This window comes from Gallinula chloropus, assembly GCF_964237585.1.
Source record: "Gallinula chloropus genome assembly, chromosome: 11".
Taxonomy (NCBI): domain Eukaryota; kingdom Metazoa; phylum Chordata; class Aves; order Gruiformes; family Rallidae; genus Gallinula; species Gallinula chloropus.
The window spans coordinates 4487012-4772410 of NC_140096.1; the positions used below are offsets into that span (position 1 = coordinate 4487012).

Sequence of the window (285399 nt, forward strand, 5' to 3'; positions counted from 1 at the left end):
ACTTCTACATCTTACACTCTACTCAGATGTGTGAGTTCTCTCTTTACACAGACAGCTAAGCAGCACCATCCTGGAAGTTTGTATCATTCTTTTAAGAGCATATATACCAATTAACAAAGAAAATACATCCGAAAGACAGGAACTCCCAAAAAAATACAAGATTTAAAACACTCATCCTGCTCTTCACTGTCCTCACCTCATAAAGCATCTCTAGTGTGAAGCAGGTGCAAGAAGCCAGCATCCTGACTAGATGCCACCTTAGCTTATGTGACAGGCTGTGTATTGGTGTGACAGAGCAGCCCTGTACACTCACACACCGAGCTCTGTGGGGCTCAGTATTCCAACTCTACATTGCAGAGCATTTTAGACCTTTGGGTGCTCTGTTAAACAGACCATTATCTGTACGAGTTAGCTTTAAGAAGTCTGGCATAGCCCATCATGGCATTACTTGGGGTTTCAAAAGACAGATGTTAATTATACAGCAGAGCAGAAATCGCTGCTACATAACCAAACCTCTTCGCTAGCTTTGCTGCTTCCTACTCGTGACAGATCCGATCCGTATCACTCGAGGCTGTCCTGGTCCCCATAAAGCGGGAGAGGCTGAGAAGTTTTACCTCTGAGTAAGACCACGACGACTGAAAAATCCATCTGGAAGCGGTCTTTGCCATGCAGGCAGCTGACCACTAGCTGTCCCCATTGCTTCATAGGAGCAGTGGTGCTGGAACGAGAAGGAAACACCTCCAAAAACGAGTGCTGCTGCTCTCAGGACAGGAAATGAAAGCTCAGAAAAACTGAAGCGAGCTGGTACAGTTCTGTACCTCCGTAGATAAGAAAATGTAGGTGTAGAAGGCCTGCATGCCGGGACTGTGATGTGTTTACACTCTGAGGTGAGCATGGAAAGCTGAGGATACCATTGGAGCAGACCTCTGGCTACGTCAGGTCAAAGGAAAGCCCTGGAGACCCATTCATGGAGCAGGGTAGGAACAAAATGGACTGGAGGGTTCCACTGTTCATGCCGAGTCTCTGGCCACAGCCACCTCATCATCTGCAGTACCTGATAAAACCACCTTAAGAGATGTTTTCCCACTCAGAACCTATGGTGGACACCACTTCCTAACCTCAGAATATAGAAACCATTCAAATTTAGCACTGGAAGGCGTTTATCTTATGCCATCAGGTGATGGTGTTTTAAGCTCATCTCAAAACAGAAGGTTCTTGTCTCTCTTGAGAACTCAGGACAATTGCTCACTTCCAGCCATCCTTTGGCATCTCAACATGAGCCCATGTTAGATTGAGAAAACTCTGGATTTTGTCTCTTCACAAATCAACCTGGAGAAGTCTCACTGTATGCTGACAAGGGGTGGCATTTACCATCACATAAGAGATGCCATTAAGAAGGCAGAATAATATTTAACAAGGCAACTAATTCCACTTGAATTCTTTCTCAGCCTTAATGCTGCTACTCACAAAAGAATGATGAGTGACTGCCTATGCTTAATAAAATTTATGTTATGAATTTGGATGCTATTTATTGCTTTTTGCTCAGCCTTTGTAAATCAGACCCATTATCTGCTCTATAATATTTGTTCATAAAAATCAGAGACAAGGCAATGTCATTTTTAACATGCCAGGCCTTCAGCACCCCTCTAGCCAGGGAAACTGCAAATCTATTGTTACTCAAATCAGCTCTTTAGATCAGAACCTACCCTTTTTCCTTGCTATACAGTCAAGTGAGGGTGATCAGGGTAGTAAAGGTTGAGATTACAATAGCTCTCAAAATATAGTTACAGGGAAAACATACATGGGAAAGAGAGATTCCTGCTGTATTACTCCAAGATTCTGTTCTGAGGGACCTCTCTCTACTTGGCCACTCTCATTCTGGCACAACAAAGCATAAAGCACTAAGGCAAAATTTATGTAGAGACCCTTGTTCAGAACAGCAAAATGAAATTGAGACTAGTGTACACAGGATCATTAGCAAAATAAATAGTAAACTGTGAAGTCTACATTTCACCAAACTGGAGAGGGAGAGTTCAGAATTCAAAATATATTAGCAGTTGTCTTTAAAATGGGCTAAAATCCTGAGTCAACACTCCTCTCTTTGAAATCTACAATCTAGTTCAAAATTCTGAACTTTGCTGTGTGTAATATCAGTAAGCACAAAACCACTGGGCAGCTGCTATGCCACTAGCTACTTACTGAATGGCTGAAGTGAACTGCAATTTTTCTTCCACAGGTGAATGCACTGTATTGGTACATTCTAACAGACTTTAAGCTTTTTTTCACCAAAATAAGTAGCTCCAAATACTGTCCATATATAGCACAGCATGCAAACACTTCACAGATGTAGCAACCAACTGGAGAAACTGGTTGGGTTTTTTTTCCAGAAGCAGCTTTGACTGAAGACTGCCAAATTTATGAAGGGCTGGGTATACACAGACTGGTCTCCCCAAGAGGACACCTGGTACTAACACATATTCTTACTAGAATGAAAAGCAGCTCAACTCCAAACCCCTTTATAATTCATGTTTCAGAACCTAGGAAAATGTTTAGTTTTAAATGAACTATATCAGCCTGTCATTACTCACACCCCCCCAGCAGTTAAAACCCATACAAGTCTAAAGACTGAGGTTCAACTATTACGTTAGGTTTAAATGACAAATTTTAAAAAGCCTGGTCTAACTGGAAAAAAAATCCTGTTTGCTGAAATCAGGCCAACTCTGAGTACTTGGAAATCTGAAGGAATAAGTTTCCTGCATAGCAGCAGTCAGCATGGGGCCACAGGAGTACAGCATTGTCAGTCTAACAATCATATTTTGTGAAGCACTTTAAGCAGTAGGGGACAAGGAAAACAGTCTCCTTCCATGTCAGTGTACACACAGATTAGTTGAATGCAAAGGGCATTTTTATGTCATAACGTTTTTGTAGTAACATGAATAAACACTGTTCTACTACTTCCAGCATCCCTGAACACTGATGTAGGGCAGATCAGGATCCAGCCTACACAGTGACCCCCAGCCCTTCTGCAGGGTTCTGTGCCATCAGTGCATGGGGTACCTAAGGGCTGCAAAAACAGATTTTCCTGAATGAACAGAATTAGAACTTTTTCCAGGCAGCTGGAGGGCTCCAACTAATGCTACTGTTACTAAGCAGCAAACGCTGCTTCTTCCTGTGGCTGATGTATTGGTACACCTGCATCCAGAGAGATATATGCTTAAAGGGCTGTGTCTTCAACAGTTTTGAAGACAGAAGAAATGAAACTGAAATCAAGGTACAACAAAAAACCACACTGAATCTTTTTCTGTTGCTATTTAAAGAGTTTGAACTTGAGCTACCAGGAGCCACACTGCTCTGAAAGACCAAGAAATGGAGTGAAACATTCCAGTTAAATAAAAGAGAGGTATCTAGAGATCATGCTACGTTTAAACCTCACTTGTGGAGTCTGTACCAACAGTTCTTGGTCTTTTGGAATAGCCAGCTGTCACAGAAGTGCAAATTGCAACTGAATAAGCTCACATATGCAAGCAGAAGAAATAGTTTCTGCCAACTTCCCCCTGCCTAATGATTTTTAAAATCCCTTTTGACAATTATGGCAGCAAAACATCATGCTCCAAAAAAGCCCAAGAAACAAGGCATAAAAGAGCACAAGGTTTGCCAAAGCACACAGTGGTAAAATCTTAAACACTCAGAGAAGGTAGACTGTGCTTCTCCCAAAGATCTGAAATTAATGGTCCAAACAAGTTTTTCTACAACTAGCACTACAAATCATGTTGTAACAGCCCAGGGACCCTGTCCTCTCAGGAAAGGGAGCAGTGGTATTGCCAGCTGTGCAGAGTTAACTCTTCCTCACAAGAGCCAAGAGCAACCTGTAACTTTAAATGGTGTTAAAGTGCAAAAGACTCTCAAAGAAAAAATACATTTCTGAACAAAGAAAAAAACTCATTACACTTTGCACCTGTTTAAGGGGGAAAATCCTTTTAACAAGGTGGTTCATTAATAAAGGTGCAATTAAGTATCACATCATTAAAGGAACAGGAATGAAAACAGTAAATTCTCATTAAGAGACAATGCTAAGGTATCTATCTCATTTAAAAAAAAAAATCAACACTTTGTCTCCTCACTCCTGCTTATAGATAATCTTACAGGAATTTGTTACTTCCAAACATAGAATTGTTTCCAAAGTAAGGAAACTGATTCTTTGAGCTGAAAAACTAGAATTTGTTCCCCTATTTCTAAGAAAAGGTGTCACTTCTTGTGAAGAAGCACAGCAATGAGAACAGAAAATCCTTTAGGGAAAACTACCACTCATTTCAATATCACAAACAAGACATAAGCATAGGGAAAGTGACAAATTTTGCATTCTCTCAATAACAGATTCTCTTTCTGTTAACATTGTAAGTTAGAATAGAGCAACTTCAATCACTGTGGCAAGCAGCCAGCTCATGAATAGGCTTGCTAACATCAACAAGACTATTCGTATGAACAAATGCTCAAAATGACTATGAGACTTCTTGTATAGCCTTTGTAATGTTAAAATCAGTAGAACTACTGTGGTTTCTAAGTGCTCTCCCACATAGACCAAGAGCTGAAGTCAAGAAGAGTGCTCAAGTGAGAAACTAGGTAAGAGCTGCAGCTAAAGACTGAACTGGTCCTTCATTTTCAGTTTGATAAAAGAAAAAAGTATAGCACGTCCTAACAAAAGAACTACTGGACTAGCACATGCCAGGCTTTAACTAACTAGAATCAAGTGCCTGAAGTTAGATTCTGGCATATATTGCTCAAAAAAAAAAAACAAACCCCAAACCCACCCCAAAACAACCAACTACTGTCTAAATAGTTATTGGTTAACTCTGTGTAGAAGTCCTCAAAGACCACAAGATTTCAAACTACATTCAAAAAGTATAGAACCGGATGGTAATACATAAAGGATCTGTGAGAAAGGAAGCACTGGAACTAGCAGCAAGGTGGGGTTGCCTGCATGGTCAGCCCTTCATTTGAATGCAAATGTAATTTTGGGGCAGGCAGTTATCTGTGACATCAGGCAGGACCTTAGTAAACTGTTACCACCAGCACCTGGTAAAACCATTGTTAATCATGTGTAGTAAAGGGACATCAGGGCTAGCATGAGTCATTTATAGAGCCAGTCAGGGCTAGAAAAGAGAGAGAAAGAAAGAGGAGGGGAAGAGAGATCAAACAACCACTGTGAGGAGCAGGATGTCCCAGCAAGACAAAGCCAGGCTGTGAGCATCATGTATGTGAGTTATCTTTTGGATAAAGAGACCAGCATGTATCCAGGATCTGCAAGGTGCAGCAGCAGCAACCTGCCAGTGCAAAACTTTGTGTCTACTCCACCCTATTCAGATTACATGGGATATCATCATGTGCCAACTCTGGACACCCATGGGCAGCCGGCGGGAACCTGGGGATCTCACTATGGCCCACAGCGGGAAGACTGGAACGCTTACGGCCCAGGACCTTCCAGCACGGCTGCTGCCGCACAGATCAACGGCTCGTCCCCCGGACAGGTCTCCTACAGTTCTGCTGACTACAGCACCCTCCATCCTGCTGGATCTGGGGGGTTACCTCCTGTAGAAACAATTAATACACAGCAAATCTCTCCCAGCAGCCAAAGGCACAGCTCTTACGAGTGGATGAGGAAAACGGTGCAATCCACTTCTACAGGTATGAGGGGCCCTAAGGCTTTATGCTGAGAAGATATTACTGGTTTTGCATCGTTGTTTGGGTTTCTTTTGCCAGGTTCCCTGTTTGAAGGGAAGCACACTGTTTAAGAAAAAAAGTTCTTAATTGCTTTGCAGCATTCTCTTGCTAGTTAAATATTGGTTATTTCTTACGTTTCTTTCTCGACCTTTAATGCTGATGCAAGTGAAAAGCAGCGTCCTTTGCCAGCAAAGTATTCTCACTTTGGGTATATTTTTAAAAATTGAGATATAAAATAATTGATTTTAATTGGAAATCTATACATTGGAACAAAGCTGCAAGTCTGTTGAAAGAGATCACAGTATTGTATTTCCCCACCACCTATACTTTGCTTATTTTACTCAAGTTTTAGAGTACATATGAAAAGTTTAAGTAAAATATATGGGGGGGAGGGGGGAGAGGGGGTGGAATAAGGTATTAGAAACACCTCTCTACACTTTAGAACACTGAAATGAAATGAGATCTGAAAGATCAAACAATGAGTTGATGTTTTAAAACCAGGAATGATTCGGAAAGGTTCACTTCACTTCGTAGCAGTAGCTCTCAGAATAGGCAGGAATACTTAGATCCATGGTAACACAAGCAGTTAATACAGTGACAGATCGGTATCTGATCCATAGTTGATGAATACAAAATAATTCAACTGTATTTAACCAGTAAAAAACAAAAAGAGACACAAAGCATGATGGAAAGGTTCTGTTTGATTGCCACAAGGAACAACAGAAAAAAACACAAATACCAAGCTTCCCTAAACCATAAATCTGTACCTTGCATGAATAGTAAAAAACATGAAGCAAGAAAGGGCAGAAAGAGGGAAAACTGCCTGAAAAGAACAGAGGCACAATCCACTATATAAAACTATTTGATTCTTGGAGGTGCTGAGCAGCTTTGACACCCACTGAATTCAGCAGAAATTAAGGACACTCAATACCTCCCCTAAAGAGATGCTCACAGTATTTCAGATGTTACATCCCAGGAAGGTTCCTTCCCTTTCAGCCCTTCCTCTTGCCCCAGCTCTGATCCACACATGCCTGTAAATAAGAGTTTTCAAAGCAAGTACTGAATCCATCTCTGGTGAGAAATCACTTAAAGCATACTAGAGCACAACAAAAGCAACTACAGAGAAAAACTGTCTTTGTTAAAATAATGCACTGTATGTGTATGGACAGACCAAGTCATCCTCACTCCTGCCCAATGCAACTTCCGTTCACAGGGAGTCCATAGAAGTCAATAGGACAAACAGAGTAGGTTGTTACTCTGGGTAAGACAGAATTTGGGCAAATAAAAACATAATTAAAAATAAACAGTAGTTGAACATTTTAAAAATCGTATTTATTCTTCACTGACAATTACCCAAGAAAAAACTGAAGACTATGTCTTGCATAAACTTAGAGCTTACTTTTGAGCAGTCCATACAAGGGCAATGAAACTGCTCACAAACTATAGGATTTACAGATGGCAGAATACTTGCCAAGAAAACCCCACTACTTCTCATCTCTTCTTTAGCTACCTGCCTCTGGCTCCTGGGGATTTAAATTGCAGCCTCTCTGATTTGATCTGTCTGTGCAGTCCCTTCTACAGCAAGGATAGTAGGAAATATATATGTAGTCTGTTACATATTTTTAATGTATTTTTATATTTATATAACAGACAATAACATTTTAACTGCCTGCTTGAAGAAGCATGCTTAGGGCTTTCTAACCTTTCGAATTTGAAGCCTGCAAGGGTCAGATCATTCACAGGTGTTGGAAGTCTCTCCATTGTGGAACAGTCCAACAAGACACTGAAGAGATGAGCACATCCTCCCAAACACCCATGGGCATACAGTATAAGGCCCTCTGAAGTTAGTGGGAGCCTATCCATCCATTTAATAATAATTATTAACTATCATTATTAATTTAATTGTCACTAATTCATTTAACTCCCTAAAGCACCAGGTCATACTTTAGGGAGTCAGATACACAATTCCCCTGCTGCTGCTTTCCCTCTTGTTTTTTTGCTAGGGAGGAACACTCAGTGCCAATAGATCTGCTTCGCTGAAACTGGTTACTTTTTCTTCATTCATTCCTTTTCCTCTGTTTCAAAGCAAGGCCACTTCTGTCTTTCCCTATTTCCCCCACCCCCCAAAAAAGCCTTCTTAAGTATTTGCCCTAATAGCATTGTCAGATCTAGTAATGCACTTCAGTGAGTTTGGTTCTGAGCACACGAGCGCTGTGAGTGGCTTCAAATGTGTGACTAGGCTAAATGCAGGTACCAATATTGTTTGCTGAATCACTATCAAAGTCCTCAGCATTTTCTTCAATGGAATCCATTGCTTTTTACATCCTTAAAGCTGTATGCATACATTGAGCATTATCCTTCCATCCCTTTGCAAAACCTTCAGGAATATCACTAGAGGTTTTGTATAGCAAGAATGAAGGAATCACACCTGCCAGTGACCAGTTTTCCTTATTCCTGTGAAACAGGTATCAGACACTATTCTTAAAGATGGAAAAACTGAAGCTCAGACTTGCCTGAAGTAAACAACATAGAAGTTAATTAGAAAAATTAATTGTATTATTTGTTCATTGCTTGTGGCAAAATGCAAGTTGTCAATAATAATAATTTAATTTCACTATGGAAAGTGATTTTTCTAAGATATTCTTGAAAATGTGCAAGAAGCGTTCCTGTAATCTCACCCCCTTAAGATCAGGAGAAATTCTTCCCAAAGCTTTACTTACATTGAGTAGTCCAACTTGTAACAGCTACAGAAAGGAGCCCCAGAATCAGCGACCTTCCCATCTCCGGAGTTTTCATGGTTCGCTTCTCATATTGGTGATCTGTGGCCTCATGACCTGACAGATGACAAACAACACACTTTATTGAAATTTCTACCACTGCCTCATGCCCCACAGGTCTTTTGATACTGTCACCTACACAACTAACCTGGATCAAAAGAAATATTTCAAGTTTTACATTGTAATTTTTAAAAACCCATCCAACATAAAGCCTTGCCTCCAACTGGTGTCTTGGGAGGTTTTATGAGGTTATGCTACTTGCACCAATGGAAGACATAAATTTTTAATGCAAAACACACATTCTGGTCTAGTGTTACTGGAATGTATTTCCAGCAAAAAAGCCCTAATAAGGCTTTCATCGGTCACGCTGTCTCTGGATGAAGGATGTCTGAATGTCTCTCCCTGCAGCTTTGGAACTGGAGGGACCAAGACCTGATCCTAAACACACTACACATAGTCAGTGCATTCTTGAGGGTGTTCAGGATACAGGAGAAAGCAAATGTGTTTTGACTCACAACACTTGAAAGAGGAAACACTGACTACTTGTATTTTCAGCTAAGAACACAGACTGAGGAGGACCCTTCTCTAACCCTTACACTGGTCCTGTCCCCTGTCCTGAACACCGGCTCCAAGCCAAGGCAACTAGCAACTGTAAGAGGGCAGAACACAGCCAAGACAACTAGATTTGAGGGAGCACAATTCCACACATGCAAAACATAACTACAGGCAAATTCTATGATGGAAAGTAGAATAAAACAACCTTAGAACAAGTTACAAATCTCCTCCTGTTGAATTCAGTATCTTTCTGGAGGGATGCAATCATTCACACAGGAGTAGACTTTATTTTTTGCCTCTGTGAGTAAACAACAGAGCTGCGGTAAAACTGGGCCCAAAACAACTAATTTGAACAGTTAATGTCCAGTCAAGTTCCAGCAGTAATGAGAATTTGTTCATAAAGCTGACGTTACATCTTAAGATCTGCACTTACATTACCATAGAAGAGGGAGGGTTCTGAAACAGCAACAATGAGCAGAGACCCTTCCTGTAGATGACAACTCTCCTATCATTCTGGTTCAAGAGAGATTTACTCAAAGTCACAGTCTTTCTGATGCTGATGACAGGTGCTGATAGCATCACTATTAAATATACTGTGAACAGACTCTTTGTAGAAATTATATCTTTTCACATCTAAGGAAGAGAAACAAGCCTCTTAAGAGGCCATTCCTGCAAAATGCTGAATGCCTAAAGAACATGCAACACTTGGAAAAAATGTCAGTTAAATCACTTGCTTTTTAGTCTGTGCAACCATTGGCAATGGGATTTTCCCTGATCTCACCTGACAGAAATCCACCTACATTGTCTGCAGGTTGGGTCCTTCTGCCAGACAAAATCCATGCAGGGCATCTGTCCAATCCCTGCTTAAAGATGATAAAAATGACTCTGCTCTAAGTCATGATAAAAATTACTCAGTTACTTCTGTATGAAGATGAATAGAAAAGTTTACACTAGCAAAGTGAAGGACAGAATTTGGCCAATGAGCCGAATACAGAATAGCAGAAAAACACCCAAATTTGAAAACACTGGCATTTTAAACAGAAGGGAAATTTCTTCAAGTTTATTAAAAGGTTCCAATTCCTATTCTCTTGTTCTCAGCATGAGGCATCTGAATACATGTAACACAAACAAATGATCAAGACCCAGCAGAAAGAACAAACGTAGAATTTCACGTTCACAAAACCTTATGAATCCAACTTTGCAATAATGAATAGTCCTACTCATTGCACTAGGACTTCAGGCAGGAATATTCTTACTCACATTATACAGGATTGGATCCATGCAGCATTTTCTAATACAATGGCAGCATGGAGATTTTAAATTTAACTTTACAGAACAGCATCAGGTGCAGCACAATGTCCATCTTCAAGACATTTAAAATCATTTCACTGTCACAACTTCAACTTAATCAGTGAAATTGCACCAGGGAGAATTTACCCTTTTCCTACACTTTTAAGTGCATAAATATTGAGAGGTACTCCCTAAACAGAACTCTAGGGCCTGGTCTCTGACAGTCTGGATGTTTATAAGCTCAAAAACTGACATGAAACTCTCTTAATACTGAGCTAACGTGCAGATGCTGATTTGAACTGAGCATATATTCAGGCCAGAGAGCTGCTTTGCATTTTGAGCTGACTTAAGCTGATTGCCAACCATAGAGCACAGACATTAGCTCCCTCTGAAACAGTGTCAAACCAGAATCCAGACTACAATGCTTCATAAGTAATCTGACCCTATTATAGAACATGACATGTTCTACATTGGGCAGCTTCTGGATTTTATGAATGATGCCAAATTTAGTGCAGGAAGAATATTCCTGAAAAGAGGCTCTGAAAAAAGGGCCAGGACTAGTTCTAATGCTAATTTATTTTGCTTTGTAAACTAGTTGTGAGGTCCAATGGTGGGTTTGGTTTTTTTTCCCCCTTTCCTGGCCTACATTGTCTGAGGTTTTGAGGCCTATCTGTCATATTGAGGCAACAGACCCTTTCAACACTTTGCTTTGCTTTGATATGCAGTCTTGTCTCTTCCTTCTCCCTCTTTTCTTCAGGAGTTATATTGCCGGAAAGGGTGATGATTTTCACAGCAAATAAAGAGGCCTTCTCCTGGCTTTATTGTCTTCAGAAGAAATGCTCTGTGAATTTTATGACCAATGGGAAAGCTGTTCCCTTCCCCCAACTCCAAACTTGGCCAGTCACAAAAATTGCTCAATTGGGTGTGATAGAACAGGATTGTTAAACTCTCTCATGAACAGTTTTTTAGCTCTGAAACATCTTATTTCTTGTTACTCCAAAGTACTCTTCAGTAGTCACTATTTGCAAAACAGGTTTTTGACCAAACTGTCTGTTCTTAAATAGCTCAATACAGCTAGGAAACCCACTCCCTGGACACAAAGGCAGTCACACTGCAAAGGTAGCTGGTTCAAAGCTCTTTTGTTTCATTTTTTGTGAAACCCAACTACAACCAACCTCTCCAACCACTTGCAATTCCCTAGCGTAACTGGCCATAAGAGAACACATTTCCAGTAAAACTGACACTGTGCTGCTGATTAAAATTATAACCTGCCACTAACAAAAAGATTAAGTAAAATTGTAGAAAGTTACATGTTGGTAATTATTCTCACCTAAGCGGGATTTTATTCAAGAATTGGATTAAAATATATTAACTTTTATCATGGCATCATTCTGCCATTATCTCCTACCAAAGTCTGAGAACATCCTTCTGTTGTCTGTGGTGTGAATCCATTAGTCCTACCTCAAATTTTACCCAGGTAATACCCCTCCTTGAAATAAAACACAGCACTGTAAATAAAATCAGTAGAAGGTCCGCAAGATTTGGCTCAGAAAGCTGATCTATTCCACCCAGCAGATGGAATTTAGAGGCTGAAGTCTCAAACTGTTTAGCAATAGGTTTTGTTGCTGCTGTTTGTTAACTCTGGCAAATAAAAGTGTACTTTGCCTTTGAAAGGAAATGCCATATGCAGACTAATGCCAACCCAGCAACCAAAGGCATCAAGACTCTCACTGATGTCAGGCTTAACAGAGTCAAACACGACTCTGCCAGAACTACAAGTATCCTTGCAGAAGACTGTGGCAGATCTCAGCTTCCTTTATCTGTTGTCTCTCACAGAGGATATTATTCTACACAAAAATCAAATTATTAAAGACAAGTTTTATGTGACAAATCATAGAGAATTTCTCAGATCGTTGTTGAGTTTTCCAAAGGAAATGTTCTCCTTTTGTTTTTCTACTTTTTATATTCTTCTCTTAAAGAAATAAGTTAGATGTGAAAACTCCTAATCTGCCTTCAAAATGAAATCGGATATTATCATATCTGCAAAAATAAACTGAAAGCTACTTGTACAAAACCAAAAAGATTTTATGGGAGAAAGGGTTTTTTTCCACAAACAGTTAATTTCTTCAGTTTAAAAAGCAAAAAACCCAACCCTCTCCTATAGATAATACAGATTTAAGCACTTAAAACCAGAAAGAGGAAGGTTTATCTTCAAGTTTACCAGCTTGTTTTGGCAATAGAAGAACATTTGATATTTGTCCATGGCTTCTGAATGAAAATGGAGTACAAGGTAAGATCAGCTTGTTGCTCTTTAGTGTACTTCATCTTAACACCATAAAGGAGACCAAGGAAACATTTTAAACATTTTGTCCCATAGAATGACCCCAAATTCTCATTTCAGGAGGAAAAAACCTAACCAAACCATGGGCCTGAGTGATCAAACGTTAAAAAAAATACCAAGTGAGGCATTAAAGCACCACAGGTGACCATATGTTAAACAAACAATTTACACTTCCAATGAATGAAAACAAATGTCCTGGTATTTATGTGGACTGAACTGAGTAACTGCTGTTCTTTAGAGACTCTCAAATTCTTACCATTACTGTAAAATTAACAGCACTTTTCACTTGATTATCAGTGTAAGTGTAATTGGGCTAATTCTACTTTCACTACACTTTCACAAAGATAGAAATGCTACCACAATGAGGAAGTTCTATAGATCTTCCCCTTCGAAGCTCAACACAGGAGACCCTTCACAGGGAAGTAACAGATTTGAGTCAAAGTGGGTTTGGCTGCTCAGACTACACAGAAGCCCCAGCGTAAGGAATGAACACAGACACACACACACACACACCTGCCCTGTTGAAGTATTCCAAGCAAACAGGCGAGTGACCTCCAGACAGTTGGGAAATGCCCCTGTGTAGCACTGCAAACTCACTATTAAGGCATTCCCAGGGTTGAACACTGCAGAGCACAGAAACCAAAGGATCAAATTCTGATGTAGAGAACTTGTTCTCTAAGTCCTAGAGAAACCCTGTCATATAGGGGGAACCAGCTACTAACCACAACCAGAGATGTAACAATATTTGTTTACAGCATTGCACAGACCAGGACTTCCAGTGCTAAACAACTCTGTATCTAGGATCCATACAAACAGTACAAAGGATCAGAACCTGAAGAACCTTCTAAGTCAAATAAGACCTCAGTGAGAAAAAACTCTTACAAGTAGCAAAGTAATGACTGTCAGATGCTGAAAGAGAAAAAAGTGACACAGCTCTCAAGCCACTGCCAGGCAGTCTACAGAGCAACTGGAAGGCAGTGCTAGTTTTAAATATGTTCCATTATTAAAACAGGAGACAATATGATGGGGAAAAAGACATTAACCCATGGAACAAAATCATGAATTAAGGGATTCAGCTGTAATTCTGCATCCTGAATTGTGACCTTTGAGTGCTGTTTAAACTTCAAAAGCAAGGGGTGCTGGAAGGAGGGGCTGGGGAGAAATCAGGCCTTTGATATCACTGATACTTGAAACCTCCAGCCATCCTCTCCTGTCTGGGGAAGGCTGGTTGCTCTGTGGCTGTTGTGACCTACACCCAGACTAAAATTTTACCAATATATTGCCTGAAAAATCTGTTTCAGTCTCCCCAAAGTTAACTGCTCTTATTAGGAGTACAATTGCTATCAGTTTGAGGAATCTGATTTTTGAAGCGTTATGCATCCACACGTTCTTTTCAGAAAGATCTGTAAGCAAACGAGCTGCTGAACGAAGCTCAGCTAAATCTGCAGCAATTGTGCCTGTAACAGTCTGCTCTGTGCCTTGAGTTACATGTATCACCTGAGAGAACCTAAATCCAAGGGGGTTATTCTACTATAGCAATCACTAAGGACAAAGATTCACAACCACAGTGGAACACACTGAAAAACACCAACCTCAAAACCCAAACAACTAAAAATACATTCCATTTCCCAGATAATATATAGTCTAAATATATAGAGATATATGTGAAGAACTGTCCATATAAATATAGACAAACACAAAAAAACATTAAGACTGCAGTTAGTAAACACAGTAACACTGGTGTTAACCAGGATTCCATCTTTCAAAAATGTAGGAAGACCTTAGGCCAGGCCTCTGGGTCCTTGGTTTTAAGCAGGTGTTCTCTCTGATACATCAGCAGATCAGCAGTATGTACTGCAGCATCCCATTCTCAATTCTGTTTTGCTGCTGCAAACACACTGTCCACAGAGATGATCCTGTACAGAACCTGTAACATTTCAGCTGGTCACATCTGCACACACTGGCTCACGTCCTTTGCCATTACCTGTAACCACTCAGACACTGATGAGCCATGTCTGCTGCACCCCCAGCTGAAAGGATGCAGCAGTCCAACTTGCAAAAGGACAGATGCTGCAGTTCTATTGTTGTTTGATGCCCTTTGTTCAGTTTTATAGTTTTCTCTTTTTTTATTAACTGTCAGCTGCAAATCTATATTGCTATTGCCTGGGGAGAGACCGTGCCAGGCTTGAAGGGAAAACACAACCTCCAAGCCACAGTAACAATCATGATATTGGATTAATTATTTAGCACCAAGAAGTGAAGAACTTTGGAAGCTCTGGGTATTTCCTATGCAGTAGAATGTCCCTCTGAAACAGATAGCAGTGTATCAGCTTTGGGGACAGAGAAACAGCAATTCCAGACAAGGCAGGAAGCTTGCATCAGAGGTGGAAACAGAACCCAGGTTTCCTGGCTCCTTGCTCTTAACAAAAAGGCCTTCCCTTTCCCAAATGATAACAAGCTAGTGATAAGGAATATGAGGGCCAGTTTATCATGTATTTACTAAAAAGCAAACCCAAAACCTGATGGTATGTACCTCTTGTGCTGTAAATCAAGACCAAGTCCACTGCAGTCAAGGGAGTTACTCTGGGTAAGTGCATAGCCAGTCAGGCCTAAAATACCCACAAACATATTTTCAAATGTAAAGCCAGATATTGTGTGTTACTAAACTTAAATTCTAGCTTGAAGCAATGTGTTCTTCTTTCAAAACAGGTAAAACAAGAACAAGAGAGAAGTACCGAGTGGTTTACACAGATCATCAAAGATTAGAATTAGAGAAGGAATTTCATTACAACAGATACATTACAATCAGGAGGAAGTCTGAACTTGCTGCAAACCTAAGACTTTCCGAGAGACAGGTAGAGTATGGATCACCCATTCAGGATTTCTTTTAAGTTATTATTGCTGATGAGGAGATAACTATACTGGTTAAGAACACACAAATGTTAATGCCTCTAATAACCAAACAATGCAGCTGGGTTCCCTTTGCAGCACAGGAACTTCAGCTGTCCAGCTGAGTGGCTGACAGCCCCTGTTTGCACTCATTTCTGAACCTCTATCAGTGCTACTTCAGCTCTCAGCAGCTCTGGCACAACATGGGGAAAAACCAAACATCAGCCTTACACACAGCCCTGTTCTGAGAAACAAGACTTCAGACACATCAACAAATCCTGCCTGTATTTCTCTGGTTTACTGGGGTAGTGGTAGCAGGGAGAAAGTTTCCCTCAAATTGCTAAAGCAGAAGTCCTGGTTCTGCTGGAGTCCATGGGAATTTTATAACCTATTTCAACATGGACAGTCCTAGCAGAGAATGGAAGTGATGAGCTTGAATATGTTCAGGACATGTTAATATACCTGTTTCTGTGGTTGCCTTTCACCTCTTGTTAAAGATTTCCTACATACTTGCTGCTCCTTTCTCCCACCCCTATTTCCTCCCATCCCTTCCAAATTCCACATCTCTTCCCACAGTGTGTATCAAAACATAATCCTTTCTGCTCAAAAGATATATATCATTTTCACTGGAATCACTCTGTGCCCCATTCTTCAATCACACAATTGCAAGACCCTCCCAAAGCCAAGGAGGCACACGGCCTGTGGCTCCCAAGCACTTCAGCTGGCTCTTGCAAATGACTGAGCTGTCCCACAAAGGCACTCACAACCTGGGCTGAGCCTGTGTTCAGAACCATTCTCCTTGGGAGTTTCTTGGTGCAGTACACTGAAGTAGGTAGTGAAGCTAAATTCAGAGCTTTACTGAAAGATCTCCCTTGAAGACATTTCAGGACACAATATACTGGTTTGCTGCCTTCTCTGTTTGCAAACCATCACAGCACTGTTTCCTCAGCTATTATTCAGTGTCAGTCGTTAAAGATTATGCCTGATTCACCACTGTTTTACAGCTGCACTGAGCCACCCAGTTGTCACACTGTTCATCCAACTCGAACGGGTCTCACAGCACACACTGGAAGAGCTCACAGAGATGGAGCAGCAAATGCCTGCTTCACAAACACTTCTCAATCTGCTGCTGAATGCAAGTATTTAATTACTGAAGATTAAAATTATTTCAAGCAGGTATAAAAAAATACAGTGTGTCTTTTTGCTGGCAGTTAAACCCTTAATAACTTGACTTCATTATACTGAATTTAAAAATTAGGACTCTGCTTCTGTAAACAGTGAATAATAGTTACTGAAATCTCCCAGGTCAATGATAATTCCTGATAAGCCTTTTTGCTAGTATATTTGAAGCAGTGGTACACAAAAGATACACATTTCTTCAACATATACTGGAGAAGTGTGACAACAGCTTTTGCAATATTTGCTCTTTTTCATTATCAATTCATGTCATGAACTAAATGAATTTCAGTGCACAAAGCCTAAACCCTGAAGTCAGTTTTGAAAATGGGAGATAAAGAAACAAATACCCAATCTATATTCCCACTACTAGCCTTTCACTCAAATTAAACAACCCCATGGTATGAATACAACTGAGCTCACACTGTCCTATCCTAAAGTCCACAGCACTGAGCCTAAGACATGGAAACATTTTCTGGAAAAGCTTTTGTCCTGGCTATGCCAAAATCCCACCTGGGCCACTGGAAGGAACATCTCAGGGGAAGAGGACAAAGAACAACTGTTCAAACAAGGAAGGAAAGATGTACTATCTAAGGGTGGGGTGGGGTGTGCAAAATGAAGCATTGCTAATATAGGAAGGATACAGAAGTAAAGGAGATGGCAAGAAGAAGAAAGATGAGAGAAAAATTGCTGCAGACCTGCATCCCTACCTTAGTAACAAGCCAGAACAAAAACCTAAATCAAAGGCAGGTGCAGAAGGTAATTCTGAAACAGATGTTAGATTTTTTAGACTGTTTCATCTTTTCAAGCATTTAGCAAATGCATGGGTGAAACTAGATTATTTCAGCACAGCCAGAATGCAAGAGATCTGACAGCATTTACAGAGAATGGTTTAATGGAACATAATCTGGTACTGAGATTATATTCCAGAAATGAAGACAACAAAGTGAACTGCTAAATATCTCTGATGATAGCCTGGGGCACTAGAGAGCTAGTGCAAATTTTCACAAGCTTTGCATGGAATCTGATTTTTTCAGCAGTAAAACAGGGATTGTAATGCCTCAAGGATAAATGTACCAAGACTGTCTGAGAGACTCCTTAAGGTGTTTTGTGGGGCTTGCCCAGTGATTTTCTTTTAAAACACAACCTGGTAGCCACAGATGTTATCATCTCTTTTACCTCCTTTCTGATCATCATTCTCCTTCTAGCTTCTAGCAAAGGATAAGTAAATAAATCAGTGTTTCTCATCAAACCCTTGATTTTTTGGGGGGGTCAAGTGTTTCCTTTGCCACTTGAACACCAACAAGAAAACACAATGTATCTGAATGAGGTAGCTTAGCTTGTCACACTGACCAGACATCATACAGAGCCACCTCCAAGGATAAATAGCTGGTGCCACTGCTTTCAATGCAAACTTGGGGCTTCACATCCAAAGACATTTCAGCTGCCATAGCACATTCACCCTTTCACACCTGAATACATTCTGCTGTATTTTCAATTACTACTCATCAACTTCCTCTCATGCCCTCAATTGTTCTGTCCTCATCAAAACCACATACCCTTCAACAGCTGCTTAATTTCTTTCCAAAGATAACTGCACAGCTGTGACAGAGCAGTGCCTGTGGCATAAAGCAGTGGACTCTGTGGGAAGCAGCAGCAATTCTGGCTCCATCGGCAAATGTAATAAGGCACTTAGCTATTAAGGCACCACATCCACAATATTTTGAAGTTACATTGTGCATCAGGAGTAGGGCACTGGCGAAATTCTGCTCAAAATTTTATTTCCATTGGCTGAACATTGGAGCTACCCATGAACATGCAGCATCTGAACAGGAAAGCTTTTGTACCTCAGACAATAGGCTGGTAACAGGTTCTGACTTGCTCTGGCTAAGGCATATAGCATTCAACATAAAGGTACTCTCAGATGCTTTTGGCCATCACTACAATTCACAAGTTCTGTTAGATTTTGTACCAAAAATTTAAAACGCTCATTCAATAAAGAAGTAACTCCTAAAAATGAAACTTAAAAACTCTTTTTATCTAGATATTAATAAATATTTTATTACCAGATAGGAAAGACTGTATGAAAACAAACAGAACAATGTTGTCTCAGTTTGCCACTGCCCTTCTCACTGGTCCTCATTCGATTGATTTTACCTTTGGCCCTTGACTATATTCATAAAGTACCACATTGCATTCCATTGGCAACTGAAAAAATACTGTCCTCTGCAGGTGAAAATCTGGTTCCAGAATCGCAGAGCCAAAGAAAGAAAATTAATGAAGAAGAAAATGACACATTTTGATGGCAGCAATCTCGGATCTATGCAGAGTGACTCTGGCTCAGTGAGCCCAATGCCAGTTCCTGACCAACAGACTCATTCAGAAATGTCCAGTTCTTTATTCCCACCTCCTCCACCTCCGCTCCCCATGAATGGTTTGCAACACAACGGGAACCTGCAGCAGGTAGTGGCCTCTCAGTAAGGCTGCCTGAAGACCTACGGCAGAATGAACACTATAAACTACCAGTACATGGAGCACTACAGTATATGGGAGAGAGAGGACAGCTGTAGCTGTTTTGCAGGAGTCCCCAGCATGACACAGTTCTGGGCACATAAGTACAGCAAACCAAGAGCCACTTGCCAGGTCTGAAGGGCAGCACAAGTTCCCAGGGGTACTGGAACTGCTGTGTGCCAGGAGACCCAGTTGCAGGGAGCCTCTGCAAGAGGATGTCGTGCAGAGTCTGTGCCACCAGGCACAGTGGGAAGGCACTGGGAGGGAGGAGCGCTGAGGACCAGGTACAGCCACTTGCTACAGTACACCACAGACAGAAAACAAAAAGCACAGAACGGGCCACAGACAGTCCAGCATCACTGAGCAGCAACAGCTGCAGCTCTACACAAATGCTGTGGCTCGCCCCTAGGTAAAGAGGATATTCCTTCTCCTTTGATCTCCACCCAGGTTCCATGTACTAATCTCACTTTCATGGACTTTACACATGGATCTTGATAAATGAAAACCTGGTTTATATGTTTTGACCCACTCAATGGAAAGCAACACTACATATTAAGGGCGCAGGTCAGGGATGAGCTTTTTGGCATTTTCTGGGTTTGACTTGTATGATTTCTAATGCTCCATACACTGGTATGAACATGCACTCTTCAATCTCAGCATAAATGTTTCTGAAGTGTTCTGGGATTGTCAAAAATGAACTTGGGCCAAGATTCACAAAGAGAGATGTCAGACTCATTTTGTGTCCTAAAAGAAAAAGCAAGGGCGGGGGGGGGGATCCTTTTAAGAAGCGTAGGTATTTTTGAAAAATTATTGCATTTCACAAGACAGCACAGCCCATGGAGAAAGATGCAACAATTGCATTCAACTAATTAAATTTGGTCCAGTTTTTAGAGCTATTGTGACACTAAAAATATCTGAGAAGCCAAATTAATGGAAGACGAAGCAAACAGGTATTTTACTTAAATATAAGCTCTCAGCATTTTTTAAGTGAGTCTTGGTTCCCAAAGTGCTAATCCTTTCCACACCAAGCAGAATCTGGTAGGTAATCAGTATTTAAGAATAATCTGGGTACTTACTTCCTAAAATGACCAACAATTGCATGTACATAACTTGTCTGCTAAGGGAAAATTTTTGTAGCACACAAGTGATATGGGAATTTATACTCTCACTGTCAAAAGCAATTTAGATATTTAGGACGCCTATTATCACTATTTTTCATCAAGGTGTCCTCCTAAATATCTCTGTCACTACTGCAAATAAGACTTAGGAGCATTAAGTCATTTAGGCACTACATTCTTGGGGTTTTTCCTGAATTGTAACAAATAGTACTATTATTAGGTCAAAGTGTTGGCAATGTAAAATTACTTTGTATATAAAGAACATTAAAATAAATGATTTTTTCCATAATCATTTGCCAATGTGGTATCAGCAACACTAGCATGTGAACATGCAGATTTTCATGAGTAATCCAGTACAGAATTGCATTACCCAATTTAGAACCAGAGGAATGATAAAAAGGCTTATAAGTAGTACAGGAGAACAATAAGACCAGGATGGTTCAGAGAGCTGGCAGTTTCCACCATTTCTGAATGTTATCATTTTATGGTTGCATGAAAGGCTCTTACTAAATAAGAGTAAAATTCAAACTTGAAATAGACACATATCTATAATGTAAAATTACCACTTTCACAATGCTGCTCCACTTACTTGCTGGCAACAGCAGTTGAAGGCTTTGCATAGGTGCTACAAATGAGATGAAGAAACTGCAATTCAAAGTTCAGCAACAGAAAGACTCCTCCTGATTTTCATGTTTTATGAAAAGCAAAACACAACAAGCAGCATGTGGGAAGAAAAGTGATTTACCAGCCATGTTGATGAGTATGGCAACCAAACCAAACCACTCACCTCCCAAGACAAATTCACTACATGTGTCCAAAAGAGGAATTCCTTGGAAATGCACAGAACAGCTGTTCGGTTTGCAGAGGGAAATGCTAGAGATATTGTACCTACACATCCACATACATTTAACTGAATACAGACTGAAAAAGGTTTAAGGAGGAAAGCATCCCCACATCAACCAATTAAACAATTATGTTTGCATACTAGAGACAAATCAATAAAAATTTCCAGATTTAGACTTTCAAAGGTAAGAATTCAGTAGGAAACTTTGGGATTTGTACTGATATATAATAACTTAGGACCTAGTTCTAGCTGAGTGCACAGAACACTGGTCCCAAGGTTTTGCAGGATCATGTGCATAGCTACCTATTGTAATCTCATTTCTATGACAGCTTAATTTTCAATTAAAATTTAAAAAAAGATAAAAGAAAAATGTCCTTCAAGAAAACAAATATATCTGAACACAACTTCTTTCTCTTTAAAATTATTTAAACACCATTCAAAGAGAGGGGGAATCTGGAAAAACGACCTGGTTTATCTTGTTTACATGTAGAAGAGTTATTGAGGAAGATAAGTGACCACTTTGAAGATCTGCCTCATTTCTGTTCCCGTTTGCTGAAAGCATGCTTGCTATAGGTTGCTATGTGTTCCAAATCAGAAGTGGTTAAGTACACAAAATAAGGCTGGATTTTATTTGCAGAAGCACATGTTCAAAGGTTAAATTTTACTGCTCCAAAAGCAGTATCTATAAACTAGGGCAATACCTTAGAGATTATTAACCTCCTAGTTATGCCAGTGATTGTTTTAAGTAGTACAATTATTTAGTAAAACTTACCAGCAATCTATTCAACTAAATATTTTCAATGAGCTTTAATACTTTAAACCGTTGCCCACCAGAAACAAAGGAAAGCTACTTTTCTCTGAGAAACCTGTGCAGTGCTGTATTGTGTATAATTGAGAGACAAAATAAGAGCCAAATTAACTGAAAGTATTCTGATCCAACACTGAGTCATGAAATACTGGTGCCAGTCCTCAGAATAACACTTGCTTTCTTCCTCACTTTGGGTATATCATAGGACCTATCAGTTTTATCACATCTAGGGACCCTAAAGCAGAGATGCAGTGAAGATTGATTGGTTGTTAGCAAAGTGCCTTGAAGAAGAAAAGCATACCTTAAGACTACATCACAAGAATATCTAAGCCCTTAATCCTAATTGTGATTAAAAGAACGATCAAGGTATATCCAATTTTCAGAGGAATTCACTAACCTTTAAACCCCATCACCCAGTGAGAATTGTGATCTATACAGTACAAAAGATCAAGAGCAGCATAGCAAACAGGACCTTCTACAAAAACTTCATGCAACTAAGCAAGACATACAATTCAAATTACATTTCTGAAACAAAAACTTTGACTATGCAGCATCTGCAATGGCCTAGAGGATACGCAGGCATTAACGTACATATGAGACAGCATCAAGTACGTGCCCAAGGAACAGGTTCAAAAATATATTCATTCTGGGTGTTAACAAAAATGAAAGCCTCCTACTTTGGCACCCTTATTCGGTCTGCTGGTGCACCACAGGCTTACTCCAACCCAGGCTTTTACACCCATGAACCCACATACACCAAGATGACACGTCCCTGCAGACAACTTACACAGTCATTGGACCAGCACTGCTGGGTGTTACAGCTGGACACAACAGTGTGAAAACCTCACTGTGTAAAAAGAACAGGCACAGAGTTTATGATTAAAATGTTTGCCAGCTGTTTCCATACTCAAAAAGCACAAAGACTTTCTTGTATATTTTGTAACAAACTCTGTTCTAAGAGGTATCATAATAAATGGAAAGATATACCTGTGTGTTCTAGGTTTTCTAAACCACAATAAAATACAGTCACTCTCAGGCAGGACAGACTTTATATAGCCAGTAGCCTCTCTCATCTCAGAGTATGAAAGAAGCATTAATTTGTGCAACAGAAATGCCAGGCTGCCAGGTTTATAATCCATGTGTATGACAAGAACAGCAGACACTGAAGGCAATAGGCTCCTGTGCAACCTCACAGAAGACAGACCACACCAAAGAGCATCTCAGGGACTCAATGGTGAGCACCCAGTAATCCCATCTGGTTATATACTCTAGTCAGCACAAATTAGTGACAGTAAGTGGGAGCCCTACACTACACAACTCTGGAAGGAAACCAAGTAACTGTCAATAGAGGATTTGCTGCATAGAGGATTTTGCAGCATTTGTGTTAACGAATCAATTTAACCTGGAGTTCACATTCAGGCTCTGTAAGCCCTGCCACATTAAGCCTGCTTGTTGAGCAGGAAGACAGACTCTTAATTACTGTCAGCATTGATTTTGTAGCTGAAATTAAATTATTTAGATTTCAATGTAGTAAGACCCTCCTTCAGCTTCAGACCATTCTTTCCTGGCAAATACAACACTGGTGCAGATGGTACATGAAATATATTGTCACTACTTCTAATGAAGTGCAGCATCAGTTAGAAAAAAAGCAGTGGCACAGACAGAAGACTAAACACAATCACCACGCTCCCAGGCACATTTCACCAGTTTTCAAAACGATTTGTTACCAACCAAAGCTTCAGAGCATGGAATTCAGAATTAAGCCATTGAGGAAAGTTTCACAGACAAATGAAACTTCTTATTTCTACTGCTGATCTCTTATGACAAAGACACACAGGTTAGGGATGAGAGAGGCACACAGTACAGAACTGAAATAGGATATATCCCTTTGCCTTTTTCAGCAAGTGAAAATAGTCCAGCTACCACTGCTTGTTCAGCTCCAGGCTGTGCCACATCTGCCAATATGGAGATACAATTTGGCACATGTCTGCATTTCAAGCCCTGAAAGTGAAACCCAGCAAGGGTGTTGCATATTAAACTAGCCCAATTAAAAAGGGTAAATAACATTTTCAGAAGCTTTCTGTACGTAGAAGCTTCAGTGGAAGCAAATGCAGCCTCCTTAACTGTGTTTGCAAATTTGAAAACCATCTGCCTGCCTTCATGACTAGGTGAATGTTTTTCCCAACCCACCTGACCCCAGTTGACAGCACAGCATGTACTGACTGACCTTTCCTCAACATTTACCCAGCTGACTATTAATTTTAGGAGGAATAGCTGCACATACAAAGCCCAGCTGGAATAAAGGGTCACTAGTATCTCCAAAATACTGCATTAAAGCTCACAGCAATACATACAGCTCACAAAGTCGTTAGCCAGCCATTCCATTGAAATTCAAGCATGCAGCTATAAGGGTTTGGGCAAGAAGCATCCCTAAGCCTGATGTTGCTGATGTGCTGTTAGAGTGGTCACCTGGAGGCAAGAAAACAAACATCTGTTCCTATTACCTCAGCCAGAATGGGACACACTAAGCTCACCTGTTTTTTTTTTTTTCCCTCAGAAACAAAACCTCAAAGATGTAATATAAATTTAAAGCTTCAAAGATGGACAGATTTGTTTCTTATCTCCATATAAAAGGTGCCTTTATGCGTAAGGGGTCCTAATAAAAATTACCACAGGTATAAACACCTTTAATAGAGGTTACTGTTGTTCAGCCCAGTTTTAATCTACCACTAGTTCATGAAATTGCAGTTATAATAGCTGTCATTACAACATTTAATTGCACATTTGATTATACTGTTATTACCCAGTTTGGAAACAGTCTTTAGAACAGAACACATCCCACAGTACTCACTGCCTGGACAAACAAAACTTTGATAGTTCCAGTGATTCTCACTGTGCTTGTTGTTACTGCTGGATTTCTGGCAACCACTTGTTAGAAAACTAGAGAATTTTCTTCCCCAAAAATCTCAAAGTCCATCCCATTGTACATTTCAGTTCAGCAAACACTGGGGCTGCTGGCTAAGTAGGTACGTCATACACAACAATTTAACAGAGGCAGAGAAGAAAGTGGAAAGCCTCAGTTACTCAGGCAATCCATCTCTCTGAAGAGTCACAAAGAGCATGGCACTCTTGCTGCCAGCACCACGCACACCTTTCCTGTTCTGCCTTTATCACCCACTGCAGGGAACAGTGTAAATACAACACTGTGCTCACATGAGAACCCTGGCTGTCTAGCCCACTGCCTCAGAACTGCTTCTGCTTTCCCCTCATCCCAGAAAGTCAGGAGAGGGGTAGTGGTGACACGACAGCTCCACACTTTGAGGTGGCAGAGGCTTTTCTCCACAAACAGCAGCTCCTCGCCATGCCCTCACAGTGCAAATGTGGACAAGCCATGGACTGCACACCTTCCCCCTCCCTGCCTATTTATTTCCTGACAGCAATGCCCACTAAGTCTTCCTGGACAAGTTCCTACTACACACCAAAGATGCATTGGTTAAGTGGCTTAGAAGCTACAGACATGTTGGAGGGACATGTGCATGGCCCAGAAATGACTCTTAGGATGGAAGACTATGATTAACAGTCAACTAGCTCTCAGAAAAACATCAACTCTAAAATTTCAGTAGCCTCAAACCACTAGTTGCATTCAAAGGTATGGTTCCTTTTTTTATAGACATGGTTCTGTGGGAACGGAAGTGGGAGGCATACGAGTCAGGGTGCAGAAGAGCATCTGAATGTTGCCATTTTAGTTATCTTATTCTCACTTAGGTGTTAAAAATCTGCAGTCCTAGCCAGCAATCTTATCCTGCTATGTTAATCTTTTTAAACGAAGTGTCTTAGTCAAAGCTGACTATTGTTAGCTGATATCAAATCAGTGTAGCAATTCGCCATCGGCATATCTTGATCTAATTATGTTCTGGAAAGAATCGAAATAGATCTAAGGAAAATTCAGATAATGGAACAGGCAAAACAAGAAAGGGAAAGGAGGAGCATAAACAAAAGATAAAAGCACAGAGAATAAAGGAAAAATCGCTGAGATACAAAAAAATAGGATTGGATGATAGTGAAATAGTGGGGGGTATGCAGAGAGGCAGAGAAAGACCAGGGATTAAAAATGGTACCATCATCTAATGCATTCTATGAAATAGAATGTCTCTGCAGACATGTGAACGTGGTATGCTCAGGAGCAGGGCCACACAACATAACGTGTCTGATCTGAAAGCTGGGAGCAACCAATGTTCATCTGTACTATGTCCATGGATTAGGAGATACAACCAGTGGAGACAAAACCTCACCCTCCCATGGACCTACCCAGGACTGACAGCTCTGCATCCCATTCAGCAATTCATCAGAATTCAACTGCTGGCACAACGCTCACAAATAGACCAAAGATGCCACAGATACTTCCAGTACAGGAAACAGATCCTGTCCAGCTGGGAGGATGCTCAGTGGAGTTCTTTGTTCTTTCTAGCCCACAGCAGTACTAAAAAGTCTGTCAGCTCCCCAAAATTGTATTAGAATTCCTTTTCTTTCAAGATGAAGGGAAAAAAAAGAGTCTGTTCTGACTTTTTAAAATCTGTTTTCATAAGGATACACCATTTGCAGAAGGCCTAATTTTTTCTGTGCCCTATCCCATGTTGCAACTTCCCTCAACATTCTTAGGATCCAAAGGATTAATGAAGAAATGTTAGTATTGCAAATTGAATTATAAATATTTTCCTACACTTTTAAGTAAAAATTCTTTCTTCAAAAAAACCCCAACAAAAAACCCCAAACAAAACAGAAAAGGAAATCTCTTTCCTTTCTTTAATACACACTCAAAATCCTTTAGTGCTGGAATTAGAAGGGATGCGTGAATGTGGAGAGTGTCAAAATACAAAGGACACTGAAAGAAAACCCACACCTTTGTAAAAGGAAACAACTTATTGTAATTTGCACCTCTTTTGCAAGCATACCCCTCGACAAATAGCTCATTGCAAAGAAATCCCTCGAAGATAAAAAAAAAAATCATCAAATTCGTTCTACAAATTGTAGCTAGGTAACCATATAGAGGCAATTCCCCCATCATAAGGCACAGCTTAGCTCTCTCCTGTTAACATCAGCCTCTCATTAAGGACACAGAACCGCCTTCAGAATGTTTTCTCTCGGTGGGAACACTGACACTGACCTACAGAGCAGCCATGTGGCAGGCGCCCTGCAGAAAAGCATTAGGACAGTTCTGATCCACAGGCTTGACAGCCCAAATGTTCCTCCCCTACCTGAGCTGCCCCGCACTGAAAGCGGTGCCACACAGCATTCCGACAGAAGACGACTCCCAGCCTTTCAGGCTTTTCAGCTGCCTGCAGTCTGAAAGAGAAGCCACAATATTAGTGGGTCTCATCAAAGGCTACTTCTCCATATTTCTTACAGTCATTTTCTTTGTACTTCTGGCACCACCTTTGTTACGAACTTTTATTGCCTGCCTTTAAAAAATTATCAGCTTGCAATGGGCAGCAGGTGAAGGGATCTCTGAAAATCCCTCTGTATGGGGAGAGCATGAACATGTACATTTGAGTTTGAACCGTAAGTTTTCCCATGCCAGCAAACCACTTACAACATCAGCGAGGGGAACAGTGTTTGAGGTGGTTATATTCAAGACATGCTGTTTACAATGTGCTCTGTATTCTGAAGTCATTGTTTTACAATTATTCAAATCAACTGAGTCCTTAATTTAAGAAGTAAAAACAGGATTCTTTCCAGCATCTGAGAAATTAAGAGTAACATTTACTTGCTGCTTGATAACCTATAACAAAAACAAAGGTTTCAGACAAGAATAATTTGAACATCAAACACTGCTGTTCTAGTTAGGTCTTTTCTTAAAAAACGGTCTATTTCCTAAGTTACAAGCACAACCACTGTTGCATCATCTTACAGTACTGGAACTGCTGTTGAATATCAGGGAAGGGTAATAGGATAGATAAAAGTTCTCTAAAAGAGAAAACAGAAAGGTGGGGTTGGTCAGCCCTTCATTTGAATGTAAATGTAATTATGAGGCAGCCAGTTAGGCTGACGTCAGACCAGATCTTGGTAAACCATTACCACCAGCACCTGGTAACACAGTTGATAATAAAAGAGGATGAAGTAGAAGATTCCAAGCAGAGAGGCATTATTAGAGAAAACCAAACACAATTCTTTTTTAATCAACAGAAGAAAATCCCAAAGAACAAGATGCTGCGTATTTACAACCTGTGACAACCATGTACGTGAGCCCTCTCTTGGATAAAGAGACCAGCATGTACCCAGGACCTGCAAGGGCTAGCAGCAACCTGCCAGTGCAAAACTTTGTGTCTACTCCACCCTATTCAGATTACATGGGATATCATCATGTGCCAACTCTGGACACCCATGGGCAGCCGGCGGGAACCTGGGGATCTCACTATGGCCCACAGCGGGAAGACTGGAACGCTTACGGCCCAGGACCTTCCAGCACGGCTGCTGCCGCACAGATCAACGGCTCGTCCCCCGGACAGGTCTCCTACAGTTCTGCTGACTACAGCACCCTCCATCCTGCTGGATCTGGGGGGTTACCTCCTGTAGAAACAATTAATACACAGCAAATCTCTCCCAGCAGCCAAAGGCACAGCTCTTACGAGTGGATGAGGAAAACGGTGCAAGCTAACACTACTGGTAAGCATACATTCATCTTTCAACCCGAGAGTGCATCTTCTGCTATCGCTGATCTTATAAATAATTAACTTTACTGGAAGCACACAGGTTGATGGGTCATTTATGACATTTATTTAGCCTACTGCTGTTTAATGCAGTTTTAACTAAAATCACACTAGTTTCACTTTCATCCCAGAAAGGCTTTATATGGTTACAGCAGAAGTGCTGTTGTGTTTAGATACGGCTGCATCTCACTCAAGTCCAGGAATCTTCCCTGTAACAATCTGTATAGAATTTTGTATGAAAACCAAGGTTTTGTTGAGAATGTTACAGAACAATGAATGCAGAAACATTTAACAGTTGCAGGAAAAAATACTGTATAATTGTTTTGTGCTGCAAGGTAAATAAAACATCAGGTTGATCTGTTTAAATCTCTCCAGACTTTTCAACACTTTAAGACAATTATGTGCTCTGATACAGCCGTGGCAATTATACAGTTTTCTCCCATTGTTCCTGTCTCATTTTTCTGCCTAGATTCATTAGGTGAGAGGAAACATTCCTAGAGTAGTAATCTGACTCAAAATGATCAGTGTGGGCTATTCTGTTTGCAGACTACATATGTCATTAGCTAAACTTCCTTTTCATTTGGTCTCAAATCAGTTTTACAGTATTTTTCTCCTGTACAGGAACTTTGCAGCTTGCCACAATTACACAATTAAAAATCAGTTTCTTGCAAGTGTCAGTCATGATGCTCCTGGCTTTGTCACAAGCCGCATCGCAGATGAACCTTTCAGCGTGTATTACCAAGGTGTAAATTGGGTGTAGCAAGGTTTGCTAAATCTATTTCTAAGGTTAAAAGTAGTAAGTGTGTGTTAGAGAGCATCAAAGAAGCTGCTCTAAAGAAAGGAGTAATTACAATCTGAGCAATCTTAGAAGACACACAAAATCAGCACTGCTGCTTGAGACACAGTCCTCCTTCAAACGGTTATTTCCCAAGAAGAAAGTTAGTCCGGTAACTGCTTCTTAGCCAGAAAGCAGATACACAGTTTTCCTACTGTTACTAAATATAAAATGCCCAGTGAACATTAAGATATCACAATGCCACCTTTCAGCTTGCAGTCTCTACAAAGGTCTTCAAAGCCAGACAGATTTATAGTTTGTTTTCCCCCCTCCCTGTATGTATACTGATGTAAATCAGCAGTAACTTCATTAACATCATTGGAGATTTCCAGGTGTAGAAGTGATGCAAGACTTGTGTGTAGACCAAATTCCATTGAGTCTATCAAATGTCAGTGAGGCAATGCTGTCTGTCATGTCATGGTCTCAGCTGAATCTTAAATGCGTCAGCACTCTTAAAGAATAAAAAAGAGACTTAATCTACATCCTAAGTTTTACATTTACTGCACAGACATGGAAGACCCTGAAAGGTTTCTCACATGCTTGCTCAGCTTCATAAAATATGTATACAATCCAGAACAGTGGTTATGTGCCTGAATTCATCTCTCCTCTGAAAAGCACTTACACAGAAGTTACAGGCATGCCAAAACACTTTATGAACAACACTGGACAGGTGAAATGGGGCCTGTCAATAGCTACATGCCCTGCAGCTGTACATTCCTACAGCCGGACCCTTTGAAGTGCTAAAAGCAGCTCAGGACTTCACAGAATTGGGCTGCAGTCATCAACCCAGCTTAGAAAGAAAAAAAGGTTTGGGAGAGTAAAGCATAATCGTGTTTTGCAAAACAAGAGTAGTACCAAAAGGATTTGGCTTCTCATTAATGATTTTAAAATAATGGTAACTAAGAACTGAAAAAATTTTAATCCCTACACATAAAAAGTTGTGAAAAATGAAAGGAAACTCAAACAAATAATGTCAACACTGAAATTATGCATGTAACATATGAACTTCCCTAGAAGATAACCTAAGAAAGCTTACTTGATACCACTACAAGCACTCTTTGAAACAGACTTGTTCCATTTTGTCTGATTGCCATGATATTATCCATGCTATCAAAGTAGCTCATTCTTCCCCTTCAATATTACCACTGCCTAATACAGTTCCAAATATGGCTCTAAAATTTCAGAGTTGCCGCCATAAATGTCACAAATACATTTATATATAAATACGTGTTATGCCCTCAACGTCCCTAGTGGTGTGTGCTCTCACTGATGTATGTGAGCAGCATGGAGTACCTGCACTCTCATCTAATTAAATAATGGAGCTGACTGAAATACAGCCCTACAAGCAACAGGAATTTTTTTTTGGGTGGGTTGGGGACATTAATGGGAATTTCCCCCCCTTTATTTAGACTCTATTAAACACACTACATTCTGATTCAATATGTGTATTCAAAATTGTCTACCAAAAATTAAATTGCAGGAATTCTCAGGATGAAAAAACATCACCAAGACAGAAGTGCTACATCCTTTCAATAGCTAAAATTTTACTTGAAATGACATACCTTCCCACTAAAAGACTGTAACTATATTGAGAATCAAAGCTTTTTTTAAGGTCAAATACACAAACATGAGGCAATAAGGAATTTTAAAACACAAACATTGAAAGCAGGCTTGAAAAGAGACCTTCCTAGACAGGCTATCATAACAAGAACAGAATACCTACAGAATTCCTTACAGTGCAATACTGTTTTTACTAAAAATCAATGACAAAATGCCCTGTCAACTTCAGTTATGTAAGAGCAGAACATCAAGCCAATTAATTTCTAAAACTGGTGTAATCAACAGTGTAAATGTATGTTTTATGAAGGAGAGTGAGCCATCCAAGCATGAAACTTACTGACAGGAAGATGTCTAAACAGGGGCCTAGAAAAGAAGTTTTAAAGATATACAATCTATTATATGAGACTTCACCTGGGAGTGACCCTTCTGAGAAAAAGAATGGACTGTAAGAGGACTAAAGGACAACATTTTATGTTTTGAAAGATCAGCCTTAGCTTTTTTATTTAGACTATGATCAACACGTTTTATGTCTTTATTTGAACAAGCAATGATGTACAAGAATTCAGATTACATCACAGCAGAAACAGAGCCAGAAAGCAAAATAGAAAAGCAGGGAGGAAAAAAAAAAGCCAGCCCTCTGCTCTAAAGCTAATTTATTTTTCTTTGTAAACTAGTTGTGACATCTATTTTCCACTGGCCTACATTGTCTGAGGTTTTGAGGCCTATCTGTCATATTGAGGCAACAGACCCTTTCAACACTTTGCTTTGCTTTGATATGCAGTCTTGTCTCTTCCTTCTCCCTCTTTTCTTCAGGAGTTATATTGCCGGAAAGGGTGATGATTTTCACAGCAAATAAAGAGGCCTTCTCCTGGCTTTATTGTCTTCAGAAGAAATGCTCTGTGAATTTTATGACCAAGGGGAATGGGGAAAACTACTCCTTTTCTCCACCCCTTCAAATCATGGTTATATTTGCTGATTATAGTGAAGCCAGAATAACCCTGTTGAATTTTAACTTGTTTTCAAAGATTACCTCCTAAGCCTTCAGTTTACAAGGAATCTGAATATCGATACTATTGTTAACATGATAACTATTAGAGCAAATATTTCAAAGCAAAAAATTTGTAACTTGAAACCCCCCCCTAAACCTAGCTTGATGATTGTTTTAGTCCTGCAAATTTAGGCAGGAAAACCTTGCACACTATAAGGCAAAGCGGCAGAGAATTTGGGAAGACGTGCTTAATTATGTGTATTTCAAAATGTCTTAAGCTATGTCTACCTCTAGCCTTCAGATAAAAATACTGCAGTCTATCCTGAGTGTTGGTCCAAAATTAGAGAGAACTGCAGAAAAAAAAGTATTCCTTCATCTATTTCTGTCCTTTTTTCCTCTGCTAAGATGAAAGAGTCTGACATTTGTTTAGGGCTTGTAAATTCCAAACCAATTGGCTTGTGTTTCTGAATGTGAAAGGGGTTCTTGATAAGATCTCCTTGTCGCTCCTTTGTGTGGCGTGTGCTTCATCTTAACACCTCAATGGATTTTAGGGAACCACTTTAAAGGAGTCTTTGTCCTACAGTTTGTCCCAGAAAACTCACATCAAAAAAAACCTGGGAAGATCTGAAGAAAAAGGAAAACTACCTTGTTGGCTGTTGAAAGTGCAAAGGAGAACAAATAAATTGAAGAGTGATCTCTCTGTATTATTATTACATGAAGAATTGTTTAAAAAAAGTCTGAAATCAGAGGTATCCTCTACTAAGTAATGGTTCTCGGCTTATTCATCCAATGTATTTAAGAATATTTCTTTTATGCATTAGGGAGAGAATGATACTGAAATACTTTTACAAGCATTTTATTGCCACGTCTTACAAATTGCCAAGTGCCTGCAACTCAAACGGGAAACTCAGCACACAGAGTACCAACCCCCGGGAACAGCTCCACAGGCACCCAGCAGCTGGCAAGACAACCTTTTTGAAACAAATACATGTAAATGATTGTTGAATTTATAAGCATGTCCTGTGGCCACACAAGAAAGCAAAAGCATTTCAAGCAGGACATTTCTCTGCATTAGAGGTGATCTTCAAAATCTCAAATAAAGAATTAAGACATGGTACAACTGGACAAATTGTGGCTGAAGTTCAGTCTTGAAATACTGTGTATTTATGCCCACATATACATGGAAGTCACTTCAATGAAACCCCCCTGAGATCAAATATAGCTAGGAGCAGTTCTGTACTGCTATGAATTATTTAAGATGCTTCAGGATGTTTTTCACTTAAGAGCTTTACATTTAAATGTATGTTTACAGAGGGAGGGAGAAAACAAAGGAGACTGTTATGATAGCAAATACTCACTTATCCACTCTGCACCCCATATTCCTTCTCTGTAACACAGAAAACAATCCTGTGCAAGTACTCTGTAGTTCAGTTAATAATGTCTGTAAAATATTTGAGAAGTCTGAAAGAAAGATGCTATAGAAAATAAAATTCAAATTAATAATCGTATTTCTTTCTTATACAGGCAAAACAAGAACAAAAGAAAAGTACCGAGTTGTTTACACAGATCATCAGAGACTAGAATTAGAGAAGGAATTTCACTGCAACAGATACATTACAATCAGGAGAAAGTCAGAACTTGCAGCAAACCTGGGACTCTCTGAAAGACAGGTACATGGAGACTGTCCGTAGTGTGACAAAGTTTGTGAGTATATCTGGCACATGGAGAATACTCTATGCAAATAGAAATTCATAAATAGGTTAATTCGACAGAAGCCTCCAGTTATGGGTAACTAAACATTAGGAATTCATTTATACTAGAAAAAGGATTTATTCTTACACCTGTAACAGCTTGCTAGCCAGCTAGAATTTAAGCAGTTCAGCTTAACGTTACTTTAGCTAGGCTCCTGATAGTTAAAACACTCACTATTTTATTTCTTCTTGCAATCACACAAGGTTGTGACCAGAAAAGCTCCAAAGCATCGGATACATTTCAGCTGTAAGCCAGGAAAATGATAACTCAGCATTCAAAGGGCAATCAAATAAGATACCTTATTTTATTACAAATTTATTGCCACTATTTCCACAGCCCACATTCTTCTTCAGTCAGATTTCAGCACATTTTAAGGAGCCTTTGATTTTCAAGGCAATATTTCTTTTTGCTATTATGCTCAGATACTTCACCTACAGCAGTAGTTCTCACACACTATTTACAGGATGCTTTAGGCTATAAAATTTTCATGCCAAATTTTTATGCCTGTTAAGCACAGATATGTGCTACCCATTCAGGAGATTTAGGCACTCACTTAAATCCACTGATTCTTCGGAAAGCAGCTCTGAATTCATTCATATGAAGTACATAATCAAGCTCAGTCCTGAACAGTCTCCTGAGCAGAAGCCCAGGTATCTTCACTGTGTTCATACAAAAAGACTAGAGGAAAAAGAGTTTCCTCAGATTACTGTGCCTGAAAGCACACTTAGGAAGCACAGCTCTGCAGTGTGCAAATAAAGTAACTTATACACAGAATTTCAGGGATTCTGCCATAGCTGGGAGGAGAAGGAACATTTGGTGATACTGGATAAGGCATCTCATACATTCAAAGCCAGATTTATTGTCCCCAGGTAAATTTAAACAAGAGATCTTTCTTACTCAAATTCTACAAACTTTTGTTGTTTCTGAATACACACATTCAGTTCTCTAAATATTCACCTCTTTCATCATCCTCTGCTTCATTCTGTGCAAGAACACAGAACAGGGAGGGACCAATTGGAGCTGAAGTGTGAGGATGCACAGATAAGCGATGGTATTTTAGGATCAAGCACTGGATTTTATAAACACAGTGACATGCAGTGACGCTCAGTCCCAGACTGAAATAGTGCTGAGATCACACCCCACAGAATGTTGCATGGCCCAGAAAGTAACTATGAATAACAAGTCTATCATTGATGGGCAGAAGCTTGTTATACAGCAGGATATAGCTGCACTGGAAAACGTTCAGAGAACTGCAATTATGGAAGAGTCAAAGCTTCACCTTAATGTTATACAAGCTGACTGATTTAGAACACAGACATGCCTGGAGTAACCAGTGACACTGCATAAAATCACTGGGTTCCTTCTGCATAGCTGTTACTCTTAAAGCCATCCAAATTTTCACTGGTAAATTTCCTTCAAATATAATGTAGACAAAATACATGATTTGTCTGCATTTCTACAGGACTCATGCATGACAAAGCTAAATGCTTCTTACCGTCATTGCCAGTAATGCAATGAAAAACCCTAGAAAATATTAATGAGATTTTCAATACAAAGCAATGGTACAACTTTCTTGACCATATGGTATTCACAGTGTTCAACACCTTAAAGGATGTAACAAAAAAAAATGCAAAGGAAGAACACAAAAAAATTAATAAGTAAAACACAAATGGTGTCTCTACTCATTTACCTTCACATAGGAAGCAAAATAGAGTTACTTAAGCTAAAAGTAGATTTTGAATAGACAGGAGTCTTTACATCTGAGCAATTAGCTTGGTAAAATCACTGGATTTAAGTAATACTGGTATATCTGTTTATACATATGATGTAGTATGTAGGTATCTGTAAATACATATATAAATGTCTAGTCCGGTAACAGAAAATTAAAAAGTTTAAAAATACATATGAATACATACACACAAAAATCACTCAATATAAAGAACCCTCATTATGTGGGTTTAAATTATTCTGTAATACAAAATCTATTCTGTAATAAAGAAATCTTCAAAATTTTCCCATAATTGCATCTTCCTGAACTACATGTGCCACTGTCAAAGCTTAGATAGTGAACTAGGTGGACCCAGAGTCTAAACAAATAAGTTGATTCCTGTGTTCCTAAATATAACCCAGCAAGTTCATTTTACACCAGGTCTAAGAAAAGAAAATAAATTTCTATTGCTTATGATGCAGAAAATGAATACAGAGTAAAAAGTTTCACTGCACAAAGCCAGTGGTTTGGGGTTTTCTTGAGAGGGAGGTATTTGGGGTTTATGTTTTTTGTGTGTGTATTCATTTTGTTTTGGGGGGGTTCAGATTTCTTTTACATATCTATACTTTCATTGTTGTTATAACTGTAAAAATCAGATCTCTACTTTGAATTAATCATCATCTATAACACCACAGGTGAAAATCTGGTTCCAGAATCGCCGAGCAAAAGAAAGAAAAATAATCAAGAAGAAAATCTCTCAGTTTGATGGCAGTGGGGGTTCCACACAGAGTGACTCTGGTTCACTCAGTCCAAATGAAATGTCTAGTTCTCTGTTCCCACCCCCTCATGGCATAAATGGATTACAGCCAAGTGACATTCATCAAGTCATGGTTTCAGAATGAACAAAGGAAATAAAACAAGGGGAAATAGAAAACAAGAATGAATTTCCCTGCCACCCCCCCAACTCAACTTTGCAAAGGACCACTCACCTTTAACTGTCTCCAGAGTGCTGATTTATAGGTACAGGAGCTGGGACTATTCTAAAAATATTTTAACTATTGCAGAAATCTCAGGGAAATTGCACTGCTAAGATTCATCACTCAATCTGAGTAGGAGGTACTTTGCTTCAGCCACTGACATAAAGAATGATATAACTGAAGATTCAAGTAAATGAATCTTGTGCCACACACACTCAGAGAAAACTAAGTGAACTGATTGCAAGATAGAGTACTACTGCAAAAAAAGATGCTGGGGGTATTTGGTTTGTTATTTTTTATATAGAGTGAAACATAGCAATTAATACATATTCACACTTAAGTGTACTGAAAAGAATGCTACTTTTTGAAAAAAGAACAGAATCATTTAAACCACTTTGAAACATTCAAGAAATGTGGTAATGTTGCCATACCAACACCTTGCAGTTAAAGAGAACAAGTAGTCTTTGCCCTGTTGTGATAATGCTGATATATCTGTGTTTAAGCATGCCAACCTTGTAAGCAGTGGTTACATATATATCATCACATCATTCCAAGCCTGTAAGGAATGCAGCATTGTAAGAAATGCAGCAATGTGTCATACACATTAGTAAACGCCAGATAGTTTGGAAAGTAAGTATAACTTCGATTCTCAATGAATGCAGATCTTACTGCTTAAAAATGAAAGCACCCATGTAACAAGAACAGAATTGTTACCACCAGCAAAGCACCAAAAAGCAAATATAGAATTTGTTTAATGTCTCTAAACCTTTAAAGGTAAATGCTAGTAGTCTTGGGTCACTGATTTTAAACATGACACCTATTTTGGGCTAGAGGCAAGAAATATTCCAAAGCTGTATTTCAAAGTACTCCTGAAAAAGGATAAACATGTTCATGGTGTGTTTATCTTTAATTACTGCAATGGAATCTAGCAGACAACTGACAAGTCTGGAAAAAGTAGAGAGAAAACCCAAAGCACTAAAATCCCCAAACCCTTCAGTAGTACAATTCACTAGAATTTCCTCGTAGGAGCGATTTGATAGTGTAACAAGTGCTCTACTGGAGGAAAAGAATACTGAAAATCAGGAGCAAAGGTAATAAAAAGGGAAAATGGAAGAAAACAAACAGAAACCACTGTTATCTGGTATATAATATGATGAAATCATACATCACTTACTTCAACTTCATCAAACTCTTGGTCTCAGGTACAGCAGATCAAACTGCTGTTCTTGGTATCAATGAGCACTGAGAATGCACTGAGCAACAAGGATAGAACTCATCAAAACATTAATTGTCTGGATTCAATAAATTAGATCACTTCAATTTGAAGATGTGCCTCACTGTTTCCCAATTATTTAAAAATAACAGAGTCACTCCATGAAAGTAATTCTATTAGGAGTTGTGATAGTAACACTTCAAAAATCAGTGCTAAATTATGAAATTGTAGATACAAATGTCTCAGGCTAAACTAGGAAAAAAAAAAATCTGTGACAGAATAAGACCCTACTGACTGTAAGTATCTTGTGGGTGGTTCTCTAATATACTCCTAATAATATTATTCATATGGTTAAAATAAATAGGCACATCTTGATGCAAACAGAAAATCTTGTGCATATAAATATTTATAAAACTCAACCCTATGAGAAACAGAGTACATCTGCATGGCTTTAATTCAGAATCTTCTAAAACTGCTCACTGATGTGACAGCATTATGTGGCTGCATGGACATTTAGAAGACAGAGCAGCATGCCACTGAGCACACAGCAGAACAGATCTACTTCTTTTTATATTAATGTAAGTATACATGCTAGCAGACAGCAAAACACATACACATTGCTATGCTTTTGATTCAAAGAAACACATACAGCAGGTATAGGAGAGGAGGTTTTCCCAGTTCCACCAGCCCTTCCACTTCTGTTGTCATTTCCACAGAATCACAGAACATTAGGAATTGGGAGGGACCTCAAAAGATCACCTATTTCAACCCCCCCCGCCAAAGCAGGATCCCCTAAATATACACTAAACAGACTTTTGTACATGAAGAATATAGAAGATAAAAATAATTTCCCAAGACACTCAAGAAAGAAGCTGTAATATTTTAGGCATACAAGAAAAAAGGGAAGAGAAACATTACCTTGCTATACAAATCTCAAATCCTCAAAAGCCCTACCTTTCAGAAGGGCTACCTGTAGAGAAGAGCAGGCAACAGCTTTTGTGACGGTATCAGTGACAGAGAACCAGAAAGTGAGACACGACTTTTCCTAGTTTCTAAATTTTTGGGATGAGTTTTCAAGTCACCAAGGAAGAATGGCAACTTTGATTATACTTGTATACCAGAAACGTATGGTTTATCATAAAGTTTCTCTTTCCCTCTAATTTATATCAAAATTGAAAAAAAAAAAAAATGTACCTAGTTTATCTATTGGGCTCACATTCAACATATGCAAAATTATCACCTCGCAGTTTCTGAACAAGCTCCAATCCACCTTTCCTGAATTGTCATGGAGTCAGGAAACACCACGCTGCTCTGCCAAGCTGGCCAGAAGAGCCACTGAAGCCACCAATTGTACTTCAGAACCACAGTTCACAAAGGAAACCTTTTAAAATGAGACTGTATTAGATGTCAATGGGATACAAAGCAGCTCCTATGAGATGTTGAAAATCAGGCTTGTCAATAAAAAGTGTTTTCCTTTTTCCATGAGCTTCACCCTGATTTTTTTCCCCCCCCATCAGGTCTATTTCAAATGTACTGAAAGCACAGGTTAATAAATATTTGGGGGAGACAGTCTCTTTTGTGCACTAGATTACAATCCAGTACAGTCTGTAGGCTGAGATGGTTTTCTCTGGCTACAGTTACGTAGCTATAATTATTCCCCCTACCTTGCACTGTGCCTAGCTACCCTCCATCTAGATCATAACATCCCTTTAAATTTAAAGTGCAGTGCCACAGCTGTTTCTCAAAATAATCTAAGGGGAAAAGAGTATTCAATTCTCTTAGACCAACCTGGATCATTTTTAGTAAACTGGATTAGAGAGCAATTAAATATGCAGTCATATTACCAGATCAGGAGGATGGGAAGTCATAAAGAAGGGAAAACAACAAGCAACTGAAAGAAGGAAATTCCTACTGTCAGTGACAGGGTTTGGACAGTGGATCTGACTGTAGCCCGCATTTTTTTTTTTTTGCAAAATCACAAATACAATTCAGAACTGCATGCTGGCACATTTTAATGGCTCATTAAAGACTACATGACAGCCTGAAGTCCATCCTATATTCAAGTCCTGCTGAGATCAGCACAGGAACCAAAGGATTAGGATACACAGTTGGGGGAAGGCAACCCAGCCATTGCAAAGTGCCTACATCACTATTACCTCCTGGCAGCTATGTTCAGCTCTTCTACATTGTGTACACAGAGGAAAAGCTTCAGAAGATGTGATGTAGCCCTTGCATTTAATTTTTGTGTTTACATAGGGGAGAAGACACAATAAAGGCTATAAATAACATTTTACACTATTTCTCTTTCCTTCTTTGAAGACTTCTCCAGGGATTTTAATTAGACTCTCCTTTAGCACCATTAGGCAATAAAAATAATAAATCAAACACAATCCTTCTCACCCAGTGGATATTTTCCCCAATCTCTCTGTTTCCTGTCTTTTTCACTTTATGTAAATAGAAAACTATCATGCTGTTTAAGTTTAGCTGTTCAAATGGTATTTTGAGTTTGTGAAGTAGTGAGCCACTTTAACACCATGCTGGTATCAAAAGAAAATTCTGCATCACACAACTGTCTGATTCCAGCAGCCAACAAATCCTTTCTGACATTTATTTGCATCATCTTTATTCTTATGAGAATATTGCAGAGGTGCCAAACCTTTGGGAACAATTACCTTTCTCAGTCCCACTATCTATAAATACTTAATCAAGGAGGAACACTTTACCACAAACTGCTCATGCTGAGACTCAATGCAGCAACATAGTGATTTTGCTTCATTAACTAACTTCTAAATATTGATCTGTGGGGAAAAAATTAAGACAATTTCAGATTTAGCTGTATTAAAGTAATGACAGACAGCTTAGACCAGATATTCCAGAGGACCTTATTATAAAACATTTTTAAAATCATAATTTACAGAGGAAAGAGAACTACCAACTGGCTGCTCATAGTCATAACAAACGTAGAATAAAAACCTGGATCAGAAACATAAAAAAACATAAGACACCTCTTGGAACTAAGATAACTTTTGAAAATTGAACTGCTACTACATTCGGCGTTCTCAGTGTACACAGCACAGAGCTCCACACCCCCATACAAAGCCCAAACCCTAAACATTACAATCTATTTGTATCACAAAAATAGCTTCATTAATCCTCTCACTGCTCTTGACTTGCCTTCAACAAATGAACACATCCTTATTGGTCTAAAAAGTTACATACATCCCTGTTGCTAAACAAAAGAACAGGAACCTGCAATAAGATGATGGATGCACCTGGAAAGGTAAAAAGACTTCTGCTAAGTGTAACAAACAAACCCAGAACAATTGCCAGGGTCTTTTTCTCCTAATAAATCCCACAGCATTAGACAGGATCACCTACACATAGGTTCCAGCTCCCAGTCAAAAGTTATGATTTTATTTCCCATAGAGGAAACTAGGAGGTAATGCTCCTAGTTTTTGGGAGTTATTTCAAAAAAAGCAATCTTAAAATGTGTGATTAATATTATTTTTAAAAGAAAATATTATTTGCACTAAAAGCACAATTCTTACTATTCCATGGATGCACTGAACACTAATGGCCCTACTAAAGTTATCTGTGGCATATGATACACCCTTTGGATACAGGTTTCATAATTTGAGAGTGAAATGCACCATTACAGGTCAACAGCTTAATACAGGGCTGAATACTAGATGGCCAAGTTGTAATCAGGGATCTGAAAACCATTATTAGCTACTGCTTCTCATGTGCAGTTGAGGTTAAAAATGTTTGAAATCAACTCATCAACTTAATACTTTGATCCATTAACAGAAGCTTCCTAGAGCTTGATACGCTTGCTATCACCCCAACTATCAAAAGCAGGGCAATGAAATAGGAAACTAAATTGAATTACTGAAAACTTAGAAGATTGCTGATGGAAACAGCAAAAAGAGAAGGAATATAGAACAACAAGCCACTAAAAATATCAGCGTTTCACATGGCCGATTTCTACAGGTCGTCAGATTCCCATCAACCTCATTCAATACCAGTTTCCAGGCTGACAGTGCAACTTCCTCTGAATGTGCCACTATCAGAGGATCCAGGATTTGCTCGAGCAAAACAAAACTGACTCTGGCTTTTTATAAACCACTACATAGTCCCACATACTACAGTCTTCTTGATGTCTAGTTCAACTTCCACAACCAACACAATACATGCATTAACAATGATGACATGTAAAAATCCTGTCCAGCCCCTCACACCACAGAGGGGTGGCTGGAACACAGCTAGACTGTCAGTTTTATATTTAACAAATTTGCAGACCATTTTCAAGCTTTATCTTCATGCAGTTCTGTACACATTCTGCTCCTGTTACTGCCAACTGCCATATCAAATTCTTCAGATGTGATGCAACTTCTATGCTAAGATAGGTCTATTTACTGCATCATCCACTCTTGGAAGAAGAAACTGCAAAACTCCATGTGGAAGGTGATATAAATGTCACCAGCAGCCCAGCACACACAGGGCAGCCAAGAAAACAGAAAGCTTAACTGAAACAGGTTCGAAAGCAGCACTGAAAGTGGTTGTTCACCAAAACACTACAAAGCATCAACACAGATGTTCTGACATTACAGCAGCTTAACTTGCTCCTGTTAAGTTAATCCTGTTTCCAACTAGGTAACTTTTCCAAAGTTGCTCATGTGTCACACAGGTGGAAACAGTTCTTAGGAAAACTGCTTTTTTTATATCACACAGCGAATTTACCTCAATGGAAATAAATTGCACCTCATTACTAACCACCACATTCTATCAGTTCATTTCTTCTACAAGTTTATTTCAATCTTTCCAGAACTTTTCACACCAGCAACTGAAGAAACAAGCTAACCAGGTAGACCACCCCATCAAAAAACCAGCAAAACCCTTCAACATTCTCCTCACGCCCCCCACCAACAAAAAACCTCAAGAGCTCCTATTCTGAACACTCTCTCAAAAGAGAATCAGTAACCTCAGCATGCAGTAACTGACTCAGGAAGGGGGTACCTTACAGGTGAGGCCTGCTGCATCAAAGCTGATGCATTCATGCTTTCAGCAAGGCACTCAAGTTTTGAATCCCCTATGCTTTTTGAACCAATATTCACCAAGAAACACGATGGTCCATCCAACAGCCTTAAACCTTGCCTCTGTTGTAACACGTCTGAAATGAGTGAATTATGTCAGCCAACAAGGCACCACTTGTTGTGTATTCTTCCTTCTGAATAATGACTGTGTGGTCATTCATATGGATCAAAGGAGGAAAAAACATATTGGAAGAGAACTCTGTATCTCTGAGGCCCACATCAGCATTCCCTTTCCACATTCTCAGCAGTACTTTTATTTAAAACAGTGCTTTGTTTTAACTTTCCTGCATCTTTGTTTCATGCTCTAACACTACCTTTTATTCCAAGGAAGTGATTAGAGCAGATCAACATTGCCAGAGACCATCATCTCTCCAGAAATCATTCAATTTTTACATCATTGTTTCATCTGATGAGCAGCACCCTAAAAAAATACTGAAAGTGAAGCATCTAAATAACTCTTCCTCTGAAGCCACAGAGCCTGATAAATCATAGTGAAAAACTCAACACTTAGCAGGCATTCTCCAAATACTGATAAGGGTTATGAAAGAAGTTTTTTCTAAAACATTCTATTCTTACTCCAGACAGTCACCATTCCTGCTAAGAGAGAGCCTCCCCTCATCCCCACCCCAAAAGTCTACCAAACCTTCAGCTGAACTTTGATTTCAACCTATTAATTAAAAAGCCTAAGTCATTAAATATGAAGCTAGTAAAACAAAGTATCTTTTTCAATTAGACCTACTTCCTGTCTTGGTTTGCTAATACCTCAGACACTCATTAGAAAGAGGTCATGCAGTACATTATGCCAATACTCTACACTTCCTCATTTTACTTTTCAATTTACTAAATTATTTCACCATCTATTTGAGCATCTAAAAGAATTCATGCCTCAATTCCACCAAATGCTCACTTCTGTCAAAATACCCATTTTAAATGTCTGTAACATTAGCTTATTTAATAAATTAGAACACAAGTTGCATGAAAACATAGGGTTTAAAATTAAACATGATTCAGGGGCTGGATCTCCCAGTGTTTACCACACCTTTCCCTACCACCTGCATCTCATTGCCATAGCTAATGTTGAAGTTGTAAAAGCTTGCAGAGGAGTACACAGCTTCACTTGATAGTACACATACTGCTTGTCTATTGTTTTATTTCATCCTTCTTAAATTTTCAACCAATTTTTATTTGAACAAAACTGAACACATGCAGGAAACAGCAGACTGGGCTTTAGAGCACCCAAGGGGGATCCTAAGCACGCTAAAACCAATCTAGCACAAATCTGCTCAAAGGGCTTGATGTGTTTGCCAAGTCTGTGCAGAAGCACTTATCCCAGTGAAAGCTGGATCATGCCAGTAGGGCACAGTGTCATGACCATATGAACCTGACTACAGCCCTGCCAAGCCACCTCTGTCGCTCTCATTTACTTGCATAAGCAGGCTGCAGACTGCTCCTTATCCACCTATAACTGTCTGTTCCTGTGGTCTGCCTTTCTCCCTTACCCATCTCAGTGTTACACACAGCAATAAGCATAAATTAGACACAGCTGAAGTAAGTTTAACTCCCTCACTCCCCCAGCTCTGCACAGCACAGAGCCTGTTTTGCCAGGTGACAGTGAGACATCTCAGTGTCAAACTCTGTCACCCTCCTATTCCAAATAGTTTATGTGGAACATCACTTGACTATTGGACTTCATTTGTCATCTTCCCTCTCATGAGGGCTGTCTTCTATCGTTTAACTGGTTGTTAGCCTATCCTTCACCTCAAAATAGCTTAGTGTCAACAGTGAGACATTTTTTATGAAAAACCATGGTGAAATCCAAACACTTTATATCAATAGAATCACTACCAGAGTTGCTCTGGCTTTATAAAAGCACACACAGGCAAAATCACACATCCTTTTGCGGAGAGGATCCCTCAACCCATAACATTACAGGGATGCTGTTAAAAGCGATGCAGAAATATCTGCCATTTCTTTCAAGGCCAAGAAACCTTTGCTACTGATGTATTCCATTAACAACATTATTAAAAAGCCATGGTCTGGATGAAATAATGATGACAATCAAGAAGTAACACCAATAGTTAGTTAACACAGAAAAACATACCAAATATCTTTGTGCCTTAATCTACATAAAACACATTTCACATCTATCTGTGTATCAGAAACCATACCTATGGTCCTCTATTCAAATTATTCCTCTGATTATGGAAGCACCTATACAAACCTGTTAATTTGTCACATTAAAATATTCTAATACATGAAGATACACCATCAAGCATTATAAAAATCAGTGCTCATACAAAGCTTTGAGGGGAAAAAAGCATCGCAGCACTTTGGAAGAGATAAAGCAATTAAGTTTTCACTAATTTACTTAGCATTCTGGAGGGATACCTGGAAAATGCCATAAAAACTAAGAATATGTGCCATGGATTGCTATAAAATAGTCCCAGACCTGCCTGACTTCTGCTCAGCAAGAGCACACGGCCTTCAGCCCTAAAGTTTGTGTTTAGCTCTTTCACATAGGAAACACTGGCCAAGAGGACATCAGGGTACATATCCTGCAGTTATATTTTAAAGGTAGCTACCTTTCTCACAGGCAGTTCACCAAAGCTGCCAAGAACTACGGTTATCTCAACTATATATTAATGCTTATAATGTAAATGCACGCCATAGGACCTATCATTTTTTAAAGCGTTCTCAGGTACAATTTTTATCCTTTTGACTTTCACACCAGTTAAAGCAGACATCCTGAATTTACCTGAGAATAAAGTAAACCTTACTAGTAACCCCACATACAAACTTATTTCAGTGGTCCTGAGCCTTTCTATAGGTTATGAATGGCAATCATGTATATGCAACAGAAGATGAATGGAAAAATCTTTTTCACATAAATGGGAGAAAAAAGAACATATATTTCAATCTGATTTTATAATGACACATTTTCACTCAGTTACATTTTTCCTCAAGTGGTTACAGTGTGATTTACCCGTGACACCACATTAAATGGGTAAGGTGCTGAAGCAATAGTACACAGAAGTGATAAAACCACAGCTAGAACAGTTTTGCTTTTGGAAACAGCAAAAGGCTGCAGCCTAGAAGGTCCTGAAAACCAACAAAGATGATATTTGCAGGAAGCCTTCTCCCTTGAACAGTAGACAAGGGTGTAGGCCTATTCTTCCTAAGAGGAAGTGAGTTCCTTTCCTTACAGAGGCTGGTTGGGTCAAGAACTCCAATCCAGCCAGATACCACACCTGACACATCACTTTACACTAATACTGAAAAACCTCAAACAACCCACAAACCCTCTGAGAGTTTTATTCAAGACTCCTCTATGGCAATTACAACCACCAACGCTTTTTTCTTCGCTTCCATTTGCAGTAGATGTCTAAGCTTACCTCAACACTACTTTTCCCATGTGCAACAGGTAAGGTGCATTCCTCCACTCAGCTATGCTGAAGACTTTTACTTCCCCAAAATTAATACTTCCACAAGGATTTTCTCTTCTCTCACCACCACATTACCTAATCCAGAACTCGATACCCAAACCAACCAAGCTCAACCATCTCAAAGCTTCGAGAAGATTCCAGACACCGTTCCTCATGAGAACCACCCCTTCCTCTCCCACCTTTACCTCAGCCACGCTCCAGAAGTGAGCGAGGAGCAACGAGAGGGGGAACAGGGGAAAGTATCTACCCAGCTGCTTTTATTTAAAACCGCCACACAGACACACCTGGAGCAGGGGTAAAACTGAGAGGAGCACAGCGGGCCGCCCCCTCCTTCCCTAGGCAGCACCCTCGCCACTCCCGCCCCGGGGGCGAGTGTGAGGAGCCGCGCTGCTCCCGCGGTGAGGCGGGAAGGGGCGCGCGCACCTGAGGCACGGCGGCGGCCTCCTATCAGCCAGGCCGGTACCGCCTCCTGAGAGGCCGCAGCAGCTGCAGGGGATTCCCACCTTCCTGCAGCGGGAAGGCAGCCCGACATCTTCCCGCCCGGAGGGGCGAGGCTGAAGAACTATCCCCCGGTGCGAGGCGCGCTCACTTCAGCGCCCTCACCGACACGCGCACGCCTCCTGAGGCGTTAGTGCGCCTGCGCGCCGGCCTCCCGCCGGCGCTAGCGCAGGGCTCCGCCCACCGGCGCGCAGTGCGCAGCCGCGCGGCAAAGCCGCGCGGGGGGTGGGCTTGAGATGAGTGTACTACTCCCCAATATGGCGGACTTCGACACTATCTATGAGCTGGAGGAGGAGGAGGAGGAGGAGTCCGAGCCTGTGGTGCGGAGCCAGGAGCTGCCTCGGCCCCGCGACGCGCCGGATCCCGTAGCGGTACGGGGCGCCGGGCACATCACTGTGTAAGGAGTGGGGGCTGGCGGCGGGGGCGAGGCAGCGTGGCAGGCCGGTGTGGTGTGGTGTGGCGTGGTGGGGCGGGGGAGGCCGGGCGGCAGCGCCGTGCTGCCGCCGGTACCGCCGCGCTGCTGGGACACGGCTGCCCGCTGGCGGTGCCGGGAGGGGGTAAGGGCGCGGGGAGGACTGAGCCGCGTCCCTTTTTGCCCCCAGTCACTCCCCCCGCGGACGCGGGCTGCCCGCGTTACCACGCTCCGCGACCCCGCTTCCCCCCTCCGCCTGTTCCCGGAGAGGAGCTTTAACCTGTTAAACGGGACGCTTCCCGCTTCCCAGAAGCTCCAGCCAGCCTCAACTCCTGAATGAACAGCTGGGGCTCGCCGGCAGCTGTTCCGCCCTGACAGCGCTGCGCGTACTTGTCCCAGCCGAGCCGTGAGGCGCACAGCGAACGGCGCCCGGTGCGCGGCTCAGCCGCTCTTCAGGCAGAGCCAGGGTGACCCGCTGTGCCCCGGCCGGGCCGTGGAGCCCCCCCCCCCCACTGCACAGAGGGCACACTGGAGTCTTATCTAGTCCAAACTTAGTTTGAGTTTGGCTTAGGTTTTAAGTGTTTTTATCGTTAGAACGCATCGTGAGCCAGAGCGCTTGCTGCTTGTTTAGACAGTTGGGGCAGAAGATGAGCAAACTCTGCGACTTCATGTGCAGTGTTTACTCTTGGGGATCTTAATGTTCCCGCTCCTGCAAGTGGAGCAGTTGCTGTAACAAAGCACGCCCATAACTAGCTGGTGGTTGTTCCGTTTTCCTGGCAGGGAGGGAGGTATTGAGATTCTGTGTTAGAGTTCCATCAGGCTTGTTTTGCTTTGGGTCTGTCTTTGGATTGCATAAAAAAGCACCATTATTTCTCTCTAATTAGGCGCAGTGTGATCTGCAGCAAAAAGCACTGGGTGGGAAAGGCTCTCTTACCCTAAAAGAACTAAAGTTGGATTTGATAACTGTGTCCGTCATGTAAGTCTAAACCTGGTTTGCATTGGGGTAGTGCCAGTGGATAGTTACTCGGCTACACTGCAGTGTACTGGTTTGTGCTGATGGAATTTCTGTCCTGAACCCCAATAGCATGTGCCCTGCCTAAAGGAGGGATGTAACATGACCAAAATGATCAGAATGCCACATACTCATCTTGTTAGTTATGTGGTTTTAAGCCCTGAACTGGGAAAAAAAAAAAAAAAAAAGATGTTAACACACTTATTTGCTTTGTTTGCTGTGATGCTCTTTGTGTATAGTGATGTTCCTTAAAGTTCCTTCTTGGCTCCAGCATCTTTTGGGAATGGGCAGGAGCATCTCCAAGAGCTCTGTCAACTTGTGGTGTCTGCATCAAAAGAAAGCAATACTTGTAAGTGATGTGGAAGTCGTAAGCTAGCATACGTGCCCTTGTAACTGCTTGAGCTGAATTTCCATCCACTTTATTTTCCTGTTCTTCCACCCTTCCCAGCTTTCTTCCTGTAACAAGTGTTACTACTGCATGGTAAAAGGCAGCTTTTGTCAGTTCATGATGTAGTTTTAAGTATCCTTATATTAAGAAAAACAGTTATTAGATGTTATCAATAAAATGCAAATAAACCCTGGATGCTACAGTATCTTATTCTAGGCTCCTTATTAAATGGGAATTACTTTGCTTCCTAAAGACTTTCTGGCTAGTCTGTATCAGCTCTTAAATTCTGTCACTTTTTGATCACACACATGCTGCTGCTTTTGAAATCACTTGGCTTCAGAAGCAGCCTGTTCTAGTTACTGAAGTGAGACACGTCATCAAGAAATACTTGGGTTTGTTTTCTGATCCTGTCTCGAACATTGCTGATAAAAATTTCTGTCCTGACAAGTCAGACACACTATTAAAAAAACCAACAACCAAACCCCCAAAATCCCAGATATTTTTAAAAAGCCACTGCTTTCCTTGGATTTTTGTTTGAGATACCTGCTGTTCCTCATCTGAAATTGGCCTTCTTGGATACTTTCTGTGCATAGAGAAGGGATAATTCTCTTAATTCCAGGGTCATTTTCTGGTCCAGCTTTTCATGTACAGTCCTCTTACAAAACTCCCAAGATAGTGGATTCAAATGGTGCATTAGTTTCCTGCGTGACAGTTTTTATCTGATGACCTTGTGTCAGTGAGCTGCTGACCCTGGCAGGGTTCTACTGCAGTACCCAACAGTACTAAATTCAGAGTCCCAAGAATCTTCTGAGGGTTTTTAGCAGGGTCTTCCTTTTTGCACTGACAGTGTGGCCACCATCCCTTTTGCTCCTGTGCATGGTAAGAGTGATCATCTAAAGTTTGTGTGTTTTATTTTACTTGCAGACAGGGAGAGAGAATGTGTGTAGAAACAGCAAAATTTAGTGCATCTTCTTTTACACTTTCTCTCCAGAAGATTCTTCAAAAAACATTAACTTGGTAGCATTGTTTTCAGAAAGCTTTTGCATTTTAGCACAGAGAAATTACTAGGATCTACTAAATGCCTTTTCTTTGCTTCTGAAATCCCATTTTAATGAGTTACAAAGCCATTGTTCACTGTGTCTTGCATAGTCAGTGTGACTGTGGTTGGTGTATCCAAATATCTCAACATAAACATTTTTAGGGAAAACTGAGTCATATGCTTCCTAAAGCAACAGCAGTGACTTTCAAAACCAGAGCAGTAAACAAACTCTAACTTGATTATAAGTTTTTTTTTTTTATCTGGTGTATTTTTTCTGTTTCATTAAGTCCATGTGGATGGACAGGAATGAGGTAATGACATAACCATTAGCATATGTTTACCCTTATATGCAGCTTGTGATTCCTGTTTAAGTCTGCAAACCTAGTTTTGTGTAGAAGTTAACTTTTATTATTCCATTATGTTTTCTTTAGGAGTCCCCCAGGGATCCACAGTCCAGGTGCTAATGAAAAGCACATTGTCACCAATTGGGGAAGAGCCAGGTGCTCTCTGTTGTGATGACTTTTGATTATTACTCCGTCTTCCACGTATTTAAAGTAGCAGATTTCACATATTTAAAATAGCAAATGATCTCAGCCTTCTGCTAGTTATCAACACCTTAGTTTTCCAAAACATCATCCATGGGTAAGGATGCTCTTCAGTAGCTCTGTTGGCTTCACAGGTAAAGGTCCTGGACTAGGAAGAGAAATGTGAAGTGACGAAGGAGATTTCAGCTCGAGGCTCTTGATGAATGCTTCCTTTATTCTCTAATGCTGCACAAAGCTAAGATGATTCCTCATAAAGAACAGTGTGTAAGACTTGAGTTCATCTGCTCTACCTAACCTGGATTAGGTGTGGGGAAAGGAGCTGTGCTGAAAGGAGGCTGCAGAGCCTGATCATGCGAGAGTTGGCTAAACGGGTTTAGCTCGTGGAGTCTAGTAAGACCGATTACTATCTATAAATACAGCCGTGGCATAAACAAGAGTGAAGGGCTGTTGAAGTCAAAAGATGAAAAAAAATAAAGCACCTGTAAATATGTCTATTCTAGATAAAAGAATGTTTTCCCAAATCTTCCTGTTCCAGTTCTGGGGACAGGAGACAGTAGGTACTTGGGCTTTGCAAAGTAACTGAAAGAATTTTATAAGGGGATACCTGTTGCAGCTGGGGTTTGCAACTTTCAGTCCTTAATTTATGCAGGATTGTTATCCTACATAAATTACATCTGTTATATCTGGTGACAGCTCCCTGTGAGAAGTTGCATTCTGTCCGCCTTACAGATGAGGGAAAATAAGATGACAGGATTGCGTGATGCTATACATTAAAGCAGGGAAAGAAGGACAGAGAGAGCTGCAAAGTGAGGTCATTGTAGTTCAGGTCCAGTGTTGTTGTCTGTAGGCAGTGGTGCTTTGCTCTCAGAGATGTTTGTCATCAGTGAGAAAATTCCAACTGGGTGACTTAGCTGAATTTCTAAATATTAGACTTTGGAAAGTCTTTGGAGCCAGAGAACTAGCCCAGAAATAAATCACCAGCAACCGATGTTTTAAATTATTTAAAGGACTAGAACTTAATTTCCTTAATGATTTTTAAATGTACTGAATTTTGGAAGACTTTACAGACCAGGTCATGCTATATCACTGGTCAGTTGTAGGTCTAATGAAGTTACTAATCTCTTAACAAAGACTTCAGGTTTTACATTAAATATTCTAATAACACCTTAGTACTTGCAAAGCTGTGGGACTGCACAACATTCTGCTTTAATATTTCTAAAAAATAATTAGGTTTTTTTATTTGGTTCTTGAATTCCCCACCCTGTAATAGGAGTTTAATGTTTCTGACCTATGTGGTAAATCGTTGCAAGGATGGTCTGTAAAACATGTTGAGACACTGTAGTAAAACTGCTGAATGCCATCAGTGGTGCTGACTGAATGTAGTGGTATCATGCAGCTTAGTCCTGTTTTCAGAAGAGTCAAAACCTTTTATATTCTTGCTGTTTGCAGGTGTCAGTGCAATGATGTTTCTGTAAGGTGCTACAACCGAGTAGAATGTTTTGGCAGCTGATAAAAGTTTGGGGTTTTAAGTATCTTTCGTTACACTATCAGCCTTCAAATTAAAAATGTATTGTGGCCTTGTATTCTTTATAGATCTAAATCAGAAGCACTAACTTATGTTATTCTATATGGAAATCGGTGGTGCAATGGCAATTTTAGTCAGTATATGAGACCAGTGAGAGATAACACACTATGGCTTAGGAATTTTTGAGCTATGAATTGTTGAAGGTCAAAAGAGAGGAGAGATTCAGGGAAATGCTGGGGGGGGTTGTCATTCGGTTGTTTCTTCCCTTTTCTGTTTCCTTAAGAGTCAGTGTTCTGGGCTAGGTACACCTTTGCCATGATTAGTGAAGTCAGTCTGTTACATAGGTAGAGTAAATACTTCTGCACCATTACCTTTCCAGCAGTTAATTTACTATTTGTTTAATTGCTACAACTTTGTGATCATTTCGGGTAGTTTCGTTGCAGATACACAGAAAAGTCTGTCTTTCTCACAGCAGGTTTATCTATGTGCTTCATGTATAGGGAGTCTTTTTTTTAATGTCCAAAAAGACTATCTCATTGCTCTTCAAGCTTCCTTAAATACACAGTTTAACTAAACTTTGAAGATTTCAGTTCAAGAGCAGGAGTCGCAAAAGCTGACTTGCCAGTCTACACACAGAGAGAATTGAGGCATGCTTATAAAACCTTTATGCCTCCCTAAAATCTTACTGGTTTTACTATTTGTAGCACTAATTTAACATCCTGGTTTTCCAGTTCACTTGAGTATGCAGTGCTAGCCTGTGCTGTGTGGTGTTCAGTGCACTTGCATTCGCTTCTAGAAGTGTAAATATGTTGAATGAAACAAGTGTGACACAGAGAGGTGCTCGCTGGTTATACTGCTCAGAACAACTTGAGAAAGAAAGGTTGAAAAGCACTTCAGTTAAGATCTACTCACTGGGGTTTCAGTTTTTAAAAATACTTTATACAATTAGTGCTTCACTGTGCTGGCGTTTGCAGGAGACAAGGCTCTGACTGAAATTTGCCATTGAAGAACTCGATTGAGCTTCACCACTATTGCTGACAAACATTTTAAACAGCTTACTGGATTTCTAAAGACAGCACAACTACTTTATTATGCTTCTCTTTGAGGTTTATTTTATATATTTTCATACTTCTAAACAAGTGACATTGCCAGGTCTGGGTACCTGAGCAATAGTTCTGTTGTACACATGAGTGTTTGCATATTGTACAGGGATGGGGGATGGATGATATTTCAGGAGTACTGGTGACCAGTAATGGGTACTTCAGCCTCAAAGCAAATACTCTCTCTGCAGAAGGCTTGTTTCTACAATAAATATGACAATATTAAATGTATTTGCACTCACAGCATTTTGTCTGTGATTTTTTTAATTATTATTCTTTTAACAAAAATGCTGGGGAGGAAGTTCAGCAGAGCTGACTTTGAACATGATATATACAGTCTATTTAACTCTATAAACTTAAGCTTTGAACATAAAGGTTGTAGCTGTGAGGCCAGCTGCTGTTGTATTATATTAAATTAGTGAATTGCAAAGGGTAAAGATGAGAGAACTGAGAACTGAGGCAGAGGAGATGGAAGATCAGAGTTGTTCTGCAGAAGTTAGCAGATTTAGCATCTGAACTCGGTTAACTTCTTGTCTACTCACATGGTTTAAATAAAACAAGTCAAGTCAGCCTGTGTTGTCAGTATCCTGCTGGTGCCCAGCACTACTTTCTGGACATTTCATGTGGTTTTGGAGCCAGGGGTAATGCAGGATTACAGCAAAGTCTAGCTCCCTGTAGGTTTCACTACCTGTAATGAAGATACACAGGATGTTATATAAACTTTTAAGATTGAAAACTCATGAAATAATAGAAATGTAAGGGCAAAAGATATTAACAGGATTTTTAAAGTACAAACTCTATTACTTTTTTATTAAGGGAAACAAAATAAGTTAGGTGGAATATATTTTGTTTGTCTCTTTTGTTTTCAAGGTTTGGCTTGAGCAACAAGTTTGATACAGAATTTCCTTCTGTTCTGACAGGGAAGGTAAGTGTGAGATTAAACTGTTCTTTTAAATGGCAAGATCAGTGGGTCCAGTGGTTTCTGTTACAGATACATGCTTGTGATCATGCAGTGCAGGCCAGTGCTGCACCAGAGGCTGGTGAATTAACTCTGCCCTGTATAAACTAGGGCTGATGACCAGTCCCTGCAGTGTGCTTTGAAATGAGATGATCTGCAGTGATTGCTATCATTATTGACATTCTAAACACAGAAAAGCTCAACATGTTTTTTATATATATGTATATAACACATATATATATTTATATATATAAAGCACCTATCACCATATTGATAAATGTTCTTTGGAACCACTCAATGTAGTGCTTTCATGCAGGTGATCTATGTGGAGGTGAGACTCCCTTAATCCTTGCTTTATAGGTATCTGGAGTTTGTGCTACCTCCTCTGTGAATTAATTCTCAAATACTGGACCACTGTCTTTAATATGTCTGTCAAGCCTTGAGTTTATATTTAGACAGATCTCTGGTAGAGAATCTGTTTTATCTGAAGATTTGAGGAACAAAATGTTACTGTGTTTTCAGTAATTTTTCAGGAATATAATAGTTGTTTAGTTCTGAAAATTAGTGGCAGCAAGCCTCTTGCTTTCTCTGGAGTCTTGTCATCTTACTAAATGCCAAGTGAAATAAATATTCAGCTATTCCTGAAATCTTGCAACCAAATTCTTGGTTATGGCCCTGAATTTTTTTTGTAATTGGGTTGTGAGGTTTTTTTTTTTTCCTTTTAGACTTTTAAATTTTGATTTTTTTTTTTTTCCTCTTGGATTTTTTCTTTCTGCTGTTTCACTCTTCAGTGCCTTTCTTTTGCTTCATGTTATATCTGCTTTGTGTATCTTTTTCAGGATTTGTGAGGAGTAAGTTTATTTGGCTCTTTACTACTTTCCCTAATGTCATACCATAAAGCTACACTACCTCTGCAGCCCTGTAGTAGATGTTATGTACAACATACAGAAATGCAGCTGGGTGATGTCTCCTGGGGTTTTTGCCTTCATTGTCACCCCAGAGTGTATTTCTGTTGAATTTGTCTAGCTTTTTTTGACAGCAGTGCAGTTGAAAAGCAGATTGCTCTTTGAAGTCTTTGCTTGGTAAATACAGCCTGGGAACTCTGGCCTTGCTTCAGAACCTCCCTGAGCTCCAAAGGGAGAGGCTTACTGATTCCATCACGTCTAATGTGAGGGCTGGCAATAGCACCATTCACTACCTTGCATGTCTGAGCTCTGTTCTTTTCTGCAAAGCTCTTTCTGATCACTGAAAAGCCAGAGTACTTGAACAGTTTTTATGTTCATTTATAGTCCAGTTGTTGTTTGTTGTAAAACTGTAGAAAATACCTAGCAGGAAATTATAACATGTAATCTGATTGTATAACTCCCTGTGTCTAAAATATACTTGTGTGTGTGTTTAAAAAAACAACCCCCCAAGCCTGCACTTTTAACACAAGCATCAATGCCTGTCAGATTTTCCACTTGATTGTACTTCTGGTTAAATAGACAGTGAACAAAAGTTTAATTTAAAGTTCATTTGACTGCTTGGACTTAATTTAGCAAAGAGAGGAAAGAGGAAGTTCCTTTTTTCTACTTGTTCTGTAGATCTAATCTTTGACAGCATAAATCACATAAGCAGGGATTTGCTGTATATAGGTATGCTGCTTCTGTTGAAAATCTTGATATCCTCTTATCTTTTTCTCCTATGTGGTTTTGAGGTGCTTTCTCAGTAAAAAGACTTTGAAAATAAATTAGTTCCCTTTTGTGAGGAACAAATGCCAATCAAATGAGGTAGTAAACACATTTTTCTTATTGCCTGCCACATGCTGCCATGAAAGACATTAAAAACCACAGGTATGGGTTTTTTGGGATATAATACCTTAATTGCAAGAAATAAATAACCTGCTTCTTCCAGTGATTGTGGCAGTCAATCACCTTTATCCCTATTGAAAATGAGATCAGTTTTTTTCCAGTAAGTTGTTTTTCTTCAAACACCCTGATAAATAATTCACAGTAATAAGCATTGTAGTCAGTTGATACACCACTTGAAGAATTTTTACTGTTCTTAAAATACACATTTTGACTTTTCATAAAGTCATGATTTATGAATAGCACAGTGACTGTTTATATTAGCAGTTTGCAATTAAAAAGTTTACTGTGAACTTGCATTAGTACCCAGCTAGTGTAGTCATACTTCACTCAGAATGTCAGTGTTTAATGGCTTTGTTATCCACAGTGAATTGACATTAATAATATATCCCATCTGCTTACAGAGTGTAAAAGGGGAAGCCATTAGGTGGGGTGGATGGATTTCTCTATGGTATTTTCTATTTCATAAATGCAAGTGAAGACTTAGGTTTTTAAGTGTAGGATGAAGATCTGTCCAACACAGCTACCTACCTGTGCACCTCTCTCCCAGAAGCACTGGCCTTTTGGATTTATGCCACTGTGTATTCTCAGGAATTTACTTAAGCATCCTGAGCCTCAGTTTAACCATCTACTTTAGGGTGACAGTAAACCTTTTGCTAATTTTCAGTTTTTAAAATCTGAATTACCCCTCTTTCTTCACCAATCTCCCTCACCTCTTGTCTTCTGCAGAGTCTGGATAGTTACTGTGAACTATTTTGACACGTGTAATGACATCTTGATGCTTGTTGCTTTTTTTTGGGTGAGGGGAGATGTGAATGTGTATATTTGAGCATAAAACATAGACAATAAAACAATAAAGGAAAGGTAAATATCAGGTTGAGTGTTGGGCCTAGCTCATTCAGTAAGATTGACTTGATACTCCTCTTGCAGGATGAGACACAAGCTCCAGCTGGTTTATAAATGCGGAGCAAGGCATTCGAACAGCGCATTGTTTTCAGCTGAGTATTGTGGGGAAAGATCTGACTACACTTCATACAGAGGCAATATTTAAGTTTTAATAATGTAATTGGACTTCAGCCTGAATTTAAATTCTGGCTGAATTTAAAATCTGTGTGCTACAGTTTTCTAGGATAATTAATTCTTTAAAAACAAGCATTTAAAAGCTTTTAACAAAATACTCTTTGTTATACATGGCACAATAGCACATGCTGCTCCAGGTGACAAGAAAATGATGGAGACAGTGAACTTTAAGGAAGAAAGAGGAGTTTCCTGTTCTGATCTTAAAACAATAAGGGTCCTATACCAAGATTACTGTGCAATGCAGGGAAACATAAGCCATAAAACGTGCTCTTGGTATTGTGAGCCCATTGCAACATGTGATGGATAGGGTTTGTGATCATGATGATTGAAGGGGAAGATCAGGCCTGCTGGGCTTTACTTGCTCTCTTCCTGTGTTTGTAGATTCTCTTGCATCCTGTTGTAAAATATTATGACACCCCCTCCTTTCCTTTTATGTGTGGTCTTTTTTTTCCCTCCCTTAAAGACCTAAAAGGAACTAATGTCTCTTTACAAGGTGTACTGCACAGCCAGGAGCTATGTGCTTATCTCATTCTTTTCAAGACCCAGACAGAAAATCTCTTAAGACACTTTCCAAAATTACTCAAAACTCGACTTTCTTAGGGAGCTTGCTTTGTGCAGGAGGCACTGTTAATTCTCTGCTTGTTTGAAATACTTCAGTCTTTTCATGTTGACCTCTCAGTATCTGTACCTGCAAGGAAGGGAAGATTTAAAATTAGGCCAGGAGATCAACAACATTGTGTTGACTGTTTATATTGGATGCCATGCTGTTATTAAATTAGAAGAGTTATTTTATTTGCAGATATTTGTTCTTTGTCACAGTGTAACAATGCTTAACTGTTACTGAGCAGTAAACTGAGAGCAGCAGCACCACAGTGTTTTGCTTTTGTTTATCACAGAATGAGGCTTATCTTGGTCACCAGCTCCTTCAGTTTCAAATGAAGCATCACTGACTGGCAGAAATATTTACTGTGATTACATTTTCTACAGGGAGAAATATATCCAGTGGTTTGTGTTAGCCAAAACCATCTTAAGAAATTTCATCTTATGTGGCAGTGAAGAGATTTGTCTTTACATGACACTATTTGGTGCACAAGCAGGTGGTAGCAGTGCTGTCATAATGCATATATGGATCAAGGGAAGCATCATTCCAAAATCTCTGATGTAGGAATTTTCTCTGTCTCTTGGTGGCTTCCAAAGCCACTTTCTAGCTCAGCCATTTGAGTGCAGTGCTCTACAGGAAACACAGCTCTTCAGCATCCTTGTAAAGTAGCATCAAACTGAACCTGATGTGAACAGCAGCTCCCTTGAAAGCAGCATGAAATAGGGAATCCACCATCCCAGTGCTTTCTGACTAGTTTCCAAATTTTTCTGCCAGCTGTGTTCTAAGCATCTGTTTGACTTCTTTTCATGTTGGATGTTATCACTGGTGATAAGATTTGTTCACGTTAAACTAAATTCTGGGCTGTGCAATTCCATTGTCTTTGGCAGGTTTGTACAGCTGTGTTTTGGGGTCAAGGTATGCAGTTGTCAAGGTCCAGCAAACTTTGTGTCTGATGGAAAAGGGAACATTCTCATTTCTTAGTGGGATTCATTGCAAAAGTATTAGTGGGGTCAAGGAGAAAAACCCTACTTATTTTCTCTTTCAAATAAACAAAGATATATGTACAAGTCTCAAAAAGACTTCTCAAAGAGAGTTTAAATGTGAAGAACATGTAACCTTCCCTATAAGCTGAGAATGCTAATTGGTTGATGGACGTAATCTGTTTACTTTGAAGTACATCTGACTGCAGAAGCTGTACAGTGTTACTCATGCTGCTTACAAACACCCCAATCATCCTTTGCCACAAAACTTGTTCCCACATTGAAGATGAAGGTATTAAACACATCTGATATTTGTGGTATCCTAAATACAAGAGCTGACATTGGCAGAGGGTTTGTAAAACCTTCTGTTGCAGACACATGCAAGCACAGGCTACTTTCCCACATTGCAGTTGGATTTTTTTTTTCTGTTGTGCTGTTTGTTGCAGATGTCCCAATACACAGGATTTCTGGGGATTTTCTGTTATTTTCTTTTTATTTTCTCAAATGGTCATTGTAAAATATATTTAAATGTTGATGTTCCAATCAGTCTAAATTTTTTTTAATCCTTTCTCCAGTTGTATATGTAAGAATAATTATAAGAAAGCCTATTTGATATTGGGGGAAGAGGAGGGAGTCTGTATAGTTGCAAAATAAGTATTTTCTGTATACTTAATAATTCCAGCTATAAAGTAATCACAATGTTAAATTATGTTCTTAAATTACAAACTGTAGGCCTGGCTTGTGTACAAGCCCAGATGACCTCTGTATACTGCGTGGTGATCTGAATGGCCAGGAAACAGATGTATTTATTTACTCCTTTTCCTGCAATGTTTTAATGAATTTAGCTCTTGTGAAGAGATGGAGGTAGCAGAATCAGATCCTCTCCATTTCCTGTCCCATAGTTTTGCTTTGGTGAATGGAGTCTTTGTCATTAAATTAATGCTTTTGTTTTTGTTACCCTTGTTTGAGGAATCAAATGGAAGAGAGTTGGGCTTGCTTGGTTGAAAGGATTATGTAGTAGTTGCACAGCTTTGTATACAGATGAAGTCTAGGGTTTTTTTCTTCAGCATGGCAAGTAGCTAGGAAAGACTCTTTGGAGTTGCTGTGACTGACTGGTCAAGTCTGTTGAAGCTGGATCCGATTATTCTGCTTTGTGTGTTCAGACCCTGCATTGTGTTAGGCTGAGCGTGCCACCTCGGTGTCAGAACTAATCCGTGTTTGTCTGGTGTAAGTTACTGAGGCTCTGTGGAGAGATGAGGGATTTGGGGTATGTGATAGGTAAGTGCTCTCACTCCTTGTAAGAAACACAGTGCTATCAGAGAAAGGAGCTTATTTCTGACAGAAAACCTGGCTTTCCACTGTGGCTCTGCAGTGGCAGTGTATGGAAAATACTATTTTGAGTAAGCACTGCTCAATAGTCCTTAATTTAAATAAGTTGTTTTTCAACAGCCAGACTTTATTCATAACCCTGTACAAGATGTGTTTCTTTATCCTGGATATAATACAGTTACAGGGGTTCTCAGGCTTCCCTACTTCAGGAAGCAGCCACAAAGTGCTGTTGTGGCCTCATGTTGATATGGACCACTTCAGGAATTTATGTGGATGAAGGCCCACCTTCATCCAGGCACTGTGCAGATTTGCATTGGTATGAAATGAATTTGGACGATATTACCTTCTTTTTCTGAGACACACACAGAGTAGTTTTTACTATGAAGCTGCCCCATGTTTCCTTGGAAACCAGATGTCTGTCATTCTTCCACACTTTTGGTCAGCATAGCCAGTGTGTATGTTACAACACAGATGCCCCCCTACTTCCATTTTTTTGGGGGGGAGGTGGGGGGGTGCTGCAATCAGGACAATTGATTTATTAATGGTGCAGTAAATAAGGACAAGGCTGTTCCCCTAAGCCATGTTTAGCTTTCTAATGCAAGGTTTTGCAAAGCATGCAGTACAAATGAATATGCTACAGGAAAGTGACTTTCCATGCTCACTGGGAGACTTGCATTTTAGAAGATAGCAGCATATGAATAATGGAATTGTTTCATTTACATTTTAATCTGTAGAGGCAATTAATGAGCAAATACACCTGTAAGGGCTTTGCACTGAAGTTCAGCACTTCTGTTGCAGGTTGCCCCAGAAGAATTCAAGACCAGCATCAGTCGAGTGAATGCCTGTTTAAGAAAGAATCTCCCTGTCAATGTAAAATGGCTGCTTTGTGGCTGTCTGTGCTGCTGCTGCACACTGGGCTGTAGCCTGTGGCCTGTAGTTTGTCTTAACAAAAGAGTAAGTATATGTTTTGTTCTTCTTATTCTATTTATCTTGCAATTACTGCTAATATTAAATAATGTTTAATAGGATCATCCCTGTTCCAAACCCTTTTTCTCTCAGTTGCATTCAGAAGGTTATTCTGTTTTCCATTCCCTAGAAAATAGAGAAAATATGTTTGTTAATAAAGCAAATGATACCAAATTACCAATTGAATTAATAGTTCCAGGAATAGCTAATCTCTTCTCAGTTTGAAGAACAAGATGGAGTATATGATAACCTAAAGGTCTAAGAATTGAATCAAATGAGCACAGAACTGGACAGTGATGTTCAAAGACTGTCTGAACTGGAGTGAAAATTACTTCTCTTCACACACACATACCTTCCCCCCCCCCCCCCAATAATTTTAAATTAAAAATGACTTTTTTATATGCAATAGATGCCATAACATTTCAGAGCTGTGGTTTATTTGGAATATTTTTGACATATTTTACTGTGCTGTTTCTATCAAGAACAAATAGAAATTTGTTTTCTATTCAGGAAGTCTAGAGACTTCCTCCTTCCACCCCCAACAGAAAGCTGACAACTCTTGTAATCAGTTCCAAAGTAATAATTCTGGAAAACACTTTAGTAATCTCAAGTAAACATGATCCTAATTACCTCTGTGATTTGCATCTAGAATGGATCTATCACACCAGTAAATGTTGAGGAAATACAGAATAGGTATAATGTAAAGATACTTTTTCCGGCTATATAAATTATAAGACTGGTAGCCATCAAATCTCACTATCCACAAATATAAATAGTACTGATGTTAAAACAATTTGAAATGCACTAAAGGCATAATAGGTGAAGTTGTAGAACTCCTAATCACTGAAGTCCATGTCATGACAAAGCTACAGGACTCAGTTTAGCATGGTTTAACTGCCTTTGTAAGCATTCTTACTGCACAGGGATGTGCTTAAGAAATATTTTCAGTTTGAAGACCATATTTAATATTCTTGAGCTAGTGAAATCTAAACAAACAGCCACATGATGTTGTCATGTTAATACAATTCTTCATGGTACAAATACTACCTATCAAGTAGGAGCAGGGAAGCTCACAATACTTCTGGGGGGGGGGCTGTGTGTAGATTTGAGCACTCTTATCATCATCACTCTAACAATCACAAGTATAAGATGGTTCTTAATTTCCCTTTGAGGTGGGTTGAACCTGGCCAGCAACTAAGCAACCACCGGCCACCTGCTTACTCACCCTAAGCAGGATGAGGGAGAGAATCAGAAGAGCAAGAGTAAGAAAAAACACAGTGTGGTGAGACAACAAAAGTTTAGTAACTAAGGGAGAAAAGGGGAAGAAAAACCCCAAGTGATGCAAAGGCAAATCAGTGGCCCGCAGCAGAGCGATGCTCAGCCTGTTCCTGGGCAGTGGTCGCTTCAGGGAAAAACAGCCCCAGTTTTAGTGTTGAGCAGGACATTACATAGCACAGACTGTCCCTTTGGTCAGTGTTGTGCAGCAGTAGCAACAATATTGTGTGGTGTAATGACACTTGTTTAGAGCTAAAACACAGTGCCAGGCAAGCGGCTGTGAAGGAAATTAACTCCAGCCCAGCCAGTCCTCATACACTCATCTAGCAACAGAAGGCACTGTGAGATCCAATGTGAAACTAAACCAATTGAAACAGGGAACAACATATATATTTTAATTTCAAGGATAGTTTTGTCACTGAAAAAATTTAAAGTGGTGGATTCTCCACCATTAAGTCATTGGGGACTGAATAGCTTTGTGTCTGTTTTTAAGGAGACAGCGTAGTTCATCTACCATTGTTAGATTTACCAATGAAATTGGTGGCATACCATGCAGGAACTAGCAGTACATGATCACAGTGGTCTTTTTGTGGCCTTAAAAAAAACCTGAGAGTCAGAAGTCATCTCTTAAAACTGTGGAAAGAGCAGAATGTGGAAGTCGTGTACTTTGGTATCCAGGAGTTGAAAATGCAGGCACTGTTTGTTGTGAGCTGGACTCCTGTGGTGGTGAGATTTGTTTTCAGGATTCAGATAACAGTTAGCAAAATCTGGAAATGACATGTATGTAAATGACAGTAGACCACCTGCATTGAGGGCAGTGTTTGGCCAAGAGAACGTGGAGGATTCTGCTTTGTTGGCTTGGCTGTGGTATGTAAACAGGGATCTCTTACTAAACAGAAGGATCTCTTAATGTGTAAATGAATGACAGTTGCAGTCCTAAACCACAGGTGGTTTATTTTTCTTTTTAATTCTGAAGAAGGTCTGTTGAGGAGTGGGGAGTTGAAGTGGTAGGACTTTCATTTCTAATTTTTCTTGGGTCTACTTTTATAATCCTAACTTTAAAAAAATTATTGTTAAGCCAGAAATGCAATAGTAAGATTCTTATGAATGAGGCTGGCTACTGAACCATTTATAATTCGATTTTTGCTTACTTTTTAGACTAGAAGATCAATTCAGAAGTTACTAGAATGGGAAAATAACAGACTATATCACAAGGTAAGAAAAGTTAGAGTGCTTGTTGTCTTTAGCTCTAAGAATAGTAAGATTTTTTTTCATAATTGGCATATAGGAATTTTACAGTCTTGCTGTAATTCCATACATTACTGATCTTAAATGTGTGTCTGAAATTTCCAGATCCTAATAATGTGAGACTATTAATGCTTGTTATGTTACTCATCAAAAGGAAATGCTTTTGTATGCATTAATCTTTTGATACTTATTTTCTTAGCTTGGTTTGCACTGGAAACTGAGTAAAAGGAAATGTGAAACTAGCAATATGATGGAATACGTAAGTATTACTTCTGTTGTTTACTTGGTATTCAACATACCTGTGGTTTTTATAGAGAAAATCCTTATTAGACTGTCACCTATCTGAAAAAAATCTCTCAGAACATCATGCAGTCACATTTGACATACACACATAAAACCTGTTCTTGAGAGCAGCTGTGGCATAGATTGAGACCTGGAAATTGTCAGCAGGTTCCCTTGTCTTGGACTGGAATTTGTAATAGTGGAGACCCACTGGGATTCTGTGCGTTGGTGTGATTCCCACACCAGTCCATAGTTCTTTTAACGTTTATTCACCATTTCCTTTGCTATTCATAATTACTTTGATTCAAATTCTTTGGGCAGAAATACTGCATTTTTGTACTAGTGTGCTTTTTGTCTGGATCTTTTTTCCTAGCTCTGAATTTCATAAAGTCTTAACCAGGACAGGTAGCCCTCTTAGGAAAGGAGAATTCAGAATATTTCTCTGGTCTTGTTACTCCCTCATCCACTTCCATGTGCAGGCTGGAAGAAAAGAGATGATAATCCCAAAAATTCGAGTGTCCAGGAGCCCTTATTTCAAAATGACCAAAAACTGCTTTGTTATTCTGGGAAATATTCTCTCCTTACAGAACCTCTCAGATATATTTAGGCTTAGGTACTAGCTAATGTTGCATGGATATTGTGCTGAAGGTTTGAATTTTTTGGTCACTGTGTTCTGTTCTTGTCTTTTTCCCTTCTTCAACAGGTAATATTAATAGAGTTCTTACCAAAATATCCGATATTTCGACCTGACTGAGGAACAGCATTTGACCTTTCATGTTACCTGTCATTTTCTACCCTTAGTGCCTTGTAGATGATTTTGGAAAGAAGATGGTCTACTTTGCTGTGACTCAAAAATGGTCTTCGGTAGAATCTCTTCCTTGCTACGTTACTTTCTTTTGTTAAGAAGAGAACAATTTGCACATTTTTTTTATGTTAAATGAGGCTTCTATGTTGCACTCTGAATTTTTAACATTAACTGATATAGTTGCCACTAGGGACCTAACATCAGTGCTGCTTAAACTTGTTCTGAGCATGCTGCCTTATTAATTTCTATATTTGCTGTCCTCAAACATGCATCCTAAAGCTGTGTCATCACTATACATCATTCTAAATGTTGCAATCCTATAAACCCTCAGTAGAAATGTCCAGGTAAGCGTCTAGTAGTAATAATTTTAGTATAACTTGCTTGCATAGGACTTGCAATCAACAGCACTGGTTTTGTCCTGCACTTTGCAAAATCATCATTTACATTAGGGGGTTAATTATTTTACCCACTATGGGTTTGTAAATACTGACTCTTTGCATAATGTAAAGTGTGGTATGCCAAGGTTTACAGAATGTAATATAGCTCTTATTCTATTGCCAACAGCTCGACACCCTTTTATTTGTCACATTTGCTAGTATCCCTCTGATTGTATAGACCCATTCACGTGCTGGTTTTATGGTAAAGCCATAATGAGTTTGTACATACTATCAGATGTGTAGGGCTCAGTTGCACTTTGTTTTGTAAATGGATGAAAACTGCATAGCATTTCTGGGGTTTTGTTTTTTTAAAAAGTATTTCAGGTGGTGTTTGTAGCATCTGAAATGGGAAGCTTAAATACTGTTCACCTTTGAAAAAGTTGGATTTGGGGGATAGGTGGCAGCTGCTATTGGCAAAATATCCTAAAGCCTTTTTTAAAGTTAGGAATATATGGATGTCAAATTTTGGGTTGGTTTGGATTGAGGGGAAAAAAAAAAGCTTCATAATTGGAGATCTTCCTTACCAAGGACAAAATTTGGAACAGCCAAATCAAAGCTCAAGTAATACTTTTTTCTGTTTTTTGTGGTGTGATGGTACTTAATTGTTTCAACAGCTCAGTTGATGCAGCATCCTTTCCAGTAGAAAAAAATAATTACCAGAGTAGAGTTTCAAAACATGCTGATGGGAGGAAGTGGACCAGTCAAAAGAGTTCATGCTTGTATTTCAACATTCAGGCACATTCTGAAGAGCCACAAATGCCTTGTGGAATTCACAAGTACTTTTGGATTCTTCCCTGTGTGCCTGTTGTCAGGAAGGGAGATAATTGCAGATGACCTTCCTGTAGCTGCTAGCCTAAGCAAGACCACTTGATAATTGTAGGGATTGGAAGGGACCTCAAGAGATCGAGTCCAACCCCCAAATAGTAAGGAAATGAAAGTGGATGCAAGTTCACTCCCTTTCCTAACTGGAAATGAGAAACAGGATCAAAAACAGCAGATAGCTGAGTATCTGCAAGTTGTGATGAGTATCATCCTGAGCGTCCAGGCATTTCTTTGCAGCAGCTTGACTCCTTGTGACATCATCCCAAGTTGCCTTTTACTTTCAGGGCAATTTGGGATTTACTCTGAATGTATTTGCATATTTTCAGTATGCAATATTGTATTAAAATAGAGTATCTGTAAGACCATTGCATTCTAATAACTGTTGTAGGCCAGATTTCTTGTATGCAGTGTTTACAGAAGGCCAGTTTTATGCAAGTTGTTACTTGGAAACAGATTTCATGCTATTCCGACTCTGCAGCTGAGGAGTGTTGGTCTCCAGCACTTGCAGTAATTTCCCATCACAGACTGATGCTTCAGATTCTGAAATCTGTACACTTAGCACAGAGGTTTCATCTGACTGGTAGATGGGTGACAACTTAACTGTGTAATTGCATTTGTAACATACTGAATAAAAACCTGCCATGTTGTTTGAATTTTAATGTTAGCTAGACCTTGCAACTTGGATTTCTACCACAGAACCAAGCAAAGTGTTCTCTCCAGGTTTGGTGGGGCTTTTTTTAGGATGAGCACTAACTGGGAGCAGAGAAAATACTTCAATGGCAGAAAAATGCAGATTAACCAAAACTGAAATAGCACACCCAATTCTATGTATTTCCCTTACAAATAAGTTTCTGAGTATATGAGGGGAGCTTAGTTTAGCAGAACAATGGAAGTTTCTTACTGTTACACCAGAACTTTGTCAGTCGTTCTTTTTTGTGTGTAAGAACCTTAAGAGATCTCAGCAGGTTCTATTTTCTTCTTTATGTGATTATATTTTCAAAATGTTTTTTTCCAGCTGAGAGAACAGGCAAGCCAAATACTCTCGTAATTGCCAGCGGTGAATGCTGAGCAGTCTCCAGCCTTGCTGCTAAAAGAAATCCTCCTTCAGTCTGTGCTGACTTCACCAGGTTCAGTTCAAAATTTCTCAACCCTATCTTGTTCCTGTGAGGTGCTGAGCTCCGAGCAGGAGCCCCCTATACCTCTGGGTTGCTCCCGTGCTGCATTATCCCCAGGGATCCAGGGCAGGGTCTCTGCTTTGCTTTCCCACCCTTGTCCCCTTCCCACAGGCCTGGCCACTTCCAGTGCCACAAGCTGCTCTGCCTGCAGCAGACTGCCCCAGGTCTCTCCCCAGCACCGTGAGGCACTTAAGCACACAATGTTAGTTTTTAAAGTTTACATTTTAAGTATGGTAATCCTATACATTTTACTTTGTCCTTAGTTGTTAATTGTATAGTCTTCAAACCATGGAAGGGTCTCTTTTTGTGTTCTGACATTTAAATATGCAGCCATAAAGCAACTGGCAAAAAGCATGAGAGCCAAAACTGCCATTCACAGTAAGCTTCATGTTGTAATAAGTAGATAAATTTGCATTACAATGCAAAACCAGCACACAGTATTATATTTGCATCTGAAAGACACAGGTTCCATAGCTTGTTTAAAGATGGAGGCAGCTGCAAGTACTGCTGTGAACTCTGTGCACTTCTGCCTACAGGTTGTTCTATGCCTGGGCTGCCCTTTGCTTTAATAGGAAAATGCTCAGACCGAAAAAAATCTCTTTTGGACAATAAGAAGTCAACACAAATTGGTAAACCTATTTATGGAGGTACTTGTTAATGGGAGAAAGAAAAGAATTTGTAGCAAAGTAACAGGTTAATGTTAGCAAAGTGTAGTGGAAGTGGTAAAGAAAGTGCCTTGACTGGTTCTAACAAAAGAGAAACTGTGCAGAGAGTAGGGAGAAAAGGGAACTAGCAGCTATCTGTAGTGTAAGTTTGTGCAGATTTTTAAAAGCAGTTACTGTCTACCAAGTCAGTATTTAATTTTTCATATAAACATGTTGACACTCAACTTTCCTTTCTAGTTTTAATCTAGGAAATATTTGGGTTTGTATCTAGTAAGGTTTTGTACCTAAGGAATATCGAAATATTGCAGAATACTGGCAGAGCATCAAAGCTCTTAGCTGCTGATTCCCCACCTGCATATCTCAAGTTGTTTTCCCATAAGTGTGTGTGGGGGGAAGTGTTCCAAGACATGCAGAGACAAGTCTAGGAAGTGTAGATTCAGTTGTAGATGGGTGGCTTTAAAACTGGAAAACGTTTGCTAAACGTGGTGTGGTGGTCTTGGTAAATGAAAACAGGTTCCCATGCTTTCTTTGATAGGTACAGAACTCCATATGCAAAACCATAACTATGTTTATTATTGTCCCACTATGACAGTTTACTACATTTACTTGTCAACACACTACCATTGGAGCAATAAAAATGTCAAGCTATTAATAGTCAATGTAAATAACTTATCATTTTAGTAACATTATGTGATTCTTCTGCCATTTTTTTTTGTTCTGCTTTTGGTGTTCTTATAGTGTTGTAACATTACTTGTTGTACTCAAGAAAAGTGGTTTTGTTTAAGCTGTATGACACTTTGTGTTCTTAACACTTTCATTCTGTTTACAAGTGAACAGCCACTTTTTAATAGGACCTCACATCTTGAGAGTTTTGGGTTTTTTGGGTTTTTTTAATTAAAATAAAATTCTAACTGAGCTCGCTTTCTACAATTTACTGCACTGGCTTGTGCCATTACAAGAAGCTGGAAGTCAGACATGCTTAATCACTTTGAGACATTTTTCTTTTAATTAAATTTTAAAGATGAAAAACTTTGAATAGAGCAATGTGTTCATGGGGGGAAATGGGGATATCTTTTGCGTCTCTCCCTGTAGTAGATGCTGATAAACTGTGAATGGAATGGCAATAGAAGTGAGTTTTCTTTAAATGAGACACATTTCTTATATGCCAGATGAGGTCCTTGTGTTGGGACTTTATAGTTTGGCAGGCTTAAGGAACAAAATTGAAACTTAGGAAGGCTTAAAAAAACCCAACAAAACAAAACCTGCAGAATGATCTTTACATTTACTCTTCCAGATCATTTGGTTGGTTTACAGATGCTCTGTTGTCATGAGTTCTTGCTGCAGCATTCCTCTCTGAAAAGTGGTGGGTCTTCTGTGCTATTGTAGTTACACCTCAAAGACAGTCTAACCTGAGTGTGGATAGTGCATTGGTGAAATAAAGCCTTGGCCTCTATAGAGGCTTGTGGAGGTAGGACAAAGCAGCCTTTTGTGTGTATTAGAGGGCTAGCTTTTAGCTGTGAAAGCAGGACTTAAAATTAAACCCTTAGGCTCATCCCTGAGGGCAAAAGACTGCCTTCCTGAGCTGGGCACAGCAATGCTTTTGTTGAAAGTTGGTGTCCTCAGTTGTTTTGGACAAATACAGGAGCATTTGGGTTGATGTGCTGTTTAAGCATGAAACTGTTACTGAATATTGTTTTGGAAATTCAGAGAGTGTTACTGTGGTATTAGGCCAAATAGAGGAACGTTGGGCTGAGTAATGAAGTTAATTCCCTGTGAGGGCGTGTGGTATGTCACTGCCTAGAGTACCAGCAGAGGTCTGCTTTAGTAGCTGGGATTTGGTCCAGACCTCTACTATTGAAAGGCAGTTTCAGAGCTGTTTGGTAGTGAGGTTTACTATGTCTGTGACAGTGTATTTGTAATTCTACACATCTGTCAGGTCAGTATTATTCTGCAGCGTAAATCACTGACAAGTTCCAGCTGAGTATATTTTTGTAGTTAAGATTATAGAGACTTAAATCCTCTTAGTCTTCATTTGCTGGACAAAATGAAATGTTAATCACCTCTCAAAGGCAAACTTCACTGTTTCAATTTATTCTACTTGCATTTATTCCAGTTTTAATTCCATTTCCTTGAACAGGGGTGACAAGAAACAAGCTGTATCTTCCAGGTAATGGTATTTTAGTGTAGGTAGTTCCTTCTGTGAAAATGTGATCCATTAAATATAAAGGATCACATTTATCTCCTCAATGGTTGTATTATATTTCTAATTCATAGCTATTCTTTGATCAATTTGGGACCTTTTCAGTCATTTCCAGTTTATAGGAGTCCCCAGCAGGCACTCAGTACCAGTCCAGTCAGTCCGGACTCATTGTTTGCCATGTCCTGTTGAGTTTCTGAAGGGTGACATTGCAGTGGGCCTCCCAGTCCTCCAGCTCTTCAGGTATATGCACTCCCATTCCTGACTGATTCCATCTGCAAAGTTAACAAAAATGGTTTTGATTGAAAGAATAGTCCTGAGATTGCTGTCTGAATTCTGTTCGTAGCTTCTGAAAGCCTTTTTATTTAGTCCCGTATGTGATTTAACCTTTTCTATTATTTTTCCATCCAGCTGAACCTGGAATTTCCTTGTAGTTGAACTGGCAAATTAACCTGTTAGGACTTTGCTGACTTATACCTAGTTATTTTGTGAATAGGGCAGATTTGGGTCTAGATTAAACTACTGAAGTTTCTGTAATTACTGGATCTTTTACAGCCTTATCTTTTTTTATATATTTGCATTGTATTTCATGTTCTTTATATAAACCGTACAACCCATAATAGCCGTCCTTTGAACTGTAAATTAAAAATTCTGCAGGCAATAGATTTAGATATCTTAAGTTCACTGATGGTAAATACAACCAGAGATTTCTGCTAGGGAAAAAACCCACTTTTTAAGAACTCACCCGGTCAGGCAGGATACCTAAAATCATAATAACATTGGGAGGAGGAATTACAGTAGCTCTCAGACTAGAAATAATTTAAAATTAAAAGGCATGTGTTAAACAAAAGGTAATGGCTGATCTGTATCAAGTGTAAATTGCATAGTTTGCAGCCTAAATGAGCATTTGAGTTGTATGGCTTTCAGAATATGGTCTGTTAGGACTTTCTGAGTGTGTAAAATGGCTCAGAGTACCCAAATAATTATGTAACTGCAGTATCTCAGTTCATCAATGTAATCCTACACCAGCTTCCTACATACCTGAACATTTCATCCTTCATCAAAGACTTTTTTCTTACTTTAAAAGTCAGTCTCCTGGATAGTGAAATCCATACCCACAGGTCGGTCCAGATCTTAATCTGAGCAAGGGAAGTGCAAAGTTGTAAACTGAAAACTAAGCAGCCAGTTATCCTAACTGCTGCTTCCATCAAAGTACAACTAAGTTCCTTTCAAGTCTAATTCCTATTGTTTTGGGTTTTTTTCAGATAATTGTTCAGTAATTGTTCAAGGGCTGTTTTGGTACAGTCCCTGGGGTGGGGAACCCACAAGAACTGTTAGCAAAAATTGCTAATAGGCAACAAGAGTTGCTGGCCACTGCTGAGGCCCTTTGTATGAGCTGGAGTTTTCCACCTTGGTGTGAGTTTGTCTGCCACTCTTGGTAGCGTATATCCAGGGGATCTTGGGTGTCCCGGGGAACAGTTAGTTCCCAGTTGCTGCCCTGAGCGTTGGTTCAGCATTTCTTTCCACTTGTAGCAGAAAGCAGGGGACATGGAGGAGGAACGGATTAGAACTGTGCTTGAACCACAAAGAGAAGAGATGCTTTTGAGGTAACTGGGATGGTACTTTTTTTGCCACCGAGCACGTGGAGAAGGTAACGTGCTTTATGGATCTTTAGAGCAGTTCTCAGTAGTGTCAAGCAGTGCTTAAGGGCAAAGCACCGAGCTCTCTCTGTGGCACTGCCCGGTCTGTGAATGCCTCTGCGGTTAGAGCCAGGGCAGGACCTGTGGATCGCACCGGGGTTTCCCTCCTTCCAGGCACCGCCACCAACCCCTGAAACAGCTGCTGCAGCCCGGGGCAAGCCCTGCGGCGCGTCGGGACGGAAAGAGGAGGCTTAAAATCCCCCCGGTTTTCTCGGGACAAGGCTGCAGGCTGGCTGGGCGGCGGAAACCCGGCCCTTCAGCTGGCGAGCGGCTGCGGGGAGCGACCCGCCTTTCCCGCCGCCGGCTCACGGGGCTGAGCGAGGCCCTTCCCGCGCTCCCCAGGCGGCGCCGCCGCTGCCGTCGGCGCATGCGCCTTGTCTCGGCGCATGCGCTCCTGCTGGCCCATCCTGCGCTGCGGCGGTTGCCCGCGGCCCGGTGCGCGGCGCCTTTTCTAACGGCGGAGCGGGCGGCGCTAAGGCCCGACGGCGGCCCCCGCGCCCACGCCGGGGGGTCTCGCCCTCCTCTGCGCCTCCCTTCCCCCCTCCCCGCCCGCCGCAGCCAAAGAAAGAGCAATGGCGGCGCGTTAGCCGGGCGTCCTCGGCGCGGCCCGCCGGCTGCGGACCTCCCCGCCCCGTGCCGCCCGCGACGGATGCGCGCCTCGCCTCAGGCCCCGGCGGGAGCCTAGCGGGGCCCCGGCGGGAGCCTAGCGGGGCCCCGGCGGCCGCCGCTTCTCCTCGTCCTCCTCCTCCGCCGCTTCCTCCTGCTGCGGGCGCGGGGGGTAGGGCGGGCAGTTGGTCGCGCCCCGCTCCCCTCAGCCCCGCGGCGCCCTGCTCCCCTCAGCCCCGCGGCGCGGCGGCCATGGCCACCGAGCTGGAGCCGCCGGCGGCTGGTGCCGTGCCGGGCGCGGCGCCGCTGGAGGCGGAGGAGGACGAGGAGCACTGGCTCTACGGGGGTAGGTACCGCCGCCCCCGGCCGCGCAGCCGGGCCTCGTCCCGGGCCGGGGAGGGGGGGAGAACGGGAAATGCGCGGCGTCCGGTCGACCCCGCCTTGCGGGCCGTCCCCGGGCTGCGGAGGGGTCTCCCCACCTGCCCAGGTGCGCGGGGGCCGGGCGGCGTCGCCCGGCGGGAGGGGCCCGACAGCTCCCGACCCGGCTCCCCTCGGGAAGCCGCTTTTCGCTTTTGGGGGCGGGCTCTCGGCCTTCGCACGGGCACAGCGTGACGCGATGAGGTTAACGTGATGCTTTGTTACCGTCAGCCACAGCTTTTTAACCTGCCTGCTGCCCGTGAACCCTGGGCTAACGGGACTGGGGGAAGGGTGTATCCCGGAATAAGCGCAGGTCTTCACCGAGGCGCCTTTGTCCTCTTTGTAGGCTTCCCCGCTGAATACTTCAGTGCTTGATCTTCCCTGGCGAGTTAAAAGTCTCCGGAAAGACCTCCATGGCTGACTGGGGCCCTTGATGCAATGTTTGCTTTTACTCCTGCTCTAAGACTTTGGATGTGTGTTTTGAATTTTGCTTAGTGTCAGCTGTTTGAGACTTCACTTCTGCAGATGGGTTTTGTTTGTTGGGTTTTCTTCAGTTATTCTATTTCTAGGAGAACCCTGTTAAAAAGAGAACACTGGGGTTACGGCGCCTCGGCGCGCCTGGGTGTTTCTGTCACTGTGGCACGATGTGTGCTTAAATTCAGCTCTGTTTTGGTCCTTTCGCTTGAGTAATTGTCTTTTATTACTGCTGGTTTTGCAGATGACACCACTGGTAAGCAAGAAGATGGACCAATTTCTGGGTGAGTCCAGAGACCATTCCCTATAATGATATGTGTTGCAAAGAAGATCAAGCCGTGTTGAGCTTCACGGGTGCTTTAGACCAATGTTGTTGCCAGAAGCAGCAGCCTACCCTCTCTCCTCCAGCTGCCCTTAACTGGTGGCACAGCATTTATGGATTTGGAAGATGAACTGCATCAGTCAACTGATTCAACTTAAAACTAATTTTTAGCTGCTTTTTTCCCCATCCCATATTAGTTTTACACAGATCTGTTTTCTAGTTCAATTCCCTGGGACAAATGGTGCCTTGAGGATTGGCCTTTGTGCTGGCCTGGCAGTGTTAAAACTGTGGCCTGTGCTTTAGCTTGGGAAAGCTAAAAGCCTTGAGCCAACATTAAAATCTTGACACAGTCAAGTTCTGTGAGATCTGTGGAGCGTGTGCTTTGGGTAAGATGGTCAGATAAGAGTGTTGGGGACAACTCTGTGATGATCAGGTTTATGCTCAGTGTATGGAAATTATTGTTTGCCCTTGGTCACAAGTCCCCCGTGTTTGTAGCTGTGTGTTTTGTACCAGCAGTTTTCTCTCAGTAGAAATCTTGCCTGTCTGCCACTTTTAAATGTAACATAGTAAACATTTAAATGTGAACTGGATCTTCACTGGACCTCTGTGAGCGCAGCACCTTCAAAAGTTCAGTTTAATATTTACTGTCTGTTCAGGTCTTTGCAAATTCAGTATCTGGAATTTCTGAGATTGTTACAGATACTGTTCTACTTCTGTAGCAAGTAACTTGTGCTTAGGGAGGATGAAAACTTGTTCAAAAGCAGCTTCTGGTAGGCTTGGTCAGTTGTTACCTAAAAACATCAGATGAGCTTTGTGAGAAGGAACAGCTTCCAGTTTACATAGAAATGTCCTGCTAACATCCATAAATCCGTTGTTACTTTTGTCTCAGTGTAATTTTATTTTACAAGCACAATTAAAAATTTGAATTTCCAGCAACCGTGTCCAGTAACTGCAAGATATGTGAAGGGAAAATATTAGTGGACATGTTAACTCTCCTTTTTTTGTTTTCCCCACCCCTTCTTTCCCCTCTTTCTGTGTTTTTTTTTCCCTCTTTGTCTTTGTTGCACAGTGAGAATCTCCCTAAATGGAGAGCCCTGGGGTGTTTTAAGAAAAATGACTCTTTGTTTGCAGTGCTGTCAATGGCTGCGGCTCCAGGGATACAGTGCTGGCTTGCTCTGGAGTATTTGTCTCTACCCATGAAGCAGAAATCAGTGTAGGGTGGGATCCAGTATCCATCAACACTCCTTAGTCTAAAGGGTGTGTGAAATACCAGCAGTCTGTGCAGGATGCTGTTAGGTCAGCATCGCACAGGTGGCTTTCTGGAGGAACTAGAGAGCTATAATGTTTCTTCACATGCCCATGGTGGCTGTGGACCTGTCAGACTGTTCACTCCTGGGATGCAAACAGGTTGGGGTTACTTAGCACATGTTTATTTGAACTCTGATTCATAGATTTTAATGCAACACCCACAGATACTTCATGTGCCTTGAAGCTGAAGGTAATACTTGTCACTCTTCCCTAATTCAGTCATCCTAGATTCTGAAGAGAATTCTGGGGTTGGGGTCAATGCCACAGGTTGCTTGGATCTGGCAAACAAAGCACCAAAGGTTTTGGAGTCCCTGGGGGGGTTTCTCCAGTGGTACATTTTTTGGCCCTTAGGCAACAGCCTACCTCTGCAGTGTTGAAGTACTTTGAGAGGCTGATTTTTCCTTTTGACATCTTGACCACTTTTTTGGAACTCCACTATCTTCAGCTGTCACCCCAGGAACTTGGTGAATGTGGGCCCTGTGCTTCCTTTGTTAGCTGCTGAACATTCCTCCCATCTTTTGGGTCTTGGCTTGATTGTTGAATTTCTCTAGATGAGGTTTTCCTAACATGGGAGTTTGCATATTGTGTGTCTGTTCTTTTTTCATGCCTGGTAACCACTTTCTGAGTTGCACTGTGGGAACTTTTGGCATACTTGTTTGGTGTCTCCTTTTGTGTTGCCTTTGAAAAGGCTTTAATCTGACCGGTGTTTGGATGCTGTGAGGTGTTACCTACCTTACTTTGTGAAGATAATCTTGTGTGGTTGTTTATACGACACAGAGTTTTAAATTAATAGCATCGTCTTCCCAAAGTTCTGCTGGAGAATTGAGTTGCCTGAGCTATTCTAATTGTCCCTTTTGAAAAGCCAGAATAATTTTGAAGTTCTACTAGGCTTTACCTGTGACATTAGAGAAAACTGATTTCTCCTGTGTTTCAGTGTTGTAATGCTTAGCGTACTCTTCTTGCACGTGTATACCAGTTTGACTTACTTGCTTGGCTAATGCAATAAACAACGTTAACATTTGTATTAACTCTTTAATTGGAAGTAAATCTGAACCTGACTGTTGTTGCATTAGGACTAATTTGTAATGAATGGGAAGACTGGGTGGATAATGATCTGTCTTGTCTCTGAATTTTAACTACTCATTAGTGTGAGCTGCTTGTAGAAGCACTAAAATCACTTGATCCTTAATTTCTACGGGACAGATGCCCTTACTGCCTAGTAGATACGTGTATAATTTACCATCCTTAAGGACAATATGAAATGTTGCTTGTTACAGTCTTACTCCTATCAGTTGTGATTGTGCTGAACCAAAGCTGAAAGCTCTTAGAGCTGCCGCTTGGGTATTAGCTGTTGTGTGGTGTTTGGCTGGGCGGCCGTGCTGCCTGTCAGGGGCTCTTTGGGAACTGCTGAAACAACTCTTTCCAACAAAAGCAAAGCCAGGCATGGATGTTTTAATTTTTAGTCATATAGTCGAGCAAACTGCCAGCAGAATAAACATGCTTCATGAATAAAGCCATTATATGAACATCACCTGGACGAATGCTTCAGGTTTATAGGTGAACCTCTAGATAAGGCTTGTCCACTTACTTTTATCTGTCATGTTTCCTAGACATGCAGAATCTTCTCACCCTTTGCAAGACACTCCTCAGGAGAACCGGCCTGTCAGCAATGAAGACCGAGAGATGTCGCAACATGTACGTGTTCCACTGCAAATGGTAGATGTAGTTCTTTAATGTTAGATAGAAATACTCTTTTAGATATAGTCAATACTGATAAAAAGATCTAAGTGTAAATGTGCTGGTACTGCCTGATACATTAGGTTTGTAGTGTAGGAGTATACTGGCAGTCTCTCATGCTGACTACTGCAACAGGCTTCTCTTCTCAGCCCAGTGGAATGGGTAGTGACCCTGGTCTAAGTATTGCTTATGCTCTCTGAAGAGGCAGAGAAGGACCTCTGATGCCTCTCTCTGACAGGAAAAGCAGAACATGATGTTACTTCCAGCTCAATACTTAGTATGGCTTCTCCAGAGCCAGCAAAATATGGGAAATGCTGGGACAGAAAGCCCAGAGTGCTGGGAAGCAGTTTAGATTCAGCCTCACTCTCTTGGAATACAATCCAGTGGCTCTGTGCTGAAAGAGAGGGAAGGCAGCTTGCTTCTCCACCCCCTCTTCATCTAGTGTTTTTGATGGGTTTATTTTCTGCCACAGTGGTATGTCAGGAGGGCTCACGCATAGTTCTGACAGACCTGTGTGCTGTGGAAAAAGGAGGAGGAAGGTTAGGAACACCTTCCTTGGTGGTAGGTGTTAATTCAGCTCGTGCATCTTGCAGAATTGCACTGCTGGGTATCTGGAAGACTTCCTTTGTCTTTGTGCTCCAGCAGTGCTGCCGCACTGGAATTGGATTGACTGTTGTAAAGTTCTCATGTAAAGTTAAGTGACTTGGGAGCTGATTGTGTTAAATAAGCTGAGCCGAACTCCTTGGCAGCTTCCTGCCACAGAAACTGTGGTGAGAAGAGCGTTTGCTCCAAGGTTCTTAGGGAAAGCATGGTGAGTGTACTTCTGTGATTGTATACTTTCACCATGGACCTGTGAAGGAGATGTGTCAGGAAAGAACTAGCCTTCCAGGAGGAGTACTGGAGAAGAACTGTGGGACATGTGGGACCTTCCCCACCTTCAGGAGTCTTACCCTGAGTCTCACGTAGGGTCACTTCTTCAAAGGACAAAGCAGGTTTCGAAGTGGGCACTCGCCCTTTTATGTTGAAGGCTGCTTACTTCCATGGCTTTTGCCTCCATAGACAACTCTTAGAGTGCAGTAGAAAGTTACATCTTTATACCAGAATCATTCTAACAGTCCTTTATAATTTGGCTTACTGTCCAGGGGTAATTACCAGGTTTATGTATTAATGAGCTCCTGTGTGCTTTTATTGTTGCTAGGCCCTTCCAAGTGGTGAAGATGATGAAGACGACAGCGATAGTGACAGTGATGATGATGACGTGAAGGTTACCATTGGCAACATTAAAACGGGAGCACCATCGTACATGTATGTGTTGGTGCTTGTGGTGCTGATTTCTGATCCGAGGTAGCTCTGGCATGGCGATTGGCATTGAAAGTAGGGATGAGAGCTGGTGGGAATGATGGCTAGGACACCGGAATGGGATTAGAAGCTGATGGCCAGCTCAGTCCTGTAATTGCTCCTTATAAAATAGGAATGATAATTCATGGGTCTGCTGGTGGAAAATAATTACTGTGCTTCATCAGGCAAAATCAAAGGTGGGAAGTTACATTTAACTCATCTGTGAAACCCTTAAGAACCCAAAGCTGGATCGATAAGAATTTGCATAAACTGTGAATTTCCTGATCTTCAGCTGTCTGATTCTTCATGATTCAGAAACGATGTGGTTGGATTTGCAAAGCAGGAAATGACATCATTGACTTAAAATTCTACTTAATTTGCATTGAATAAAATAAAGCAATATTTTTGCTTGCTGCCAGCAGCCTTCCTCTTACGGAAATGACCTACATGGGCCTTGCAGCATATTCTGATCTTTCCACTTCATGGATAACCCCCTTCTCTTGATGTAGAGGTGATTTCAGTCTGATGGGTTACTCTGTTAGCAGCTCACCTGATTTTGCAGACATGAAAGCTGCTGCTTCTAGCTTTCTCTCCTCGTTCTGTGATCTGTGAGCAGCTCCAACTTCCACCTTGTTCAGTTCTGTTCAAATGTTTAGTGTGTTCCTGGCCAGAATGGTAACCACCACTCTGTGAAATGACCTTTCCCTTCATGTTCAAGACAATCCACTTGTGTTCTGTTGTTGGTCAGTCAGTAAGTTTCCTGGGTTTCTGTAGGTTAGAGGAACATTAGGTGGCAAATGAATCTCACTTTTAAGACTTTTAGTACTAAAAGTTGTAGAGAGGCATAAATAAACCCAAGTGAACTAAGCACTTAGGGCTTGAATATATTTTGCATGAAAACCTTCAACCAAGTGATTTGTTCAAATACCGATGTAGTGATTCTTTTCCATATAGGGGAACTCCTATGAATCTAAACTTAAAAACGGGTAGAGGCTATGGAGCGTCTGCTTCAGGTATTGCTGTTATTTTTATCCTTCACCTTTTGCAATATTTCACTTCTCTGGCCCTTACAGCTGGAGCAGCTGCAAATCTTGGTCTCTGGAAGGATATCATTTTAATGCATGTTGCTTATACTAGGAGTAGTAAATGCATTTCCTAAAGATAACTGCTCCTAGGGCAGCCTGAGAGTCCATGGTGTAGTGGAATGATTTCATTACCCATCTCTGAACAGACTGTTTAGAATTCTGTTTATTTTTAGAAAAATAAAACCCCATATTATTTCTGAACAATGTTGTTGCACTGGGGCCAGACATTCTAAATTGCCTGGAGAAGAACTTGAACTCTGTGGTCAGCATACTGAGCTACTGGCTTTGTAAGGTACTGAAAGAAAGAAACTCTGGCCTCGAGTATCATCTACATGTATTTCTGCAGATGAAACTTCTCCCACCATTCAGTTTAGTTTATACTGTATATTGAGACCTGGATCCTGTCCTTCCTCATACACAAGACTGTCCTTTCATGGACTTCATTTACTTCCTTCCATTAATTTCTTTACGCAAAAGACTTGGTTTCTGGGTGAGAAAGTAAGAACAAATTCCCCTTGAAGATTTGGTACCTGACAGATTTTTGCTGACTCCAGTTAATACATGGTCCACTTAAGACCGATTCAGAAAAAGTGAGAGAAAATGTGTGTATCTTGAAATATTTTACCTGGGGAGAATAAAACCTTTGTTTTCATTTGGGGTAAACTTACTCTTACTTGTCTAGTACCAATCTGGGATGAATTTGCTTCTCTGCTGTTCAGCTGCAAGTGCTGCATACCCTGACTGGTTATTTATAGAGTGACTGAAGTAATTTTTATTTAAGAAGTTGATTGTGGTTACCTACATGCTATAAGCCAGCAGTGAATTCACAGTACCACTTTATTTTTGACTGGAATAATTTGCTCAGCAAATGAGCATGTTAAAGGCATTGCATTAAAAGTAGTAACTGTTTCTCTCTCTCCAAAGCCAAGTTGCAGCCCAAAGGTATTGACTTAGATGCCGCAGGGAATATAAATGGATTGCCTGTTATAGAAGTGGATTTAGATTCATTTGAAGACAAACCATGGAGGAAACCAGGTGGGGCCTCACAGTTTCTTGTGGTAAATATTTTTTGCAGTTTTACTTGTCTCTAACTTCATGTGGGATTTCTGTCCCTTTATTGCTGTTCCCTACTTTAGCTTGTTACTCAACAGCCTCTCGGGTGTATATCCCATACAGTTAATTGTTCAGCACATTGGTCTCTTTAAGCAAGGGAGATGAAGAGGAAACATGGTGTGGAAGAACTGATAGGAGGCTGAAATATGGGCTGATAAAATAGATATGTAAATGTTACGTTGCTGAGTCTGTGTTTGGTGAAGTTTGCATATTTGGGTGGTACAACAGGAAGAGTGGCCTACCTAGAAGATAAACCTCACTGCATAGATACAAACTCAGCAGGGTCAGAGTGTTTTGCTTAGCCCTTCTGTATCAGCTCCTCCTTTTAGAATTGGCCTGTCTAGGAGCACCTTTGCGAGGGGGCTGGTTGAGGGACACCTCAGCAGTGCTAGGAGGTGCTTTGTGGTGCTTCTTGGTGTGAGGCACACCAGACAGAGTAGTTGCAGCAATGTTTGTCCCTCTGCATCTGCTTTTCTTTGCAAGCGGTTTGTGGCCACGTCTCTTACTCAGGTGCTGAATCGGCACCTGAAGACTCCAAGTAAGATGATAATCACAGAAGGCTATAGCTGGGATCATGGCTGAACTGCTTCCTTGTGTAGTCTGAGACACAGCAGTAAAAAACTTCCACTTGAGCCCTGTTACATGAAATGGGTGAGTCCCAGAATCTCTTCTCCAGACCACAAAGGCAGTGATGGTCAGGAGGGGAACATCTTGGCTTAGGTCTGCCAAGGAGAAGGTTGAAGACACCATCCCAGTTTTGTGGTGAAAGCTGAAACTGGCATTCGTGTGCTCTCCCTACAGCACTCAACTCATTTGGACAGTTGCAAGAAACCAGTCTGAAAAAATCTGGTGAATAAGTGGTTGCAAGCATCTCTTTCAGTTAGCTTCCATACATGCTGTATTCTGCATCCCAAATGGTGCTGGTGCTGTTCCCCTCCCACCAAAAAAATGCAGCAGCTTTCTGACAGAATGGAGACTAACCTGTGCTCTTTAGATTTTTTGTTTTCTTAACTCTTCATTTAAGCAGTTAAAAGACAGCTTGAGAATGCAGGTCTGGTAGAGCCCCTGTGGTAACTTCTCCTCCCTTTGTTAGGTGCTGATCTTTCTGATTACTTCAATTATGGATTCAATGAAGAAACATGGAAAGCGTATTGTGAAAAGCAACGACGGCTTCAGCTTGGGCTGGATCCTGCTCCTCCCATCAGCACTGAAAATAAGATCACGGTAGGTGACGTGTTACTCCTGCAAATGGCTGCAATAAACTGGGACTTGTTTTTGTAATCATAGAGATGAGGGTGTTAGGGCAGGAGGTACCTTATTACCTGGCTGTTCTGTGTTCATTCTGGTGATGAGAAATACAAAAATGTGTCTTGAAAGGTTAAATGTCTGTGCTAGAAGTCATTTCTGTATGGAATGGACAGTTCCAGGCCCCTGGCAGGTTGGAACCACTGCAGTAGCAGGAATTGAGTGGATTTGCAGTTGACTTTGAGGCTGCCCAGCTATAAATTGGAAGGTCCTGCGGATGTGAGAGGTGTAGAGATGGGAACTGGGCATCTGGCTCTTTGCTTGTTGCAGTCATGTGCCTGCCTTTGTGTTGCTGAGGCTGCTTTGGTTGTTAGCCTTTGCAGAAGTCCATCAGATGGCCAACAGCTGCTAATCAGACTGAACACAGCAGGTATTACTGTCTCCAGCTTTGACTTAAGGATTACATGAAAAAGGGTAGGGGATTGTTAAACTCATGGACCTGTAACAGGAGACAGTGGGCAGCAGGCAGAGGCTGGAATTGCCAGCTAGTCTACAGAAACATCCATTCCCTGGACTGAAGGATAGGCTGCTTGTTTGCCGGAGCCCTGGGGTTGCTCCTCAGGGGAGTCCTTTTCCTTTGCTGGGGGTTAACTTCTGTTGTTACATTTGGTTGAACATAAGGGCATTAAACCTGTGAGTTACATACTGTCTTCCATAGGTTCAGCAAGGAAGAACAGGAAATGCTGAAAAAGAAGTGGAAAACAACATCATCAAAACAGAGTTCAAAACAGACTTCCTGGCTCTGGTGGGAGGACGCATGAAGGCTGGGCCTCCTCCGAATAGGTAAGAGATGATGCAGACATGAAGCCTGGGTGTGCTGTTGGCTTCACAGGGGTTGTACCTGGGCCAAATCTGAATCTCTTCAACCTGGAACAGAGCACAGCAAGGTCACTAACTTTTAACTTCACAACAAAGTCACTTGTTAACTGCCATCTTCAGTAGGACTCTCCAAGGGTTGTGCAGCCCCTGCCTGCCCACTTGTCTCTCCTTGGTGATCCCCTCAGTGTAGTGCTGCACAGGGAGGGAAACCTGTATCCCAGCTGAAGGGATGCATCTGGGAGCAGAAAGAAAAAGGCAAATACCTCATCTTTGAGGGCTGAGGTTGCTTGTGCTTACTTGGCTTATTCTTACTCCCACGATGTTAATCTTTGCCTCCTTAAGTGGATGACATGGTTGGCAGCTGATAAGAGGAGCTATTGGTTTCTGAACCTGTACACTATGCTGCTTGATGCACACTAATCAGTTATTTTCTTCAGTGGGAGAGGATCCACAAGGCTGGACAAAGCGAAATAATTTTGTCTGGCACCTCTGCTGGGAAAACCACTTTGACCCTGTGAGATTGATGGGTTTTTATCAAAAGCTTCAGAAGAACAAAGTTGTGTAAAACCAGAGGAGCCCGAGCTCTGGGATCTGGGTGCTTCTGTTGCTTTATTCGCATTACAGCTTTTGCACACCTGTCTTGCAGAAATCAGTCTCTCATTCCAACCTTCCACTTTGAGAAGAGAACCAGCTGTATGCTTCAAGTATAACCATAAAAGCTCTACTTGGTCTATTAGCATTTAAGCACTGTGGTGGCCTTTCTGTCCTCCTTCATAGTGCCACCAAATCAGGTTTGTTTCCAGCCATTATGTGTATCTCATGAGATCTTTAAAACAATACACCACTGCAGAGCAAGCTGGTGCTACTGTGACTGTTGTATTTTTGTCTAGTTTAACTTCTGCTCTGGTTTTGAAAGTCCTGACCCAAGATTCTGTTCCTGCTGCAGACCTTTTGGTCAGGACCAGGACAAGTATCTTCATACACTGCAGCAGCATCAAAGCCATGGGCTTATCGATCACTCATTTGGGTTTTGGTGGGTTTTTTCCTCAAATGGAGCAGATTTCAGTGAGAAAACTATCTCACCAACTAGCCAGCATATATGTGTCTGCTTTGTCTAAATATCCTACTGAGATAGAAAATTCTGCAGTCTTGGAGAAGTGCAGGGAAACGTGTCTGCAGCCACACTTACACAAACCAGTTGTTACATGAATATAGAGTGAGTGATTCTTAAACTTAAATTCCTTCAAAGAGGAAAAGGACTTCCTCACCTCTCATCCTATTGGAGTGCTTCCTCTAGAGATTTTTTTACCAGTGGAAAGGAATATGTGAGAGAAGTCTGCCTAATAGTTGGGAAAACTGCTCTTTCTAATGTCTTTGAGCCTAAAAAGATACATCTGCTTTGTACCAGGAAGCTGGGTGGGACAATCGATGTGATCGGTGGCCAGGCAGGCACAATTAGGAGAGTGGAAGGAAGACGACGTGACAAACATGCCTCTGAGGAAAACCCCATTCAGGTAAATATTTTGCACCATCTTGACAAATTTCTGATTTTATTGTGCTTGTAGTGATTCCTGAGCAAATGTCTGTGTATTCCTGACCTCCCACGTCACCATCTCTGTCTACCATAGTATCGGCCCTATCAAGGTCTGTGCATACATCCTTCCTTCCTGTAGGGTGGAATAACTTCAGTGTTCAGAGCTTTGTCTTGCTAGGAGCTGGGGATTGTCCTTTAAAGACTGGCCTTCCCATCTGAATGGTGAGGCCCAAGTTCCTTTTCTCATCACTTCTCAGTTGTCAATTTTGCCAGCAGTGACCCAGAAAAAAGGAGTTTGCCTAAGAGAAAGAATTTGGTGGGAAATGGTGGTGGTTCCTCCCACTTGCAAGCATTGATACCTGTATCTCCAGGTTGTTCACCTGGTATCTGTGAATACAGTTTGTTCCTTCAGCGGTAACGGTGATGTGACGTGCATTTGTCTGCCAGATGTGAATCCATTCTTCCCTTGACCTGTGTGGGCACAGTCTAGAGCAGAATTCAGCCTATTGCTGCCCTTGGGAAAGAGAAATTTAAAAACAAACCAAAAAAAGGCAGCACTACTGTGCCACCCTCAAATACAGCAGCTTTGAATCTGAAGCCTGTATTGGTGGCAGTTCCCATGACCAAAAGCTGTTCCTGACACTGAAATGTCAACTCTCTGACTCGTGCGGTTGTGCATCCAGCTGGAATCACCTGGTATGGCGGCTGTCCTGCACAGGAGAAGACAGGTTGCTAAGCATATTGATTACTTTGATGAATCTTCCTTCCTCCCCAAAAGCTGTTGCTTCCTGGGTATAGCCCAGCCTGTGTCGAAGTGCTGCCTGTTCGGTGATACTCTCCCTTGATGCCAGAGCCCCGAGGTCCTCGCTGCAGGAGCAAAGAGATTAAAATGCTCTCTTCTCATTCCTTTGCCTTCTAAGGTCCTTGGAGACCACGGAAGTAAGCCACAACCCCCCCAGCAGCCCCAGCAGCCATCACAGCCCCAACAGCCACCTCAGCAACAGCCGTTTGCACCACCAGCAGGCCCACCGCCTCCCCCGCTCGCTGGGCCACCTCCACCACACTTCCTGCACCCTCCTCCACCAGTTACTTCTGTTCCACCTCCCCTGCATCCTCCAGGTATGTGTTGACACAGCAACATAGGGCAGTCTCACAGCTGCTAGGAGGTTCCAGGCTTGGAGCAAACGGAAGGTTTTAATGGTTGAATGCTATGGGGCTGTCAGGCCATCTGGTAACGGCTCAGGATCCTGTCTGGCTACGACTGATTCCGAAGGTTTCAAAGGTGATGCTGGATGTGGCAGTTCTGCAACAGCAGCTCTGACTGACAGCTTTCCTCCTAGTCTGGGTCGGTTCTTGGTTGGTTTATGCCTCCAAATACCAAGATTTGTATCTTTCTGGGTTTGTTGCTGTGCCTCTTCCTGTATCAGCTGCCACTGGAGGATGATTCTTGCTGCCCCGAGGAGAGCTTAGTGTTCCATGCAGACATTAGTGCAGGGCTTCATTCTAAAGGCAAAATGTAAATAGTAGAAAGGAGGCCTTTACCCTGGGTTTCTAGCCCATTTGGTGCGGTCAGTCCTCAGCACTGGCAAGTCTGTGTGCACTTAACAATAACCAGACAGGTTTGTGTGCTGCAGAGAGCACTTGGCACTTGAAGATGTGTGGAGAGAAGCCCTGTGTCTGCAGGGGTGTCCTCTGTCCCTGCAGCTCCAGGCTGAGTGCTGAAACCTGTTGAGATAGCAGAGGTAAAATGCTGAATTTTTTTTTCCTCCTTTTATCATCTTCAGTACAATGTTCCAGAACATTTAGTTGTCTCTGCTGTGCATTGAATAGCTCAGCTTCCACAAAGCTGCTTAATGCATCTATCTGCAACATGGAAGCCAGTAGTACCTCTTTCTGAGTGCTGGTGGAGAGAAGAAAGAACTTCCCAACTGAAACAACCAAATACCTGTACTCATGCAGAGTTTTCCAAGGGGCACAGGGTCATTTTGCACAGAACCCTTTTCCCTGCGAGTTCAAATACACTGGCCATGATCTGAGATGCAGTTTTCTCTTTGCTTCCTACAAAGTTTGCTCGTCTTCTGCTACAGTCCAAGTCAGTCTGTGCCCCTGGAGCTTCTGCCTGCACTAGTGCATTGAGGGGGAGCGAAGGCCCCGCTCTGAGCTTTCCCTGATCCTGTGGCCAGCAGCCAGACCTCTGAGAACTCACTGGGAGCACGTCATGGAGTAACTCCTATTTTACACTGGCTCCAGATGCAGAAGATACAGAATGAAAAAACACAGTCAGGGCTTTTAATCTGAGGAAGATGATTACTGCAGCACTCACTGGCTGACTATGGCTTGGGTTTTCCTCCTGCCTTTCATTAAAATGATTGGCAAAATCACAATAAGTATTGTTCACTTGTCCTTTTGGATGTTGACCAGAGTATCTGATTCCACAGTGCAGTTATCATTGACCTTTTTAAGTTTAAAAAAAAGTCACAATGAGTGAGCAAAAGGACAGACTGGTGCCTGCAGCAGGTTCTCTCCAGCTCCTTCAGTTGTTCTGAAGGCCAAATCAATTGTTTGTGCATTGATGCTTGGAAAAGGAATTCTCCAGGGTGAGAAAGCAGTGACATTCAGAGCTATAAAGGTAAAGAGATCATCGTTTGGGAAAACAATGCTGTTTCTAGGCTGGCTACTGCTCAGTGGCACCATTTTTCTGCTGGTCTGTTTGCTCGAATATGTGAAACTGATTCCGAAGCCTGCCTTTAGGTTTGGCTTCAAGTACAGAGATGGTGTGCCTTACCTGTTGTCCTCACTTGTTTGTTTATTTTCATAGGTCTGCCACCACCCGGTCCTATTCCAGGTAGGTGTCAACTCGCTCTTACTAATGCAGAGGTGGTGAACATGCAGCTGGCCCTACCTGAGCACTTGGCTTGAGCAGCAAGGGAGAGGGTGACACCAAGACCCATTTTAGAGCACAGTTACTTAGTTTAAGCCGTATAAACTCCAGTGCAGCATTGAACTCCAGCTGCTTATTTTCTATTTGGAACCTAAATTCACATCTGTAGAGCTGCTTAGTGCTGTTTTCTTGCATCTCTGGAGACCGAGTGAAACTGAGGACTGCAGATGGCAGAAGCCACTTACTTAGATTGGAAACAGTTTGGTTCTTGCTGTGGCGTTTGCACAGCAAAAGCCTCAGTAAGGAATCAGTGCTTTGTGTAGGAATGGGGTGGAGGAGAGGGAGCAGAACAGACACTGCTTCTGTCAGAAGCCTCTGCTCCCTGGTGTGCAGCAGGGATGGCGACCACTAAGAAAGAAATGTGACAGCTGAGCTTGTGCACTTCAGAACCCTGCTAGTTCAGAGCTGCTGTAAAACTGAGCTTCCTCCAGCTGTCGTTTTTCCACTGGAAGTTTTGCTGAGTGCTGGGAAGCTGCATTTGGCTGTTTGTGTAGCAGGCTGTTTGTGTAGCAGGCCAGTTCTGACCACACACTTACATCTGAAAACCCCGAGCTGATGGTGACTGCGTACGAGCAGTTGGGCCACTGCCATTGTGTCGTGCTGTGTGCTTGATTCAGATACCAGGAAAAGGTCTATGCCCAGAGCACTTTGGGCTCAGCTTTCTTGTCCTCACCGTGTATCAGGCACGGTGGACTCGATTTGCAGCTTCTGTGTCTGTGCTTTTGTGGTTGTGCTCTGCCCTGGGCTTCCCAAGTGGAAATACAGGGAACCTGCACTAGCTGTGGTGTCCCTCAGATGGAGACAGTTCCCAGGCTTGTGGAAGTGTCACTTTTCATACGTTTCTCAACACACAGTAATACTGCAGGACTGGTTTTCGTTGTTGTATTAGAAGGAACTGGCTCATAGTAAGCTTGGATTTAGAAATATATAGTAGAGAAACTGGATGCAAACTGGTCTTGACTGTAGACCTGGCAGCGCTCAGTTGCTGGTGGAGTATCTTTAAAGTTGTTTGGGAGGAGAGGGGTGGACAAAGTGATCAGGCTGTCTTGTGAAGAAGTTCTGCCTCAGGTAACTGGGTTGGAAGTGAGATGAAGGAGAATGTCTGCTAATTAGGGTAATGAAGGTGACCCACCACCCTTAATTAGGTGCATAGAACAGCAGTACTTCAAAGTCCTTGCACTTGGTGAGCAGGTGTGGTTGAAATGCCCTGGGCATTACATTTTATTGGAAGATCAGAGGAAAAGGAGGAAGGAAAAAAGCACCTAAGCATGAGATGTGTCCCTCAAGCTTGCAGCATAGGTCTCTGCTGCTGAGCTGGAGACCTCATGCTTCCTCATTTTGCAGTGGGACCCATCTAGGAAGGGTTCTCCTGACCCAGTGTAGGTGAGGAGTTGTCCCAGAGTTGCTTTGCCTGTGCTGGCTCAGTCTCCACTGACGGGAAAAGGAACGTGGAGCTCCTGGCTCCGATGTGAATGATCAGTTAGTCAGGACTCCTGTCCTTTGTATCAGTCCTTCACTCCTCTTTGTTGTTTTATGACAAACAGGAATTTTTATGCAACATCAGGCCATGCCTACTCCATTCTCCTTGGCATTGAGAACTGCCAGGAGAAGTGATGATGGCTTGTAGTTACGGATACAAGTTTAAGCAGTGCCCATAAGAGCAGTCAGATGCTTCTGTGCTCAGCCCAAAAGTCTTTCTGTCTTTCAGGGTGAGCACTTTGGCTTCCCAGGCTTATGGCACTGCTGGAAGTGGCCTTCACAAACTTCTACTTAACTCTGCTCTCTGAAGATCCTGCCTTGTGATTGTTGTGTGATAACTCCTCACATGTTTGACACTGGGCCCATTTTTAAGGCAGCAGACCTTTCAGACAACTCTCTCTGCATTATTGGCACTGTGTTTGCTCCTGCTCTTTAAAATTGTATGTGCTCAGAAAATTGGCTTTCTTTAAACCTCAGCAAAATTAGGTGACTCCTATGCTCCATACTTTGTAGAAGACAAAGTTACTTGTGATAACCAACGGAGCAATAAAATCTTTGCCATGGTTGCATTGTGTTGGCATGCCAAGAACCAGATCTTTCCATAAACAGTGAATGTTTACTCCTTAGTGCAACTTATGTTTATGATGAATAAGCTGATACAGAAGGTAGCTCTTCCTTTTGTTTTCCTTTCCATACCCCTACAGCACTAATACAGTTGTAGGGATTTCATTTTGGTAGGAGGTACAACCCTGAAAGAAAATGACTCCATTTGAAACAGGGCCTTGTGTAGAGTGAAGAGATACTTGAAGAGCTTTAGCTGCTAAGAGCAAGGCAGTTGTGTTCCTCATGGCAAGCTGTGAGATCTTTAACTTGTGCTTCTGTGTCTAGGGTTGTTCCCACCTCCCCTGGCACCACCACCAGCTCTCCTCATTCCAACCTTGGATGGGTAAGTCCACACCTGGTCTGTGCCATTGGTACAGCTCCTGTGCAGCCAGGGAGGGTGGAAGATAGGTCCAAAATCAGTGCTGATGATTCCTAGTTTGGTCATGGATTGAGGTGAGAAGTGAGAGCAGAATCCATAGGGAATCCTCTGTGTTTCCCTGCATTTGTCATGCTCAGGACACAGGAGGGAGCCCATAAAGCCATGGGGGGTGTGTGGGTCTGGTGTAGAGTAGCGGATAGCATGTTATCTTCCTCCAAAAATCCTCCTTTTCTCTGAGGATTCTCTGGGTGTGTTGTAAGCTCTGGTCACATCCTGGGAAGCCTGCCTGATGCCTGGAAGGGAGAGGTAGAGCAGGGCAAGGCCTGGAGTTACAGCAGCTTCCAAAAGCAGCGGCAAAGCAGCTGCCCCGTGTGCATCTGGCACCTCCCGATGCACAGAGAAGGAAATGTGTGGGAACTGTGCATTCCCACAGACCTCCAGGGAAAACGGGGTGAACTCACAGCACAGACATACGTGCAGGGGGTCACTGGCATTAGTAACTTGAGTCTTTTCTCCTCTCTCTCTCTCCAAAGCCAGCCAGCCAGCTACAACAACAGGCAGCCTCCTCCATTTGGCTACAACTCTGCAGGTGAGCACTGACGATAACAAACTGTTGTCTCTCTGTTCTCAGGTATTTGGTGGGTCAGGCTCCTCCTAAGCTAGTGGACATCATGCTTGCCTCAACTGTAGGGTCTTTCTTGTGCCCAGACTGTCCCTGACAAGGCACACATGCTGAATCTGATGATACCCAAAGGCATTGGGATGGCTGAGTGTTTTGTGGCGGCAGCGAAGGCAGTTTTGTAGTTGGGTGCTGAGCCTTGGGGCACTGGCTTCAGTGCAGGTGCTCAGCAACAGCGAGGCTTCCTGGAGTGCCTCAGCCACGAGTTCATGCGCTCATTTGCACACGTGCTTGCTCACACTCATCTCCACCTCTCCCTGAGCTTTTGAATGTCCTCCTCCCCCACTTCATGCTCCGCTTTGCCTGCGGGGCCCCGCATCAGTCTCTGTTTTGCAATGGAAGAGGCAGTGCCAGAATTTTTGGCAGACTTCCTTCCCTGTTGCAGCCCTGCCACCAATGCCCGTGTCTTCTCCCATTTCCTTAGTGACCAACACGTGGAGTAGCATCTACTCACCATGCTGAACCAGCAGGGTCGCAGGCAGCGCTGCGGCGTGAGGCCGTCCTGAGAAAGAGGAGCCTCCAGTGCTGTCGTGCATGCAGCTTTTCAGCAGCTGGTGGCACGTGGGGATGTGACCTCGCTGGTCTGGCTAAGCAGGCCAGTGTCTGGATGGGGAAGTGCCCCTGGCTCTGGCTGCATCCTTCCCTAGCAGCCATGCCCTTGTAGGCTGTGAAAGGAGATGGGATGGGGGACAGGGCAGGAATGGCGGGGGGCTGGATTTTGCAGCGATGTCTGTAGGTATCTGGCCCTGGGTGCATCATCTGTGCATGTTCTTGGCAAGCCGCTGGACACAACAGTGGAGAGTGGGGACAGGAGGGAGCTGGGACAGTGTCTCCATGGATTGAGCTGTACCTCCAGAGTGTATTGATGAGAAGGGAGGGGCAGAGGACACTCTTAATGCTTCCAGTGAACAAGGGTTCTGCTCTCTTGCTGCAGATTCAGGTTTCATCAGCTACCCGCCCATCTCCACATCCCACACTCCCTGGGTGACCACGGTGGACAAAGGCACGAGCAGTTCCAGCAGCAGCCATTGGGAGTACTCGGGCTCAAGGCGTGAGAGGGAGAGGGAGCGCGAGCGGGAGAGGGAGCGCGAGAGAGACCGAGACCGCACTCCCACCACTAGTGAATACAACAAGTGAGTGCTCTTCCTCCTTCTTCAGCTCCTGCTGCTGAGAGGGGAGCTCTGGCCCTGCCCTGGAGCACCAGGAGGTGTTTGGGCATGGGATGATTTTCTGAAAGGTCTGGGGGACTGGAGCACCAGGAGGTGTTTGGGCATGGGATGATTTTCTGAAAGGTCTGGGGGAGAGGCACTCTGGATCAATAACTAGAGGACACTAGAGGACAAAGAAGGAGCCAAGGAGGAGCTGATGTCACTGGCTGATTTCCAATGTCTGTTTTTTCATTTAAATCCAGCCGAACCAGTTACACTTGCTCTCCCACCTGTAACAGGAGGCCAGTAAATGAAATAGCCCCTCTCTGTGAAGTAGGTACTTCACAGCTCAGTGTGAAACCTTGGAGAGAGAAGCTGCTGCTTCTTGTCTTATAAAGGCAACTGTCAGATCAAAGGCAAAGCCACCCTGCCTGGCTCAGCTCTCCTGTGGAGGCTTTCATGGCAAGGAGTCAGCCCTGAAATGGAAATCCTTACCCACGCTGGAGACCGCCCAGGTGGGACCTGCTGTGAGAGCACCTGGGAAAAGAGGCTTCCAGCCTCCTAGGGATGATCTGGAAAGCTAAAGTGAAGGCCAGGCTCCAAAGACACCTTAAACCTGTGACTTTGGTGATTTTTTTTTTTGATCTGTTGCAGGCAGCATCTGTATTTTGCAGTTTTCCAGCTCAGATCCCAATAGTCATTCAAATCATGCTCAGAATGGGCACCCCTGGCAGTGGGGTGCTGTCTGCCAGGGAACCTCCTGGCCCAGGGGCTGGGTATTGTTTTTCTAACATCTCCCTCTCCCATGCCTCCTTTTTTTTCCCCCTCTATAACAAGCTCCTGGGTGCTGTGGGTGGAAAAGGGAGGTACAGAACAGAAGACCCGCTCCCTGTAGTTTGAAGAGCTCAGGCTCCCACACTTCCTGGCCAGAATGAAGCTGCAGCCAGGTCCTGTGATCAGCACCCCGAGCACGTCGTTAGCATTTCTGGGTGCTTTCTCTGGTTTCTGAGGTCATGCTTCCCAAAACAGGGCAGGTAGCTGCTGCAGTGGAGTCCTCCAGACTGCTCCTTTAGATTTTGGCTTTCGAAGTTGAGTAGGGACTGTGGGAGCATGGGGTGTACCTGAATTTGGGGTACATCATGCCCGGTCCTGTGTGTGGATTGAATGAGGTACCTCCAGTGGCTGGTGAGGTGTAGGCAGAAGGACCACGTCAGCTCCACTCACAATTTGAGTTTTAGAAGTTGTGGGGAAGAAAACAGTCCCTTAGCCTAACACACACGGCAGGGTCAGGTTATGTGAGACAGAAAGTGGTGTGGTACAGCCCCGTGCTGCGGGAGGCAGAGTGATGAAAGCAGCATCTTCCTGTTGGTGTTGAACAAGGTGGCCAAAGTTCTTTCACTGTGGTTAGAAACTGGATTGATTTGCAGCTTGGATTCAGTCAGCGCCGATGTTTCCAGAAGCATCTGAATGCCTCAGCCTGTAGGTAGAGTAAGAGGTGGCAGATGTTGGCGAGGGTCAGGTTCTGCAGGCCAGTAGACACAGCTCCAGATTTTGAGGTCCGTGCGTGGTGTGTTCCTCTGCCTCACTTCTCCTTCCTCTCCTGAAGCGATGACGAACGATACCGCTACTACAGCCGGGAGCGCAGCTACGACTTCGAGCGCGACTACCGCCGGAGTCGAGATCGCAGCCGGGAGCGGGAGGACCGTCACCGAGAGCGCAGGCACAGGGACAAGGAGGAGAGCAGCAAGCATAAGTCCTCAAGACGGTAAGAGCTGCCTGGGGTCTGACTGGGCTGCTGAACAGACCTTGGGTTGATGTTCTCAGAGGGAACTGTCGCCCAGGGTCATGCGGGCTTCCCGGGAGCTGCTGGCGTCCTGAGACATGATGCCCAGGCAGAGGAAGCGCACTCGGACATGTGCTTGGGCAGGAGGCAGAACTGTCTGTAGGAGACAGAGGAGTCCTTGGTGTTTGTAAGGGCTTAGTACAGCAGCTGATGGGATGCTGAATTGCTGCCTGACTGAGAAAAGGAGGGGTTACCCTCTGCTCAGCATCCCAGCAGGACAGTGTAGCTCCCACTGCTGAGAAAGTAAAATGCAAAACCGTAACAGAAGCATCAGCTGTCAGGGTTCTGTTCTGTGCAGAGAGAACTCTCTTCAGCCCCTAACCTGGAACTTCCTCTGGGAGCAGGAGGTTGAGCACTGTGTGATCAGAGCTCTGTGCCCAGTGGTTCTTGTGGTGAGGTTGGTGGTGGTCTGGACAGAGGTGCAGCAGAGCAGGATGTCTTCAGTTTCCGGCTTTTCTGGAGAAAATGTGTTTGCCACAGATGCTGCACCTCTGTGAGCATTCTCCTACCAGGTCTGGCCTCTGGTGTGAGGCAGCACTCACCACTGGGACAGTTTATGTCCTGGCAATGTCTTGAGCAGACTTGCTCAGGTGTTTCCATGCTTGCTTACTTCCCTTAGATGAAACGTCAGCTCTGTAGGAAATTACACTTTATTTTGAAATTCCTATCAGAAAAGTTCCTGCATAATGACTGGAGGTGAAAGACTGTTCTCAACTTGAAGGAGATGAAATTACCAAGAAAGGACTAATTGCTGAGGGGCTGGAAGGGATGTGATGGAAGAAAGGCCAGGACCATAACCAGAGCTGAGTACAAACCAAATGGAAGCTGAGCTGTTACCAGACTCAACAACCCAATAGCTTTAAGGGTTATTTCTCAGCTTCCTCTCCTCAGGACTAAGACCAAGTGTTAGATACCTGGCTGTGTGAGCAGGATGGAATTCACCAAATCCCTGTCAGAATCTGCTCAGGAGCTCAGTTTACAGAGCTGGGATTCTGCACAAGGGGCAAGAGGTGACTCTTCTGCTCCTGAAACTGCCCATGGATGCTCTCTGCCTTGCTCCAAGTAGGGTGGGTGCTGGAATGGAGGAATACTTTTGTTTAAGGCCACTATGGGAGTCCCTGCCCAAGGTGACTGGAGATTTGTGCCTGTGTAAGGGAGATGAAAGGGTTTCCTTGGACTTTATTTCTAGTTTGCTGCAAACTGACCAGCTTGAAGGAAATGATTCCTGCTGCTGAAGCACACACAGCCACATGGATGTCTGCACAGTGGCAGGAAATGTGTTGAGGAGAGGTGGTAGCCTTGTTTTTTTTTTGCTTCTGGTCCTGCTCCCCTGTAATGACTGTGAAACCCTTTGTTAAATAACTTGGACAATGACTGGAAGCCAGGTGCTTTCCAGCCAGTTAGGTGTTAGGATTTGTCCCTGTACTTGGCTGTCCCCACTTGCTGATCTCTGTGTCTGTTCTCTGTGCCTGTGATAAATTGAATCCGTTTCTTCCCGTACTCTTGTTTCAATCCCACCACCCTCACACCACGGGGAGCTCTAGAGGCCTCACTTGGTTTTCTACCAATGAGGAGAAATAATGGTAGCAGAAAATTCCCTCCTGGGAGGGGGAAGAACTGCAGTGGGTGAAACCAGAGGTCCCAGTTTTCCACTTTCCCTGATGGGAGACAGTGGCTGGTTCAGGGCTGTGGGGGCTGAGGTGTGCCCAGCACAGCCAGGGCTTCTCCCACCTCACAGCAATCCCACAGAGACATCTCAGCTACCCAGCAGTCCTGGGGGAGGGGGCAGAGGGCTTTTACATCACTCAGCCAGTGAGGTGCCAGGTCATTTATGAGTAAGCAGAAGTAGAAACAGGATCTGTCTCCAATAGGAAGCTACATGGATCCCTTTTTTGCCTTTTTTAGTCCAGGGATTTCCCTGAGATGTTCAGAGGACTGAAAGTTGCAAATACCTTTCAGATATTGGACTCGTCCTTCTCAGCAGCCTCAGTGTTTCCCATTGAAGCTTGAGATGTGTCAGACTTGTCAGAGCTCCCTTAGGAGTGAGAAGGGTACAGATGTCACTTACAAAAACTACCCACAAATGATCCTGACAGCGCCTGCCGGGTCCACCGCCTGCCCGGGCTGTGCTGACACAGCACGTGGTGTAAAGCAACCCCCTGCAGCACTGTGTAACCTGCCCATGGATCAGCCAGGCACAGCCAGAGCCTTCCAGAGGCACCACAATGCCCCCAGCGCGTCCGCTGTCTCCTGCTCGCTCTGGCCCCACGTGCGCCGCAGAGGCGGGTGTGGGTCCCTTCTGTGCCAGACGCGGGTTCTGATGTAACTTCCTTCTTCCCTTCCTTCCCCGCCGCAGCAAGCAGCATGAGAGCGAGGAGGGGGAGAGCCATCGGCGTCACAAGCACAAAAAGAACAAGCGCAGCAAAGAGGAGAAGGAGACCAGTGAAGATGGTGCCCAGGAGGGAGAGGAGCAGGATGCCAAGGAGTAACCCAGGCCGGCGCTCAGCCCGCAGGAGGAACTGGCTCCTTCGGAACCCGGGTGCCACCGCTGACGTGCTGGTGCAGGAGGTTGATTTTACTCTTTTTTTCCCACGGGAGGAGAGGCTGACTCTGGGCGAGCGGCGCAGCGAGCGGCGCTGGGCTGGGAGCTGAGGCTGCACATGCAGGGAAACGTCTTTTTGTTGGGGTTTTTTTGATACGAGACAAAACACAGCAGTACTAGTACCCAGAGCACCCAGCTACTCATAACACCCTTAGGGAGAACTCTGTTGTATCAGATCCTATGGTTTCTGATGGAAGATGGCTTCAGCTGAAACTAATGCATATTTAGGGAATAGGTTTTGGTTATTTTTTTGTCATCATCATTCCTTTTTTGGAAAATAGGACAGTAAGTGCAACTTGGAATTTATTGTCCAAAGAAGAGTGTGATTTAGATCCTGAGAGCCAGCTTAGAGCCTGGCTTCTAGTAGTGAAAAGTCTCATTCCCAAATAAATTTCTTTATAGCTACAACAATGTCTTGATTTCTCTGTGGCCAGCATGTGAGGAGAAGCTGCTTTTACTGATGGGTCAGGAGATGCTGATGGCTCTGAGCAGCTGTCGGGTGTGTTTGCACAGTGTGTGCAGATTTAGACCTTCCTTGTGTTTAATACGTTGTGAAAACAGTTCTACACCTCCAAGTGGGATGTGAGTGGAAGAACTGAAGTGGGAACATGGTTTTCTCTTTGACTAGTTCTGAACTAATTTTATTGAATTTTTTTTAGGTATCATGCACTACTTTTGCTTATTTAAAACTGTCTTAAATCTTTGCCCTTAACGTGGTTCTGAAATGTTGGCTTTGTGTCATCTTGCAAGTCTGAGCGTCACATGGAGGTTACAGCCTCAGAGGCCTGAGCCAGACGAGTGCCACAGTAACAACTTCAGTGCTGCCAGTGCTTTCCCTGAGCCAGGAGCTGCACAACTTGGGGGAGAAGGAAGGGTTGGGGGTTTCTGCAGGGCCTGGAATTGGGTTTCAGCACATTGCTGCCAGAGCGCTGGGAGAACACCAGAGTTTGGGAATACAGCATCCCTGGGCAGGAGAGGTGAGCTGCAGGAGTCCTGGCATCAAGCAGGGGGATGGAGGGGGAAAGGCCCTGGCACACTTCCTTGGACTCAGGGCAGTGGGAGGTGGTCTGGCTGCAGTCACCCAACAGCTGTCAGGATGCTGTTTATCTGGTTGCAGCCTGGCATGGGCAGAGGAATCACCAAAACAAAACTGGTGAGGAGGAATTGAGCACTTGGTGCTGCCTGGAGACACACATGGCTGCAGCGCAGTGATGGATGTGCCCAGCACGGGAGGGGGCAGTGGATGAAGGGCCCAGCACCCCTGGCTGTGCCTCTGGAAGGAGCCTGTATCCTGTCATTAGGAACTTGGGTCTGTTTTTTTCCCCTGGAACATGACAGCCATGCTGTGGGACCCAAAGGAAAGGCCAGGCAGTATTGTATTGGAGGTCTAAAGGTGGAAATAGCTTTATCCGGTAAGTACCACAGATCTCATAGTGGGTGGTGGTCCCTGGGGAGTAACCAAGTGGTGACCCTTAGCTCTGAGGCCAGGTCTCGGGCTGGCAGCACCAGTGTGTGTGCCAGGCCAAGGAAGGGGCCTGAGTGGCACTGAGCGCATGGTAACACCATGCAAGATCCCAAGAGAAGTTATCCCAGCCCCCAGCCCAGCCCGGCCTTCTCCGGGGGCAACAGCAGCAGCCTCAGTGCTGCCTCAGTGCTGGGCAGCACAGCAGGCTGAATCAGGAAGTTAAGCCTCTTCAACCACCCTGTTAGTGATGGCCTGTCAGTCCTGAGCCCCGTGGGCAGCAGCCAGGAGCAGGGTGCTGGGGAGGGGATGGGTCATTCAGGCTTTTCCAGTCCCAGCTGTGGTTTATTTCAGGATAGCCAGGCTCTTCCTGGGAGAAGTGGAAGCCTATTTCACTGTTTCCTGCCTCTTGAGGTCAGTTCCTTAAGAAGTGGCTGTTGTCAAGGTGACCTGCTGCAGGGGTGTCAGCTGATCCACAGGGGAAGAAAGATTAAACAAAACACAAAAGAACCCAACTCTAATACATGTTTGGTAATGCAGCAATAATTTATAAAGGCATCAAACCAAATGCAATGTGTATTAACAAGCTGATCTTTAAATTACTAGGACATTTTGGTGTAATTGAAGGCACCTTGAAACGAGATGGATAATAATAGAAATCATGCTGCCTTCTGCAGCGTTACCTCCACTTAGGCTGCCTGACCACCAGCTGCTGTGGGGTTTTCCTCCTGTGCTCCATGGAGGTGACATCTGGCACTGCTCAGGAGGAATCTCTCTGCCAACGTAACTATTGGCTGTTCTGCACAGCGAAGGCAGAGGAGCAAAACCCACTTTGAGTTTTTCTGTTCCTTTGTGTCAGACAGAGGGCGAGCGACTGCTTTTCCAGAGGGACCTTTCTGATCTGGGTGTGATTTTTGCCCTCAGCATTCACTAAGAACAGCAGGAAAAGGAGGGACCCAGAGCTCAGGCAGCCACACAGCGTTTCTGCTGTCAGACTTCACTGCCATATTTACCAGCCAAGGGATGAGGCCACACTGTGTGTCAGGGAAGAGCTGTGGCACCTGGAGCCTAAGCTGTTTTGGTACTTCAGGCTGGTAACAGGTCCTGCTCTAGCCTGCCTTAAACTAAGGACAAAGGAAGTCACTCTGTCCACTAACAGAGGCATCTAGCAAGGGCCAGCACTGCTCTGCTGTACTCCTCATGGCTGTTACCCAGCCCTGGGGGAAGCGCTGCTTAAGGCAAGGACGGGCACCCCTGCAGCCAGCTCACTACACAGAGTTAAACATCCGCTCGAGGCAGTGGCTCCACAGTGGGGAGAAACTCCTTGGATTCTTATGATCTGAGCTGGCCCCAAAAAAGGTACAGCAGAAACAGGATGAGAGAAAAGATCTTCCTCCGTGGAACCTGGTTTAATGAAGATCTGACATTTCTACTGCTGACTAACAGCTTTCTAAAAGAGGGGGGTTGCTTCAGGTGGAGCTTTCAGGTAGGAACTTAGCAAGGCAGCATCAGTCAAATGAACCTGCCTCAGCCTCTGTCCTTTTAGTCTAGATTTTAACTCTCCAATGGATTTGAATTGAAGCTGAACTAGGTCCACCAGACAGCAGCCTGGGAGAGGTTTCTGCAACAGGCCTGTGTGTGTAATCATCATCCTTCTGTGGAAAAAGCTGGTTGCTTTATTGAGTTGTAAAACCAGGGAAACCAAGCTATGGAAGGGGGTCAATTTTAAAGCTCCAAAGAAGGTCAAGGCCTGCCCTGTATCCAGGCCAAGACCTCCTCTGGTTCCAGTCTGCTCTCTGAAGGCCCTCAAAGGCGCAGCGATGTGGTAAGACTCATGCACAGCAGCATCACTGCATCTGAGCTTGGAATACAGATCAGGCAATTAACACATGAATAGCAGGTGGCTTTTCCAAGACTGATTTACCAAGGAACTAAGTTGTGGATCCATGGAGTCTCACACGCACCGTTCCCATCATGGCACCTGATCACAAGCAAACAGCTTTATTCCCCGAATGTGAGGGTTCAGCAACCCACCTCTGAGCTCCCCCTGCTAGGCAGGGTTGCTCCTCAAGGCTGAGAAACCTCAGGGCAGCTCTGAGGTGAGTCACTGATCCAGTACTTGGCCTTGGGTCAGGGTAAGTTTGCTCTGCCTTTGAGGCAGTGTTGTATCCTTGGCATGTGCAGGGAATACAGAGTGAGCCTTGCCTTCCACCTTCAAGTCGTGTCTCAGTGGAACCACTGTCGTGACACCTCTGTCACCCCTTTGTGACAAACAGGGGGAGTCGCCACGGGATTCAGGGTGGCTGCCTGGTGCTTTGTACAAGTCAACACAGCTCCACCACACTCACCCAGCAGTGCTTCAGCTGCATTTCTAATGTATAAACACAGGCAGGAGGTGTCAGTACCCCAAGGCTATCAAGGCAGGGCTACAGGAACTGCTTCATGGAGTCCACATCCTTACAGTTTTATTAGTGGCTTTCAAAGCACACATAAAACGTCTCAAAGTCCAGGACTGGCACTCAGATCAGTAACAGAACTGCATGGAACTAGCAGGGGGAATGGAACAGGTGGGACTCTTGTAACCTGTTCCAAACATTCAATGGGAACTAGAGCTCTAAGGTGAGGAAAGCTCCTCAAAGGTAAGCTGTAGAGAGGCACTAGGAAAAGCTTTCTCTGCAATACCTTTTCCAGAGAGCTTTAACGAGCCCAGGAAGCTACAACGGTTTGCATTAACCATTAACTTCAAGTCCAACAATCAGATTTGTTGATTATCTCAACACAATAAAGAAATGTCTTCTCCAAAAAGGAAAAGTCTTTGTGGCAATGACAGGAGTTTGGCATTCCCTTGGTTTATCTGTCACATGCTCGGTGTTCTGTGAGGGCCACCTGGCATGCGATACCTGGCACTGGTGCCTGTTCCCTCTGGGGTTTCACACGAGGCTTCCTGGCCAGGACACCACAGTGAGAGTGACTTTGTTCCTCTGCTCCTTCAGCATCGGGATCAGTTCTGAGTTGCTCATTCCTGTTGCTGGCACTCCATTTACTGCCACTATTTCATCTCCACACCTAATCAGAAGACAGGAAACATGTTTGTTGACTTACTGTTAACACCGCCCCAAAGTCATCCAGCCCACCCTGAGCCAAGATCATCACCTCTTTGTTGAAGCAACTTTTTCACTTCTGAGTCTGAGGGGGCAGGGAAAAAGGGGGGACACTGCTGGTACCTGAGTGACACTGCAGTGAAGGTTACACAGTGATGTGACCAGCTGGCCAGTCACCAGAGGGAAAGAGTTACAGAAACACACTGGTGCTTATAAACACGTTCATGGCCACAGCTGCTCCTACAGCTGCCTGGCTAACAGTCACTGCAGTGAAGTGCTCCCAGCACCAAGGCCATGTTGTAGCTCAGTACAGCAGAGGTTTCAGCCCAGCCTGCTGTACCCCCCAAGGCACAGGAGCTGTCCTGTGAGTGGGTGCAGTGTTAGCACTGACGCTGTGGGGTGCTGGGGTTACCTGAAGGTACCTTCCTCGTGTCTCATGGGGAAAGCGCCCTGCTGTCCTGAACCCAAACAGGAACCCAGCTGACCCCAGTACTCCCAGCAAAGGTCTGGCCCAGCTCTGTCCTCCCGCACTGCTTTCAGGGGAGCAAAGCCCAGGTCCCTACACCAAAACTACATCCCCTTGAAAGACAGCAGCCTCATAGTGACTTTTGCACAGTGCTGTGCTGGCAGGCTGCTGAGCAGCCAGCTCTCTTGGCTCCCAGAGAACACTGCAAGAGTTCCATGGGGTCCTCCAGCTCCACTGGTCACTCCTCCACTGGCTCTGATTACTAACAAACAGGCCAGCAGAGCTGGTTTTAAGTTTCCTAACAAGAGGGCTGTTGTTTCTTCCTACTGCAGGAGATTCTACACTCTAGAACCTCCCAAGACTCATGTCTGACATCCCTTTTCTACTTTTATCTAACTGCTCAGGTAAGACCTTTGCAGTCTTTAAAATGTAACTGTTAATTCCTTTTAGTTGCACCTCACAGAGAAACAAACATTAACACAGGATGTTGTTACCCAAATGGTAACACACTCTATGAACTACACAAATGATTATCTAAGAATGAGAAGTCTTAACTTGTAGCTCAGTTTGTTAGAAGGGTAAAGTGGTGAACACACAAACACCAGACCCACAGGGTAGCTCATACGTACCTCAGTTTCCCATCCCTGAAGGCGGGAGTCCCAGGCACAATGGTTTTGATGAAGAATGGCTGGTTTCCTTTGCTTTCCTCAAAGCCTCCAACAATGCTGAAGCCCCAGCTCTCCAGGTTACCTTTGGTAAGGACTATATCCTGGCAGCAGTGAAGGTAGCTGTGAAGACAGGTACAGAAACAGAGGAAGGTTACTTACTGAGTGTGCTTCAAGAAACACCGCCTGACCAGAAGTGTGTGTTTTCCCTTGTGGAACACACAGCTATGTAACCACCTCATATTTATCTTCTCTTTTTAAGGACCTGAGGCAAGCCCTTTACAAGGATAATTCTCAAATCTGAAGACACCAGCCCTTTAGAAAAAGTAGCACTGACAATAGAAAGACAAGGTGATGGAAAAACCACCGTTCTCTAGAGAGATCTGTGGCCTGAAAGAGTCGTACAGTACTCGTGACAACACCAAGTTAATCCACAGCAGCAGTTCCACCCATGCAACACATGAACAGGGAGTGCTTCTCTATGCCATCTGCATGCCTGGGACAATGAAAGCATTCAGCAGCTACCTATCAGTGATGGAAAACAAACATTGGCGCTATGGCAGCCTTCCTGCTACTAACTACCGAGCTGGAACAGGGAAGATCTTCCCTGCAGAACTGACAGCCACAGGACTGCTGGGGACTGCAAGAGGCTGGGCTCCCAGAGGGATGGCAGGGTGCTGGGTTTGAGGCCCAGCGGCTGAGGAATGGCTTCTCAGTGAGCCCGGGCTACGCTGCGCTGCTCGCGCTGCCTCGGGGACATGGGAGAGAAGCACTAACAGCCACTGCTCCTGAGTCTGCAGCACAGAGACACACACAGGCTTTGGCCTGGCATCTGACAAGGTGTGGCAGGAGCACAGGCAAGCAGCTCAGGTACTCTGGCTCCCAGTCAGGTTACATTCTGGCACGGAGGCGCTGCCAGAGCTGCACTCTGTGAAACTGCCGCCCCGTCCCACTGAGGTATTCCAGCAGCTAAACTTTTCCTAATAAACGTTTTTTGCCTCCAGGGCTTTGCTTGAGCAGTTTGCAGATGAGTTTCAGATTTCAAAAGCCTTCTCAGTCAACTTCTCACTAGGAGAAAGATCCAATTATCTCCTTTCAAACTGCAGTTGACTCCTGTGTGAGTTGTGCCCGCACAAGTGCTGTAAGACCCAGCTCTAGCTGACTGCTGCCTCCAGGGTTTCCATCTACTGGTATCACACAAGTGTAAACACACAGCTATGGAAAATGTGTATGGCATCTAGTGTAAATAAATAGCCCAGAGAGCGAGTGGTAAGCACTGCATCAGCACAGAACATACATAAAAGCCATTAAGACACATTCTCCAATGAGTTGGAAGAGGCTGTTTGCTAGAAATCACATTTTCATACAAGAAAGGGGTTCTGGTAAGAGGAACGTTGAGTTACCATAATGGAAGGTGACTGTGGGAAAGGAATTTTAGGCTTTATAGAAGGTAGAGGTGTGAGTTTTCTTCTGACAAACAGCCTGCTGAGTTTGCAGTTCTGCAAACTTGGTGTTTGCAGAGCTCTCTGCTCCATGGGACCACTGCAGGAAGCATCCAACTGCTGCTGCTGAGGGATTTCCCAGGTTTCAGATAAACCTCAAGGAGGAAGGCAGGAGGAGAACTGCTCTTCTACCTCCTGGAATTTCCACAAGCCACACTATGCAGAGTTATAGTCAAGAGGCAAAGCTTTTACAAAGTAAAAGAGAAATCCATCTGTAAACTTGGTATTGCTACGATCTGCAGTGTGAAATGAACGAGGGGGGACACCTCAAAATCCAAACCAGGATTTGGAGAAGCTATTTTATACTATTAGCAGCTGGTACTGATTTAACATAACACTGTGAAGTTGTCAAGTAAAGATCCTATGCTGCCTGTGACATACACTGTGATGACACTAAACAGCAGCAGTAAAGAGTAGCACACAATTAACCTGGAACACTCAGTGGCAACAAGTAACAGCAAAGCAAAGGATGGAGAAAAAGTGAGTTTCCAAGGACAGCAGAGCTCCTGCAGTTGTCTTACAAGACAAAACATGCAACAAGGATACCAGCCACCTGTTTCAGCCCAGGCAGTGGTAACTGGAAAATACAGTTACCACTGTAATACATTGAAAAGTATTTCTAGGGGCTGTTTGTATCTCCTCTGGAAGTGTGCAGTGCTGGCACGGTCAGAGGTGCAACGTGCTCCTTACTCACCAAAAGCAGAGGTGTGAAAGTAGCCTTAGGAGCACAGAGTGTTTTTCTTTTAGGATGAAGCTGACCAAGATGGTCATGTTATTCCCACTGGTACCCAGGGTCCCAGAAAAGGCACAGGACCAGAGCTGTCATCTCTCCTAAGCCAAATTCTGCAGGATGGGCTACAAGGGGCTCCACATCTCCCAAGCAGAACAAAGTGAGCTGTGATGACAGAAACCCACAGACAGAAGAATCGAGATGAGAACAGAACCCTGTGGGCTCCAGTGCTGCAACAGCTGAATGCACTTCCCCAGCCTTGAGCACTAACTTCGACTCCAGTCTTTCTGCATCAAGTTCAGCTTCAAACTAGAAAGTTTCCTCCTCTAAGAGGGAAAGGGTATTTCTACTGGTCAGAGTAGTAACTGGGAAAAAAGCAGCTGAACAAACCCAAAGTTCCACATGCCATAAGCTTTAACTTTCACACAAGCTTCCATGTCAAACGTTTCAGCATGCTGAGGTTATGTCTGCAGCCCTAAAGGAGCAGCTCCACGTGGAACAGCTGAAAAGGGCAGATCCTTAGTGGCTTTAGGGAAATGGTTCATTCTGTGGAAGACCAGCTAGTTGCTGCCAGCCCTTCCTGAGAGTGGATGGGAAAATGAGTGAGGGAGCACAAGAATTACAGCCATGTTTATTACTGGAAACAAGGAAGAAGATTTTGTCAGATCCTGACAGGAAGTAGCCTTGCTTTGTGTTCCTAACCACCCCTACACCCACAGAACAGCAGACAGATTCTGATGCCTGAACAGGCTGGAGAAGTGGGCCCAGGGGAACCTCAGTGAAGTTCAACAAAGCCAAGGGCAGGGTCCTGCAACTGGTCAGGACAATCCCTGTTATCCACACAAGTGTGGAGATGATGTGATGGAAAGTAGCCCTGAGGGAAGGATTTGGGAATACCCGTGGATGAGAAGCTGGACATGAGCCACCAGTCCAGCTCGTGTCCAGCTTCTCATACAGGACATGAGCAACCTGCAGCCCAGAAGGTCAACCCCACCCTGGGCTGCATCACCAGAAGTGTGGGCAGCAGATGAGAGAGGGGATTCTGCCCCTGTCCTCTGCTCTGGGGAGACCCCCCTGCAGTGCTGTGTCCAGCTCTGGAGCCCTCAGCACAAGGACATGGACCTGTTGGAGTGTGTCACAGAATCACAGAATCGTTGGGGTTGGAAGGGACCTCAAGAGATTATCTGGTCCAACGCCCTGCCAAAGCAGGGAGGTATCCAGAGGAGACCACAAAAATGATCCAAGGGCTGGAGCACCTCCCCAGGCTGGGAGAGTTGGGCTGCTTCAGCCTGGAGAAGAGAAAGCTCTGGGGGGACCTTACAGCCCCTTCCAGTCCCTGAAAGGTGCCTGTAGGAAGCTGGGGCAGAACTGTTCCTGAGGGCATGGAGTGATAGGACAAGAGGTGATGGGATTAAACCAGAAAAGGGGAGATTTAGTTGGCTATTAAGGAAAAATTATTCACTCTGAGGGTGGTGGATCAGTGGCACAGGGTGCCCAGAGATGTGGTGGAAGCCCCATCCCTGGAGATTTTCAAGGACAGACTTGATGGGGCTCTGAGTGACCTGATCTAGTTAAAGATGTCCCTGCTCACTGCAGGGGGTTGGACTCGATGGCCTTTGAAGGTCCTTCCAACCAAACACATTCTATGATTCTAGGATTTCAGTTCAGAGTAAGAAAGGAAGACAGAGGAGCAGAAAGGGCATCTGAAATCAGTGCTCCTTGCCTTCAGTGGCAAGGTACAGTACCAGTTAAATGAAGGTGAGCCAACATAAGGAATTTCAAGCTCTGCATTAAATGGCAGGTGACATCAGTGTAACCTTGAAAGGAAAGGTGACCTGCAGCCCCTGCAGCAGAGCGTGTGGTGAAGCTGCAAGCCACCAGATACCCACGTTAAATGGCAAAAGGACAGAAAGCAAAGCCAGGTTCTGCCTTACTATACTTCCCTGCAGGAGCACCCCTGAGGAACCACCACCAGCCAGCATCTGAGGGTTTGCACTCTGGGTTGGGCTACCTGGGTGCAGCTCAGGCAGCTCACACCAGGCTGGCACAGCGCAGACAGGCGCTTCCCTGCTAGAGCGGGGGAAGCTGGTGGGACGGTGCTGGGTACAAGCCAGGTTACAGCCACTGGAGACACAAAAGCTGCCTTCCCTGAGCTGTTCCATTCAGCATTTTCAGGCTGCTAGGTAACAGAAGGGTAATGTGACATGCTTTGTTAGTATTTCCTCTTTCAGGTCCCTCAGGAAACAGGCTGTAAATAACCTGAGCTTCCCACAGAAGGATTTGGCTTTACTGTTCCACGTGCATCTCCTGCACGATTCTCCTCCAGGCACCTGACACCACAGACTCTGCCTTTCAAAGCTGGATGTATTTAGATAAATCTGCAAAAGTGAGCAAACCTCTCCAGGGAGGAGAGAGAAACTGACGCTTTCTAAGCCCCAGCCTTGTCATCTGGGACTTGCCACACTGCTGCTAAAATCTGTGCTAAGTCTGTGGTCCAAAGCCTTGCAACAGGAACACTCAGCTATTCAGGATCATTATACTTTGTGCTAAAGATGATATAACTACAACAGCCAAAAAAATTAGACTGAAAGAATGCCTGCCCCAACTGAGATGATCAGATTAGAAGCTATAAAACAGCAGAGCTACCTGTTGTCTTCTGTTACATGATATATTAGCAGGGCCTGTATCTGCATTGACTGTGTGTCAACTCAGTGCCTCAAACGTGCTGGAATCTATGCTTCTCATTCTCTCTGTCAGTTTTCTTAGAATAAAAGGATTTCAGAACTTCTGAAACACAGTTACTGCCCAACAGAAGTGCAGAAACGATGGGCCACCCCATAAAAAGCAGTGAAAGTTTCTTACACATTCACTATATTGCCATCTCATTCACCAGTAGGGCTCTCCACTGCCTCAGAGCTCCATGAGAGTACCATTAACACTTCCAAGTCAACCAAAGCAATTCATTTCTAGCATTTGAGTGAATGTCAACTCTGATTGACCAGATCTCTATACAGTCACCAAACAAACATACCTAGGCAATCCCAGCCATGTGATCCAGAGGGGAGACCAGCTGAATCCTTGCTCCTTGGTGTCCAGAGATGGCTCTGTCGAGTTCAATGACAGGACTTCCAAGGCTTTCAGTACAACCGAGTGGGAAGCGGCGTTAGATTTCAGTGCTGAGACAGCTTCGTAGTAGTTCAGGTGAGTCAAATCAAAGCCATTTATGCTCAAAAGTACATCTCCTGTTGATTAAGAGACAGGATTAATGCAGACCTTTTGGTATGAAGCCCACTTCTGCTTCAAGGTCTCATGTGAAACCCTATTTCCAGCCTCACTTTAGTGTACAACTCCACCTTCCACTAAAAGAACACACAAGCCACTAAAAAAAAAAAACCCTAAACTGTTTGTTTTAGTTTTCTGTGGCTGAGTTCTAGTGCAGGAGGGGGGCTGCAGGGGTGGCTTCTGCAAGGAGCAGCCAGAAGCTCTCTGCAGCCCCACAGAGCAAACACCGGCCGGCTCAAGGCTGGACCCGCAGCTGCCCAAGGCCCAGCCCATCAGCGACGGTCACAGCGCCTCTGGGAATCCCAGTGAGGAGAAAAACCCACCAGCAGCTGCTTTGTGCCCCAGAGAAGGGACTGAGAGGGTGTGAGGAGCTGTGCAGGCACCACGGGCAGGGAAGGGGGGAGGAGGTGCCCCAGGTGCCAGAGAGAGATCCCATCTACAGCCTGTGGAGGGCCCCACACTGGAGTGTGTGGAGACACCTGAAGGACACTGTGACCCCGTGTCCTGTGTTGGAGCCAGCTCCTGGCAACAAAACCTGCAGCCCGTGGAGAGACCAACCCATGCTGGAGCAGGTTTGCTGAGGGACTTGTGACTCTGGGGGGGACCAGGCTGGAGCAGGCTGGGCCTGAAGGTCAGCACCCCATGCAAGGGAGCTGTGCTAAGGCAGCTGGTGAAGAGCTGAAGCCCTGTGGGAAAGGGCTCATACTGGTGATGTTCATGGGAGGACTGTCTGCTGTGGGTGGGACCCCACGGTGCAGCAGGGGAAGGGGGTGAGGAATTCTCCCCACTGCCCCGCCCCCCCCACCAGCTAAGAAGGGGAACTGACCCAAACCCCCATTCCCCCAGTCCCTGTCCCTCCCCGTGCCACAATGGGGGGAAGAAGAGGGCTAAATCCTGGCTAAAGTGCAGTCTGCTGAGCAGGGAGGGGTGGGGGGAAGGTGCTTTAAGATCTGGTCACACTTCTCATCAACCTGACTCTGGTGTCACTGGGGGTGCAGGGCAGGGCCATCAATGAGAGTTTCTGCGTCTCTTCTGCCTGTGATGCTGATTGCAGGATGATCTCTCCCTGTCCTTATCTCCATTCCTGAGCCACTCAATATCTATTTTCTCCCCTGTCCAACTGAAAAGGGGGGTGATGGAGTGGCTTTGGTAGGCATCTGACCTCCAGCCAGGGCTAAACCACCACACAATTCCTAAGGCATAAGGGGTCCAAGACCCTCCTTACCTCGCTTGATTCTGCCATCCCTGAAGAGGCATCCGATGGGCTGCACGCTCGTTACATAGATAGGGAGCTTGTTTTTGTTATCCCTTCCACCTCCAATTGTTATTCCTAAAGATTCCTTTGGTTCCTTTTTTATTGCAACTGTCTTTTCATGACTTATGTATCCCTGAGGTAAATCCTACAAAGGAGCAACAGTACAAAACACAACTTCATTAATGCAATTAACCCAAGAAGCCCAGATCTGGAAGAAAATAACAGAACAGCTTGTTTCTTTAATCCAGAACATTCCAGCACCTTTACTGGATGGCAAAGTCAGCTTCTCATGCACCCGGTCTGGGTGGAAACACTACTCTGCATTTCCAAAGTGATCCCACCACAACTGAGGCACTGCACTCCTAATGATCCCAGATTAATTTGCTGCAGAGAAATGCTCACTCTGAGGAGAATAGTTTTATGCCAACAAACAAGTTGTGAACTCATTTTACGGCCCTTCATATCAAGCAATCAACCTCTCTGACTACTACTAAATGTTTAGGTTGCAGTGAAAGCACAAATTACAGCACATACTGTACAAACAACATGGAAATGGTTTTCTAAGGTTTAACTCAAGGAAGCAGACTCCACCCATTTATGACAGCTACTTACTAGACTCCAAGGACATTTAAACACAAGTCTAAACAGTTTTAGCAACTTTTCTCACTCAAATGTAAGTTCTAAATATAGAGAAAAATCTCCCCTGGTACAACAGACTGTGAATCCTCCTCTTGCTCATATTGTTTCTTAAAATATACAAACAAGTGGCAGGTGCAACAGTGAAGTCACAGGAACACTAAGAGTCTGATTTGTGTCCCTCTGTAGCATAAAGCCCTCTAGCTCCAAACCAGAAGCCTGACTTAGTGTCACTGTGCAACACTCCCAGTGTGCTGTGCTTTCCCGATGTGAAGCAGGGAGTCCCAAGTGTCTCATGGTTGCTCAATTTCTTATTGTCCTTTCCAGACAAGAAAGGATTAAACACTGACTCTGCAGCAACATTAGGGACACTGGAAGAAATACTGATACGTTTTTTCCCCAAAACCTGTTTTCTAGTAGATGACAAAGGGACAGTTCATAGAATGAGAGACTGTTCTGGGTTGGAAGGGACCCCAAGGATCACAGAGCTCCAACCCCCCTGCCACAGGCAGGGACACCAACCTCCAGGCCTGGAGCTACACAAGGTTGCCCAGGGCCCCATCCAACCTGGCCTTGAACACCCCCAGGGATGGGGCACCCACCCCCCTCTCTGGGCAGCCTGTTCCAGCCCCTCACCACTCTCTCTGGAAAGAGCTGCCCCCTAATACCTAATCTAAACCTTCCTTCCTTTAGCTTCACTCCATCCCCCTTGTCCTGCCATTATCTACCCTTTTAAAAAGTTGATTCCCCTCCCGTTCCTCTGCTCCCTTCAGGGACTGGAAGGCTGCAATGAGGTCCCCCCACAGCCTTCTCTTCTCCAGGCTGAACAAGCCCAGCTCCCTCAGCCTCTCTTCATGGGGGAGCTGCTCCAGCCAAAGGCTGGAGTTCTCCAGTACCAAAGGCTACAAACCTGCTGCTTTTCAAAAGCTCAAGAAGAAACGGAGCTACTGATTAATCTTACAGGATAAATCATCATCACTGAGCAAACACAACAGATCTTCTAACCCAAGAATAACCAGCACTTCTAGATCTTCTAACCCAAGAATAACCAGCACTTCTAGATCTTCTAACCCAAGAATAACCAGCTCTTTTGCCATTATTTACAGAACTTACTTTCTGGTAATTGGATTTTCGTCTGTAGTGACTCTGGTCCGGCCGCCTCCGATGGTACACAGGGCTCCCTCCATTGCTGCTGCTGCTGCTGCTGTTCGACGTGCTCCCATCTTCTACCTGCTCTGAGAGCTGTACTCCTGGCTGCCTCAGGACAACAAAGTTCACTCTTGACTCAGTGGTCTGCCAGGAGAAACAGAAAGAACGTAAGTAGAATAAACAAGAAGTTAGGGATGGCCCTGGTGGTTCACTTGAGGAGGGAGAGGTGCTGGCACTGGTTTCCACCCAGGGCTATGCAATGGGATGCAGTGGGGTTTTTGTGAAGAGCCACAGAATCTTGTGGTGAAAAGAAAAAAGGGATTAGCAAAGGTCAGTCAGAAGGAACAGTAGAGGTGGGCTTCACTCCTGCCTCCCTCCCCAGCAATGCCAGGCAACACAAAGTGGAGAAGGATGATTAATTCCTCTACTTAAGCACAAATCATCAAAATAGCACATTGTGTCGTGATGCAAAGTGACCAGAGCTAGAAACTGACTGGTCCACACATGGATGACCACGATAAGAGTGCTGGATGCTTTTCTTTAGTGTAAAAAAAACTTGTTAAAGCTCTTTCCCTCCACATCTATTGTTCCACATTTCCCACCCATTTTTTCCCAGAGTACCTGAAGACATGACCTTTTGTCTAAGATTGCTGCCAATTAAACACTTAACCAGCTGTATGTCTGACCTTGGCAGCACTACAGGGAAAGTATTCACTATTGTTACTGCTCTTCTAATTTGGTTTGTTCCTTCAGATAATTTGACAAAACCCTATTGTGAAGGGCTCCACTGGGGTGAGGCCTATGTGCTTAGCTGGGGCAGTTCCTGCAACCAATGAATGAAGTGCAGTTGCCCCTCTCACTTCTTCACACCAGACCCCTGTCCCCTGGTGCCAGGCAGCAGTGAATTCCCTGAATTCACTGGGACCACATCAACTGTTTTGGGTTTTGGCTGAGTTTCTTTCTCTTTTTAAACTACTACAGGTGAGTTTTGTTTTCTGAAACAGAATTCAAAAACCTCTTGCCTACAAAGACACTTCAGATAAAGCAACTTTTTTCCAGGCAAGTTGGCACATGTCTTCATAAAATATATTGTAACCATTGCAGCCTTCCTCTTCACCCAGGAGTACCAAACTGTGTTCAGTACATGTGGCTGGGCATCTATCTCTATATATCTGTAAATGGTACCCTACAATACAGATAGGACTCTCTTCTGCAAATGGTTTGCAATCAATTTAAATTACATTTAACCAAGAATTTGAATCAGTGCTCAGAAGAAGAGATGATGTTTGAAAAACTGTCAAGTGTTTTACACAAAAGTCACTTCAAAAATAATTCAGTCCCCAAACCTACTGAAACCAGTTCTGAGACTCTGGTTACTGATTTCAGTGGGATCAAGAAAGAATTTCTCATAGGGGAGTTACGTTTGTGCATTCCAACAGAAATCCAGCAGCACTTGTGGGATGCAAACAAAATTTTAAGAGGCTATAGAATGGAATCACATATGTAAGATAAAAAAGGATCTCAGTGCTGGAACTCTGCTCTTTCTCTTCTTTCCTACTATGCACTGCACTCCTCTGCTGATTACCAGGAGGAAAACTGGCTGTCCCTCACTCTGCTGACCTCAGATCCTTCCCGGGATATAAACAGTACGTGATGAGATGTATTGTATCAGGATCTTCAGATCAAAACAGAAGCTGGAGGTCACCGCCTAGGGAGATAAAGAATTTAAACTGATCAGCGTGATAGCTGCTGCACACTGATAGCTGCTGCACATAGAGCAGATCCTTAATCCCTAACCAGAATTCCATGCTCAGTCCTTTCACCAAAATATTTGGCATGCTGCAACAGGAGCACATTCCTACTGCAAGGGGAATGACCACCTCTCTTGCACTCATTTAGAATGGTTTTAGTCTGAAGTGCCTCACACTGTTTTCTAGACTCCATTCCCAAATATGGGTAAAATGGGGAGAAAGGGCTTCAAATCAGTGCAAAGTGTTCTGTTCTGTGCTGTCAGCCTATCACGGCTCCTAGCAAACACCTTTAGTTGGACTGCCTGAAGCACAAGCAGCTGTCCTAATCTCTCCTCTAGCCAGGGCCAAACCACCACACCCTGCTGCATGGATCCACACACACAGTGCATCCCAACGTTCACTCTGCAAGAAAGGCTCCAAACACCACATCACAAACAAGATCCAACCGCCTCAGCTGAGCTGAAGTGCCACAAGCAACTGCCTGGCTTCAGACTTGTCAGAGGTGACTCACGATGGATTCCCACTCTTCATGTTTATCTTCATTTAGCAGCAGAGCTTCTCCCACATCCGCGGGGAAGTCACTTTCCCAAAGAGATATTTCAGGGACTGCAGTTTGCTCAGTGTCTTCTGTTAGCCCCTAGGTCAGAGCAGGAGCCCTGCCATCAATGCAGACAGCTGCAGCCATTACCCATACAACCTCATCCCATCATAAATTACCTGGATTATCTGTGCAGCAGCCTCAGGTGTTCCTTGCCTCAAATCCTGGCCGTTTATTGACAGGACTCTGTCATTTCGACTTAGCTTTCCATTTTTGGCTGCCAAACCTCCCTCTAACAGATCTAGAATAAAAATCCCTGCTTCATCTGTCTTCCTGATGAGTTTGATTCCCAAGGGTTCGGATCGGTCTCTCTTTATCAAGGTAACGTGGATCACTTCCCGATTTGCAGCAGATGTGGAATCCTGCTGTGCAGTCTTATTGGAAAAACCCTTCTCCTGCAGGACCATGAGGTGGAGAACAGGACCTGGGTGGCGCAGGAAGGAGACAGCTTGGCAGTGAGTCACGCTGCTGATGTTGACGCCATTCACCTAGAAAGGCAAACAAACCAGAGTTACTAATCAGAACCAACGTAATTTAGGCACTGTCCGTAATGCAGAACATCACAGAGTTGGAAACAGGACACACAACTCCCTGTGCAATGCCACGGCTGAAGCAGATGCACATCAGAGAGCTGAATGTTCTGACAAAAGAATGCAGATGAAATGAGACCATAATTGATGGTGAATAGCTGAGGACAGGGACAAGACAGGACAACAAGTAACAAATCTAAAACTGCAAAATATTAAATCATTAGACCCATCCCACAGCAGTGCAGAACCACTGTCCCTTAACTTCAGCGTTCAATATACACCTGGAGGAGGAGACTTAAATTGGAGATTACTCATCCTCACTTTTCAGCTGAGGAGTGGTCACATAAAACTATGTGCAGTCCTCTTTTAGGATGTTAATAGGGCTATTAAGTGTGGGGACCTGCCCTATTTACATCCTAGTCAAGACTGAGATGTACAATTTAAATAGATAAAGCAGAAGTTACTCTCTAGTTGATCTAAGAAACCTACTTGGACATCGTATTGGCCACTTGTGGATGTGGGACTGCCAGTCCTTACCCAAATCTGCAGTCCAACAAGATAATTAGATCTTTATGGCTTGTCAAATGATTGGACAGCCATAGCCAGGAGGTGCTAACAGTTCTGCCTGCTTGCAGGCTTTACTGCTGTCTACAAGGTCCTTGATTAGCCCACTGCAATGCAGTAGGATTTATCTAGAAACTAACCCTGGTCACGGGTCAGCACAGTACAAGGTCGGTGCTCTTTATTACTCACGTTGCATATCTTGCAAACTTTGGACCTGCCCAGTTAGAATATGCAGCTTAAGCAACATAGCAGAGCAAGCAATTATACAGCTTCCTAACGAGAGCAGTCTCCTTAGGAGAGAAATGGTGCTAGGGATCAGCTAGAAATAATTTTGCTTTATCCAAAGTGGCTGAAATTTCAAAAAGCTATCAAATATGGAAGGCAAACATGAGCATGACTGGAAGGAATCTCAGAAGTCAGCTTCTCAGGCCCAGCAGATAAACAACACTATGGACACACAAGTCCAATCAGTGCTTTAAAACCCTCAGCTGTAGAGATTTCCCAGTTTGTCTAAGCAACTCCCCTCCACTAGCCCTCACCTCAAGTGAAGAGAAGCAATGGAACCATCAGTGGGGTTTTACATACCTCAAGGATATGGTCTCCAGGTGCTATTCTTCCATCTGCAGCAATGACAGAATCCTGCAAGACCTCCTGAACAACAATGTTTCCTAGTGGGGTGTCTTTACCCCCAACTATCCTCATCCCCAGTTCTTCCTCTGGGTCTTCTCGGTGAATTTCAATTGTGTTTGTTTCAGCCACAAGACTAGTTCTCTGAGGAAGGTCTGATTGTGGAAATCAAAGAAGGAAAAAAATAACACATTAATAGAATTTTCCTTCACTTACCACCACCAGATTTGCAACACTGTCAGTCTGTGCTCCAATTAGCATTTGGAGAGCAAAGAACAGGTCAGACTAAACACTTTTAAAGTTCCTGTTTCTTTACAGTTTCTCCAGAATGTTTCCCATCTTCTCCTAGCTTAGAGAAAATTCAAGCTTCATTATTATTTCTTAAGTTTTATTAAAGGGCACTCAGTATGCTTCCCTTACCATCAAGAGATTCATTTTTCTCCTGTGACAACTGGCTGACTAGAAGTGCTCACATAAACAAATGCCAGATTCCACACTGCCCATTACAAAAGGGGACTGAGCTGTAATTATTGGTTTGCCAATTGCAGCAACTTCACCACAGGCAGCTCCCTGCAACTTCCCTCCTCTAATTTCCTTTCCTCCTCTTTCCCCATCCCCTCTGTAAAAGAGGAGTGATGTTTACCTATTCACAGCGTACTGAACACTAAGCAGTGCTGTGCAGAGACTCTGAAGATGAAAGCTGTTGTTAGCAAGTCATATTAAACATACCAGCACTGCAACATTTAGTCAGACCCAGCACACAGGCTGTCAGGGGGAAAGGCAGATGTCACACAAGAGATGCAAAGCCTGCCCCAAGTGTAGGTGGGGAAAAAGCCAACAGAGAAGGAAACTCTCCTGTGTATTAACTCTGGCACAGGCAGAGTGGCTGCCAGCTCCAGCACCTGCACTCTTGGAACCAGAGACTAACACTGAAGCAAGGCACTGACATTTCCACACTGCTGCCTTCTAAGAGGGGTTGAGACAAGCGGTTCTATACTTAAGTGGAGGTGGATGCTTTTGTCTGGAAGGGTTTCATAACTGACTGTTAATCAAAAAACTGAAGTTATGCTATAAAAAACACACTTGCTGTATACCATTAGGGAGGTACTGACAACTCCAGGAAACTGACTGTATATTTAACAAGATTAAGAAGAAGCTGGAGCATTTCCTAATTACTAATTACTTGGCTTCTGTAAAAACTTTAAGTGCTCTGTGGTCACATCAACAGGGACTGCCTTTGTTTCTGCAAAGAGTACTGTACATATTCACTGCAGACTTACAGAGATTCTCCAAATTGTTTTGCACACAGTTTTGTGCTTGTGAGCAGGTCCTGCCACTCCTGATGGACATGAAGGCATATCCCTCCTGCTCAAGGACAAGCTGAGAAAAGAGATTATTCCGATGGCTACTAATGGCTGCAGAGCATTGAGGATATCCAAGAATGCTGGGGACACTTAAAAAATTTAACTAAGATAATTACCTCATTTTTATATTATAAAAGGTGATTATGTAATTGTATTTCTGTATCAAACTCTCACCTTCTTCAGTCTCCTCAAAAGCAGGATTAACCAGTCCAGGCTCTGCAGTCCCTAGCGATACCACAGCAGCGGCAGAGCTTTCTGCCACAAGTGACAATCCTCCACTTGGAACCTCCAGATCCTTGGGTGTGCTGGTCTCCACCTTGGTAGGCAGATCTTCCTTCCCCTTGGAAATGGAACTCTTTTTCAGCTGTTGTTCAGATTTGTATTTCTTGAAACCAGGACACCTAGAGAGAGAGACTGTCAGTGGCTGACAAAGGTATATGAAGAAGTACGTTCAAGATGCCATCAGCTGCAGAGCTTGTATCACAGATGCTAAAATCTATTCTCATTTCACCTTCAGCTTTTGCTAGACTAGTATTGGATTAAAAGTGAGATTGTTGTATTATTACTTTCAAAATTATAAAGCTATTTATTTTTAAAAGGAGAATGTAACTGCAACAGGAGTCTCCCTTGCTAAATATTTACCTGGCACAGAGGCAGTGAAGAAAACAATTCCTCTTATAATATAAGCAAATACTTAGCTCAGACCTTTTAGAGATGACTGTGAACTGCAACTTTATGAAAAGGAATTGGCTCAAGTTTCAAGCTCGGCCTTGAATTAGGCTTTGTTTTTAACAAACCAGTGCCATGCAGGAGCAGCAAGTGAGGCTTGCTTTTCTTTTCCCTCTGGGAATGACACCTGCCCCTCAGACAGCACTCCACCACCAGTCCTCACCGGTGATGGCTCTACTTGAACAGGAGCAACTCGGAGAAGTTCACTGACTGCTCCCCACACAGAGGCTCAAGAAGTAATTACACATTCAACAAAATGTGCTCTGTATGCAGCCACACCACAGCCAGCCTATCTCAGCAAAAGTGTGAGGAAAACCAAGCTCTTTTACCAAGAGTGCTTAGGAAAAAAAGTGGCAGGCAAGAAGGGTGATGAATGCAAAAGCATCACTTCCCAAGACATGAGTAGTACTGGGTGTTTACCAGAGTCACTTTTCAAATTAAACTCAACTATTTACATTCTGGCTAAACAAGTCTCATTCTGGTATTGCTTCCTCTGGTTTACTCCTAGTCATTTATTCTCCAAGCATTAAGATGACCCTGAAAGTTAAAGACAGAAATTGACTGATCCACTTGTGTACATGTTCCTCGAGATGTCGAGAAATTCATTTTCCAGGGCAGAGAAATCGCCCTAGAAAACAAGTTGCTAGATGCTTCTTAGTTCCTTGAGTGTCCTCCCCTATCAGCTAATCTCAAAACTAAAACACAGGTACACTCACATCCCAGTGTAATGTTTTTTCTCATTCTTTTCATTTTTCCAGCTGTCTATGCTCACATCCCAGGTGAAACAGCCTAGATTTTTACAACACACCCTCCCCAGGGAGGATAAAGAGAACTATGAAATGTCTAGGAGAATGATACAGTTTCCAGACAGGTGGCTCTCTAATGTAAACATTCAAGGGTGCCTCCCTCTTTGTGTTTAATGCCTGTGCCAAAGGGATTAAAAAGTGACAGAAGTTTACTGATATCAGGGAAGATTTACAGCACAGAGAGGGAGGCCCAGACCTGGCATGGGCCACGGCCTCAACAACACAACAGCTGCACAACTGAGCAGCCCCATCCCTGAGCAGTCCTGTCCCTGCAGACTGTGCATTCAGCCCAGCCTGACAACAAAACAACTCCACAGTAAAAAGAGGTTTTCTTTTTTTTTTTTAAAAAAAAAGGAGATTATAAATTTTCACAGATTGAGAGAAAGAGGCACATGAGCATCTTTCATTGGTACCTCTGGCTCTAATAAAGCTCTCAGCTCATGGGTACCAAAGGCAAGCAAGAACTACATCCTTAGCTGGAACCACAAAGGTACCCTAAGCCTAACTGTTCCCCACAAGCTGGTTGGCCTATTTTTAAAATAGGTCATTGCCACAAATGCTACAGCACAGGCTGTTGCAGTTTTGTGTAGCTGTGCTGCTGAGATGGCTGTTGCAGGCAGCAGTTACAGCTCTCTGCAGGCCCCAGTCTGTAAACAGCAGCCAATTCAAGGCCAAAGTTGCTGTGGACCAGGGCTGAGCCAGTGGGAGATGGTCACAGCGCCTCTGGGAATCACAGACAGGAGAAAAAACCTGCAGACAGGGGGACTTTGCCACCGGAGAAGGGAGTGAGAAGATGTAACAAGCTGCGCAGACACCAAGGCCAGCCCCGAAGGAGGGGCGGGTGGGGAAGAAGGAGGCCAGAAAGAAAGATTCCCCTGCAGCTCGTGGTGAAGACCATGGTGGACCAGGTGTCCCCACACAGCCCGTGGATGAGGACAGGGAGCAGAGACATCTACGGCCTGTGCAGAGATTGATCCACACCTCAGCAGGTTTGCTGGGGGACTTGTGACTTTGTGGGGAACCAGGCCAGGGGAGTCTGGGCCCGAACGTCAGCAGCCGGGGAAGGGAGCGCTGCTGAGAGGCCTGTGGTGAGGAGATGCCTCCCCCACAGAGAGGACTCATGCAGCAGAAGTTCGTGGATATGAATGCAACCCTGTTGCATTTCTCACTGCCCACTGAAGCCCTGCTTCCACCTACACCAGGGTTTGCACTTATCTCCCTTTCCTGCAATCATTAACTAGAAGAGCACTTGCTCCTACCAACCGCCATGGTAGGAGGTCTTTGTCACCTACACTTCTCTTAGAGCTACAATATTCTGTCTGCCACCAAATCAAACAGCAGTGGAAACACTGACACATCTCCGCTGACAAGCACAAGGGAAAAACAAAGTCTTCCTTCCTCAGCACGAGGAGGGAGGGGGAAATAAAAATAGTACTTTTCATTTGCTTCTCTTTCTCAGCAAAAGAATGAGAGAAGATAATGGTATTATAAGTAGGTGATTCAGCACCTGCATAATGTGCAGCTTGGAGGGACTTACACTATTTGGATCAAAGAGTTATGTATTGCACATCTTAATTGGACCAATTAAACTGGCAACACTGCACGATCCCTTGCTTCCAGAGTGTTGACTTTGTGCCTTTCTCCTCTGCTTAAGTGAAACAAGAATAAGCATGTTTGTAAGAATTTTCAGAGTCAGGTGTCCCGGATCAGGACACACTAATTTATACACATTTGGTAGGTTCTGTGTCTCCAGACAACTTCCATGCAAGTACCTCCCCCTTCGCCTCCGTAGCATTTGTGAGCTGCCCTCCCTAACACACACACGCACAATTACGCTGTCTTCACCCACCCACCTTCCTGACCTCACCCTCTGTCATCTCTGGTGTCCCACCTTGCCCCAGTTTGAGAACTGTTTGGAGAATGGATCCTTCTGGTCAGAAACACAACAGATAGCATTATGTAAGGAGCAACATGATGTAAATAGGAACACACCTGTTCTGCAGATGAGCTTCCAGTTCACACCGCTGCATTGTCTGCTGACACTCTGCCTTGAAAGGACAGAGGACAACCAGCTTATCCAACAGGTTTCGCACTAGAAGGCTGGACTTGTGGCACTGCTGGAAGGAGAGCTTTTTCCGATCCATAGGACAAAAGTTATACTCCTGCATGAAGTTTTCAAGGCACTTGAAACAGTATGTATGTCCACAGGGGGTGTCCATAGGCTGGAGAAGAGGCTGAAGGCAGATATGGCAGATGAGTTCATCATCCACTTCATCCTGGAAGTTGTAGAGATGATTGTCCAGCACAAGGTGGAACTGACCACATTCACAGCAGAGTTCACTAGCTTGAGACATGTGTTCTTCTGCTACAGGATCAGCCATGACAGCCAGCATCAGGCACTCTCAGCAGCAAGGAAACTTGTCACCTTGTAGCTGTCTTGACAGAGGACCCCTAATGAAAGGGAGAGAAAGATTTCCAGCCAACTGTTCACTATAGATCTAGCCAATTAAAAATTAAACAATTTCCCTGCCTTGTGTTCCCCCTGGTACCTTCACCTCTACCTAACCCCCTCAGGGTTCTTCCTTCCAGAGTAACCCTGTGAATGATCAACCCAAGGATGAGAGAATGCAAGGACCTCATTCAGTAAAACATTTAAGCTCATGGGTAAACTGAAGCTTAAATGACTTTACACAGACCAGATAAAACCCTGCCAAACATAGGAACTAGCAGAGCAGTGACAAAAGCTGCATGTTCTTGAGGGCAAACAACCCAGAGAGGGATTGAAAAGAAAGAATAACCAAGACAGTGATTTTTTAAAATGATGACTTTTCTCTCTGGCTTTCCAGATCATACCAAATATTTTAAAGATATGCCTGGTGAAACTTAAATTTGGGGAATTCTAGTTGTTCAGATTTTTGGTTTTGGGTTTTTTTTGGGGGCTGGAAAAAAAAAAATGAGGAAGAAATTTCAAAGGAAACTGAAATCTAAAGCTCATTTCCTTCCTTTTAAGCCCCCTCCCTTCAAAAAAAGTTCATTTTAACAAATGATGCATTGTTCCTCACTCATCCATGCCTAAAGTGAGCCATGGAAACAGAGTTCCTATAAAAAGGCTAAAGCTTCCAAAGTGGGAAAAATGTGAAGAATTGTCCACATCACAATTAGTCGTAAGGTCTGAGCTGCAGCTCCTTACAGTTTGGGAGAATAAGGTCAGGGGGGCAGAGTTCTTTGTAGCTGCCACTCCACTGATTTTAATGAAAGCATCTCTAGTCCCATCCATTTTGAATCTTGCCTACTGTAATTATATATAAAATCCATTTGAGTTTGCTAGCAGATTACAGGCACAGAGACTACTGCAGGAAGGGGTATTTTTCTTTAATCTGGCAGTTATTTTAATGAAGCAGGAAATGTGGAGCTACATGAAGCTAGCCAACACTCTGCATTACACAGTGGGAGGTTTTATTGTGGTGAGACTTTTTTTGGAGTTTGTTTTAAAAGACTCTGGGATTTTTATTTTTTTTTTTACACACTAAAATTGCAGAACTGTGATGAAATGGAAAATTTCTGAAAGACGACATGGAAAATATCTGAAAACAACTGCTTATCTGGAACAGGAAAACGTCTAAGCAAGAGCTTAGACTGGTCTGCACCAGTGCCTGGAGGACATGGCTGGCACACAGCAGCAATTTTGGAGGAGGGTAGGCAAGAACAATAAGATAGCCAGAACGGCAAGAAAAAATTAGTCATGGGTTTCTAATAAAAATCATACATCACTCCAATTAATTGTCAAGCATAAGTCAGCTATTTAATTAAAGGGATAACGTATCACCAACTGAATCAAGCCATTTACCTAGCCATAGAAACTTGTTCACTTCAAAAGATTAAAACATCATTGTCACAGTTCCAGGTGGGTACAGGGCATGAGTTGTTTGCTTCTCCTCCTGCTGCTGCAGTGCCAGAAAGCATCTTCCCCTTGAGGAAAGCACTTGGGCTGGAGGTACATACCTAGCTCTGCTGTTTGCATTTACTCCTTAACTCTTGCATGATTGACTCTGTGCTCCCCAAAAGAACAAGCAGAGTTCACGGATAGCACAGAAACAAATCAAAGCTGATGTATCCATGTCTTACTCTCTTGGGAAAATCCCTGTTCTTTGGCACTTACTTCCATCTGAAACAGGCATCCCTACTGTTTGCCATATAAAAAACAAGTCTTCAGTGGATGTTGAATCATCTGACCAAGCAAAAAGGAAACATTTCGACATCAGACGATCACTTGACGCCACCTACCAATCCTAATCAATCAGCTCAGCACCAGCAGTTAATCAAACAGCAAGCTTCCAAGACAAACATATACCACTAAGAAATACTTGTGCTTCGGGTTGTAGTATTTGCATAAAACTTTGGCAGGTGATTAAACAAACCTACCTTTTCAGAAAAAAGCCAAAACCAAACACAGCAAAACCCAAAACAACCCACAGTAATTTTACTGATAAACTACTTTTATATGGTTTTTTTTTTCCAGATTATTTACCAAATTGATTCTCTGCTCTCTGTGTTTAAAGGTTATAAAAGATGAATCCCATTTATGAGTAATTTCAAAACTCATGGAAGATAAAAGCATCACCGACAGTCTCACTGCATTTTTCTTCCTTGCAACTCTAAGCTGTTCTGCCCTCTCACTTCTATGTCCTTGAAAACAAAGGGTGAAGATCTCATTCAGAAGTGCCAAAGTAAATTTAACTTTTACACCACTGTCCTTTCAATAAGGAAGACACTCCTGCAGACACCAGGGAACCCAAGCCTGACACCTCTGTGATGAAACCCAGCCCACACCCTTCGGCAAGGCAGGAGTTAGTGAGCAGCACGGGGAGGACAGCAGGCTCAAACAAGCCTGCCACTTGTTCTGTGATTCAGGCAGAAAGCAGATGTTCTGTAAGAGGAAAATTGCTAACATCTTATTCAGCAAAGATGACTACTTCAGCCTAACAAGACAGATTTTAAGTGCCTGGAAAATGCACTGTTTCAACACAACAGGCATGGCTCCCCTCTGCTTAAATAGTCCCATTTCAAGAGAGTCCATCTAGATTCTCTAGATTTCTGGCTTTGGAAGGGAAGTTTGATATATACTCAATTATTTGCAGTTTCCATCAAGTTTCAGTTACTTTTCTAACCTCTGGAGGCCAGACCAACCCCAACAATCCCCTTCAGTCCTGTGCTGCTCTTTGTTGTACCATTCGTCATCTCCAGCTTCCTTCCAATAATGTCATGCAGTTCCCTGCTCCCATCTCTCTCTGTAGGACTGGGACCTCTCCCTAAGGCCTCACACATGTTTTGGCTTCACACAATGCACATGATACGAGGGAATCATAAAGTAAGGATCTAGCTTGGTCCCAAGTTATTGACTACATGAAAATGTTACAGCCTGAACACTGGCATTTTGCTGCTCTAAAGGACCCTGCTGACCTAAAAGTGTAACACAAGGAATGCCTCTGGAGTCTGAATTGTTGAGAAAGTAAAACACCCCATTCTTCTACATGACAAAGAATTGAAGGAACTAAACCAAAGAAATGTCTACATTTCCCCATCTCTTACTCTGTGTGGGCCAGAGAAAAGATTTCTTTAACATCACCTTTATCTTTACTGCATTAAAAAAAAGAAATCACTGTTTTGATTTTTTTTTCTGGAACACTGACTCCAAGAATAGACCTTTTTTTAAAAAAAAAAAAGAAAAAGGCAAGATTTATCAGGTTGTCTAATCTATTTCCCTGCCAAAGCAAGACTGTTCCTGACAGTATTAGCACACTGCCTATTCTTGTTTTAACTCAGTTAGAGCCCTGAGCCTCAGATATACACCCCCTCTGTGCATCTACAGCACTGTTAATAGCTCTGGTAGGGAGGATGCCAAGAGCCACATGGAGTGAACCACTCGATACCATTCCTAATGGGCAAACTCTGTTCAGTTTGCCTTGGACTTGTAACCAGAACTGATTTCTGCAGCTTTTCCAAAAAAAACCTTTAAAAAAAACCCAACACAAATACCTAAGAAATCTTTCCAGTGTCTTGCCTCCACTCATACTACAGTGACTGAAAAGGAACTGTGGCATCTGATTACTCCACAAGCAGCATCCCTGCTTCCAAACAAAACTCTTGCTCCTTGGTTTTAAGGCATTTTGCTCTGCCACATCTAGTGTGGAGCACAAATTCAGCCTACCTGTTCATACAGTTCCAGCATTTGATACAAGTCACTTCCAGTCACGAACACATTTACCTTCATGGCACCTCTATGACATCTGTTTAAAGACTAATAGATGACATCAGGAGAGGCTGAAATCACATGAGAAGCTCCTGGGAAAAAATACAAACCCAAAACCCAACCAAACAAAGAAAATCAAGACCGTTTCTATTAATGAACTGATTTATAAACCCATAAATAGGGTGAGCCAGAGCACATTCCATATTGCAAATTAACACGCAGCCAACCTGCAGTACGGACACAAAACTGAAGTGTAAAATTTTCCCCAACCAATCAGGATGAGGAATTGCTCATACTGCTTTAGTTAAAATATAATTTAATTTAAATTTTAATTGAAATTAAAAAAAAAAAAACCCTTCTGTCAAATAACTAGTTCTCAGTATTAAAAAGCTACTTGTACCATGGAAAACATTTTGGAAATACAATGGGTTTATGCTTTTATGCACCTGTAGGTTAGCACTTCAGTGTTAATAGAGTCTGTGTTATTGAGGACCCTGATATAAAAGTTGGCTTTGAGACTGCAGGGCGAGTGCCCCATTTCCACTGCTGTGTAATAGTCCACTGTGATAATTATGCCAGTTATTATATTCATAACTACATTTCCCTGAAAGACTGGAAATGCAGCATTCCAACTAAAGGCTAAACAATTAATTAATTTTTTTTGGGGGGTGGACAAACCAAAGCCAGCACATTCTGGATTAGGATGGCTGAGGGAACACTCCAGCAGGGCACTAACCCAAAACCCAGCCGCTTATACAAAAGCAAATTCGAGATGGATTCTACAGTAGCAAAGTCAGTGCTCTGGCAACAAACCCTAAGACAAAGTGGCAGAACTTCTGCTTCCAGGTTTTTCAACCAGAAAATGGAAACCCAATCGTATTTTCATTAATTATAATCACAATCACTATCCTTTTGGACTAGAAAAAAGTTATTATTCTAGGAAACGCTATTCTGAGATCTGCTGAAAGGCTCAGGTCACTGAAGTGGGACTATCCCAAAGGAGTTTTCTGCTGAGCACTTCTGCAGTCTATCAGCTCTCCACCATGGTACATGGATTTCCATTTATAATGCACTTCAAGACAGGTTTTGGGGGGTTTTTTAACTGCTTTGTTAGCCATTTGAAAGTTTGACATTAGAAAAAGATCTCTTTGAGTTACATATTTTAGAAGTCTTACTGGCAGTCAGCTTAAATTGCAAACATACATCTAATTTTAGGAGGAAGAAAAGCTGACATGAAAAATTAAGAATTTGGGACTCGTAATTAATTTCTCACACTACCACATACTCTCAACATTTGCTTCTCAGCTCAGTTAATGACCCTGTAGAACAGTGACCATCTCACCAGGGACCCAGCATACTACAATAGCAGGACTACACAAACGTAATTTCAGCAATTAATCCAAATTGTTTCTAAAGAACAGGAGAATCTGGTGCTATTAGTCAAATAATATTAGCTGGGTAACAAGAACCAATAAATTTCCTCTCTCCTCCCTTCTTTTAAGAAATTAAGTAGTGGTGTAAAATGTTTTCCACCTACATTTTTCTCCCTGCTTTCTCACCTTTCCTAGATGTTTTCATTACATCCACTACCCTTTCTACACCCTGTCTTCCATACAAACATGCAAGTTGCTTGTTTTATGTTTGCAGGAATTCTTCTGTCATCCTTTAAAATCAATCTAGTTCTTTGCAGACTTTGACCCAACAACTCCTCTAAAAGTTTCAACACATGTGAATTTTCTTTGTGTGTGCTTTATGTTCTTCTATTGTGCCTAATCATCTGTCTCTAGGAAATTAGATATCCCTACCTCCTCCCTCACCTCACCTACATTTTCAGTTGGGTGGCTACCTGCAATTCCATCCCTAAAAATCAGTTTAATGGTTGTGGGAGAAGTTTTCCATAGACAAAGAAAGAATTATAATTCAACGATAAAGGCCCTAATCTGTAATTAATAACCACAGCTTCTCTTGCAATTAAAACAAAAAGCCCAAAACCAAACCAAAGAGGGATTAGGAGATTTGATGTTAAGATTTAGGTTCATCTAAGTATCTTGTAGCACACCTACTTCCCAAAGAGTTGGGTTTGCCTTGGAGGACTGGAGGTGAAGATAGTGTGTCTATCAGCTATATATGAACGCTGGATGCTGTTACCACACCACTGTCTGTGTGTCCACCTGTAAACTCCTTGTCTATAGAAAGAAAATAGCACCATGGTTTACAGAATCTGAAAGAAGCATGAAGCTTGTCTTTGGTATAAGCCTTCATAACTAGCCAGTCCTGACAGATACTACTCTTGCAAGCTGATGAAAGAAAACCCATACATCATTCTCTGCTCGTGATCTGGGTATTTGTAATATTGGTCAGGAGAAAGGAGATGCCTTCTTATCATAGAATTTCTGAAGCATACAAGGCAAGAAGCAGGCTGTGCATTACATAACAGGATGTTTTTAAAAGTCACTGCCTTACTAAGGCAATTATCACCATGTGTATGTAAAAGGAATGTGAGAAGAGGGAAGAAGAGGAAGAGAGTAACTGTTGCTTTTGGTAAACACGTGGTATTTCTACAGCTCTATGACTTGCATGTCTTGTGAGAAAGTCCTACAAAGTACTTAATTTCTAGAAATTAATTTGTATCAATCTCTAGAAATTAATTTATACCAATTTCCAGAAATTAACTTCTACCATACTATCAAATATTACTTTAAAATTAAATAATTTCCATTTTAAAAAATAATCTTGGTTATTTTTAACCTCCAACATTAAATCATTAGTTTTCGGTGTTAGTTTAAAACAAAAATACCCCAAAACAAAACCACTTTTGCAAATACTGTTTGCTACATAACTTTACCATAAGTGATCCAGCAGCAAGAAAGCAGAGCTTTTATAGGAACTATTTCATCACCAGGTGCAACAGGTAGACATCTCTGATGCTAACAGCTGTAATTGCCAGATTATGGCTTTATTGCAGGATAAAGCAGCACAGAACTTCACTATCTACACAGAGTCAAATTTTTATCTGAGTTACACTAGCACTCATTTTGGTTTTCATGGTTCTAAAGAGTTTGGCATGATCTAGGACAGCATCCCCTTATACCAGTGGAGGATCAATTGGAACCTACATTCCACAAACTAAAACCAGTGATCAGCAAGGAACATGCAGCATGGCTGAGGGTGCTGATCTAGAGGGATCATCAGATTTCCCCTAGTCCTAGTCCTCAACAACCCCAGACTGCCCCAGCCTGTGCTTGACGCCATCAGCAACAGCAGGGCATATATCACCCTGCTCAGTACACAACACTCCAGACTTCCAGACAGGGTAAGAGTGCATTTTATGAAAACCAGTGCAAAATGCTTTCTAGCCCAAGCTTGTTCCCACTAACTGAAAGAGCTGAATTAAAAGATAATTAAGTCTGTAATTCCCCTTTGTATCCCATTTTACTATCAGATCATGGTAAAGGTGAGAGAAAGAAAACAAATTTTCTTAATTTAAAAAAAGCCAACCCAACACTTAATTCCCCAGACCACATCTTCTTAAACTGCAGCTCCTCAGGGTGGTACACAGAGGAGTTTGAAGTTATCTCAAACTCCCACTGACACTGCCTGTGGGCAGGCAGAGCTGCTTCTGCAACCAGTAGCTGAAATGCTCTTCACTACAGATGTCAGCTCCTAAGTGAGCAAACACTTCAGTTGAAAGAAAATAAAAGAAAAAAAGATCTTGATTAACAATTACATTCCCCTAGAGGTTTAGAGAGCAGTATTATAGCTCAGTTTTAAAAGACTTGAGACACTTTCTGTTGCTTAGGACATCTCTATTGTATGTTCATGAGTTTAAGTACAGTTGCATGTGTGATTTAAGATGCCTTTTCATCATATAATTTCTCCTGGTGTATCTTCTTGACTTTAGACTGAAAGCAAACAGCCCTCTCAGCTAGGGGGAAACAAAACTGCCAGAGCCTTCTTGCCTCCCAGTCTTATCCTGATTCAAAGCTGTATCCAAAATGTTGTATGAAACTGGTCTTTAAGAACCCCTGTTATCTTCCCTTATTGTGCACATATTTACAGTACACGTAAATTGATAATTATATTTTCCCTAGTTCTAAAAATAATTTTAAAATGGGTGCAGCTGTCTCGACAGTTAGGAGAGCTGGAACAACAGACCAAAGTCCTTCCTCTATCACTGACAAATCAGTGGAGCAACCACATTCTTCCTTAGCCACCCATGAATGACCTTAAATCCTGGTACAGGTAGGAATAGGGAGGCACTCTCTTTTCTCCATTCAGTTTTCAGCCTGTTGAGATTACTAGTAAAGTAGCCAAGTAGCCCCAGGTGTTAACCTCACACGGAGCTTACTTTTTTCTTTTAATCCTAACTACAAAAAGCCCCAGAAGACTTTTATGGTTTTTGTTAGGTATCCTACCTGAAGTAATCATCTGGCAATTTTTGTTCACTACCAACTGAGATCAGGTAAAAGAGGATATCCTCGGGTTTATTTTCTGTTTAGAGATGGGCAGCAGCACTTACTAGGTGAGAAGACTGATCTGTTATTTATTAGTCATGGGCTGGGAGGTTAATATGTCTGAGAACTTTACAAAGAGGGCTGATCATGATTTATTGGACTTCCAACAACTGCAACAGGGCTGATGTCACAGGTGAGCCCCTTATGCTCTCAGAGGAGCCGGTCAAGTTTTACCTCAACCCCTTTTTAACTGTCAGAGAATCAGCTTTTAAAGAGTCTGCTGCAGCTGTTTGCAAAACTTGATTGAGTTAAAGTCCAGGCAAAGAGCAGACCAAGCAGGACAATGCATTTTTTTAAACACATAATCCCTTCCAGCACTGTTCTTCCAGAATATTCCAAATAAGGAACATGACAGTCTTCAAACAAAATCTGCACAGAGACCCGCTGAACTCAGGGGACCACTATATATACAGAAACCCAGTCTCTGCCTGCAAGCTGCTGACTGTCTCTGAGTCTCTACAGCTTTATTCTGTTTCCCTGCTTCCAGCCTTGTGTGCTATTTCCTGGATATTTCCTGGATTCTATAGTAATTCCTACAACTTGTGCTCATCTAAATCCCATGTAACAATTTAGATGGCTCATGAGGGACTGGCTTGTACTGTAATTTCTTATCCAAAGTATCCCAAAAATGCCAGCTATTTTCATATTTTCAAACTTAATTCACAGCAAGAAATTTCTAAGCCAAGAGCAATATTTTACGTGTTATAAATCAGGGAACAGAAACTGATGAGGGGCTGTCAAATACAATTCCTAACAACTGTATGAACAGCACTACTAAAGTAAGCTGAGAAGAAAAAGGCAAACAAGAGGGTTTTGTATTAAACCAGCAAAACATACTCAGGCCTGTGAGTAAGACAACAGCTGCAACTGCTCTGGCAAGATACACACAATCAGAATGAAATAATGCAGCTTAATTTTCAAAGTGAAATCAATATAGCAATTGCAGCAGGATTTTTTTTAATGCAGAAAACAAGAAATAAATGGCCATGCACAAGGAAGAGTAACAAACTACAGCAGGAGATGCTTTGTGAACTACAGATATTTTATTCTGCAATTACATATTTTTTTAAAAAGATTAAGACTCTACAGCCTCATAAACACGTGTAAATTCATCCCACATTTAGGGAAGTACAGCACTACCACGGTTTATGAAACTATTAATTACAATTTCTAATTGAAGTTACTGGAATCGCCATTCGGGCAGCACTAATGTTATCCAGGATAAACCTCAACCTGTTTCATTTGGTATCTTTGAACTTCACAGGGTTTGTTTTTGAAGGTCATCCAGCTGCCAGGTCCTTTCTGGAGCTGTTACTTCCACCTTTTACAGCTCTCATTCCCCAGGCCATATGGTTAGGTTTGTTTCTTAACTCTTGCTCTCTTCCCTCACTCTTCATATGGTTAGGAACTTTAAAATAAACTTATCTTTCACCAGACAGGGTTCTTTTTAGCTACATGCCACAGGCCCCTGTCTCCATTTCGTTTCATAGGGGTTTTATGCTCCTGCATCTCCGTTACTGAAATGAGCTCCACACACAGAAGCGCACGTGCTAAAGCGAACACGAAAAGAAGGTGAATGAAGGTGGGAGTTTACAGCACAACTGGGTTTTCCAACAGCTAGCAAGCCCTATAAAAGGTTGGCCTCCTGTCTCTATCATTTCTCTGCTCCATCCTCAGCTATATGACCCCTTTGTTTTTCCCTGCACAAGCACTGGTGCTGTTCTGACTTCATAAGCCAGTTAGTTCAGGGAGCAAATTTGAGGTGGAGGGAATAAATATTACCCCTGCCTTAGCCCCTTTCAGCAGCAGACACTCTACATCTGCTTAATTACATTCCAAAAGAAGAGTTTGAATGTGTAACTTGAGAGAAAGAAGTTTTGTTTTGAAAAAGCCACTTGCACAATCTGCTTTCTCTAAGCTGGAGAACTGCCAGAAGAGCTCTGGCCTTCAAGCATCAAGGACAAACATCAGCGTCGTCCCTCTAAGGCACAGCACACAACTGGCATTACTGTGGGAGGATAACTACAGTTTTTTACATCGTGCCACCCAAACCCTGGGCTGCTCTGGAGTCTCCAGAGGCTAAAAGCTTGGAGCAAACAACTCTGGGGCTGTGTGACAGTGACAGAAACTTCCCCAGGCTATTATCTCTGTAGGCTTCTACGCTGTGACCCTTCCCTGACATACCCTTTGCACAGCAGATACCTCCCCTAACACTTACTATCTGCACTTGAGTCAGAGTAGAGTTTCTTATGGAACCTTTATATAGTTCTGGTCTTTTCACCTTGACTAAAAAAAACAGAGCAGAGAGTGAAAATATAGCATGCTCTGGTTTGGTAAGCAACAGGTAAATACTCATCTTACATTCCTTACTTTACCAAGGTAATATAGGACCCAAAAAAAATAGCCTAAGGAATTGAAAGTGCCCTTTCAAGCATGGCTTAAAGCAAACTAAGCCTGCACTGCCACCAAAAGGGACAGTCCCGTTCCCTGCCACCTCAGATGCTGGCATCAGCTGGCTGCTGCCTTGTTCTCTTCCTTTTCAATCAGATAAGGAGTTTAATGTCAGAAGCAGGGAGATGTCAAGTGCACACAGCCAAGCAGCGAGGCAGAGCGGGACTGTCCCCCTAGCAGCACACAGCCTCACCCAGCTTTAAACTCCTCCCTGACAAACTTTTAAAATGAAATAAAAGCATTCCAGTGATGCAGTATCCCTCAAACACTTCTTTCCAAGCCTCTTCAAACACCTCCAGAGCATGACCTCACGTTTAACATCACCTGTATTTCTTATCTTTAAGGCACCTCCAGAAAGCCCGCATCACGCATCACCCTTCTCTGCCGGTTATCTCCGCTTCTCTCTGGAGGCTTTTTCTGCATTAACAACCGCCACAGCGCCAGAAACTTTCAAGCTTACTACTTTCTCCAGCTCCTGCCGCAGCAGCTTTTGCCCCGGAGCCTCCCTCCGACCCCCGCGAGCGGGTTTGGGGTGTCCCACACAGCCCCGGGTACCGCCAGACCGGCCTGGGAAGAGTTAAACGCCTGGGGCCGGCGGTCAGCCTTCACCTGCGCTGGTCCTACGTTAAGACCCGCGTTTGCTCTCCAGGCTCGCTCGCCCCAGCTCGGAGGAACCTCCGGCCTGATGTGAGCAAGAGGCCGGGGTAGGAGCTGCCGCCCTCAGCCGCTTCCACAGCTGATCCGCGACCCCCACCCCCACCCCGCAGACTCCCGCCCCGCAACTCGGCAGCGGACGCCCCAGACGCGGCGGGAACTCCGCGCCCCTCACGCACCCCTCGGCCCACCGCTCACCTGTAGGCGCCGGGGGAGCGGGAAGGGAGCTCGATCGCCCCTAGGAAGGGGAGGGAGGAGGCCAGGGAAGCCCGGCGCCAACTCGGCCTGCGACACCAGCAAACGCGCGGCTCCTCCACCAAGTTTCCGGGCGGGGAAGAAAGTCGAAACCTACGTGAGAGGAGGAGGCAGCGCAGCCGCTCAGGTGTCGCTCACTCGCCCGCCCGGCAGAGCTCAGCCCTGCCCTCGCCTCACCGCCGCCGCCTCGCTCCCCTCCTCCTCGGGCCGGCCCGGGCCTCCCACACCGCCAGTTGCCCTGCCCCGCCTCGCCAGAGGGCGCTGCGGCGGCGCGGGGCATGTCCGCGCTCCCCTCAGGGCCTGGTTGGCCCCGGGCCGCCGGCGGTGGGCTCGGGGGTGGTTCTTCCCGCCGCCCGGGTCGCGGCGGAGCAGGTGAAGCAGCCGCGGGGGACTCGGGGTTCACCTCCGGGAAGGGCTCCGGCTGCTCGCCCCGCAGTGTCTCAGCCTCGCCTGTTGTGGGGACAACTCTTGCTCGCTGAGGTAACTGTGCTTGCTGCTTCCTCTCCTGTCGGTGTCCTTAGGCCTCTGCTGTACCAAAACACCCCGTAGCATTAAATAAAGAGCAGAACCCAACGCTCTGCTGAGCACAACAAGCAAAACGCAGCCCAGGCATCTGTAAAATCACAGGATTTGAGGGGAAGATGTTTTTTGCCTTTACATTCAGCCCCTCTCTTCCAGGCAATAAACAGAAATACAGACGCTTCAGAAGGGTTTGGTGTATTCTGGTGGTCGATTTGTCGACAAGGCGAATTGTAGGAGCCTAGGAACTGAGGAAGGCAGCTGTGGTGCCATGGGAGGAAGCCCTGGTGCTGCAGGACTGGGAAGAGCCAGGGAGAGGACAGCACCAGAGACAAGAGGGTGCTCATTTATCTGCTGCTACTTTAAAGAGGTCCAGCTTCAAGCGTTCATATTGAAACAGCCCCTTGTAGCCTATAGACCAACTAGACATTAAACTATAGTTTGAGAGAGCATGATCTATTAGGAAGGAAACATTTGTACGTTAACACAGGTAATATGTAGTGCAGGTGGGACTAGCACACGCTTGTCTGCATTTGATCGCTTAGGCATGCCCTGTAGTTGCTGAAGGAGATCTAAATGGAGAGAGGAGTAAGTACTTTCAATGCCTTGAAAGCACCTTTTCTCTTTCAGTAGGGGTAGGGTTTTGTGTTATTCAACTAGGGCTATTAAAAAAATGTTAGTACAGAGAGAAGAAATAGGCTTTCATTTAAAACATGGACTGACCTGGCTCAATTTCTCTGTCCTGTGTTAAATGTCTTACGTAATGTTTTTGATTCTGTGTTATTTCATGAAAGCCTTCTCTTCCCTGTTTCTGTTAAAGCCTTTCAATGAGAGGGTGTGTGCTATGCTTGGTAGTGTGTGAGAGGATCTTTATGCTGCAAAGGTGAGACTGTAGAAGATGTGCCATGTACTGAAAATACAACAAGACCCTTTCTTCTTTTCTTTCAGATAATTTTTGGAAATCTAGTGGAAGTGAGGCACGCCAGCTCAAGAAGATCTGTGTTACCACAAGACATGAGCAGTAAGGTGTTTTTGTTGGGCTTGCCTGAGAACTGTGGTTTAGATTTGCAAAACCATTGATTTTGGTTAGACTAAGTTAATTATTAGAAATGAATTCACCAAGGTGGTGATGGCTGAGAAGGATGGGTAGCATCACATCCTCAGACCATTTAGAACAAAAAAGTATTTTAGCAATAGTGTTTAACTGGTCAGAGACTCTGCAGCTAATCTTTTGTTTCAGGAAGGAAGAACAGTGAGCAGTAGGCCAGAGCTGTGTAATCTCTGGAAGTGCATTGCCAGCTCAGACAGGAGCACAACAGGCTGTGTCTGCTCTGTCAGCCAACCTCACACCAGAACCTCAACCCATGTAACGCTGGCTTGTGTGTAAACCAGCAAAGACTCTGTGGAGCTGGAGCAGTCTTGAGAGGAGGTTTAAACCTTAGCACAGAAGCGCTCTCTCCTGCGTGCAGCCTGCAGCTCAGTCGCTGAGGAGAGGAAATGTGTGCGTGAACTTGGGATATTAGGAAGGCAAACCCCAGGGAAATTTCAAATGGATGCAAATCTTTAAATGGGAGTTCTGTCTAGTTAGCACTTGCTGGAGATTTTTATCAGGTATGATGACCTGTTTTTCTGAGTGGACAGTACCCAGATATAATTAAGATATGGTGAAAGTTTATTGTATAAGTGTGCTGGAATTTTGGCTTGGCTTTGCAATAAAGGAATCCCACTGAGTCATGGTTAGTAAATGGACTCACCGAGGATACAGGTCTCTTGTAAAGCTAACACAAATGTAAGGAACTGAAGTTAATTTCTTTCCTAGTCCAGTCTAAAGCAGCCACATCGTAAATAAGGCTGTGGCTTGATGACATGAAGCTTTTGCTGTATTACTGGTTCCTACTCGCTCCTTGTTCCTGCCTTCGTAACACAGCACACCACCCCTTAGCTGCGTCTGCACCTCTCTGTGTGGCTGAACTGTGAACCAGATAGGGTTACTGATCCAGCTGAAAAATAAACAGGTGAAAATCTCTATAAATGTATTTTATTTAAAATATATAAACATATTTAAAATAGATGCACATGACCAGATAGGTCAGTCCCCCCAGTCCGGTTTGTAATTCAGTTGTTCTGGATGGACAAGGATAGTGTTCTTCCCTCCTAGAAAAAAAGCAAGCAGTTAGAAAAGCAAAGTGACTAAACAGGAAACTGATCCCGACCATGAAGGATCCCAAACCCTAGTTGAATATTTAGTCTAGAGCATAAATGTATTGCTCCACTGGATTGTTAATGTATTATGTCAATTTGAATACCAGCTCATGCAGTTTTTGGATGTAAACATTTTGCCTGAAAAAACATTGCAGTGTTTTGTGATATAGGAGAGAAGTAGCTTCTTGGCTAACATGGGGGTTGTAACTTTGGTTAACTTCATGTTGAAGAAATCTCAGTCTGCTGTCTCCTCACTGGCACCTCTTGCAAACCCCACAAGAGGTGTTGATCTTCACTCTCAATTGATTTTGAAATACCAAAGTTCTGCCGAACTCAAGGACTTTTTATTTCCTAGCAGTTCTGCTAAATTACTTGTGTAGTTTTTGATAACTGAGAAGACTTTCTATGAAAACATAAAGCAATCTCAGTCTGAGCTTTTATCTGTTCTAACTGCTGATAATTTCTTGCATGTGCTGGTGTAATTTGTACAGTAACCACCATGATGCCATGTGGAGGAAGATGATGGGTAACACAGCTGTGCAATGCATGTGTCAGAATTGAAATGCCACTTTCTGACAAACTGGATTAGATTAATCGACTAAAAACACTTGTGTGTTTGCAGAATATTAATTTATTTTTTTCCACATGAAGATTTAGACTTTGTAAAATCTGAAAAAGAAAACAGAAAATCAATGATCAAACAGCAGGAAAAAATCACAGTAGGAAAATTGAATGGGGAAGCAGAATCACACCATACAAAGGTTTACAGATGAGTTTAATCCCATTAATGTTGCATAAAACTTGGTAGATGTGTGTGTTTCTATTGTCCTCTTGTGGGAAGGTGCAACGACTGTATGACTGCACAGTATTAATTTGGGACTCAACTTTGATGTTCCATCACAAACAAACCTAAATTCCCAACCCACATGCAAGAATGTAAACATAATTTTAAAAAACCCCAACACAAACAAGGAGGGAGAGTCATCCCAGGAATTTATGATTAAATGGCCTGGAATCTCCCTTTTGTGGAAAGCAGAGCAATGGAAGCGTGTGTGCATGAAGACACAGTGGATTCTAGTAAACCCAAGGCACATTGTTTGGATTCATTCTGCTAGAGTCTATAGATACATTTGTTTCTTTTGCAGTATTTTGTGACGTTTGCTGAAAATTATTGCTGCATCTGCATTGCATACCATAGGAAATAGTCAGGGACCCATTGTTTGAAACTTATAAATGGGAGCAAACAATATGGAGAAATACAGCGTAAGCACCTTGTGTGTTAGTAGTGACTTAGGACTATTTTTGCTGGTATTTTATTAACAGTGGTCAGTTATTAACAATGTTGGAGTACTTTATTTGATAGATCTGTAGAATGTTTTCATGAGAAGTAAACTGATTTATTCTCTGCTTATAGAAAAGTGTGTGTTGGCAGATACAAAGAGGACGTCTGGCTTTTCTTAGGAGGGGAATAATAACCCATCTGACTTCTTGCAGTGGAGCAGCTATGACAACTGAAGGTACATGATGCAAATAGCTTTCCTGATTTGCTGCTGCAACTAATATTGATGGCTATTTCATAATCTTTAAAAGATACTGTTGAAATATTGCAGGTGCATTGTAACCAACACAAATTTCTTTTTATCACAATGCTTCTGTTGCATTTTAAATGAGACTTCAGAAATAGAACACCTATTAAGAAAGATACTGTATTGATAGATAAGACAACATTTTGTTTGGCCAATCTCAGGTCCCACTGAAATTTCTGTCATTATTTTACAGATTGGATTTGATCGTTTGTGATGCAAAGACCAACTGCCTTGACTCCCCTCCCTTATTAACTTCAAGTTCCCAGCAATTGTTTTTATAAAGCAAATATGATGTTCAATTTACTTTATAGCCCATAATTGCAACACTGTTCTCTTAGTTAAAACTGATAACAGATACTCAGCAGACTTGAACCAATTCAGGAGCATTATCTGTATAATTTTGTGCCTGAGAAGTGCTGCTCCTCTCTGATATAGAGTATTAACTAATGTGTTTCTTCAGGGTCTAGAAGTTGACCTTTAACCACTTTTGTTCTGTTAACTGTTTAAAAACAATCGCTGACTTTCTGCAGCCTGTGTTTATGAATGCTGCTGCTTGGACAGCTGGGTCAGAGGAAAAGGCTGCGTAAGTCAAGGGGTACTATCCTGTCCCTAACAGGAAACTCTTCCCCTTAAAGACTGTGGCAGCTTGCTGCAGTCTTCCTGGAGAAGCAAGAGTCACAGGAAGTCTGCAGGACTACTCCTAGTGTACACAAGTCCCTGCCACAAGGGTTTAGTAGCAACAGGAATGAGTATGTCTGGATTATGGAATACAGAGCAATGTAGTGTGGCATTTCTGGAGTACATTCAGGTCTTAGTCATTATGTCAAGGGAATGGACAGAGCACCTTTATCTCTCCATCATCAGTGTAAAATACTCAGTAGATATGAGGTTAGGGATTTTAATCACATTTCATTTTGAATTGTCTGCTAGTGGGTACCCTTTGGATAACCATAGGGTCAGGCCCATTCCAGTCTTAGGAGAATCCCCAAGTCCTCCTCAGCAGGGCAAACTCAGCCCCATCCTACAAGAGACTAAAGAAGCATCTCAACATCAGGATGCTAGAGAGGCAAAATGCACTGAGAGAGACCTTGGGATTTCACTTCTCCCTGCAGATTTCAGTTACTAAAATTGCCCCAGAATACTTCTGCTATTTACAGCAATCGATTGTTAATAACAGCAATATACACCTGGATTGAAAAGGAATGTGTTATGGCTGCAAGTCCCATCAAGGTCTAACACAGATCTGAACCCATACTGGTTAAAGATACTTGTTCTTCAAAACTCTGTGCAGGCAAAGTGACATATTTCTTGTGAGACTGTGCAGTCTACACCAAAAAAAAAGACATGTCCTGAGGAAAACCAAGATCCATCCAGAGTAATTGCTGTGTGCTGCAGCTGGAGCTCTGTTTCCAGAAAACAGCTAAATATAAACATTCCTAACTGAATGGGTGGGAAGCCAAGACTGCCTTGCAGCAAAGATACCCACTAAATAGGATTACCTATTAACAAGCTAATCCACAAAAATTCATTCTGCCACAGCACTGAGAAAGAGATCAGAGAAATAAGAAATATAAGTGCTTAATGTACAATTATGCCATTAATCAGCCTTGTCTGAAAATGCCATTGTGGCATGGGGAAGGAGTTCTCTCTCACATTCCTACCCCAAGATATTCCGTAGCCAAATCACGAGGTTACATTTTTTTAGCTGACAGTTAGGAACTCTGCAGACCCTCCCAGGGGACCTGCAGCTCTGTCTGTTTCCTCCTGCATGCTGGTAAATATGCCCAGAGAGGTGGTGGATTCCCCGTCCCTGGAGGTGTTCAAGGCCAGGCTGGATGGGGCCCTGGGCAACCTTGTGTAGCTCCAGGCCTGGAGCTTGGTGGCCCTGCCTGTGGCAGGGGGTTGGAGCTCTGTGATCCTTGGGGTCCCTTCCTACCCAGTCCAGTCTGGGATTCTATGATTCTATGATTCTAGAATAGAAATCTAAAGTGTCACAGCAACAATACATCTGTGACAATAGTATAAACCTTTCCTAGAAATACTTGATTTAAAAAAATAATTCTGCCACATCTTGGAACTGTTATCACAGGCTGGTTTTCAGCAGACCCAGTTGTTAAGTCCTGCATCCTTCTGTAATGTGTGCTTTAGGCTCCTTTCTGGAGAAATGGAATTCAACAGTGTTGCCACCTTAAATTCCAGACCAGATGCCTCAGATTTTCTGAGAGTTTCCATGGATGTAGTACATGAGTTTCTTGACCATAATTATGATTGTCTGCAGTACATGAGTTTCGTGACCATAATTATGATTGTCTGCAGTAATAGAAATCCTCTGTTGTGCTTCCCCATTAAGCTGAACTCTGATGCAGCAGATGGTGGTAAACTCAGTAAAAATGATATTCTAATACTAATTCTCTTCCAGCCAGTTCTCTCCCTGCATGTTCAAGCCATGATTTGCAGAAACCAACATTTTTGTGTTTCTGTACACAAGAATATTGATGGGTACTCCATAGGCTACTCCTATCAAGCAGTGTAAGCAGCCCTGAGAGACTGTTCTGACCAGTTTTAGCAGCCTGCCTTGAATTTAATCTATGCATGACTTAGGAAGAAGGACCTTGTTAAGTACATTCCAGTGGTGAGTTAACATAAGAAAACACATATCTTCCACAGAAGTTACCAAAGAAGCTACTCAGGTTTTGGGGTTTGTTTTGGTTTATTTTTCTTAACTATGAATAATTTGCTTGGCTCAAGTTATTAAGACTCTGCAGTCTGAACATAATGAAAGAGTTTTGGGTACAGCAAGACTCCCTCCAGTCATCTATACTTGCATGAGCTTTAAAACCTTGAAAGGAGTAAAAATACTTTTACCAAAAAAATTAAGGAATCTGATTTTGATATTGAACAGTTACTTTACAAAATAGAGTATGTACAGGCAGATGTTTTAAATAGACGTTCACAGGAAGATCTTCCACTTGTGTTTTGAACACTGTGTTCCTGTGATGGACCTAACTCTGAAAGAAGGCTGCTTCATGCCTATTGGTGCTATCAGTCATTCTCTCCTGAATTAGATTCATTAGTGCATACAGGCTGTCTTAGAAATACATCATAAGGAAATACCTTTTTTTTTCTGGAGATTCTTGATGTCAAAATGTTGCTTCCATGTATCAGCACAGAGCAGCACGTGTCTGTCATGTTTCTGCAATCCAAAGTAAAAATACAAAGTATTAATTATGGTTAGTGGGCAATACACAAATACAAATGCTGATACTAATATAGTTCCCTGCTCTGCTTTCCAGTACTGGACAATCAACAAAATTCTGTTACTTTAACTTATATTGTTCACTACAGAGATGCTGCTGCAACAGCTATGTTCTCTGCTTGATTAAAATAACATTGCAAGTAACTCCTGGGAGTAAGTTAAAGAGCAGGTTAGATACCTGTCCCTATATGACACCAAGCTAAGTTAGAAGAGTCTTTGAGCTCTTACTGTGTGTGGTCTGACTACAACAAGCTGAGATTACTTTAAATATGGCAGTTAAAGTGCCAGGTTGGTCTTAAAGGTATAGATCATGCAATGGTTGAAGCATGAGCTTTTCTTATTTCTCTCTGCTCTCAAACTGCCTTTAAAAATTTTCCAACAGCTCAGTGCTTAATTTCCCTTTTCCCTCAGGAACAGCTGTTGTTTTGGGCTTGCTTTTTGCTGGCTACTCCTAGCTCAGCACCTACCCTTGTGGTGGAAGCTCATGGAGAATGAACCCTGCTCAAAACCCAGGTCTTGTAGTGGTGTCACTGTTTGAGCAGAAAGATTTGGGGGGGGGGGGGGGTGTGTGATACCAAGTGGTGCATGCAAGCACGTGCAGGTAAAGTGTGCTTATAGTCTGTTTTCCAATCCTGTGCTGGCAGGAGCACATACACACTGATAATACTAACTACACTTGGACTTCTGTTCCCTTAGCTGTAAAATTTTAGCTACAAAACCATAACAAATATATTTATGATAGTTTCATCAATCTAGCTGTTTTGTAATAGTTATGACCTTTTTTCTGTCCTAGACAACTGAGGCTTAAAGAGCAGCTTTTTGGGAACAACCAATAAATCACTGTCTTTGGCAACATTCTCAAAGTTTGATTTATATTCTTTTTCTTGCTACATTACTCACAGCTGCTCTTCATGAAGCTCGGTAGTGGCAGGATCATTCACTTCGGGATTTTGCTTATTCTCCAAGGGCCCCTACTGTCACCCGGTGCGATCCCTCCAGCCGTCGTTGCGATGCACACCGGCACGGGGATGTTCAAGGTGTGAGTACCCTCTGCTGGCATGTTTTTGTACTGGGCTCAGTCCTATAGCTCTTCTGTTTGGTTGTTTTGATGCATAGTACATGACCAGTTTGTCGTTATCTCCATACATTTATTAGGGATATTCATTTCAGTTAAATAAAACCCAATCCTTAAACATATTCACTATGAAAAGCTATTTTCTTCATTTCTCCTCATTGTATATAAAAAAATAGTCTATTGCATTAGTTCAAAAGTCTGGTGATGTCTTACTGCATTATGAAAGATGCCATTCAGTGTAACACTGGTGTTCTGACAGAACACTGTTAGGGATAGATGTCTCTTCAGAGGCATTTTTATCTTTCAGCCAGTTTCACTCTTCCACTAAATTACTTCTTTTTTTCTTCACTATAGTGCAGTGTAACTACATCCCTGTAAGTCATCTATTCCCCTGGTTGGTGTTTACATCCTTGATATAAATATTTTCCCCAACAATTATCACTTGGACAAAACACGCTATTTTTGTTTTTAAGTACTGGTACACTTGATAGCATGCACGTTACATGCAGCACTGGTAGTTTGCAGGGATCAAAGACAACAGTGAGACTATTGAGGAAGAATCTGGAAACAAAAATATAAGTGGGGAGGGAGTAACACTGTCTTACTCTTTCTGCCAAGGATGTAAATAGCAGAGAATTGCTTTTCTGTAGAAAAGATTGGGAATAGGATGTTGTTGTGGGCTGGAGGTGATAGTTGGCTGTTGAATCCAGGCCCTGTTTAGTCACACTTAGCCAGAATTCAGAGAGGAGACCCTGGGGTCTGAGCCCTTTGGTGACTCTTGAATACAGTGAAGACTTAGTGTAGCTGGGAGAAAGGAGTAGCTGCAAGTCAAGACTAGAAATCCCCCAGAAGGAGACAGACATTGTGCTGTCTGCAGTTTGCTCTCTATCTGGTTCTGACCATTGCCTCTCATAAACAGTTCACTCCATCTTTAGGAAAGAAAAGCCCAAGTTTCCTTGGGCCCCTAATTGTCCTGCTGTGTTTAACTCGCCTGCTGTCTCCACATCTGTGGCATATAGGAACCAACTGCCTTCTCTGAGGCCTCTCACAGATGTTTTGTAGGCTGCTTTATAACTGGACAGCTGTTGTAAGTTCATGACAGTTGCTTTTAAAGCTAATTTAGTGACAATTGTCTAAAGCAAATTCTGGTACTTCTGGTTTCTGTAAAGCACCAGACCAATCAAGAACTATAAAGCTACCACAGAGCAAGCAGCACAGAAGATATTCTGAAATAACGCTTCAGGCTGCATACAAAACAGTCAATTGGTGTATTTATTCTCTGTGTTCATCTGAAATAGTCCTTTGGAGGTCTGAAACCAAAGCATGGCAGTGCTTGAGAGGTGCCAGCCCTTTGGGACTCATTCCATAGCTTCACCACTGCACCCATCAGTTGAGAAATAACTGAACTCAAGAGAAAAACAACACAGTTTGATTTCCTTTCCTTTCCTGTCCTTGACACCTGAGGATCTCTGATGACTAGCATGGCCCTGCTTGGATGTGTTCTTGAGTAGAGCACCACACAGAGGGATTTGCATCAAAGAGGAATTCAGTTCTGAATGCATTTCTGCTGGTTAGTATTAATGATGAAAGCTAAGCCATAGCTTTGCAGCTCAGGCTGTAGCCCAGAATTGCATTATATTCCCAAGTCTCACAATACCACCCGTTTTGAAACACTCTGACATCTACTTTTCTGCACATCTGCTTTCTTTTCCTGGTGACTCTGATAGCTGTGAAATGTAGCTATGAAATACCTGGTGGTCTGCAAATCTGACACAGTAGTAAGAGTCTGCAAGTCTGCAGCTGTGTGATTACTGCAGATGACAGAGCAGTCTGTTAAACTAATAGATCTGGATATTTCTTTCTCTTCTTGGAGGGAAGTTGTTCTGTTTGGTTTGCTTTGCCTTGCTCATCTGATTCATATTTAGAGCCAGGTGTCCAGTACAGCTTGCCTCAGCCCCTTTCTTCTTTCAGGGGTGATCCTGGATTTACAATTTTAGTCACTGAAGTTGCATGTTTCTGGTTTAAGATCATTTGGCTTCTTTACTAGGGTATTCTGATTTGAATGATTTGGTTCCAAGAGGCTTTATCTGTCTTTAATTGTATTTTATAAACTGAGTGGTCAGATCCAGCTGAGATCAAAAGGTTCCAATCAGATTAAGGGAGGTAAGTAAACAGCTTTTCAGAGACCCCTTTCAGAATCCAGGGACACAGACAAAGCTGTGTCATTAGCAAAGCAGACTGTGGATAGGGTTTCTCTCCTCCAGCCCCTTTCACACTTGCCTGTGGTTATCAAACAGGAGTCTTGTACCATATTATGATGCTAATATCTGATCCTGTATCCTGCTCTCATTCATGTTGGACAGTTACAGACTACAGGGAGTATGTTCATCTGATGTGCAGAAGGTAGAAATGGGAAATATCTATTAAGACATCCATCCAATAATGCAGTCATGATTCCTTTCTCCAAAGAGGGCAGAAAAAAAATACTGGTGCATCTTGGCCTGACACTTTCTACAACCTTCTTTCACCTGCCTCTTCCTTCTCAACCCCCCAAAGACAATCCTCACATCAAAGTGCAAAAATTTGCCAACTTGAAATACAGTTCCAAGATTTTCACATCTGCATCTCCAAAAGTCTCATCCAGCTCACAGAAGCTGCTCCCTCAGTATATGCAGCCCCCCTGAAATAAATGAACACTGCAGATGTTCAGCAAACTTAGAGATTTGGATCAACCCACACTTTTCTGTTCTTGTTCACAATGTAGTGTCAACAGTACGGTCAATATTTATCATTCATTTTCAGCTATCAAAAGGCAGTCACAATATTTGCCCAACTTTTTAAAGTGATTTGAAGTCTCTCAGTGCTACACATTAAACAGCTATTTTGCTGGGTATGTGGCAACTGAATTACGTATAACTGCACCCCGTGTGTTCTGAGACGCTCCAGCAATCACCCTTTACCTTAAAATGAGGTTTCAGCCCTGAGACAGAAAGCATGTGTGTGTGTCTGGGAGAGGGTGGGGTGGAATATTCATGCCATTGAAAAGACTCATGTTGTTACTTAACAACTACATTAACCTCATGTCACAAGTCATGACCTTGTGCTGACCCTGGCTAGCAAAGCAGCACAGCTCTGAAGTACAAAACATGAAAGTGGGAGAATTAAGTAGCAGAGGAGAAAAGATCAGCTCTTCATGGAAGAGGCTTCCAAATCTATTCAGACAAAATGCCAAACAATAGCTGCAGAGGGGCTGTGCATAGGCCATCTCCACCCAGTCACTCACTCACTGCTGAAGTATTTTCATGGTGAGCCTTTCACAGCCAGCTGCAGACTGACCCGACCTTTAAACTGCGAGATGCCTTTTAATGTAAGGCACCCTGATAAAGCAAAGGGAGGAAGCCTGAGAGCATACAGACAGGAGCCTTTAGATCTCTGCCCTTTGCAGCAGAGCCCTGTTTGCACAAGTGACTGCATGCAGAGATGAGCCTACAAGCTCATCCCACCTGAATTTTGATAATTTGGGGTAAGGAAAACTTTCACTAACCAAAGGTGCTTTTTCCTGAGCTTTTTGGTTCCTGGAGGCTTTTCGGTAGCAGCGGTGGGATTCACAAGCCCCTCTTTGCAATGTCCAAATCTGGCATTGGGCAAAGTGAACCCAGTTTTGAGAGAGAAGGAAGGAGGTGAAGAGTTGGTGGCATGATGAGAAGTTTCTCTTGGTGAAGGGCTCTGGGGAAAAATACCATCTCACAGAAGCTCAGGCAAAGTGGTTTTTTCACCCCCTAATATTCTAACAGGTTAGCAACAAAAGTGGTGACACCACAGGATTGATAGGGGTGTCCCAGCCCATGGCAGGGGGGGGATGGAACCTGATGGTCTTTCAGGTCCCTTCCAGCCCTGACCATTCTGTGCTTCTTCAGTGAGCCAGTTGAGGAATTATTCACATATTTGCTGACAACATACTTTGGTCAGCAGACACCTTAGTGCTCGAGGAACTGCTAACCCATCCGACTGGTGGCTCATTTACTCTTGTTTGCCAGCAGACAGCAGGACAGGGTGTTTCAGAGGAATTTCCATAAAGAGCCTTTCTAAAATAACCTACTTCAAAAAGAGGCCCCTGGTGGAAGCAGAGATTGGCTTATGTTCTTGAGCTTGAGGTTTATGAAAATTGGTGTTTCTCTTTGATTTTCCAGTAGTAAATAATTATAGGCTTCACATCCTCAAGCTTTTAAGTATCACGAGTCAGGAACCAAACTATGAGGTGGTTCATACAATTCTCACTAACTTAAAAATAATAAACACTGGGATATTTTTGCTTTCTTCCTGGATTTGCATCTTTTAGGGTTATAGTTTTTGCTTCTCCTTCTTCAGCTGTTTAAAGTGTACTCTGTATAATGAAGGCTGAGGACTGTTTAGAGGCACAGCAGATTCCAGGAGTGGGGTCATTCAGAGAAGTCGGCCAATTCTCAAGAATTACAAGAAAATCCTGACACCTAGCAAAGGAGGTCTGGCATGAAATCCTATACAGTAATTCTGTGTCAGGCCAGGAAGTTCTTGAATGTCTATGGTCGTATATTCTCAAAGAGGCTGTATCTTTTGTTTGATCTACAGGGGCCAGCAGCAGATAGGCCTTCCCGTTTGACAACAGCCAGGCCAGGCCAGCTGTGCCACGGATCCCTCCCACTTCCCTCTGCAGATCCTGCATTCGGCTCAAGGCTGCTGGCCCGGCTCTCTGTTTACATGTTTCCAAATTCAAGGAGGAAAAGTGAATATCAAACAGACCTGCACTCTTTTGAAGTGGCTAAAGGATGCTATCAGGTCTGGGAAGGGGAATGTTGTGCCTTTGAGGCTTGTTTGTCTTTCCCTGGTCCTTCTGTGCAGGCCTTTAACCAGCCATTTGAATCTTCAAAGCTGCCCTAACCCCAGCCCTGCAGCTTCTTAGGAGCTGGCAACATTATCAGGGCTAGAGTGTTTTGTGTTGAACCACTTTTCTCTGTGGTTTTCAGACATGGAAGTTAGTTTCTTCTTTTGAAATAAATAATTGGATTGAAATTAGTTACTGTCCAACAGGAAAAAAAAAAGGATTTGTTTTGTTTTTCAAGTAGGAGGTTTCTTCCCTCAGCAATGAGCTTCCTTTTATGTCAGCTGCAGTGACTGCCGTTTGCAGAGCTTTTATCCTATTTACACATTCAGACGCTATGGTCTTAAAATACATCCTGCTCCTGTTCTCAGCTTTAGCACTAACCGCAGGCTTGCTGTGGCTTTAAGGCTCCAGCCTCAAATTATTGTCAGCGTCTGCCCTCTACAGGAAAATGGTTGGAAAGGGAACTTGAACAAAAATGACGTTGAAAGGACAAACCCAAAGCACCTGGGAAATTTTTGTGCTTTAATTTAAGACCATCTCACTTTGCTAACTCTCTTTGAATGTGAAAGATCTTTAGTAAAAGAAAGGGAGGTTTCAGGCCAGGCATGTCTTTCAGTCCTTGCTCTTTTGTTTTGGGAGCTACTGCTGGATGTTTAGCATGCTTGAACATGAAAGCAGGTTGAGCTGGTAAATGTACATAGGGAAGTCTTAGGACCATTCCAGGACAAGGAAAGCCCTGAGTCCCAGGGCCAGAGGGGCTGCCTGTGGGCTCCATGGGGAGATGTCAAGCCAGGTATGTCCTTCAGTCACACTGTGTACAGTTGCAAGGATTTGCAATTCCTGTGGCTCTGTGGCCGCAGACAGCTTGTGGTAGTCATCAGTAAGACACAATAGATTGTTGGGAGAGTGATACCATTTCCCAACACCACTAGCATTTGCACAAATCAGTGTGTTATGTGGAAGTGGAAGCCCCACCAGACATGTTTGAAATGGCTGTTCTGGCATTGCCAGTGATGCACAGAAGGTTGTCTGGTTTAGTGCTCTAGCCAGAGTCACCCATGTGTTCATGCTGTTCCATGGTATCAGATGGTTAGGATGGTAAAAGGAGACACCACTCCTGTCAGTCTCTGCCAGAATCAGGAGTGTCAGGCGTGTTCGGGTGTAGGTAACAGCTTCTCGTCTCATGCAGCAGCCATTACTGTCCGTGATCCCAGGCTGTGCGGAAGAGACGCGCTCTCTTCTGGACCCATGGCTGGTACCCACTTGGTTCCCGCATCTGTCCTAGGCTGTCACATCCAAACGCAAGGTTACAGTTTGCTTTGGCTGCATTGGCCAGAATACCCATTCTAACAACCTTAAGGGATCTTTGTCATGACTCCACTGCATTATAATAGCAAACACATGTTCTGTTTGATTAATGACTGTGACTCCTATGTCCCAGTCAGGATCCCATTGATGCGTATATGTCTTTTTTATTTTGTTACTTATGACTTCCAGGGCCTTTTAGCTTCTTCTGACAGGGTTCTCGGTGCTCCTGCACCACCTCCTCCCTTCATCAATGCCACTAAAGGTTCCAGTTCCCTATCTGTAATGCCAGACAATGACCTAACCCAGTTAATATCTCCGAGCAGCTTTTGAACATCATTTACCGTGCTGACCTCAGCTTGGATCAAAATCTTTTGGGGTGTTTTGGTACTTTTATCAATCTGCCACCCCAGGTATTTCCATACTGGCTTCTTCTGAATTTTCTCTGGAGCAATCTGTAACCCCTTGCTTTTCCAAGGCACTGTTAACTCATGAATCAAACTTTCAATGTCCAAGTTTTGCCCACAATCAGTATATCACCCATGTAATGATAAAAGATTGGATCAAGATGCACTTTTCATACCACTTATGTCTTTCACATAGTTGGTGAATTTTTCATGCCTTGTGGGAGCACTACCTAATGATACCTTCTCATGGGTTCATTTTTGTTTATAGTAGGGACTGAAAAAGCAAATTTTTCATAATCATCAGGGTGTAAAGGAATAGTGGAAAAAACCCAGTCTTTAAAATAGGCATGTTCCAGGGACTTGTGGAAGGCTTGATATGTCCCTTAGTCAGTTGCTCCCATATTAAGTCTTGTAGGTGGGCAATTTTTTCTGGAGTAAGCAGACATGGATCAACCCAAACGGCAGCTTCTGTTTTCCAGGTTAATTTTAAAAGAAGCTGCCCACTTTCAAGGGTCGTTACCAAAAATCCTTTTTCTTAGTAACCAGCCTTGCTCTCAGTGGGCCCAGCGCATCCCTGAACCTGCAGCACATCGGGATGAACGCTGCAAACTAACCCATCAGACAAATGACATTGCAAGACGTGAGTTGCCACATCCAGTCCGTAGGGATGGGGGGTGAGGGTTCTTCCACTCTGCGTCACTACTCCCAAGGTGCCCAGCGCCGCGCCACGTTCTGGCGCGTCTCGGCCACTTCCCACAGCGCCGCTTTTCCCCCGCCGCCACCACGATCCACAGCAGGACCCTGCTGGACACCGGGGCTGAGGCGCTAGGACCCGGCGCCGCACGGTCTCCATGTTCCCTCCGCCTCCACCGGCTGAGGATATCGTCAAGGCCTATGTTTTCTGTGAGGAGAATCAGGCTGCTGTCAGGCCTACTGCCTACAACTTCCTTAACTCAAAGGTAGTCCCACTCTGGTGGACTCCTGTCCGGCAGGCATCTCTTTGTTTAAACCTTCCTTGGCCCCACAAAGCATACCGTGCCACCTCCCTGCTAGACAGCACACACATTTACAGCCCTACAAGGCCCCTGCCCATGCCATCTCCTGCTTTAGCGCTTTCTCTCTCGCTCCCACGGCTTCCTTCCAAGAAGCACAACTGTGTATCTTTTCAGGGCTGCTCTTCATTTCCCACACAGTGCATCTTGTCTCCCCTGTCCGGCTGAGCAGAGGCACTGACAGAGTGGCTTTGGGAGGCCCCTGGCCACAAGTCACAGTAAACCCTGTCTTGGTAAACAGGCTGCTGACATGGTGGCCGCCTTGTTGACTTTTACCCCGATTCCTACCCATAAACAGTCACCTGTTTCACCACCGCTCTTAAGCTCCTGACAGCCCTACTCCTTAGTTCAGGCCCAGTCTCTAACCCCCCTGGTGACATTGGGGGCACAGCATTCCGGGGGTGGTGACTGGGGGAAGAGCTGCACACCTAGGGCGTGGCTGTGGTGGACAGGATCAGCTGCGATGTCATAAAGCCCTACCGTGCCATGTCACGACATGAGGTAGGGGTTGTGGGCGCTACCCTGTCAGTGCTGGCAGAAGCAGCCGCAGCAGCAGCAGCACCAACAGCAGCCGCAGCAGCAGCAGCACCACCAGCAGCCGCAGCACCACCAGCAGCTGCAGCACCACCAGCAGCCGCAGCAGCCGCAGCACCACCAGCAGCTGCAGCACCAACAGCAGCCGCAGCAGCAGCAGCACCAACAGCAGCTGCAGCAGCAGCAGAACCAGCAGCAGCCACACCAGCAGGATAATGAAGGCACAGGGGGCTGTGACCCTTCCCCTGCTCCTTACCATCTTCATCCTGGTTGCCCAGCAAACCCAGGATGCTCAAGCAGCTCCATACCGAGCACGGGGATTAGGTAGGTGGGCAGGCAAGGACAGCCAGCCAGCCCCAGGAAGCATAGCACAGTGCCCATCACACCTTGGGGGGGCGGTGAGGCTGGGCTCATGGTGTGGAAGGGTTGGGAGAGCAGCAGGGCCGGGCTGGGTGAGCTCCACTGACATGTGGGAGAGAGATGTTGTGCAGGGAGGCGCAGGAGGCCATGGCTGCTGCTGAGTAACAGAGAGGGCAGCACTGCTGTGGCTTTTCAACTGTCCAGCAGGCTCTTCTCCATGAGACGCTGACGATCTCCATGATCATTTGTTGCCGCAAGTGCTTTCACCTTGGCTTTGGTGCACAGTAGAGATAAACATCTGTTTATCCATCCAGTCCTTGAGGGGAGTTGCACTTGCCCTGGCACCGTATTTAAGAGCGCTCCAGGTGTCAGCCAAGAGGTCACCCAGGCACCTCTGCAGCTGTGGAAAGAATCACCCATGTCTGGATCCCCCTCATGACCTGACCCGCCCCCAGTCACTGCAGAGCAGGGAGGAGCAGATCACAACTTGTAATGCAAATGTGCTTGATTGCAGCTGTGCCTGTAAGCCCTGCTCACCCGACTTTTCAGCCCGATCCACTGTGGGAGGCTCCGGGGCACCACGCAGGTACATCCCTTGAGTGAATGGGCGCTGAGGAGTCAATAGTCTGTTCCTGGGACTCCATTGTTTCCTTGGCCAATCACACAGGAGCAATTGATGGGCTCAAATAATGTGCCATGGGGCACTTCCTCTGTGAACCTCTTTGCCAGCCCCTCCACCTTGCGCTGCTTCCAGTTCCTGCTGCAAAGCCTATGGGCTTGTTTGGACTGACCTGAGAGCTGGTCTGAGGTCTGGGGGTCCCTTCTCCTGACAGCTTCTTGGTTTGTTTTGTTTGTAGATGTGGCTGGACATGGTGGATCTGGCGTTACTCAGATGGGTTCCAGCAGTGACGCCCCTGGACATGGCATGGGTACGTCATGGCTTTTTACTTCCTTTGGGAGCTTCCAGCAAAGAAGCAGGGGACCTCCTGTGGCTGTGCAAAGATAGACCTGCACTCTGTGTGCCATGTCCTTACATGACACCCTCATACCTTGTGCTATTCATCCACAATGCTGTTTATCACAAGGTACAATGAGAACTTCTCATGGGTGTTTGGCTGCAGATGTGGTTCCCGGTCCTGTTCCTCAGGTGGTCCCTGTGCTGGAGCTCACCTGGCATTCCAGGGCTGTGCAGTCGGTCTTGACTGACTTCACAGACTAAGCACTCCTTCACGGTATTCAGTGGTGAGGAATTTAACTGGAACCTTTCTGTTAAGGTCTTCAAAGAGCACAGGACAATGCCCAAAGAGGGACATCTTCTGGAGAAGGGCCAGATGTCCTACAGAAAATCCTGGACATTTTGGAGCGCGGAGCAAATGGTGGGTATCCCTCACTCTTGAGCATAAGACTCGGACACTGAGACACACATATGCACAAGCCACGGCCCCCACAAGCAGAACGGGTGTCTCAGTGACACCTCAGGGTCTGGGACAGCTGACAGCTTGACACCCAGCTTGAGGCCAGTCCCTGAACGGGGAGGCAGCTAAAACGAGGGGCTGTGAATTCCTTCTTGAGTGGTTTAGTGCTTTGGTTTTCTCTTACTGTGAGGGACCGTGGGCTCTGCACTGCCGCTTGGGAACGTGCCTGGGATGTTGATGCAAGAGCTGGGGCCTCCCTCCAGGCTGTGTGGCTGTCACCCCAACTGTGCGATGGCGGTGGCATGGTGGGACGTGCTTCTTTGGAAGGGCCCTTTCCTCAGCTGCAGTGGCTGCAGTGTCTTCCTCTGGCCTCTGAGGGAAGTAATTCACCATCACCTGGCATGTGACAAACGAATCACTAAGTGCCAACAAGAAGATGATGTGCCATCTGCGAGTCACTCAGCAGGTTGGCTGTGCTGTCTGCTGGGAAACTGGAAGCACGTTTCTGGACTAGTGATGAGGTGTACCCCCAAAATCCCAGGCTTCATTTTTAGGTGTTGTCAGTGTGTCTTGTCTCCTGATGAGGAATGGCTACTTCTCTTTCTTTCTAAAGATTCCTACACTGAGGGTATGGAGGAGGAAATGCTGCAGGAGGACAGCATGCTTGACTCAGATGAAAAACTAGCAGCAGTTCCATCAATAGGCGTGCCAGGTAATCACTGTCCCTCAGTCGTCCAGGGCCATAACTGAAAATCCCGGGGGGTCGGTGGGCTCTTCCCCTGGTGTTCCACGACTGCCCCTCGTGTCAGCAGCCAAAGGATGGGTGCAGAGCAAGTATTGTGCAAGCAGCCAGGAACTCGGTCCCCTGAGGATGACTGTCCCCTCTGGGCTGTGGAGCTTATTGCCAGCAGCGTGCCACAGGGATGCAGGGAACCCTCTCCAGATGCAGTGAGATGCTCTCCTGCCACCACACGCTGTTGACAGGGATTTCTGAGCTCTGCCATGCTGGGCATGAGGCTCCCTGAACCACATTCAGTAGATGATGGGAAATGTGGCTTCTCCTCCTCCTCCTCCTCCTCCTCGAGTGTTCCTCCTGTGGGACCTCTGTGCCAGAGCTTGCCATGAGTCCTTGAGGGGAGTTGCACTTGCCCTGGCACCGTATTTAAGAGCGCTCCAGGTGTCAGCCAAGAGGTCACCCAGGCACCTCTGCAGCTGTGGAAAGAATCACCCATGTCTGGATCCCCCTCATGACCTGACCCGCCCCCAGTCACTGCGGAGCAGGGAGGAGCAGATCACAACTTGTAATGCAAATGTGCTTGATTGCAGCTGTGCCTGTAAGCCCTGCTCACCCGACTTTTCAGCCCGATCCACTGTGGGAGGCTCCGGGGCACCACGCAGGTACGTCCCTTGAGTGAATGGGCGCTGAGGAGTCAATAGTCTGTTCCTGGGACTCCATTGTTTCCTTGGCCAATCACACAGGAGCAATTGATGGGCTCAAATAATGTGCCATGGGGCACTTCCTCTGTGAACCTCTTTGCCAGCCCCTCCACCTTGCGCTGCTTCCAGTTCCTGCTGCAAAGCCTATGGGCTTGTTTGGACTGACCTGAGAGCTGGTCTGAGGTCTGGGGGTCCCTTCTCCTGACAGCTTCTTGGTTTGTTTTGTTTGTAGATGTGGCTGGACATGGTGGATCTGGCGTTACTCAGATGGGTTCCAGCAGTGACGCCCCTGGACATGGCATGGGTACGTCATGGCTTTTTACTTCCTTTGGGAGCTTCCAGCAAAGAAGCAGGGGACCTCCTGTGGCTGTGCAAAGATAGACCTGCACTCTGTGTGCCATGTCCTTACATGACACCCTCATACCTTGTGCTATTTCTCCACAATGCTGTTTATCACAAGGTACAATGAGAACTTCTCATGGGTGTTTGGCTGCAGATGTGGTTCCCGGTCCTGTTCCTCAGGTGGTCCCTGTGCTGGAGCTCACCTGGCATTCCAGGGCTGTGCAGTCGGTCTTGACTGACTTCACAGACTAAGAACTCCTTCATGGTATTCAGCAGTGAGGAATTTAACTGGAACCTTTCTGTTAAGGTCTTCAAAGAGCAAAGGACAATGGCCAAAGAGGGACATCTTCTGGAAAGAGGACAAATCTTATTAAGAAATACGTGGACACTTTGGAGCACGGACCAAATGGTGGGTATCCCTCACTCTTGAGCATAAGACTCAGGACACTGAGACACACGTATGCATAAGCCACGGCCTCCACAAGCAGAACGGGTGTCTCAGTGACACCTCAGGGTCTGGGACAGCTGACAGCTTGACACCCAGCTTGAGGCCAGTCCCTGAACGGGGAGGCAGCTAAAACGAGGGGCTGTGAATTCCTTCTTGAGTGCTTTAGTGCTTTGGTTTTCCTCTTACTGTGAGGGACCGTGGGCTCTGCACTGCCGCTTGGGAACGTGCCTGGGATGTTGATGCAAGAGCTGGGGCCTCCCTCCAGGCTGTGTGGCTGTCACCCCAACTGTGCGATGGTGGTGGCATGGTGGGACGTGCTTCTTTGGAAGGGCCCTTTCCTCAGCTGTAGTGGCTGCAGTGTCTTCCTCTGGCCTCTGAGGGAAGTAATTCACCATCACCTGGCATGTGACAAACGAATCACTAAGTGCCAACAAGAAGATGATGTGCCATCTGCGAGTCACTCAGCAGGTTGGCTGTGCTGTCTGCTGGGAAACTGGAAGCACGTTTCTGGACTAGTGATGAGGTGTACCCCCAAAATCCCAGGCTTCATTTTTAGGTGTTGTCAGTGTGTCTTGTCTCCTGATGAGGAATGGCTAGTTCTCTTTCTTTCTAAAGATTCCTACACTGAGGCTGATATGTTCCTCCTCTGGGGACCCTGTGTCGCTCAGGTGCCTCCAAAGAAGGCCTGAGTCCGTCCCCTCAGGATGTGGGTGATGGTCTGGGGAGGGGGAGCTGGCCCTGGGTGCCACTCCCTGACGCAGGGATGGGTTTTGTCTGTGCTGCTCCAAGGAGCCATGGGTCACGGTGCTGTGCTCCCCTGAGTGCTCTCCCTCTGGCCTCAGGAGTCTTGCTCAGTGGGACGACTTGTTCCAGAGGGTCTGAGACAGCCCCCAGCACACACTAACGTGCAGAATTGTTCCTGCAGAGGCAGACAGCAAGAGGAAGAACTACATCGCCAGTCTCAAGGAGTGGCAGAAGTACAGCATAGCAGCCACCCTGGGTGCGTTGGGCTCCATGGTGCTGGGGATGGTGCTCTACTGTGCTATCCGACTGTGGAGGAACAGGAAGAGGTGAGTGGCTGGGAGGGAGTTTTGCTGGACTTCTGTACCAGATGGCTGCATGAAGCATTTGCAAGTAGGGTCTTACGGAGTACCAAGTCAGCTACTGGCAGATTCTCCCAAGATTTCTGCTGTAGGAAATCTGTGAGAGGCGACAAGCCACGTGCAGACAAGCTGAGCTCCAGCCAAGTGGTGTGAGAGTTCTGGAAGAGCTCTCTGTGCCCACAGTTCCCACCTGCAGCCGGCTGCCCTACAGCACACAGGGTGCTCAGCGCTGTCCCAGCGTGTCACCTGTCCAGCACTGCAGCCACGGTTCGGTTATAGCCCACTCTTCTCTCCACAGGCACCACCCCGAAGATGTGGAAGCCCAGACAGAAACAGAATCGTCCACAGAAACAGACAGCTCCATGGATCAGCCACCCCAACCCTTGTCCATGTGCCAGTCACTGGTGTGCAAATAGGCGTTGCAGAACCATCCCAACACCAGCCAGTCCTCAGAAGAACAGAAGGCAAGCCTGTGACCACCAAAGCCCATTGCCTCTGTCTATCTGAAAGGACTCAAAGTGGTCACACCAGCCTCTTGGGGTCGACTCTTGCTGAGTTGCAGCACTTCAATAAATAGTTGTTCTTCTTTCTCCATTCCTTCCTTCTCCCAGTACTAAGTATTCTATCAGCTCATGATCACTATTCCCCAGGCGCCCTCCAACCTTCACATCCCCCACTAGGCCTTCTCTGTTTACAAACAACAAGGCCAGCAGGGCACCTTCCCTGGTGGGTTCACTCACCAGCTGGGTGAGGAAATTGTTTTCCAAACACACCAGGAATCTGCCAGACTGCTTCCTCCCTGCTGTATTGTACCTCCAGGAGACATCCAGTAAGTTGAAGTCCCCAGTAAGGCCAAGGGCTGGCGGTCATGGGACTCGTCCCAGTTGTTTAAAAAACAACTCATCAGCTTCCTCCTCCTGGCCAGGTGGTCTGTAGCAGACTCCCATCACTGTATCTCACTGCTTTCGTGCTCCTCTGATTTTTACCCAGAGACACTCAACCCTGTCATCACCATAATCAAGCTCCAGGCTGTCAAAGCATTCTCTGACACAGAGGGCTACCCCACCCGGCCTGTCACACCTGTATAGTTTATAACCAGCCATAGCAGAACTCCAGCCATGTGAACTATCCCACCACATTGCTGTGATGGCAATCACATCACGGTCTCCTTGCCTTACAAGGACTTCTAATTCCCCCTGTTTGCTGCCCATGCTTTGTGCATTGGTGTAGAAGCACTTCAGCTGGGCTATTGATCTCGTTATGCTCCTAAGGGGAGCCTTGCTTCCCAAGTGACAGCTGGTTAAGTCACCTAGCCCATCAGTAATAATTGCATCTCTACTCTGAATTAAAGCACTATCCCCCTCGTTTGCTAGGGTGGCTGACCAGAGGTCCTTGCCAGCACACCATCCCTCAGTAACTGGAGCGCCATTCCCAGGCTCTTTTCCATCCAGCCTGGCCCTGTCTCACTCCCCCTTTGCATCTAGTTTAAAGCTCTATTAAAGAGCCCTGCCAGCTTCTTGGAGAGTAACCTTCTGCCCCTTGGAGATAAGTGCTCCCCATCCCTAGACAGCAAAGCTGGTGATGCTCGAGCCAGCTCACTGTCAAAGGACCCAGAGTGCTGCTTCTCACACCATGCTCGGAGACAGGTATTAATTTCCGGGCTCTTCCCATTCCCTCCCTCCCCATTCCCCGTAGTAGGAATGATGGAGGATTTCCCTAACTTCTCACTGCCTTTTCCTCCTTGGACAGATCTCCAAACTTGACAGCAGCAGATGTCCACCAGCAGCTCCATCAGCCTATTCCTCCCCCTAGCCTTTGCCAGGAAGCTGCAGCTTTTGCACTTCTGGCTCTTCTGGGACTCTACCTGGCTGCCCTCCTGGGCAACGGCCTCATCAGCACTGCCATAGCCCTTGGGGTTCTTCATACAGGGTTGGATCTCAAGAGACTGCTTTTCCTGCCTGTCCAGATCTACTTCGGAGACCACTATCCGTTGTAAAATGTTGCTGTCACTTCTTCTGTCAACTGAGCCATGGCAGAAAATCCCTATGAATGAAAAATATCCTTCATTGTGAAATTCCTTTGAAATCCTCATCACTGAATACCTAACTAAAATCCAATTAGTTGTAGAAGTCTTGAGATTTTTAATTAAAAGGACCTGAAGAGACATGCTTCTAAGGGCTTTCTGTATGGTAATGACCACCATAGTATATTTTCTTCTGAGTCCACAGACCTCAGATACCAAGAGGAGAGTGAAGAAACCTCTTGAGAAGTCAAAGTCAGGAATAATGCCTGAAGCGTTAACAGGCCCCATGGGAGCCATTACTGCCAAAGTGTCCCCATGGGCTCCTTAGAGCAGACAACTGGAGGCCATGAGGACAAACACAGGCAAAGCACAGGCAGCTCTGATGCTGAGGACACCCTGGCTTTGTCTGACGAAGCAGAAATGCCAAGTGCTAATTCCTAGCCTGTGGGAAATAAGATCCTGACCCTCACCTGTGTCTCACGGCTCTTCCTTGGGCACCCAGGAAGCTGGGAGAGGGCATAGCCAGGACAGGTGACCCACACTGGTCAAAGAGGCTATACCATGTAAAGCCCAGCAAGTCCATCCCTGGCCTTCGGGGACTTGCAACACTTTTCCTCCCATCATCTCTGCTCACAGGCAGAGACAGATTTCTCTGACAACAGCAGTTAAATATGATGCCGTTTAATAAACATGAACTCTCCCTCCTCAGCTGCCTGCTACGGCCAAGCAGCGTATGAAGGGATCAACCTGCAGAGGAGATTCTCTCCAAGAACAGTGGTTTTAATCAGATCATAGAAAGGTTACTAATCAACACACTGAACTTCTGACTGAACAGTTCATTAGACTTCTGAAGGATGGGGTGTTTTTTAACTTCCTGGAAACTCCCATTCTATCATAGTGGGAAAGCATTGCTATTTCAGACACGTAGTCAAGTGTTCAAGCTGATGAAAATGTGCATTACATTTTTCATAAACGTCAGTGGGGAAAAAAAAGGCAAAATTGTGGCCCTTTGCAGGCAGACGATGCAAAGAGAGCACAGCTCGTCCCTATGTAGTGTCTGGGTCATGCAGGACCAGGAGATACTGCATTAGGCATGGGATGAATGTACATCCTTGTGTCCCACCACAAACTGTCCATGGATTTGGCAACACTGGTGGAGATGCAGCCAAGGTCAAGAACAGAGGCTCAGGAGAGGCTCATTGAGAGGCTCAGGAGTCAAGATAAGGACAGAAAGAGATCATCCCATAATCAACATCATAGGCAAAAAAGACTCAACACAGAGTTAAGGAAAGAAAACGATCTAATTCATTACTCTACACTACACCCCCAGTGACACCAGAGTTGGGTAATGAGAAGCGCGATCAGACGGTAAAGCACCTTCCCACCCACCAATCCCTTCTTAGCAGACTGCACTTCAGTCATGATTTTGCTGCCTTCTTCCCCTGCATTATAGCACGGGGAGGGGCAGAGAAAGGGAAAATGGGGTTCTTGGGCATTTATTCATGAGCAGTTTCCCAGATCTTAAAAACACCTCTACCCCACCCTGAGCCCAGCTCAGGCTTCAGGCCTTACCAACATGGATTTGGACCCTCTGAACACGGGGCCCGGCATAAAAAAGGAGGCTTTACACCTCCAAAATTAGGCTTCAGCCCTCACAAACAGCCAGAATTGAGGCTCAGTTAAAACCTCAATTAAAACCTCCAGGGGAAGGCAGGCTTGGGCCCGGCAGTGAGGCCTTGATCCTCTGAGCCTTTATTGTTTTTTGGTCAGCAGGTTCTGCACCCAGATCCCAACCTGCTGACCCCACAGGCATGCCCATCCCTCTGTGCCCTGGTTTGAAATTCAGCCCACAACTGCAGACTCCTGGGTTTGCTGCAGCTACAAGCCAGGCCAAAGTGCTACTACTCTGTATTTATTGCAGTGCTGCAACTCAGCAAGAAAGAGCCGACCCGTGAAGCCTGGTGTGACCACCTCGAGTCCCTTCAGACAGACAGAGGCAATGGGCTTGGGGGGTCACAGGAGTGCATCCTGTTCTTCTGAGGACTGGCTGGTGTTGGCTTGGTCCTCCCAGTCCTGGCTGGTGTTTCCCATCCTGGTTCCATAAGTATGACAGCCACAGTAGCAGGGGATGGGGACGTGGCCCCAGGGTGGTTTCTGGTCTTCCAAAGCTGCTTCCAAATAATCGGGGAGGCGCCTGTGGAGAGAAGAGTGGGCTATAACCGAACCGTGGCTGCAGTGCTGGGCAGGTGACACGCTGGGGCAGCGCTGAGCACCCTGTGTGCTGTAGGGCAGTGGGCTGCAGGTGGGAACTGTGGGCACAGAGAGCTCTTCCAGAACTCTCACACCACTTGGCTGGAGCTCAGCTTGTCTGCACGTGGCTTGTTGCCTCTCACAGATTCCTACAGCAGAAACCTTGGGAGAATCTGCCAGTAGCTGACTTGGTACTCCGTAAGACCCTACTTGCAAATGCTTCATGCAGCCATCTGGTACAGAAGTCCAGCAAAACTCCCTCCCAGCCACTCACCTCTTCCTGTTCCTCCACAGTCGGATAGCACAGTAGAGCACCATCCCCAGCACCATGGAGCCCAACGCACCCAGGGTGGCTGCTATGCTGTACTTCTGCCACTCCTTGAGACTGGTGATGTAGTTCTTCCTCTTGCTGTCTGCCTCTGCAGGAACAATTCTGCACATCAGTGTGTGCTGGGGGCTCTCTCAGACCCTCTGGAACGAGTCATCCCACTGAGCAGGACTCCTGAGGCCAGAGGGAGAGCGCGCAGGGGAGCACAGTAAGAGGTCCCTCAACGCGCAATGTGGAGGGACTGGCAAAGAGGTTCACAGAGGAAGTGCCCCATGGCACATTATTTGAGCCCATCAATTGCTCCTGTGTGATTGGCCAAGGAAACAATGGAGTCCCAGGAACAGACTATTGACTCCTCAGCGCCCATTCACTCAAGGGACGTACCTGCGTGGTGCCCCGGAGCCTCCCACAGTGGATCGGGCTGAGAAGTCGGGTGAGCAGGGCTTACAGGCACAGCTGCAATCAAGCACATTTCCATTACAAGTTGTGATCTGCTCCTCCCTGCTCTGCAGTGACTGGGGGCGGGTCAGGTCATGAGGGGGATCCAGACATGGGTGATTCTTTCCACAGCTGCAGAGGTGCCTGGGTGACCTCTTGGCTGACACCTGGAGCGCTCTTAAATACGGTGCCAGGGCAAGTGCAACTCCCCTCAAGGACTCATGGCAAGCTCTGGCACAGAGGTCCCACAGGAGGAACACTCGAGGAGGAGGAGGAGGAGGAGAAGCCACATTTCCCATCATCTACTGAATGTGGTTCAGGGAGCCTCATTCCCAGCATGGCAGAGCTCAGAAATCCCTGTCAACAGCGTGGTGGCAGGAGAGCATCTTGCTGCATCTGGAGAGGGTTCCCTGCATCCCTGTGGCACGCTGCTGGCAATAAGCTCCACAGCCCAGAGGGGACAGTCATCCTCAGGGGACCGAGTTCCTGGCTGCTTGCACAATACTTGCTCTGCACCCATCCTTTGCCTGCTGACACGAGGGGCAGTCGTGGAACACCAGGGGAAGAGCCCACCGACCCCCCGGGATTTTCAGTTATGGCCCTGGACGACTGAGGGACAGTGATTACCTGGCACGCCTATTGATGGAACTACTGCTAGTTTTTCATCTGAGTCAAGCATGCTGTCCTTTCCTCCCTCCTGCAGCATTTCCTCCTCCACACCCTCAGTGTAGGAATCTTTAGAAAGAAAGAGAAATAGCCATTCCTCATCGAGAGACAAGGCACACTGACAACACCTAAAAATCAAGCCTGGGATTTTGGGGGTACACCTCATCACTAGTCCAGAAATGTGCTCTCAGTTTCCCAGCAGACAGCACAGCCAACCTGCTGAGTGACTCGCAGATGGCACATCATCTTCTTGTTGGCACTTAGTGATTCCTTTGTCACGTGCCAGGTGATGGTGAATTACTTCCCTCAGAGGCCAGAGGAAGACACTGCAGCCACTGCAGCTGAGGAAAGGGCCCTTCCAAAGAAGCACGTCCCACCATGCCACCACCATTGCACAGTTGGGGTGACAGTCACACAGCCTGGAGGGAGGCCCCAGCTCTTGCATCAACATCCCAGGCACGTTCCCAAGTGGCAGTGCAGAGCCCACGGTCCCTCACAGTAAGAGGAAAACCACAGCACTAAACCACTCAAGAAGGAATTCACAGCCCCTCGTTTTAGCTGCCTCCCCGTTCAGGGACTGGCCTCAAGCTGGGTGTCAAGCTGTCAGCTGTCCCAGACCCTGAGGTGTCACTGAGACACCCGTTCTGCTTGTGGGGGCCGTGGCTTGTGCATACGTGTGTCTCAGTGTCCTGAGTCTTATGCTCAAGAGTGAGGGATAACCCACCATTTGCTCCGCGCTCCAAAATGTCCAGGATTTTCTGTAGGACATCTGGCCCTTCTCCAGAAGATGGCCCTCTGTGGGCATTGTCCTTTGCTCTTTGAAGACCTTAACAGAAAGGTTCCAGTTAAATTCCTCACCACTGAATATCATGAAGGAGTTCTTAGTCTGTGAAGTCAGTCAAGACCGACTGCACAGCCCTGGAATGCCAGGTGAGCTCCAGCACAGGGACCACCTGAGGAACAGGACCGGGAACCACATCTGCAGCCAAACACCCATGAGAATTTTCCATTGTACCTTGTGATAAACACCGTCGTGACTGAATAGCACAAGGTATGAGGGTGTCATGTAAGGACATGGCACACAGAGTGCAGGTCTATCTTTGCACAGCCACAGGAGGTCCCCTGCTTCTTTGCTGGAAGCTCCCAAAGGAAGTAAAAAGCCATGACGTACCCATGCCATGTCCAGGGGCGTCACTGCTGGAACCCATCTGAGTAACGCCAGATCCACCATGTCCAGCCACATCTACAAACAAATCAAACCAAGAAGCTGTCAGGAGAAGGGACCCCCAGACCTCAGACCAGCTCTCAGGTCAGTCCAAACAAGCCCATAGGCTTTGCAGCAGGAACTGGAAGCAGCGCAAGGTGGAGGGGCTGGCAAAGAGGTTCACAGAGGAAGTGCCCCATGGCACATTATTTGAGCCCATCAATTGCTCCTGTGTGATTGGCCAAGGAAACAATGGAGTCCCAGGAACAGACTATTGACTCCTCAGCGCCCATTCACTCAAGGGACGTACCTGCGTGGTGCCCCGGAGCCTCCCACAGTGGATCGGGCTGAAAAGTCGGGTGAGCAGGGCTTACAGGCACAGCTGCAATCAAGCACATTTGCATTACAAGTTGTGATCTGCTCCTCCCTGCTCTGCAGTGACTGTGGGCGGGTCAGGTCATGAGGGGGATCCAGACATGGGTGATTCTTTCCACAGCTGCAGAGGTGCCTGGGTGACCTCTTGGCTGACACCTGGAGCGCTCTTAAATACGGTGCCAGGGCAAGTGCAACTCCCCTCAAGGACTCATGGCAAGCTCTGGCACAGAGGTCCCAGAGGAGGAACACTCAAGGAGGAGGAGGAGGAGGAGGAGAAGCCACATTTCCCATCATCTACTGAATGTGGTTCAGGGAGCCTCATGCCCAGCATGGCAGAGCTCAGAAATCCCTGTCAACAGCGTGTGGTGGCAGGTGAGCATCTCACTGCATCTGGAGAGGGTTCCCTGCATCCCTGTGGCACACTGCTGGCAATAAGCTCCACAGCCCAGAGGGGACAGTCATCCTCAGGGGACCGAGTTCCTGGCTGCTTGCACAATACTTGCTCTGCACCCATCCTTTGCCTGCTGACACGAGGGGCAGTCGTGGAACACCAGGGGAAGAGCCCACCGACCCCCCGGGATTTTCAGTTATGGCCCTGGACGACTGAGGGACAGTGATTACCTGGCACGCCTATTGATGGAACTACTGCTAGTTTTTCATCTGAGTCAAGCATGCTGTCCTTTCCTCCCTCCTGCAGCATTTCCTCCTCCATACCCTCAGTGTAGGAATCTTTAGAAAGAAAGAGAAGTAGCCATTCCTCATTGAGAGACAAGGCACACTGACAACACCTAAAAATGAAGCCTGGGATTTTGGGGGTACACCTCATCACTAGTCCAGAAATGTGCTCTCAGTTTCCCAGCAGACAGCACAGCCAACCTGCTGAGTGACTCGCAGATGGCACATCATCTTGTTGGCACTTAGTGATTCCTTTGTCACGTGCCAGGTGATGGTGAATTACTTCCCTCAGAGGCCAGAGGAAGACACTGCAGCCACTGCAGCTGAGGAAAGGGCCCTTCCAAAGAAGCACGTCCCACCATGCCACCGCCATCGTACAGTTGAGGTGACAGCCACACAGCCTGGAGGGAGGCCCCAGCTCTTGCATCAACATCCCAGGCACGTTCCCAAGCGGCAGTGCAGAGCCCACGGTCCCTCACAGTAAGAGAAAACCAAAGCACTAAAGCACTCAAGAAGGAATTCACAGCCCCTCGTTTTAGCTGCCTCCCTGTTCAGGGACTGGCCTCAAGCTGGGTGTCAAGCTGTCAGCTGTCCCAGACCCTGAGGTGTCACTGAGACACCCGTTCTGCTTGTGGGGGCCGTGGCTTGTGCATACGTGTGTCTCAGTGTCCGAGTCTTATGCTCAAGAGTGAGGGATACCCACCATTTGCTCCGCGCTCCAGAATGTCCAGGATTTTCTGTAGGACATCTGGCCCTTCTCCAGAAGATGTCCCTCTTTGGGCATTGTCCTTTGCTCTTTGAAGACCTTAACAGAAAGGTTCCAGTTAAATTCCTCACCGCTGAATACCGTGAAGGAGTGCTTAGTCTGTGAAGTCAGTCAAGACTGACTGCACAGCCCTGGAATGCCAGGTGAGCTCCAGCACAGGGACCACCTGAGGAACAGGACCGGGAACCACATCTGCAGCCAAACACCCATGAGAAGTTCTCATTGTACCTTGTGATAAACAGCATTGTGGATGAATAGCACAAGGTATGAGGGTGTCACGTAAGGACATGACACACAGAGTGCAGGTCTATCTTTGCACAGCCACAGGAGGTCCCCTGCTTCTTTGCTGGAAGCTCCCAAAGGAAGTAAAAAGCCATGACGTACCCATGTCATGTCCTGTTGTGTCAGTCCTGGAACCCATCTGAGAAGCGCCAGATCCATCACGTCCAGACACATCTACAAACAATGCAAACCAAGAAGCTGTCAGGAGAAGGGACCCCCAGACCTCAGACCAGCTCTCAACTCAGTCCAAACAAGCCCATAGGCTTTGCAGCAGGAACTGGAAGCAGCGCAAGGTGGAGGGGCTGGCAAAGAGGTTCACAGAGGAAGTGCCCCATGGCACATTATTTGAGCCCATCAATTGCTCCTGTGTGATTGGCCAAGGAAACAATGGAGTCCCAGGAACAGACTATTGACTCCTCAGCGCCCATTCACTCAAGGGACGTACCTGCGTGGTGCCCCGGAGCCTCCCACAGTGGATCGGGCTGAAAAGTCGGGTGAGCAGGGCTTACAGGCACAGCTGCAATCAAGCACATTTGCATTACAAGTTGTGATCTGCTCCTCCCTGCTCTGCAGTGACTGTGGGCGGGTCAGGTCATGAGGGGGATCCAGACATGGGTGATTCTTTCCACAGCTGCAGAGGTGCCTGGGTGACCTCTTGGCTGACACCTGGAGCGCTCTTAAATACGGTGCCAGGGCAAGTGCAACTCCCCTCAAGGACTCATGGCAAGCTCTGGCACAGAGGTCCCAGAGGAGGAACACTCAAGGAGGAGGAGGAGGAGGAGGAGAAGCCACATTTCCCATCATCTACTGAATGTGGTTCAGGGAGCCTCATGCCCAGCATGGCAGAGCTCAGAAATCCCTGTCAACAGTGTGTGGTGGCAGGAGAGCATCTCACTGCATCTGGAGAGGGTTCCCTGCATCCCTGTGGCACACTGCTGGCAATAAGCTCCACAGCCCAGAGGGGACAGTCATCCTCAGGGGACCGAGTTCCTGGCTGCTTGCACAATACTTGCTCTGCACCCATCCTTTGGCTGCTGACACGAGGGGCAGTCGTGGAACACCAGGGGAAGAGCCCACCGACCCCCCGGGATTTTCAGTTATGGCCCTGGACGACTGAGGGACAGTGATTACCTGGCACGCCTATTGATGGAACTACTTCTAGTTTTTCATCTGAGTCAAGCATGCTGTCCTTTCCTCCCTCCTGCAGCATTTCCTCCTCCATACCCTCAGTGTAGGAATCTTTAGAAAGAAAGAGAAGTAGCCATTCCTCATTGAGAGACAAGGCACACTGGCAACACCTAAAAATGAAGCCTGGGATTTTGGGGGTACACCTCATCACTTATCCAGAAATGTGCTTCCAGCTTCCCAGCAGACAGCACAGCCAATCTGCTGAGTGACTCACAGATGGCACATCATCTTCTTGTTGGCACTTAGTGATTCGTTTGTCACGTGCCAGGTGATGGTGAATTACTTCCCTCAGAGGCCAGAGGAAGACACTGCAGCCACTGCAGCTGAGGAAAGGGCCCTTCCAAAGAAGCACGTCCCACCATGCCACCGCCATCGCACAGTTGGGGTGACAGCCACACAGCCTGGAGGGAGGCCCCAGCTCTTGCATCAACATCCCAGGCACGTTCCCAAGCGGCAGTGCAGAGACCACGGTCCCTCACAGTAAGAGAAAACCAAAGCACTAAAGCACTCAAGAAGGAATTCACAGCCCCTCGTTTTAGCTGCCTCCCCGTTCAGGGACTGGCCTCAAGCTGGGTGTCAAGCTGTCAGCTGTCCCAGACCCTGAGGTGTCACTGAGACACCCGTTCTGCTTGTGGGGGCCGTGGCTTGTGCATACGTGTGTCTCAGTGTCCGAGTCTTATGCTCAAGAGTGAGGGATACCCACCATTTGCTCCGCGCTCCAAAATGTCCAGGATTTTCTGTAGGACATCTGGCCCTTCTCCAGAAGATGTCCCTCTTTGGGCATTGTCCTTTGCTCTTTGAAGACCTTAACAGAAAGGTTCCAGTTAAATTCCTCACCGCTGAATACCGTGAAGGAGTGCTTAGTCTGTGAAGTCAGTCAAGACTGACTGCACAGCCCTGGAATGCCAGGTGAGCTCCAGCACAGGGACCACCTGAGGAACAGGACCGGGAACCACATCTGCAGCCAAACACCCATGAGAAGTTCTCATTGTACCTTGTGATAAACAGCATTGTGGATGAATAGCACAAGGTATGAGGGTGTCACGTAAGGACATGACACACAGAGTGCAGGTCTATCTTTGCACAGCCACAGGAGGTCCCCTGCTTCTTTGCTGGAAGCTCCCAAAGGAAGTAAAAAGCCATGACGTACCCATGTCATGTCCTGTTGTGTCAGTCCTGGAACCCATCTGAGAAGCGCCAGATCCATCACGTCCAGACACATCTACAAACAATGCAAACCAAGAAGCTGTCAGGAGAAGGGACCCCCAGACCTCAGACCAGCTCTCAACTCAGTCCAAACAAGCCCATAGGCTTTGCAGCAGGAACTGGAAGCAGCGCAAGGTGGAGGGGCTGGCAAAGAGGTTCACAGAGGAAGTGCCCCATGGCACATTATTTGAGCCCATCAATTGCTCCTGTGTGATTGGCCAAGGAAACAATGGAGTCCCAGGAACAGACTATTGACTCCTCAGCGCCCATTCACTCAAGGGACGTACCTGCGTGGTGCCCCGGAGCCTCCCACAGTGGATCGGGCTGAAAAGTCGGGTGAGCAGGGCTTACAGGCACAGCTGCAATCAAGCACATTTGCATTACAAGTTGTGATCTGCTCCTCCCTGCTCTGCAGTGACTGTGGGCGGGTCAGGTCATGAGGGGGATCCAGACATGGGTGATTCTTTCCACAGCTGCAGAGGTGCCTGGGTGACCTCTTGGCTGACACCTGGAGCGCTCTTAAATACGGTGCCAGGGCAAGTGCAACTCCCCTCAAGGACTCATGGCAAGCTCTGGCACAGAGGTCCCAGAGGAGGAACACTCAAGGAGGAGGAGGAGGAGGAGGAGAAGCCACATTTCCCATCATCTACTGAATGTGGTTCAGGGAGCCTCATGCCCAGCATGGCAGAGCTCAGAAATCCCTGTCAACAGTGTGTGGTGGCAGGAGAGCATCTCACTGCATCTGGAGAGGGTTCCCTGCATCCCTGTGGCACACTGCTGGCAATAAGCTCCACAGCCCAGAGGGGACAGTCATCCTCAGGGGACCGAGTTCCTGGCTGCTTGCACAATACTTGCTCTGCACCCATCCTTTGGCTGCTGACACGAGGGGCAGTCGTGGAACACCAGGGGAAGAGCCCACCGACCCCCCGGGATTTTCAGTTATGGCCCTGGACGACTGAGGGACAGTGATTACCTGGCACGCCTATTGATGGAACTACTTCTAGTTTTTCATCTGAGTCAAGCATGCTGTCCTTTCCTCCCTCCTGCAGCATTTCCTCCTCCATACCCTCAGTGTAGGAATCTTTAGAAAGAAAGAGAAGTAGCCATTCCTCATTGAGAGACAAGGCACACTGGCAACACCTAAAAATGAAGCCTGGGATTTTGGGGGTACACCTCATCACTTATCCAGAAATGTGCTTCCAGCTTCCCAGCAGACAGCACAGCCAATCTGCTGAGTGACTCACAGATGGCACATCATCTTCTTGTTGGCACTTAGTGATTCGTTTGTCACGTGCCAGGTGATGGTGAATTACTTCCCTCAGAGGCCAGAGGAAGACACTGCAGCCACTGCAGCTGAGGAAAGGGCCCTTCCAAAGAAGCACGTCCCACCATGCCACCGCCATCGCACAGTTGGGGTGACAGCCACACAGCCTGGAGGGAGGCCCCAGCTCTTGCATCAACATCCCAGGCACGTTCCCAAGCGGCAGTGCAGAGACCACGGTCCCTCACAGTAAGAGAAAACCAAAGCACTAAAGCACTCAAGAAGGAATTCACAGCCCCTCGTTTTAGCTGCCTCCCCGTTCAGGGACTGGCCTCAAGCTGGGTGTCAAGCTGTCAGCTGTCCCAGACCCTGAGGTGTCACTGAGACACCCGTTCTGCTTGTGGGGGCCGTGGCTTGTGCATACGTGTGTCTCAGTGTCCGAGTCTTATGCTCAAGAGTGAGGGATACCCACCATTTGCTCCGCGCTCCAAAATGTCCAGGATTTTCTGTAGGACATCTGGCCCTTCTCCAGAAGATGTCCCTCTTTGGGCATTGTCCTTTGCTCTTTGAAGACCTTAACAGAAAGGTTCCAGTTAAATTCCTCACCGCTGAATACCGTGAAGGAGTGCTTAGTCTGTGAAGTCAGTCAAGACTGACTGCACAGCCCTGGAATGCCAGGTGAGCTCCAGCACAGGGACCACCTGAGGAACAGGACCGGGAACCACATCTGCAGCCAAACACCCATGAGAAGTTCTCATTGTACCTTGTGATAAACAGCATTGTGGATGAATAGCACAAGGTATGAGGGTGTCACGTAAGGACATGACACACAGAGTGCAGGTCTATCTTTGCACAGCCACAGGAGGTCCCCTGCTTCTTTGCTGGAAGCTCCCAAAGGAAGTAAAAAGCCATGACGTACCCATGTCATGTCCTGTTGTGTCAGTCCTGGAACCCATCTGAGAAGCGCCAGATCCATCACGTCCAGACACATCTACAAACAATGCAAACCAAGAAGCTGTCAGGAGAAGGGACCCCCAGACCTCAGACCAGCTCTCAACTCAGTCCAAACAAGCCCATAGGCTTTGCAGCAGGAACTGGAAGCAGCGCAAGGTGGAGGGGCTGGCAAAGAGGTTCACAGAGGAAGTGCCCCATGGCACATTATTTGAGCCCATCAATTGCTCCTGTGTGATTGGCCAAGGAAACAATGGAGTCCCAGGAACAGACTATTGACCTGGGGCTGGCTGGCTGTCCTTGCCTGCCTACCTACCTAATCCCTGTGCTTGGGCAACCTGGGCTTGCAGGGCAACTAGGACGAAGATGGTAAAGAGCAAGGAAGGAGCCACAGTCCCCTGTGCATTGACCATCCTGCTGCTGCTGCTTCTGCCAGCACTGACAGGGTAGTGCCCACGACCCCCACCTCATATCGTGACATGGCACAGTGGGGCTTTATGACCTCACAGCCGATCCTGTCCACTGCACCCACGCCCCAGGTGTGCAGCTCTTGCTGCAATCAAGGTTGTTTCCATTCCAAGTTCACGGCACAAAGAGCTGGGACCAGAGGAATGCCACCTCTGGTGGGGTTGTGCTTTGGGATGGGAGGCATCTGAGTCCATTTCTAGCCCCAGGACTGCTGACATGGAACAGGGACTGAATCTCTTCCCTCCACAGTGGTAAAGCAGATAATTCTGATTCAGAGAGTTAAACACTGTTAATGGAATGGAGTGTAGATCAGCACATGCCTAGGCCCTGAACATCCAAAATAAGGAGATGGCCTTGAGCTGTGTCCACACTGTGTAAGATGACATACCCAAGAGAAGGAGGAGACAAACACCCAAGACAAGGAGGAGATACACACCCAAGATAAGCAGAGGTGTGAGGCAGTCATTCAGGGAGAAACCAGTCCAGAAACACCTTTTTGAATAATCAACCTTTATTGAATTCTTATGCATATTCATGACTGTGTGTAATAAATATCCGACTGCTTGTTGAAAGGGTGTGCAAGTTCGGAGGCGTGAGCCCCTTGCACCCAGTGCTGCAATAAACATACCTGCTTTATAACTCTTCCTGAGCTGTGAAGTTTGTTTCCAGCTGGGCTGGGCTCCTGGGTTTGTGGGAGGTCATGGCAAGTGACCAGACCTGCAGAGGCAGCTCTGCCAATGAACAGCTACAGCACCTGGTAGGCTGAGAGAGCTTAAAGGCAGTCTGAGGGGTGAGGATGCTGACAGCTCGCTGGAGGGCAAATGTTCCCAACATTAGAATCATAGAATGGTCTGGGTTGGAAGAGACCCCAAGGATCATAGAGCTCCAACCCCCCTGCCACAGGCAGGGACACCAACCTCCAGGCCTGGAGCTACACAAGGTTGCCCAGGGCCCCATCCAACCTGGCCTTGAACACCTCCAGGGACGGGGAATCTACTACTTCTCTGGGCAGCCTGTTCCAGCACCTCACCACTCTTTCTGTAAAAAACTTCCCCCTAATATCTAATCTAACCCTTCCCTCCTTTAGCTTTAGTCCATTCCCCCTTGTCCTGCCATTATCTGCTCTTTTAAAAAGTTGCATCCCCTCCTGCTTATAAAAGCTCCCTTCAGGTACTGGAAGGCTGCAATGAGGTCCCCCCGCAGCCTTCTCTTCTCCAGGCTGAACAAGCCCAGTTCCCTCAGCCTCTCTTTGTAGGGCAGGTGCTCCAGCCCTCTAATCATCCTTGTGGCTCCTCTGAACCCTCTCCAACAGTTCCACATCCTTCTTGTATTGGGGGCTCCAGATCTGGACACAGTACTCCAGATGGGGCCTCACGAGGGCAAAGCAGAGAGGGACAATCACCTCCCTGTCCCTGCTGGCCACTCCTCTCCTGATGGAGCCCAGAGCATGGTACATGGTAAGTCTCTGGCTGCAGGGCAGTGCAGCTGCAATGCCTGCAGGCATTTCTGAAAGCTGGAACTTCCACAGATTACAGGATCTCTAACAACATCTCCCAGAGTGTCTCTGTTAGAGAGTGTCTCTGCTGCCTTCCAGGGTCAGCACTCAGCCTGCCCAGGGAGCTCCCAATGGCTCCTCGGGAAGAAGTTGTGCCTGGAAGGAGAGAACCCCAGCAAAGCAGGGTCCTTCAGCTGTTAAGAGGCTGCTGTTGTGAGTCAGGGCTTCTCAGAGCTTCAGCTCGCACTCAGAATATTTCTAAAAGCAGGTTTCAAGGACAAAGTAAAGACAAAAGAATTTTCTAAAGACAAGGAACTTTCCTGAGCCTGTATTTTCAATTTGCTTCTCTTGCGGAATGGGAGGTTATATGCGATAAAGTGGGTCTTTAAATATCCCTTCCAACCAAACTCATTCAGGTCCCATTGTGGCTCTAGCATGGGCTGAGGATGCAGAGCACAGAGGGGCTTTGCATCTTCAGCTCCCCCAGCCACAGACCTCAGTGTGGCATATTAAAAGGCACGGTCTCCGATTCTGGTGGATCAAAGACAACTTTGATAACAACTGAGCAAACCTTTACACCCTCTCGATGGCTGACGCAGCAGCCTGCAGTCAGGTTTCAGTACTTTTCATTTACACAGGAAAAACAACTTTCTTCTACAAAAGGTTGTCCCACCCTGGTGAACTCCCGCTGGGCAGGGGCCTTTCTGTCTACACCATCCCTAACATTACAAAGCACACCATGGAACCTCCCTGCTAAACAACACACAAATAAATGTACATCTCTACAAGACACCCTACACCCCCCCTTCCCCCAGTCTTTCTATCTATGTATCTATGTATCTATCTATGTATTACTCTATGTATCTCTCTCTCTCTCTCTCTCTCTCTGCTGCTTTGCTGCTTTTTCTCTTGCTTCCTCGCCTTCCCTCCAACAAGACTAACTGTTGCTTTTCCAGGGCTGCTCTTCATGGCCCACTCCTCAAGAAGGCGCCGGGCGTCTGTCTGCACTGCCTGGCAGGAGGCCCCCGAGCCCACACTGGCCAGGAAGCACCAGGGCCTTCATCCCTGCCGGCTGCCCAGGGGCTGTGTGCCCGGAGAAGCTGGGAACTGGCTCAGGCTTCAAGCCGGTTGGCCTGACAGCAGCATGGCCCGGCCCAGGCCCCACCCTGAGCCCAGCTCAAGCTTCAGGCCTTACCAACATGGATTTGGACCCTCTGAACACGGGGCCCGGCATAAAAAAGGAGGCTTTACACCTCCAAAATTAGGCTTCAGCCCTCACAAACAGCCAGAATTGAGGCTCAGTTAAAACCTCAATTAAAACCTCCAGGGGAAGGCAGGCTTGGGCCCGGCAGTGAGGCCTTGATCCTCTGAGCCTTTATTGTGTTTTGGTCAGCAGGTTCTGCGCCCAGATCCCAACCTGCTGACCCCACAGGCATGCCCATCCCTCTGTGCCCTGGTGTGAAATTCAGCCCACAACTGCAGACTCCTGGGTTTGCTGCAGCTACAAGCCAGGCCAAAGTGCTACTACTCTGTATTTATTGCAGTGCTGCAACTCAGCAAGAAAGAGTCGACCCGTGAAGCCTGGTGTGACCACCTCGAGTCCCTTCAGACAGACAGAGGCAATGGGCTTGGGGGGTCACAGGAGTGTATCCTGTTCTTCTGAGGACTGGCTGGTGTTGGCTTGGTCCTCCCAGTCCTGGCTGGTGTTTCCCATCCTGGTTCCATAAGTATGACAGCCACAGTAGCAGGGGATGGGGACGTGGCCCCAGGGTGGTCTCTGGTCTTCCAAAGCTGCTTCCACATCTTCGGGGAGGCGCCTGTGGAGAGAAGAGTGGGCTATAACCGAACCGTGGCTGCAGTGCTGGGCAGGTGACACGCTGGGGCAGCGCTGAGCACCCTGTGTGCTGTAGGGCAGTGGGCTGCAGGTGGGAACTGTGGGCACAGAGAGCTCTTCCAGAACTCTCACACCACTTGGCTGGAGCTCAGCTTGTCTGCACGTGGCTTGTCGCCTCTCACAGATTTCCTACAGCAGAAATCTTGGGAGAATCTGCCAGTAGCTGACTTGGTACTCCGTAAGACCCTACTTGCAAATGCTTCATGCAGCCATCTGGTACAGAAGTCCAGGAAAACTCCCTCCCAGCCACTCACCTCTTCCTGTTCCTCCACAGTCGGATAGCACAGTACAGCACCATCCCCAGCACCATGGAGCCCAACGCACCCAGGGTGCCTCCAATGCAGTATTTCTGCCAATCCTTAGAGATTTGTGGCGTAGGGCTTTCTCCTGCTATCTGCCTCTGCAGGAACAATTCTGCACATCAGTGTGTGCTGGGGGTTCTCTGAGACCCTCTGGAACAAGTCGTCCCACTGAGCAGGACTCCTGAGGCCAGAGGGAGAGCACGCAAGGGTAAGAGGTCCCTCACAGCGCAAGGTGGAGGGGCTGGCAAAGAGGTTCACAGAGGAAGTGCCCCATGGCACATTATTTGAGCCCATCAATTGCTCCTGTGTGATTGGCCAAGGAAACAATGGAGTCCCAGGAACAGACTATTGACCTGGGGCTGGCTGGCTGTCCTTGCCTGCCTACCTACCTAATCCCCATGCTCGCCATGAGGCTGCTTGGCATCCTGGGCTTGCAGGGCAACCAGGACGAAGATGAGAAGGAGCAGGGAAGGGGCCACAGCCCCCTGTGCCTTCACTGTCCTGCTGCTGCTGCTGCTTCTGCCAGCACTGACAGGGTAGTGCCCACGACCCCCACCTCATATCGTGACATGGCACAGTGGGGCTTTATCACCTCGCAGCCGATCCTGTCCACTGCACCCACGCCCCAGGTGTGCAGCTCTTGCTGCAATCAAGGTTATTTCCATTCCAAGTTCACGGCACACCTCAGCTGGGACCAGAGGAATGCCACCTCTGGTGGGGTTGTGCTTTGGGATGGGAGGCATCTGACTCCATTTCTAGCCCCAGGACTGCTGACATGGAACAGGGACCTGCAGCGCTCTTAAATACGGTGCCAGGGCAAGTGCAACTCCCCTCAAGGACTCATGGCAAGCTCTGGCACAGAGGTCCCACAGGAGGAACACTCAAGGAGGAGGAGGAGAAGCCACATTTCCCATCATCTACTGAATGTGGTTCAGGGAGCCTCATGCCCAGCATGGCAGAGCTCAGAAATCCCTGTCAACAGCGTGTGGTGGCAGGTGAGCATCTTGCTGCATCTGGAGAGGGTTCCCTGCATCCCTGTGGCACGCTGCTGGCAATAAGCTCCACAGCCCAGAGGGGACAGTCATCTTCAGGGGACCGAGTTCCTGGCTGCTTGCACAATACTTGCTCTGCACCCATCCTTTGGCTGCTGACACGAGGGGCAATCGTGGAACACCAGGGGAAGAGCCCACCAACCCCCCGGGATTTTCAGTTATGGCCCTGGATGACTGAGGGACAGTGATTACCTGGCACGCCTATTGATGGAACTACTTCTAGTTTTTCATCAGTCAGGCATGCTGTGCTTTCCTCCCTCCTGCACCATTTCCTCCTCCACACCCTCAGTGTAGGAATCTTTAGAAAGAAAGAGAAGTAGCCATTCCTCATCGGGAGACAAGGCACACTGACAACACCTAAAAATGAAGCCTGGGATTTTGGGGGTACACCTCATCACTAGTCCAGAAATGTGCTCTCAGTTTCCCAGCAGACAGCACAGCCAACCTGCTGAGTGACTCGCAGATGGCACGTCATCTTCTTGTTGGCACTTAGTGATTCGTTTGTCACGTGCCAGGTGATGGTGAATTACTTCCCTCAGAGGCCAGAGGAAGACACTGCAGCCACTGCAGCTGAGGAAAGGGCCCTTCCAAAGAAGCACGTCCCACCATGCCACCGCCATCGCACAGTTGGGGTGACAGCCACACAGCCTGGAGGGAGGCCCCAGCTCTTGCATCAACATCCCAGGCACGTTCCCAAGCGGCAGTGCAGAGCCCACGGTCCCTCACAGTAAGAGGAAAACCAAAGCACTAAAGCACTCAAGAAGGAATTCACAGCCCCTCGTTTTAGCTGCCTCCCCGTTCAGGGACTGGCCTCAAGCTGGGTGTCAAGCTGTCAGCTGTCCCAGACCCTGAGGTGTCACTGAGACACCTGTTCTGCTTGTGGGGGCCGTGGCTTGTGCATACGTGTGTCTCAGTGTCCTGAGTCTTATGCTCAAGAGTGAGGGATACCCACCATTTGGTCCGTGCTCCAAAATATCCAGGAGTTTCTGTAGGACATGTGGCCCTTCTCCAGAAGATGGCCCTCTGTGGGCATTGTCCTTTGCTCTTTGAAGACCTTAACAGGTTCCAGTTAAATTCCTCACCGCTGAATACCGTGAAGGAGTGCTTAGTCTGTGAAGTCAGTCAAGACTGACTGCACAGCCCTGGAATGCCAGGTGAGCTCCAGCACAGGGACCACCTGAGGAACAGGACCGGGAACCACATCTGCAGCCAAACACCCATGAGAAGTTCTCATTGTACCTTGTGATAAACACCGTTGTGACTGAATAGCACAAGGTATGAGGGTGTCATGTAAGGACATGACACACAGAGTGCAGGTCTATCTTTGCACAGCCACAGGAGGTCCCCTGCTTCTTTGCTGGAAGCTCCCAAAGGAAGTAAAAAGCCATGACGTACCCATGTCATGTCCAGGGGCGTCACTGCTGCTGAAAACACCCAGTAAAGATATGCCACCACCAGGTCCAAAAATAGGAAGGAGATGGAGGGGGGCTTCAGGTAGGCAAACATGCCAGTGCTGAGAAACAGGGAGACCACGGCCAGGTGAGGGAGGTGCATGGAAAAGGCTTTTTGCCGTCCCTGCTGCGAGGGGATCCTCAGCACGGCCCTGAAGATCTGCACATAGGACACCACCATGAGCACAAAGCAGCCAAAAGTTAAACAAGCACTGACCACAGGTTCCCTGGGGTAGGCATCTGAGCACGTGAGCCTGAGGATGCGTGGGATTTCACAGAAGAACTGGCTCAGGGCACTGCATTGCCAAAGGGGTAGTGAAATGTATTGGCCGTGAGTAGCAAACCACTGAGAAACCCACTGCCCCAGGCAGCTGCTGCCATGTGGACACAAGCTCTGCTGCCCAGGAGGGGCCTGTAGTGCAGGGGCTGGCAGATGGCCACATAGCAGTTGTAGGCCATGGCAGTGAGAAGGCAGCACTCTCTTGAGATCAAAAAGAGTTGAGCCACACCTCCTGCTTTTCCAGGGCTGCTCTTCATGGCCCACTCCTCAGGATGGTGCCGGGCGTCTGTCTGCACTGCCTGGCAGGAGGCCCCCGAGCCCACACTGGCCAGGAAGCACCAGGGCCTTCATCCCTGCCGGCTGCCCAGGGGCTGTGTGCCCGGAGAAGCTGGGAACTGGCTCAGGCTTCAAGCCGGTTGGCCTGACAGCAGCATGGCCTGGCCCAGTCCCCACCCTGAGCCCAGCTCAAGCTTCAGGCCTTACCAACATGGATTTGGACCCTCTGAACACGGGGCCCGGCATAAAAAAGGAGGCTTTACACCTCCAAAATTAGGCTTCAGCCCTCACAAACAGCCAGAATTGAGGCTCAGTTAAAACCTCAATTAAAACCTCCAGGGGAAGGCAGGCTTGGGCCCGGCAGTGAGGCCTTGATCCTCTGAGCCTTTATTGTGTTTTGGTCAGCAGGTTCTGCGCCCAGATCCCAACCTGCTGACCCCACAGGCATGCCCATCCCTCTGTGCCCTGGTGTGAAATTCAGCCCACAACTGCAGACTCCTGGGTTTGCTGCAGCTACAAGCCAGGCCAAAGTGCTACTACTCTGTATTTATTGCAGTGCTGCAACTCAGCAAGAAAGAGTCGACCCGTGAAGCCTGGTGTGACCACCTCGAGTCCCTTCAGACAGACAGAGGCAATGGGCTTGGGGGGTCACAGGAGTGTATCCTGTTCTTCTGAGGACTGGCTGGTGTTGGCTTGGTCCTCCCAGTCCTGGCTGGTGTTTCCCATCCTGGTTCCATAAGTATGACAGCCACAGTAGCAGGGGATGGGGACGTGGCCCCAGGGTGGTCTCTGGTCTTCCAAAGCTGCTTCCACATCTTCGGGGAGGCGCCTGTGGAGAGAAGAGTGGGCTATAACCGAACCGTGGCTGCAGTGCTGGGCAGGTGACACGCTGGGGCAGCGCTGAGCACCCTGTGTGCTGTAGGGCAGTGGGCTGCAGGTGGGAACTGTGGGCACAGAGAGCTCTTCCAGAACTCTCACACCACTTGGCTGGAGCTCAGCTTGTCTGCACGTGGCTTGTCGCCTCTCACAGATTTCCTACAGCAGAAATCTTGGGAGAATCTGCCAGTAGCTGACTTGGTACTCCGTAAGACCCTACTTGCAAATGCTTCATGCAGCCATCTGGTACAGAAGTCCAGGAAAACTCCCTCCCAGCCACTCACCTCTTCCTGTTCCTCCACAGTCGGATAGCACAGTACAGCACCATCCCCAGCACCATGGAGCCCAACGCACCCAGGGTGCCTCCAATGCAGTATTTCTGCCAATCCTTAGAGATTTGTGGCGTAGGGCTTTCTCCTGCTATCTGCCTCTGCAGGAACAATTCTGCACATCAGTGTGTGCTGGGGGTTCTCTGAGACCCTCTGGAACAAGTCGTCCCACTGAGCAGGACTCCTGAGGCCAGAGGGAGAGCACGCAAGGGTAAGAGGTCCCTCACAGCGCAAGGTGGAGGGGCTGGCAAAGAGGTTCACAGAGGAAGTGCCCCATGGCACATTATTTGAGCCCATCAATTGCTCCTGTGTGATTGGCCAAGGAAACAATGGAGTCCCAGGAACAGACTATTGACCTGGGGCTGGCTGGCTGTCCTTGCCTGCCTACCTACCTAATCCCCATGCTCGCCATGAGGCTGCTTGGCATCCTGGGCTTGCAGGGCAACCAGGACGAAGATGAGAAGGAGCAGGGAAGGGGCCACAGCCCCCTGTGCCTTCACTGTCCTGCTGCTGCTGCTGCTTCTGCCAGCACTGACAGGGTAGTGCCCACGACCCCCACCTCATATCATGACATGGCACAGTGGGGCTTTATCACCTCGCAGCCGATCCTGTCCACTGCACCCACGCCCCAGGTGTGCAGCTCTTGCTGCAATCAAGGTTATTTCCATTCCAAGTTCACGGCACACCTCAGCTGGGACCAGAGGAATGCCACCTCTGGTGGGGTTGTGCTTTGGGATGGGAGGCATCTGACTCCATTTCTAGCCCCAGGACTGCTGACATGGAACAGGGACCTGCAGCGCTCTTAAATACGGTGCCAGGGCAAGTGCAACTCCCCTCAAGGACTCATGGCAAGCTCTGGCACAGAGGTCCCACAGGAGGAACACTCAAGGAGGAGGAGGAGAAGCCACATTTCCCATCATCTACTGAATGTGGTTCAGGGAGCCTCATGCCCAGCATGGCAGAGCTCAGAAATCCCTGTCAACAGCGTGTGGTGGCAGGTGAGCATCTTGCTGCATCTGGAGAGGGTTCCCTGCATCCCTGTGGCACGCTGCTGGCAATAAGCTCCACAGCCCAGAGGGGACAGTCATCCTCAGGGGACCGAGTTCCTGGCTGCTTGCACAATACTTGCTCTGCACCCATCCTTTGGCTGCTGACACGAGGGGCAATCGTGGAACACCAGGGGAAGAGCCCACCAACCCCCCGGGATTTTCAGTTATGGCCCTGGATGACTGAGGGACAGTGATTACCTGGCACGCCTATTGATGGAACTACTTCTAGTTTTTCATCAGTCAGGCATGCTGTGCTTTCCTCCCTCCTGCACCATTTCCTCCTCCACACCCTCAGTGTAGGAATCTTTAGAAAGAAAGAGAAGTAGCCATTCCTCATCGGGAGACAAGGCACACTGACAACACCTAAAAATGAAGCCTGGGATTTTGGGGGTACACCTCATCACTAGTCCAGAAATGTGCTCTCAGTTTCCCAGCAGACAGCACAGCCAACCTGCTGAGTGACTCGCAGATGGCACGTCATCTTCTTGTTGGCACTTAGTGATTCGTTTGTCACGTGCCAGGTGATGGTGAATTACTTCCCTCAGAGGCCAGAGGAAGACACTGCAGCCACTGCAGCTGAGGAAAGGGCCCTTCCAAAGAAGCACGTCCCACCATGCCACCGCCATCGCACAGTTGGGGTGACAGCCACACAGCCTGGAGGGAGGCCCCAGCTCTTGCATCAACATCCCAGGCACGTTCCCAAGCGGCAGTGCAGAGCCCACGGTCCCTCACAGTAAGAGGAAAACCAAAGCACTAAAGCACTCAAGAAGGAATTCACAGCCCCTCGTTTTAGCTGCCTCCCCGTTCAGGGACTGGCCTCAAGCTGGGTGTCAAGCTGTCAGCTGTCCCAGACCCTGAGGTGTCACTGAGACACCTGTTCTGCTTGTGGGGGCCGTGGCTTGTGCATACGTGTGTCTCAGTGTCCTGAGTCTTATGCTCAAGAGTGAGGGATACCCACCATTTGGTCCGTGCTCCAAAATATCCAGGAGTTTCTGTAGGACATGTGGCCCTTCTCCAGAAGATGGCCCTCTGTGGGCATTGTCCTTTGCTCTTTGAAGACCTTAACAGGTTCCAGTTAAATTCCTCACCGCTGAATACCGTGAAGGAGTGCTTAGTCTGTGAAGTCAGTCAAGACTGACTGCACAGCCCTGGAATGCCAGGTGAGCTCCAGCACAGGGACCACCTGAGGAACAGGACCGGGAACCACATCTGCAGCCAAACACCCATGAGAAGTTCTCATTGTACCTTGTGATAAACACCGTTGTGACTGAATAGCACAAGGTATGAGGGTGTCATGTAAGGACATGACACACAGAGTGCAGGTCTATCTTTGCACAGCCACAGGAGGTCCCCTGCTTCTTTGCTGGAAGCTCCCAAAGGAAGTAAAAAGCCATGACGTACCCATGTCATGTCCAGGGGCGTCACTGCTGCTGAAAACACCCAGTAAAGATATGCCACCACCAGGTCCAAAAATAGGAAGGAGATGGAGGGGGGCTTCAGGTAGGCAAACATGCCAGTGCTGAGAAACAGGGAGACCACGGCCAGGTGAGGGAGGTGCATGGAAAAGGCTTTTTGCCGTCCCTGCTGCGAGGGGATCCTCAGCACGGCCCTGAAGATCTGCACATAGGACACCACCATGAGCACAAAGCAGCCAAAAGTTAAACAAGCACTGACCACAGGTTCCCTGGGGTAGGCATCTGAGCACGTGAGCCTGAGGATGCGTGGGATTTCACAGAAGAACTGGCTCAGGGCACTGCATTGCCAAAGGGGTAGTGAAATGTATTGGCCGTGAGTAGCAAACCACTGAGAAACCCACTGCCCCAGGCAGCTGCTGCCATGTGGACACAAGCTCTGCTGCCCAGGAGGGGCCTGTAGTGCAGGGGCTGGCAGATGGCCACATAGCAGTTGTAGGCCATGGCAGTGAGAAGGCAGCACTCTCTTGAGATCAAAAAGAGTTGAGCCACACCTCCTGCTTTTCCAGGGCTGCTCTTCATGGCCCACTCCTCAGGATGGTGCCGGGCGTCTGTCTGCACTGCCTGGCAGGAGGCCCCCGAGCCCACACTGGCCAGGAAGCACCAGGGCCTTCATCCCTGCCGGCTGCCCAGGGGCTGTGTGCCCGGAGAAGCTGGGAACTGGCTCAGGCTTCAAGCCGGTTGGCCTGACTGGCATGGCCTGGCCCAGTCCCCACCCTGAGCCCAGCTCAAGCTTCAGGCCTTACCAACATGGATTTGGACCCTCTGAACACGGGGCCCGGCATAAAAAAGGAGGCTTTACACCTCCAAAATTAGGCTTCAGCCCTCACAAACAGCCAGAATTGAGGCTCAGTTAAAACCTCAATTAAATCCTCCAGGGGAAGGCAGGCTTGGGCCCGGCAGTGAGGCCTTGATCCTCTGAGCCTTTATTGTTTTTTGGTCAGCAGGTTCTGCGCCCACATCCCAACCTGCTGACCCCACAGGCATGCCCATCCCTCTGTGCCCTGGTGTGAAATTCAGCCCACAACTGCAGACTCCTGGGTTTGCTGCAGCTACAAGCCAGGCCAAAGTGCTACTACTCTGTATTTATTGCAGTGCTGCAACTCAGCAAGAAAGAGTCGACCCGTGAAGCCTGGTGTGACCACCTCGAGTCCCTTCAGACAGACAGAGGCAATGGGCTTGGGGGGTCACAGGAGTGTATCCTGTTCTTCTGAGGACTGGCTGGTGTTGGCTTGGTCCTCCCAGTCCTGGCTGGTGTTTCCCATCCTGGTTCCATAAGTATGACAGCCACAGTAGCAGGGGATGGGGACGTGGCCCCAGGGTGGTCTCTGGTCTTCCAAAGCTGCTTCCACATCTTCGGGGAGGCGCCTGTGGAGAGAAGAGTGGGCTATAACCGAACCGTGGCTGCAGTGCTGGGCAGGTGACACGCTGGGGCAGCGCTGAGCACCCTGTGTGCTGTAGGGCAGTGGGCTGCAGGTGGGAACTGTGGGCACAGAGAGCTCTTCCAGAACTCTCACACCACTTGGCTGGAGCTCAGCTTGTCTGCACGTGGCTTGTCGCCTCTCACAGATTTCCTACAGCAGAAATCTTGGGAGAATCTGCCAGTAGCTGACTTGGTACTCCGTAAGACCCTACTTGCAAATGCTTCATGCAGCCATCTGGTACAGAAGTCCAGCAAAACTCCCTCCCAGCCACTCACCTCTTCCTGTTCCTCCACAGTCGGATAGCACAGTACAGCACCATCCCCAGCACCATGGAGCCCAACGCACCCAGGGTGCCTCCAATGCAGTATTTCTGCCAATCCTTAGAGATTTGTGGCGTAGGGCTTTCTCCTGCTATCTGCCTCTGCAGGAACAATTCTGCACATCAGTGTGTGCTGGGGGTTCTCTGAGACCCTCTGGAACAAGTCGTCCCACTGAGCAGGACTCCTGAGGCCAGAGGGAGAGCGTGCAGGGGAGCACAGTAAGAGGTCCCTCACAGCGCAAGGTGGAGGGGCTGGCAAAGAGGTTCACAGAGGAAGTGCCCCATGGCACATTATTTGAGCCCATCAATTGCTCCTGTGTGATTGGCCAAGGAAACAATGGAGTCCCAGGAACAGACTATTGACCTGGGGCTGGCTGGCTGTCCTTGCCTGCCTACCTACCTAATCCCCATGCTCGCCATGAGGCTGCTTGGCATCCTGGGCTTGCAGGGCAACCAGGACGAAGATGAGAAGGAGCAGGGAAGGGGCCACAGACCCCTGTGCCTTCACTGTCCTGCTGCTGCTGCTGCTTCTGCCAGCACTGACAGGGTAGTGCCCACGACCCCCACCTCATATCGTGACATGGCACAGTGGGGCTTTATCACCTCGCAGCCGATCCTGTCCACTGCACCCACGCCCCAGGTGTGCAGCTCTTGCTGCAATCAAGGTTATTTCCATTCCAAGTTCACGGCACACCTCAGCTGGGACCAGAGGAATGCCACCTCTGGTGGGGTTGTGCTTTGGGATGGGAGGCATCTGACTCCATTTCTAGCCCCAGGACTGCTGACATGGAACAGGGACCTGCAGCGCTCTTAAATACGGTGCCAGGGCAAGTGCAACTCCCCTCAAGGACTCATGGCAAGCTCTGGCACAGAGGTCCCACAGGAGGAACACTCAAGGAGGAGGAGGAGAAGCCACATTTCCCATCATCTACTGAATGTGGTTCAGGGAGCCTCATGCCCAGCATGGCAGAGCTCAGAAATCCCTGTCAACAGCGTGTGGTGGCAGGTGAGCATCTTGCTGCATCTGGAGAGGGTTCCCTGCATCCCTGTGGCACGCTGCTGGCAATAAGCTCCACAGCCCAGAGGGGACAGTCATCCTCAGGGGACCGAGTTCCTGGCTGCTTGCACAATACTTGCTCTGCACCCATCCTTTGGCTGCTGACACGAGGGGCAATCGTGGAACACCAGGGGAAGAGCCCACCAACCCCCCGGGATTTTCAGTTATGGCCCTGGATGACTGAGGGACAGTGATTACCTGGCACACCTATTGATGGAACTACTTCTAGTTTTTCATCAGTCAGGCATGCTGTGCTTTCCTCCCTCCTGCACCATTTCCTCCTCCACACCCTCAGTGTAGGAATCTTTAGAAAGAAAGAGAAGTAGCCATTCCTCATCGGGAGACAAGGCACACTGACAACACCTAAAAATGAAGCCTGGGATTTTGGGGGTACACCTCATCACTAGTCCAGAAATGTGCTCTCAGTTTCCCAGCAGACAGCACAGCCAACCTGCTGAGTGACTCGCAGATGGCACGTCATCTTCTTGTTGGCACTTAGTGATTCGTTTGTCACGTGCCAGGTGATGGTGAATTACTTCCCTCAGAGGCCAGAGGAAGACACTGCAGCCACTGCAGCTGAGGAAAGGGCCCTTCCAAAGAAGCACGTCCCACCATGCCACCGCCATCGCACAGTTGGGGTGACAGCCACACAGCCTGGAGGGAGGCCCCAGCTCTTGCATCAACATCCCAGGCACGTTCCCAAGCGGCAGTGCAGAGCCCACGGTCCCTCACAGTAAGAGGAAAACCAAAGCACTAAAGCACTCAAGAAGGAATTCACAGCCCCTCGTTTTAGCTGCCTCCCCGTTCAGGGACTGGCCTCAAGCTGGGTGTCAAGCTGTCAGCTGTCCCAGACCCTGAGGTGTCACTGAGACACCTGTTCTGCTTGTGGGGGCCGTGGCTTGTGCATACGTGTGTCTCAGTGTCCTGAGTCTTATGCTCAAGAGTGAGGGATACCCACCATTTGGTCCGTGCTCCAAAATATCCAGGAGTTTCTGTAGGACATGTGGCCCTTCTCCAGAAGATGGCCCTCTGTGGGCATTGTCCTTTGCTCTTTGAAGACCTTAACAGGTTCCAGTTAAATTCCTCACCGCTGAATACCGTGAAGGAGTGCTTAGTCTGTGAAGTCAGTCAAGACTGACTGCACAGCCCTGGAATGCCAGGTGAGCTCCAGCACAGGGACCACCTGAGGAACAGGACCGGGAACCACATCTGCAGCCAAACACCCATGAGAAGTTCTCATTGTACCTTGTGATAAACACCGTTGTGACTGAATAGCACAAGGTATGAGGGTGTCATGTAAGGACATGACACACAGAGTGCAGGTCTATCTTTGCACAGCCACAGGAGGTCCCCTGCTTCTTTGCTGGAAGCTCCCAAAGGAAGTAAAAAGCCATGACGTACCCATGTCATGTCCAGGGGCGTCACTGCTGCTGAAAACACCCAGTAAAGATATGCCACCACCAGGTCCAAAAATAGGAAGGAGATGGAGGGGGGCTTCAGGTAGGCAAACATGCCAGTGCTGAGAAACAGGGAGACCACGGCCAGGTGAGGGAGGTGCATGGAAAAGGCTTTTTGCCGTCCCTGCTGCGAGGGGATCCTCAGCACGGCCCTGAAGATCTGCACATAGGACACCACCATGAGCACAAAGCAGCCAAAAGTTAAACAAGCACTGACCACAGGTTCCCTGGGGTAGGCATCTGAGCACGTGAGCCTGAGGATGCGTGGGATTTCACAGAAGAACTGGCTCAGGGCACTGCATTGCCAAAGGGGTAGTGAAATGTATTGGCCGTGAGTAGCAAACCACTGAGAAACCCACTGCCCCAGGCAGCTGCTGCCATGTGGACACAAGCTCTGCTGCCCAGGAGGGGCCTGTAGTGCAGGGGCTGGCAGATGGCCACATAGCAGTTGTAGGCCATGGCAGTGAGAAGGCAGCACTCTCTTGAGATCAAAAAGAGTTGAGCCACACCTCCTGCTTTTCCAGGGCTGCTCTTCATGGCCCACTCCTCAGGATGGTGCCGGGCGTCTGTCTGCACTGCCTGGCAGGAGGCCCCCGAGCCCACACTGGCCAGGAAGCACCAGGGCCTTCATCCCTGCCGGCTGCCCAGGGGCTGTGTGCCCGGAGAAGCTGGGAACTGGCTCAGGCTTCAAGCCGGTTGGCCTGACAGCAGCATGGCCCGGCCCAGGCCCCACCCTGAGCCCAGCTCAAGCTTCAGGCCTTACCAACATGGATTTGGACCCTCCGAACACGGGGCCCGGCATAAAAAAGGAGGCTTTACACCTCCAAAATTAGGCTTCAGCCCTCACAAACAGCCAGAATTGAGGCTCAGTTAAAACCTCAATTAAATCCTCCAGGGGAAGGCAGGCTTGGGCCCGGCAGTGAGGCCTTGATCCTCTGAGCCTTTATTGTTTTTTGGTCAGCAGGTTCTGCGCCCAGATCCCAACCTGCTGACCCCACAGGCATGCCCATCCCTCTGTGCCCTGGTGTGAAATTCAGCCCACAACTGCAGACTCCTGGGTTTGCTGCAGCTACAAGCCAGGCCAAAGTGCTACTACTCTGTATTTATTGCAGTGCTGCAACTCAGCAAGAAAGAGTCGACCCGTGAAGCCTGGTGTGACCACCTCGAGTCCCTTCAGACAGACAGAGGCAATGGGCTTGGGGGGTCACAGGAGTGTATCCTGTTCTTCTGAGGACTGGCTGGTGTTGGCTTGGTCCTCCCAGTCCTGGCTGGTGTTTCCCATCCTGGTTCCATAAGTATGACAGCCACAGTAGCAGGGGATGGGGACGTGGCCCCAGGGTGGTCTCTGGTCTTCCAAAGCTGCTTCCACATCTTTGGGGAGGCGCCTGTGGAGAGAAGAGTGGGCTATAACCGAACCGTGGCTGCAGTGCTGGGCAGGTGACACGCTGGGGCAGCGCTGAGCACCCTGTGTGCTGTAGGGCAGTGGGCTGCAGGTGGGAACTGTGGGCACAGAGAGCTCTTCCAGAACTCTCACACCACTTGGCTGGAGCTCAGCTTGTCTGCACGTGGCTTGTCGCCTCTCACAGATTTCCTACAGCAGAAATCTTGGGAGAATCTGCCAGTAGCTGACTTGGTACTCCGTAAGACCCTACTTGCAAATGCTTCATGCAGCCATCTGGTACAGAAGTCCAGCAAAACTCCCTCCCAGCCACTCACCTCTTCCTGTTCCTCCACAGTCGGATAGCACAGTACAGCACCATCCCCAGCACCATGGAGCCCAACGCACCCAGGGTGCCTCCAATGCAGTATTTCTGCCAATCCTTAGAGATTTGTGGCGTAGGGCTTTCTCCTGCTATCTGCCTCTGCAGGAACAATTCTGCACATCAGTGTGTGCTGGGGGTTCTCTGAGACCCTCTGGAACAAGTCGTCCCACTGAGCGGGACTCCTGAGGCCAGAGGGAGAGCGTGCAGGGGAGCACAGTAAGAGGTCCCTCACAGCGCAAGGTGGAGGGGCTGGCAAAGAGGTTCACAGAGGAAGTGCCCCATGGCACATTATTTGAGCCCATCAATTGCTCCTGTGTGATTGGCCAAGGAAACAATGGAGTCCCAGGAACAGACTATTGACCTGGGGCTGGCTGGCTGTCCTTGCCTGCCTACCTACCTAATCCCCATGCTCGCCATGAGGCTGCTTGGCATCCTGGGCTTGCAGGGCAACCAGGACGAAGATGAGAAGGAGCAGGGAAGGGGCCACAGCCCCCTGTGCCTTCACTGTCCTGCTGCTGCTGCTGCTTCTGCCAGCACTGACAGGGTAGTGCCCACGACCCCCACCTCATATCGTGACATGGCACAGTGGGGCTTTATCACCTCGCAGCCGATCCTGTCCACTGCACCCACGCCCCAGGTGTGCAGCTCTTGCTGCAATCAAGGTTATTTCCATTCCAAGTTCACGGCACACCTCAGCTGGGACCAGAGGAATGCCACCTCTGGTGGGGTTGTGCTTTGGGATGGGAGGCATCTGACTCCATTTCTAGCCCCAGGACTGCTGACATGGAACAGGGACCTGCAGCGCTCTTAAATACGGTGCCAGGGCAAGTGCAACTCCCCTCAAGGACTCATGGCAAGCTCTGGCACAGAGGTCCCACAGGAGGAACACTCAAGGAGGAGGAGGAGAAGCCACATTTCCCATCATCTACTGAATGTGGTTCAGGGAGCCTCATGCCCAGCATGGCAGAGCTCAGAAATCCCTGTCAACAGCGTGTGGTGGCAGGTGAGCATCTTGCTGCATCTGGAGAGGGTTCCCTGCATCCCTGTGGCACGCTGCTGGCAATAAGCTCCACAGCCCAGAGGGGACAGTCATCCTCAGGGGACCGAGTTCCTGGCTGCTTGCACAATACTTGCTCTGCACCCATCCTTTGGCTGCTGACACGAGGGGCAATCGTGGAACACCAGGGGAAGAGCCCACCAACCCCCCGGGATTTTCAGTTATGGCCCTGGATGACTGAGGGACAGTGATTACCTGGCACGCCTATTGATGGAACTACTTCTAGTTTTTCATCAGTCAGGCATGCTGTGCTTTCCTCCCTCCTGCACCATTTCCTCCTCCACACCCTCAGTGTAGGAATCTTTAGAAAGAAAGAGAAGTAGCCATTCCTCATCGGGAGACAAGGCACACTGACAACACCTAAAAATGAAGCCTGGGATTTTGGGGGTACACCTCATCACTAGTCCAGAAATGTGCTCTCAGTTTCCCAGCAGACAGCACAGCCAACCTGCTGAGTGACTCGCAGATGGCACGTCATCTTCTTGTTGGCACTTAGTGATTCGTTTGTCACGTGCCAGGTGATGGTGAATTACTTCCCTCAGAGGCCAGAGGAAGACACTGCAGCCACTGCAGCTGAGGAAAGGGCCCTTCCAAAGAAGCACGTCCCACCATGCCACCGCCATCGCACAGTTGGGGTGACAGCCACACAGCCTGGAGGGAGGCCCCAGCTCTTGCATCAACATCCCAGGCACGTTCCCAAGCGGCAGTGCAGAGCCCACGGTCCCTCACAGTAAGAGGAAAACCAAAGCACTAAAGCACTCAAGAAGGAATTCACAGCCCCTCGTTTTAGCTGCCTCCCCGTTCAGGGACTGGCCTCAAGCTGGGTGTCAAGCTGTCAGCTGTCCCAGACCCTGAGGTGTCACTGAGACACCCGTTCTGCTTGTGGGGGCCGTGGCTTGTGCATACGTGTGTCTCAGTGTCCTGAGTCTTATGCTCAAGAGTGAGGGATACCCACCATTTGGTCCGTGCTCCAAAATATCCAGGAGTTTCTGTAGGACATGTGGCCCTTCTCCAGAAGATGGCCCTCTGTGGGCATTGTCCTTTGCTCTTTGAAGACCTTAACAGGTTCCAGTTAAATTCCTCACCGCTGAATACCGTGAAGGAGTGCTTAGTCTGTGAAGTCAGTCAAGACTGACTGCACAGCCCTGGAATGCCAGGTGAGCTCCAGCACAGGGACCACCTGAGGAACAGGACCGGGAACCACATCTGCAGCCAAACACCCATGAGAAGTTCTCATTGTACCTTGTGATAAACACCGTCGTGACTGAATAGCACAAGGTATGAGGGTGTCATGTAAGGACATGACACACAGAGTGCAGGTCTATCTTTGCACAGCCACAGGAGGTCCCCTGCTTCTTTGCTGGAAGCTCCCAAAGGAAGTAAAAAGCCATGACGTACCCATGTCATGTCCAGGGGCGTCACTGCTGCTGAAAACACCCAGTAAAGATATGCCACCACCAGGTCCAAAAATAGGAAGGAGATGGAGGGGGGCTTCAGGTAGGCAAACATGCCAGTGCTGAGAAACAGGGAGACCACGGCCAGGTGAGGGAGGTGCATGGAAAAGGCTTTTTGCCGTCCCTGCTGCGAGGGGATCCTCAGCACGGCCCTGAAGATCTGCACATAGGACACCACCATGAACACAAAGCAGCCAAAAGTTAAACAAGCACTGACCACAGGTTCCCTGGGGTAGGCATCTGAGCACGTGAGCCTGAGGATGCGTGGGATTTCACAGAAGAACTGGCTCAGGGCACTGCATTGCCAAAGGGGTAGTGAAATGTATTGGCCGTGAGTAGCAAACCACTGAGAAACCCACTGCCCCAGGCAGCTGCTGCCATGTGGACACAAGCTCTGCTGCCCAGGAGGGGCCTGTAGTGCAGGGGCTGGCAGATGGCCACATAGCAGTTGTAGGCCATGGCAGTGAGAAGGCAGCACTCTCTTGAGATCAAAAAGAGTTGAGCCACACCTCCTGCTTTTCCAGGGCTGCTCTTCATGGCCCACTCCTCAGGATGGTGCCGGGCGTCTGTCTGCACTGCCTGGCAGGAGGCCCCCGAGCCCACACTGGCCAGGAAGCACCAGGGCCTTCATCCCTGCCGGCTGCCCAGGGGCTGTGTGCCCGGAGAAGCTGGGAACTGGCTCAGGCTTCAAGCCGGTTGGCCTGACAGCAGCATGGCCCGGCCCAGGCCCCACCCTGAGCCCAGCTCAAGCTTCAGGCCTTACCAACATGGATTTGGACCCTCCGAACACGGGGCCCGGCATAAAAAAGGAGGCTTTACACCTCCAAAATTAGGCTTCAGCCCTCACAAACAGCCAGAATTGAGGCTCAGTTAAAACATCAATTAAATCCTCTAGGGGAAGGCAGGCTTGGGCCCGGCAGTGAGGCCTTGATCCTCTGAGCCTTTATTGTTTTTTGGTCAGCAGGTTCTGCGCCCAGATCCCAACCTGCTGACCCCACAGGCATGCCCATCCCTCTGTGCCCTGGTGTGAAATTCAGCCCACAACTGCAGACTCCTGGGTTTGCTGCAGCTACAAGCCAGGCCAAAGTGCTACTACTCTGTATTTATTGCAGTGCTGCAACTCAGCAAGAAAGAGTCGACCCGTGAAGCCTGGTGTGACCACCTCGAGTCCCTTCAGACAGACAGAGGCAATGGGCTTGGGGGGTCACAGGAGTGTATCCTGTTCTTCTGAGGACTGGCTGGTGTTGGCTTGGTCCTCCCAGTCCTGGCTGGTGTTTCCCATCCTGGTTCCATAAGTATGACAGCCACAGTAGCAGGAGATGGGGACGTGGCCCCAGGGTGGTCTCTGGTCTTCCAAAGCTGCTTCCACATCTTCGGGGAGGCGCCTGTGGAGAGAAGAGTGGGCTATAACCGAACCGTGGCTGCAGTGCTGGGCAGGTGACACGCTGGGGCAGCGCTGAGCACCCTGTGTGCTGTAGGGCAGTGGGCTGCAGGTGGGAACTGTGGGCACAGAGAGCTCTTCCAGAACTCTCACACCACTTGGCTGGAGCTCAGCTTGTCTGCACGTGGCTTGTCGCCTCTCACAGATTTCCTACAGCAGAAATCTTGGGAGAATCTGCCAGTAGCTGACTTGGTACTCCGTAAGACCCTACTTGCAAATGCTTCATGCAGCCATCTGGTACAGAAGTCCAGCAAAACTCCCTCCCAGCCACTCACCTCTTCCTGTTCCTCCACAGTCGGATAGCACAGTACAGCACCATCCCCAGCACCATGGAGCCCAACGCACCCAGGGTGCCTCCAATGCAGTATTTCTGCCAATCCTTAGAGATTTGTGGCGTAGGGCTTTCTCCTGCTATCTGCCTCTGCAGGAACAATTCTGCACATCAGTGTGTGCTGGGGGTTCTCTGAGACCCTCTGGAACAAGTCGTCCCACTGAGCGGGACTCCTGAGGCCAGAGGGAGAGCGTGCAGGGGAGCACAGTAAGAGGTCCCTCACAGCGCAAGGTGGAGGGGCTGGCAAAGAGGTTCACAGAGGAAGTGCCCCATGGCACATTATTTGAGCCCATCAATTGCTCCTGTGTGATTGGCCAAGGAAACAATGGAGTCCCAGGAACAGACTATTGACCTGGGGCTGGCTGGCTGTCCTTGCCTGCCTACCTACCTAATCCCCGTGCTCGCCATGGGGCTGCTTGGCATCCTGGGCTTGCAGGGCAACCAGGACGAAGATGAGAAGGAGCAGGGAAGGGGCCACAGCCCCCTGTGCCTTCACCGTCCTGCTGCTGCTGCTGCTTCTGCCAGCACTGACAGGGTAGTGCCCACGACCCCCACCTCATATCGTGACATGGCACAGTGGGGCTTTATCACCTCGCAGCCGATCCTGTCCACTGCACCCACGCCCGAGATGTGCAGCTCTTGCTGCTATCAAGGTAATTTCCATTCCAAGTTCACGGCACACCTCAGCTGGGACCAGAGGAATGCCACCTCTGGTGGGGTTGTGCTTTGGGATGGGAGGCATCTGACTCCATTTCTAGCCCCAGGACTGCTGACATGGAACAGGGACCTGCAGCGCTCTTAAATACGGTGCCAGGGCAAGTGCAACTCCCCTCAAGGACTCATGGCAAGCTCTGGCACAGAGGTCCCACAGGAGGAACACTCAAGGAGGAGGAGGAGGAGGAGAAGCCACATTTCCCATCATCTACTGAACGTGGTTCAGGGAGCCTCATGCCCAGTATGGCAGAGCTCAGAAATCCCTGTCAACAGCGTGTGGTGGCAGGTGAGCATCTTGCTGCATCTGGAGAGGGTTCCCTGCATCCCTGTGGCACGCTGCTGGCAATAAGCTCCACAGCCCAGAGGGGACAGTCATCCTCAGGGGACCGAGTTCCTGGCTGCTTGCACAATACTTGCTCTGCACCCATCCTTTGGCTGCTGACACGAGGGGCAATCGTGGAACACCAGGGGAAGAGCCCACCAACCCCCCGGGATTTTCAGTTATGGCCCTGGATGACTGAGGGACAGTGATTACCTGGCACGCCTATTGATGGAACTACTTCTAGGTTTTCATCAGTCAGGCATGCTGTGCTTTCCTCCCTCCTGCACCATTTCCTCCTCCACACCCTCAGTGTAGGAATCTTTAGAAAGAAAGAGAAGTAGCCATTCCTCATCGGGAGACAAGGCACACTGACAACACCTAAAAATGAAGCCTGGGATTTTGGGGGTACACCTCATCACTAGTCCAGAAATGTGCTCTCAGTTTCCCAGCAGACAGCACAGCCAACCTGCTGAGTGACTCGCAGATGGCACGTCATCTTCTTGTTGGCACTTAGTGATTCGTTTGTCACGTGCCAGGTGATGGTGAATTACTTCCCTCAGAGGCCAGAGGAAGACACTGCAGCCACTGCAGCTGAGGAAAGGGCCCTTCCAAAGAAGCACGTCCCACCATGCCACCGCCATCGCACAGTTGGGGTGACAGCCACACAGCCTGGAGGGAGGCCCCAGCTCTTGCATCAACATCCCAGGCACGTTCCCAAGCGGCAGTGCAGAGCCCACGGTCCCTCACAGTAAGAGGAAAACCAAAGCACTAAAGCACTCAAGAAGGAATTCACAGCCCCTCGTTTTAGCTGCCTCCCCGTTCAGGGACTGGCCTCAAGCTGGGTGTCAAGCTGTCAGCTGTCCCAGACCCTGAGGTGTCACTGAGACACCCGTTCTGCTTGTGGGGGCCGTGGCTTGTGCATACGTGTGTCTCAGTGTCCTGAGTCTTATGCTCAAGAGTGAGGGATACCCACCATTTGGTCCGTGCTCCAAAATATCCAGGAGTTTCTGTAGGACATGTGGCCCTTCTCCAGAAGATGGCCCTCTGTGGGCATTGTCCTTTGCTCTTTGAAGACCTTAACAGGTTCCAGTTAAATTCCTCACCGCTGAATACCGTGAAGGAGTGCTTAGTCTGTGAAGTCAGTCAAGACTGACTGCACAGCCCTGGAATGCCAGGCGAGCTCCAGCACAGGGACCACCTGAGGAACAGGACCGGGAACCACATCTGCAGCCAAACACCCATGAGAAGTTCTCATTGTACCTTGTGATAAACAGCATTGTGGATGAATAGCACAAGGTATGAGGGTGTCATGTAAGGACATGACACACAGAGTGCAGGTCTATCTTTGCACAGCCACAGGAGGTCCCCTGCTTCTTTGCTGGAAGCTCCCAAAGGAAGTAAAAAGCCATGACGTACCCATGTCATGTCCAGGGGCGTCACTGCTGCTGAAAACACCCAGTAAAGATATGCCACCACCAGGTCCAAAAATAGGAAGGAGATGGAGGGGGGCTTCAGGTAGGCAAACATGCCAGTGCTGAGAAACAGGGAGACCACGGCCAGGTGAGGGAGGTGCATGGAAAAGGCTTTTTGCCGTCCCTGCTGCGAGGGGATCCTCAGCACGGCCCTGAAGATCTGCACATAGGACACCACCATGAACACAAAGCAGCCAAAAGTTAAACAAGCACTGACCACAGGTTCCCTGGGGTAGGCATCTGAGCACGTGAGCCTGAGGATGCGTGGGATTTCACAGAAGAACTGGCTCAGGGCACTGCATTGCCAAAGGGGTAGTGAAATGTATTGGCCGTGAGTAGCAAACCACTGAGAAACCCACTGCCCCAGGCAGCTGCTGCCATGTGGACACAAGCTCTGCTGCCCAGGAGGGGCCTGTAGTGCAGGGGCTGGCAGATGGCCACATAGCAGTTGTAGGCCATGGCAGTGAGAAGGCAGCACTCTCTTGAGATCAAAAAGAGTTGAGCCACACCTCCTGCTTTTCCAGGGCTGCTCTTCATGGCCCACTCCTCAGGATGGTGCCGGGCGTCTGTCTGCACTGCCTGGCAGGAGGCCCCCGAGCCCACACTGGCCAGGAAGCACCAGGGCCTTCATCCCTGCCGGCTGCCCAGGGGCTGTGTGCCCGGAGAAGCTGGGAACTGGCTCAGGCTTCAAGCCGGTTGGCCTGACAGCAGCATGGCCCGGCCCAGGCCCCACCCTGAGCCCAGCTCAAGCTTCAGGCCTTACCAACATGGATTTGGACCCTCTGAACACGGGGCCCGGCATAAAAAAGGAGGCTTTACACCTCCAAAATTAGGCTTCAGCCCTCACAAACAGCCAGAATTGAGGCTCAGTTAAAACCTCAATTAAATCCTCTAGGGGAAGGCAGGCTTGGGCCCGGCAGTGAGGCCTTGATCCTCTGAGCCTTTATTGTTTTTTGGTCAGCAGGTTCTGCGCCCAGATCCCAACCTGCTGACCCCACAGGCATGCCCATCCCTCTGTGCCCTGGTGTGAAATTCAGCCCACAACTGCAGACTCCTGGGTTTGCTGCAGCTACAAGCCAGGCCAAAGTGCTACTACTCTGTATTTATTGCAGTGCTGCAACTCAGCAAGAAAGAGCTGACCCGTGAAGCCTGGTGTGACCACCTCGAGTCCCTTCAGACAGACAGAGGCAATGGGCTTGGGGGGTCACAGGAGTGTATCCTGTTCTTCTGAGGACTGGCTGGTGTTGGCTTGGTCCTCCCAGTCCTGGCTGGTGTTTCCCATCCTGGTTCCATAAGTATGACAGCCACAGTAGCAGGAGATGGGGACGTGGCCCCAGGGTGGTCTCTGGTCTTCCAAAGCTGCTTCCACATCTTCGGGGAGGCGCCTGTGGAGAGAAGAGTGGGCTATAACCGAACCGTGGCTGCAGTGCTGGGCAGGTGACACGCTGGGGCAGCGCTGAGCACCCTGTGTGCTGTAGGGCAGTGGGCTGCAGGTGGGAACTGTGGGCACAGAGAGCTCTTCCAGAACTCTCACACCACTTGGCTGGAGCTCAGCTTGTCTGCACGTGGCTTGTCGCCTCTCACAGATTTCCTACAGCAGAAATCTTGGGAGAATCTGCCAGTAGCTGACTTGGTACTCCGTAAGACCCTACTTGCAAATGCTTCATGCAGCCATCTGGTACAGAAGTCCAGCAAAACTCCCTCCCAGCCACTCACCTCTTCCTGTTCCTCCACAGTCGGATAGCACAGTACAGCACCATCCCCAGCACCATGGAGCCCAACGCACCCAGGGTGCCTCCAATGCAGTATTTCTGCCAATCCTTAGAGATTTGTGGCGTAGGGCTTTCTCCTGCTATCTGCCTCTGCAGGAACAATTCTGCACATCAGTGTGTGCTGGGGGTTCTCTGAGACCCTCTGGAACAAGTCGTCCCACTGAGCGGGACTCCTGAGGCCAGAGGGAGAGCGTGCAGGGGAGCACAGTAAGAGGTCCCTCACAGCGCAAGGTGGAGGGGCTGGCAAAGAGGTTCACAGAGGAAGTGCCCCATGGCACATTATTTGAGCCCATCAATTGCTCCTGTGTGATTGGCCAAGGAAACAATGGAGTCCCAGGAACAGACTATTGACCTGGGGCTGGCTGGCTGTCCTTGCCTGCCTACCTACCTAATCCCCGTGCTCGCCATGGGGCTGCTTGGCATCCTGGGCTTGCAGGGCAACCAGGACGAAGATGAGAAGGAGCAGGGAAGGGGCCACAGACCCCTGTGCCTTCACCGTCCTGCTGCTGCTGCTGCTTCTGCCACCACTGACAGGGTAGTGCCCACGACCCCCGCCTCATATCGTGACATGGCACAGTGGGGCTTTATCACCTCGCAGCCGATCCTGTCCACTGCACCCACGCCCGAGATGTGCAGCTCTTGCTGCTATCAAGGTAATTTCCATTCCAAGTTCACGGCACACCTCAGCTGGGACCAGAGGAATGCCACCTCTGGTGGGGTTGTGCTTTGGGATGGGAGGCATCTGACTCCATTTCTAGCCCCAGGACTGCTGACATGGAACAGGGACCTGCAGCGCTCTTAAATACGGTGCCAGGGCAAGTGCAATTCCCCTCAAGGACTCATGGCAAGCTCTGGCACAGAGGTCCCAGAGGAGGAACACTCAAGGAGGAGGAGGAGAAGCCACATTTCCCATCATCTACTGAATGTGGTTCAGGGAGCCTCATGCCCAGCATGGCAGAGCTCAGAAATCCCTGTCAACAGCGTGTGGTGGCAGGAGAGCATCTTGCTGCATCTGGAGAGGGTTCCCTGCATCCCTGTGGCACGCTGCTGGCAATAAGCTCCACAGCCCAGAGGGGACAGTCATCCTCAGGGGACCGAGTTCCTGGCTGCTTGCACAATACTTGCTCTGCACCCATCCTTTGGCTGCTGACACGAGGGGCAATCGTGGAACACCAGGGGAAGAGCCCACCGACCCCCCGGGATTTTCAGTTATGGCCCTGGATGACTGAGGGACAGTGATTACCTGGCACGCCTATTGATGGAACTACTTCTAGTTTTTCATCAGTCAGGCATGCTGTGCTTTCCTCCCTCCTGCACCATTTCCTCCTCCACACCCTCAGTGTAGGAATCTTTAGAAAGAAAGAGAAGTAGCCATTCCGCATCGGGAGACCAGACACACTGACAACACCTAAAAATGAAGCCTGGGATTTTGGGGGTACACCTCATCACTTATCCAGAAACGTGCTTCCAGTTTCCCAGCAGACAGCACAGCCAACCTGCTGAGTGACTCGCAGATGGCACATCATCTTCTTGTTGGCACTTAGTGATTCCTTTGTCACGTGCCAGGTGATGGTGAATTACTTCCCTCAGAGGCCAGAGGAAGACACTGCAGCCACTGCAGCTGAGGAAAGGGCCCTTCCAAAGAAGCACGTCCCACCATGCCACCGCCATCGCACAGTTGGGGTGACAGCCACACAGCCTGGAGGGAGGCCCCAGCTCTTGCATCAACATCCCAGGCACGTTCCCAAGCGGCAGTGCAGAGCCCACGGTCCCTCACAGTAAGAGGAAAACCAAAGCACTAAAGCACTCAAGAAGGAATTCACAGCCCCTCGTTTTAGCTGCCTCCCCGTTCAGGGACTGGCCTCAAGCTGGGTGTCAAGCTGTCAGCTGTCCCAGACCCTGAGGTGTCACTGAGACACCCGTTCTGCTTGTGGGGGCCGTGGCTTGTGCATACGTGTGTCTCAGTGTCCTGAGTCTTATGCTCAAGAGTGAGGGATACCCACCATTTGGTCCGTGCTCCAAAATATCCAGGAGTTTCTGTAGGACATGTGGCCCTTCTCCAGAAGATGGCCCTCTGTGGGCATTGTCCTTTGCTCTTTGAAGACCTTAACAGGTTCCAGTTAAATTCCTCACCGCTGAATACCGTGAAGGAGTGCTTTGTCTGTGAAGTCAGTCAAGACTGACTGCACAGCCCTGGAATGCCAGGCGAGCTCCAGCACAGGGACCACCTGAGGAACAGGACCGGGAACCACATCTGCAGCCAAACACCCATGAGAAGTTCTCATTGTACCTTGTGATAAACAGCATTGTGGATGAATAGCACAAGGTATGAGGGTGTCATGTAAGGACATGACACACAGAGTGCAGGTCTATCTTTGCACAGCCACAGGAGGTCCCCTGCTTCTTTGCTGGAAGCTCCCAAAGGAAGTAAAAAGCCATGACGTACCCATGTCATGTCCAGGGGTGTCACTGCTGCTGAAAACACCCAGTAAAGAAATGCCACCACCAGGTCTAAAAATAGGAAGGAGATGGAGGGGGGCTTCAGGTAGGCAAACATGCCAGTGCTGAGAAACAGGGAGACCACGGCCAGGTGAGGGAGGTGCATGGAAAAGGCTTTTTGCCGTCCCTGCTGCGAGGGGATCCTCAGCACGGCCCTGAAGATCTGCACATAGGACACCACCATGAACACAAAGCAGCCAAAAGTTAAACAAGCACTGACCACAGGTTCCCTGGGGTAGGCATCTGAGCACGTGAGCCTGAGGATGCGTGGGATTTCACAGAAGAACTGGCTCAGGGCACTGCATTGCCAAAGGGGTAGTGAAATGTATTGGCCGTGAGTAGCAAACCACTGAGAAACCCACTGCCCCAGGCAGCTGCTGCCATGTGGACACAAGCTCTGCTGCCCAGGAGGGGCCTGTAGTGCAGGGGCTGGCAGATGGCCACATAGCAGTTGTAGGCCATGGCAGTGAGAAGGCAGCACTCTCTTGAGATCAAAAAGAGTTGAGCCACACCTCCTGCTTTTCCAGGGCTGCTCTTCATGGCCCACTCCTCAGGATGGTGCCGGGCGTCTGTCTGCACTGCCTGGCAGGAGGCCCCCGAGCCCACACTGGCCAGGAAGCACCAGGGCCTTCATCCCTGCCGGCTGCCCAGGGGCTGTGTGCCCGGAGAAGCTGGGAACTGGCTCAGGCTTCAAGCCGGTTGGCCTGACAGCAGCATGGCCCGGCCCAGGCCCCACCCTGAGCCCAGCTCAAGCTTCAGGCCTTACCAACATGGATTTGGACCCTCTGAACACGGGGCCCGGCATAAAAAAGGAGGCTTTACACCTCCAAAATTAGGCTTCAGCCCTCACAAACAGCCAGAATTGAGGCTCAGTTAAAACCTCAATTAAATCCTCCAGGGGAAGACAGGCTTGGGCCCGGCAGTGAGGCCTTGATCCTCTGAGCCTTTATTGTTTTTTGGTCAGCAGGTTCTGCGCCCAGATCCCAACCTGCTGACCCCACAGGCATGCCCATCCCTCTGTGCCCTGGTGTGAAATTCAGCCCACAACTGCAGACTCCTGGGTTTGCTGCAGCTACAAGCCAGGCCAAAGTGCTACTACTCTGTATTTATTGCAGTGCTGCAACTCAGCAAGAAAGAGCCGACCCGTGAAGCCTGGTGTGACCACCTCGAGTCCCTTCAGACAGACAGAGGCAATGGGCTTGGGGGGTCACAGGAGTGTATCCTGTTCTTCTGAGGACTGGCTGGTGTTGGCTTGGTCCTCCCAGTCCTGGCTGGTGTTTCCCATCCTGGTTCCATAAGTATGACAGCCACAGTAGCAGGGGATGGGGACGTGGCCCCAGGGTGGTCTCTGGTCTTCCAAAGCTGCTTCCACATCTTCGGGGAGGCGCCTGTGGAGAGAAGAGTGGGCTATAACCGAACCGTGGCTGCAGTGCTGGGCAGGTGACACGCTGGGGCAGCGCTGAGCACCCTGTGTGCTGTAGGGCAGTGGGCTGCAGGTGGGAACTGTGGGCACAGAGAGCTCTTCCAGAACTCTCACACCACTTGGCTGGAGCTCAGCTTGTCTGCACGTGGCTTGTCGCCTCTCACAGATTTCCTACAGCAGAAATCTTGGGAGAATCTGCCAGTAGCTGACTTGGTACTCCGTAAGACCCTACTTGCAAATGCTTCATGCAGCCATCTGGCACAGAAGTCCAGCAAAACTCCCTCCCAGCCACTCACCTCTTCCTGTTCCTCCACAGTCGGACAGCACAGTACAGCACCATCCCCAGCACCATGGAGCCCAACGCACCCAGGGTGCCTCCAATGCAGTATTTCTGCCAATCCTTAGAGATTTGTGGCGTAGGGCTTTCTCCTGCTGTCTGCCTCTGCAGGAACAATTCTGCACATCAGTGTGTGCTGGGGGTTCTCTGAGACCCTCTGGAACAAGTCGTCCCACTGAGCGGGACTCCTGAGGCCAGAGGGAGAGCGTGCAGGGGAGCACAGTAAGAGGTCCCTCACAGCGCAAGGTGGAGGGGCTGGCAAAGAGGTTCACAGAGGAAGTGCCCCATGGCACATTATTTGAGCCCATCAATTGCTCCTGTGTGATTGGCCAAGGAAACAATGGAGTCCCAGGAACAGACTATTGACCTGGGGCTGGCTGGCTGTCCTTGCCTGCCTACCTACCTAATCCCCGTGCTCGCCATGGGGCTGCTTGGCATCCTGGGCTTGCAGGGCAACCAGGACGAAGATGAGAAGGAGCAGGGAAGGGGCCACAGACCCCTGTGCCTTCACCGTCCTGCTGCTGCTGCTGCTTCTGCCACCACTGACAGGGTAGTGCCCACGACCCCCACCTCATATCGTGACATGGCACAGTGGGGCTTTATCACCTCGCAGCCGATCCTGTCCACTGCACCCACGCCCGAGATGTGCAGCTCTTGCTGCTATCAAGGTAATTTCCATTCCAAGTTCACGGCACACCTCAGCTGGGACCAGAGGAATGCCACCTCTGGTGGGGTTGTGCTTTGGGATGGGAGGCATCTGACTCCATTTCTAGCCCCAGGACTGCTGACATGGAACAGGGACCTGCAGCGCTCTTAAATACGGTGCCAGGGCAAGTGCAACTCCCCTCAAGGACTCATGGCAAGCTCTGGCACAGAGGTCCCACAGGAGGAACACTCAAGGAGGAGGAGGAGGAGGAGAAGCCACATTTCCCATCATCTACTGAACGTGGTTCAGGGAGCCTCATGCCCAGTATGGCAGAGCTCAGAAATCCCTGTCAACAGCGTGTGGTGGCAGGTGAGCATCTTGCTGCATCTGGAGAGGGTTCCCTGCATCCCTGTGGCACGCTGCTGGCAATAAGCTCCACAGCCCAGAGGGGACAGTCATCCTCAGGGGACCGAGTTCCTGGCTGCTTGCACAATACTTGCTCTGCACCCATCCTTTGGCTGCTGACACGAGGGGCAATCGTGGAACACCAGGGGAAGAGCCCACCGACCCCCCGGGATTTTCAGTTATGGCCCTGGATGACTGAGGGACAGTGATTACCTGGCACGCCTATTGATGGAACTACTTCTAGTTTTTCATCAGTCAGGCATGCTGTGCTTTCCTCCCTCCTGCACCATTTCCTCCTCCACACCCTCAGTGTAGGAATCTTTAGAAAGAAAGAGAAGTAGCCATTCCGCATCGGGAGACCAGACACACTGACAACACCTAAAAATGAAGCCTGGGATTTTGGGGGTACACCTCATCACTTATCCAGAAATGTGCTTCCAGTTTCCCAGCAGACAGCACAGCCAACCTGCTGAGTGACTCGCAGATGGCACATCATCTTCTTGTTGGCACTTAGTGATTCCTTTGTCACGTGCCAGGTGATGGTGAATTACTTCCCTCAGAGGCCAGAGGAAGACACTGCAGCCACTGCAGCTGAGGAAAGGGCCCTTCCAAAGAAGCACGTCCCACCATGCCACCGCCATCGCACAGTTGGGGTGACAGCCACACAGCCTGGAGGGAGGCCCCAGCTCTTGCATCAACATCCCAGGCACGTTCCCAAGCGGCAGTGCAGAGCCCACGGTCCCTCACAGTAAGAGGAAAACCAAAGCACTAAAGCACTCAAGAAGGAATTCACAGCCCCTCGTTTTAGCTGCCTCCCCGTTCAGGGACTGGCCTCAAGCTGGGTGTCAAGCTGTCAGCTGTCCCAGACCCTGAGGTGTCACTGAGACACCCGTTCTGCTTGTGGGGGCCGTGGCTTGTGCATACGTGTGTCTCAGTGTCCTGAGTCTTATGCTCAAGAGTGAGGGATACCCACCATTTGGTCCGTGCTCCAAAATATCCAGGAGTTTCTGTAGGACATGTGGCCCTTCTCCAGAAGATGGCCCTCTGTGGGCATTGTCCTTTGCTCTTTGAAGACCTTAACAGGTTCCAGTTAAATTCCTCACCGCTGAATACCGTGAAGGAGTGCTTAGTCTGTGAAGTCAGTCAAGACTGACTGCACAGCCCTGGAATGCCAGGCGAGCTCCAGCACAGGGACCACCTGAGGAACAGGACCGGGAACCACATCTGCAGCCAAACACCCATGAGAAGTTCTCATTGTACCTTGTGATAAACAGCATTGTGGATGAATAGCACAAGGTATGAGGGTGTCATGTAAGGACATGACACACAGAGTGCAGGTCTATCTTTGCACAGCCACAGGAGGTCCCCTGCTTCTTTGCTGGAAGCTCCCAAAGGAAGTAAAAAGCCATGACGTACCCATGTCATGTCCAGGGGCGTCACTGCTGCTGAAAACACCCAGTAAAGATATGCCACCACCAGGTCCAAAAATAGGAAGGAGATGGAGGGGGGCTTCAGGTAGGCAAACATGCCAGTGCTGAGAAACAGGGAGACCACGGCCAGGTGAGGGAGGTGCATGGAAAAGGCTTTTTGCCGTCCCTGCTGCGAGGGGATCCTCAGCACGGCCCTGAAGATCTGCACATAGGACACCACCATGAACACAAAGCAGCCAAAAGTTAAACAAGCACTGACCACAGGTTCCCTGGGGTAGGCATCTGAGCACGTGAGCCTGAGGATGCGTGGGATTTCACAGAAGAACTGGCTCAGGGCACTGCATTGCCAAAGGGGTAGTGAAATGTATTGGCCGTGAGTAGCAAACCACTGAGAAACCCACTGCCCCAGGCAGCTGCTGCCATGTGGACACAAGCTCTGCTGCCCAGGAGGGGCCTGTAGTGCAGGGGCTGGCAGATGGCCACATAGCAGTTGTAGGCCATGGCAGTGAGAAGGCAGCACTCTCTTGAGATCAAAAAGAGTTGAGCCACACCTCCTGCTTTTCCAGGGCTGCTCTTCATGGCCCACTCCTCAGGATGGTGCCGGGCGTCTGTCTGCACTGCCTGGCAGGAGGCCCCCGAGCCCACACTGGCCAGGAAGCACCAGGGCCTTCATCCCTGCCGGCTGCCCAGGGGCTGTGTGCCCGGAGAAGCTGGGAACTGGCTCAGGCTTCAAGCCGGTTGGCCTGACAGCAGCATGGCCCGGCCCAGGCCCCACCCTGAGCCCAGCTCAAGCTTCAGGCCTTACCAACATGGATTTGGACCCTCTGAACACGGGGCCCGGCATAAAAAAGGAGGCTTTACACCTCCAAAATTAGGCTTCAGCCCTCACAAACAGCCAGAATTGAGGCTCAGTTAAAACCTCAATTAAATCCTCTAGGGGAAGGCAGGCTTGGGCCCGGCAGTGAGGCCTTGATCCTCTGAGCCTTTATTGTTTTTTGGTCAGCAGGTTCTGCGCCCAGATCCCAACCTGCTGACCCCACAGGCATGCCCATCCCTCTGTGCCCTGGTGTGAAATTCAGCCCACAACTGCAGACTCCTGGGTTTGCTGCAGCTACAAGCCAGGCCAAAGTGCTACTACTCTGTATTTATTGCAGTGCTGCAACTCAGCAAGAAAGAGCTGACCCGTGAAGCCTGGTGTGACCACCTCGAGTCCCTTCAGACAGACAGAGGCAATGGGCTTGGGGGGTCACAGGAGTGTATCCTGTTCTTCTGAGGACTGGCTGGTGTTGGCTTGGTCCTCCCAGTCCTGGCTGGTGTTTCCCATCCTGGTTCCATAAGTATGACAGCCACAGTAGCAGGAGATGGGGACGTGGCCCCAGGGTGGTCTCTGGTCTTCCAAAGCTGCTTCCACATCTTCGGGGAGGCGCCTGTGGAGAGAAGAGTGGGCTATAACCGAACCGTGGCTGCAGTGCTGGGCAGGTGACACGCTGGGGCAGCGCTGAGCACCCTGTGTGCTGTAGGGCAGTGGGCTGCAGGTGGGAACTGTGGGCACAGAGAGCTCTTCCAGAACTCTCACACCACTTGGCTGGAGCTCAGCTTGTCTGCACGTGGCTTGTCGCCTCTCACAGATTTCCTACAGCAGAAATCTTGGGAGAATCTGCCAGTAGCTGACTTGGTACTCCGTAAGACCCTACTTGCAAATGCTTCATGCAGCCATCTGGTACAGAAGTCCAGCAAAACTCCCTCCCAGCCACTCACCTCTTCCTGTTCCTCCACAGTCGGATAGCACAGTACAGCACCATCCCCAGCACCATGGAGCCCAACGCACCCAGGGTGCCTCCAATGCAGTATTTCTGCCAATCCTTAGAGATTTGTGGCGTAGGGCTTTCTCCTGCTATCTGCCTCTGCAGGAACAATTCTGCACATCAGTGTGTGCTGGGGGTTCTCTGAGACCCTCTGGAACAAGTCGTCCCACTGAGCGGGACTCCTGAGGCCAGAGGGAGAGCGTGCAGGGGAGCACAGTAAGAGGTCCCTCACAGCGCAAGGTGGAGGGGCTGGCAAAGAGGTTCACAGAGGAAGTGCCCCATGGCACATTATTTGAGCCCATCAATTGCTCCTGTGTGATTGGCCAAGGAAACAATGGAGTCCCAGGAACAGACTATTGACCTGGGGCTGGCTGGCTGTCCTTGCCTGCCTACCTACCTAATCCCCGTGCTCGCCATGGGGCTGCTTGGCATCCTGGGCTTGCAGGGCAACCAGGACGAAGATGAGAAGGAGCAGGGAAGGGGCCACAGACCCCTGTGCCTTCACCGTCCTGCTGCTGCTGCTGCTTCTGCCACCACTGACAGGGTAGTGCCCACGACCCCCGCCTCATATCGTGACATGGCACAGTGGGGCTTTATCACCTCGCAGCCGATCCTGTCCACTGCACCCACGCCCGAGATGTGCAGCTCTTGCTGCTATCAAGGTAATTTCCATTCCAAGTTCACGGCACACCTCAGCTGGGACCAGAGGAATGCCACCTCTGGTGGGGTTGTGCTTTGGGATGGGAGGCATCTGACTCCATTTCTAGCCCCAGGACTGCTGACATGGAACAGGGACCTGCAGCGCTCTTAAATACGGTGCCAGGGCAAGTGCAATTCCCCTCAAGGACTCATGGCAAGCTCTGGCACAGAGGTCCCACAGGAGGAACACTCAAGGAGGAGGAGGAGGAGGAGAAGCCACATTTCCCATCATCTACTGAATGTGGTTCAGGGAGCCTCATGCCCAGCATGGCAGAGCTCAGAAATCCCTGTCAACAGCGTGTGGTGGCAGGAGAGCATCTTGCTGCATCTGGAGAGGGTTCCCTGCATCCCTGTGGCACGCTGCTGGCAATAAGCTCCACAGCCCAGAGGGGACAGTCATCCTCAGGGGACCGAGTTCCTGGCTGCTTGCACAATACTTGCTCTGCACCCATCGTTTGGCTGCTGACACGAGGGGCAATCGTGGAACACCAGGGGAAGAGCCCACCGACCCCCCGGGATTTTCAGTTATGGCCCTGGATGACTGAGGGACAGTGATTACCTGGCACGCCTATTGATGGAACTACTTCTAGTTTTTCATCAGTCAGGCATGCTGTGCTTTCCTCCCTCCTGCACCATTTCCTCCTCCACACCCTCAGTGTAGGAATCTTTAGAAAGAAAGAGAAGTAGCCATTCCGCATCGGGAGACCAGACACACTGACAACACCTAAAAATGAAGCCTGGGATTTTGGGGGTACACCTCATCACTTATCCAGAAACGTGCTTCCAGTTTCCCAGCAGACAGCACAGCCAACCTGCTGAGTGACTCGCAGATGGCACATCATCTTCTTGTTGGCACTTAGTGATTCCTTTGTCACGTGCCAGGTGATGGTGAATTACTTCCCTCAGAGGCCAGAGGAAGACACTGCAGCCACTGCAGCTGAGGAAAGGGCCCTTCCAAAGAAGCACGTCCCACCATGCCACCGCCATCGCACAGTTGGGGTGACAGCCACACAGCCTGGAGGGAGGCCCCAGCTCTTGCATCAACATCCCAGGCACGTTCCCAAGCGGCAGTGCAGAGCCCACGGTCCCTCACAGTAAGAGGAAAACCAAAGCACTAAAGCACTCAAGAAGGAATTCACAGCCCCTCGTTTTAGCTGCCTCCCCGTTCAGGGACTGGCCTCAAGCTGGGTGTCAAGCTGTCAGCTGTCCCAGACCCTGAGGTGTCACTGAGACACCCGTTCTGCTTGTGGGGGCCGTGGCTTGTGCATACGTGTGTCTCAGTGTCCTGAGTCTTATGCTCAAGAGTGAGGGATACCCACCATTTGGTCCGTGCTCCAAAATATCCAGGAGTTTCTGTAGGACATGTGGCCCTTCTCCAGAAGATGGCCCTCTGTGGGCATTGTCCTTTGCTCTTTGAAGACCTTAACAGGTTCCAGTTAAATTCCTCACCGCTGAATACCGTGAAGGAGTGCTTTGTCTGTGAAGTCAGTCAAGACTGACTGCACAGCCCTGGAATGCCAGGCGAGCTCCAGCACAGGGACCACCTGAGGAACAGGACCGGGAACCACATCTGCAGCCAAACACCCATGAGAAGTTCTCATTGTACCTTGTGATAAACAGCATTGTGGATGAATAGCACAAGGTATGAGGGTGTCATGTAAGGACATGACACACAGAGTGCAGGTCTATCTTTGCACAGCCACAGGAGGTCCCCTGCTTCTTTGCTGGAAGCTCCCAAAGGAAGTAAAAAGCCATGACGTACCCATGTCATGTCCAGGGGTGTCACTGCTGCTGAAAACACCCAGTAAAGAAATGCCACCACCAGGTCTAAAAATAGGAAGGAGATGGAGGGGGGCTTCAGGTAGGCAAACATGCCAGTGCTGAGAAACAGGGAGACCACGGCCAGGTGAGGGAGGTGCATGGAAAAGGCTTTTTGCCGTCCCTGCTGCGAGGGGATCCTCAGCACGGCCCTGAAGATCTGCACATAGGACACCACCATGAACACAAAGCAGCCAAAAGTTAAACAAGCACTGACCACAGGTTCCCTGGGGTAGGCATCTGAGCACGTGAGCCTGAGGATGCGTGGGATTTCACAGAAGAACTGGCTCAGGGCACTGCATTGCCAAAGGGGTAGTGAAATGTATTGGCCGTGAGTAGCAAACCACTGAGAAACCCACTGCCCCAGGCAGCTGCTGCCATGTGGACACAAGCTCTGCTGCCCAGGAGGGGCCTGTAGTGCAGGGGCTGGCAGATGGCCACATAGCAGTTGTAGGCCATGGCAGTGAGAAGGCAGCACTCTCTTGAGATCAAAAAGAGTTGAGCCACACCTCCTGCTTTTCCAGGGCTGCTCTTCATGGCCCACTCCTCAGGATGGTGCCGGGCGTCTGTCTGCACTGCCTGGCAGGAGGCCCCCGAGCCCACACTGGCCAGGAAGCACCAGGGCCTTCATCCCTGCCGGCTGCCCAGGGGCTGTGTGCCCGGAGAAGCTGGGAACTGGCTCAGGCTTCAAGCCGGTTGGCCTGACAGCAGCATGGCCCGGCCCAGGCCCCACCCTGAGCCCAGCTCAAGCTTCAGGCCTTACCAACATGGATTTGGACCCTCTGAACACGGGGCCCGGCATAAAAAAGGAGGCTTTACACCTCCAAAATTAGGCTTCAGCCCTCACAAACAGCCAGAATTGAGGCTCAGTTAAAACCTCAATTAAATCCTCCAGGGGAAGACAGGCTTGGGCCCGGCAGTGAGGCCTTGATCCTCTGAGCCTTTATTGTTTTTTGGTCAGCAGGTTCTGCGCCCAGATCCCAACCTGCTGACCCCACAGGCATGCCCATCCCTCTGTGCCCTGGTGTGAAATTCAGCCCACAACTGCAGACTCCTGGGTTTGCTGCAGCTACAAGCCAGGCCAAAGTGCTACTACTCTGTATTTATTGCAGTGCTGCAACTCAGCAAGAAAGAGCCGACCCGTGAAGCCTGGTGTGACCACCTCGAGTCCCTTCAGACAGACAGAGGCAATGGGCTTGGGGGGTCACAGGAGTGTATCCTGTTCTTCTGAGGACTGGCTGGTGTTGGCTTGGTCCTCCCAGTCCTGGCTGGTGTTTCCCATCCTGGTTCCATAAGTATGACAGCCACAGTAGCAGGGGATGGGGACGTGGCCCCAGGGTGGTCTCTGGTCTTCCAAAGCTGCTTCCACATCTTCGGGGAGGCGCCTGTGGAGAGAAGAGTGGGCTATAACCGAACCGTGGCTGCAGTGCTGGGCAGGTGACACGCTGGGGCAGCGCTGAGCACCCTGTGTGCTGTAGGGCAGTGGGCTGCAGGTGGGAACTGTGGGCACAGAGAGCTCTTCCAGAACTCTCACACCACTTGGCTGGAGCTCAGCTTGTCTGCACGTGGCTTGTCGCCTCTCACAGATTTCCTACAGCAGAAATCTTGGGAGAATCTGCCAGTAGCTGACTTGGTACTCCGTAAGACCCTACTTGCAAATGCTTCATGCAGCCATCTGGCACAGAAGTCCAGCAAAACTCCCTCCCAGCCACTCACCTCTTCCTGTTCCTCCACAGTCGGACAGCACAGTACAGCACCATCCCCAGCACCATGGAGCCCAACGCACCCAGGGTGCCTCCAATGCAGTATTTCTGCCAATCCTTAGAGATTTGTGGCGTAGGGCTTTCTCCTGCTGTCTGCCTCTGCAGGAACAATTCTGCACATCAGTGTGTGCTGGGGGTTCTCTGAGACCCTCTGGAACAAGTCGTCCCACTGAGCGGGACTCCTGAGGCCAGAGGGAGAGCGTGCAGGGGAGCACAGTAAGAGGTCCCTCACAGCGCAAGGTGGAGGGGCTGGCAAAGAGGTTCACAGAGGAAGTGCCCCATGGCACATTATTTGAGCCCATCAATTGCTCCTGTGTGATTGGCCAAGGAAACAATGGAGTCCCAGGAACAGACTATTGACCTGGGGCTGGCTGGCTGTCCTTGCCTGCCTACCTACCTAATCCCCGTGCTCGCCATGGGGCTGCTTGGCATCCTGGGCTTGCAGGGCAACCAGGACGAAGATGAGAAGGAGCAGGGAAGGGGCCACAGACCCCTGTGCCTTCACCGTCCTGCTGCTGCTGCTGCTTCTGCCACCACTGACAGGGTAGTGCCCACGACCCCCACCTCATATCGTGACATGGCACAGTGGGGCTTTATCACCTCGCAGCCGATCCTGTCCACTGCACCCACGCCCGAGATGTGCAGCTCTTGCTGCTATCAAGGTAATTTCCATTCCAAGTTCACGGCACACCTCAGCTGGGACCAGAGGAATGCCACCTCTGGTGGGGTTGTGCTTTGGGATGGGAGGCATCTGACTCCATTTCTAGCCCCAGGACTGCTGACATGGAACAGGGACCTGCAGCGCTCTTAAATACGGTGCCAGGGCAAGTGCAACTCCCCTCAAGGACTCATGGCAAGCTCTGGCACAGAGGTCCCACAGGAGGAACACTCAAGGAGGAGGAGGAGGAGGAGAAGCCACATTTCCCATCATCTACTGAACGTGGTTCAGGGAGCCTCATGCCCAGTATGGCAGAGCTCAGAAATCCCTGTCAACAGCGTGTGGTGGCAGGTGAGCATCTTGCTGCATCTGGAGAGGGTTCCCTGCATCCCTGTGGCACGCTGCTGGCAATAAGCTCCACAGCCCAGAGGGGACAGTCATCCTCAGGGGACCGAGTTCCTGGCTGCTTGCACAATACTTGCTCTGCACCCATCCTTTGGCTGCTGACACGAGGGGCAATCGTGGAACACCAGGGGAAGAGCCCACCGACCCCCCGGGATTTTCAGTTATGGCCCTGGATGACTGAGGGACAGTGATTACCTGGCACGCCTATTGATGGAACTACTTCTAGTTTTTCATCAGTCAGGCATGCTGTGCTTTCCTCCCTCCTGCACCATTTCCTCCTCCACACCCTCAGTGTAGGAATCTTTAGAAAGAAAGAGAAGTAGCCATTCCGCATCGGGAGACCAGACACACTGACAACACCTAAAAATGAAGCCTGGGATTTTGGGGGTACACCTCATCACTTATCCAGAAATGTGCTTCCAGTTTCCCAGCAGACAGCACAGCCAACCTGCTGAGTGACTCGCAGATGGCACATCATCTTCTTGTTGGCACTTAGTGATTCCTTTGTCACGTGCCAGGTGATGGTGAATTACTTCCCTCAGAGGCCAGAGGAAGACACTGCAGCCACTGCAGCTGAGGAAAGGGCCCTTCCAAAGAAGCACGTCCCACCATGCCACCGCCATCGCACAGTTGGGGTGACAGCCACACAGCCTGGAGGGAGGCCCCAGCTCTTGCATCAACATCCCAGGCACGTTCCCAAGCGGCAGTGCAGAGCCCACGGTCCCTCACAGTAAGAGGAAAACCAAAGCACTAAAGCACTCAAGAAGGAATTCACAGCCCCTCGTTTTAGCTGCCTCCCCGTTCAGGGACTGGCCTCAAGCTGGGTGTCAAGCTGTCAGCTGTCCCAGACCCTGAGGTGTCACTGAGACACCCGTTCTGCTTGTGGGGGCCGTGGCTTGTGCATACGTGTGTCTCAGTGTCCTGAGTCTTATGCTCAAGAGTGAGGGATACCCACCATTTGGTCCGTGCTCCAAAATATCCAGGAGTTTCTGTAGGACATGTGGCCCTTCTCCAGAAGATGGCCCTCTGTGGGCATTGTCCTTTGCTCTTTGAAGACCTTAACAGGTTCCAGTTAAATTCCTCACCGCTGAATACCGTGAAGGAGTGCTTTGTCTGTGAAGTCAGTCAAGACCGACTGCACAGCCCTGGAATGCCAGGCGAGCTCCAGCACAGGGACCACCTGAGGAACAGGACCGGGAACCACATCTGCAGCCAAACACCCATGAGAAGTTCTCATTGTACCTTGTGATAAACAGCATTGTGGATGAATAGCACAAGGTATGAGGGTGTCATGTAAGGACATGACACACAGAGTGCAGGTCTATCTTTGCACAGCCACAGGAGGTCCCCTGCTTCTTTGCTGGAAGCTCCCAAAGGAAGTAAAAAGCCATGACGTACCCATGTCATGTCCAGGGGTGTCACTGCTGCTGAAAACACCCAGTAAAGAAATGCCACCACCAGGTCCAAAAATAGGAAGGAGATGGAGGGGGGCTTCAGGTAGGCAAACATGCCAGTGCTGAGAAACAGGGAGACCACGGCCAGGTGAGGGAGGTGCATGGAAAAGGCTTTTTGCCGTCCCTGCTGCGAGGGGATCCTCAGCACGGCCCTGAAGATCTGCACATAGGACACCACCATGAACACAAAGCAGCCAAAAGTTAAACAAGCACTGACCACAGGTTCCCTGGGGTAGGCATCTGAGCACGTGAGCCTGAGGATGCGTGGGATTTCACAGAAGAACTGGCTCAGGGCACTGCATTGCCAAAGGGGTAGTGAAATGTATTGGCCGTGAGTAGCAAACCACTGAGAAACCCACTGCCCCAGGCAGCTGCTGCCATGTGGACACAAGCTCTGCTGCCCAGGAGGGGCCTGTAGTGCAGGGGCTGGCAGATGGCCACATAGCAGTTGTAGGCCATGGCAGTGAGAAGGCAGCACTCTCTTGAGATCAAAAAGAGTTGAGCCACACCTCCTGCTTTTCCAGGGCTGCTCTTCATGGCCCACTCCTCAGGATGGTGCCGGGCGTCTGTCTGCACTGCCTGGCAGGAGGCCCCCGAGCCCACACTGGCCAGGAAGCACCAGGGCCTTCATCCCTGCCGGCTGCCCAGGGGCTGTGTGCCCGGAGAAGCTGGGAACTGGCTCAGGCTTCAAGCCGGTTGGCCTGACAGCAGCATGGCCCGGCCCAGGCCCCACCCTGAGCCCAGCTCAAGCTTCAGGCCTTACCAACATGGATTTGGACCCTCTGAACACGGGGCCCGGCATAAAAAAGGAGGCTTTGCACCTCCAAAATTAGGCTTCAGCCCTCACAAACAGCCAGAATTGAGGCTCAGTTAAAACCTCAATTAAATCCTCCAGGGGAAGACAGGCTTGGGCCCGGCAGTGAGGCCTTGATCCTCTGAGCCTTTATTGGTTTTTGGTCAGCAGGTTCTGCGCCCAGATCCCAACCTGCTGACCCCACAGGCATGCCCATCCCTCTGTGCCCTGGTGTGAAATTCAGCCCACAACTGCAGACTCCTGGGTTTGCTGCAGCTACAAGCCAGGCCAAAGTGCTACTACTCTGTATTTATTGCAGTGCTGCAACTCAGCAAGAAAGAGCCGACCCGTGAAGCCTGGTGTGACCACCTCGAGTCCCTTCAGACAGACAGAGGCAATGGGCTTGGGGGGTCACAGGAGTGTATCCTGTTCTTCTGAGGACTGGCTGGTGTTGGCTTGGTCCTCCCAGTCCTGGCTGGTGTTTCCCATCCTGGTTCCATAAGTATGACAGCCACAGTAGCAGGGGATGGGGACGTGGCCCCAGGGTGGTCTCTGGTCTTCCAAAGCTGCTTCCACATCTTCGGGGAGGCGCCTGTGGAGAGAAGAGTGGGCTATAACCGAACCGTGGCTGCAGTGCTGGGCAGGTGACACGCTGGGGCAGCGCTGAGCACCCTGTGTGCTGTAGGGCAGTGGGCTGCAGGTGGGAACTGTGGGCACAGAGAGCTCTTCCAGAACTCTCACACCACTTGGCTGGAGCTCAGCTTGTCTGCACGTGGCTTGTCGCCTCTCACAGATTTCCTACAGCAGAAATCTTGGGAGAATCTGCCAGTAGCTGACTTGGTACTCCGTAAGACCCTACTTGCAAATGCTTCATGCAGCCATCTGGCACAGAAGTCCAGCAAAACTCCCTCCCAGCCACTCACCTCTTCCTGTTCCTCCACAGTCGGACAGCACAGTACAGCACCATCCCCAGCACCATGGAGCCCAACGCACCCAGGGTGCCTCCAATGCAGTATTTCTGCCAATCCTTAGAGATTTGTGGCGTAGGGCTTTCTCCTGCTGTCTGCCTCTGCAGGAACAATTCTGCACATCAGTGTGTGCTGGGGGTTCTCTGAGACCCTCTGGAACAAGTCGTCCCACTGAGCGGGACTCCTGAGGCCAGAGGGAGAGCGTGCAGGGGAGCACAGTAAGAGGTCCCTCACAGCGCAAGGTGGAGGGGCTGGCAAAGAGGTTCACAGAGGAAGTGCCCCATGGCACATTATTTGAGCCCATCAATTGCTCCTGTGTGATTGGCCAAGGAAACAATGGAGTCCCAGGAACAGACTATTGACCTGGGGCTGGCTGGCTGTCCTTGCCTGCCTACCTACCTAATCCCCGTGCTCGCCATGGGGCTGCTCAGGTATCCTGGGCTTGCAGGGCAACCAGGACGAAGATGAGAAGGAGCAGGGAAGGGGCCACAGCCCCCTGTGCCTTCACCGTTCTGCTGCTGCTGCTGCTTCTGCCAGCACTGACAGGGTAGTGCCCACGACCCCCACCTCATATCGTGACATGGCACAGTGGGGCTTTATCACCTCGCAGCCGATCCTGTCCACTGCACCCACGCCCCAGGTGTGCAGCTCTTGCTGCAATCAAGGTTATTTCCATTCCAAGTTCACGGCACACCTCAGCTGGGACCAGAGGAATGCCACCTCTGGTGGGGTTGTGCTTTGGGATGGGAGGCATCTGAGTCCATTTCTAGCCCCAGGACTGCTGACATGGAACTGCAGCGCTCTTAAATACGGTGCCAGGGCAAGTGCAACTCCCCTCAAGGACTCATGGCAAGCTCTGGCACAGAGGTCCCACAGGAGGAACACTCAAGGAGGAGGAGGAGGGGGAGAAGCCACATTTCCCATCATCTACTGAATGTGGTGCAGGGAGCCTCATGCCCAGCATGGCAGAGCTCAGAAATCCCTGTCAACAGCGTGTGGTGGCAGGAGAGCATCTTGCTGCATCTGGAGAGGGTTCCCTGCATCCCTGTGGCACGCTGCTGGCAATAAGCTCCACAGCCCAGAGGGGACAGTCATCCTCAGGGGACCGAGTTCCTGGCTGCTTGCACAATACTTGCTCTGCACCCATCGTTTGGCTGCTGACACGAGGGGCAATCGTGGAACACCAGGGGAAGAGCCCACCAACCCCCCGGGATTTTCAGTTATGGCCCTGGATGACTGAGGGACAGTGATTACCTGGCACGCCTATTGATGGAACTACTTCTAGTTTTTCATCAGTCAGGCATGCTGTGCTTTCCTCCCTCCTGCACCATTTCCTCCTCCACACCCTCAGTGTAGGAATCTTTAGAAAGAAAGAGAAGTAGCCATTCCGCATCGGGAGACCAGACACACTGACAACACCTAAAAATGAAGCCTGGGATTTTGGGGGTACACCTCATCACTTATCCAGAAATGTGCTTCCAGTTTCCCAGCAGACAGCACAGCCAACCTGCTGAGTGACTCGCAGATGGCACATCATCTTCTTGTTGGCACTTAGTGATTCCTTTGTCACGTGCCAGGTGATGGTGAATTACTTCCCTCAGAGGCCAGAGGAAGACACTGCAGCCACTGCAGCTGAGGAAAGGGCCCTTCCAAAGAAGCACGTCCCACCATGCCACCGCCATCGCACAGTTGGGGTGACAGCCACACAGCCTGGAGGGAGGCCCCAGCTCTTGCATCAACATCCCAGGCACGTTCCCAAGCGGCAGTGCAGAGCCCACGGTCCCTCACAGTAAGAGGAAAACCAAAGCACTAAAGCACTCAAGAAGGAATTCACAGCCCCTCGTTTTAGCTGCCTCCCCATTCAGGGACTGGCCTCAAGCTGGGTGTCAAGCTGTCAGCTGTCCCAGACCCTGAGGTGTCACTGAGACACCCGTTCTGCTTGTGGGGGCCGTGGCTTGTGCATACGTGTGTCTCAGTGTCCTGAGTCTTATGCTCAAGAGTGAGGGATACCCACCATTTGGTCCGTGCTCCAAAATATCCAGGAGTTTCTGTAGGACATGTGGCCCTTCTCCAGAAGATGGCCCTCTGTGGGCATTGTCCTTTGCTCTTTGAAGACCTTAACAGGTTCCAGTTAAATTCCTCACCGCTGAATACCGTGAAGGAGTGCTTAGTCTGTGAAGTCAGTCAAGACTGACTGCACAGCCCTGGAATGCCAGGTGAGCTCCAGCACAGGGACCACCTGAGGAACAGGACCGGGAACCACATCTGCAGCCAAACACCCATGAGAAGTTCTCATTGTACCTTGTGATAAACAGCATTGTGGATGAATAGCACAAGGTATGAGGGTGTCATGTAAGGACATGACACACAGAGTGCAGGTCTATCTTTGCACAGCCACAGGAGGTCCCCTGCTTCTTTGCTGGAAGCTCCCAAAGGAAGTAAAAAGCCATGACGTACCCATGTCATGTCCAGGGGTGTCACTGCTGCTGAAAACACCCAGTAAAGAAATGCCACCACCAGGTCCAAAAATAGGAAGGAGATGGAGGGGGGCTTCAGGTAGGCAAACATGCCAGTGCTGAGAAACAGGGAGACCACGGCCAGGTGAGGGAGGTGCATGGAAAAGGCTTTTTGCCGTCCCTGCTGCGAGGGGATCCTCAGCACGGCCCTGAAGATCTGCACATAGGACACCACCATGAACACAAAGCAGCCAAAAGTTAAACAAGCACTGACCACAGGTTCCCTGGGGTAGGCATCTGAGCACGTGAGCCTGAGGATGCGTGGGATTTCACAGAAGAACTGGCTCAGGGCACTGCATTGCCAAAGGGGTAGTGAAATGTATTGGCCGTGAGTAGCAAACCACTGAGAAACCCACTGCCCCAGGCAGCTGCTGCCATGTGGACACAAGCTCTGCTGCCCAGGAGGGGCCTGTAGTGCAGGGGCTGGCAGATGGCCACATAGCAGTTGTAGGCCATGGCAGTGAGAAGGCAGCACTCTCTTGAGATCAAAAAGAGTTGAGCCACACCTCCTGCTTTTCCAGGGCTGCTCTTCATGGCCCACTCCTCAGGATGGTGCCGGGCGTCTGTCTGCACTGCCTGGCAGGAGGCCCCCGAGCCCACACTGGCCAGGAAGCACCAGGGCCTTCATCCCTGCCGGCTGCCCAGGGGCTGTGTGCCCGGAGAAGCTGGGAACTGGCTCAGGCTTCAAGCCGGTTGGCCTGACAGCAGCATGGCCCGGCCCAGGCCCCACCCTGAGCCCAGCTCAAGCTTCAGGCCTTACCAACATGGATTTGGACCCTCTGAACACGGGGCCCGGCATAAAAAAGGAGGCTTTGCACCTCCAAAATTAGGCTTCAGCCCTCACAAACAGCCAGAATTGAGGCTCAGTTAAAACCTCAATTAAATCCTCCAGGGGAAGGCAGGCTTGGGCCCGGCAGTGAGGCCTTGATCCTCTGAGCCTTTATTGTTTTTTGGTCAGCAGGTTCTGCGCCCAGATCCCAACCTGCTGACCCCACAGGCATGCCCATCCCTCTGTGCCCTGGTGTGAAATTCAGCCCACAACTGCAGACTCCTGGGTTTGCTGCAGCTACAAGCCAGGCCAAAGTGCTACTACTCTGTATTTATTGCAGTGCTGCAACTCAGCAAGAAAGAGTCGACCCGTGAAGCCTGGTGTGACCACCTCGAGTCCCTTCAGACAGACAGAGGCAATGGGCTTGGGGGGTCACAGGAGTGTATCCTGTTCTTCTGAGGACTGGCTGGTGTTGGCTTGGTCCTCCCAGTCCTGGCTGGTGTTTCCCATCCTGGTTCCATAAGTATGACAGCCACAGTAGCAGGAGATGGGGACGTGGCCCCAGGGTGGTCTCTGGTCTTCCAAAGCTGCTTCCACATCTTCGGGGAGGCGCCTGTGGAGAGAAGAGTGGGCTATAACCGAACCGTGGCTGCAGTGCTGGGCAGGTGACACGCTGGGGCAGCGCTGAGCACCCTGTGTGCTGTAGGGCAGTGGGCTGCAGGTGGGAACTGTGGGCACAGAGAGCTCTTCCAGAACTCTCACACCACTTGGCTGGAGCTCAGCTTGTCTGCACGTGGCTTGTCGCCTCTCACAGATTTCCTACAGCAGAAATCTTGGGAGAATCTGCCAGTAGCTGACTTGGTACTCCGTAAGACCCTACTTGCAAATGCTTCATGCAGCCATCTGGCACAGAAGTCCAGCAAAACTCCCTCCCAGCCACTCACCTCTTCCTGTTCCTCCACAGTCGGACAGCACAGTACAGCACCATCCCCAGCACCATGGAGCCCAACGCACCCAGGGTGCCTCCAATGCAGTATTTCTGCCAATCCTTAGAGATTTGTGGCGTAGGGCTTTCTCCTGCTGTCTGCCTCTGCAGGAACAATTCTGCACATCAGTGTGTGCTGGGGGTTCTCTGAGACCCTCTGGAACAAGTCGTCCCACTGAGCGGGACTCCTGAGGCCAGAGGGAGAGCGTGCAGGGGAGCACAGTAAGAGGTCCCTCACAGCGCAAGGTGGAGGGGCTGGCAAAGAGGTTCACAGAGGAAGTGCCCCATGGCACATTATTTGAGCCCATCAATTGCTCCTGTGTGATTGGCCAAGGAAACAATGGAGTCCCAGGAACAGACTATTGACCTGGGGCTGGCTGGCTGTCCTTGCCTGCCTACCTACCTAATCCCCGTGCTCGCCATGGGGCTGCTCAGGCATCCTGGGCTTGCAGGGCAACCAGGACGAAGATGAGAAGGAGCAGGGAAGGGGCCACAGCCCCCTGTGCCTTCACCGTTCTGCTGCTGCTGCTGCTTCTGCCACCACTGACAGGGTAGTGCCCACGACCCCCACCTCATATCGTGACATGGCACAGTGGGGCTTTATCACCTCGCAGCCGATCCTGTCCACTGCACCCACGCCCCAGGTGTGCAGCTCTTGCTGCTATCAAGGTTATTTCCATTCCAAGTTCACGGCACACCTCAGCTGGGACCAGAGGAATGCCACCTCTGGTGGGGTTGTGCTTTGGGATGGGAGGCATCTGAGTCCATTTCTAGCCCCAGGACTGCTGACATGGAACTGCAGCGCTCTTAAATACGGTGCCAGGGCAAGTGCAACTCCCCTCAAGGACTCATGGCAAGCTCTGGCACAGAGGTCCCACAGGAGGAACACTCAAGGAGGAGGAGGAGGGGGAGAAGCCACATTTCCCATCATCTACTGAATGTGGTGCAGGGAGCCTCATGCCCAGCATGGCAGAGCTCAGAAATCCCTGTCAACAGCGTGTGGTGGCAGGAGAGCATCTTGCTGCATCTGGAGAGGGTTCCCTGCATCCCTGTGGCACGCTGCTGGCAATAAGCTCCACAGCCCAGAGGGGACAGTCATCCTCAGGGGACCGAGTTCCTGGCTGCTTGCACAATACTTGCTCTGCACCCATCGTTTGGCTGCTGACACGAGGGGCAATCGTGGAACACCAGGGGAAGAGCCCACCGACCCCCCGGGATTTTCAGTTATGGCCCTGGATGACTGAGGGACAGTGATTACCTGGCACGCCTATTGATGGAACTACTTCTAGGTTTTCATCAGTCAGGCATGCTGTGCTTTCCTCTTTTCTGCACCATTTCCTCCTCCACACCCTCAGTGTAGGAATCTTTAGAAAGAAAGAGAAGTAGCCATTCCGCATCGGGAGACCAGACACACTGACAACACCTAAAAACCAAGCCTGGGATTTTGGGGGTACACCTCATCACTTATCCAGAAATGTGCTTCCAGTTTCCCAGCAGACAGCACAGCCAACCTGCTGAGTGACTCGCAGATGGCACGTCATCTTCTTGTTGGCACTTAGTGATTCGTTTGTCACGTGCCAGGTGATGGTGAATTACTTCCCTCAGAGGCCAGAGGAAGACACTGCAGCCACTGCAGCTGAGGAAAGGGCCCTTCCAAAGAAGCACGTCCCACCATGCCACCGCCATCGCACAGTTGGGGTGACAGCCACACAGCCTGGAGGGAGGCCCCAGCTCTTGCATCAACATCCCAGGCACGTTCCCAAGCGGCAGTGCAGAGCCCACGGTCCCTCACAGTAAGAGGAAAACCAAAGCACTAAAGCACTCAAGAAGGAATTCACAGCCCCTCGTTTTAGCTGCCTCCCCGTTCAGGGACTGGCCTCAAGCTGGGTGTCAAGCTGTCAGCTGTCCCAGACCCTGAGGTGTCACTGAGACACCCGTTCTGCTTGTGGGGGCCGTGGCTTGTGCATACGTGTGTCTCAGTGTCCTGAGTCTTATGCTCAAGAGTGAGGGATACCCACCATTTGGTCCGTGCTCCAAAATATCCAGGAGTTTCTGTAGGACATGTGGCCCTTCTCCAGAAGATGGCCCTCTGTGGGCATTGTCCTTTGCTCTTTGAAGACCTTAACAGGTTCCAGTTAAATTCCTCACCGCTGAATACCGTGAAGGAGTGCTTAGTCTGTGAAGTCAGTCAAGACTGACTGCACAGCCCTGGAATGCCAGGTGAGCTCCAGCACAGGGACCACCTGAGGAACAGGACCGGGAACCACATCTGCAGCCAAACACCCATGAGAAGTTCTCATTGTACCTTGTGATAAACACCGTCGTGACTGAATAGCACAAGGTATGAGGGTGTCATGTAAGGACATGACACACAGAGTGCAGGTCTATCTTTGCACAGCCACAGGAGGTCCCCTGCTTCTTTGCTGGAAGCTCCCAAAGGAAGTAAAAAGCCATGATGTACCCATGTCATGTCCAGGGGCGTCACTGCTGCTGAAAACACCCAGTAAAGATATGCCACCACCAGGTCCAAAAATAGGAAGGAGATGGAGGGGGGCTTCAGGTAGGCAAACATGCCAGTGCTGAGAAACAGGGAGACCACGGCCAGGTGAGGGAGGTGCATGGAAAAGGCTTTTTGCCGTCCCTGCTGCGAGGGGATCCTCAGCACGGCCCTGAAGATCTGCACATAGGACACCACCATGAACACAAAGCAGCCAAAAGTTAAACAAGCACTGACCACAGGTTCCCTGGGGTAGGCATCTGAGCACGTGAGCCTGAGGATGCGTGGGATTTCACAGAAGAACTGGCTCAGGGCACTGCATTGCCAAAGGGGTAGTGAAATGTATTGGCCGTGAGTAGCAAACCACTGAGAAACCCACTGCCCCAGGCAGCTGCTGCCATGTGGACACAAGCTCTGCTGCCCAGGAGGGGCCTGTAGTGCAGGGGCTGGCAGATGGCCACATAGCAGTTGTAGGCCATGGCAGTGAGAAGGCAGCACTCTCTTGAGATCAAAAAGAGTTGAGCCACACCTCCTGCTTTTCCAGGGCTGCTCTTCATGGCCCACTCCTCAGGATGGTGCCGGGCGTCTGTCTGCACTGCCTGGCAGGAGGCCCCCGAGCCCACACTGGCCAGGAAGCACCAGGGCCTTCATCCCTGCCGGCTGCCCAGGGGCTGTGTGCCCGGAGAAGCTGGGAACTGGCTCAGGCTTCAAGCCGGTTGGCCTGACAGCAGCATGGCCTGGCCCAGTCCCCACCCTGAGCCCAGCTCAAGCTTCAGGCCTTACCAACATGGATTTGGACCCTCTGAACACGGGGCCCGGCATAAAAAAGGAGGCTTTACACCTCCAAAATTAGGCTTCAGCCCTCACAAACAGCCAGAATTGAGGCTCAGTTAAAACCTCAATTAAATCCTCCAGGGGAAGGCAGGCTTGGGCCCGGCAGTGAGGCCTTGATCCTCTGAGCCTTTATTGTTTTTTGGTCAGCAGGTTCTGCGCCCAGATCCCAACCTGCTGACCCCACAGGCATGCCCATCCCTCTGTGCCCTGGTGTGAAATTCAGCCCACAACTGCAGACTCCTGGGTTTGCTGCAGCTACAAGCCAGGCCAAAGTGCTACTACTCTGTATTTATTGCAGTGCTGCAACTCAGCAAGAAAGAGCCGACCCGTGAAGCCTGGTGTGACCACCTCGAGTCCCTTCAGACAGACAGAGGCAATGGGCTTGGGGGGTCACAGGAGTGTATCCTGTTCTTCTGAGGACTGGCTGGTGTTGGCTTGGTCCTCCCAGTCCTGGCTGGTGTTTCCCATCCTGGTTCCATAAGTATGACAGCCACAGTAGCAGGGGATGGGGACGTGGCCCCAGGGTGGTCTCTGGTCTTCCAAAGCTGCTTCCACATCTTCGGGGAGGCGCCTGTGGAGAGAAGAGTGGGCTATAACCGAACCGTGGCTGCAGTGCTGGGCAGGTGACACGCTGGGGCAGCGCTGAGCACCCTGTGTGCTGTAGGGCAGTGGGCTGCAGGTGGGAACTGTGGGCACAGAGAGCTCTTCCAGAACTCTCACACCACTTGGCTGGAGCTCAGCTTGTCTGCACGTGGCTTGTCGCCTCTCACAGATTTCCTACAGCAGAAATCTTGGGAGAATCTGCCAGTAGCTGACTTGGTACTCCGTAAGACCCTACTTGCAAATGCTTCATGCAGCCATCTGGCACAGAAGTCCAGCAAAACTCCCTCCCAGCCACTCACCTCTTCCTGTTCCTCCACAGTCGGACAGCACAGTACAGCACCATCCCCAGCACCATGGAGCCCAACGCACCCAGGGTGCCTCCAATGCAGTATTTCTGCCAATCCTTAGAGATTTGTGGCGTAGGGCTTTCTCCTGCTGTCTGCCTCTGCAGGAACAATTCTGCACATCAGTGTGTGCTGGGGGTTCTCTGAGACCCTCTGGAACAAGTCGTCCCACTGAGCGGGACTCCTGAGGCCAGAGGGAGAGCGTGCAGGGGAGCACAGTAAGAGGTCCCTCACAGCGCAAGGTGGAGGGGCTGGCAAAGAGGTTCACAGAGGAAGTGCCCCATGGCACATTATTTGAGCCCATCAATTGCTCCTGTGTGATTGGCCAAGGAAACAATGGAGTCCCAGGAACAGACTATTGACCTGGGGCTGGCTGGCTGTCCTTGCCTGCCTACCTACCTAATCCCCGTGCTCGCCATGGGGCTGCTTGGCATCCTGGGCTTGCAGGGCAACCAGGACGAAGATGAGAAGGAGCAGGGAAGGGGCCACAGACCCCTGTGCCTTCACCGTTCTGCTGCTGCTGCTGCTTCTGCCACCACTGACAGGGTAGTGCCCACGACCCCCACCTCATATCGTGACATGGCACAGTGGGGCTTTATCACCTCACAGCCGATCCTGTCCACTGCACCCACGCCCCAGGTGCGCAGCTCTTGCTGCTATCAAGGTAATTTCCATTCCAAGTTCACGGCACACCTCAGCTGGGACCAGAGGAATGCCACCTCTGGTGGGGTTGTGCTTTGGGATGGGAGGCATCTGAGTCCATTTCTAGCCCCAGGACTGCTGACATGGAACTGCAGCGCTCTTAAATACGGTGCCAGGGCAAGTGCAACTCCCCTCAAGGACTCATGGCAAGCTCTGGCACAGAGGTCCCACAGGAGGAACACTCAAGGAGGAGGAGGAGGGGGAGAAGCCACATTTCCCATCATCTACTGAATGTGGTTCAGGGAGCCTCATTCCCAGCATGGCAGAGCTCAGAAATCCCTGTCAACAGCGTGTGGTGGCAGGAGAGCATCTTGCTGCATCTGGAGAGGGTTCCCTGCATCCCTGTTGCACGCTGCTGGCAATAAGCTCCACAGCCCAGAGGGGACAGTCATCCTCAGGGGACCGAGTTCCTGGCTGCTTGCACAATACTTGCTCTGCACCCATCGTTTGGCTGCTGACACGAGGGGCAATCGTGGAACACCAGGGGAAGAGCCCACCGACCCCCCGGGATTTTCAGTTATGGCCCTGGATGACTGAGGGACAGTGATTACCTGGCACGCCTATTGATGGAACTACTTCTAGGTTTTCATCAGTCAGGCATGCTGTGCTTTCCTCTTTTCTGCACCATTTCCTCCTCCACACCCTCAGTGTAGGAATCTTTAGAAAGAAAGAGAAGTAGCCATTCCGCATCGGGAGACCAGACACACTGACACCACCTAAAAATCAAGCCTGGGATTTTGGGGGTACACCTCATCACTAGTCCAGAAATGTGCTTCCAGTTTCCCAGCAGACAGCACAGCCAACCTGCTGAGTGACTCGCAGATGGCACGTCATCTTCTTGTTGGCACTTAGTGATTCGTTTGTCACGTGCCAGGTGATGGTGAATTACTTCCCTCAGAGGCCAGAGGAAGACACTGCAGCCACTGCAGCTGAGGAAAGGGCCCTTCCAAAGAAGCACGTCCCACCATGCCACCGCCATCGCACAGTTGGGGTGACAGCCACACAGCCTGGAGGGAGGCCCCAGCTCTTGCATCAACATCCCAGGCACGTTCCCAAGCGGCAGTGCAGAGCCCACGGTCCCTCACAGTAAGAGGAAAACCAAAGCACTAAAGCACTCAAGAAGGAATTCACAGCCCCTCGTTTTAGCTGCCTCCCCGTTCAGGGACTGGCCTCAAGCTGGGTGTCAAGCTGTCAGCTGTCCCAGACCCTGAGGTGTCACTGAGACACCCGTTCTGCTTGTGGGGGCCGTGGCTTGTGCATACGTGTGTCTCAGTGTCCTGAGTCTTATGCTCAAGAGTGAGGGATACCCACCATTTGGTCCGTGCTCCAAAATATCCAGGAGTTTCTGTAGGACATGTGGCCCTTCTCCAGAAGATGGCCCTCTGTGGGCATTGTCCTTTGCTCTTTGAAGACCTTAACAGGTTCCAGTTAAATTCCTCACCGCTGAATACCGTGAAGGAGTGCTTTGTCTGTGAAGTCAGTCAAGACCGACTGCACAGCCCTGGAATGCCAGGCGAGCTCCAGCACAGGGACCACCTGAGGAACAGGACCGGGAACCACATCTGCAGCCAAACACCCATGAGAAGATTTCATTGTACCTTGTGATAAACAGCATTGTGGATGAATAGCACAAGGTATGAGGGTGTCATGTAAGGACATGGCACACAGAGTGCAGGTCTATCTTTGCACAGCCACAGGAGGTCCCCTGCTTCTTTGCTGGAAGCTCCCAAAGGAAGTAAAAAGCCATGACGTACCCATGTCATGTCCAGGGGCGTCACTGCTGCTGAAAACACCCAGTAAAGATATGCCACCACCAGGTCCAAAAACAGGAAGGAGATGGAGGGGGGCTTCAGGTAGGCAAACATGCCAGTGCTGAGAAACAGGGAGACCATGGCCAGGTGAGGGAGGTGCATGGAAAAGGCTTTTTGCCGTCCCTGCTGCGAGGGGATCCTCAGCACGGCCCTGAAGATCTGCACATAGGACACCACCATGAACACAAAGCAGCCGAAAGTTAAACAAGCACTGACCACAGGTTCCCTGGGGTAGGCATCTGAGCACGTGAGCCTGAGGATGCGTGGGATTTCACAGAAGAACTGGCTCAGGGCACTGCATTGCCAAAGGGGTAGTGAAATGTATTGGCCGTGAGTAGCAAACCACTGAGAAACCCACTGCCCCAGGCAGCTGCTGCCATGTGGACACAAGCTCTGCTGCCCAGGAGGGGCCTGTAGTGCAGGGGCTGGCAGATGGCCACATAGCAGTTGTAGGCCATGGCAGTGAGAAGGCAGCACTCTCTTGAGATCAAAAAGAGTTGAGCCACACCTCCTGCTTTTCCAGGGCTGCTCTTCATGGCCCACTCCTCAGGATGGTGCCGGGCGTCTGTCTGCACTGCCTGGCAGGAGGCCCCCGAGCCCACACTGGCCAGGAAGCACCAGGGCCTTCATCCCTGCCGGCTGCCCAGGGGCTGTGTGCCCGGAGAAGCTGGGAACTGGCTCAGGCTTCAAGCCGGTTGGCCTGACAGCAGCATGGCCCGGCCCAGGCCCCACCCTGAGCCCAGCTCAGGCTTCAGGCCTTACCAACATGGATTTGGACCCTCTGAACACGGGGCCTGGCATAAAAAAGGAGGCTTTGCACCTCCAAAATTAGGCTTCAGCCCTCACAAACAGCCAGAATTGAGGCTCAGTTAAAACCTCAATTAAATCCTCCAAGGGAAGGCAGGCTTGGGCCCAGCAGTGAGGCCTTGATCCTCTGAGCCTTTATTGGTTTTTGGTCAGCAGGTTCTGCGCCCAGATCCCAACCTGCTGACCCCACAGGCATGCCCATCCCTCTGTGCCCTGGTGTGAAATTCAGCCCACAACTGCAGACTCCTGGGTTTGCTGCAGCTACAAGCCAGGCCAAAGTGCTACTACTCTGTATTTATTGCAGTGCTGCAACTCAGCAAGAAAGAGTCGACCCGTGAAGCCTGGTGTGACCACCTCGAGGCCCTTCAGACAGACAGAGGCAATGGGCTTGGGGGGTCACAGGAGTGTATCCTGTTCTTCTGAGGACTGGCTGGTGTTGGCTTGGTCCTCCCAGTCCTGGCTGGTGTTTCCCATCCTGGTTCCATAAGTATGACAGCCACAGTAGCAGGGGATGGGGACGTGGCCCCAGGGTGGTCTCTGGTCTTCCAAAGCTGCTTCCACATCTTCGGGGAGGCGCCTGTGGAGAGAAGAGTGGGCTATAACCGAACCGTGGCTGCAGTGCTGGGCAGGTGACACGCTGGGGCAGCGCTGAGCACCCTGTGTGCTGTAGGGCAGTGGGCTGCAGGTGGGAACTGTGGGCACAGAGAGCTCTTCCAGAACTCTCACACCACTTGGCTGGAGCTCAGCTTGTCTGCACGTGGCTTGTCGCCTCTCACAGATTTCCTACAGCAGAAATCTTGGGAGAATCTGCCAGTAGCTGACTTGGTACTCCATAAGACCCTACTTGCAAATGCTTCATGCAGCCATCTGGCACAGAAGTCCAGCAAAACTCCCTCCCAGCCACTCACCTCTTCCTGTTCCTCCACAGCCGGATAGCACAGTACAGCACCATCCCCAGCACCATGGAGCCCAACGCACCCAGGGTGCCTCCAATGCAGTATTTCTGCCAATCCTTAGAGATTTGTGGCGTAGGGCTTTCTCCTGCTATCTGCCTCTGCAGGAACAATTCTGCACATCAGTGTGTGCTGGGGGTTCTCTGAGACCCTCTGGAACAAGTCGTCCCACTGAGCGGGACTCCTGAGGCCAGAGGGAGAGCGTGCAGGGGAGCACAGTAAGAGGTCCCTCACAGCGCAAGGTGGAGGGGCTGGCAAAGAGGTTCACAGAGGAAGTGCCCCATGGCACGTTATTTGAGCCCATCAATTGCTCCTGTGTGATTGGCCAAGGAAACAATGGAGTCCCAGGAACAGACTGTTGACCTGGGGCTGGCTGGCTGTCCTTGCCTGCCTACCTACCTAATCCCCATGCTCGCCATGGGGCTGCTCGGCATCCTGGGCTTGCAGGGCACCCAGGATGAAGATGAGAAGGAGCAGGGAAGGGGCCACAGACCCCTGTGCCTTCACCGTCCTGCTGCTGCTACTTCTGCCAGCACTGACAGGGTAGTGCCCACGACCCCCACCTCATATCGTGACATGGCACAGTGGGGCTTTATCACCTCGCAGCCGATCCTGTCCACTGCACCCACGCCCCAGGTGTGCAGCTCTTGCTGCAATCAAGGTTGTTTCCATTCCAAGTTCACGGCACACACAGCTGGGACCAGAGGAATGCCACCTCTGGTGGGGTTGTGCTTTGGGATGGGAGGCATCTGAGTCCATTTCTAGCCCCAGGACTGCTGACATGGAACTGCAGCGCTCTTAAATACGGTGCCAGGGCAAGTGCAACTCCCCTCAAGGACTCATGGCAAGCTCTGGCACAGAGGTCCCACAGGAGGAACACTCAAGGAGGAGGAGGAGAAGCCACATTTCCCATCATCTACTGAATGTGGTTCAGGGAGCCTCATGCCCAGCATGGCAGAGCTCAGAAATCCCTGTCAACAGCGTATGGTGGCAGGAGAGCATCTTGCTGCATCTGGAGAGGGTTCCCTGCATCCCTGTGGCACGCTGCTGGCAATAAGCTCCACAGCCCAGAGGGGACAGTCATCCTCAGGGGACCGAGTTCCTGGCTGCTTGCACAATACTTGCTCTGCACCCATCGTTTGGCTGCTGACACGAGGGGCAATCGTGGAACACCAGGGGAAGAGCCCACCGACCCCCCGGGATTTTCAGTTATGGCCCTGGATGACTGAGGGACAGTGATTACCTGGCACGCCTATTGATGGAACTACTTCTAGTTTTTCATCAGTCAGGCATGCTGTGCTTTCCTCCCTCCTGCACCATTTCCTCCTCCACACCCTCAGTGTAGGAATCTTTAGAAAGAAAGTAGCCATTCCGCATCGGGAGACCAGACACACTGACAACACCTAAAAATGAAGCCTGGGATTTTGGGGGTACACCTCATCACTAGTCCAGAAACGTGCTCTCAGTTTCCCAGCAGACAGCACAGCCAACCTGCTGAGTGACTCGCAGATGGCACATCATCTTCTTGTTGGCACTTAGTGATTCGTTTGTCACATGCCAGGTGATGGTGAATTACTTCCCTCAGAGGCCAGAGGAAGACACTGCAGCCACTGCAGCTGAGGAAAGGGCCCTCCCAAAGAAGCACGTCCCACCATGCCACCGCCATCGCACAGTTGGGGTGACAGCCACACAGCCTGGAGGGAGGCCCCAGCTCTTGCATCAACATCCCAGGCACGTTCCCAAGCGGCAGTGCAGAGCCCACGGTCCCTCACAGTAAGAGAAAACCAAAGCACTAAAGCACTCAAGAAGGAATTCACAGCCCCTCGTTTTAGCTGCCTCCCCGTTCAGGGACTGGCCTCAAGCTGGGTGTCAAGCTGTCAGCTGTCCCAGACCCTGAGGTGTCACTGAGACACCCGTTCTGCTTGTGGGGGCCGTGGCTTGTGCATACGTGTGTCTCAGTGTCCTGAGTCTTATGCTCAAGAGTGAGGGATACCCACCATTTGGTCCGTGCTCCAAAATATCCAGGAGTTTCTGTAGGACATGTGGCCCTTCTCCAGAAGATGGCCCTCTGTGGGCATTGTCCTTTGCTCTTTGAAGACCTTAACAGGTTCCAGTTAAATTCCTCACCGCTGAATACCGTGGAGGAGTGCTTAGTCTGTGAAGTCAGTCAAGACCGACTGCACAGCCCTGGAATGCCAGGTGAGCTCCAGCACAGGGACCACCTGAGGAACAGGACCATGAACCACATCTGCAGCCAAACACCCATGAGAAGATTTCATTGTACCTTGTGATAAACACCGTCGTGACTGAATAGCACAAGGTATGAGGGTGTCATGTAAGGACATGGCAAACAGAGTGCAGGTATTTATTGCAGTGCTGCAACTCAGCAAGAGTCGACCCATGAAGCCTGGTGTGACCACCTCGAGTCCTTTCAGACAGAGGCAATGGGCTTGGGGGGTCACGGGCTTGCCTTCTGTTCTTCTGAGGACTGGCTGGTGTTGGGCTGGTTCTGCAACTCCTGGTTGCACAGGAGTGACGGGTACAGGGACAAGGATTGGGGTGGCTGATCCATGGAGCTGTCCATTTCTGAGGCCCCGGAGCCCACACTTGTGGGAGGAGGAGCAGGCAGCTCCAGGGCACACAGGTTTGGGGACGGTCTAGTTTTGGGACAGCTCTGAGCTGTACAGCCTGAGCTGTGCAGTTTAGTGAGAAACTGTATTGTGTGGCACCAGTTTCATATATTTTCCTATTGAGTCCTGTTATTACTGTTGTATCTGTCTGCTGTCCCAGTAAATTCTCCTTATCCCAGCCTGTGAGGTCGTGGTTCCTTTGGGTTTTTTCCCTTCCCCTTCCCTCTCCCTCTCTCACCTGTCCCGGAGTCCCTCTTCTAGAACAAGGAGCTGTGTGGTGCTCAACTCTCAGCTGGGGCAAAACCACGACACATCCAAGCTAAACCTCACCTGTCACAGCCTCATGCCGTTCCCTCAGGTTCTGTCCCTGGTCCCCAAACAGAGGAGATCGATCAGGAAGCCACAGCCCGTGATGAGGTCTCCCCTCAGCCTGCTCCTCTCCAGGCTGAACAAACCCAGGGACTTCAGCCTCTCCTTGTAAGACCTTCCTGCCCAGACCCTTCCCCATCCTTGTTGCCCTCCTCTGGACACTCTCCAATATTTTTATGTCCCTATTGTCCTGTGACACCCAAACCTGCCCCCAGCACTCGAGGTGAGGCCCCCCAGCGCAGTGCAGAGCAGGACAGGCCCCTCCCTGGACCAGCTGACCGTGCCACGCTTGATGCCCCCAGGACAGGGTTGGCCCTCCTGGCTGCCTGGGCACGCTGCTGGCTCATGGGTAGCTTGCTGTCCACCAAGACCCTCAAATCCCTCTCAGCATGGCCGGTTATGCTTCTCAAGACTCTTACAAGGACGTGGACATTGCCAAATTGAAAGGAGAGGATGATACTGTAATGGCAGATGATGTTTTGCCAGACTTCAGCACCATCAAGAAGGGATTTTGTAAGCCCAGGGAAGAGATGGTGTTAAGCGGAAAGCAGAAGACTGGTAAACAAATCATTCATCTAGCAAATGGAAGATTTGCTGTTCCAGAAATACTCTTTCATCCTTCAGATATTGGTATTGAAAAGATGGGAATTCATGAAACCATTTTTCATTCTATTCAGAATTTACCTCCAGGTCTCTCTGTAAGGGTTCTCCACCCTGAGGCAACAGCTCCTCCCAGTTTGGTGTCATCTGCAAATTTACGTAGGATACCCTCTAGTCCTGAGTCCAAGTCATTTATGAGAATGTTAAAAAGAACTGGAAACTGGAACCCTGGAGAACCCTGGGGAACCCCACTGTTGACTGGCTGCCAGCCAGAAATAACCCCATTAATCACCCTCTGGGTCCAACCTTTCAGTCAGTTTCCCACCCAATGCATTATGCCTTTGTCTAGTTGTATGCTGGACGTTTTGTCCAACAAGATGTTGTGAGACAGCATCAAAAGCCTTCTTGAAATTCAAACAAGTAATGTCAACTGGTTTCCCTTGGTCAGCTAGCTGGGTGACCTTGTCATAAAAGGGAATCAGATTGGATAGACAGGACCTTCCTCTTCTGAACCCGTGTTGGCTGTGACCAATGACTGCACTGTCCTTTAGGACCACCCCTTCGTGGGGCACCAGCCCACCACTGGGCCAAGTGTTTGTCTCTGATGGGGCCCCAGCTGTCTCTCTCCAGAGTGTCCTAGCATCCAGTGCCCTCACTGCCACCCCCAGCATGGGAGCCTCCCCCATCTTGATGTGCAGCATGACCCTTGGCACACTACCTCTGGACAAGGCCAGCATGCCAGGGAGCTCCCTGGTGAGCTGCCAGCCAGGCTCAGGAGGCCAAGCGCCGTCCTCCACACCTGCCAATGACTCACAGAGCATCCCTTCTTTCTGCTCAGTCCCACAGCCAAAGGCAAGCCCAGAGCCCCTGGAGCCTGTCTGGTACCCCTGGCCCCAGGGAAAGCCCACAGACTTCTCCCAGGCTCCAGCACATTCTTGGGAAGAACAGCAAGGAGTGTTTTACCAACACCTTCCTCTGGACAGAGCAGCCTGGAGAGTCTCCCACTGCTCCTCCTTCCCAAGAGGACTCCGACAGCTGCTTGGGGTCGCCAGGACCCTTTCCCCTCAGACCAGCAGGTCGTGCAGCAGAGCATAGAGTGGCTCTGCACTGGCATGACTCAGCTGTTCCCCCCAAAGCCCCCAGTCCTGGGATACTCCCAACCAGTCACACATCCACTGGGTGAGCAGTTTAATTAATACAGTTTCAGTGCCAGCGTGGCACCGAGCTGGGATTCACCCGCTGCTCTGCTTGGCCGCCAGCCTCTTGTCTCTCTCTTCAGCGATGGTCAGGCGGATGCCCTTCCCGCGGGGCAGGGAGATCCACGGCTTGTTGCCCTGCAGCAAGAGAGAAGCAGCCTCCTCACCTCATGAAACCCAGACAGGGCAGAGCCCTCCCCCTCGGGAGGGAAAAGCAGCACAACACAGCCCCTGCCTGGGCACTGGCACAGCAAGCTGCACAGGCCTCCATCTGCCTCTGCAGTCATGGCCATGAGGCTGAAATCACCACCTCCCAGCCTGGACAGAAGAGCCTGCTGAGGATGGCAAGATAGCAAGAGGCGCTGTGCAGGGAAGGGCCCTCTGTCAGAATAGGTGCCCAGGTCCCATCAAGATCTGAGCACTGCCCAGCAATCCACTCTCAGGTGGTCTAAAAAAAATTTGCAATGTTGCTGCTGCTTGAAAACATCCCCATTCCAAAATGTGCATGTTTTGCCTTCATGGATGAAGCAGAGCCACAAGGAGCAGAGTCCAGAACTGATGCTAGCTTCAGGTGTAGGAAGGCAGCTCCTCACAAAGACAGCGACACCTCTTTGCCTCTGCCAGCAGGCCCCAAAACCGTTAGCAGACCCACCCACCCCAGGTCCCCAGAGGCTTACTTTGCCAATGACAAAGATGTTGGAGAGCCTGGTGGCAAAGCTGTTGCCATTGGCGTCCTTCACGTGAACCACGTCGAATGAGCCAGGGTGTCTCTCCCGGTTGGTGATCACCCCAATACGGCCCAAGTTGGCGCCGCCGGTCACCATGCACAGGTTACCTGGGGTGAAAGAAGATGGGTGTGGTGAGAGCTGGCACCAGGGTGAAACCCTTCCACTTGGGATACTGGAGAAGCACCGCTGGACAACAGCAGGGACAGAGCTGCACTGACCCGCAGAGCGGCCACCAGAGCTCTCTGACCCCTACAAACATTCCCCACCGCCTCCCCAGTTGGGTCACCAATAAGGAGGCGTTCCCATACCACTCATCCTGGCACTGCTCATGGCTCTGAAACCTCCTCTCACAGCCAAGAGGCACAAATCTCTCAAAAGCCACCCAGAGCTTTCCACAGTCCCATCAGATCTGGGCTCAAGCAACCCCTTCACCAGCTCACTCCTCCTATCTGATGTCTGCTCACTCTTAGAATCACTCCATACTCCCTACTAAATGCATCCTACTACATTGGAAGAATCCCAGCTCCAGGTGAAGATGCCCCAAGGAAGGATAACCCCTTTCTGAAGGCTGCCACCACCAACTGCCTCTCTCCTTTAGAGAAAAGATGTCTGGCATTTGTCTTTAGCTTCTACACTGCTCCCCACAGTGGAGAGTACAGTGTGTCACACGGGCTGCAAGACTTACCTGTGTCAAACTTGATGAAATCTGTGATCTTGCCTGTCTCCAGGTCAATCTGGACCGTGTCATTCACCTTGATGAGGGGGTCTGGGTAGCGGATGGTGCGGGCATCATGGGTGACCAGATGAGGAATTCCCTTGGTGCCCACGAAGATCTTCCTCACCTTGCACAACTTGTACTGCAAACAAAACTCTGTTCAGCTCTGGCAGCAAGCAGCAGCGTGGGCCTGGGGACTCCTGGCCCCCTGAGAGCCGCCAGCCACAGCAGGATGCTCCAGGACTCACAGCTGGAGCCCAGGCAGCGACATCCAGCTCCCTGTCCCAGCAATGCCTCTCACAGGGCTGCTACACACAGCTACAACCCCAACAGGAAGCCCCTGCTCTCTGGGAACAGCCACCCTCCCTGGCTTCACACCCCCTATATCACCCCAGGAAAGCCTGCAGCAGAGCAGTTTGCTCTTTTAGCCTTCAAGCTTGTGGTCCCACAGCAGAGGCTGCCTTTCTTCAGGGCACAAGACAGATCTGTATCCCTCCCTCCAAGACACCCTGGTTTCCCTCCTGCCTTTTGCCCCCAGCTCCTTCACAGCCACTCTGGGACTCAGGGGTCAATGCAGGGTGGTAGCTGGAGGTAAGAGCCTATCAAGATGGGGGCACACCACAGCCAGCACCCCTCAGCACCGCTGCGAAGGGCAGAGTGCAGGCTCACAGCTCAGGCAGGCCGACATGCCGGGGCTAAGGGAACGCTCCCCCACACCAAGCGTCACAGGGCACCTCTGTAAAGCTCCACAACAAACCCAGGATGGAGTTCAAGGCTTCAGCACCACATTCTTCATCACTGGTTAGCCCCTGGAGCCCTACACTACACCACTACAAAGCCAGCTCCACCCAAACGCTCCCTGTGAAGGCAGCTCCATGGCAGGAGCAGCGATGTCATGCACCAGGCAACACACCTGCAGTCACCCAGGAGTTGCTCTCATGTCAGCCTACCCAAGGCTTTGTACCCCAATCCCCAAGGCCCTGATCTTCTCCAGGGTGTCATGGAATCAGCTCTCAGGGAAGAGAGCCAACAGGCCCTGCTCAGGAGGTGCCAGAGAGAAAACCCCACCCCAACCAAACCCAGCAGGGCCCACACTGAGGGCAAGCTGAAGCCCCTCACCTTGGCCTCTTCAGCTGTGATGCGGTGAACAGCAAAGCGGCCTTTGGTGTCGTACACCAGGCGGAAATGCTCGCCTGTCTTCTCGATGCTGATGACATCTGGTTCCAGAGAGGGAAATAAAATCACATCTGCTCTCAGCTACGTTACCCAATGCTGTAACTCAACACAAAGCTCACACCTGAAGAGACAGGGGCTGCTGAACAACGCTTCAAGCGCGACTCACAGAGTCGATTACCTCCTCCTGACCACAGGCTAACAGCTTTTACAGCACAGCTCAGCAAAACCTGCCAACACCTGAAGTCTGAACAGCAGCTTGTGCGTATTCAAGCAAGCAGTTACAGGGTACAGCTATCTGGTTTTGAATACAATGCATGAAATCTGTATGAAACAACTGCTTCTCTTTCTTTCAACCCCACCAGGAAAGCATCTTTACCCCCAGATCAGACATGCCAAACTCAAAATACATCCCCTCCCCAGTGCAGCAGAGGCGCCCGAGGTACCTGCCCCACGCCTGCCACTCACCCATGAAGCCTGCAGGGTAGGTGATGTCTGTGCGCACTTTGCCATCGATCTTAATGAACCTCTGCATGCAGATCTTCTTGACCTCGTCTCCTGTCAGGGCGTACTTCAGCCTGTTCCGCAGGAAGATGATGAGGGGAAGGCATTCCCTCAGCTTGTGAGGGCCTGTCGATGGACGGGGTGCCTGCAAACAGAAGCTCTCTACTCGGTGCTCGAGCACAACAGCAGCACTGGCTGCCCCCGAGGGAAGCGCACTACCACCCCGACAGCTCTTGCAGCACCACCCAGCCAGCCGTGTGCAGCCCAACTGCTAAGCCAGCAGCGCCAGGCTGCAGAAATCTCTCCCTGATACTCACTGCAATCCCCGTTCCCCATCCCACCATCCCGCCAGCCTCACAACACCCCGCTCCCAACACGGTACGAGCACCGACCGGCCCATCCCAGCGACAGGAGAGGCCCCAACTGGTTAAAAGGGCGGCGGCAGCTCCGCCGCTGCCACAGCCCCTGGAAGCGCCGGGAGCAGGAGGGCTGCTCGCAAAGCCCCTCGCAGCGAAGCGCCCGCTCCTGCCCCGGCCCACTGCCCCCTCCCCAGGCAGCGCGCCCCGCACGCCCCGCCTAGTGAAGACCCCCCCCGGGGGAGCCCGCAGCGAGCGGGAGCGGAACCCGCTGCGGGCAGCCCGGCCCCGCCACTCACAAAGACGCCCGTCAGCTTGTCCAGCATCCAGTGCTTGGGCGCAGCCACGCGCTTCAGGTGCTTCTTGGGGCCGCGGGCCTACGGACAGAACGGGACAGTGACGGGAGGGCCGCGGGCCGCCGCCAGGCCCGACCCGGCACCCCCCCGCCGCTCCCATGCCCCTCCGCAGCGGCGGGGACGGCTGCGGCCCGCGGCCAGCGGGGGATGGCGGCGGATGGCGGCGGGTAACAACCGCGCCGCGCCCTCACCATGGCTGCGCTCCGCCGGAAAAGGACCGCGGCTTCCGGGCCGCAGCCGATATCCGCGGGCGGGGCCTCCGCGTCGCGGGGTGACGCCTGCCGGCCCGGAGGTGCAGGCGCGGCCGGTGCCAAGCCGGCGGGGCGGGGAGCCCTGTCCCCTCCCCACTGCGAGCGGCCGTGTCCGCGCAGGCGGCCCGCGGGCAGGGTGGGCGGCGAGCAGCAGCCGATCGCTCCCGGGCCTGGCCGGTGCCGTGCGGCGCAGCCCCATCTTGCGCCTCTGCGGTTTGGGAGAGGGTGTCTGGGGTAGCGAGTCTTCCCGGGGTGGGGCTCGGAGACTCCGGGTACCCCCAGGGGTGGAGCTGGGACCCGAGGCAGCCCCCGAGCCCGGTGTGACAAGGTGACCCGCTTAATGGACGAGGGGAAGGCTGTGGATCCCCCCCATCTCCCCTCATCCAGGCTGGGGGACACTTGTAACACCCACGGTGGGGGGCAAGACGGGGGCTCAGGTGGTACCAGGACTGGTGAGGATGATAGGGGCTGGTGGCCTCAGCCAGCTGAAGGAGTGTGAGGGCACCTGCTGAGGGGGCAGTGGGGGTGTGCCCCCCAAGCCTCTGTCACACCTTGTGCACTCTTCCTGATTTGCACTGAGCTGAGCTCAGATTTTCTCTCTGGGTTCCAAGGATGACAGAGGCTTCCACCCTGTTTCCTCATCTGCATGTGGGTGGGCAACCTGCCTGGTTCTGGGTGCCGTGTCCTTACAGTGCCACCCCTGGGTACAGCGCTCCCTGGGCCTCACTAAACCCCATTTAGTGCCAAAATGTGTGACACTGGGGGTTTCCCATTGCTTTCCTAGTTGTGGTCCTGAAGCAGCTCCCACAGCTCCCAGGGGCATCAGTGCCTGGTGAGGGGACAGCACAGGGGCCCGGGCTGGGGTGGAGCGGACACTCGTCCAGCTTCTCTGGCTGAAGGATCCCCAGGGCTGACATCACCTCTGACACTGAGAGCCGGGGGCAGTGCCAGCCCCTGCCAGAGGTCTCCTCACAAGGCTGGTCTCTCCCCACCCCACTGCAGCAGGTGCCAGGGAGGGACATGAGGGTGTCATGGTTTAGTTGCAGGTGGCAGCTAAGCACAGCACGGCCCATGGCTCAGTCCTGCCCCCAGCCTGGTGGGACAGGAAGGAGAATCAGAGAAGGTAAAAAACCCTTGTGGATTGGGATGGCAGTTTAGTAGGACAGCAAAGGAAGAGGGAAATAACAATACTTACAAGAGAACATACAACTCAGGTGATGCACAATGCAACTTGCTCCCTGCCCTGAGCCCATGCCCAGCCTGTCCCTAAGCAGCAACCCCTCCTCCCAGCACACCCCCCCTTAATATACTGAGCTTGAGATATGAAAGTCCTGGGCTGTGTTTCCTCCCATCTCGTGCAAATGAACTATTCCAGCCAAAAAGCAGGACAGAGGGGCAGCAGGGAGGGAGGGGGTCAGGAGTCACTCCACGGGGACAGGGGAGCATTGTCTCCTGCTGCACTCCCCCAGTACAGGATTTCCAGCTGCTGGGATTGCCAGTGAAAAACCAGAGATCAAAGTAAAGCCAGGCCAGGCTGGGACTCGTTGTCTTGCAAATCTGACTAAAGCAACAGGAAATATTCTTTCCCCTGTGACATCTTGAAAAAGAAATAGCAAAAATGAAAGTTCCACAGGCCAGGTGAGGGAGGGGACAAAGGCAGCAGACACCAGGCTCCACCATCCATGGCACTGGCTGTGACCCCCACACACACCTTTGTACCCATCCCCTTGCTGACTACTCTGAGGGGAAGCTCCCACCCAAGGGCACACAGAGCTTCCTGAGACCTCCCAGGACAGGACCTGCCAACCCTGCCCTGCATCACCCTCCACAGTCTGAAGAGCATCTATGGGGTCTGGCCCCTCTGCACTGAATTTTGGGAGCCCACCCGCTGCCCTGGGGGGAATTACCTGTTCTGCCTTCAGTGATGGAGCTCAAAGGGACAATCACAGCTGCAGATCTTTGCTTCCCAGCACTGTTCTGACCTCTGCTGAACATGTGAAGTGCTGTGAAAAGGAGCATGGGCAGGGCACAGAGGCAGGAAAGGGCTGGAGCAGTATTTCAAGTACTTTATTTTTTTAAAAAAGAAAGAAATCCCAGTTAAAACCACAATGACTGAGCCTTTCTGTGGGTAAGAGGCACAGCCCAGACCCCAGCCAGCCCAGCACGGCTCCCTGGGTGGGCAGCTCTGAGGGTATGCTCCTGCCAGGAAGGGGCTCAGCTGGGGACAGTCCTTGGTTCTGAGCAGTCCCTCTCTTAAAAAATATTTAAAACCAGTTGTGAGAATAAACTCTGTGTTGTTAAAAAAAGGAAAGAGAAAGGAGCAAGGGAGGCTCTGGCAGCACTGGAAGCCTTGGCTAGAGGGCCCACACTCCTGCCTGGGAAGAGACAAGGTGCTCGTGGTGTGCAGCAGCTTTTCTTCTTTAAAGAGAAAAAAACTTCAACCACCCAACAGTCATTTCTTCCAAATTTTCCCCACAGCCACGAATTTCACCTTCTGCTCGTGTCTTCCCACAGGAAATGGTCCTGCAGAACCCTGGGCCTTCCTCCTCCCCTACACAACATGCTTCAGGTTCCCTGCAAACAGAGAAGGACATTCCCAGTAAGAGTTTCAGTCTAATGGAGCAGCCCAGCCAGGGACAGGGGTGCCACCCCTACAGCTGATGGGCCAGGCAGTGACACAGGTGTCCTGGGCCAGAGTGACCCTCCCCACGCAGCCAGCCCAGGGGAGCTGAGTCAGCCCGGGCTGTTCCCACCCCACCTGACATCACTCCCCCAAAGGGGCTGGTTGGGGAGGGATGCTCCTGGGTGCCTCCAGGGCAGTTGGGTTGGTGAGGTACTCTGTGTTATGGGGAGCTGGGCCAACTATCACAGAATCCCAGACTGGTCTGGGTTGGAAGGGACCCCAAGGATCACAGAGCTACAACCCCCCTGCCACAGGCAGGGACACCAACCTCCAGACCTGGAGCTACACAAGGTTGCCCAGGGCCCCATCCAACCTGGCCTTGAACAACCTGGCTCCCATCACTACCAGGACACTGCCCCACTGGTGGGAACCCAGCAACCCCTTTGGATCTGGTTTAAAGCCCTGTGGGTGAGGCCAGCTAATCCTCTTCCTAGAACCCTGCTCCCCCTGGACATTAAGCCCTTCCCACATCCTCCTGTCAGGCCTGTTGTCTTCTAAAGCCACCCATGGCCAAAGAAGCCAAAGCAGCACCAGTCTCTGGGCCATGTACTCACAGACAGGACACTTTCATTACATCCCATGTCATCTCCCAGAACTGGAGGGAGGGATAAGAAAATAACTTGTGCCCCACACCCTCCCCAAGGGCGTTGGTAGAGTCCCCACTGCTGGAGGTTTTCAAGATGTGACCAGCCAGGGTGCTAGATAATCTCATCCAGGCTCCCCTTCCCAGGGGGGGTTGGACCAGATGACTTCTCTGAAGTCCCTTACAGCAGGGGCTGCTCTGTGACTCCAGTGAGGTCCTGTGCTCCCCTGCCCAGCCAGAGGAAAGGTAACAGCACCTTTTGCTAACAGGAGCCCCCAGCTCTGAGCTGACATGACCAACACTGAGAATCCCCAGTGAAGCACAAGCCAGATGAGGTTGTACATGATGAACAGTCAAGCAAGCATGGTTCAGCTTCCAGTCAGCAAGAAAGACTCCAACAGGCCTTCCTGAAACCCCCTCAAAACCAGGCCTGGGAGCCTGGAGGAGCAGTGTTGGCTGGACAACTCACCTCTGACAGAGTTCAGAATTTCCTGAATTCGCTGTGGCTCGTTGCGGTCTGGCCTGCAGCTCGGTGTGATCTCCAGCACATAGTCAGGGCCATACTCTGTGAAGAACTGCAGGGGAGAGGAGAGTCAGCAGGGAGGGCTCTGGCTGGCTGAGACAGGTTTGTGAAAAGGCAAAACCCTACTTCTCCCCTGTGGTCACCACAGACTTGAACTGCTCTGCACATGCAGGTTTGTCTCTGCAGGGCAACACCGACCTGTGGCTTGAGACCTATGACAAACCTACTGTTATTCCACCCAAACCCAGGCCTGTTGACGTCCCTCCACCCAGCTGTACTTTAAGAGACTTTAAAAGCACCAGTGCTGGAACTGAGAGAGCTCATAGGTGCCCAGCCCCTGGCCCCAGGGCCTGCTGCCAGGCTGGTGGCCGCAAGTGTCACACCTGGGGGCTGAAGCATCAGGAAGGGCCTGGCTCTTTCCTGCCGAGTCTCTGCACACCTCAAAGAGCTTTTTGAGCAGACAGAGGACTCCCCCTCCCCATCCTCCCTGTAGTTCTCAGAGCAGAGGTTAGCAGTGCCTGAGGTCCTCTGCAGAAGATGCAGGCTGCCTCAGGTTTTGGGAACAAGCACCCACTGTGCCGCTGGGAGCCTTCCAACAGAACACTGCTGAGCAGCAAGGATGCAGCTCGGGGTAGGGAGAACGACTCAGCTGTCACACAGCGGAGAATGTCAAAGCTTTACCTCATGATCAGGGATCTCAGAGGACAGTGTTCTCCCAAGGATGACCCCAGTCAAGTATGTCCAGCAGCGAGCTGTGTTGGCAAGGTTGTAGCCTCCTGGCTCCACCAAGAACAGTGATTTTGGAGAGGGAGGAGTGGGGGAAGGGAAGAAAGAGGGAGAGGTTTTAGTGCAAGGAACAAATCACAGCCTCAGGATGTGCAGTTTACACAAATCCAGCTTATTTCACCCACTCAGGCTGTGAAGAAAAGCTGCATTTTGCACCTGCCAGCTCCACAAGGCCAGGTCTGAATGGCACCACGTGCAAGGGCAGACCTCCTGAAACCCAGCACACTCGACGTGACACAGGCCACAGCCCTCCAGCCACTGTCTCAGACCTGGCAAGAGCCCCTGGCCCCAAGCACTGGGCTCTTTCTTGGCAGCAAGGAGGGGTGTTCAAAGGTAACAGGGAGAGAGGTGCAAGGGAAGCTTCTTCCTGCCAGCCTCCAACCCATAAAACATAACACACATGTCCAGCCATCTGCTGGGCAGCTCTTCAGCACTTTCCCACTTGAGAGGATGAATGTGAAGCTCGTTACTACAGCCTGTTGCTGCTGCACAAGGGAGGTTCCATAGTCATAGAATCACAGACTGGTCTGGGTTTGGAGGGACCCCAAAGATCACAGAGCTCCAACCCCCCTGCCACAGGCAGGGACACCAACCTCCAGGCCTGGAGCTACACAAGGTTGCCCAGGGCCCCATCCAACCTGGCCCTGAACACTTCCAGGGACGGGGCACCCACCCCCTCTCTGGGCAGCCTGTCCCAGCCCCTCACCACTCTCTCTGGAAAGAACTTCCCCCTAATATCTCATCTAACCCTTCCCTCTTTCAGCTTCACTTCATCCCCCTTGTCCTGCCAGTCTCTGCCCTTTAACAAGCTGATTCCCCCCCTGTTCCTCTGCTCCCTTCAAGGACTGGAAGGCTGCAATGAGGTCCCCCCACAGCCTTTACCTTTGTAAAGAGAAGGAGACGTATTTTCCAACATTCCCTTTCTCTTTTTTGGGGGGGTGGTTTGATTCTTTTCAAGTACTGGCTCCTCCATTTTCCACTTCAAATGCTTCCACAGGCTGCAGTAGTGGGACACTTAGGTCATTTTCTGACCTAAGTTTGGGGGTTTCTGCCTGACAGGTGTCACCCCCAGCATACTCTCAGACAGGCCACACCTTCCCAAAACAAACTGTGTTAGGCACAGCAGCAGAGGTGGAAATCAGAGGTGCCATTGAGAAGCCAGGGTCAGTTCCCTGGGGTTAACAGCCTCTGCTCTTCTCCAGAGGAGCCAAGCAGCTTTTAACTCAAGATCTTAGGGTCAGGATTGAGACTTGCACCTGTCAGGATCAAGGATTTCAGGTCTGTGTGAAACCAGTACTATGCCACAGGGTGCCTGATGCTGAACCCCAGTCAGCCCAAAGCCCAGGTCACAGGAGGACAAACCAGCCTCCTGTGGGACAGCAGGACAGGTGTGCACTCACCTCCCCCCAGAATGAGGGTTGCTAGCTGCCACTGCAGGACATACTTCAGGCACTTGCCCACTCCCTCAGGTGTCATGTTGAAAGAGCACATGGGATCTCCAGCGATGGTGTCTGCCCCCAGCTGCAGCACAACCGCCTCGGGGTTGAAGGCAGCGTACACCTCCTTCAGCACGCTGCGGAGAGGAAAGCAGTGCAGTCACCTCAAGATGCTGAGCAGAGAGGGGTGCTGGTGCACAGGCCCAGTCCCTTTTTGTGACAGACTCTGTGCAGTCCCTGCTCTGTACCACACCATCCCAGCAGCCTGTGCCAGAGCACGGTGCCTTACGCTTCACAGATCTCGTAGTACTTCTCATCCTGGATGCCGTCTTGAATAGGGACATTCACGCTGTAGTAGCGACCTTTCCCCAGGCCAACATCTGTCACATCACCAGTGCCTGAGAAGCAGAAACACCCCAGGGTTAGTCAGGAGGGAAAGGGGATCAGCAGCAGGAGGAACACATGGAGTGTCTCGAAGGAGAGCAGAGCCAGCACCTCTGGCATGCTTATGGGGGTCACCTGCCATCCCCTGGAACGCAGGGCTTGGGCAGACCTGGTTCTCACCCTCTGCCCAGTCCCCATGCAGCTTTCAAGGGCTGCAGGTGGTCACCCAGCAGTGGCCCTGCCCAGGGCCTCACCCCAAAACATGTAGCTCCCCCTCTTTCCTTCTCCCAGGTAAACAGGAGAGGCAGGGAGACACCTCTGCTGGACAGAAGGGATGGGAATTGACGTTGCTCCTCAGCCAGGCAGGAGCCAAATCAGCACAAACCTTCCAAGTTCAACTTGCCTGGGAAAAATCCTGGTGAAAACTTGTGCAGAGAAACAGTCATGACTTTTGAGGTGAAACTAAAGGCATCTTCCACTCCTGTCAGAAAAGAGAAGAGAAAAAACCTTTCACACATCAGTCACATGAGAGTCTGAACACATAAGTGACCCACTCAGTAAGCACAGGGCAGCAAGCAGAGCAGAAAGGGAATGGACAAAGCAGAAAACCAGTTGTGGCTCAATAAACCCATCCTTAATCAACAGAGATACAAGCTGAACTGCAGCAAAGGTCAGAGCTGAAAGGAATTTTGCAGGTCTCTTGCTGAGGGGCACCGAATGGATCTCGATACCTCAGGGCAGTGCCCATGCCAGCAGCATGGCTTGGCCTGCAAGGCTGGGGAAGGGAGCTGGGTGGGGGTGCCTCAGCCTCTGATTAGAGCCAGAACTACTGGGCTCTCACTTTTTCTTAGTGCTGCTGCAGCCCAAACACCTTTCCCTTACAGACATTAGAATATTGGGGGTGGGGAGGGCAAGAGAAGTAATGGGAAACTTAACAGAAACCAAACATGGGTGGAAACAGAGCAAAATGAGACACCACAACATTCAGGAGAACAGGAAGAGTTAAATGGTGCTGAAAGAACATCCCTGGAGAGAGCAGTTTAGGCATGGCCAGCTCTGGCTTTAGCTTTATAGCATCAAGCCCTCGTTTAAAAGCACTTTAGGACTGAGCGCTGCCCCCCTGCACTGGTAATTAATCACTGCCAGGAGCTGCTCTGCTGGGATGGGGGACAAGAGACTGGGGGAAGTCCTTGCTGCAGAGCCACTGCCAAAGGGGGTTACCAGACTGGGAACATGCTGCTGATTGCTTTAGGTACAAAACTGCTGCCCAGACCCCCCAGAGAGGTCTGACAGGCAGCACAGGGCAAATCCATAGAGCAGGACAGGGCAGAGGTGGCTTGAGGGAGCTTAAGAGCACTGAGAGAAAGAAAAGCCACGGCTGTCGCAGCAGGTAAAGCCCTGCTGCCCCAAGAGGCCTTGAATGCTCCACTCTGCACCCCCCAGCTGTGTGGCTGTGCTGCCTGCAGCCTGTGCTGCCTGCAGCCTGTGCTGGGCCCTACCATCCCCGTGGTGCAGATCCAAGTCGATGTAAAGGACGCGGTCGAACTTCTGGCGCAGGCGCAGGATGCCCAGGACAGCATCGTTCAGGTAGCAGAACCCAGAAGCTTCATCTCTGGGAAAAAAAACATCCCTGGAGTTGAACAGGGCCAAAGCAATTGCTCCTGATCTCAAACCCTGTCTCTGCTGCATCTCCTCTCCTCTGAGGCAGAAGGACAGACCTCTAGACAGTCCTGCTTGGCTGTTCTCCTGCAAGTGCTGGACAGGCACAGGCAAGCGACTGTTCCACCCCTGCTGTCCAGGTCACAGCTCCCAGGAAGGTCCTGCTAATGAAAGGCAGGTCCAAGGCAGCTGCAACACTCTGCTGCTCTGTTCCAAAGTCTGGAAGTTAAGGCTCTGCCCAAAGCAACGCCCTCCCCTCCCAGCCAGGAGCATGCAAACAGGGTGCCCCACATGCAGTCCCTCACAGCACAGCTCCTGGTCTCAGCCAGAAACAAGCCCCAGCAGCTAAGCAGAGAACAAGAACATTTCTTACTCCCTACCCTAGAGTCACTTCAAAAACCAAGTCCCCATCACAACGTGGCCCTAGACCACATGGAGCCTCAGGTCAGCCCTGGGTAGCTGAGTTGGAACACAGCACTGTAGTCTGAGTGTCAACACCTCTGCTGCTGAGGCTCAAATGATTCCAGGATCTAGGATGTGCCTCTTGGAAATGCTTCTTGACTGTCAGGCACAGGACTCTGCTCATCTTCCCCAACACCCCCTTCCTCAGCAAGCAGCTGGGAGTGGTGAGGAGCGAGCACAGGGTGACAGAACCACACTGGCTCTCACTGCCTGCGAACGGAACAGAGCACAGATGGTTCCTGATACCTCTGTTCAGGTACAGGGATGCTGAGAACTGGGATCTCAGCAGGTATCATGGGAACCTTCCCTAATCACAGAATCACAGGGGTTGGAAGGGACCTCCAGAGCCCATGGGGTCCAACCCCCTGCCAGAGCAGGGTCCCTAGGACAGGTCACACAGGTTGGCATCCAGACAGGGCTGGAATATCTCCAGACTCCACACCCCCTGGGCAGCCTGTCCCAGGGCTCCCTCACCCTCACTGGGAAGAAGTTCTTCCATATATTGGTGTGGAACTCCCTGTGTTCCAACTTGCAGCCATTGCCCCTTGTCCTGTCCCCACAGACACTACGAAGAGGCTGCCCATGTCCCCCTGTGTCCCACCCTTCAGATATTGATAAACATTGATCAGATCCCCCCTTAGTCTTCTTCTCTCCAGGCTGAACAGCCCCAGCTCACTCAGCCTTTCCTCACAGGGGAGATGCTCCAGCCCTTAATCATTTCTGTAGCCTCCTCTGGACTCTCTCCAGGAGATCCCCGTCCCTTTTATCCCAGGGAGCCCAGAACTGGACACAACACTCCAGGTGGGGCCTGACCAGGGCAGAGCAGAGGGGGAAGATCACCTCCCTTGACCTGCTGGCCACACTCCTCCTGATGCCCTCCAGGCTCCCATTGTCTCTCTCAGCCCCCAGGGCACACTGCTGGCTCATGGCCACCCTGTCATCAACCAGGACCCCCAGGTCCTTCTCCACAGAGCTGTTCTCCAGCAGGTCACCCCCAGCCTGTACTGTTACAAGCAGTTATTCCTTCCCAGGTGCCAGACTCTCCACTTGCTTTTACCAAACCTCACCTGGTTTCTCCCTGCCCAGCTCTCCAGCCTGTCCAGACCTCACTGAGCAGCAGCACAGTGTTCCTGCCTGGCAGCCACTCCTCCCAGCTTTTTTCTTTTCTTTAATTAAGATGACACATCCCACTCCTTCCCAGCCCACAAGGAAGCACAGGGAACGATACCATGTCTCAGGCACTCCCTCCATGCTGTAACACACCATCTCCTTCAAGCTGGAGGCCAGGCAGAGCAGGACACCAGCTCCAACAGAGGCTGACCAGCATGGGAGCTGCAGCTCAAGGCCAGTGCTTGGGATTTCCTGCCCCTCAGGACTCACACAGCAGAGCTCAGACTGTCACTCCTGGAAGGATGGGCTGGGCTGGGTCAAGAAAAGGCACCAACTCAGGACCTCTGCCCCAAAGCCATAGCAGTGAACTGGGAGCTTCAAAAGCCCCAGTTGGCAGTGGCTACCACCCAGACCTTTATGCCCTCAGAAAGTAACAAAGCCACAAGACAGCAGATCTCTTCTGACAGAAGGACATGCCTTTTGCTAGGACACACAGACACCAGGCACCTGTCAGTTTGGCCACATCTTCAACGCTAGACTGGCCCCTACCACGGCTGCTGCCTGCTCCATAGCATCCCATACCACCTCACCAGGGCACCAGGAAAGCTCCTTTGGGATCAGTAACTATTAAATTACTTCTTTTAAGACTATTTACTTCTCAGAACAGTGACAACAGCACAGCTCAGTGGCAACAACACTGCTGAGATTTCTTCTGCCACAGGGATTTAACAAACTGCTGATCAAGGTAAGAAAGCATAGATTTTTAAGCAGCATCTCTCCTGCAAGGAGCAGGAGGGCTCAGCTCTGAAATCTCTCCTCTCCCAGTAAGCCACAGCTGAACCCACTTCAGCTCAGTGCTGAACAGGAAAGGGGCCCTGGTTGCCATCTGGAGTTACACCTACCCTGTTACACCGGTGTCTCTGCCAGGTCAGAAGAGTCAGGGGAGCAAGAGAAGCAGCCTGCAAGCTCACCTGTGAGTCCTTAGGGTCAGACAGGTGGTTTGTGGTAACTCTTGGATCCCAGGGAAATAGAAAGTCACTGCAAAGGTCAGTTAGCTGGGGACAGGGAAGGAGACTGTCCTGTCTGCACTGGCAGGTGGGCTTCATGTTTTGGGAGATGAGGTCCCAAGTTAAAATACAACACACACCCAGGGAGAACAGGGAAGCCAGGGGAAGGAATGATTTTACCTCTACAGAATCACAGGATTCAGGTGATTCAATTTGTACATCCTCCCCTGTTGTTCTGGATGGTCATTAACATTACAGCTCAGAGCAAAGAGCCACCCACAGAGCAGGAGGAGAAACAGGGGTCAGTCCTGCACCTCTCTTTCCAATCCCTTATTAAGAAACAAAGAAAGGCACACAAACCAGTGTAGCCAACCTTGCCACGTTCCCATTCCCTTCCAAGCTGGGAGCAGCTCCAGTTGTTTGCCTCTCCACAACCCTTCTCCATGGACTGTGCAAAATCAACTCTCACTTCAGCTCCCAGAGATGACCAAGTACCAGCAGGTGGTGGGACACCTCTGAGTCTATCTGCACCAGACCTGCACCACAGTTACTGGGCAGTAACCAGGCAGCTCTCAGGCCTCTGCCCTACACTCTGTTTCTTCCCTGGCTACCTCCTGCTTTCTCTTACCCCTCTCACCCTCTTCCAGCTGAATCGCTGCACCCCGAGGCTCGGCAGAGAAGCTGAGAGCTGGGAGGTGGGGGGTTCAGACACCCAGTAGAGGAAACACAAGGGAAGAGATTTGTTTTCTTACTTCTTTGCATGGTGCCACCCTCCAGGCCAGTTAATTGCTACCTTGCACTTGCCATCCAGCAGGCACTGGGCTGCGGTGATGGTGGCTCCTCCCACGGCTGCCGCGTACTCAAAGATCCCTTGGGTAGCTGGGCAGTCATAACCTGCAGGTGAGAGGCCGTGGGTCAGACACACAGGCTGGGGGGCTGAGGCTCTGCAGGGAGCACCCTGCCCTTGTCCTGAGCTTTCTCTTTCCTTAAGTGCAGCCCAAGAGCACCCAGAGGTGCCTCTGACCTCTGGAGCTGTTGGAGCGGGTCCAGAGGAAGCCACAACGGTGATCAGAGGGCTGGAGCACTCCCCTGTGAGGACAGGCTGGGAGAGGTGGGGGTGTCCAGCTTGGAGAAGGCCTTCTAGCACCTTCCAGTACCTGAAGGGCCTACAGGAAAGCTGGGGAGGGACTTACAAGGGCAGGTAAGGACAGGACAAGAGGTAATGGCTGCAAACAGAAGAGGCTATAGGCTGGACAGGAGGAATTCTTCACTGTGAGCACAGTGAGACCCTGGAACAGGCTGCCTGGGGAGGCTGTGGATGTTCCCTCCCCAGAAGAGTTCAAGGCCAGGCTGGATTTGAGCAAACTGCTCTGGTGGGAGGTGTCCTTGTCCACAGCAGGGGTGTTGGAACAAGAGGACCTCAAAGATCCCTTCCAACCCAGCCCAATCTGTGGTGCTGTGATCCCTGCCAGGACCTGTGAAGAGAGGAACCTGTGCTGCAGCAGCTGGTCTGTGGGGGACCCACACTGGAGCAGCCTGTCCCTGGAGGTCTGCACCCTAAGGGACCCAAGCTGGAGGAGTTCCCACAGAACTGCAGCCCAAGGGAAGGGCTCAGGTTAGAGAAGCTGGTGGAGGACTGACTCCTATCAGGAGGTCTCCACGCTGCAGGAGGGGAAGAGTGTGAGGAGGAAGGTGCAACAGAGAGAATCTTACAAACTGACCACAACTCCCACTCCCCATCCCCTTGCACCACTTGAGAGAGGCAGGCACCTGGCAGCCCACCAAGGTTAACCCACCACAAAAATCAACAATCAAAACGTTTCCTTGCACTCAGATCATCCACAGATGGGTCCTGAACCACACTCTAACCTGTGTGCTTGGGCAGCCCTACCAATCTGGCAAAACCACTCTTAGTTCTGTGGCTACTTGCCCAGGAAGCCCTGACATGGTCACTGCTGGATACCAGACACCCACAAAGGGGCCAGGCCTTGGTACACTGCAGGTCTGGAGCTACAACAGCATCTTCACCCTCTCTGGAGCAGCTGTTCTCCAGCAAGGGGTGACCACAGGGCTGCTCCTCTGCCCCTACACGTATCAGCTGCAGAAAAAAGCAGATCTGGGGAAGACTAATGAGATCAGGATGTGTCCCACTGCCTCAGCACTGGGTCACTCCTGTTCCCAAGACTAAGCACCCACAGTCCCCTCGCCTGCCTTGACTTCTGCATCACTCAGGCTGTCTGTCCTAAGACCAGGCAGGCAAGAGCCCTCTGCTCAAGATGTAAGAGAAGTGACCAGGCAAACAGGAGCCACTCTGGTCCCTGGCCACAACTTCAGGCCGTGGTTCCTGAACACTCTCCACCCTGGCAAGCTCACAGCAGCCACTCTCAGCTCTGCTCCAAAGCACCTTCTCTCTGGGACAAGATTCTCCAAGCAGCAAAAGGCACTTGCTCCAGGCATGCAAGGGACAGACTAAGGTGCACAAAGCAGCAGCAGGAGGCTGACACTACCCTCTGCTGCCAAGAGTGACAACGGCAGCCTGACAGGGTTCAGCCATGCCCCATCAAAGAGTGCTTCCCTCCACAAGCAGCCTGTCTGAGCTCAGCCCAGGCCCAGCAAGAAGCACCCTAGACCTGAAGCCCAGTTAACCTCTTGCTGAGGTTACACCTCCTTACCCAGCCCATACTCCACGGACTCCGGGTGATCGTCATCCCCCTCCTCGCTGACCTTCTGCAGGTGCTGCAGGTAGGCATCCGTGTGGAAGCTTGCCATCTCCTCCATGGAGGCCACTTTTGGCTTGACTATCCTAGGCAGAGAAGGAGGGAGTGTGTCAGGACAAGAGGCTCCAGGGTTTGACTGGAATACTTGGCTGTAACATCCTCACACTTCCTTTGGAAAAGCAACCCCCCCCCCCCCAGCCCCTTCCTCTCCTACTGAACTGTCATTTTGCAGGAGAAAGCCCCTCAGCTGAGCTCAGTAGGACTCTCCTCCAGCTTGGCACTGTCTGCTGTGCCCACCCCAACAGGGAACACCTGAAGGTGCTGCTGCATTAACCTCTCTGCAGTGTTTTTCCCCTCTCCTGTGTGCTTCCCCAGGCTGAGCAACCCCCAGCAGATCCAACGTCCTGACTACACACAGGGGAAGGAATAAGAGTGACACGTCCAGGCCCAGCCCAGTGCTGTGACAGGACACCTGTCCCCAAGGTGCCTGCTGGCTCAGGAGTGTTTTACATGTCCTCAACTCTACCTGCATCCAAAGGAGATGGTCTGTCCTCAGCAACTTGCACATCACCCTTCTGTAACCTTGCATCCTGCCTAAATGAAACCTGAGACACACTGAAGCCCTCTCCAAACCTCAGACTGGGACTACACTCAGGTTAAGCTAAACTTTCTTTTGTTTTGGGGTCTTTTTCTTCATATTCCCCAGTGTCAAGACCCTGATAGGACAGGAGGGGGTCTCACTTTTCTGCCCCAGAACTCATCTTGCCACCTCTGCTGAACAGCACTGAGACCTCACAAAAAGTCTCCCAAATCAGTCACAACAAAGCAAAACAACGTGGTCCCTCCTAGCATGAGCAGGGGCTGGTGGAGCTGGAGCAGCACCAGTGAGGATGGTTTCTATCTGCTCAGAGCCACGAGAGCAACAGGTGACAACATGCTCTGCACAGAAAGCACAGGGCAATTTGCCCTCCATGAGACCAGGAAGGGTAGCCAGAAATTAAATTGGAAAGGGGTAGATTTAGATTGGGTATTAGGAAGAAATTCTTCACTAGGAGGGTGGTGAGCCCCTGGCACAGGGTGCCCAGGGAGGTGGTGGCTGCCCCCTCCCTGGAGGTGTTCAAGGCCAGGTTGGATGGGGACTTGAGCAGCCTGGGCTGGTGAGAGGTGTCCCTGTCCATGGCAGGGGGTGGGACTTAACAATCTTTAAGGTCCTTCCAGCCCAAACCAGTCTGGAATTCCACTATTCCACCAGTCATCACTTCTCCCATTGAGCAGAACAAGCAGACTTTCCTCACACCCTGGGAACTCCAGCTGCAGGGGCTCAGCCAGGCTGCCAGCGAGGCCAGCGGGAGACCTGCAGCTACCTGGGATCCCCTGGGCCTGAGCAGAGAGGAAAGGAAAGTAACCCCTCACTGGAAACGGGAGCACTTACTTCACCTGGTCAAGTAAGGAATAGGCTTCAATCAGCGAGTGCACCATACTGGCCTGCAACAGGGAGAGAGAAGTGAAGGGACGTTAAGAGAGGAGCTGGTGAGGGGGTACGGGCAGCTCCCTGATGGCTCCCAGCAGCGCCGGGAACCGGCACCGGTAACCGGCACCGGCTCGAGCCGGGCCCGGCACCGCGGCTGGGGGGGCAGCAAGGGCGGGGCGGGGGAGCAATAAGGAGAGGGGGGAGGCAGCACGGCAAGGGGGCAGGAGCAGTGGGGGGCAGCAAGGAGCCGGAGGGGAAGCAGTAAGGAGTGGGGGGAGCAGTAAGGGGGGGGGGCAGCAAGGAGTGGGGGGGCAGCACGGCAAGGGGGCAGGAGCAGTGGGGGGCAGCCCGGCAGGGGGGCAGGAAGGAGCGGCGGGCGGCAGCAGGGAGCTGGGGGGGTGGAGCGGGGGGCACAGCACGGCGAGGGGCGCGCAGGGACTCCCCGGCGCCTCAGGACCAGAGGACGAGGCACCCCCGGCGGGGGCAGCGCCGCTCCCGCAGCCTGCCAGGGCCGGTGCGGGGAAGGGGCAGCGCACACGCACCCCCCGCGCTGTCCTGGCTGCCCCTCCAAAACCCCTGGACCTGCCGCCGGCCTCCCCAGAGCCCCCCCCCACCCCCGACCCCCCAGGCCGCGCCCCCAAGGCCCCCCCAGGCCGGTGTCTCAGGGGCCCGCTGAAGGCCCGTCCCAGCCCGCCCCGCCCCGCCAGCCCCCGGCGCGGCGCTGACCCGCTTGGGCACTTTGCAGAGGGAGTCGCAGAGGGCCACGTACTCCGGGCTGTACACATAGACCGGCGGCAGCGCGGCCGCCATCTGAGCCGCCACGGCGGGAAGCCCGGCACTGCCGCCCGCAGCACGCCGGGACGGGCGCGGCCCCGCCCCCCGGGCGCTCCGGCCGCGGCGCATGCCGGGAGTTGTAGTCCCTCCGCTGCCGGCGGGGCCCGGCCCAGCTGCCCCGTTACAAGTGCCAGAGGCCCCCAGAAGGGCTCCCGGCAGACGTGCTGGTGAAGCAGCCGTTTATTACCCGTGTGCCGGTGAAGGAGGCACACCCGCGGGCACTGCCTCCCCCATTCCGTACCCCATTCCTGTCAGAAATCCCTCCGTTACCTGTGGGTTCGGTACTCCAAGGAGCACAGGCTGAGCCCAGGCACCTTCCTCACACCGGGGCAGAGCATAAGGCACATCACGCATCTGGCAGGCTCCTGCTTCCCCTTGGGGATGAAAATAACGTTCCTGAGGTTCCTGAGCCGTATCTAAGCTGCTACTGCTCATCTTACAGAGCCCCAAACTGCTGGGTATGGTGTTGTCCGGGCCCACTGAGGCCAAACAGGGACCCTCCAGCTTTGCCTCACCTCACTGCCAGGCAGCTGAGCTGTGTTCCCCCTCGCTTTACTCCTTATCTGGTCCATATATCCACAAGTGTCCTTTTCCTTCCTAAGTCCCCAGCGAAGGATTCCCAAGGAGGCAGCCCGAGTCCTCCACTTCCCAAGTCAGCCCAGGAAAATCCCACATCCCATCCCGGTTGGCAAAAGCAACGTTCCCCAGCCTCTTCCAGCCCCCGCAGTGCCAGGGCCGCTCCCTGCCCGGCTCGCTGAGGACAACAGGCCCCACACTCGCACAAGAAACGTTTTATTGGGGGGCTCCTACCCCCTGCAGCTCGAGGTGGTGAATTCTCTTTACAAACATAGTAATTCTCATTAAAAAAGGCCTGAGACCTGCATGCACCCAGCCCCTGCCCCACGCCGGGACTGCGTCCTGCCAGTGCGGACACAACCCTGTGCCTACTCCCCCCAGGAGGAGCCCTGTGCTTTGTGCTGGGGGTCCCTGTGCTTGGCCAGAGCCCCACTGACTCCCAAGGGCAGCATCAGCCTGCTTTTCTCAGTACAGAGAGAGCTCAGGCTGGGGCTTACAGCACCTTCATGTGCTGCCTCTGCCCAGGGCAGCACCACGTCCAGAAGGATCAGTGTGCAACACAGCCACACCGGTTCAGAAGCGGCCTGGAGAGACAACCCAGGAACTCCTCTCTCAAGCTCATTTCAAGGCCAAACACCAGGGTCAGAAAACCCATGGGAAAACATCAGTGGCTGAGGGGAACCACTCCAGAGCTGGCAGGACCTGCAGCAGAGCAGGAGGGCGCAGGGCCGCAGCCGCCCTTGCTCCTGTAAAGAGCCAGCTGAGGCTTGCCAGCAGCCAGGAGAGCTGTGAGCAGGGCAGGCAGAGCGTGGTGGGGCAGCTCAAGGCTGTGCAGGAAGGGCACTGGCACCTTTCAGCTCAAGGGCTGAGCCCAGTGGATGGTCAGCACCAGCTCAGGAGCACCCAGCAGGGGGATGTGCTGAGGTTAAGGAGCATCAGGGTGCCTGAGGAAGAGAGAGGCTGCTGGAGCCATGCTCTGCCCTCCCCAAGACACAAACAGCCACCAGGAAAAAGAGAAAATAATTAAAATGCACCCTCCCAGCAGGCTGAAGGCACTAGTTTAAAGGAAAGGAGTGACTGGAAGCAAGTCTCTGCTTAGCCCAACCCACCTCACCCACCTCATTTTCCCAGGTGCCTCCATACAACAGGCCTGAGGCTCTGGCTGTGGAAGGGCAGTCAACAGGCCATGGGACAGTCCATCTACAACAGAGCTATTGCCAGGCTCAGAAAAGTGTAGCCCCTGCGTCCTGACTGCCTCCACAGGGAAGAGAAGATGGGTTCTAGTTGTAGGTGAGGTCTGAGAAACCTAGTGGCCTTCTACTGTGGTTCTGCACGGCAAGGGGGCTGCAGGGGTGACTTCACTAGAGGCTGCTAGAGGCTTCCCCGAGGTCTGACAGAGCAAACACCAGCCAGCTCAAGGAGGAACCCACCACTGGCCAAGGCTGAGCCAGCCTGTGATGCTGGCAGTGCTTGGTGATGGAGTGCTACATCAGTGGACAATGGCAGAGCTACAGCTGTCATCTATCTGTAAAGCCTTTGACAAGGTACCCCATGACATCCTAAACTGGGAAGATGGACTTGATGGGTGGACTGCACAGTGGTTGAGGGATTGGCTGGATCAACACATCCAGAGGGCAAAGGGTTCAATGGTTCATGTCCAGATGGAGATCAATGACGAGTGGTGTCCCTCAGGCACCTGTACTGGGACCAGTACTGTTTCGTATCAGCATCAGTGACCTAAGAGAGATCGAGTGCACCCTCAGTAACTTTCAGATGACACAAAGTGGAGTGGTGTAGCTGACATGCCTAAGGGACAGGATGCCATCCAGAGGGACCATGAGAAGCTTGAGAAGTGAGCCTATGGAAACCTCATGAGGTACAAGGCCAAGTGCAAGATCCTGCATCGAGGTTGGGGGATGAAGGGCTTGAGAGCAGTCCTATCAAGAAGGGCCTATTCCTAGTGGTACTGGTGGAAGAAAAGCTGGACATGAGGTGGAAGTGTGCACTCACAACCCAGAAAGGCCACGATATCCTGGGCTGGACCAGCACAGCAAAGGAGGTGAATCTGCCCCCCTGCCCCCCCAGCCCGGAGTCCTCATCCAGCCCGAGAGCCCCCAACACAAGACAGACATGGAGCTCTTGGAGCAATCCCAGAGGAGGACCACAAAGATGACCAGAAGGATGGAACAGTTCTGCTATGAAGAAAGGCTGAGAGAGGGGACTGTTCATCCTGGAGAAGTCTCCATGAAGAAAGACTGTACCACAGCATTCCAGGACATAAAGGCAGCTTCAAGAAAGCTGGGGACAAACATTTTTAGCAGAGCCCAGTGCAATAGGACAAGGAGCAATGGTCTTAAACTGAAGGGGAATCAGACTAGAGAGAAGGAAGACATCCTTTGAGAGGGCTGTGAGACACTGAACAGGGTGCCTGGAGAGGTGGTAGGCACCCCGTTCCTGGAGACATTAACAGTCATGCTGGACAGGGCTCAGCTGAAGATGGCCATGGTCAGTGCAGGTGGGGCAGACTCAGTGACCTTTACAGGTCACTTCCAACCCAAACTGTTCCCTGGTTCTAACACCCCTCTCCTGTGCACCACACGTGTCCCATCTCCACCAGCCCAACTGCATTATCCTGTGCAGGGTTTAACCTGCAGGACACAGCAGAGCTGGCACCTGATCTGATGTCTCAGAAGGGGATTCTGCCCCTCTGCTCTAGGGAGACCTCACCTGCAGTGCTGGGTCCAGCTCTGGATCCCAGGTTGCCCAGAGAGGCAACACATCCCCCTGCCACCCAAAGCCCTGTCCTCACAGCCTGGGAGCAACAGTGATCTGCTACCACCTGGTGCTACTCCAGGCTCCCACAGCCTCTCCAGCCCCACACAAAGAGCCCTGAGGAGGGCACAGTGGAGTGCCTGTTCCAAGCAGCACAGCTGTGTCTGGGTTTGACTGTGTTGCTTTTTGGGTGTGCTGGGAGAGGGGCTCAGGTGGCATCCCCTAGTCCTCTAACAAAGCTTTTCCATCCATCAGCAGCCACAAGATCAAGGTCTCCAGCCTACACTAGATTTTGAAGCCTACACTGCAGATTTTGAAGAGAAAGGAGCACAGAACAGGTTAAAAACTCCCAATCTGCTAGAGGCAGGAAGAGCATGAGCTGTCCAGCGAGTGCTGCAGTGCCAAGCACACAGGCCTGGGCAGGGGGGACCCTCTCCATCTCTCCCAAACCAGGAGGTTGCCCAGGAGGAATCATGCAGACAGACACTTCAAACACAAGCAGGTTTGAAAGCTCAGCCTCTCCCTGCCAGCCCTTGCTCCACAGGCTGCAGGCAGGCACAGGTCAGCTTGGCATGCATGCCTCTTGCAGAGCTCCTCAGGACAACTGCTCAGGACTGGGAGGAGAGATGGCCACAGGGGCTACCTGCAAAACTAGCCTAACACCCATCCTTTAAAAGCTGTATGAAGCCCTCCCACAGCATCTGCAGCCTGGGGAGAGGAGCTGTGAGAGCTACTGCATGGAGCAGCCGTCGGAGGGCAGGAAGTCGTACAGGTAGGAGGCCAGGGACTTGCAGAGGTAGGACATGGTGCCGAAGCGGCCGCTGGGCGCGCTGTCGTACAGCAGGCTGCAGATGCCGGTGGCAGGATCCTTCTCCAGCATGTGGTCATCAGCACCCAGGGCCTTCTGGATTTCGGACAGGGAAGGAGAAAGACAGAGTTAGGAATAAGAGCAGCCCCCTCACCAGCTTCATAGAATCACACACTGGTCTGGGGTGGGAGGGACCTCAAGGGTCACAGAGCTCCAAACCCCCTGCCACAGGCAGGGAGGAGCTACACAAGGTTGCCCAGGGCCCCATCCAACCTGGCCTTGAACACCCCCAGGGATGGGGCACCCACCCCCTCTCTGGGCAGCCTGTTCCAGCCCCTCACCACTCTGGAAAGAACTTCCCCCTAATATCTCATCTCACCCTTCCCTCCTTCAGCTTCACTCCATCCCCCTTGTCCTGCCAGTCTCCGCCCTTTACCAAGCTGATTCCCCTCCTGTTCCTCTGCTCCCTTCAGGGACTGGGAGGCTGCAATGAGGTCCCCCCACAGCCTTCTCTTCTCCAGGCTGAACCAGCCCAGCTCCCTCAGCCTCTCTCCATAGGGGGGCTGCTCCAGCCCTCTGATCATCTCTGTGGCTCCTCTGACCCCTCTCCAACAGTCCCACATCTTTCCTGTACTGGGGCCCCAGCTCTGGACACAGGACTCCAGCTGGGGCCTCACGAGTGCAGAGCAGAGAGGGACAATCCCCTCCCTGTCCCTGCTGCCACCCCTCTGCTGATGGAGCCCAGGATCCCATTGCCCTTCTGAGCTGCAAGAGCCACTGCTGGCTCATGTGGAGTTTCTCATCCCCCAAAAAGCATCCTCTGTTGTGTTCATAGTGTGACACACCAAGGGTGAGCCACAGGAAGAGGACACTGAATCTTTTCTGTGCCCCATGAACAGAACAACAGGCAGGACCCTCCAGGTGGGTGAACCCTGCACAGCTACAGGGAATGGGGCCTGCAGCCCCTGCATGAGGCCTGACCCCTACCTGCTCCTCATAGAAGAGGTCATTGGCCATGTGCAAGATCTTTTCCACAGCTATGACACCACCAATGGTGTCCACCTCCACGTCCACCAGCATGGTGAGCACTAAGATTGTCTCCACCAGCAGCTGCCTGTACTCTGGCTGCGGGACACGGTTGAGGACCGATTCCACATGAACAGCAAACTTGATTTCACCTGGGGTCATCTGTGAGCAGGGAGAAAGAAACACACCTAGAACACTGTGTCACCAGCACAAGCCCTGAGCAATGCTGGGCACCTGCCCAGAGCAACCCAGCACCCAACACCAACCCAACCACCCTGATTCTCCTTCACATAAACCTCCTACCTCTCTGGTTGTTGAAGAGGGAAGAACAAAGCCTTCCACAGAGAGGCCATGGCACTGCAGAACAAGAATGACAAATGATGGTCATGGCCTGGAGAGGCACTGTGCTAAGACACACAGATCCAGACCAACTCACTCCCACTCGGGCACTGGTGTGTGCTGCCCATACACCAGAGTTCCACCTCCTGGCTCTTTGCACAGCACCACTCCTTCCCTGCCAGGTCAGCATCAGTCAGAGCCCACTCACTCAAGATGAGGCCCAGCTCCCTGGCGTACCATGCTGAGGATGAGCTGTGCCCAAAGCTGCTTCAGCTGTGGCTCCAGCCCTGCCCCTGCCTGCCCAAGGTATGAAGCACGTGAGCAGTCCTAGCCCCACTTTGCAAGGATCAGCACAGTATGAGGTAGGTCCTGGGTGCCTACAAGGCAGCCCCAGGTCTTCCCCAGAAGAGCTGGGGAAGTTGCAGGCTTCATCCATGAAGTATGTATCTACACATCAGGGACCAGCACTGGGTCCCCAAGTGTTCCAGGCTGGTGTCTGGGAGCCCTGGCTCACAGGCATGGAGAGCAGCAAGCTGGACACACAGCTCACCTTCTGCAGGACCTTCCAGACCTTCTGGTAGAAGCCCACAGGGACGCGGTTGAGGGCCCCATCCAGACGCCGCCTCCGCTGCCACTGGCCCTGGCGACTGTCCTTGCTGCCCTGGTCTTCCAGCATGCTTGAGAAGGAGCCCTGGCCCAGCAGCTCTGAGTTCCCAGCAGACTGGTGAGACAAAATAAGGCCAATGGAGACTGCTGCCAAGTTAAATACCCCACAAGAAGGCAGCCTGCTGCTGCCCAGAAGTGTCTGGTTCCCAACATGCAGCTGCCAGCCCTGTCCCCAGCAAAGCCCACCCTGCAGCATCCCCCGAAGCACAAGTCCTTTCTGCAGCCACAAACACGACAGACCCCACATACACAGCCAACAAACCCAGGTTACCAGAGAGGGCTTCAGGTCAGCATCCCTGGGCTGCAGATTGAGGGGCTGAAAGGAGAAAAGGAGACAAAAAGAACCCAGACTGTGCCAGAGCAGGGCAGCCATGGCAGCAAGCACAGCAGCACCAGCAGCACCGGGGCACATATCTTGGGGCAGTGGTTAGCTGGAGATCGAGGGGTGGTGCAGAAAGGGGGCTGTGGAGTGGCTCAACGTTAGCATCAGGCTGTGCCAGGGCCCTGAGAGGCTGCATGGGCTCCACACAGTGCTCATACTGCTCTGCTGGCTGCTGGCGCGGGCAGGGATTTCGTCTCAAGCAGACTGGGGGCCAGGAGCAAGGCCAAGACCTGTGGGTTACTTTCTACATCACATAGTCTCCCCAAATTCACACCACATTGGCCATAAACCTGCTGCATCAGGCTGGTGGTCCCCCAGGTGCCTGTCTCTCTGGGGATGGCACCCCTCCTGGAGCACAGGACTCCTGGACAGACACCAAGGACCAGAGGAGGCCCTTGTCACTTGAAGTCAGGCAGGAGTCTGTTTCCCCAAAGAAACATCCAGAAGGCTACAGGCAAGATCATCCAGTGAAGTGCCCAGCAGGGCCACTGCTGGTCATGGCACTGGAAACGTCATGTCATCCCACCCAGGAAGGTTTTGTGGGTATAATGGGATTTATTCAGCTGTACCAGCTACAGAGCACAGGTCCCAGTTGGCTGCAATGGCAATACACCTGTGGCTTAGAAGCCTTCCTCCCCACCAGTCCCAGTGGAAGGGGAGCTCCTGAAGGTTGTGCCAGCCCAGGGCCCCTGCAGCATGTTAAACCATGCCAACCTCTGCTCAGGGAGCCAGGCTCCTTCCCCCACCCTGAACAGAAGAACCCTGTGCCTGCCAAGAGAGAAGCGAGCTCATGGCTGCAGCAGCTGGCTCAGCAGGGTTGCTGAGGAAAGCTCATTCACTCATGCAGGTTCAGAAGCTGCCTTGGTGCATGGCACAAGGGGGGAAAGCTGAGGCTGCAGGACTAGGGTGGCTTCACCTTACTCCCAGTCAGAGACTGCCTACGTTTATCCAATTGCTGCAAGAGAAGAAGGAAATGAAGTTTCTGCTGCTGGAAGGGGCTCCACCAGGACACCAGCCACATGTGAGAGGTCACAGGGCCCTCCCCACCCCCACACCTCCTCAAGCACCCCCGTGCTTCCCCAGTACTGCACTGTCACAGCAACACCCCCATCCCCAATTCTCCCACCCCAAGGCAGGACTGAAGCCAAAAGGAGGTCCTGGAAGCAACTATAAGCTCTCTGAAGCCCAGGAGCAAGCTCCCTCCTGCTCTCCCACACATCCTGCCTGTCCTGTAGCTGCTTGTCACCCACACCACCTGGCAGGAGCAGCTTGCACCTCACCTGTTTGATCTCACTTTTCAGCTGGACGATGCCAGCACGCTCAGGCTTGGTGGCCCCAACAGCCCCCACCTCACAGATGGAGACAGCGGTCGTGAGCGACGAGTCCACTGATCGCACTGCAGGGCAAGAGGGAAGAGTGGGCACCATGGCTCAGAGCAAGGACATCCCCCTTGTCACTGCTCAGACACTGCTAGCTCTGCACACCCTCAGCCTCCATCCCAACCAGCAGAGAACTGCTTCAGTCCAGGCCTGACCCAGCCAAGTGCCAAACCAAACAAAGCCCTGGCAGCCACAGAACTCTGGCTTGATCCCCTGAAGCCAGCTCAGCATCACCCTGCTGAGGAGCACGGCTCCTTGCTGGGCTACTGCAGCACAGAAGCTGCTGTGCTCAACATGCAGGACAGAGGCACCCCTCACAGATGGGAACACCCAGAGCTGGCCACGCTCCGCACCAGGACCCAGCTCTGCCCAGAGATGCTCTCACAAGCCTGCTGAGACTCACCACTCCTTTCCACCCCAAACTCCTTGCCAGAGAGGATGTGGTAGAGGAGGCTCTTCATGTCCGAGGGGCTGAGATTCATCAGGTTCTCAGTGGCTTCTCCAGCTGGAGAGAACAAAGGTCAGATGTCACAGCCCACTTCACAGCCCTCCTGCTACCCTGCACCCCATTCTGTCAGCAGGGGAAGCACTGGTCTAGGAGCTCATCCTCCAAGGACATACATCATCTCCAGGTGCTACCTACAGCAGAGACCCTTCCCTATTACCAGCCCACCACATGCCTGAACAGAGACAGCAGTGAAGTCACCTACCTGTGCTGCCAAAGAGCAGACTCAGCTGCAGACCCCCAGCACTCCCACACAAGGTCTCATCCTGCTGCTGAGCAACCCATTTTAACAGGGCTTTTCCTTGGGGCTGACAAAGCCCCAAGCACCCCAGCACTCACCCCAGTGGGGTGCCACCCCTGATACACATACCTGAGCAACGCAGGGAGTGTGCCAGCTCCGTTGCCATCACCTGGATGATCAGCCCGATGCGGATGCGGAACATCTCAGCAAAGAGCGTGGGCTGCGTGCGCATGTACATGGCCAAGTATACCATGATCTCCTGGAGGGGAAGAGGCAGGTTACTACCCCCCCACCAGGACACACACCCAGCTGGGAGGTTCCCCACTGCCCTGGCCCCTTCACCTGTGTAAGGATGGAGACACTGAGGTTCTTCTCGCTGGCTTCATCTATGAGACGAACGAGCTCCTCATAGGGGATTGGGCTGGGGAGGGAACGAATGGCAGAGTGGGTAAGAGGCAGCAGAGCAGGCCTGCATCCCTCCTGGTCTCCACAGCCCAGAGAGGAGATGCACAGGCTGGGAACAACCTCCCAGAGCCACTCCTGCCCACAGGCACCAGAGCAATGGGTTCACACCAAGCCCTAGCCCAGCACATGCCGGGAGGGAGAGGTGCCACACTCACGTTGAGATCGTCTTCTCACGTGGCTCTGGGGGCAACCCCACTGTCAGGTGCTTCTGGTGAGACAGGAGGTCAGTGCAGGCCTGGAGAACACAAAGGGCCAACCCCAGGCATCACCAGATGTGCAGTGTCGGGGGCCTCAGCACACAGCAGAGGGAGACAGAGCTGATACAGCCAGACTGCCCACTCACTCTGCACCCTCCTCCCCAGCAGAGCTCAGGCTGCCAAAGCCCAGGGGCACAGCTGTTACCTCATCCAGAGCTTCCACCTTCTTCTTGAGGATGCCAGAGATGTAGCGGATCAGGGCCCACTGACGCGTCTCCCCCACGCGCACGTAGAGCTCGGTGAGCAGCTCCTTGACAGTAGGGCCCGGCTCGCTGTCCAGCCCCGTGTGCCACTCAGGACCCCTGCAGTAAAGGAGACGCTGGGTCACAGCCAGCAAGTCACCCTCTGGCAGCTCCCTGGGCATCCCCTGGCTGTGCAGGGCTGCACTGTCCCTGCTCAGCGAGCCAGCAGGACATGGAGCTCATCATACTTGAGGATATGGAGCATATAGAGGATGTCTGCTTGCTCCTGCAGCGTGGGGCAGACACGCAGCTGGTCCACAAGTGCCTTGCAGTCCACGTTGCCATCCTCACCACGGGGCAGGTTCATCTCTGCATGGAGTGTGGGGCTCTGTGGGAACGGAGACCCATGCTCCTGGTTAGCACTGCCAGCACGCCACACTAGGGGTGGTCTGGTTATAGAGCCAAGGCCATACACCCATGAGCATCACCCCTCACCAAACAGCAAGCCTTCCCATGCAGCCCAAGGATGATCTGGCCCTAGCTGAAAGGGTGACACCGCTCAGCCAGTCCAGGAAAGACAGGGCTCACCTTGACATCCACATCCTGCTGGTGGGGTGAACTCAGCAGCTTGACTGACTGTTGGGACGCCTGGAAGATCTTGCTGGGCACATACAGCCCAACATCTAAAAGAAAGCCAATGTCAGTGCAGGCACTTCTCAACCCCAACTCCCACTGCTGTGTCCCAAGCCACCTCACACAGCTCCCCAGCAGCCCCTGCTAAGAAGCCTGCTGTGGGAGAGCAGCCCATGCCCACCCCGTTGGAGCAGTGCTGGAAGGAGCTGCCATCTGTTGTTGTTCTGCACTTCCCATGAGGACTGCACAGCTTCAACTACAAGACACTCCACAGCCAGGACTAACCTGATGGACACTTGCCCAGGCAAAGGCTGGGTTGTCCCCCAGCCCATGGGACCCCCAGCATCACACAGCTGGGAAAGCTCCCAAAGCTGCCTCAGCCTCACCCCCAGGCCTGAGCAAAGCTGCTGAGGGAGCTGCAGTTACTCACTCTGGACGTGAAGGTCCTTGGCCTTGGATGCCAGGGACATGAGGTCACGGGTGGTGTGGACGGCAGCCCGGAAGCGGCTTATCCCTCCCCGCTGGGCAGTGGGGGGCAGATTGGACTGGGGTTCTGTGCGCTGCAGCAGGTGGTCCAAGTACTGAGCAACCTCATCGTACGTGTCAGCTGGAAGGAGGCAGAGCAGGCAGGGTTCAGCTGCTGAACCAGGGCACCCCCAAACCCCAGAGAGCTCCCCCTTGGGCAAGGGCAAAGCTCTGCTGAGTGCACAAAGCAGCATGTGGCTGGTGCTGGCAGCCAGGCTCCCACACACAGCCCCTGCTCCAGCACTGTGCTGCTGCTGTGGCACTGGCTGCCAGCTGGGACCAAACTGGGGCTCCCTCTGAGTCCCACCTGGGTGAAGGGAGCAGTGGGGCTGCAGCGTGTGCCTGGTCCAAGCCTGCAGGAGAACAGCAGGGTCTGCTCAAACCCTGCGGCAAAAACCTCACCCTTGTCTCTCCAGGGGGATAAGGGGAGACACAGCTGGGGGAAGCCTGTCCAAGGAGACCACCCTGGCACACCAAGGGCCTCATTTCAGCAGGACTCCAGCACAGGAGCAGGGCAGGGTGGGGTTTGCAAGTTATTTCTCATTAGAAATTACCAGTTAGTTCAGATGGGGAGTTATGGCTCTTGCCTTCTCTTTGGCCATCCCCCAGCAGGTCCCAGCACCACACTGGGAACACCAGAGCCACCCCTCACTAACTGTGGCAAGGAGGAGGGTGCTCAGAGGCCACATCTCTGTCAGCAGGGAGATTAATAGTGCTGCCCAGAGAAGGGGATGCCCAGGGCGAGGAGAGGTGCCCCATGCCAACACAATGCAATACAACACAGAGCCATCGATACACTTCCAGCCAGTGGGCCAGGGCAAAGCCTTGCTGGTCTCCAGCTGGCAGACAAGCTCTGTGGTGTCTCTGCTCTGGGAGGTGAGCTGCAGACTGCATCCAAGGCCAACACCATCCAGGGGATGTCTCATGCCAGTGCCAGAAGGCTCAGCTGGAGTTCCCCAGGTATCAGGCTTGAGAACATCCTGCCCAGCCACAGCATCTGAAAAAACTTGAGTATCATCTATCTGCTGTAGAGAGGTGAGGCAGGGCCTGTCTCCCATGGCAGATGGGAGGAAGCAGAACCTTTGGAGCAGCTCAGGTGCAGCCTGCAAGGTGACCGCAGGCAAAGCAAGTAGGGCAAGGAAAGTATTCAGTCAGAGCAGTGCACTGGCTACAGGAGCAGCAGCAGCAGAGCAGACTGATGGGAAGGCCAGGAAGATGACCAAATCTAGGTCATATACCCAGGCCTGCTTGCAAGGGGAGCAGCAGGACTTGGACCCCACCACTGTCTCAGGACAAGGTGGGTCCATGATGCTGTGGTGGGCCAAGCACCTCCTGTGTACCAAATCCACAGCAGCAAGGCCTCAAGCAGCACCCACTGGAACAGCTCTGCCCAGGGTCAAAGGCTTTGGGGACAGAGATTGCCTGGGGTCACGGTGGATCTTCCTCACCACCCTGGGCACTGTACCATCATTTTCTGCTCCATCATCTGTGTACCAAAGCTCCTCAGCTAAACCTCCCAAGCAGAGGAAGGTTGCCAAGCCTTTGTCTCCTCCCCACAAAGCAGCATACAAAGTCAGAGCAGCTCACTGCAGAGCATCCTCTGCGCTCTCCACACCCACCAGCAGCAGCCCTGCTTGGCTGGGACACCCCTCTGACGAGGGGGCTACACCTCACACAGTACCACCCCAATGGCATCACCATGAGCACCACCCAGACCAGGTTAATTGATGGGAGGGTCAGATGGGTAACAGAGACATGGTGAAACCCTCAGCAGGTGAGGAACACACCGGTGGACGCTGGCAGGGAGGTTGTCAGTTACGGGTGAGTTCGGCATTTGCCACACCACAGCAGCGACCGGCCTGTTGCCCCTTACCATCCTCTGCCATTTGCAAGCCATGCAGCCACTCCTCGGCGTCTAGCTCCTCAAAGCTGTCAGTGCTGAGCTTGTAACTCTTGGCAAAGACCTTACCCTCTGGCCCAGGGTCCATAAAGCTGAGGTGTGTTCGGCACGACGTTGTCAGCAACTCCGACAACTTACCCGTCTGGATCCTGGGCGAGAGGAGGGGAGGTCACACAGGGAGGAAGAGGCAGGCAGCACCCTTGGCTTTGCCTCCTGGATCCAGTGCAGGCCCTTCATCAGGGAGACACACTCACCCAGGAGTATACACACACCCCAGCACCTGCTTTGGCTGCCTGCAACTCCTCCTGCCACAGGCAGGCATGGCAGTGCTGCCCAAAAGCTATTAGGGGCTCCGGCAGCCATGGATGTGACGGCACCAAGAGGTGTGTCCTCTCTCACGTCTCCTCTGCTGGGACTGTAGCCCTGGGGGGTACCTACAGCCTCACACACGCCAGTGTCTCCTCCACAGCTTGTTTCCCAACAGCCAACGCTCAGGCCTGGCAGGTACTCTCACAACCAGGCCCCATCCCTCTCCCCTCCCGCAGCCCGGGACGCCCAGCTCACCTCGCGCCACCGAAATACCCATCCTGCAGCTTCTGCAGAGTCGCCAGGACCGTGGGGTGCAGGCGGCTGCCAGACTCATCTGTTGGGGACACAGACACAGGAGGTCAAGCTCTCCCACCCAAAAGGCTCCCAGAAGGTGACACAGGGCCTGGTGGGTATTCAAAGCACCATGGCGTTGGCCAGACCCTTGCTTTAGGGGGCACAGGCAACCTGTGGCACCAAAGCACCACCCATAAAGGGGAATTCAGGACCATCCAGGCTGGACTCCAGGGAAGCCAGGCCAAGACATACTCAGGCTCCCAGGATTTCACCAGCAGTACCAACCAGCAGCACTCAAACAGCCCACTGCTCTCTCCCCAGCTTTCACATGAGGCAGCAGAGAGGGTGTTGCTCCCAGGGGCCTAAGATACCACAGCAAAGGGCACACTCCAGACACTAAGGGGATTTAAAGTACATGAGAAGAGCCAAAAAGGCCCGAAAGCAGAGTCCCTTCCCTGCATCAGACATCTAGAATCTGGAGCTACTCCAGACAAGCCAGCTTTGCTCAGCACCCCTGTGTAGCTCTACTCCTTCTGGTCTGCTGTTTTCCCCTCCCTGCTGTTCAGGAAAGTCTTTGGCAGGTGGTTAGTCTTAGTGAAGACTCCAGATGTGGGAAGAACCCCAAGAGCACTTTTACAGTGCCACATCCGCCCACCCCATTCCTCCCACAGAGGCTGCTCCCCAGGGCTGGCTGCTCCAGCCCCGATGAGCCATACCCAGCATGGTGTGGGAGATGGGGAAGGTGATGGTTGGTCGCCCAGTCATCCTCCAGCGGCTGCAGAGGTACGAGAGGTCTGTCCTCAGCATCTCCACGATCATCTTGTTGTCAAGAGCCAAGTAGAACTGCTGTTGGTCTATGAACTGCAAGGACAGCAGGAGGTGTGAGTGGGCCTTTCCACAGCCAGGTCCCCGTGGTGCATCACACCCCCCAGTCCTCCCAGTCTTCCCACAGGTGCTCAGCCAGGGCACTCACACCGTGCACTGGGGGGAGATGGGCCTTTGCACCACTGCTCATCCCTCCCTACCTGTAGCTGTTGAGACAGACTCAACCCCCAGGGCAGCCACTGTCCTCTAACAGCTACAACTCAGCAGCAGCATCACCCAGCCCCTGCATAGCCAGTCCCTGCTGTGCCTATGCCAGGCAAATACACACTCCCCACAGAGCCAGGCTGGCAAACCTGCTGTCCCTGCACCGTGCTGGACAGAGGGACCCCTGTCCTGCCATCTGCCTCCTCCTGCTGTCCTCATCAGGGTGAGCAAAGACATTTTCATCCCACACCCATCATCAGAAGGCTGAAACCATCTCGATCCAACAGGCACAGCCAACCACAGAGCTGGGGCTGCTCTGCCCTCCCGGGCTGTTTATCAGAGGGTCTTGGACCACCCCAAGAATACCACAAGCACTCAGCCAGGGCAGAGAACTCCCACCCAGTTCCAGATCACATGGAAGCTGGGAATGAGCCTGTGCAATGCCACCCACCTGAGGGGTGAAGGTAAAGATGTTCTTTCTGATGGTGTAGAGCTTGGAGGTCCCAAGGACACCCATATGGCGGTAGGGCCGTCCTGTCAGGCACATCTGTTTGTTGCGGCCTAGGGGGACAGGAGGAGGTGTCAGCACCAGAGACAGGTCCCTGTGCTACCAGCCAGGAAGAGAAGCCTGGTTTATGGTTGGTGTACCCCAGGGCAGGACCCCGTGTTGAACTGACACAGCTCTAGGGTCAGCAGTACTCTGTCCCCCAGCCCTGCCCAGGGGTTAGAGACACCCAGACCCTCCCCAGGGACCCCTGCTGAAACAGGGACATACAGCCAGCCCTGACCTCCTCAACATGCCACAACTCCAGGTCTTTGGGGATGTCAGCAGCTACGGCAGGGCCAGGGTTTCCCCCTGTACAGGGCTGCCCTCCCAAAGCCGAGAGCTCCACGAGCATTCCCACTGCTCCTGGGTTACTCCCTGAGCCCAGGAGGGCACAGCAGCACCCCTGGTCACGTCAGCTCCCCTGCCAGCTGCCAGGCTGCTCCCCTGCCCCTCTTGCCCATGTCACACTTGGCCTTTTGGTGGCTTAAATTAGTCAGTGTGCACAGCCTACAGTGGATCAGGTTTCTCCTTTGGCCCAGGCTGGGTCTCCAGCTCCTGAACAACAAGCCCCATGCCCAAGGGACTGCAGCATCAGGGAGTTAGTGTGCAGAGCTGTGGAACACACCCTCCCCTCACATTCAGCACTGCCAAACCTCCAACTGCCACCCAGCCTGAGCTACAGGCACTCCCAGGAGACCCTCCTCTGGGCTCTGGCTTGTCTCCCCCATCGAGATTTGGGTACATGAACAAAAGCTGAGCTCCTACTCACACCAGGTCCATCCTGTGCGGATCAGAACCTCTGCCTCTCCCTAGAGCAACCATGAAACTGCAACAGCAAAGCTTTACCCCTTCCAGAATCAGTACTGCCTGGCCACTCCCATCCCACTGCACAGAGCCAGCTTTCCCAGAGAGCAGCAGGGCAGGACACCAGCATCTGTAAGGAGTGTGAGGGGATGGGACAAACCCTTCTGCACCTCCCCCTTTGCTGCATGAGCAGGGAGCCCAGCTCACCCAGCCGGGCGTAGATGTGGCTGAGGATGCGAGCAGGCTGCACTCGGATGGGGTAGACATCTGCCACAGTCTCCACGTGGATGCCTTCCTTCTTCAGGACAGCCTTGATACCCTCTGTCTCTGCCAGGATGCACACTGTGGAGAAGGACAGGCTCAGTGTGGCAAGGGCACACAGGGTGTGACAGCACTGCCCCCAGCCTTTGGGGACACGCAGAAGGTGCCACATCATGAAGAGGTGGCTGCCTGGGGTGCCTCTGGAAACCAGCTCCCACTGCAGAGGTATGTCTTGCTCCTCCTAATGCTCTCTACCCCCAAGCCTTCCTCACTGAGCAGCAGGAGGGCAGCTTTCAGGCTTGGAGAGGAGGCTGCAGCAGGTGGCAGTGCAGGGTGAAGGGCCTGTACCCCCTCTTACACCCACTGAGATCTGGCTGCCACCCAGCAAAGCCACCCCCATGAATTCCACACAGGCAAAGACCCCAAGCCCCCCAGCAACAGGAGTTTGGCATCAGTCCCTTTCCCTCACCTTGGACCACCACATCTGGCTTGGGGACAGTTGCAAACCGGCGGTTGAGGGGATCTATTTCACCAGGAGCCAGAAACCCCTGAGGACAGAGAGGTATGAGGAGGTGAACATTTTGGGGGCAGAGCAGAATGGGTGATGTCTGGGGGCAACCTATCTTTAACAGCTCCTGGGGCAATTTCCCCCCACAGTAGGTGGCCCTTTCAGAGCTCCCAGCCCTCCCCATCTGTACCTCAGCCATCAGGCAGCCTAGGATGTAGAGGGACTGTCCCCACATGAGTGGCAGCTTGCCCATAGGTATCCTGTCCACAGTGTGAGGGTTCCTGTACTCCTCATCCACCTGGAAGAGAAAACAGGAGGTCAGGGAGGGATCCATAGCTGAAAGAAGCATGATCACTGCAGTTTGAAGCCCAGCAGTTTGAAGCCCAGCACAAGAGCCTGAGAAAGCATTTGCCACAGAGGGACTGACCCATCCTGGCTATATATATTCCTCTCCTCCTTGTGACTGCCCCAGGCACCCACATCAGACAACAGATCAGCTGCTCAGACCACATCTGGGTTCTTGGGTTCTCAATATGGGCCATCCCATGTAAACAGCTGACACTCCCCAGGAGCACCAGGGTGATGATGGATGGTGAAGGTTTAGATTAGATATTAGGGGGAAGTTCTTTCCAGAGAGAGTGGTGAGGGGCTGGAACAGGCTGCCCAGAGAGGGGGTGGGTGCCCCATCCCTGGGGGTGTTCAAGGCCAGGTTGGATGGGGCCCTGGGTGACCTTGTGTAGCTCCAGGCCTGGAGGTTGGTGTCCCTGCCTGTGGCAGGGGGTTGGAGCTCTGTGATCCTTGGGGTCCTTTCCAACCCAGACCAGTCTGTGACTCTATGATGATTCTCTGATGCTCTCAGATAGTGGCAGGGACACCATCTCCCCTGAACCACCTGGGCACCAGAAGGCCACTGCTCTCAGCCAGGGCCCATACAAACAACCTCCATCACTGGTGCAGCTCAACACAACCTCCTCAGCCCAGGTCCCTCTGTCCAGAGCTCTTTGAGCACTCTTGAGTGCAGGCCAGCAGACTGTAAGCAAAGCCCCGTCTTGTGTATGGGAGCAAGAAGAACAGTTTATTTATCTAATGTGGTTTTTTATAAGAGCTCCAGGCCACACTATTTTTTTCCACATGGGGTTTCCAAGCACTGCATGTGCTGCTTTACTAATTATTCAGGTTAATAAACAGTTAAAACCTAATTATCTGGTCATGAGATGTTCCCACTCCCAGCATAGCTCAGGACCACTCACCTTATCCAGAGGGACACTGTACAGCTCTGGCACCAGGCGCACCCCGTTCTTCCCCTTGATGAGAACCCCCTCCAGGGCTTCCCGGTACTCCTGCACCTGAGGAGAGGAGAGAGGGCATCTGTCCCTGGTCACAGCTCCCTACATCCCTGCCCTGCACAGCCCCTTTGCCAGGGACTTCTTTCCACTGGCCCAGCAGGTCCTGGCTCCCTTACCTGGTCCATGTTTCCACTGAAGATCCCATCAATGATTAAATAGGCCCAGAAGAGAGGCCACTCACACTCAATGTTCTCAAACAGCTTCAGCTCAGCAGGTTCATAGTAGAGACGGTTGGGGTCCTGCAGGGAGGTCACACAGCAGGACAGGTAGTGGGTGGCACCGTCTCCTCAAACTGACAGGGCTCCTCCTCCCACCAAGACCCCAGCCTCAAATGCCCTCCCACCCTTCCTCTGTGGATGACAGCAGAGAGTTGAAAAGCAGTTTCACCTCCAAGCATGGCAGCACACAAAAGCTGCCTGCTGTCCCCAGAAGGGACAGAAGCAGCTTTGTGACCTCCAATGCTGCTGCAGAGCCAAGGCTACCAGGAAGGAGCACTTCCTGATGGGCCCATCTCCATAGCCCTCAGTCAGGGCTTGTGCAGCCCTGGGAGAACAGGGATGAGAGCCCACCTCAGCAGGGCTCACACAGAGGGCAGAGGTCCCCTCCTTCCCCAGCCCAAGAGGTGCACACCATCACCAGGTCTCCAGATGTGTGCAGTCAGCCCCTTGCCCATCAGTGGGATGTCCCACCTCCATATTGGGCACTTGCCCCGATCCACAGCACTGCCTGGAGCTCTTGAGGGCTGTCCCAGTGCTCCCCACCACAGCCCTTTGTGCTGCACCCAGCAGGGGCTCCAAATGCCACCCAGGGCAGGTGCAGCAGGTCTGGGGACACTCACCTCTTTGGGGGTCCTGTACCCGTCCCGGAGGAAGCGGCAGCAGCCGTAGCGCCCCTGGAAGGGAGGGAAACAGGTGCTGAGCAGGAAGCACAACAGGAGACACCTCACACCTCCAGTGCAAAGACATGCTGGGGTCTCCCCCACACAAACACCACCTCACCCAGTGCTTAAGCACCATGATCACAGCCCAAGGTCACAGGAGTCTCTTTGTGCACCCCTGCCACAGGTTACACAGACTGGGAGAGGACATGCCCCAGCACCCCCTCCCTGAGCATGTTTTGAGGGAGAAAAGGGCTGCAGCAGTTCAGAGTGCAGCTGTCTCCACCAAAGGGAGAGCCAAGGGCAGAGCCACTCACCTGCAGCTTCGTGATGATCTCCTGCTTGGTGATTTCCACCAACCTGCTGTCTTCCACAGCGAACGCTGGGTAGGAGATGACAGAGAGCACACTGGCATCCACCTCCTTGGATGTGGAGGCCCTGGGCAGCATTGAGTGAAGGATGGACTGCACAAGGGGGAAGGAAGGGTGGTTAGGTGGTCAGGCCAGGCACTGCTCACACTGAAACCTCAGCAGATCACAGCTCACACCACAGTGGTGTGAAGTCTGTGTGGGTCTCACCTGGCAGTGCTGCACCTCATCTGACAGCACCTGTATCACTGACTGTGGGCCTCCCTTTGCTCCAAAGAGATCCAGCTCATCCAGTGCCTCCAAGGCAGCCTGTAAGCATCCAAAGCAGCAAGTCCTCCCCCACCATCTGTAAGAGCTCTCACCCCATGCCAGGCCCTCTGCATAACACACCACCCAAATTAAAACCCTCCTGTGACTACAGAGCATCCCTGATCAGAATGTGACAACTCCAAAGCCACAGGCAGCCAGGCACCAACAGGGTCCTGGACATTTCTGCCACAGACCCCAATTAATTTCTAATGCCCAGTTCAGGCAAAACTCAGGCAAGAGGGACAGAGTTTTATCCCAACACACAAAGAGAAAGGTCTTCCTCCCCAGGAATCAATCACTGCATGGAGCATTGAGCATCCACAGTTCAACACACCCAGCCTTCCCTGTAAGGAGGAGGCAGAACCCAGCCAGCACCTCTCCCCCTGCTCACCTTGGCCATGCCAACAGAGCTGGCGTTCAGCTCAGTGATGCCCTGGTTCGTCTTGTCCCCTCGCTCCCATATCCCGAAGTCCTGCACAGAGACACGTTGGAGCAGGCAGCAGCTCCCAGCACACCCAGGAAGCTTCTGAATCCCACTCACTGCTGGGGCTCAGTAGGAACCCACAGCTGCCCCTACCTTCCCCCCCCTGCCCTCTCCCCTAGCACGCACTACCCACCGCTGTTTTGTAGGCTGCTTCAATGTAGAACACGAGGTTCTGGATAAAGTTGACTTCATCCAGGCTGTGGATGATGTGGAGGCCTGAAGCAGGGGGAGGAATTCATGTTAGTTGCTTCCAGCCCACAGGCTGCCCCTAGGAAGGGGCTGCAGTGCCAGGCTGGGGGACTGAGGGACTGACTGACAGGGCTTTAAACTGGATGCCAAGGGCGAGCGGGGTAATATCAAGGCTGTGACGAGCAGCATGATGACACACCAGGGTTGGAGGGATGGGGTGATACTAAGGACCTTCAACCTGTTGCTCTGAGGCATGCAGCAGGCAGTTGCACAGGCAAAGTCCTACAGAGACAAGCCAGAGGCTCCTGATCTAACCAGAGACAACAGGGCAACCTCCATGTGACACCCTGGGGGAACCAAGGGGTGTCCATCATGCACAGGTGTGGTGACAGGGCCACCAACTCAAGTGCCTCTGCACAAACACACACAGCACAGGCAACAGACAGGAGGAGCTGGGATCTACCGTGCTACTAGAGAGCTGTGACATCCTGGCCACCACTGAAACATGGTGGGATGAATCCCATGACTGCAGTGTGGCTCTCGATGGCTACAGGCTGTGCAGGGGGGACAGGAGGAGGAGGGGTGGGGTGCTGCCCTCTCTTAGGAAATGTGTGTCCCTAAGGAATAGTCATGAGCAGGTTGGAAGAGTAAGAATTAGGGATCACAACAAGGGGAGCCTTGTGGTTGGGGTCTATTACAGGCTGCCCAATCAAGTGGAGCCTGTGGATGAAGCCTTCTTGCTCCAGCTGCAGAGGCACTGAGCTCCCAGGCTCTCACCCCGCTGGGGGATTCCAACCCCCCTGACATCAGCTGGGAAAGCAGCCTGGTGAGCTGCAGGCAGCACAAGAGACTCCTGGAGTGTCCTCAGGACAACTCCCTGAGACAGGAAAGAGACAGCTCTACTTGAGGGGAAGGGATACTGGACCTGATGGTGACCAATTTGAGTGAGCTCATCAGGGATGTGAAGACTGGAGGCAGCCTGTGCTGCAGAGACCATGCACAGGTGTGGTCACTGTCCTGAGGGGTGTGAACCAGATGTAACATATAGCCAGGACCCTGCATTTCAGGAAAGCCAACTCCCAGCTCTTCAAGGAGTTAGTCAGTAGGACCCCCCCAGCAAACAGCCCTCAAGGACAAAGGGGCAGAACAGAGCTGGCAGATCTTTAAGGATGCTTCAACAGAGCCAAAGAGCTCTCAATCCCCAGGTATAAATTGGGCAAGGAAGGCAAGAGACCAGTGTGACTGAGTCAAGACTGCTGGTCAAATTAAAAGGCAAGCTGGAAGTCCACAGGCAGTGGAAGCAGAGACAGGCATCCTGGGAAAAGTACAGGGGTGTTGCCTGGTTGTGTAGGGACCAGGTCAGGAAGGCCAAGGCACAGCTGGAGCTGAACTTGTCAAGGGATGCCAAGAACAACAGCTTCTACAGGTACAGAACCCAGGAAAGGAAGGTGAAAGACAGCGTGCCCCCCATGAGTGACAATGGTGAGCTGGTGACAGCAGAGGAGGGAAAGGCTGAGGGTCTCAACAAGCTCATTGCCTCAGTCTTCACTGGTGACCTCTCTCCTCACTGCTGTCAAGTTCCTGTAAGAGGGGGTCCAGGGAGACAAGAGTCCCTCCCATGTCAGTGAAGAGAAGGGCTGTGACCACCTGAGGAACCTGAACAAGTCACTGGGGCCTGAGGAGTCTCCCAGAGCCCTGAGGGGGGTGGCTGGTGGAGGGAGTTGGCTGATGGAGTTGCCAAGCCACTCTCCATGAGGTCTGAAAAGTCATGGCAGGCAGGGGAAGCCCCTGGTGACTGGAAGAGAGGAAACACCACAGCCATTTCTAAAAAGGAGGATGCTGGGAACTACCAACCTGTCAGCCTCACCTGGGGAGATCATGGGACAGATCCTTCTAGAAGCTCTGCTGAGACACATGGAAGACAGGGATGTGATCTGAGACAGCCAGCATGGCTTTACCAGGGACAAGTCCTGCTTTCTAGGGACCTTCTATAATGCAGTGACCTTATCAGTGGACAAGGGAAGGGCAATGGATGTCAGCTACCTGGATTTCTGCAAGGCCTTTGGCACAGCCCCCCACAACAAGCTGGAAAGATGTGGATTTGATGGGTGGACTGTCCAGTTGGGTAAGGAATTGTCTGGATGGTGGCATCCAGAGGGTGGTGGCCAATGGCTCCAAGTCCAGATGGAAGACAGTGACAAGCAGAGTTCCTCAGGGGTCACACAGGGACCAGTGCTGTATTAATAATACTGGCAGTGGATCGAGTGCACCCTCAGCACGTTTGCAGATGGCACCAAGCTGGGTGGTGAGGTCAATGTGCCAGAGGGATGGGATGCCATCCAGAGGGACCTGGACAGGCTGGAGAGGTGGGTCCAGGGGAACCTCATGAGGTTCAGCAGAGCCAAGGGCAGGGTCCTGCACATGGGTCGGGACAACCCCCGTTATCCACACAGGTCAGGAGATGATGGGCTGGAGAGCAGCCCTGAGGAAAAGGACTTGGGGGTCGTGGGTGAGAAGCTGGACATGAGCCTCCAATGTGCCTCTGCAGCCCAGAAGGCCAACCCCATCCTGGGCTGCATCACCAGGAGTGTGGGCAGCAGATGAGAGAGGGGATTCTGCCCCTCTGCTCTGCTCTGGGGAGACCTCACCTACAGTGCTGTGTCCAGCTCTGGAGCCCTCAGCACAAGGACATGGACCTGTTGGAGCGGGTCCAGAGGAGGCCACAAAAATGACCCAAGGGCTGGAGCACCTCTGCCAGCCAGGCTGGGAGAGTTGGGCTGGTTCAGCCTGGAGAAGAGAAAGCTCTGGGGGGACCTTACAGCCCCTTCCAGTCCCTGAGAGGTGCCTGTAGGAAGCTGGGGCAGAACTGTTCCTGAGGGCATGGAGTGATAGGGTGAGGGGGGATGGGTTTAAACTAGAAAAGGGGAGATTCAGGTTGGGTGTTAGGGAAAAAGCTCTTCACTCTGAGGATGGTGGATCACTGGCCCAGGTTACCCAGAGAGGTGGTGGAGGCCCCATCCCTGGAGATACTCAAGGTCAGGCTGGATGGGGCTCTGAGTGACCTGATCTAGTGACGATGTCCCTGCTCACTGCAGGGTGGGACTGGGTGGCCTTTAAGGTCCCTTCCAACCAAACACATTCTATGATTCTATGACCCCTCACTGCACACCTGCCTTGGGGGAGCCACATCCTGGCTAGGTTCCATCCCTACACCCACCCTCACTTCTCAGCAGCTCTGGGGCTTCAGGAAAACAAGCACTCTTAGAGAGACAGACACAGAGAGGCCCAAATCCACCTCAGGTGCAGAAGAAAAGTGAGGCTGGGGAGGTCACTGCAGCAGCTTGGCACCCACAAAGCTGCACCCAAACATGTAGAGCCCTGGAGAAGAGCATCATCAAAGCTGAAATTGCATCCCCCAACAGCATCACCTGAGGCTGTCATTTGCGCCAGCATGAGCAGGTAGAGGGAGGTGGCATCCATCTGGAGATGACCCCACTCCTGGTCCCCCACCACAGTGGCACAGGTGTGGGTGTTGTACTTGGCATGCAGGCAATCCCTGGTGCTCTGGCTGTACTTGAACGCCTCCACCTTGTCTACCTTGAGAAGGGCAAGGAGACGAAGGAGTTCATCAAACCCTGTCTCCAGGGGGTCCAACAGCCCCAGAGCCAAGGGCTGCCCCACGCTGTCAGCCTGGCAGGGCCAAAACCCTACACCCCCCAGGCTGAGCCCCTCCATGCCCTAAGACAGCAAGTGCTGGCTCACACGCCATCCTAACACAGGGCTGCAGCCACGGAGGGCTCACAGCCACAGTTGCACTTTGTGAGGGAGAAAAGGGTCACCTCAAATGCCCTCAAGGAAAAGAGCTGTGGAGGCCCAGTGCCAGCCAGGTCACAAGACAGGGAGCAGCTGGCAAAGCCCCACTGGCCACCAGCCCACAGCACTGGGCCCTCCATCGCACCAGGGACAGGCGCCAAAAGAGCTTATTTCAAGATCTGTTGGAAAGGGGCCTCTCCTCTGCTGGTCAGGGAAGGCACAGCCAGGCTTTGAGGAGACAACTCAATTCTCAGAGGCACTGCCCAGCCCCTACCTGTCTCATCATGCACTGCAGCAGCCCCCGCATCAGCTTCACCACACTCTGCAGGAAGAGGGAAAACAGCTTCGTTAATCCCCAGGCAGCCAGGAGAAGCCCTGACTCAAGACCTGCTGGCTGCTGACCTTTGCAGGGCTCCAGTATCAGTAACCAGAGCTCCTGCTCACATTTCCACAGCCCCTGCAGCATAAGCAGTAGCAGAAGGGAAGAAGGTTCCTTCACCTGCCAGCAAAGCTGAACTGCTGCTCGAGGAGGGGGTGGGGAGGGGGGGGGGCACGGGTGGGGGATGCAGCTCCCCAGCCCCTGGGAGTGCAGAGCACAGCCAGGCTCTCCAGCTGGGCTCCAGCACCCCTAGGGAAGTCAGGCCAGGGCATCTCCCCTGTGATGAAAGGCTGAGGAAGTTGGGACTGTTCAGCCTGGAGAAGAGAAGACTAAGGGGGGACCTAATTAAAGTTTATAATTATCTGAAGCAGGGGAAAATGGGCAGCCCCTTTTCAGTGCTCTGTGGGGACAGGACAAGGGGCAATGGCTGCAAGTTGGAGCACAGGGAGTTCCACACCAACATGGGGAAGAACTTTTCCCCAGTGAGGGTGAGGGAGCCCTGGGACAGGCTGCCCAGGGGGTGTGGAGTCTCCTTCTCTGGAGATATTCAGGACCCACCTGGACATACCTGAGTGATATGTCCTAGGGAGCTGCTCTGGCAGGGGGGTTGGACCCGATGAACTCTCGAGGTCCCTTCCAACCCCTACAACTCTATGATCCCTTTGGGGCCCACACGGGGTCAGCTGCGCCCTCATTCTCCCCACACAGCCTCCCAGAGCCTCTCAGCCCCAGTGCCGGGCCACGCCACAAGCAAACCAGCCAGGGGGGGGTGACAGCCAGCCCACCCGCCCGGCCCAGGCTGGGAGGGGCAGCACAGGCCCCCCTCCCTCCCGCCCGCTCCCCCGCTACCTGCTCCAGCTCATAGGCCTTGGCCTTGTCCTCGTCGCGGTCGGCGTTCTTGCGATAGGCCAGGCCCAGCCCCCAGACGGCCAGGATGCTGTAGACGTTGTCCCGCACCCAGGCATCCCGGTGGTCAGCGCTGGCGGGCAGCAGGCCGGTCACCGCGTCCTGCGGAGGGGACACACACCCAGGGGCCGCGGCCCCGTCCCCGGTCAGCGCCGAGCCGCGGGCTCAGGACACGGCTCCCCGGGGCCGGCCCGCCCGCCCCCCGCCTGGCCCGGCCCGGCCTGGCCCGGCCCCGGGGAGGCCCCGCACCTGGTGCCGGAGGATGGTCTGCTGCACCAGCCGCCCGTAGCCGTCCAGCCGCACGCCCGAGTTGCTCCGGCTGCGCATGGCGTCTGCGGCGGGGCCGGCCGGCCGGGCGGGCACGGCCACCGAGGGCCCGGCCCCGCCCCACGGGTCCTGGCAGCGTTCCTACGCTGCCGTGCGGGGCCGCCCCCCCGCTCGCTGCCGCCCGCAGGGTTGTCCCGAACGCTTCGGCATGCAGAGAGAGGTCTCTCTTTCCGCGCTGTCTCCAGATCCCCTCCGGTGCCGGCGGCGGCCCCAGCCTGAGGGGATGTTATTACCGAGCTGGCAGGACCCGCCAGCATGGCGGCTCCCATGGGGATGGGGAGGAGGGTCGGGGTGGCGCCCCCTGCCGGACGGGGAGCGCGCAGCGCTGCGGGCGGACACGGCAGGAGACGGACAGACAGACACAGAGCGGGGTGGGACGGACAGACAGACACAGAGCGGGGTGGGACGGACAGACAGAGAGACAGACAGCGGGGTGCGACAGACAGACAGAGAGCGGGGTGGGACGGACAGACAGACACACAGCGGGGTGCGACAGACAGACAGACACAGAGCGGGGTGGGACGGACAGACAGACAGACAGCGGCGGGGACAGACAGACAGTGGGGTGGGACAGACAGACACACAGCGGGGTGGGACGGACAGACAGAGAGAGAGCGGCGGGGACGGACAGACAGACAGAGAGCGGGGTGGGACAGACAGACAGACACAGAGCAGGGTGCGACAGACAGACAGACAGCGGGGTGGGACAGACAGACAGCGGGGTGGGATGGACAGACAGACACACAGCGGGGTGGGACAGACAGACAGGCACAGAGTGGGGTGGGACGGACAGACAGACAGACAGCGGGGTGGGACAGACAGACAAACACAGAGCGGTGTGGGACAGACAGACAGACAGCGGCGGGGACAGACAGACAGCGGCGGGGACAGACAGACACAGAGCAGGGTGGGACAGACAGACAGACAGCGGTGTGGGATGGACAGACAGACACACAGCGGTGCCCCGGGGAGCTCAGAGGCACAGCCCTGGCCCAGCTCAGCCCTGAGGGGTACGTGGGTGCCAAGGAGCCCCGTCCCGGTGGTGGGGGCACGGCTGCCAGTGGCTCTGGCACAGGCTGGGCTTTCCTGGGGTTGCTGGTGACTGTCAGCACGGGGGGCACGGCACCCAGCCCTCTCAGGGGGAGCAGCTCTGAGTGCTGTGCCAAGGTCCTTGGAGGGAGGGGGCATCCCTGGGCTGGGGGCACCCGGAATGGGGGCAAAGCTGGGCTCTGCTGGAGCCGTGGAAGGACTGGGAGTGCTGGGACTGGGGGACACCAAGGCTGCCTTCCATGGGAGGTCCCTGGGCTGAGGGCAGTGGGGAGTGGTGCAGGGAGTCCCAGGGAAGAGAACTCACACAGCTGAGGAGGCTGGTGGGGCTGGGGTACTTTGTGGGCCCCCATGGCTGGGGACATCAGGGTACACGGCGGGTCCCAGGGCTGGAGATACTGTGGGGATGGAGATACGTGCAGAGTCCCAGTGACACAGGTTAGGCTGGGCGGGGGGGGCACAGGGAGAATGGGCAAGGGTCCCCACTCACCTGCAGGCTGTGCTGGCAGTAGGCACCCAGGGGTCTGCTGCCCACTGTCCTCCAGAAGGACGTCATGCGGGACAGCCGGGGGGATGGGTGCCCCCCCTGGTTCCTGCACTACCCAGAGGGCTGGATGAGGTGGGGAGAGGGGTGCCGAGCCTGCCAGCCACCAGTGCCCACCCTCTGCACCCAGACATACCTGCAGGGAGCTGGGAAGAAGCAAGAAGAGGGAGAGGAGCAGTGTCAGGCTGGTGGGAGCACAGGGGGCCACACTGGCCCTGCCACTTTGACCACTGCCTGGTGCAACAGGACCTGAGGCTGCCATGGTGCAGCCAACTCTGGCTGGCTGGTGCCTCCACTGGGCACTGCTCCTATCCAGTCATGGCCCTGCACCCGTGCAGAGGAGATCACGCTGCTGGGGCAACCCCTCACTGCCTGGGAGTACCCCAGGGCAGGCTTCAGCCCACCAGACACAAGGGCTCACTAGCACAGTGGACATGGGGACACAGGGCTGTGAGAGAGAAACCTCAGTGCTCACCCACCTCTGGGCATCCAGCAGGTCTGAAGGGTGCCCATAGCAGGCCAGGGTGCAGGTCCCTGCCAGGGGCAGCACCAGCATCCAGTGGTGCCCGGGGCTGGGAGTGTGCCCGGCTCCCACGCCTTTCATCACCCCTCGCTCGGATGAGTCACCACCACATGCTCCATGATTGACAAGGAAAAAATCTCCCCCCCCTGCAGTCAGGTCTGCAAGGTTCCAAAAATGCAGGTGTTCCCCTCCCTGCAGCCTCCTGGCTCGGGATGGTCAGGATGAAGCCAACTGGGGACAAGGGGAAGGAGAGGAGCCTGTGGCTCTGCAGCTTCTCACTCTGCCAGGATGGGGGAGAATCTTTAGGGTTGTTGGGTAGGGATGGGACAGGGGCTGGCAGCATGCTGCCCCACAGCAAATGCCCCCCCAGGAAGGAAGAAGTGCTGAAACATCCCCACGGGACCCACAGTAACAGGTGGGTTGGAGGTAAAGTGAGAGGTGAGACCCTAGTGAGAGCCACAGCTGAGGATGCAGAGGCAGTACTCAACCCCACTGAGCACTGGGGACAGGGATTACAGCTGCCACCCATGCCTCACTGCTCAGAGAAGGGAAACGTTGCCCCAGCTTCGCAAACATAGGACATCAAGCACAGGAACAGGCAGGTTTGCCTGCAGACCTTCCCAAAAGAACCCTGGCAGAGAAATGCCGTGGCCATGGCGACAACCAGACCATATGGTGCAGGTCCTCATGTCAGCCAGGACCTGCACCATATTTTTGTGGGTTTCATGGCAAGGTTTGGGGGAGGGGGAGCTGCAGGGGTGGCTGCTGCAAGGAGCAGCCAGCAGCTCTCTGCAGCCCCACAGAGCAAACACCAGCCGGCTCAAGGCTGGACCCGCAGCTGCCCAAGGCCCAGCCCATCAGCGACGGTCACAGCGCCTCTGGGAATCCCAGTGAGGAGAAAAACCCACCAGCAGCTGCTTTGTGCCCCAGAGAAGGGAGGGAGAAGGTGTGAGGAGCTGTGCAGGCACCAAGGGCAGGGAAGGGGGGAGGAGGTGCCCCAGGTGGCAGGGGGAAAGATGCCCCTGCAGCCCCTGGAGAAACCCATGGTGGAGCGGGTGTCCCCCCACAGCCCATGGACAAGGCCCAGACCCCACCTGCAGCCCGTGGAGAGGCCCCACGCTGGAGCAGGGGGAGACAGACAGGAGATGCTGTGACCCACGTTGGAGCAACCTCCTGGCAGGACCTGCAGCCCATGGAGAGAGACAGAGATGAGTGAGGGAGAGATCCACGCCGGAGCAGGTTTGCTGGGGGGGGTTGTGACCCCGTGGGGGACCAGGCTGGAGCTGTCTGGACCTGAGAGACATTCTGTGATTTGTGACTGCCCCCATAGCAGTGACCCACGCTGGGGCAGCTGGGGAAGAGCTGAAGCCCTGTGGGAAAGGACTCATGTTGGAGAAGTTCATGGAGAGTCTGCTGTGGGTGGGACCCCACGGTGGAGTAGGGGAAGAGTGTGAGGGATGCCTCCCACCCCAGCAAAGGAGGAGACCAACTAGCTAAAACCCCCGTTTCCCCCACCCAACCCCTTGCAGGGGGATGAAGGAAGGGAGCAAAATCCTGACTGAAGTGCAGTCTGCTGAGCAGGGAGGGGTGGGGGGAAGGTGCTTTAAGATCTGGTCCCACTTCTCATCACCCGACTCTGGTGTCACTGGGGGTGCAGGGCAGGACCATCAATTAGAGAGGTTTTTTTATTCTGTGTTGAGTCTGCTTTGCCCATGATGCTAATTGCTCCCTGGCCTTATTTCAACTCTTAAGCACTGAAGAGGGGATGATGGAGCAAATTTGATGGACACCTGGCCTCCTCCAGCCAGGGTCAAACCACCACACGTATAAAGGGATGTGGAACATCTCTTATCCCCAGCCCCACAGAGACAGCTGCCTGCAGCCACATCCAACCCCCTTAGCCCAGAGCAGGGCTGGGCTCCAGGGGAGCCTGTTCCGCCCACTACTGCCTAAACCAGCTGAGATTTACCCCCTGCACACAGCAAGGAGCAGCACCCACCCCCTCCAGTGCAAGCACAGTGATAGTCTGTGGGCCAGGCTGCCCCTGAGGGCACCTGCTGCACCCCAGGGACAGAGCAAGAACAGGCCAAGATAGTCCTTAGCAAAATCCATCACTTTATTTACAGTCATCAATAAATAGATGAAAAAAGCCAGGTGGCAGGGGTGCTGGGAGTAGGACTGACCCTTCTGGGGACAGGCTGGAAGCCCAGCAGCACCCAAGCCCCATGGAACAGCAAGGATGCCAGAAGGCAGAGGGATACTGTGACAGAGATCCAACCCCTGGGATACAGTGAGACCCAAGCCCTACGAGAGGGCAAGCCAAGGAGGTGAAGGACAGGGGTGGCAGAAGCTGCGGGCAGAGCCCAGTGCAGGCAGCTGCCTAGCCCATCAGCACTGAGAGCACTCTTCCAGCTCCCAGCCCATGTCAGGTCCTTCCAGCGCCCCCCAGAGCAGAACTGCAGGGCTGGGGAGGGGAAAAGCCCCTCTCCTCCCCGATTCCCAGCTCAGCGAGATACCACTGCAGCTGGGACTAGACAGGATGGGGTGCATGTGAGCTGGGAAGGAAACCCATGGGCAGGGTTGCGCCAGATACTGATGGCACCAGCTTGGTGCTAAGCATGGGGACACCTGGACCGCTCGCCCTCCCTGCCCTGGCTCCAGCAGGAGACCCCTAGCCACCTCTTCCAGGCTTTGTGCTCCAGTCCAGAGAGCATCAGAACAAGCCCCCCCCACCCCACAAAAAAAACAGGCAACGGCCACAGGGCTGCAGAAAGGATAGATGCCCCAGGGCAATGACCCCAGCACAGGTGTCCTGCCTTTAAAAACCTTCAAGTCACATAAAACTGCCATTGTAAAACCCTTCCCGCAGAGCAGTGCTGTGTGGGGAGACAAACCCACCCACCCCAGGCAGAGAGCAAGGCAAACCCTCGAGTCCAGATCCAGCAGGGACAGGCAGAGCCAGGGGGTGACGTGCCCGGGCAGCGGGGGTTACCGGCAGGTGCAGGACTCTGCGATCATGTTCTCATACTCCTTGTAGAGGATGCCGCCATCGCGCTCGATCATGAGGACGCTGATGGGGCTGTAGCGGTAGGGGACGCAGGAGGGCCGGGGCACGTTGGCATCTACCATCTGATGGACAAAACTCTGCACCACAGCGTGGTTGGGCGCGTGGTAGTCGTAGCGGAGCAGGCGGGGACAGGTCCCCTTGCAGTAGCGTGGGTTGTAGCGGTGGGGAGCGATGATCCAGTGGTCCCAGCCCAGCTGGGCGAAGCTGACGGGGAAGGGGCGCAGGGAGCAGTCACTCTTCTCCCCTCCTTGCTCTCGCAGGTACCCGGACAGGTCACGAGGCAGCGTGTCACGGCGGTGCCGGCGAGGCTCTGCTGCTGGAGATGCCAGCCCAGCTTGGGTGTCGTTGAGGTAGAGGAGGAGGAAGGGGTGGCTGGGGGCCGCTGGGGCACTGTGGCCCCCTGCCCGGCCAGCACGCACGCAGACATGTCTCAGTGCCAGGCTCCCTGCACTGCTGTTCCCCAGCACCAGGTAAGGGGTGACATCTGCTTCAGCCCAGCCATGGCGAGGACGGGTGGCAGAACTGAGCAGCACCCCAGGTGCCTTCCCAGTGGCTGCCAGCTCCAGGGCACAGAGGAGGTGACCGCGGGCCAGGGGCAGGCTGGGCAGGTAGACTACAGTGGCTCGGAGGAGGTGCTCAGCCTCAGGCTGGCCCTGCAGGCGGTAGGTGAGGGGCTGCATGTACCAGCGACCTGTGGGGGACAAGCGGTCAGTACCTCCTGGTATGGCACAGCAGGTCATATCCCAGGGTGCTGCCACAACCCCACATGGCACAGTGCAGCCTGTGGCATCACCACCCTCAAAACCTCTAACAGCTGGGTGCCCCAGCACAAGGCAAGAGCCTCAGCAAGCAGTCCCTGTGTGCCACAGCTAGCCTGCCCCTGAAGGGCAATGAGAGGCTGAGCAGAGTCCCATCCCCTGCACCAACACCACTGTCCTACCACATCACCACACAGGATGGGGAGAGGTGCACGTGGCACCAGCATGCCCTCACCCATCTCACCCCTGGGGCACAGAGAAACTGGATCTCCTGACAAGCCCCAGAAGACATCCCAACCCTGGCCAGGACACTGTAAAGAGCGGGAAGGAGGCAGCCAGAGACACCCCCACCCATGGCTCAAGCCCATCCCTCCAGCACCACCAAGCCTCCACGCTGCCTTTAGAGCCTGTTTGCTCCTTACCTGCCCAGCGCTGAACCCCCTGGGAACTGGCCCGGACCAGGCGGATGGTGTTGGTACCCAGGCTGCGGCTGCGGCGGGGTCGCCCTTCACGGTCAGCAGCTCGCTGATACAGGCTCAGCATGTAGCGCAGGGGCTGCCCACTCGCTAGCCCAGGTTGCCAGCCCCAGCTGTCCGGAGCCCGCAATTGCAGGGCTTGCAGGAGGGGCAGGGGAGGGACGGCAGGCAGGGAGCTGGTGGGCAGCAGGGACTGGTTTGCAGCCCAAGAAAGGGACACAGCAAGCAGGAGGAGGAGGCTGGTGAAGGGATGGAGCAAAGCCATGGTAGGTGTCTGTGGGGTGAGCGGGGCAAAGGGGGGCTGGCCAGCGGCAGGATCAGAGGGAGCCTATAATGGTGCTTCTCCTCTCCCCCAGTGAGAGACAGAGCTAGTCACTGGCACCAGCAAAAGCAGACTCCAGGGTGCTGCCAGCTGCTGTGGAGCTGGGATAGCTATGCCAGGCGCTTCAGCTTGACACAGGACCAGAAGGGCCCGGGGGGAGCAGCGCTAATACAGAAAAAAAAGGGGTGCAAATTCCAAGCTAAAAATCCAGACCAGGGCAAAAAGCAGTCAGACAGGAGCCTGGCTACAGGGGCTGTAAAAACACCAGGGTGGGGGCAAGGGAGTGGAGGTGAAATGGGGTCGGGAAGGACGAGCTCGCTCAGCCCACCTGCTCCTGGCCAGCCTCCTCCTGCCGGGTAAGGGGCTCCCACCCCCACGGCCCGTTTTAAAGGCACGGCCCAATCAGCCTTTAAAGGGCCAGGAGCTCCCTGGGGCTCAGGGGCTGGTGCTGGGTGGGATGCTGCGCTGCAGTGACACCCTCTCCAAGCTCCCCCACGCCAACTCCTCAATAGAGGGCTCAGCACCTCTGTGCCCATTGCTGCAAGCTGGTATGCAGTGCCCAGAGCTGGCACAGAGCCTGCCCCCAAAGCAGCCCTGCAGCACAACCAGGCTGCCCAGTGCCTCAATTTCCTAGGGAGCTGCTTTGGCAGGGGGGTTGGACCCGATGATCTCTCGAGGTCCCTTCCCACTCCTACAATTCTATGATTCTATGATTCAATTTCCCCAGCTGGGAGATGGGCACCAGGGTCCAGGATCACAGTGCTGAGGCACACGGGTGGGCAGAGTGACCCGGTGCCCAGCAGCACCAAGTGCCACCAGGTCAGCTGGTGGTACCCATGCTGCAGGCATCACAGCGTCCACAGCTTCACTGGGCTCAGCTCTCCCACCTCTGAGACCTTTCTGGCAGCACCTGCCCAATGCTGAGGGGTTGTCAGGGTGATGCCCACCCCCTTGCTGGCATAGGTCAGGCATTGCCAAGGGACACTGGGGACATTACTGGGGGCATCGCCCACCAGTCCTGGTGCAGCTCTGTGGCCGGATGGTGCTTGCCCAGGTACCACAGAGCTCGGTGTGGGCAGCCTGCTGCCTGGCACGGTGCCTGGGCAATAGGAAACTGCTGCTCTCCGGCCCGGATGGAAGGGGCTGTGGGTGGGGGGGGGTTGTGCAGGCACAGGGACACGGGGGGAGCTGAATGGTGACCTGGCACCTGCCTTGCTCTGGGGTGCTGCCCACCATTCCTGGTGCCAGCTGGGCACAGTGGTAAGAACTAAGGAGGGCCATGCAGTGGGGTGCCAGGGTGGGGATGTTGTGCTTAATGGGCCACATGACGAGCCAGGGTGCAGAGCCCTCACGCCTGGCTGGGCAGCCCTGGTTACTCATTTAGGAAAGGGCGTGGGGTCAGCTGAACCCAGATGGGGCTGGGAAAAGTCTGGGCATGGCAGCAGCCAGCCATGAGTGGGGGGCATGGTAAGGGGGGTGGCAAGGCCACAGGAGCGAGCAGGAGAGCAGGGCCAGAGGTAGACATGTTGAGGCCATGCAGATGTGACCATCCATCAGCACTGGGTGGGCTCCAGCACTGGAAACAGCCTGGAAACCACCCCATGCCCATGCCCTGGGACACTCCTGTGCAAGGACAGGGCACATGTACTGGGCTGCCCGCAGCTGTACTGGGAAGGGCTCAGGCAGGGTTCAAGGCAGGTGCTGGTGGATGGGAGCTGCCAAGAAAAGCTTTGGGAACCCTCCCTGCCCAGGGACCCCAGGGGTAGCTTGCCAGCCCGGCACAGCAAGCCCACCCTCCCAGGCTGTGCCCACCCAGCCTGCAGGCAGCCAGGGGCTGCAGGGCATCTCTGCCAGGGCAGAACTTTCCGGGCCAGTTGTGCTGTCTGGGAAGACAATGAGTAAAAGGCCCTAGGCTGGAAGGGGAGGAGCAGGGACTCTCAGGCTCCCCTGGGGAACCAGCACTGTTCCATTCCCACAGCGCCCAGCTGCCACTCAGCACGTCTTTCCCCTGCCTCAGTTTCCCCAAGCTGTCACAGCAGCCCCTCCTGAAGCTGATGGTGGTGAAGCACAGCTATGCAGCCCACAAATGCCCTGAGGTGCCCAGCAGGACAGGGTGGGGGCTGGAACTGGTGGGCCAGAGAGGAGCCAGCAGCATGTGCTCCCTCCTGGCAGTGGAGCTTGGGGTGCCAGTGCGATCACTGGGGCACAGTGCCAGGGGAGAAGACCTTCTACCCTGGGGACCTGTGGCAGGTGCTCCATCACCCCACTGCCACCAGAGCAGACACCCCCCACACCTGCATGAGTGCTGCCAAACTCCTGGCCCCACGGTGCCACTGAGTTGTGCCAAGCCAAGCTGGGCCATGCCATGTCAGGCTGAGATGTGCTGAGCTGGTCCTAATGGTGCTGGTCCCTGGCAGCACCACACCGTGCTGGGCTGGGCTGGGCTGTGCTGAGCCACGCCAGGCCACACTGTGCTGAGCCAAACCGTGCCAGCCCGGCTTGTCCATGCCAGGCTGCACTGCACTGAGCAAAGCCAGGCCAGGCCAAGCGGAGCTAAGCCAGCTCAGGCCCAAACAGGTACAGCATGGGCTGTACCCAACCGAACCTTGCCAGCCCCGCATCGTGCCATGCCGAGTGGGGACCGAGCCTCTCATTGAGCGCCTGGCCCCTTGCTGAGCTGAGCCAGGCTGTGCCAGGCTGAGACTGGGCTTAACGGTGCTGAGCCCTCCGTGTCACTCCTTCTGGAGCTGGGCTGGGCTGTGCTGCACTGGGCCGAGCCGAGCCGAGCTGAGCCCAGCCCCGCCACGCCGAAGCGTCCCACACTGCGCTGTGCCGTGCTATGCCGGGCCGAGCCGAGCCGTGCAGAGCCGGGCCGATCGCCGCCGTCCCCCCGCGCCTCATTGGCGGCAGCGGCGGGGCAGCTCCGGTGCCGGGCCGGCCCCGCCCCGCCGCTCGGCTCTTCGCCGCTCATCCCGGGCGTTCGGGGGTGTCATTTCCTCCGCCGTGCGGGGCCGAGCCGGGCCGGGCCGGGGCAGGATGGGGCGGTAGCGGCCATGGAGCGGGCCGAGGGCCGGCCCGGTGCCCCCCAGTACGTGCATGTGCAGCTGCAGGGGGGCGCGCCCTGGGGCTTCACGCTGCGCGGCGGGCTGGAGCACGGAGAGCCCCTCATCGTCTCCAAGGTAGGCACGGCCGGACGCGGTCCCGCGTGGGCTCCGCGGCGTGTCCCCGTCCCGTCCCCCCCCCCCCCCGAGGGGCCTCCGACCCGTGGCGGCGCCGGGGGCGCAGGGAGCCCCGGCCGTGGGGTCGCGTGTCCCGGCGGGGCGGGCGGGACGGGGCGGCGGCGGTCACCCGCAACCCACGTCCCCCCGTGACCCGCCACCTCGAGCCGCGGGGGGGAGAGCGGGAGCGGGGGCCGCGAGGGGCGAAGGGGCGGAGGGACAGCCCAGGCCCGGCGGCAGGAAGAAATTCCTCCGGCACATCCGTTGGGCTGGCGGCGGCCCCACATCCCCCCCCACCCCCCGCCCCCCCGGCGGGGCGCCGCCGGAGGAGGGGGCAGCCCCCCTTCGGAGGAGGGTGCCGCGCCCCACGGGCACTCGGCGACCGGTCTTTGCGGGGATGTCGGGGGGCTTCGGCGGGAGGGACCGGACACCGGTCCTGGCACCCCCGAAACGCCTGCGCAGGGCCGTGCCCGGGACAGGGGGCTGGTGTCGGGGTGCGGTGCGGAGCGGGGGAGGCGCGGGGCCCGGCGGCCCGGATCCCTTCCGCAGCCGGGAGCGGGGAGAGCGAGGGTGGGGCGCCGGGGAGTCACCGATTCCCGTGGCCCCCGCCGGGGCATCGCTAGAAACTGGGCAGTGCCGGGGGTGCCCCAGCGCTCCTGGAGCCCGGCCGAGCCCTTGTCACAGGGCGGTTTGGCTGCCTGCCCGCCCGGTGCCACCGTGCTGCCGATGCCAGCGTGCCGGCGGGCCGGGATGTGCCGCGGCCCCGGGGCTGCCTCCCTGCCCCGAGCCTGCCCCGAGCCGGGCCGGCTGGCCCCTCGGGGCCCTCCACGCCCTGCGCCGGGACGCGGGCAGCGTGGTCTGGCTGGGGGAGCTGGAAAAGTGGCTCCAGTCCCGGCCCTGTGCCCCGGGGTGGCACCGCCGGCTGACGGGGAGCCTGGGCCCGGCCGGGGGCCGAGGAGGGGGGGGGGGGCTGCTGCCCGCCCTTCCACTCGCTGACGGTCTGCTGGGCCTCGGGGATGTGGGGATGTGGGTCCCGGTGCGTCCGCCGGGTGTTGGAGGAGGGGATGGGGCACCGGGCGGCGTTCCCGCACCGCTGTTGAGAACGCGGGGTTCCTTGGGGGCTGGGGGCTTGCAGACCCCCCCCCCCGCTCCCCCCACGGGCCGCTGCCGCCGCGTGTGCTCTGCAGACAAAGGGGGCTTGTTCCAGCGCTCTGTGCATTCAGGGGAGGGTCCCCCGGGGCGCCGGCTCCGCCGTCGCGGCCGGCCGAGGTGTGTGCACGTCGGCTGTGCGGGGAGGGGGCAGCCCCCCGCCTGCGGCACTTGGGGCCCCCGGCCCCGCGCCGGAAAGGGGTAGGGAGTCCCGGCTCTCGGTGAGACAGTTTGGCCTCTGAGCCCGCTCTGGGCGGGCCCCTTTCCTGTGCCAGAGTCCCACTGCCGGGCTTGCATGAGCTCCCTGAGGCTCCTGAGCGCTCCCCGGCACAGGCACCCCCCAGGCATGTTGGGGGCAAAGGGGGAGGTCTGCATGAGGCAGGAGGGCAGAGTTTGGACACTGCCATGGCTGTGACTCCTTCTTAGACGTGTCTCTTTTAGGATGGGCACGTGTTCATGTGAGCCAGCTGATGCCCACCATTAGGGTCCAGAGTGAACATCGGGGTGGTGTCAGGGAAGTGCCCAGGACAGCAGGCGGCGAGGTTTAGCTGCCAACACTGAGTTCACTGGTGACGAAGACAGAACAAGGGGCTGTTTGTGCCAGATTTAGCTCCTGGTGAGCCATGCTAGGGCTGAGCCACGTCTGTCTCAGTGCACATGGCTGTCCAGACATGGGTGCAGCCTTGGCGATGTCCTATGCTGGAGGCAGGGGGGACAGGACAGTCTTGTCACCACTGACAGCTCCGTGGCAGCAGCAGGCAGGACAGACTGGGCATGTGGCCAGGCAGAGGACCAGGGATGAATACACAACCTGCCCTGCCTGCCTGCTCTGCTGGAGCTGCCTGGGAGTGGGCAGCAGCATGGTGGGGGTTAACCCTGGTGCTCCTGCGAGTGCACGGTGGGACTGGGAGCCCTTGAAGGTAGCTGGGTCCCAGTGCCAGGAAGCTAGCCCCACTGCTCAGCCCTGGGTGGGAGCACAGCCTGCCTGCACATGTAGGCGCATTGGGCTGTGCCCAGACTGGGCATGCATGGCATTGCAGTACCCAGGTCCCTGAAAAAATGGGACAGCTGTGGTGTGCTGGGGAGGGAGGGGGCTTGGCAACCCCTGTCTGGCTCCCCAGGTCGCCTGCAGGCAGGGGGATGCTGCCCGGCACCATGGCTGGGAAGGAGTGCCCGGGGTCATGTGCATGGTGGCTGGCCTGCTGGGGAGCCACAGGTGCCCCCTGGCACCAGGGCCTGGCCAGGCTGAGCTGTGGAGATGGCACTGCAGGCACTGCAGGCAGAGCTCGTTTCTTCCGGACCAAAAGCAGCAGGGCAGGGTGAGGAGCCCACGGGCAGGGTGAGGAGCCCACGGGCAGAGTGGGTGCAGCCACCCTGGCGTGGGGCCAGGCCAGCTCTTCCCATCGCCCTGCGGGTGGCTGTAGGGTTCAGCCAGGTCAGGCCCCACATCCATGCCGGGGTACGGAGCACTCCAGTTCCTGTCCTGTGCCACCGTGTCCAGCAGCCAGGCTCTCCTGACAGACCTGTGTGAAGCTGGGCACGGTGATCCCTGGCCACTGGGTACTGCATCTGCTGGGGCAGAGTGGACAGGCAGCACTGTGGCCCTTTGTCCTACAAGCCATGGTGGTACAGGGTACCAGGCACATTCCAGCCATAGGATGGGGTAGGCATGTGCCAGGGCCCAGCACAGCTCAGCACTTCCTCTGCTGCTGCCTGTCCTGGGTGCACACGGCGTGATGGCATCCTCCTGGCATCGACATAACTGTGGGTGCCCGGGCAGGGCCAAAATGGGGCTGAGAGCAGCGGCAGGGGGCTGGCATCCGCGCCAGACAAAGAGCCCTTGTGCTGCCCGTGCCTGCAGGGGAATCTGCTGGGACGGGACATTTTTCTTCTCCCCCCCCCCCTTCCCCAGTGCCCTTTCCTAGTGCAGAAATTCATGTGACCAGGGCGGGTTGGGGGGGTGGGGGTGTGTGTGTGTGGGGGGCTGGTGCTGCAGATCTCTTCGCAGTGCCCAGGGTGCAGACACTCCCTTCCCGAAACCTTTCTCCCCTGGTGCCTGGTGGTAGCAGCACACCTCTTCGGGTGCTCTAGGGAGCCACCCCCTTGGACACCCTTCTCTGTCGCCCAGGTGGAGGACGGGGGTAAGGCTGCGCTGTCCCGCCGGCTGCAGCCAGGCGACGAGCTGGTCAACATCAGCGGGACACCGCTGTATGGGTCCCGCCAGGAGGCCCTCATCCTCATCAAGGGCTCCTACCGCACCCTGAAGATGATCGTCCGCAGGTTGGCAGCGCTGGGGGTGGGCAAGGGGGGTGGGGGTGGTGGTACCAAGGCTTGGGGGCATCGCCTGCCCAGGGGGCTGGCGGGAGCCTAGCAGTGCCCCTGTCTCCAGCCTGGAGCTGCCCCGTGCTGGGATGGGGCGGTGTGAGGGGCAGCCCCTCCATGGCTGCGAGCACCCTGTGGTGCATGGGGGTTCCCCCAGCCTAGCAGAGCTGGGGCAGTGTGGCGGGCTCACCACCCCCTTGCTGGGCGGTATCCTTGAGTGTGGCCGCTCCTCTCCCTTCCTGCCTGCCTGCCTGCTGCCTGCCTGGGAAAGGAAGGAGAGGCAGGGCTGGGCCCTGCAGTGTCGTCCCCCCACCCCAACCCTCATCCACTCCCCAGCTGCATCCCGACCGGGCTCCAGCTCCGGCAGCACCCAGGGGCTGGGGCGGTGCAGGGCACTGCCCGCAGGGCAGGTGGTGCCACAGGGCTGTTCCAGTGATCAGCGTCACCCATGGTGAGTTTTGGGGCTCTGGGGGGAAGGGACCCCTGTGCTGACCGTGTAGTTCATCCCTGTCCAGCAGGCAGATGGGATGGGGCAGCACTGGGCACTTGGGGGTATAGGAGGTGGTATCTGCTCACAGTTGTGCAGTGGCACTGGACATCACTGCCTGTGTGTGCCGGGGGGGACTGGAGAGCCACCCCATGGCTTCCTGGCACAGGGGGTAGGATGAGGCCTGGAACAGGATCCCTCCCTGGGGATGTAGCCAGTGGTTGCTACAGATGCTGAGGGACCGATGAACAAGGGGGGAAGGTCTGGCTTGTGGTGGGGACACAGCTGTGGCCCCAGTGTCCTTTGGTATGTCTGCAGA

The 285399-nt window shown here is 49.9% G+C and overlaps 9 protein-coding genes across 11 annotated transcripts in view; 5 read left to right on the top strand and 4 right to left on the bottom strand.

The window, feature by feature from the left end:
• Positions 1-5249: 5249 nt before the first annotated feature.
• LOC311195700 (homeobox protein CDX-1-like) lies at positions 5250-19227 on the top strand (the record flags this gene model as incomplete). The annotated part of the gene is made up of 3 exons (XM_084269126.1): positions 5250-5682; positions 15391-15536; positions 18979-19227. 3 exons carry the CDS (start codon positions 5250-5252, stop codon positions 19225-19227), a joined length of 828 nt encoding a protein of 275 aa, XP_084125252.1.
• A 9033-nt stretch (positions 19228-28260) lies between these two features.
• LOC311195701 (homeobox protein CDX-4-like) lies at positions 28261-36479 on the top strand (the record flags this gene model as incomplete). The annotated part of the gene is made up of 3 exons (XM_084269127.1): positions 28261-28690; positions 33642-33787; positions 36273-36479. The coding sequence occupies 3 exons, from the start codon at positions 28261-28263 to the stop codon at positions 36477-36479; spliced, it is 783 nt and encodes a 260-aa protein (XP_084125253.1).
• Positions 36480-47037: 10558 nt separating this feature from the next.
• LOC311195755 (cysteine-rich hydrophobic domain-containing protein 2-like) lies at positions 47038-64142 on the top strand (the record flags this gene model as incomplete). The annotated part of the gene is made up of 6 exons (XM_084269182.1): positions 47038-47198; positions 53693-53747; positions 60416-60571; positions 63017-63073; positions 63306-63365; positions 64092-64142. 6 exons carry the CDS (start codon positions 47038-47040, stop codon positions 64140-64142), a joined length of 540 nt encoding a protein of 179 aa, XP_084125308.1.
• A 7905-nt stretch (positions 64143-72047) lies between these two features.
• LOC311195554 (uncharacterized protein) lies at positions 72048-95326 on the top strand (the record flags this gene model as incomplete). Its single annotated transcript, XM_084268959.1, has 16 exons — positions 72048-72141; positions 72931-72970; positions 75927-76011; positions 77252-77358; positions 78346-78404; positions 79401-79511; positions 80683-80813; positions 81553-81677; positions 83122-83227; positions 84168-84366; positions 86066-86092; positions 88556-88613; positions 89183-89238; positions 90263-90461; positions 92083-92241; positions 94676-95326. The coding sequence occupies 16 exons, from the start codon at positions 72048-72050 to the stop codon at positions 94806-94808; spliced, it is 1689 nt and encodes a 562-aa protein (XP_084125085.1). The 3' UTR covers positions 94809-95326.
• Positions 95327-99137: 3811 nt separating this feature from the next.
• Positions 99138-118531, bottom strand: LOC311195678 (ligand of Numb protein X 2-like; the record flags this gene model as incomplete). The annotated part of the gene is made up of 9 exons (XM_084269099.1): positions 99138-99449; positions 100580-100738; positions 105879-106089; positions 107355-107529; positions 109134-109313; positions 111638-112006; positions 113198-113394; positions 114778-115004; positions 118131-118531. 9 exons carry the CDS (start codon positions 118529-118531, stop codon positions 99314-99316), a joined length of 2055 nt encoding a protein of 684 aa, XP_084125225.1. The 3' UTR covers positions 99138-99313.
• A 107469-nt stretch (positions 118532-226000) lies between these two features.
• Positions 226001-230068, bottom strand: RPS4X (ribosomal protein S4 X-linked). The gene is made up of 7 exons (XM_084268965.1): positions 230047-230068; positions 229799-229876; positions 229108-229288; positions 228586-228683; positions 227437-227608; positions 226701-226858; positions 226001-226161 (listed from the first exon to the last, which is right to left on the bottom strand). The coding sequence occupies exons 1-7, from the start codon at positions 230047-230049 to the stop codon at positions 226060-226062; spliced, it is 792 nt and encodes a 263-aa protein (XP_084125091.1). The 5' UTR covers positions 230050-230068; the 3' UTR covers positions 226001-226059.
• Positions 230069-232158: 2090 nt separating this feature from the next.
• PHKA1 (phosphorylase kinase regulatory subunit alpha 1) lies at positions 232159-271193 on the bottom strand. 3 transcript variants are annotated; one of them, XM_084269370.1, is made up of 42 exons: positions 271090-271193; positions 270784-270942; positions 269830-269877; positions 269171-269339; positions 265687-265769; positions 265461-265541; positions 264971-265069; positions 264710-264856; positions 264354-264407; positions 263632-263754; positions 263420-263515; positions 262360-262467; positions 262131-262209; positions 261608-261742; positions 260501-260610; positions 259737-259881; positions 258982-259060; positions 258391-258566; positions 256423-256599; positions 255948-256042; positions 255608-255747; positions 255323-255479; positions 255076-255155; positions 254798-254876; positions 254585-254714; positions 254113-254214; positions 253611-253726; positions 253247-253285; positions 252220-252264; positions 251833-252003; positions 251247-251300; positions 250905-251105; positions 244889-244941; positions 243412-243542; positions 241492-241633; positions 238001-238113; positions 236905-236982; positions 236407-236515; positions 236082-236254; positions 234577-234671; positions 233842-233947; positions 232159-232680 (listed from the first exon to the last, which is right to left on the bottom strand). In XM_084269370.1, exons 1-42 carry the CDS (start codon positions 271165-271167, stop codon positions 232658-232660), a joined length of 4578 nt encoding a protein of 1525 aa, XP_084125496.1. In that variant the 5' UTR covers positions 271168-271193; the 3' UTR covers positions 232159-232657. The 3 variants fall into 3 exon arrangements, with proteins under 3 accessions (XP_084125496.1, XP_084125494.1, XP_084125495.1); XM_084269368.1 differs by lacking the exons at positions 232159-232680; positions 233842-233947; positions 234577-234671; ... (5 more) ...; positions 243412-243542; positions 244889-244941 and adding an exon at positions 246538-250013; XM_084269369.1 differs by lacking the exons at positions 232159-232680; positions 233842-233947; positions 234577-234671; ... (6 more) ...; positions 244889-244941; positions 252220-252264 and adding an exon at positions 246538-250013.
• Positions 271194-276269: 5076 nt separating this feature from the next.
• Positions 276270-277847, bottom strand: BMP15 (bone morphogenetic protein 15; the record flags this gene model as incomplete). The annotated part of the gene is made up of 2 exons (XM_084269131.1): positions 276270-277039; positions 277529-277847. The coding sequence occupies 2 exons, from the start codon at positions 277845-277847 to the stop codon at positions 276270-276272; spliced, it is 1089 nt and encodes a 362-aa protein (XP_084125257.1).
• A 3110-nt stretch (positions 277848-280957) lies between these two features.
• The window catches only part of SHROOM4 (shroom family member 4), a gene marked incomplete at its 5' end in the record, with an annotated part of 12084 nt that continues 7642 nt past the window's right edge, over positions 280958-285399 (top strand). The window contains 2 exons of the mRNA XM_084268944.1: positions 280958-281083; positions 284400-284551. Coding sequence (XP_084125070.1) covers positions 280958-281083; positions 284400-284551 — 278 coding nt within the window. The remainder of the gene's footprint in view (positions 281084-284399; positions 284552-285399) is intronic.

Coding starts and splice junctions, on each gene's coding strand:
- PHKA1 (XM_084269370.1), bottom strand. CDS start 271,167: ATGCGCAGCCGGAGCAACTCGGGCGTGCGGCTGGACGGCTACGGGCGG. Junction 269,340..269,829: donor TGCAGTGCATGATGAGACAG/GTAGGGGCTGGG, acceptor GCCCTTCTCAAG/GTAGACAAGGTGGAGGCGTT. Junction 252,265..253,246: donor AGTCTCTGACTGGGAGTAAG/GTGAAGCCACCC, acceptor TTCTCCTTTCAG/CCCCTCAATCTGCAGCCCAG.
- RPS4X (XM_084268965.1), bottom strand. Junction 228,684..229,107: donor CTACCCTGCAGGCTTCATGG/GTGAGTGGCAGG, acceptor CTCTGGAACCAG/ATGTCATCAGCATCGAGAAG. Junction 226,162..226,700: donor ACATCTTTGTCATTGGCAAA/GTAAGCCTCTGG, acceptor CTCTTGCTGCAG/GGCAACAAGCCGTGGATCTC.